The following is a 288358-nucleotide window of genomic DNA, read 5'->3' on the forward strand; positions in this document are numbered from 1 at the left end:
ACGGCGTGCATGACTCTGGACAAGTCCCATAGGGCTCCTGTGGAGATTAAACAAAACAATAAATGGAAACTGCCGGGTGTTCAGTAGGTTGTTAAATAATAGGAGCCTTCTATTTCTGTAGATTCTAGTCTACAAGGCACACTATGGGAGCTCTCACTTCCTGATGACTGGTTGTTTTGTTGCTGTTGTGGTTTGCTTACTAGAAATGGCCCACATTTACTCTCCTGGGCTGGATAGATGGTCATTTAGTCTGACACTGGCATTCAGGACACACCTAGTCTTCCATTTATGGCTTATCCTTTGAGGCAAGTGGTTATGAATTTAGTGACGCTTGCTGGACTGAGGTCATTGCCTGGTTTCCCCGTATTCCAGGAGCAGAGCTAATAATAGTAATTAATAATAATAATAATGATAATAATGTAAAGCACTATAGAATTTAAAGAGTCTTTCATTCAATTAAAAGAAGAGGAAGAAGAAACAATAAATAACATTACTGAGAGGCAATTATGGTGTTTAGAACTATTTAAAGTATCTTATTGGAGAAGGTGATGGCACCCCACTCCAGTACTCTTGCCTGGAAAATCCCATGGACGGAGGAGCCTGGTGGGCTGCAGTCCATGGGGTTGCTAAGAGTTGGACATGACTGAGTGACTTCACTTTCACTTTTCACTTTCATGCATTGGCGAAGGAAATGGCAACCCACTCCAGTGTTCTTGCCTGGAGAATCCCAGGGACAGAGGAGCCTGGTGGGCTGCTGTCTATGGGTTCGCACAGAGTTGGACATGACTGAAGTGACTTAGCATTTAGCATTAGCAATGTATCTATGTGTATTAATTTGCTTAATCCTCAGAACAACTTGGCAAGAAGGACTGGCTGTATGAACTGTGGGCTCAGGGCAAGTCCCTCATTTAAAAATTATTCAGAATTTCAAGACAGTGGGAGCCAAGTATTAACTTAAGCTCAGGTTCAAGCCCAGGTCCTCATGAGTAGGGCCCCGTGTGACTGCATGGGTTGTGTGCCTGCAAAGCCAGCCTAGCCTACATGAAAGTTATTGTTATTCTTACTTCTGGCAATTTATATCCTTTAGTCCAATTGACAAAGAGGACCGAAAGTTTCCTCAGTCTTCTGAGAGTCAGCCCACCCTGCCTGCCCTTTCTTCATTGTACCAGTTCCAGACATTTTCTCAAACATCCACCTACTGTAACTGCTAGACAGGAGTTCACATCCACAACCTTTGCCCTGTGGGAGCCTGTCTATTCATAAGTGTGTGCCAATTGAATGCACTTGGAGTTATTTACGCTTGATAGTTGCCTACTCCCACTAACAGTATAGATCTCACAGGCTTTGAAAACAAACTTACAGTTACCAAAGCGGAAAGATGGTGGGGGAGGATAAACTAGGAGTTTGGGATTAACGTATACACACCGCTGGGTTTCCCTGGTAGCTCAGCTGGTAAAGAATCCGCCTGCAATGCAGGAGACCTGGTTTGATTTCTAGAATGGGAAAATCCCCTGGAGGAGAACACGGCAACCCACTCCAGTATTCTTTCCTGGAGAATCCCCATGGACAGAGGAGCCTGGAAGGCTACAGCCCATGGGGTTGCAGAGTCAAACACGACTGAGTGACTAACCACAGCACAGCACATACTACTATATATAGACTGCTGCTGCTGCTGCTGCTGCTGCTAAGTCTTTTCAGTCGTGTCCGACTCTGTGCGACCCCATAGACAGCAGCCCACCAGGCTTCCCCGTCCCTGGAATCCTCCAGGCAAGAACACTGGAGTGGGTTGCCATTTCCTTCGCCAATGCATGAAAGTGAAAAGTGAAAGTGAAGTCGCTCAGTTGTGTCCGACTCCTAGCGACCCCATGGACTGCAGGCTACCAGGCTCCTCTGTCCATGGGATTTTCCAGGCAAGAGTACTGGAATGGGGTGCCATTGCCTTCTCCTATATATAGACTGCTGCTGCTGCTGCTAAATCACTTCAGTCGTGTCCGACTCTGTGCGACCCCACAGACGGCAGCCCACCAGGCTCCCCTGTCCCTGGGATTCTCCAGGCAAGAACACTGGAGTGGGTTGCCATTGCCTTCTCCAATGCATGAAAGTGAAAAGTGAAAGTGAAGTCACTCAGTCATGTCCGACTCTTAGCAACCCCATGGACTGCAGCCGACCAGGCTCCTCCGTCCATGGGATTTTCCAGGCAAGAGTGCTGGAGTGGGGTGCTAAATCAACAAGATAATCAACAAAGACCTACTGCATAGCACAGGGAACTCTACTTGATATTCTGTAATAATCTATATGGGAAAAGAATCTGAAAAAGAATGGTTATATGTATATGTATACAGCTTCCCTGGTGGCTCAGACAATAAAAAATCTGCCTGCAATGCAGGACACTTGGGTTCGTATAACTGAATCACTTTACTGTACATCTGAAACTAACACAACATTGTAAATCAAGTATACTCTGAGATAAAATAAAAATTAAAAAAATAATCTAATGCCTTTAACTATATAATTAGTGAACAAGCTCTCTCACAACCATCACCCAGGCACCTCCTCTCTCCATCTCTACACATAGGCTTAAAACTCAACATTAAAACACTAAGATCATGGCCTCCCATCCCATCACTTCATGGCAAATAGATGGGGAAAGAATGGCACTTAATTTTCTTGGACTCCAAAATCACTGCAGATGGTGACAGCAGGAATGAAATTAAAAGATGCTTGCTCCTTGGAAGAAAAGCTATGACCAACCTAGACAGCATATTACAAAGCAGAGATATTACTTTGCTGACAAAAGTCCGTCTAGTCAAGGCTATTGTTTTTCCAGTGGTCATGTATGGATATGACAATTGAACTATAAAGAAAGCTGAGTGACAAAGAATTGATGCTTTTGAACTGTGGTGTTGGAGAAGACTCTTGGGAGTCCCTTGGACTGCAAGGAGATCAAAATAGCCAATCCTGAAGCAGTGAGTGAAAGTCACTCAGTTGTGTTTGACACTTTGTGACCCCTTGGCCTATACAGTCCATGGAATTCTCCAGGCCAGAAAATTGAATTGGGTAGCCTTTCCCTTCTCCAAGGGATCTTCCCAACCCAGTGATCAAACCCAGTTATCCTGTGTTGCAGATGGATTCTTTACCAACTGAGCCACAAGGGAAGACCAATGGAAATTACTCCTGAGTATTCATTGGAAGGACGGATGCTGAAGCTGAAACTCCAATACTTTGGCCACCTGATGTGAAGAGCTGACTTATTAGAAAAGACCCTGATGCTGGGAAAGATTGAAGGCAGGAGGAGAAGGGGACAACAGAAGATGAGATGATCGGATGGTATCGCCGACTCGATGGACATCAGTTTGAGCAGGTTCCGGGAGTTGGTAATGGACAGTGAACCCTGCTGTGCTGCAGTCCATGGGGTCACAAAGAGCTGGACATGACTGAGAGACTGAACTGAACTGAACTGAATCCTCTCCATAATCACACCCCCTCACACACAAGCACATACTCTCCGGGCTGTAAGTTACATCTTTTTATTATTTCTTTCCTAATTCTTGTTTGCTCTTGGTTTTCATTCTAATCTGATACCACCCATGTAAGAACATCAAAGAAGCTACATAATACAGTTTTGGCCTGGATCCTGCCTGTAGGGCCAGACTTGCTTTTACTTTACGTGTAAGAAGGTAAACTCAGCTCTTCACATATATTCCTGTCCCTAACACTTACCTCCATGTCTCAGCTGCACTGATGTTCTCATTTTCAGAAGGCTAACAGTGGTTTTTAGGGTGAGTATAATGGAAGGTAAATGAGGGAGATGGGTGTGGGAATCAGTAATCCTCAGGTAGATGCCTAGGTGTACAAGCAAGAGACTCAGAAATGAATGAAAAGAGGCCTTGATTTGGGGCTGGAGGATCCAGGTTTTCAGATGTTGGTTGTGAAATGTATGCTACCAGGCAGTCATTTCACCTTTGGAGACTTGGTTTCTTCTTTGGGGAATGAACTAAGAATTTTTGTCTGCTTATCAGACTTTCAGTGTGGATTACATGAGATAATGCAAAGAAACAAGTTTAGAAAATACACAGAAACATTGGGTTATTCTATTTTTATTGAGATATAGTTAACATATAATATTAGTTTCAGATATATACCATAATGATATGATATTTGTACACATTGAGAAATGATAACCACAATAAATCTAGCTAACATCTATCACTTTACAGAGTTACAAAAAGATTTTTAACGTCTACTCTTTTAGGAACTATGATATATGTGATTATCATATTATTAATGTAGTATTATTGACTACAGTCATCATTCTGTACTTACTTTCCCATGACTTATTTAGTTTTAGCTGGGAGCTGGGAGTTTGTAACTTTTGACCACTTTTATCTACTTTGCCCTCTGTCACCCCTCGCCTCTGGCAACAATCAATCTGTTCTCTGTGTATGTGAAGTTTTTTCTTTTTTAAGATTTCACATGTAAGTGAGATCATATGATATTTGTCTTTCTCTGACTTTTTTCACGTAACATAGTGCCCTCAAGGTCCATTCATGTTATTGCAACTGGCAAGTTTCCATTCTTTTTAATGGCTGGATAATAGTGTATTATATGTATATTCCCACAGTTTCTTTATCCATTCATCCATTGGTGGACACTTAGATTGTTTTCATGTTTTGGCTATTGTAAATACTGCTGCAATAAGTATGGGGGTACATATATTTTTTATTCAAATATAATTGCTTTGTTGTATTAGTTTCTGCTATACAATTAAGTAAATCAGCTATATGTATACATATATCCCCTCTCTTTTGGACCTCCCTCCCACCCCACCCCACCCCTCTAGGTCATCACAGAGCACTAAGTTGAGCTTCCTGTGCTTTATAGCAGCTTCCACTATCTATCTATTTTACACATGGTAGTGTATTATACCGGCTTCCCTGGTGGCTCAGACGGTAAATTATCTGCCTGCAAAGCGGGAGACCTGGGTTCGATCCCTGGGTCAGGAAGATCCCCTGGAGAAGGAAGTGGCAACCCACTCCAGTACTCTTGCCTGAAAAATTCCATGGACTGAGGAGCCTGGTAGGCTACAGTCCACAGGATCGCAAAGAGTCGGACACGAATGAGCAAATTCACTTCACTTCAGTGTATTATATATACACACACACATATATATGTCAGTTAGTGTTTTCATTTTCTTTGATGTATATACAGAAGTGAAACTGCTGGATCATGCGGTAGTTCTGGTTTTGATTTTATGGGGTATCTCCATACTGTTTTCCATAATTGTCACCAAATTTACATTCCCACCAACAATGCACAGGTTTCCTTCTCTCCATATCCTCACCAGTGCTTGTGATTTCTTGTCTTTTGATAATAATCATCCTAACAGGTGTGAGGTGATATCTTGTGATTTTGATGAGCATTTCCCTGATGGTTAGTGGTGCTGAGTACCTTTTCGTATGTTTCTTGGCCATCTGTAAACACTGCCTCTCATACCCATTGGACACTTAGCAATTAACACTGTATTTTGTTATTTGACTTCTCACGTCATTCTATCAAGTGTTCATGTTCCTTAACTTTATGAGTCACATAACCACAAGGGAGCCTGGTGGGCTGCCGTCTATGGGGTCACACAGAGTCAGACACGACTGAAGCAACTTAGCAGCAGCAGCAGCAACCACAAGCAGAAGTGATTCTGAAAACCATGATAAAACAATAAGAACATGTCTTTAAATAGTCACTTTTAAAGGTTCTATACTTATTCCAAACAGGCTGTTATCTTTCAATGCTTTAAACACTTCTTTAAAACATGATCCAGCTTGAAGAATACAAGAAAATATTTTTCAAACATTACATTTCTAAGGTTTGATCAAATGTGAGATTATCCAATTGAATCACCCATACCATGCGATGGAGTTTGTTCCGAATGACTCTTCATTAAAATAAACCCTTGAAAGATGGTGACTTACCACCACTGAGAATACATAATAGCTTGTGTCACAGGCTCCAGAGGCAATTACAAAAGAGGGGTTCCTAATGTGTGATATCATAGCACTATAGACTTCTTCAGAGTGACCACTTGGAAAGCTCAGCTCAGTTTATGCTATGTAAGTCTTGCTATATTCATGCAAAAATTATTTTTAACATGTCAGTGTCAGACTTTGGCATATCTCCTCTTAGCATGTATAGCACAGAGCATATAGTAGACATTAACACTCGGTAATGTGCAATGGATTTGTAGCATGGTGCTAAGGTGGAGTTAAGATTTAATATGAGATAAGGAGGCAGCAAGAATGACTAAAAATATTACAAAGGAAATACATCTTTTTCACATAAAAGTAAACTTGGATTCTAACCATGGTAGTCTTCTAAGATGCATATTTCCTGGTTGTGATGCCTTTAAAAAGAGGCATTTCTAACTTTAGGAATTCGGATACTTGTTTGAGAACTAGAAAAGAAAGATACTGGCAAAGAGTGGGAAAATTTCATCCGGATCCTTGGCAACTGACCTATTAAGCAATGGAAGGGCCTAAGGGGTGACTATGAAGAGATAGTTTGAAAAGATTGAGGGAAACCTAAACAGGTTCCCTCATGTTAGAGTGGCAATATACCAAGGTTGTCTGCAAGAGATCTAGGATCTGAAAACATATGTTTAAATTCAGAGAAGTTATAAAACTGATGATTCATTTCTCCAATCATTGTTGAGTTATCCCCATATTCTAGGCATTGGAAAAAAACACCCACAGAGCCTCCTTATCATCATTACTGTAAGAGCTGCATAGGAAAATAGAATGTTCCATTAAAATGAGTAGTGGGGCTTTTTTTCTTAGGACTGACAGGAAATTTCCAAAACCATTTCTTTATCTGAAAAAAATTCTGCTAAAATGGTTACAAATGCAGATTCCTATCTATTATGTGATTCTTGTTGAACTAAAACACTGACAGTTTATCTGGGGCTAATCGAAAAAGGAAAAAAAAAAAAAAAACTACCAGTGATTGAAGATAAAGCAGTCCTTAATGATGAAATGTGGTAAATATGCTGGTGTCAAGATAATAAAGGATAATATTACAAAATGTAGATCAAATACAAGCCACCTGGTCATGAAGCCATCTTTATTATGATTTTAAAGTACCCATGCTACTTGTGGAACCAGTTGAAGCCGTTTATACAAAAGCTTACTGGAGAAAGGCCAAAGTATTAAGAGAGAAAGCAATTACCTTTGGATTGAAGAAAAGATCTAACTACTGCAATTCATTACTTAAGAAAATAAATTAGACCTGGGAGCTTATGTTTGTTAAAAGCGCAAAATAACCAATGCATAGTTTCAGAAAAGGTTATTTGTTTTATGGAAGCCTCTGCTTTTGAACTGTCTAGACACTGGAAGTGCCTAGTCAAATGTTAACTTCCTGTGGATGGGGTCTTTTGTCTATTTTATCTACTGCTCTTTCTGAAGAGCTTAATAGAGTGCCTGGCATTAGCAGGGCTCAATATTTTTTAATGAATGAATGAATCAATGAAAGAAAAGCGAAGTAACAAGTGGTGTCCATATTTAGGTAGGAAGGAAAGAAAATCATCAAAGTGTAAGTAACGTAACATTTAATATGGCAAAAACAGTTTGAAGGGATTGAGTAAATTAAGTAGAGTTTATGGAAAGAAGCTACAAAACTGATATTTTTATACTCAGAAAACAAGTATAAGAATTTAAAGGAACCATTCATCCAGTATACTATCCATGAAGTCAGCTAATCAAATTACAGGTTGCTTAAATGGATGTTGAATTGCATTATATGTCAGTTTGTAGTTGTAAAGGCCAAGTGAAAGATGACCAAACTCTTGTTTTGGGGTGGCTCCCATTAGACTTTGACAGATTGTTTAGCTTCCTATGTGACATTACAAAACTACAATTTGAAAGGTACAATAGTGTGGGTGTATCCACACCTGTATGAGTCTATACATAACCAATGTCCCTTTACTTGAAGATGATGCTATTAAGGCCGATTTTCATCTGTGTGTGTGTGTGTGTGTGTGTGTTTTTTTTTTTGATGTTGCTAAAGACTCATGCATCACTCATCTCCAGTAGTCATATTGCTCTTCCAATTTGCACGGCCAAGTGATGCTGTGGCGCTCTGTCTGCTGTTTTTGCTTAGAAAGAGCTACCTGATTGCTGATGACTCCTCCCTGGAGTCGATTTGCCAGCTTTATTGCTTTCAGCACTCCGTCATTGTGTTATTCCACTTCCAATTTTTCAGCCTACATTTAAGTACTTCCTCCTAAGACTTACTGTTAGCATACCTTGGTTTACTCATTCAAAAGATTGTTTTATTGAAATATCAGTGAGCAGCAACTCTTCTGTATGGATAAAAATGAATGATTACAGTAAACTCACAAAATACTAAAATTAGCAGCACTGCACTAAAATCGCAAAATGCTGAAATTAGCAGCACTGCACTAAGCAACTGCTCTACAGGAGACAGAACAGTCTCTTCGCTACACAATCAGTAACATTTATTTAGGAAGATATTTGTATACTGTGTGAATTCGGGTATTCCTAAAGTCCCTGGTTGTAAACTTGAACGATTCTGCTGTAACATCTTTTCAATTCCCATGTAATGCTTCTTATAAACTCAGAAGAATGTGGAAGTGCTAGAAAATTTACAACAGGAGACAATTCAGTAAAAGTCATTCAGGAAATTGAGTATCTACTAATTTCTAGACACTGCTGCTAAGCGTTGGGTGAAAAGTTAAATAGGACATTTTCCCCTCCTTGACTCAGCTCACAGTTGGGTGGGGGATCAGTCAGGTACACACAGCTCAAACGGACCAACAGTAGAAGACTGGGCAAGGTATAGACAGTGGGTCGACAGTCATGTCTGACTCTTTGCAACCCCATGGACTGTAGGCTGCCAGGCTCCTCTGTCCATGGAATTCTCCAGGCAAGAATGCTGGAGTGGGTTGCCATTCCCTTCTCCAGGGGATCTTCTTGACCTAGGGATCAAGCCCAAGTCTCCTGCATTGCAGGCAGATTCTTTACCATCTGAGCCACCAGGGAAGCCCGGAGATAGTGGGCCTGGGGGAGATTAATTAACTCTGTGGTATGGGGAGGTGTCAGGGAAGCCTTCCAAAAGATGGTTTTTAAAAATCAACTTGAATTCCATCAGGCAGAAAAGAGGGGAAGGGGAGAACATTCCAAAAAGCGAGAACAGATGACAAAGGTGCAGAGGAATAAAGCAATATGCCACATGTGGGGAATTCCAAACAGTGAAATATTGCTGAGCCTAGAGTCCTTGTGGGGAACGGAAGGAGAGTAAATGTCACCTTGACAGTAATTGTGTTTGCAACGTGCAGAGTGGCCAACCTAAATAACAAAGACAGTTTATGAGATAAAATATATCTTTTCTTTGAGACCCTTTTCCATTTCAGTGATTCACCATTTTGAGTCATGATTGTTGACATGCAATAAAAACTTACCTTGTTAACCATAGGAGAGCAATCAGGATCCAGTTTATTTTATGAAAGGAACTAACCATGTTTCTCTTTAGCTGGGATAACTCTTGGGTGTTTTACAAAACCTCCCATATTTTAGTTTCCTTGTTGTGGATTAAATGAGAGATTGGAGACAGCTTTGTAGCCTATTGAAACAAAGTATGCCCTCAACAAACAGTTATTGATTGACTGGTCAAGTCTATCAGACACTGGATACATTTAAAGCACATGATAAACAATGTACAGTTTCTGAATTTGTTATAAGTTCTGCTGAAATCTGTCACATTTGATAAATTGTTTATAAATGACTATAATCTGTGAACATTTGTATGAATTCACCATGTTTTTTATTTAGCTCTGTAAAAAGAATATTATAATGCTGCTACTACTGCTAAGTCACTTCAGTCGTGTCCGACTCTGTGCAACCCCAAAGACGGCAGCCCACGAGGCTCTCCCATCCCTGGGATTCTCCAGGCAAGAACACTGGAGTGGGTTGCCATTTCCTTCTCCAATGCATGAAAGTGAAAAGTGGAAATGAAGTCGCTCAGTCGTGTCCGATCCTCAGCGACCCCACGGACTGCAGCCTTCCAGGCTCCTCTGTCCATGGGATTTTCCAGGCAAGAGTACTGGAGTGGCGTGCCATTGCCTTCTCCGATTATAATGCTAACTACCAGTAACTATTAGTTGAAGAATACATCCTTTGAGCAGTTCAGTGCTTGGGATGCGGTAGAGTAGCACTTAATAAGTGTTTGTTGAGTCAAAGAACAAATTATTAACAGCTTCTAATCAAGGCCTTTGATTCTTCAGCAATTAAATCTCTTTATTCTCATTTTTTACTTTATGGAGAAATGCTGACCAATATGATTTAAGTCACATACATAATTTTATATTTTTCAGTATCCACACTTGAAAAAGTAAAAGGAAACAGCTGAAATTAATTTTAATAATGTAGTTTATTTAACCCATGCCAATATATTATGATTTTGATATATAATCAATATAAAATCTATTAAAGTGATACCTTACACTTTTTTCTCCTAAGTATTTAAAAATCAGCATGCATTTTGTATTCAGAGCACATCTCAATCCAGATGATAAATTTTCTAAATTTATTTAAATCTGTATTTAGATTTCAGAATATTTATAGTTGCAAAGATAGATTCATGTACCCAAGTTTTACCCAACATAATTAAAAATTTTCCAATAACTGAATCAAATATCAGTTTTCAAATTATTTGAAGTGATATCAAATGAAAGAGTCAGTTCCTCACTCACTGGGGCAACCAGTCAAGAGCTCAGTAGCTGCCTGTAGTTAGTACCTGCTGTATACAACAGTGTAGTTCTAGAGAATTCTGCTCCAAGCTGGAAGACAGTGCTCATTCAGCACATTTCAGTGTGGGTTTAGCACCTCATATATATTTTAAGTTTTTCTTCTGTTTTTGCATTGTTTCATTTTTTTTTTCTGAAAGCTGTATTACCCTAGCACCTTAGAGGTTAGAAATCTCTATATTAAGCATGCCCCATTTAGTTAATAATCCTAAGGAAAATTACTAAAAGCCTTGATATTCCTTTGCTCATTTCTTCATAGTCACTAGCACAAGAAGCTATATATAGTGACACACAAAAAATTTGCTTATGAGCAGTCTCACTATTAAGGACTATGGCTAAACAGTTTTCATTCAATCACAGTACTGCCTCATGCCATTTTAAGGGGGCAGGGGTGAGCTCACATTGCAGTACACACTCAATTTTGTAGTTGTTTTTCAGTCACTAAGTCATGTCCAACTCTTTGTGACCCCATGGACTGCAGCACATCAGCCTTCTCTGTCCAACACTATCGCTGGGAGTTTCCTCAAATTCATGTCCATTGAGTTGGTGATGCCATCCAACCATCTTATCCTCTGTCATCCCCTTCTCCTCCTGCCCTCAATCTTTCCCAGCATCAGGGTCTTTTCCAATGAGTCAGCTCTTTGCATCAGGTGGCCAAAATACTGGAGCTTCAGCGTCAGCATCAGTTCTTCCAATGAATATTCAGGACTGATTTCCTTTAGGATTGTCTGGTTTGATCTCCTTGCAGTCCAAGGGACTCTCAAGAATCTTATCCAACACCACAGTTCAAAAACATCAGTTCTATGGTGCTCAGCCTTCTTTATGGTCCAACTCTCACATCTGTACATGACTACTGGAAAAACCATAGCTTTGACTACACAGACTTTTGTCAGAAAAGTGATGTCTTTTAAAAGACACAATGACTTTTTTCTAACCCAAGTAAAGTGAGATTTATGTACCAAGCCTAAAATTGTGGGTATGAATAGGATTGTTTGAATGCCATTTTTGGATAGAGTTGTTTCTAGCCTATTTTGTTAACCATAACTATGGATTTGAGTTATCCATCTAGTAACAACTATCTTTGAATATAGTTCCATTGCTATAAAGACATCTTTATGGGCTGATTAAAAAAATAAGTATCCCTCATTATAGTATGTAATATTCAGTAAGTTTCAACATGTGAGCACAGTGTAGCAAATATAGCTAAGGGATTTACTGAAGACTTTTAAAACAGTTTTTTAATTAAAAATTTTTTTTATTGAAGTATAGTTGTTTACACTGTGGTGTTCATTTCTGCTGTACAATGAAGTGAATCAGCCATATGGATACATATATCCCTTTCCTCTTGAACCTCCCTCCCCTCTCCATCCCATCCACCTAGGTCATTACAGAGCACCAAGCTGAGTTCCCTGTACTATACAGCACGTCCCCACTAAGTAGCACAGATGTCCATCCCAATCTCCCAGTCCATCCCCCCACCCTTGCTCACACATCCATTCTCCACATCTGTATCTCCATTCCTGCACCTAGGTTCATCTGTACCGTTTCCCAAGATTCCACATGCATGCATTAATATACGCTATTTGTTTTTCTTTTTCTGACTTACTTCACTCTGTATGACAGACTCCAGGTCCATCCCTGTCTCTATGAATGACTCAATCTCATTCCTTTTTATGGCTGAGTAATAGTCCATTGGAAGGAAGATGTAGCATATACAATGGAATATTACCCAAGACTTTGAATGTGTACGTCAAAATTTTAGAAGCTATTAGGCCAGAATCCTGGGCGCTCCTTTGAGCTCTGTCTCTAATTAGCCATTGTATCTCAGAGGTATCATGACCTTACAGGGTCAAGGGAGGGCTGTTGATCTTTTGACCACTGCAAGACTGAACTGTACCATATTATCTTTTTTTCTGTACACCATTAACCTGGTGCATCCATGATTTTGAATAAGCCAGTTGAGTGGAATTTTGTAAAATGGGAAGAAATATGCCTGTCTGGGTCACCATATGGATAGACAACATGTGAGTGGACACTGCAAAAACAACATCCAAGCTACCAGTTCAAGGACTGATTCATAGTCCAATGGGGTTGAACACCCTTTCATAGATGCTTGTTTCCTCTCATGTTAACAGGGTACTATTGCCACATAAGGTACTCTTGAGTGGCTGCACCGTGGATTGTAGCAGTGACTGTAGTTGATCAGAAAAGCACAAGCTTCTATCTTGGCAACTTCAGTACATCTTGATGATTCAGGACCTCTGCAGAAGGCCTGAGAAAGCTTGGCATTCCTAATTGCACACCGATTTTTTAGTATGCAGCCTTGTAGTTCTGAAGCCTGAATTCTGTTTGAGGAATGGTAATGAACACTTAAGGGATCTTGTGACTTTTTTTTACTGGCTTTGTGAAATTGAGATGTGTCTACAAATAAAATGTTAAAGAAATAAATACATAGACAATGGTCTAGAAGCAAATTTATATGCTGGGTGAGATTTTTTTCCTCAGAGGACCCCCCGTGTCTGCTATTTTTAAGTCTTTTGTACCATGTTTTAAGGGTCAAGTGTTAGGTTTTCAGAAACAACCTTTAATGAGTCAGGGTAAAAGCCATCTGGTGCAAATGGATGAACTTCAGGAGAAAGGAGGAATTTCCCATCATCTTAAGATTCCCACTGGGTTTGAGAAAGTAGCTCATAAACTGGATTTATCCCCTTCTATCTCCTGCTCCTTTTATCTTCCAGTCTTGAAAGAATGTGAAAAAGACATACTGGAAAGACGAGGAATGGGGAAATGGTATGGTTTTTGTCCTAGAGGCTGAGTGTGCAAAATGTAAGCTTTCAAATTAGGTAGAAAGAAGTAACATTGCATTTTAGGGGGCTAATGGGCCGTGGGTAACGCGTTACAGAGGTGGGTCTGCAGGATGTAAGACGTGGCAGGTGGGTGGCAGGGTGATAAAACCACCTGGAGGAGGTAGGACAGGACAAATCAGAGGCAGCTCTCCGCCCTCCCTAAACAAGCTCGCCTAAGTGACACTTCCTTGCGTCCCAGGAAGTGACGATCAGCCAGAGTAGACGTCCTGACTCCCAGGTCTCAGCCACTCCGGGGTGCCGCGGTGGGCGCCTGGCGACCTCTTCCGCCGGCCGGGTTCCCTAGGAGGCCATCCTGTCCCGGCACACCGGCGAGCCGTCTGGCCGGAGCCCATCGCACAGCGTCCCAGAGCACCGCCTCCGAGGCTGCTGGCGCTTTTAGGGGGACTTTTATGCCCTCTTCCCAACTATTAGGGTGACCCTGAACCCAACGGCTCCCGGGAGAGGGGGACCGACAGGGCTCGGGGGAGGACAGAAACCGAGAAAGCTGGGGAACCGCGAAGGAGGAGATGAATTTAAGAACAGAAGTCCCGAGATAGCAGATAGGATCCAGCGTAGGATCGTACCCATTCTCCCCGCCCCCCTCCCCCCCCCCCCCCCCCATGAAACGGACAAAAAAGGACCACTCAATTGCATCAGCGCCCTCTCACCTCCCCACCCTCGCCGCCCCGGCAAAACCCAAACACTAATCAAAAATTAAATCCACCAGAAGCTCTGACAGACTACCGTACTCCGCGGGTGGGGCCGAGAAACAAAAATAAACACGGGGACAGACGGGCGATGGAGCGCGGAAGGAGGAGGAGGAGGCGGCCCCGCATCCCTAATGAGGGAATGAATGGAGAGGCCCCCCTCGGCTGGCGCCCGCCCACCCGGCGGCGGCCGCCAAGTGCCTCTGGGCGCAGCGTGCCGCGCCCGCCGCTCCTCGCGCAGCCGGCTCGGGCCGCTCCTCCCGGTTCAGGCGCGGCGGCGGCGGCGGCGGCGGCGGAGACCGCGCGGGACTCTGAGTCTCGGCTGGCGCGCCGAGGGCGCGGGGGCGCCGCCGCGCTGGGCCCCGGGCGCGTGGCTGCGGCTCGGCCGGGCGGCGCCGCTCACCTGAGGCGGGGCGTGGGGGCGCGGCGCGGGCGGCGCTGTCAGGGCCGCGGCTCCCGGCTCCCGGCCGCGCTCGGCGGGACGAGCCAGGCAGTGATTTGCGGCGCCGCTTCGCCTTCGGCCATGGCCCGGAGAGCCTAGCGGGGCCCGGACCCCGCCCCCCCTCGCCGCCCCTCTCCGGCTCCCGCCCCGCCTCCCAGCCTCGGCGTCGCGTCCCGCCGGCCTCGCCGCCCGGCCCGCGCCGGGCAACCGCCCTCGCCCGGAGCCCTCCCTCGCCCCGGCCCGCGTCCCCCCGGCGGCGCCGCCGCGGGAAGCGGCTCCCCCTCCTCTTCCTCCGCGTCCTCTGTGCCCCCCCCGTTCGCCCGCCGCGGCCGCTTGTTGCACCGCCCGCGGCCTGCGGGAGCCGCTCTCCCCGGCCCGGCCCCGGCTTCGCGCGAAGCGGCCGCAACCCCTGCCTCTCGCCCCCGGGGCCCGCAGCAAGCCCGGGCCCGGCCCGGCCCGCGAGACCCCGGCCCGACCCCGCCGCCCGCACAAAATGTCGGCCCGGACGCCATTGCCGACGGTGAACGAGCGGGACACGGAGAACGTGAGTAGCCGGAGCCTCCCCGGCAAGCGGTGGGGCCGGGCGCTGCCCCCCGACCGCCGCTTCACCTTCCGCGTGGGCCGCCCGGGGTCCTCAGGGCGGCCACCCGCCGCAGGGTCTCCACCCGGAGCCCGGCGTGACCCTCGCCCCCCGGCTCAGCCCCTGTCCTCCTTTCCAGCCCCATTTCGCTGCTTTCCTCTGAAGGGTGAGGGTTGGGGGGCGCCGTCGGTGGCGCCCTCCCCGCGGAGGTGGTCCTCCGGGAGAAGGATGGGGGAGATGGAGGGCAGAGAGGCACAAGGAGATGGCAGAGTGGGCATCCCGGAGGGCTTTATTTCCACTCAGCATTCCGTATTCCCCACCCGAATGTTTGCTTTATGATCACAGACGAGCCGGCCGACTGCCTCTTCTCCCCTTGCTTTTCTGGCTCTTTCGGTCCTTTGCACCCCACCCCCCTGCATTGCCCCATGACTTTGCTTTTTATCACATTAGGTCCACAGTTGGGTCTTGGGCACCAAAGGGGAACGGTCGGGGATGGAAGGGACGAGAAGGGGAGTAGAGACGTGTGTGTGTGTGTGTGTGTGTGTGTTGGGGTGTGAGTTTATACTGCTGTGTGATACTCTTCCATAGAAATGAGTGGAAGAATTTCACCACCCGCTTCTGTGGGCCCAGGGTGACGGCAAAATGTTTAAAAGCCCAGTGAAGCCAACGGCTTTTACTTCTCTTCCCCGAGTCAGTGGTGATAATTCAGGGCAGGTTTTACTTTAAATACCTCTTCTCCTCCTCCTCGGAGTGTCACAAGGTGCGTTTCTTTGAAGGAAGGATTTTCTGTGCCTTTGATCAAATTGCCCTCAGGAGTTTTCATCTCGCTGCCGTTGTTCCCCGGTGTTTAAACTTCTGAAACCCGAAAGAACCAAATCAGTTGTATTTCCATGTTCTGAAAAGTACAATTGTGTGTGAATGCATGAGTTCCTTTGTGGCAAAGGGTTTAAAAAAAGAAAATTTTTTTTTTTTAATTCCTCATGACCTGTAAAGAGGGCCTTGGCTGATTTTACTGACCGGGTTTTGAGTACCCCTTAGAGGGGTACTAAGTTTTGGTCTGCTGTCCAATCTCTGTCAAGTCAACTCCGTGACTCTCTAGCTCCTGGTTGGAGAGGCTTCATAGGGTTGGTAAAATAAAATAATGAAGGGCTTTGGCATTCTTAGACAAAAGATACAAGAGAGAAGACATACAAACTCACCGCCAGAGTGTTGGAGGGAGGTATATAAACAGTTTATTTAATCTTGGAGCACAGAGGAACGCAGAAACTTGATAGAAGGGAGACGAAATTCTGGTAAGAGGCTGTCGAAGATCCAAGAAATTTCAGAGATGCTTATGTGCTGTTTAGTGTCCTGCATTTCAAATGGTAAAGATACAGTGCAAGGCTGCTGACACCGTAAATTATAACTTAGTTTACAACATAACTGTTTTTTAAAAGCCTGTTTTTAAAAATATAATTGATACATCATTTTGGTTGAGAGATTGAAGAAGATGACAGGAAAAGACGCAAAACTGGGTTAAAGCTGATCTTAAAGCCAAGGTGGTACAGATTTTTCTAATAGAAAATCTTCAAAAAACGGTGTCATTCAGTATGAATGAAAAGTAGGCAAATGATGACCTTTGCTTTTATGAGCAAAACACTGTGTTTTTAACCGAATATAGGTGGAAAAATACATTGTTCTTATTTTCTTTTGGATTGTGACTAGTATAGCTTTTTCCAGAGTCTGATGTCTGCTTTATACAGACATGAGATAGCATTATACAAATATCTATCAGGGAATAGTACAAAATGCAGCATCGCGTGTAAACCAGAAAAAGGGGGGAGTTCAGTTAAGCAATAGCAGTGTACTACATTTTGCTTCTGAAAACGAATATGCTGTGTAAACTCATCTGCTCTGTTTCTGGACATCATTTTTCTAAGTTGCTTTTATGATCTTGTCCCTTGTTGTTGGTTCTGTTGTGCATAACTATACTCTCTTAGGCTGTCTTTACCCACATCCTGATTTTCTCCTGATTGCCATGGAAAGTATCTGTTGTACTATAGCTGTTAATTTATCAGCAAGTATGCGCTCAGTTTTGTTTTTGAGCTACAAGGGGTGAGGAGGTAGTATTAACATTTAAGACGAGGCCTTTCCCCTCCAGGAACTTAAGAAGGAAGGTAAATAGAGTCTCAAAGAAATAATGTACAGTAGAAAGCTGTGTGTAAATATGGCTGAATTGTTTTATAGGTGCTATAGGTTTTTAATCAGCGGGATCACCAGTGATGGCTATTGAATCACCATTTGTGTCTCTGTCTATTCTCTGGTTGGTAGTAAATGTCATTACTCATTCTTGCTTACTTGTCATCAGTGAGATAAAGCAACGAATCTACTTGTTAGCTAATATACAAAGACCAGTATAGTAATCAAAATGAACATTTGTTTGTAGCTGTTTTCAGTGAAATTGGCATTTAAAAAAATTGTGAAAAATTTACATTCGTATGACTATCAAATGCTGGTAAGCCTTTTGGAATATTAAGGACCTAACTAAACACCTTTTATGATTGCTAAAAATAGTTTAAACAAAATAATTGAAGAACCTTTGAATTTATTATTATTTGCACTTGTTATAAACATTTTAGTTATACATGAATGGATTTGGTATCTTTGGGAATATGTAATATCTACCCTTCACTAGTATATATTGAGGGTATATAAGTAAACAATATTATATATAAAACAATTCAGAAGACTGATGTTACAGCACTGTAACATTAGTAGTAAATATTCTCCTCTTTAGTACTAGTGTATAGTAGAATGAGAAAGAATTGCTTTTCTTTGAGAACATTCTGTGTGTTTTTTCAGGAGTATTTTCTTAGATGAAGGGTTTGTATGTGCATTGTTAATAGGCCTCAAATGGCTAAATACAATAGAACAACTGATGATTAACTTTAAAGGCAATGAGTACTTCCTAGTGAAGTAGAAAACATGTTGAATATCATGGAATTAATTTCTGCAAAATGTGTTTGATTTTAGGTTGTAAATAAGTCCAGAAAGAGAATGGGTATTTGAATGGATATTTCCTTATTTTACCTCTGTTAGATTATATTTGGATAATTGCAGCATGGATATAGAGAATTTATTGCCATTACTCTTTTGTGCTTTTAAATGAAACAATTTTTTTTCATGTTTTAGGAAATAATTTTTCTACACAAATTTTCTAAACAGTTTTCCTGAAATATGTTTTAGGAAACAATTTTTTTTTCATGTTTTAGGAAAACTAATTTTGCTGATTGTTATGGATCCAAAGTCTCCCAGCTAGCTTTCTATTGTGAAATTTTGATCAGTACGAAGGAAATTAACTTGATTCCTTCTTGGGATCTTGTAAAATGGACTTTGGATAAATTTATCTTGAAACTTTTAATAACAAAACTCTTGGTGATTCTTTTCAAAAATCCGAAATTCACTGTGGTGACCGTAATGGTACTACTAAGGTGGACACCGGTAGTTTGCCTAATGGGACTAATTGTTGATTATGTGAAAAGGCAGGAGAGAAGCATGCTTTTGCCACTACTGTTGGGTTTTATCAGTACCATGGGCGTACATCACGTGTCACTGGACCTATCAAATTGCCTTCTAGTTGTTAATTTACTTTGTCTCCTTTGTTGTGTATCTCCAGTGCCAGCACAATGACTGGCAGTAATATATAAGAGAGCAGTCCTATAATATTCCCCGTTTGACTTTTTCCCTTTGTCATCAAAATATGTTAGTGACAGTGGGAAGGGGACATACTACAAAGCCCTCAGAGAGGGAAGTGACCTGCCCAAGGTCATAACCCTTCTCTGATGTCTTCTGCCGTTGCGGCGCTCATGCTATTGCCTCTTCAGGTTTTTGTTTTGTTTCTGTCTCAGAGATTTTAAAAGAACATTCATGATGATATGAGATAATTAGAGGAAGAACAGGGTATGCCATGCTTATCTGATTCCTGAACCTTTGCTCAAAGAAGCCTTTGTTGTTTTCCCTTTGTCCCAAACTTTCTTTAAGAAGACTTTTGAAATGACTGTAGCCAACGTTGCTGTCCGCTGTAACTGAACATCTGTGTATGTATAGTCCATACCATTGGTTTCCAGAATGGGTATGCAGGACCATCCCTTGTGAGAAAAAAAATGTCTTTGCCTTCTGTCATCTTCCTCCTGACCTGAATGCTATTATTAACTCCCCGCCTTCTCTCCCTCCCCTCCTCCTCTAAATCTTAGGTTGTTTAGAATCAGCCACATATTTTAAAATGACTATTTCTTTGCCATTTCTTTACCATCTTGGGTTTTCCTTTGGAGGTCATTTTCCCTTTTGTTTATAGATATCTTTTGGTGATATTATCATAAACTTTTTTTAATATAAAAATATATTTTGCCTGTTTCTTGAAAGACAGCCTTGCTCAGTCTCCAATTCTGAGCTGCTTTTCCATTGTCTACTTATTACCATTGCTTCTGTTCAGAAGTCATCTGCCAGTATGTTGGTGTCTTTTCTCTCCCTCTTTTTTTAAGATTCTCTTTTTCTCAAGTGTCATACTTTCACTACAGTGTATTTAAGTATAGATTTCTTTTCTTCCTATTTGCATCTCCTGTCTTTGAATTCCTATTTTTTTTAAATTGAAAACTAGGATACTTATCAACTATTATATTTTTTTAAACATGGCCTTGCTTCTGATCTCTTTAGAATTTTATTTTGGTACTCTGATTAGACTATGTTGGACCTTAACTCTTCCATGTCTTAACTAGTTTTTATTTTTTCAATTGAAATACAGTCGATTTATAGTATTGTGTTAGCTTCAGGTGTATGCCAGAGTGATTCAGTCATGTATGTATGTACGTCTGTGACACGTACATATATGTTTTTTCCAGATTCTTTTACATGACAGATTATTGTTGCTTGTGCTATACAGTAAGTCCTTGTTGTTTAGCTGTTTTGTATATGTATCTGTTAGTCCCAGACTCCTAATTTACCTCTCCCTTCCCCGCTTTCTCCTTTGGTAACCATAAGTTTGTTTTCTGTGTCTGTGAATCTGTTTCTGTTTTGTAATAACTTTGCTTATATCATTTTTTTAGATTCCACATGTAAATGATACCGTATGACACTTGTCTTTCTCTCTCTGACTTCTTCACTTGGTGTGATAATCTCTAGGTTCATCCACGTTGCTGCTGCAGATGGCATTATTTTATTCTTCTTTTATGCCTGAGTAATATTCCATTGTGCATATATACTCCATCTTCTCTAGCCATTCATTTATTGATTGCTGTTTAGGTTTTCTTCCATGTCTTGGCTGTTGTGAAAATTGGGCTACATGTATCTTTTCAAATTAAAGTTTGCATCTCCTTTGGATATATACCTAAGAGTGGGATTGCTGGATCATGTGATAACTCTATTTTTAGTTTTTTTTTCTGTAGTTAATCTTTATTGAAGTATAGTTACTTCACAGTGTTATTAATAGTTTCTGCTATACAGCAAGGTACATCAGCTATACATATATATCCCCTCTTTTTTGAATTTCCTTCCCATTTAGGTCACCACAGAGCACTGAGTAGAGTTCCCTGGGCTGTATAGTAGATTCTCATTAATTATCAGTTTTATACATAGTGTGTATACACACACACACACACACACACACACACACACATATATACACATCAAACCCAACCTAGAAATTCATACCACTCCCCATCCCCACCTTGGTAGCCGTATGTTTGTTCTTTACATCAATATCTCTATTTCTGTTTTGCAAATAAGTCCCTCTGTGTCCTTTTTCTAGATTCCATATGTAAGTGATAGTATATGGTTTTGTCTTCATCTTTCTGACTCACTTCATTCTGTATGACAGTCTCTAGGTCCATCTGTGTCTCTGCAGATGGCACAGTTTCATTCCATTTTATGACTGAGTAGTATTCCACTGTGTATATGTACCACATCTTCCTTAGCCATTTCTGTATTGATGGGTGTTTAGGTTGCTTCCATATCCTAGCTATTGTAAATAGTGCTGCAGTGAAAAGTGAGGCGCATGTATCTTTTCAAATTATGGTTTTTTGTGGATGTATGCCCAGGAGTAGGATTGCTGTATCATCAGTCAGTCAGTTCAGTCGCCCAGTCATGTCCGACTCTTTGCGACCCCATGGACCGCAGCACGCCAGGCCTCCCTGTCCTTTACCAACTCCTGGAGTCCACCCAATCTCATGTCCATTGAGTTGGTGATGCCATCCAACCATCTCATCCTCCATTATCCCCTTCTGCCCTCAATCTTTCCCAGCATCTGGGTCTTTAAAAGTGAGTCAGCCCTTTGCATCAGGTGGCCAGAGTATTGGAGTTTCAGCTTCAACATCAGCCCTTCCAATGAACACTCAGGACTTATTTCCCTCTGAATGGACTGGTTGGACCTCCTTGCAGTCCAGGGGACTCTCAAGAGTCTTCTCCAACACCACAGTTCAAAGGCATCAATTCTTCGGCGCTCAGCTTTCTTTTAGTCCCACTCTCACATGCGTACACCACCACTGGAAAAACCACAGCCTTGACTAGATGGACTTTCGTTGACAAAGTAATGTCTCTGTTTTTTAATATGCTGTCTAGGTTGGTCATAACTTTCCCTCCAAGGAGTAAGTGTCTTTTAATTGCATGGCTGCAGTCACCATTTGCAGTGATTTGGAGCATATAATATTCTTTTTAGTTCTTTTTAAGAATCTTCATACTGTTCTCCATATTGGCTATACCCATTTATATTCCTTTTAAATCACAGTTTCAGTTTCATTACTTGAGATTGATTTGTTCGTGTTTCTGTGTCTTCCTGGTTCCATCTTGGAAAGCTGCACCTTCCTAGATATTTTCGTTTCCTCTAGGTCCTGCCTTTTGTTGGCGTGTAGTTGCCTTTAGTAGCCTCTCACGCTCCTTTGTATTTCTGTGGTGTCAGATGTAGTGTCTTCTTTTTCATTTCTAATTTGATGGCTTGTGTCCTCTTCCTTTTTTTCCTCCATGAGTCTAGCTGAAGGTTTATCAGCTTTATCTTCTCAAAGAGCCAGATTTTAGTTTCATGGATCTTTTCTGTTATTTTCTTTGTGTCTCATTTATTTCTACTCTTTTCTTTATCATTTCTTTCTTTCTACTGACTCTGGGCTTTGTTCTTTCTCTAGTTGCTTTGGGTGTAAGGTTTGTTATTTGAGGTTTTCATTGGTTTCTGAGATGCTTTACTTCCTTTTGATTTCCTCAGTGATCTGTTGATTGTTTAGTAGCATATTGTTAGCCTCCACATGTTTGTATTGCAGTTTTTTTCCCTCATAGTTGATTTCCGGTCTCATAATGTGGTCGGAAGAGATGCTTGATAGAATTTCAGTTTTCTTAAATTTACCGGGGCTTGTTTTGTAGCCTAACAGGTGATCTGCTTTAGGTCTGTTGGGTCATTTAAGGCCAGTGTTTCCTTATTGATTTTCTATCTAGATGATCCATTAATGTCAGTGGGGTTTTAAAGTCCCCTACTGTTACTGTGTTACAGTTGATTTCTCCCTTTGTGTCATTTAATATTTGCTCAAAGTATTTAGATTCTCCTACGTTGAGTGCATATATTTACAATGATTATATCTTCATGTTTGATTGACCCCTTGATCATTGTGTAGTGTCCTTATTTGTCTCTTATAATAGTCTCTATTTTAAAGTCTAGTTTGTCTGATGTAAGCATTGCTACCCTAGCTTTCATTAAATTTCCATTTGCATGGAATGCCTTTTTTATCCTTTCATTTTCATTCTGAGTGTCTTTATATCTGAAGTGAGTCTCTTGTAGACAGCATATAAACAGGTCTTGTTTTTGTTTCCATTTAGCTATTCTATTTCTTTTGATTGGAACATTTAGTCCATTTAAATTTAAGACAGTTATTGATGTGTATGTTCTTACTGCCATTTTGTCACTTGTTTTGGGTTGTTTTTATAGCTCTTTCCCCCACTTTCTTTTTTTTTTTGTGATTTGATGACACAAAATAGATATACACATTTTGTGTATATTAAATTTTTTCGGTTTGTGGTTACCATGAGGTTTTCATCTAGCTATACACACACACACACACACAATTGTTTTAATTTGCTGGTCTCTTAATTGTAAATGCAGTTTTAAAACTCTGCCTTTGTACTCCTTCCCTCAAAGTTACTTTTTTTGATATCATAATGTGTATGTGTATATATATAGTTATTTTCTAGATTAACTTCTTATTGTGAATATAGATGGTTTTACTGTTTTCATATTTTAAACTTCATACTAGTTTGTGTGTGGATGATTTCCAACCTTTATATTTGCCCTACTGATGAGCTTTTTCATTTTTGTGATTTTTATGTTCCTAGTTGTGGCCTTTTCTTTTCTTGCCTGGAGAAATTCCTTTAACATTTGTTGTAAAGGTGGTTTGGTCGTGCTAAACTCTGAGCTTTTGCTCATCTGTAAAGCGTTTAGTCTCTCCATCAAATCTGAACAAGAGCCTTGTTGGGTAGAGTAGTTTTGGTTGTGGCTTTCCCTTTTCACTGCTTTAGATATATTGTGTCGCTCACTCCTGGCTGCAGGGTTTCTGCTGAGAAGCCAGCTGATAGCTTTATGGGGGTTCCCTTGTATATTGTTTGTTGCTTTTCCCTTGTTGCTTTTAGTACTCTTTTTCTTTAATTTTTGTCATTTTAACTACTATGTGTCTTTGTGTGTTCCTCTTTGGGTTAATCCCCTATGAAACTCTGTGCCTTGTGGACTTGGGTATATGTTTCTTTTCCAAGGCTAGCAAAGTTTTCAGCTATGCTGTTTTTGGATAAATTCTCTGCCCCTTTTTCTCTTCTCTTCTGGGACCCCTATAATGTGAATATTGGTGTGCTTGATGTTGTCCCGGAAGTCCCTTGAACTATCCTCATTTCTTTTCATTCTTTCTACTTTTTTTCTCTTCAGCATCAGTGACTTCCCCTCCTCTGTCTTATAGCTCGCTAATCTGCTCCTCTGTATCATTCAGTTTACTGTTGATTCTCTTTACTGTATTTTTCATTTCTGTTACCGTGTTTCCCATTGCTGTTCGGTGGTTCTTTATGTTTTATAACTCTGTTAAAAACGTCTGCCTTCGCTCTGTGCATCCATTCTTTCACGGGTTCTCTGATCATTTTTATGATCGCTATCCTGAACACCTTCTTGGGTAGATTGCTTACCTCTAATTCACGTAGTAGTTCTTCTGGTTTTATCTTGTTCCTTTGTCAAGAGTTTTATCTCGTTCCTCTGTCACCACATTTTGCCTAAGTTATATTTTATTTGTTTTTTTTTGTATCTCGTAGGTTGGCTACATTTTTCAGTCTTGGAGAAGTGGCCTTTTGTTGAAGCCTTCCTGTGCGTCCCAGGAATGAAGTCCTCATCACCTAAGCTGTGTGCTCTAGGAGTTCCTCCTATGAGGGCTGCATGGATCCTTCTGTTGTTGTGGGCTGTATGGGCAGTCTGATAGTGTTGGTTGGTTCCCAGTCCAGTAGTTTGCTAGGCCCTGCCTCGTGGAAAGGCTGCTGGCTGCAGGTTAGTGGCACTGTCGTGAAGTGGCTGTTTGTGGAATCCCTAGGTTCCCCAGAGCTTATACTGGCTCATTGCTGAACAGAGTTGTAATCCAGAAGATTCTGGGGCAGTTGCTTGCCCACTGGTGGGTGAAGCCAGGTCCTGGGGTTGATGCTGGACTGCTGGCAGACAGCATTGGCCCCTGGAGTCTGGTTGCAGGGCCTAGGGATCCCAGAGGTGGTGTCCAGTCACCCGTTGAAGGTCTGGTTCCTGACTGAGTTGGATATAAGGTCAGGGTGTCCTGAACTTGGCCTGCTAATGGGCAGGGCAGTGGTCCAACTGGTCTCCGGTCAGGGTCTGGACTGCTGTGGGCAGGCTGGACCTATAGGCTGTTGGATTATAGTTTTCTTAAATCTAGTGTCTGTCCCCGGGTTGGTGAGGCTGCTCCAGAGGCTAAAGCAGGCTTCCTGGAGTTAGGATGTGAGATTTGGGAGCTGGTGGGTGGATCTGGTCCTCGGTCCTCTGGTGGACAGGGCCATGTCTTGAGCTGTGCTTATAGCTGTTGTGGGCTCAGGAGGTCCTTTTAGTAGTCTGTCTGCTGTTGGGTGGGGCTGTGTTCCTTGCCAGTTAGTTGCTTAGAGGCCTTCCAGCACTGATGCCTACAGGCTGTTGGGAGTGGGGGCAAGCCTTGGTACTAATGAGTTAGAGGGAGGATCTTATAATCACCTGCCAGCACAAACATTCATGAGGTAAAAGCCATCCCTAGTGTGTGCTGCAGCTACCCTCTGCCTCCCTGGGAGACTCTCCAAGGTCAGCAAGTAGGTCTAGTTCAGGCTTCTATCAAGTAACTGCTTTTGTCCTGGGTCCTGAAGTGTGTGAAATTTTGTCTGTGCCCTTTAATGGTGAATTCTCTACTTCCCCCAGTCCTGTGGGGCTCCTAAAATTATGCCCTGCTGGCCTTCAAAGCTGAATTCTCTGGGGGCTTGTCTTCTTGGTATGAGACCTGGGGCTGGGGAGCATGATATGTGACGCAGACCTCTAACTCCTGTGGGAGACTTCTGCAGTGATTCTTGTTTGTGGGTCACCCATCTGGGAGTATGGGACTTAGCTAGGTTTCGAGTCCATAGACCCTACCTGTCGTGTTGCGTTTCCTTCTTTATGCCTTTAATTGTAGATTTTCTGGTGGGTTTCTGATCTTTTTCACTGGTGGTGGTTGTGCAGATCATTGTGATCTTGGTGTGTTCTGAAGGCGAGTAGAGCTTAGGGTCCTTCTGCTCTGCCATCTTGGCCCAGCTGAACGCATGCAGTATTATTCTGTGACTGATTTAGACCAGTGTCCTCTAAGTGCACCCATGTGGTGGCATAGAACAGAATTCCCTTCCATTTTATGGTTGAAAATACTCCATTGAGTGTGTATTGCATGTTTTCTTTATACACTTAGATACTGATGGATGTTTGGGTTGTTTTCATATCTTGGCTGTTGTGAGTAATGCTGCAAATATCTCTTTGAGATACTAATTCCAATTCTTTTGAATAAATATCTAGAAGTAAGACTGCTGGGTCATGTGATAGTTCTATTTTTAACTTTTTGAGGCATGTCTACACTGTTTTCTGCACCATTTTACAGTCGCTCTAACAGGGCACAAGGGTTCCAGTTTCTTCACATCCTTGTCATTACTTGTTATTTTCTTTTTTTTAAGAATAAAGTTTAAAACATTGTTTATTTCTTATTTATTGTTTTGCTGCTCTGAGTCTTTGTTGCTGTGTGCCACTTTCTGTAGCTGTGGTAAGTGGGGGCTTCTCATTGTGGTGGCTTCTCTTGCTGTAGAATGTGGGCTCTAGAGCATGGGAGCTTCAGGAGTTATGGCACATGGGCTTACCTGACCTATGGCAGGTGGAATCTTCCCAGACCAAGGACAGAGCTTGTGTTCCCTGCATGGCAGACAGTGGCATTCCCATTGGACCACCAGGGAAGTCCTAGTATTGGTTTTTGATAAACACATTCTAACACATGAAGTTATTCCTCATTGTGCTTTTGACATGCATTTTCCTGATGGCATTTTCCTAATCCTAATGATTAGTGATGTCAAGCATCTTTTCATATACCCATTGGCTATTTATACATCTTTGGAGAAATATCTACTCAAAAAAAAAAAATCACTTTTTTTTTTGGCTGTGGTAGCAGTTTCTGAAATATTTTGGCTGTTAACCCCTTTTCACGTATGTGGTTTGCAGATCTTTCCTTTCATTCCATAGGCTGCCTTTTCACTCAGTTGATTGTTTCCTTTGCTGTACAGAAGCTTTTTAATTGGATGTAGTCCCATTTACTTATCTTTTATTTAGCAGTCCCACTTACTTATCTGTATTTATTTTTCTTGCCTAATTGCTTTGGCCAGGACTTTCAGTACAGTAGCCCTCTATAGCTGCAGGCCCTGCACCTACAGGTTTAATCAGTTGTAGAGTAAGAATATTTTAAAAATAAAATTACAGATTTTCATCAAGCAAAAGTTGATTTGCTGTGCATTGAGCTATTTATGTAGTTTTTGTATACATTGTGCTATTACGGTACTTAATAATAATCTAGAGATGATAAAAGTATATGGAAGAATGTGTGTAGGTTCTATACAGATGCTCTGCCTTTCATGTAAGGGACTTTAGCATCTGGATTTTGGTAGCCTTGGAGGGAGGGGTCCTGGAAGCTATTTCCCAAGCATACTGAGAGACAAGTGTATGGTGCTGAATATTAGAGGCAAGAGTGGGTATCATGCCTTATTCCTAATTTTAGAGGACTTTCACTGAGTGTAATGTTAACTGTGGACTTTTCGTATGTGGCTTTTATTTGTTGTTGTTTAGTCGCTCAGTCATGTCTTGACTCTTACGACTCTGTGAATGGTAGTCCTCCAGGCTGCTTTGTCCATGGGATTTTCTGGGCAAGATTACTGGGATGGGTTGCCATTTCCTCCTCCATGGGATCTTCTCAACCCAGGGATTGACCCCACATCCCCTGCTTCACAAGTGCATTCTTTACCCCTGAGCCACCAGGTAATGTTGAGGTGATTTTCCTGTTCCTAGAGAGTTTTTATCATGAAAGGAGTTTGAGTTTTGTCAAATGCCTTTTCTGCATCAGTAGAGATGATCATGTGTTTTTATCCTTTGTCCTGTGTGGTGTATTACACTGATTATCATATGTTGATTCATCTTTGTATCTTGGGGATAAATCCAACTTAGTCATAGTGTATGATCTTTTAATAGGCTTTTAAATTTGATTTGCTAATATGTTGCTTAGGATTTTTGCATTTATATTCATCAGGGTTCTTGGCCTTTAACTTCCCTTTATTGTAGTGTCTTTTTCTGGCTTTGGTGTTGGTGTTGTGCTGGTCTCACATAATGAGTTAGGAGGCATTTCCCTCTCTTCAGTTTTTGGATGAGTTTGAGAAGGAGGGTATAAGTTGTTTATGTGTTTTATGGAATTCACCAGAAAAGCCATCTGTTACCAGGCTTTTCTTTGTTGGCAGATTTTTGGTTACTGATTCACTCTCCTTTGTAGTTACCTATGTCCCTAGACTTTGTTTCATTATGATTCAGTCTTGGTAGATTGTGTTTGTAGGGATTTCTTCATTTCCTCTAGGTTATTGTTGGTGTGTAATTGTTCATAACAGTCTTTTATGTTCCTTTATATTTCTGTGGTATCAGTTGAATGGTCTTCTTTTTCATTTCTAATTTTATTTGCGTCTTCTCTCTTTTTTAGTTAGCCAAGGTTAAAAAAAAAGTCATTGGTTGATCTTTGCAAAAAGTCGTTTGTTGACTTCTCTATTTTTTTTTTATTCTCTATTTCATTTATTTCTACTATTCTTTTAGTTTTAATTTCTTTCTGCTAGCTTTGGGCTTAGGTTTCTTTCTTTTAGTTCTTTGAAATATAGTTAGATGATTGTATACATATATGTTTAAATCCAGGGGTTTATTGCTATAAATGCCCCTCTTAGTACCGTTATTTCTGTGTCCCATACATTTTTATATGTTTTCTTTGCCTCAAGATATATTTCTAATTTCCTCTTTGATTTCCTTCTTGATCTATTAGTTGTTCAAGACTGTGTTAATTTCCACATACATGTGAGTGTTCCATTTTTTTCTTCCTGCTATTAATTTATAATTTTATACCATCAATTTGGATAAGATATTTGGTAGGATTTTAATATTCTTCTATTTGTTAAGACTCATTTTGTCACCTGGAGACATACATGTGCTTTTGAGAAGAATGTGTATTCTGCTGCTGAGTAAAATGTTCTGTCTATTTCCCTTGGCTTCCTCTAGTGTATAGTGTTGTCCTCTTTTGCTTCTTTCTTGATCTTCTGTTGGGGTTGCATCCATTATTGAAAGAGAGGTGGTAAAATCTGTTGTTACTGTGTTGCTGTGTATTTCTCCCCTCATTTCTGTCAGTGTTTGCTTTGTATTTAAGTGCTCTGAAGTTGAGTCTATAAATAATTGTTACATCTTCCTGGTGAATTGACCTTTTCATCATTATATAATGTCCTTCTGTGTCTCTTGCGACAGTTTTTGACTTAAGGTTATTTTGTCTGATATGAGTATGGCCACCCCTGCTGGTTACCGTTTGCGTGGATATCTTCTGTCATGCTTTTACTTTAAGCATATGTATGTCCTAAAGTCTAAGTTGAGGCTCCTTTAGACAGCATCTAGTTGGGAATTTGTTGTTGTTGTTTTTTTAATCCTTTCAGCCACTCTGACTTGATCAGGGAGTTTAATCTATTTATCTCTAAAGTAGTCATTGATAGGGAAGACTTTGCTGTTGCTATTCTGTTGTGTTTTGTCTTATTTTTCTTTTTTTGGTCCCAACATCTCTTGCTGTCTCTATATGTATTTTGTTTTATTTTTTGTAGTGACATGCTTTATTCCTTTCTATTTTTCTGTGTGTGTTTATCTTTTGTGTTTTCTTTGTGGTTACCATGGGACTTCCCTAAAATACTTCATAGTTGTAGCAGTCTGTTTTAAATTGATAACTTCAATTTCATACAAAAATTGTGCACTTTTATTTCTCCCACCTCAATACTTTATACTATTGATTGTGCAGATTGGGTCATTTTATATTGTGTGTCCAGTAACATACATTTATAGTTAGTTTTTTAACATACTTCTTTTTTAATGTATCAGAATTAAAGTGTGTTATGCACCATCATTACAGTATTACAGAAGTTTGTATTTATCTATGTATTTCCCTTTACTGACAGACTATATTTTTATATGCTTTCCTGTTACTATTTATTTCAGTTGGTGGAAAATAGCAATACAGTGTGTTGGTTTCTGCTATACAGTAACATGAATCTGTCTTATTATATATACATATCCCCTCCTTCTTGAGCCTGCCTTCGTGCCCCTTGTCCCACTCCTCTGGGTCATCACAAAACACCGGGCTAGACTCCCTGCGTTATTTAGTAACTTTCCACTATCTGTCTGTTTTATACATGGTATTGTATATTTGTCAGTGATACTTTCTCAGTTCATCCCACCCTCTCCTTTCCCCACTGTCCCCTTTCCACAAGTCCATTCTCTGCCGGGTTCGTCAGTACCATTGTTCTAGATTCCATGTATGTGCATTTATGTATGATACTTCTCCTGTTCCTATTTAGTGTCTTTTTAATTTGAATGATTTACCTTAACATTTATTGTAAGAGAGGTCTATAACAGCAAATGAAACAACTGACAAACAACTAATCTCAAAAATATACAAGCAACTCATGCAGCTCAATTCCAGAAAAATAAACGACCCTATCAGAAAATGGGCCAAAGAGCTAAATAGACATTTCTCCAAAGAAGACATACAGATGGCTAACAAACACATGAAAAGATGCTCAACATCACTCATTATCAGAGAAATGCAAATCAAGACCACAATGAGGTACCATTTCACACCAGTCAGAATGGCTGTGATCCAAAAGTCTACAAGCAATAAATGCTGGAGAGGATGTGGAGAAAAGGGAACCCTCTTACACTGTTGGTGGGAATGCAAACTAGTACAGCCACTTTGGAGAACAGTGTGGAGATTCCTTAAAAAACTGGAAATAGAACTGCCTTATGACCCAGAAATCCCACCGCTGGGCATACACATGGAGGAAACCAGAATTGAAAGAGACACATGTACCCCAATGTCCATTGCAGCACTGTTTATAATAGCCAGGACATGGAAGCAACCTAGATGTCCATCAGCAGATGAATGGATCAGAAAGCTGTGGTACATATACACAATGGAGTATTACTCAGCCATTAAAAAGAATACATTTGAATCAGTCCTAATGAGGTGGATGAAACTGGAGCCGATTATACAGAGTGAAGTAAGCCAGAAAGAAAAACACCAATACAGTATACTGACACATATATATGGAATTTGGAAAGATGGTAACGATAACCCTGTATGTGAGACAGCAAAAGAGACACAGATGTATAGAACAGTCTTTTGGACTCTGTGGGAGAGGGAGAGGGAGGGATGATTTGGGAGAATGGCATTGAAACATGTATAATATCATGTAAGAAATGAATTGCTTGTCCAGGTTTGATGCATGATGCAGGATGCTTGGGGCTGGTGCACTGGGATGACCCGGAGAGATGGTATGGGGAGGGAGGTGGGAGAGGGGTTCAGGATTGGGAACTCATGTACACCCGTGGCAGATTCATGTTGATGTATGGCAAAACCAATACAGTATTGTAAAGTAAAATAAAGTAAAATAAAAAATAAAGAGAGGTCTAGTGGTGATAAACTCTCTTAGCTTTTATATTTGAAAATTTGTCTTTCCTTCATTTTGAAGGACAGTTCTAGATACAGCATTCTTAGTTGGCCGGTGGTGGTTCTTTTTCCCCTTTCACCTGTTTGAATGTGTGACTGCTTTTTCCCCCCTCGTCTGCCAGTTTCCTACTGGGAGATCTACTGCTAGGTTTTGGGAGGTTCATTTGTGTGTGGCAAGTCCCTTTTTTCATACTGCTTTAAAACTTCTGTCTGTGACTTTTGAGAATTTGATTATAATGTGTCTTGGTGTGGACATCTTTGGGTTTACCATATTTGGGGTCCATGCTGTTTAAATTCTCTTGGGTTTCTTGAATCTGGATATCTGTTTCCTTCTCCATATTTAGGGATTTTTCTTCCTTTAAATTACACTTTGTTCGTTCTCATCTTCTGGGACTCCCATAGTGTAGATGTGTGTGTATTCTCAGTTCCTCAGTCGTGTCTGGCTCTTTCTGACCCATGGAGCCCACCAGGCTCCTCTGGCCATGGGATTTTTCAGGCAAGAATACTGGAGTGGGTTGCCATTTCCTCCTCTGCTGGATACTCCCAACTCAGGGGTCAAACCTGTGTGTCTTGCATCTCCTGCATTGCTGGGTGGAATTTTTACCACTGAGCCGCATAATCTAGATATTGGTCCTTATAAATACCATAGGCATCCCATTTTTACTTTAGACTTTCTTCACTCTGTTTTATTTGTTGTTGTTGTTGTTGTTATTTTGTTTTGTTGTTTAGTCGCTAAGTCATGTCCAAATCTTTTTCGAGTCTGTGGACTGCAGTCCTCCAGGCTCCTTTGTCCATGCTATTTCCCAGGCAAGAATGGTGGAGTAGGTTGCCACTTCCTTCTCCAGGGAATCTTCCTGACCCAGGGATCAAACCCATGTCTCCTGCATTGCAGGCGGATTCTTTCCCACTGAGCTACCAGGGAACTTATTTTGACCAGATAATTGCAAGCAACCTGTCTTCAAGTTTGCTTATTCTTTATTCTGCTTGATCAAGGATGGGTGAACCTCTTTAATGAGGTTTTCAGTTTAGTTATTGCATTCTTCAGCTGCAGAACTTCTGTCTGATTCTATATCTTTGTTGGAATTCTTATTTTCTTTGTGCACCATTTTCATAAGCTCATTGAGCATCTTTATGCCAGTTATTTTGAACCCTTTGTCAGGTAGTACATTAACTGTTTCTTTAGGCTTGATTTCTAGAGAATTACTTTCTTTCCTTGATTGGATCTTGGTGTTTTTTGTTTGTTTTCTTAATTTTCTTTTCATGTTCCTTGTAGTTTTGTGTTATTCACACAATTTAAAAATGGCTACCTCTCCTAATCGTTCCATACTGCCTTGATACAAGGAAGGAGTTTCGCTGTTCACCTCAGCTGGAGGTTCTCAGAGCTCTCAAATCTTTTCTGTAGTTGTCGTTTTCACTTGTCTGGGTAGACTCCTGATTAGAGAAATTTTAGGATTTTTATTTTTTTTTAGGGTGGCAGCTTGCAATCTTTTGCTCCCTCTGGTGTCTGTTTGCTGTACCGTGGTTTCTCTGAAGCAGCACAACACACCGAGCAAGTCTTTTTGTTCTCAGCGGCCACTTGGCATCTAGCATATGCCAACTCCCACCAGCACCTGAGTAGAGCTGGATGGAAACCAGTCCCTTGGGCGATTCTCTGAAAAGCCAGAGTGTTGGATGCATGCTCCACTCTTCTCTTTCCCCGTCTGTTGAATTTTTAGTTTTGTTAATTCATCTTTTCTTCTCTACCAGTTCTGAGGTTTTCTCTTAGGTCAGTCTGGCTTTTTAAATATTCTTTTCATCTTTGCTTACTTTTGTGATTTAATCTACATTTTCTTAAACATCTGATACATAGTTCCTTACATTCTGTATCTGGATATTCCATTGTCTCAAGTCCCTGGGGATTTAGTGCTCTTGTTTGTATCTACTTATTGTGACTTTTTTCTTCTGTATTTGCTGATCTTTGCTGATGATCTTGTATTTGCCTCATTTTTGTCTGTGTGAAAGTTGGGGGACTAAATTGAGGATGATTTCCTCTGCAGAGGGTTTGTGTTTGTGATTGCCCCTCATGGGAGCCCCTACTGACCTGGTACACTTCAGTCTCTTAATAGGGATCCTGGCTCAATGAGGGTGTTTCAGGTTCAGCTCTCTCTCCTGGTAGGGGGTCCAAGCCTGAGTATTTGACCCTGCTGCTGCTGCTGCGTCGCTTCAGTCCTGTCCGACTCTGTGCGACCCCATAGACGGCAGCCCACCAAGCTCTCCTGTCCCTGGGACTCTCCAGGCAAGAACGCTGGAGCGGGTTGCCATTTAGGGCAGTGGCAGTGCTGGCTTTTGTGGTAGCTTTTAGCTGAAGTTTGTTTTTTATATATTTGTTTGTTTTGCTCTTTTCTTAGATGTTTCTCTTACTCCATTCAAGCTCAACAGTGCGTTTTAAAAAGTGTGCTTTATCTTGGAGGACCCACTATAGTATCTTGCCTATTATACTGCAGAAAGGCTGGAATAAGTTTTTTGAAAATGGGAGTTCAGAAATTTTTATACTCCTATAATTTATTACCCTAAACTGTATGTATCTGAAATACTCATATCTGTATACTTTAAAATGTGGACAGTTTTCCAAGCTGTTTATAAGTAGATTTAAAAAATAATCTTAGTAGACTGTGGAAGCCATTTGTTACAATTATTAAAATAGTTACTTTTCAAGAGCAGCTGATTGCCATCAGGTAGGTGTCTCCTAAATTACTTTTATAAAATTTTTTCACGTAATTGGTGGATGAATAGAAATGTGGACTTTATAAATAACTAAATGTAACCAGAAATGAGCTGCTTTTATTTGTATGGGGTACTTTTTTTAAAATCTATGATAGCCATTGAAATTAAATATTGACATAAGCTTAACTTATAATCAGTCCTTCAATCTCTGTATCACCAATTGTTAAACCAAAATTTTAAAAATCAGGAAACATGTTTATACAGTATAATATTAGTAATAGTTTATTAATTACTATAAAGTTTGCTCTACACTAAAGTTTTAGTGTATTTCCAAGAACCTTTCACCTGTTTTATGTTATGTTTTTTATGTACAAGCTCTGTTAGTAAAGTAATACGTATATAATTTGTGTTGGTATTCTTAAAGTGGTCTGTGCCTAAAGATTTTATAGATTGGGCACTTGATCTAAATTTTGAAGGCCATTCTGCGTCATAAATGTTAAGATTGTTCTACAGTTCCTCTGTGTATAAATTTTACCTTCCTACTCAACTGAAAGTTTTCTGAGGTTAGTGATTACTTCCAAATTACTTGCGTATGTTGTATGTTACCTACCATAGTATTTGGCACATTTTTGGTCCTCAGCATTTTGATAAATCAGGGTTATTTTTTCTCAAATATAGTGAGTTTACAGACCAGCCGGGGCGACCATTTCAAATTCTCGTTCCCTAACCCCTGCTCTCTCCCAGTCATTATTCTTAACTCAGTTTCTCTAGGGTAGAGCCCAAGTAATTCTGATACTGATATCTACCACCTAGACTGTGCAAAACACTGAGTTACCATGATGAGGATGTTGATGGCTACTGTGTAATAAGTCCCATCTTTTGACTAAAGTGGAAGGAAAATTACCTTTGGTTACTAAAGCAAGTGGGATAAGAGACATGATGAGTCAGCCCTTTTGGTAGGTGATGACAGCAGTAGAAAATACTGGAATCATCTTGCTTGAAAATAATAAGGTACAAGTGTGGCGTTTGTAGGTGGAAGGTGGAAGGAGGGGACAATGAGGAATTTGTGTGCCTCCTGTCTCCTAGCTTTATGTGGTTAACTGTTTGGGAGGGAAGGTGCCAACATCCAGGAGTCACCTGCACAGCGCCTTTGATTGTGGGCTGCCTCTTTCTTCTGAGGAAGTACTAGTTAATATTGTTTTGGATTCTGTGAGTTTAGTTCAGGCCGTAAACAAGTTAAAAGCTGAGAAATGGACCAAAATCTTAATGAGCTACCTGTAAGGTAAATAGTGTCAGGTTTATTTTGAAACTTTAGAGCATGGCTACCTTTCCTTTGGGCTTCCCAGGTAGCGTGATGGTAAAGAATCTGCCTTGCCAGTGCAGGAGATGCAGGAGACACAGGTTTGATCCCTGGGTCGGGACAGTCACCCAGAGTAGGAAATGGCAACCCACTCCAGTATTCTTGCCTGGAAATTCCGTGGACAGATGTGCCTGGTGGGCTACCGTCCATAGGGTCGCAAAGAGCTGGATGTGACTGAGTGACTGAGCACGCGGTATCAAGCACCTTTCCTTTGGGGGCCAACAGTGCTGCTTCGACAGTTCCAAAAGAAGGTTTTCTTTATTTCCTTTACTGTTTATTTCAGCTCAACAGTAGACAAGCGAGATACAAAGGCAAATGAAACCTGCTCCCTGCTCTGGAGGGACTCAGAGCCTGGAGAGAGAGTCATAGAGACAGACAAGTACAGTAGGAAGTTCCAGCTCCTGTCATCTGAGTGGTCAGAACACAGACTGAAGGAGGGTGGGGGAAGGCAGGAGGCAGCGCTTAGGAAAAGTTAGTAGCCTTTGAACTAAGGCTCGAAGGTAAGTCGTCCTTTGCTAACAGCTGGCTCTGTGGAAAATTGAGTTGGTGGGAGGAAGGTGGGAGGAAGAGAATATTGGGCTGAAGGAGCATTATGCTTGTGGAGTCAGAGGAGGCAAGCAGTAGCCCGGGAATGGCCGCATTTAGTGAGGGCCCTGCAGCCTGCGTCAGCAGGAAGTGGTCCTGGGGACACTGGTGGCCCTTGGGTGAGGCATGTAAAGGGTCAACATGGTTCGATTTGTATTCTGGGTATGCTGGCATGTTTTAGAAACATTCCAGTTTCTAAATTGTGTGCCCTGCTTTCTCATGGCTCATGAAAGAGCTTTTAATAGGGGAGTTACAAAAATTTTATAATAGGAGACTTAATTTGGCCTATTGGGAGAAGAGTTTGGTAAAGGAGAAATGCCAGTCCATCTTGGTCCTTGATCAAACTTCAGTTAGGCTCCTCTGAGCCTTCTTTTCAACTTGGCCTCCCTGTCTGTCCTGTCCTTGCAGAGCCTGCACAGTCCAGTCTCAGCAGAGTTCAGCGACGTCAGTTAGGTGAGAGAATCCCCAACTCTTGCTATCTGACCACCCTGGATATCTAATCAAGTTTCTCATCCCCTATCTTTGATGTCCAAGTTCTTGATGTGTAAGAATCCTGTTAGGCTATTTTGGCAAGAATCCCCCTACCCTTGATGTTTCCTTGTAGTAATTTTCTTTTGCCACTGACACCCTCCCTGGGCCCCTTGGCTGTAAATCCCCAGGTGTCTTTGCTGCATTCAGAGGAGATCTCCCTCCCCTGTTGTAATATCCCTGTGCAGTCATCTTCAGTAAACTCTTCCTGCTGTTATAACAAGTATCAAGATAGTTATTTCTTTGACGCTGGTTAAGAAAAGACTCACATTTTATAGTGAAATCCCATACACATTTCACTATGGTAGTAGGTATTGAGAATAAGGTTAAAGAAGCCCAGAGTTGCCTTAAAGAAATGAGTAGGTCAGAAAGCAGAGCCTCTCTAGACTTAGGGCAGAAGAATGGCTTAGGATAAGGATTTAGCAAATGCTTGAGGTAAGTAACTCATTATCTGTTCCTGACACCCTGTCTTTGTGATTTTTATTAGTAGTGAATAGAGTTGACCTAAAGGGGAACATTATTTAGCTTCTAATGAGTCACTAGCTAGTTATCTTGGGTAAGTAATTTACCCCTTCTGTTGGCACTCATTGGTATACCAGGAAGATCCCCTGGAGGAGGGCATGGCAACCCATTCCAGTATTCTTGCCTGGGAAATCCCATGGGCAGAGGAGCCTGGTGAGGTTTCCAAGAGCCGGACATGACTTAGCGACTGAGCACGCACATGAATTTTGGTAGTTCCTTTTTCTACAGAAATTATTTGTTGACTGAATAGCACTACTAAGTCGTGCCATTGGTTCTTCTGGCCACTCTAGATTCTCTCTGTTTACTGCTTAAATACCAAAGCTAGAGGGAAATAAGTTCTGTGACAGTGGCCCCGTGTTTAAACATGGGGATTGATTTTTCAGTAAGTTCTTAAAGACCAGTGGCCAAAAAACATGCGAAGGAGGAAAGCCTTGCAAAGGCTGCTGCCACCTTGGTTGAATAGTTCCACCTTTTTCTTCTACCTTCCCTTCCTCTCCAGGAGGGGTAGAACCAAGGAGGGACGAGTGTGTCAGGCAGGAGACTGTGCCGCCTCCTCTGGTGGAGCTGAGTATCACCCTGTGGACTCTCCCTTGTGCGCCCTTAAAGGACAGCCCTGTCACACTGTGCTGAGATTTCGTCAGGTCTGTTCTGTGTGCAGTGCTGCAAACTCCCGGAGGCTGAGATCCCCGCTCCTGACTGCCGTATCAGTCAGGCAGTGGTGCTGTTATCGTTGGCTTTCAGAACCTTTCGGAATTGTTGCTGTGTCATATTAAATAGCAAGAATATGTCAGTAAAATACACCCTCTCCAGAAGTCCTTTGGCACACAGTCCTGTACACCTAGTAGCTACTTGATGGCACTCTGGAAGATGTTGAAGTACTTTAAGAATCTGAGGCGATGCTATGTAGATAAGGTATTTGCCTTTTAAATTCTGGTCATTTTTAAAAGGAACTTCTGAGGTGTTTTGAAGATTATTTCCCCCTACCCCTCATGTTCATGTTCATAAGTCATCAGTTAAAATTTTGCTATAATTTAAAAGATTTATTCAGAAAGTATATTGACATTTAAGTTGATATGATTATTAGCTGATTATATTCAGGAAAATTATGGAATTTTGTTAGCTTAGTAAATATATCTAAACTGAAAGTCTTAGACTAAAGCATTGACTACTGGAGTATTTTAATGTTTTAAAGAACAAACATCCATTGTTATTTCTGACATGAGTTTGCCATATGATTTTTGTACTTGGGGGACTTGAAAGAACTAGAAAGTTTCTAAAACAGTATACCATATTTTTAGATATAATTTAGGCCCATGTTTTCTTGTATCCCCTGGTGACTCAGTTGGGTCAGCTTGTAAAGTCTTCTGGCAAGTTATAGTGAAAGCCCTCCCAGGGGAGTGTCCTGAGGTTTTAGGGAGTGTCTCAGGGAGGAGTGTCTCTAGAAATAAGACACAGGCCAACCACCCCCTGTCCACCTCCTGAAGAGGGGGAATCACCCTCTGTGTACCCCAGCTCAGATACAAAAGCAGTGTCACTCCAGAGTTTAGGGCATGTTCAAATCCAAGCTTTGCCATTTACTAGCTCCGTGACCTTGGGAAGACACTGCATTTCTTTATGTTTCAGGTTCCTCATCTGTAAAACAGAATGACAGTGGTGACCATCTTCCCAGGCTGTTGTGAGGGTTGAATGATTGGGTGTATATCGTGCCCTTAGAAGAGTGCCGAGCGTCTAGTAGCAGCTGTGTAATGTGGCTGCCACCACTGCCACCACCACTGTTGCATTTGGATAAAGGAAGTGAGCACGCCAACGTTTTAAGTGCTCACCTTAGAACTGCTGGATCATACGTGATTTCAACTAGAATTTCTGTATTTTAGGTCGTGGATTTATTCCTTTTTATACCAAAAAAGTAATAATTGTGGTACATTTAATACATTAAATTTACAGTGTGAAGGATAATGTTCTGGCTCATTGAAATGCTTCTACTAAGTATAAGAAAGCCAGATGGAAGTCTGAATTGTGTGCAGGTGGCTGGTAAACAAGGAATTGGAGCAGGGCACAGAGGAGGATAGGCGTGTGCTGACATCAGTGTTCTCAGTGGCAGTGGATGTACCTGTGATACTTGTAATGCTTAAGAGCATACATTTTGTAGACAAGACATCCTTGGGGTGGCTTATCCCCAGCTTAGTCATTTATAAGGTGTTGCATGGCATCACCAACTCAGTGGACTTGAGTTTGAGCGATATCTGGAGATGGTGATGGACAGGGAAGCCAGGCGTGCTGCAGTCCATGGAGTTGCAGAGTTGGACATGACTTAGCAACTGAACAACAAAGGTGTATAATATTAGGCATATTTCCTTATCTGTAAAATGAATAAAATGCTTACCTGTTGGTTAGATTGTCATGTTTAAGTTATTAGATACACATTACATACTTGGCAATAGTTAGGTGTTCAGTAATGGTACCAAAGAAACAAAACCAAGGTGACAAGAAGATGCACAGTTGCTCATCGAGATGTATTCTTTCTTCTACCCCACAGTGTTGAAGATACACAATTAAACTTAATGGTGTTTGGGCTTCCCTTTTCCCCATGCTTACCATTTTCTTCATGTCAATCCACTCATTCTGCAGACTGAGTGCAAATATACTCACATTGATTATTGCTTTAAACATGCTAATGGAATCTCTCTCTTGAGACCGTATTGATTTTACTGAACCCAAATTTAAAGGCAGGTTTTAAGTCAGGCATTTACAAGTTGAAGATAATTTTGATAGTTTGACATCATGTATGCTGGAATATAATGTTCTTCCATTGTCTTTTTTGACTTGTGATACTTATATTTTGCCCCTTAGAAATGATGGGTAATGGCTTGATGAGCAAGATTTTGGTGAAGTTCTGAGAAGTTCTTCTCATTCTGTGTTGTCTTCCTTCTCTTTTAAGGAAATAATATTTATCTTTCTAAAAATAATGCTTGATAGCTATTTTTCTCTTCAAAGGAATTAATTTCACCTTTGTGAAGTTTACATAATAGTGACTTAAATTAGGAATATATTCCCATGTTTGACTGCCTTTCACAAGTAAGACCATGCCAATCTTACCTATATTAAGTATATTTAGTTCATCTGAATTCAATCTGGGAAGCAGGATCCTACGATGATACAAATTAAGGCTTTTGCTGCTGCTGCTGCTAAGTCATTTCAGTCGTGTCTGACTCTGTGTGACCCCATAGACGGCAGCCCACCAGGCTGCCCCCGTCCCTGGGATTCTCCAGGCAAAAACCTGGAGTGGGTTGCCATTTCCTTCTCCAACGCAGGAAAGTGGAAAGTGAGAGTGAAGTCGTTCAGTTGTGTCCGACTCTTAGCGACCCCATGGACTGCAGCCCACCAGGGCTCCTCTGTCTGTGGGATTTTCCAGGCAAGAGTACTGGAGTGGGGTGCCATTGCCTTCTCCAAGGCTTTTGTTATGGCATTAAAATTACGGAGTTGTGAGAACTGGCTAAGTGTTTTATATATGGTTGCTGCTTTGGAGTCTGGTATTAAGAGGCTGAAATTACAAGGCTTTCCAGTCAGGAAGGAAAGACGAATGTGAAAGTAGGGGAGAACAAGACATACTGGTGTCTCCGAGGACAGACTGGAGCTTGTGTCTGTCCTTCCAGCCTCTAAGGAGGGTGGCCTGCAGGGAGCTGACGCCCTTCGTGTAGAGCTGCACAGCCACCTGGCTCAGTACTCAGAGCAGCTGAAGCACGTGGCCCTGGGGGGCTGAAGGAGCTGCGAAAGCCTGGCTGCTGCTGCTGCATGCCTGCAGGCAGGCCAGCAGATTCTCTCGCAGCTGTGTCTGGCCCTGCAGGGACCTTCAGAGCAAATAAATGTGCCAGTATTAACCCGGATCATGGCTCAGTGAGTAAAGAATCCGCCTGCAATGCAGGACATACAGGAGACGTGAGTTTGATCCCTAGGTTGGGAAGATCCCCTGGAGAAGGAAATGGCAACCCACTCCAGTATTCTTGCCTGGGAAATCCCATGGATAGAGGAGCCAGGTGGGCTACAGTGTAAACGGTTATAGTCAGACATGACTTAGCAGCTAAACACTAGGAACACTAACCCAGGACCATAGAGGGAAGGGAATTCTGGGAAATATAATGAGCCTAGCTAAGTTCACATACCAGAAGCCACCACAGCCTGTCCCATGTCACCTTGGACTTGCCTTTTAAGTATGGGGTGTGGTCACACCAATCTTACCATACTTAACTTCCGAATAAAGATAATAGCAAATTATGCTTTTGCCTAATATGACACAGCTCTCATAGGTAGACCAAAAACATATTAACTCTCTCCTTAAAAGAAGATAGACATGAAGTACCTTTATCCCTCTTTGGGTAATATTCACTTCTCTTCTGAGTCACATTCTCCTTTTATACCTTGTAGCTTCAATATTCATATAAAAAGCTAGGGGAATGGAGAAGGGGAATAAAAAGGAAGAAATAATTGGTTGATATATAGGCAGATATATTTATAGTAAAATAAGGAAGAAATATTCATAAGTATTACAGTCCTTATTTTATAGCTAGTCACATGGAGATAGGTGGTGTTTATAATTACTTTCTTCTACTACTAATTCCATATTCCCTTTGCCCTCAGTAAACACTTCAGTTGATTACAATTTCTTGCCTGATGAGGTAACCCAGGACTTCATTTCTGAAGAGTCTGGGCCATCAGAAGCCTTACTTGTATTGGGTTATTGTAATTTTCCATTGACTTAATCTCAGGACATGAGAGTGATAAGAGGTGCCCCAGAGGAGCTTCTGCATTTGGATATACTCCTCTTTAAAGCCTTTGCATAATAGCAACCCAGTTTCCCCTTGGTAGTCAGGATCAGTCGCCCTAGCTAGTATAATAACCTCCTTCTTTGCCTACTGATTCACTGCCATGAAGCAGTCTCAACTTGCAGTTTAATGGATCATTACTACGACATCTGGTGGAAGCATTCCTCCCTTAGGTGCTAAGACTTCTCTGGTAGCAGAACCCAAAGTTGTAGAGACGAGAAAGAAAAAATTCACAGGTGGATCACTAAGGGTAATCAAAAGAGAGCTCCTCCCATTTCTGTCTCTTGATTCCTGGACCTGTGAATTCTGACTATGGAGTAAATAGCACCATATAGTAGTCACTGATTCAGAGTACATATTGCATCCTGGAAGATGTTACCCTAGCTCTACAAAGTGTCACCCATCTGGCATCATAACAGAATCTTTAAAAAAGGCCATTCCCCTGGTTTATCAAGCCAGCTGCTTCAGGATATTGGGAACATAGTAAGACCAGTGAATTCTTCAAACTTGAGCTCATTGTCTTGCTTCATTTGCTATAAAACAGGTTCTTTGCTTAGAAGCAGTGCTGTGTGGAATACCATGATGGCAAAAAATAGATTCTGTAAACCTCCTCATGGAGGTTTTGGCATAAGCATTGTGGACAAGGAAGGCAAATTTGTATTTACAACAAATACTTATTCTAATGAGAGCAAAGCACTGCTCCCTTCTATGATATAAGTATAATCGTATAGTATATGATAATCAACCATATAATGAACCTGCTACCAGGCTACCCTTACTTGCTCCTTCTGGGAATTGTGGTGTCATTTGAGGACCTCAGTGTTATTCTTTGCACTTGGCGGATTAGCCTTGGTGAATGTTAGTCTATGTTGCCAGGAAGATGGGTGACTAGAGAAAGAGGCTGACTGATACCAATGACATGAGTGATCCTTGGTGAGCTTTCACATGGTACAACTCTCCACATGCTGTGCTCATTTAGGGGGATCTATTAGCATACTTCTTCCTTGTCATTAATTTTCAAATCATGTTCCTTCCAGGTCCTTGATCATTCAGCCAAATAACGAGCACCAATGTGCGAATCTCTGTAGAATCTACACACTCTCTTTCTAGGCGGAGGAAGCAGCCAGGTTCCCTGCTTAAAGTTCCACCCATGGGGGATTTTCTTTTTGCTACTCTTCCTTCAGTGCCATCACAAAGTGGGGCTGTAGTGCTACAGCTGCGCACTTTTGGGTGGCGGCAGAATATTGTGCAGGAATGAGTGTGAACTAGATGCGGATTTATTTTTCTTCCTCTATCAGGTGGCCATAGGAAGTGTCCCATGAGACCATAGGTGTGGGTTTATGATAAATGTAGAGAATAAGCAGGGAATCTGGAGTATGGGCCAGGGACACTTCAGCCATGTGGATGCGGCTTGTGTATTCAGTATCCACTCAACCCTTATCTATATACACCACTTGGATCTGATAGTGGAATGTTGCTGTACATGCCCAAATTTTCGGCTTGATGGGTTGGACAATACCCAAGTCATAATGGAAAACTCATGTTGAATGATCAACTATTCAGTCTCTCCTGGGGCTCGGTATCAAGTCAGAAGCAGTTTTCCCAAAAGAGAATCGTTATTTGCCAAGGGTGGCATAATTTTGCTTCAAAGCCTTGAAAGTCTGCACTGTGATCCACATGTAGGGGCCTGCCAAACGCCCAGTACTTGACCTCTCTTGGCCACAGATGCTTCTTGCACCAGTGAGTCTTCTGAGTTCCAGTGGCAGGGCAGCTTGACGAGAGCCTTGTATCTCCTATGAAGTCCTGCTTTTCTGGCCCCAGTACACAACTGGCAAGCTTTTGGATTGCCTGTAATGAAAATGAAGTATATGTGTTGCCTTCATTCTATGTCCATGGCTTCCCTTTCTTAAAATTTGGGGAGGCCAGGTGCAGCAATTTGTTCTTTACCCTGAAGAAGATATCTTGACACATCCCAGATGATTAAACTGTTGGAAGTTTCACTGAGGAGACAGGCCCTTGGATTTTTGTGGAATTTATTTTCCCTGGCATACACATACCTTAATCAAAGTATCAGAGTAGTTAATTCCTGCTTACCAGATCCAGTCAGCATGACATCATCGATGTAACAGACCAGTGAGATATCCTTTGGAAAGAAAGATAAGGTCCTTGTGGACTAGATCAGTGGTTCTCAATTGTGGACAGTTGGCAAAGGACATTTGGCCATGCCTGCAGACATTTTTGGTTGTCGCAAGTGTGTGTGTGTGTGTGTGTGTGTTTGTGTGTGTGGCGGGGGGAGCTGCTAGTCATTTAGTGAGCAGGTGATGCACAGGACAGTCCCCTACAGCAAAAAATGACCTGGCCCCAAATGTCTATAGTGCCAAGGCTGAGAAAGTGTGGACTAGATTACAAGATAAGGCTGGAGGTTTGAAATATCTCCAAAGTAGCATAGTGAGTGGAGTAACAAACTGCTTCAGATATTCTAACATGTATAGAGAAAAAAGCATTCATCAGCTCAGTAGCTGCACACTCAGTACCAGAGGGTATGTTGATTTGATTCAGCAGGGAAATCACTTCTAGAATAGCAATTGGAATTGGAATTACCAACTAATTAAGTTTTGATAACTTAGTCATTTTTCAGAATGTACCTGTGTTTTGCTGAGACCAAATAACTGAGCTGAATGAAGATGGGGTGGGAACGGATGTGTTGGGGGATTACTATCCCTGCATCTCTGTGCTGTCACTGATCTCTGCAGTCCCTCCAGGAGCCAGGATTGCTTTGGTTTACTGTTTTGGTAAGATTGCATAATTCTAATAATTTCCACCTGCCCTTCCTCTGTCTAATAGCCTTCATATTAATTCACAGGCCTGGGAGCCAGTGTTTAGGTTCTGGCAGGTGCTGAGTTTGTGTATTCCAACTGTGTATCCCGGAACTGGGGAAATAACCACAGGACCCATCTGGGGACCCAGTGGTTCCACTGTGAAGTGAGCCCAGTTCTAAAGGTCATTGATCATCTGATTTCCTTAAGCCCCAGCTCTGACTGGGAGAACACGGTGGAGTTTTAGGTTTTGAGGAGTTACTGTTAATTTGGAGACAGTTTGTTTTTTTTTTTCACTCCACATCACCAGTGCATAGTCATACTAGTAAACTGACAGCTCCATTTGGGGGGAAGCTAGGAGGAGGATTTACAGTATGCATTTGGGGATAAGTAATATTTTCTTTCTTCCAGACCTATCTTTCCCTTGGATCGAGGGGCTTTATGTCTTGAAAGTACTCAAGTCTGGGAATTGTTTGAAAGCTGTAACTATGTTAATTCAAGTCACAATGTGAGCTACAAAAGCACCTGACTTAGAACCAGAATGTAACACTTCTGCTTTACAAATCTTGTACAAGTTTCTCATGGCCAATAATAACTCAGAAACATAGAGCGAAGGAAATTTGTGGGAAACATCACAGCTTAGTTAAAATGATGGCACAAAACCACCACAAGTTGAATACAGAAAAGCTGTTATTACTGATGTTGACCTTGAGCTAACATATGTTGCTTATATATAGTGATATCTATTGCTGCCTCAGTTTATTTGCCTATTTGGAATAGCTGACATCAGGGCTATTGAGGGTGGCTGTGTATAAGTCCAGAGGTACCATTGACATGGACTGGAATGTGAAAGTTTTGCCCTGACTTTGTGCAGTGCAGCACCCTGGCCAGAGTTAGTGTATGGCTTTGTGTGTGACTGACAAAGCTACTGATGGTTTGAACTTTTTTTGATCAGAATGTTGATTGGTGATAGCTTTTGATAGATTGTGGCTTTTGATGACTATACTTGCAAGGAAGTGAGAGTATACAGTTTATTTAGAAAACACATAAGAGATGTTTTACTCTATAAATTTTGGACAGTATTCAGAATGGTAGTTTTGGCAAGTGAGATGCTTCTGAAAAAGTTTTCCCCCTTCTAAAACATGGCTGAAAATTTAAATATTTTAGTATATGTTTACTTAGAACAATTTGGTATGTATATTCAATATTCAACTTCATGGTGTGTTTTAGCTCTCATTAGTGAATAAGCATCTAATGATCAAGTGAAAACCAGGCATTTAAGTTATAGTTAAGTAAAAGGATGATGGGTAGTTGTTTAAGTTAATATTTGCAAACACAAATACACAGATTTTGGGGGGTACAGTTTAGTGAATTTTGATAAAAGTATAAACCAGCTCAATCAAGATAAAGAACATTTCCATTATTCCAGAAATTTCACTTCAGCCTTTTTCTAATCAGCACACTCCCCTCTTTATTACTATAGATTTGGTTTACTTGTTCCAGAACTTAAGTGAATCAAACAGCGATTCTTTTTTTGTTTCCCAGGTTTCCTTATTTCATTCATTTGTCTGTGAGATCTATCCATGTTGTGTGTATATCAGCCAGCAATTAATTTTCATTGCAAAATAGTATTCTTTTGTATGAAACTACCACTATGTGTTCATCCATTCCACTATTGACAAACATTTGGATTGTTTCCACTTGGGGTTATTAAAAACAAAGCTGTTATGAACATTTTTGTACACATCTTTTTTTAACTTTTATTTCTTCTGGGGAAAAACATAGGATTGGAATTGTTGAATTGTAGCAAAGGTATATTTTTAACTTTTTAAGAAATTGACAAGATATTTTCCAAAGTGATTGTACCATTTTACACTCTTACCAGCAAAGTGTGAGTTCTGATGGTTTTTCACCAACATTTGATGTTGTCAGTTGTTTTTATTTTAGGCATTCTGGTGGATGTTTAGTGGAATTTCCTTATGATTTTCAGTTTACAATTCATGACTAATGATGATGTATACTTTTTTAGTGTTCTTACTGTCCACTTGTATATATTCTTTTATGATGTGTATGTACAAGTCTTTTGATTATTTAAAAAATTGGGTCAATTGTGTTTTTGTTCTTGATTTATAGGAGTTTTTCAAAAATAATGTATTTGTTATGCTCCGAGCCCGTATCTCCGAACTGACCGAGAGAGAGAGCAAGTCCACCACAGTAAAGCAAGGGCAAGAAGGGAGTTTATCTCTAGCGCGCTAGGGCCCAAGTCTCATCCCACACAAGGGAATCTGACAAGAGCCCCGAACAAAGGAGTATGGCGGCTTATATACAGGCAGTTCTTTGTCTCAGTTACAGGAGTAGCTGGCGTTACATGATTGGCCAGGCAGGATGAGCGCATATCCTGTCTCTTTTTGGTAAACATGACTCAGGTCTTAGAGCCCGTCGTTTGGTCCCTAACAGTATTCTGTAGAAGTTCTTTGTCAGAAAATATGTCTAAAATTCAAAGGGGGACTGTTGGAGATAAAAATTTGGGAGTCATGTGGTATAGCTAATATTGAAAGTCACATGACAGTAAATTCACCTAGGGAAAATGTGTAGAAAATGAAGAAAGAAAGTGTTAGTCTCTCAGTCGTGTCTGACTCTTTGTGACCCCATGGACTGTAGCCGACCAGGCTCCTCTGTCCATGGAATTCTCCAGGCAAGTATTCTGGGGTAGGTTGTCATTTCTTCTTCCAGGGGATTTTCTAGAAGCCAGGTCTCCTTCATTGCAAGCATATTCTTTACCATCTGAGCTACCAAGGAAGCCCATAAAAGTGAATACGGGGAGTACCAATTCTCTGGTAGAAGGAATTGACATGGTTCCTTCCTTCTTGCTACAAAAACATGAATTGGCTTAAATATAACTTTTTAAGTGTGTTTACTACACACTTAAAGTGTGAGTAGTAAAGTGAGCTTTAAAGGAGGAAGGAATGAAAATAAAAGCCAAAAGGAAAGCACAAATTGACAGCATGGCAGCCCTTAAAGTGTACACATTGTGAAATGTGATTCCAGCACTGTTATATGGATAGGAGATAGAACACAAACAAAGAAAGTCACTAAACCACAAGGGAAGAAACAAAATAGTTTTTGTTTAGTAAACGAACTAATATATATTTGAATAGTAAATGAACAGATAAAATCTACAAGAACAATTGGAAAACAAGTAAAAAGATGGCACATATTTGTTACTAATTACTTTAAATGTTACTGGATTAAGTGCTCCAGACAAAAGACATAGTGTGACTGATTGGATGAAAAAACAATAAACTTCAATATGCTTCCTGCAAGTGATCTACTTTAGGCCAAATACATATACAGGCTGAAAATGATGGGATGGAAAATGTGACTTCATGCAAACAGAAGTGACAAGAAAGCAGGGATAGCAATGCTCATATCAGACAAAATAGACTTTAAAACAAAGGCTAAAACAAAAGACAAAGAAGGACTTTATATAATGATAAAAGAGTCAATGCAAGAGGATATTACACTTACATATATGCACCCAGTACATAGCACCTAAATATATAAAGCAAATACTAACAGACATAAAAGGAAAAGCTGACAGTAATACAAAATAGTGAGATTTTGACATCCCATTTACACCAAGGGAGAGATCATCCAGGCAGAAAACTGGTAGGAAATGGTGATCTTAAATGATGCAATGGACCAGTTGGACTTGATAGATATCTATAGGATATAATATCCCAAATCAGCAGAATATAAATTCTTTTCAAGTGCACATGGATGAGTTTTCTAGGGTAGATCACATGCTAGGCCACAAAGCAAATCTCAACAAATTTAAGAGGATAGAAATTAGATGAAGCATTTTTTCCAACCACAGCAGGATGAAACCACAAATCGATTACAGTTAAAGGAAAATGAGAGAAGCACAAACACATGGAGACTGAACAGCATGTTACTAAAAAAGTAAAGAAATCAAGAAGGAAGTCAGAAATATCTCAAGATAAATGACTTGACTTGAAGACACAGCACTCCAAATCTATGGGATACAGCAAAAACAGTTGTAAGAGGGAAATTTATAGTGATATCGGTCTTCCTAAAAAACAAGAAAAAAATCCCAAACGATCTAAGCTACTACCTAAAGGAATTAGAAGAATTAAAACCCAAAGTCAGCAGAAGGGAGGCAATAATAAATCAAAGAGGAAAAAAAATTAGGTAGAGACTAAAAAAAGAAAAAAAAACAGGAAACATCAGTGAAACCAAGAGTTGATTTTTTGAAAAGATAAACAAAATTAATAAACCTTTAGCCAGGCTAATCAAGAATGAAAGATAGGGGACCCAAGTAAACATAATAAGAAATAAGAGAGGAAAGCTAACAACTGATACCACAGAGAAACAAAATATCATAAGAGAATACTATGAACAGTTATATGCCAATAAGCTGGACAACCTAGAAGAAATGGACACATTTCTAGAAACATACAGCTTGCCAAGACTGAATCAAGAAGAAACAGACAATTTGAAGAGAATGATCACTACTAGCAAAATAGAATTTGTAATTAAAAAAAAAAACAAAACTACCAGCTAACTAAGGTCCATGACTGGATGGTTCACTGGAAAATTCTCCCAAATGTATAAAGAAGAGTTAATACCAAACCTTCTCAAAATATTCCAAAATCTCTGAAGAGGAGGAAATATTCCCAAATTGATTTTATGAGACCACCATTACTTGATACCAAAACCAGACAAAAACACTACAAAGAAAGAAAATTATAGGCCATTGATACAAAAAATACATAATATTAGTTCACCAATGTACAAAAAAGTATCATATGCCATGATCTAGGTGGCTTTACTCCAGAGATGCAAGGATAGTTCAGTATTTGCAAGTCATAAGTGTGATGCACCATTAACAAAAGGAATGGTAAAAAGCCACATGATCCTCTCTCAATAGATGCAGAAAAACCATTTGACAAAATTCAACATCCATTTATGATTAAAAAAAAAAAACTTGCATCAAAGTGAGTATAGAGGGAACATATTTCAACATAATAAAGGCCACAGCCAACGTCATACTCAACAGTAAAAAGCTGAAAGCTTTTCCTGTAAATTCAGGAGCAAGATGGGGATTCTCACTCTTGCCAGTTCTATTTAAATGGTTTTGGAAGTACTCGCTACAGCAGTCACACAAGGGGAGAAAAAAAAGGGAAGAAGTAAAATTCACTATTTGCAATGACATGATAATTATATACAGAAAACTCTAAAAGTCTCTATCCCAAAACTGTTAGAACTAATAAGTGAATTCAGGAAAGTTGGAGGATACAATATTGATATACAGAAATATGCTGCTTTTCTATACACTAATAGCAAGCTATCAAAAAGAGAAAGTAGAGAACAATCCTGTTTAAAAATCACATCAAAAAGAATAAAATACCTAGGAATAAGCTTAACCAAGGAGATGAAAGACTTATCTTCTGGGAAGTATGAAACATTCATAAAGGTAATTGAAGATGATACAAAGAAGTGGAAAGATATCCCATGCTTTTGAATTATAAGAATTAATATTGTTAAAATGACCACACTACTCAAAGCAATTTGCAGATTTAATGCAGTCTCTGTAAAAGTACCCATGACATTTTTCACAGAACTAAACAGATAATCTTAGAATTCATATGGAACCACAAAGAACATGAATTGCTAAAGCAGTCTTGAGAAAAAAGAGCAAAGTTGGAGGTACCACCCTCTCGGATTTCAAGCTATACTATAAAGCTACAGTAATCAAAACAGCTTGGTACTGGCACAAAACCAGACTTAGAGATCAATGGAACTAAACCCATATGCATATGTTAATCTATGACAAAGGAGACAAGAGTATACAATGGCAAATATGGAATTTCTTCAATAAGTGTTGGTGGGAATACAGGACAGCTACATGTGAAAGATCAGAACATCACCTCCCACTCTATAAAAGTAAACTCAAAATGGATTAAAGACCTAACTGTGCAACCTGAAACTATAAAGCTCCTGGAAGAAAAGATAGTAACAGCATTCTGTGACATAAATTATAGCAATTTTATTTGGATATGGCTCCCAAAGGAAAAGAACAAAGTAAACAAATGAGGCCTAATTAAACTTAAGAACTTTTGCATAGCGAAGGAAACCACCAATAAAAAGGACAATCTGTCAGATGGGAAAAAATATTTGTTCTTGATATGGCTGATAGGTCAAAATATATAAATAGCTGATACAACTCAATATCTCAAAAGCAAACTAATTATAAAATGGGCAAAAGACCTGAGTAGACATTTTTCCAAAGAAGAATACACATGGCTAACAGGCACATGAAAAGATGTTTAACATTGCTAATTGTTAGAGTAATGCAGATCAAAACAATGAATTATCACCTCACCTCACACCTGTCAGAGTGATTTTTATCAAAAAGCCAGCAAATAATAAATGTTGGAGAGGATGTAGAGAAAAGAAAACCCTTGTACACTGAATGGTGGGAATGTAAATTGGTGTAGCCACTTTGGAACAGTATGGAGATTAGTCAAAAAAACTAAAAATAGAGCTACAGTATGACCCAGTATTTCCATTCCTGTATGTATATCCAGAAAAAAAGAAAACACTAATTCAAAAAGAGACATATACACCAGTGTTCATAGCAGCACTATTTACAATAGCCAAGATATAGAAGCAACCTTAGTGTCTATCAAGAGATGACTGAATAAAGAAAATGTGGCATATATGTATGCGATGTTACTCAGCCTTAGAAAAGAAGGAAATTCTCTTTGCCACAGCATGGTTAGACCTTGAGAATATTACAGTTAGTGAAATAAGTCAAACAGACAAAGACAAGTACTATGTGATGTCACTTACATATGAAATCTAAAATATGATACAAACACATGTATTTAGGGAAACAGAAATAGACTCCCAGAAAATGAGCTAGCGGTTACTGGAGGGAAGAGGAAAGGGGGAGGGGCAAATTAGGAATGGGGGTTATAAGATACAAGTACTACATATAAAATAGATAAGCAACAAGGATGTATTGTATAGTGCAGGGATTTATAGCTATTATGTTATAATAACTTTTAATGGAGTGTAATGTGTAAAAATACTGAATCACTTTGCTGTACACCCGAAACTATATAATATTGTAAATCAGCTACACTTCAGTTTAAATAAGCAGCAAAATATACCTAATTGAAAATAGCCTTGAAGACTCAAATATACATCTGAGGAGATGATTTAGAGTGGAACGTGAAGAAATGGACATTGAGAGTACTGAAGAGTGATTAACAAATATGGAGCATAGAATGAAAAAGTACACGGTACCTTTAGTAGACATTTGAGAAGGAGATAAAGAAATCCTTGAGAAGCTGTTTTTGAAAAGATGATGGTTGAGAGTGATCCACAGTTGAGGACATAACGTGTCTTCAGATTGGTACACACTGAATACCTAGCAGAAAAGAGAAATCCATACCCAGTGGAATTGTTAACTCAAAATAGAAAATCTGAATAGCAGTCAAGAGGAAACATGATTTCTGAAGTTGTGACTTAGATGAACAGTAAGTTTTTCGTTAGCAGTAGTAAATATATAAAATTGATATAATCTCTTTAATATGACAGAATAACTACAAACCACAAATTATCTTCTTAGACGGTCCTTTAAGAGCAAGGACAAAATAAAGGTTCTTTCAGACAAATAAAGACAGATTTTTCTACCCATATATTTTGACTGGCACAAAACCTGATATAGAGATAAATGGAACAGACTAGAGCCCCCAGAAATAAAAACATGCTTGTATGTTAATCTGTGACAGTTAATCTGTGACAAAGGAGACAAGAATATACAATGGCGAAAATGGAATCTCTTCAATAAGTGGTGCTGGGAATACTGGACAGCTACATGAGAAAGATCAGAACATCACCTCCTAATCTATATGAAAATAAACTAAAAATGGGGTAAAGACCTAACTATGACCTGAAATTATAAAACTCCTAGAAAAGAACATAGGCACAGCACTCAATACAAGAAGAGGATATTACACTTGCTAACATATATGCACCTGAATATATAAAGCAAATACCTACAGACATAAAGGGGGAAACTGACAATACTACAATAATAGTGAGACTTTAACATCACAGATACATCAAGGGGGAGAGATCATCCAGGCAGAAAACTTGTAGGAAAACAGTGATCTTAAATGATGCAATGGACCAGTTGGGCTTGATAGATATCTGTAGGATATAACATCCCAGATCAGCAGAATACAAATTCTTTTCAAGTGCACATGGATGAGTTCTCTAGGGTAGATCACACACTAGTCCACAAAGCATATCTCAACAGATTTAAGAGAAGTATGTTGTCTTTCTCAACAAATGTAAGAAATTACAATAAGCAAAGAATTTCAGGTTGATCAATATAAACATGGACTATAACACTAACAAAGGGTAATTGTTTATTTTAGGATGCTGGGGAAAAATGAACAAAAATGCTAGATAAGAATAACAGGGGAATCATTGGAGTGAAAACTTCTGAGACCTTGGTTTACTGGGGAGGAGGATGTAAAATGGATTGTTTAAAAATTTAAGGCATATTATGCATTTTAACTTTTAAATGAAATGGAATGTATACTAACTTGTAGTGGGAAGGAAAATTAAACTAAATCCAGTAGAAGGAAGAAAAAGAAAAAAATTGATAGAATGATCATAGGATAGATATAAGGGGATTAAGCTCCCCATTTAAAAAAATATATATATATATTTCTCTTCTTGTATAAAAAGTAATAAAACCTAACTCCAGCCATTAAAAAGGAAAAAAATTTAAAGTTTAATGTGAATAAAATGTTGAAAAAGGTAATTAAACTGGCAAGTTAAGATTAATATCAGATGAACCTCATGGCTCAAATGGTAAATAATCCATCTACAATGCAGGAGACCCGGCTTTGATCCCTGGGTCAGGAAAATCCCCTGGAGAAGGGAATGGCTACCCAGTCCAGTATTCTTGCCTGGAGAATTCCATGTACGGAGAAGCCTGACAGGATACAGCTCATGGGGTCTCAAGAGTCCAGCATGATGGTGACTGAGCATGCCCACATGAACATAGGCTGCTCTCAGCTGGAAGCGATGTTGGCTTCTCTGTTAAGAATAATAAGAAAATAATAAAATAAGTAAAATTAAAAAATAAAGATAAGGAATATTGGAACAAGTAAAGTAAGTTTTATTCATGGACATATACAGAATGTATACTCAAAACAGAATATGCTGTTTTTGAACATATGTAGAGTAGTTCAGCTAAAGTACAGTTAAGATGTAAATTTACTGCTCTGAATACACATAATAGAAAACAAGGGACTAAGAATTAATTAGAAAAAAAAAACCCTGATGTAAGTTGAATTTTACAACTTAAATTTAACAGGTAAACATAAGGAACGTAGAAGGAAGAAAATAATGAAAATTAGAACAGGTGATAAGGAAATGGAAAAATAAAAACAGGAAACGTCGGTGACACCAAAAGCTGGTTCTTTGAAAAGAAGAATAGAATATGTTTAGGATGGGGCCGTGGTACATGAGAAGAGGAACAGAGGGCACTGAAGTAACTGTTAGTAGGTTAGGCAGAAAATTTGGAGCTGTGTTGCAGAAGCCAAGAGAAGAAAGAGCAGGCAGCTGTGTCAAACGCAACTGTTGGGTGTTTCGACACAGAAGTGCCTGGTACCCTTGACAAAACTAGTCCCAGTGAAATGGTGGAGACAATTCTGCTTGGAGTGAGTTGAAGCAAAGATTGGGAAGTGACAACAGTAATTTACCAGCAGTCACAAAAGCTTCTTTTGATAACTATTTTTTTGTGTAGAGAGGGCTTCCCTGGTGGCTTAGATAGTAAAGAGCCTGCCTGTAATGCAGGAGATCTGGGTTTGATCCCTGGGTCACGAAGATCCCTGGGAGAAGGGAATGACTACCCATTCTAGTATTTTTGATGGAGAAGTCCATGGACAGAGGAGCCTGATGGCTACAATCCATGGGATTGCAAAGAATCAGACACAACTGAATGACTTTAACATTTTTATGTATAGGAAGTAGAGTTAGAAGGGGCATATAGTTACAGGACAATTCCCTCTTTTAAAATGAGATACAGGAGTATGTTTATGTGATATTAGACAGTCTGTTTGAAAACTGATGACTCAGGTGAACAAGAGTAAGTTTAGGAACAAAACCCCTGAAAAGGTAACATTAAATGGAAGGTGAGTTGGTTTTCTGGTAACAGCAAGGACATTTCACAGAAGTTGTGGATAGGTCGTAATTTTGATGTGGGTAAAACACTGAGTAGCTCTCTAATTGTTTCTGTATTATTAATGAACTATAAAACAAAACATCCTTTGGCAAGTGAGGGTGTAAGAGGAGGGAGGAGAAAGTGTGAAATGAGGGTTTTAAAGGGTAAAATTAGTGTTCTCAAAGTATAAAGGATTGTCAGATGATGTTGAGTCCTCATTTGGGATTTGTGGCCAAAAATGTAAGTGAATCGGGTACCCCACTTGTAAATGTGTCTCTTAACGATGTTGAGCGGGTATTGAGTTGGAGCATGATTGAGTTTCACAGCAATGAGGGTTTGCCGTGCAAATGTGAAAGAGGTACTGAAAAGCAGAGGAGTCAAGGAATTTTGTAAAGGAGCAGTTACGGTAGAGAGTCATAGCGTATTGCCTGGGCGAGGAAATACATGAAGACATGGCTGGGATGTATGGTGGTGAATGAGAAAGGGTCAGTGGACTAGAAGTTTTGAGGTTGAAGAAAACTGAATATTCCAGTGCAAGACTATTTGAATATTCTGGGGACAAGAGCTAATTATTTCAAATCGATGATCTAAATGCTCTCAACACATCTATTACAAGACTTACTTAGGATACATGAAAAATTAAAATGTCACAAAATTCAAGAATATAGTTTGATTATAGTGTTTATATCAGTGCATCATAAGATTTAAGAATTTTCTGGGAAGGTCCATGCCATTCTAAGACACATAAATGATGAGGAAAATTGTGTTTATATTGTTTATAAATTGTCTATAAGTTGTGTATAAATTGAGTTATAATTTAGATCTGCTCAAATAGTATAGACAGTGGTGTTGTTCATTTGCTAAATTGTGTCCAGCTTTTTGCAACCCAATGAATTGCAGCATGCCAGGTTTCCTTGTCCTTCACTATTGCCCAGAGTCTACTGAAACTCATGTCCATTGAGTTGGTGATGTTTTCTAACCATCTCATCCTCTGCCACCCTCTTTTCTTTTTGGCTTCAATCTTTCCCAGCATCAGAGTCTTTTCCAGTGAGTCTGCACTTCATATCAAGTGGCCAAAGTATTGGAGCTTCAACTTTAGCATCAGTCCTTCCAATGAATAGTCAGGTTTGATTTCCTTTAGGATTGACTGGTTTGATCTCCTTGCAGTTCAAGGGACTCTAAAAAGAGTCTTCTCCAGCACCCCAGTTCGAAAGCATCAATTCTCTGGCACTCAACCTTCTTTGTAGTTCAACTCTCACATCCATACATGACTACTGGAAAAACCATAGCTTTAACTGTATAGACCTTTGTCTGCAAAGTGATGTCTTCGCTTTTTAATCCACTGTCTAGGTTTATCATAGCTTTCCTTTCAAGGAGCAAGTATCTTTCAATTTCATGGCTGCAGTCACCATCTGCAGTGATTTTCCATTTTTTCCCCCTCTATTTGCCCTGAAAATATAGAAGGTATGTGCTGTGTGTGCCAAGTTGCTTCATTTGTGTCCAACTCTTTGTGACCCTATGGACTGTAGCCCACAAGGCTCCTCTATCCATGGGATTCCCCAGGCAAGAATACTATAGTGGGTTGCCATTCCCTTTTCCATGGGATCATCCTGACCCAGGGATGGAACCTGTGTCTCTTACGTCTCTTGCATTGGCAGTGGATTGGTTCTTTACCATTAGTGTCACCTGGAAAGTCCCTAGACAGACTATAGGCAATGGTTATAGACAAATGGTTAAAGAAAATTGGGCTTGGATGAGTGAAGAGCCAATGTGTTAACAAATAAAAGATCCAGTATTCTGCATTTGGAGTTTGGCCAGGCAGCTGTTAACTGTGTCTGTTTACTTCTAAATGTTCTAGATTTCAGAATTTCACTGATAATTTTTTTTAAATAAGCAAAAATAAGAACTTTTTTGTTTGTCAAGTAAGTGGTAAAAAACTCACCATGAATTACCAACATAATTACTTAAAAGAAGGGACAGCTAACTATAAGTAAAAGGCAGAGCTTCAAAATAGAGAATAGTCCTTTTAAGAGAGAGCATTTGGCAGTCTTACACCAACAATGTATGTTCATTCACATACATACACAAATGTGCAGTCCTTAGTTTGCTGAGGACCTATGTAAACTTCCATCTGCTGGGGAGTATTTCAGAAACACTTGCCTTGCTCATTTGAGGATCTCGGCAGTAACCTAGTTTGTCTCTTGGTGATACTGTTATCAACAAAAAACGGTAGTTAAGGGAGAAGTTTAGCATAATGAATTAAGGAATTTGAAGTTCCACATTCGAATCATCTGATGATTTCCATTAAACGGTTGGGACCTTTACAGACTCCCACTTTGCCCAATCCAATTACTTTCTGCACAAATCCCTACCTCCTCCTCATACTGCATTTAAGCAGGCCAGAGATAGGCGCAAAACTAAGATATACATTTCTTGACTGGGTAGGACTGTCTTTCATTGCTGTATCTATGGAATGCAGGTCATAGCATATTGCTCAATAAATGAGGTGAATTTCAGTGAAATAATCTACTCCAAGGGCAACACCTAATAGTGGAAGGAAAAAGTCCTTTCAAGCTATAAATTAGTATAATTGTTGGTTTTGGTGAATAGTAAATAAGATCTGCAAAGACTGTGAGGATAATTATTTCAAGATACAACACCGAAGCCTGAATTATTTACTTGAATTCATTACCTAGATATGCTTACAACGTACATCTCCCATTGTTGTGTGTTATTCATCCATTGACTCAACAGATATTTATCAAGTTTCTACTTGTGTGTATTGTGCACTGCTTCTAGGCACCAGGGCTGTGGAAGTAAGACAGACGAGATTTTTTTTTTTATACTTTTAATGGGGAGGTCATATGAAAACAAGTAGCTTTTAAAATAATTTTAGACAGTAGTAAGTGATATGAAGGTAATAATGGAGAGTTAAAGAATGGGGAGAAACTGGTGGGAGAATCTCAGACATGGTGGTTGGAGAAGGCCCTCAGTGCTGGTGCGAGATGGTTGAACATAGTGCTTTGAAACAGGTGCTGGTATCACCCTGCTTCCCAGGGCAAGTCGCTTGCCCAAGGTTGCACAGCTGTTAAGTCCCAGGGCCAGGATTCAAGCCAGGCAGCCCCACTCCAGACCCATTTCCCTTAATCACTATGCTGGAGTTTGTGGACCTGAATTATCAATCATGTTTTCCGTGGAAATATTTTGTTTGAACTCAGCCATTTTTTTGCTTTAAAAACTGATAACCCACTTTCTCCAGACTTACTGCTCTCCTCCTTCACGTACCGTCTTCCTTTGGGCCATTTCATTGTAAATCAGCACTTCTGTTTGAGGACAGCAGTAGAAAAGAGAAGGGCTGCCAAATGAAAGTGGATTACATGCTTATTCATTAAAAACATTAGTTTGCTGAGGGACAGAGTAGAAACTATTGCATTAAATGGCTTTTAAGTGGCCTATGGATTTAATTTCTCTCTGTTCTCTGTAATTTTAATTTAATACAAGTGCTTTAGAGTCTTTTGGTTTATGATTCTTTGGCCTGTAACTTCTTTTTGTGGAGTAGAGTTTGAAACTCTGTTTAACTGAAGGCTGTGTGTAATCTAACGAGGATCAGAGACTGCATGGAGGAAGCCCCGTCTCAGGTCTTACATTTTTGGATGTTTACTTGTTCATTTCACACATGAAAGTAGGCCAGGTATCTTGTACAAGATATTTTGCTGGATGAGAGAGAAGCCTATCAGCATCTCCTTGGAGATGTACAATTAATTATTTAATTATAGTGATAATTGCTAGAAAAGTGAAAGACCAGATGTATATGCAAATTATTTCCTATATATATTTTCTGAATAGGTCTCATGTGGTACAAGAGGGATGAAAGAAGATTTACTGAATTATAGCTCAGGTGGCCCGAGAGAAACTGTCTGATGCTGGGAACAGCTCTAGTGGGTAGAAAAATGGTACCCTGTGTATACCTGTTACTAATTAATTGCTGTCTCATATCAAAACTGTTTGTATTAGTTTTTCCCACTAACTTCTTATATTTAGAGTCATTTCTTATAATCATGGGGGCTTCCCAGGTGGCTCAGTGGTAAAGAATCTGCCTGCCAAGCAGGAGACCTGGGTTCGATCCCTGCACTGGGAAGATCCCCTGGAGAAGGGACTGGCAACCCATTCCATTATTCTAGCCTGAAGGATTCCATGGACTGTATGGGTTCACAAAGAGTTGGATATGACTTAGCGACTTTCACTTCACTTCACTTATAGTCATGTTCCTTCAGCAATTGTAGGTTCTCAATTAATGAAGAAAAGTTATGACCAACCTAGATAGCATATACAAAAGCAGAGACATTACTTTGCTGACTAAGGTCCGGCTAGTCAAGGCTATGGTTTTTCCTGTGGTCATGTATGGATGTGAGAGTTGGACTGTGAAGAAGGCTGAGTGCCAAAGAATTGATGCTTTTGAACTGTGGTGTTGGAGAAGACTCTTGAGAGTCCCTTGGACTGCAAGGAGATCCAACCAGTCCATTCTGAAGGAGATCAGCCCTGGGATTTCTTTGGAAGGAATGATGCTAAAGCTGAAACTCCAGTACTTTGGCCACCTCAAGTGAAGAGTTGACTCATTGGAAAAGACTCTGATGCTGGGAGGGATTGGGGGCAGGAGGAGAAGGGGATGACAGAGGATGAGATGGCTGGATGGCATCACTGACTTGATGGACGTGAGTCTGAGTGAACTCCGGGAGTTGGTGATGGACAGGGAGGCCTGGCGTGCAGTGATTCATGGGGTCGCAAAGAGTCGGACACGACTGAGCGACTGAACTGAAACTAAACAATGTAATGTTGTGGTTTACAGATTTCGTCCTGTCATACTGTTTTTTCATCTAGAAGTCATACTATTTTTTTTCATTTTTAAGAAAGTTTATTCAAATTCTAAAGGGGGAATCCTCCAAAATAATTTCTTCTTTATTTTCTTTATTCTCATTCTCTTCTTTACAAGATTACCTATCTTTTTTTCTCTTTCTGTGTGTTTTGAGGGAGGAACATTCCTTATTATAATTCAGGCCGGTACAAAGATAACCTATTTTATGTAAAAGGATATAAAATTCCAAGTGTGTACCATTCTACTTTTATATCTCAGTAAGACATTGTTTACAGCAGTTCTTGAATAGAATAGTAGATGTGAAAAATGACTGGAATTTAAGGGAGAAATTAAATTACTACATTTTAATCACATCTGTCAGATATTTTCCCATTCCTCTCTAACTGAACATTTAAACTGTAAAATAGATGATCAGTTTTCTTAGCTGTGACCATCACTTGGAGCCTGTGAATATCTTTGATTAGCTAATGACTGATTTCCAGTGGTGCCACAATAGAGAAGTTATTTTGGGAGCCTCAAAAATTCTGATGATGAAGTTGAGAGTGCTACTTTGATACCCCCTTTGGTAAACTGGTCCATGATCTCAGTTTGTTGATGTTTTCCTCAGGGTTTTGTAGGTATAGAAAGAAATGCTGGAAGATGAAAGTATGCTCTTACTTGCATTATTCTGTGAGGGCTGGGTGCATGGGGAGACCTTGGTCTTGTGTCTACTGCAGAGAGGGGTGTTTGGAGCAATAGATTATACTGGGAGTGGGTGGAGGGAAGGCCTCCCCAGCCCAGAAGCTCCGGTCAAGGAAACTGCCCAGGTCTTGGTGGCCAGTGAGCAGTACAAATGGGATTTCTCCTTGTCCACACCCTTAAGAATTCTCATTCTTTGCTCTCTTCCTCTCTCTGTCTTGTTTTTAACTATTGGCAAGACTGGACAATCATAGGCATCTGGCAGAGCCTGCCCTGCAGATGAGTGAGAGCTGATAAGGAGGTGTGTTCTCTCTAAGTGCTCACCTCTGAAAGGGTTCAGAAGGACTGCTTTTGCTATTTTCAGATACAATTAATGTTGGGATAGGAGGAACATTTAGGGAGGTAACGTAGCCTTCTAGTGAAGAGCATAGGCGTTAGTGTAAACTGGACCTGGCCTTGAATCCTACAGCTGCCATTTGCTAGGTGTGTGGGCCACTGGCAGTTTGTTTTGCTTGCTAAGTTTCTAGTTTCTTATTTATAAAGTGGGTAATGTAATCCACTTCTCAAGTTTACCCTAAGGATTAAATAAAATCATGTCTAATTAAGCACTCATCACAGAGGACATGGTCAATATTGAATAAATGATGGCTACTGTTTCTATTATTGAACTGGTATTGGGCTTCCCTGGTGGTTCAGACGGTAAAGCGTCTGTCTACAATGCGGGAGACCTGGGTTTGATCCCTGGGTCAGGAAGATCCCCTGGAGAAGGAAATGGCAGTCCCCTCCAGTACTATTGCCTGGAAAATCCCATGGACAGAGGAGCTTGGTAGGCTATAGTCCATGGGGTCGCAAAGAGTCGGACGCAACTGAGCAACTTCACTAGTGATGTTATTCCTATTTTCAGGGATTATGAGTAGATGCCAATGTATTCTGGTCATAGTAGAGTTAGGACAAAAAGAGCGAGGAGCAGCCAGAGGAGAGAACCACCATTGAAAACATAAATATAAGCTGTTTATTCTTCATTGGTCTGTTAATGGGTAATCTTGAGCACACCATTTCACAATAGCTCTAACCACTAGCATCTTCTAGTCTGGATCTTCATCTGTACACCAAACTAGTTGTGCTTAAAACTGTTACTCCTTGTGAACATTACTCCTTGTGAACCATTGCTAGGGATTTATTTTATTTCATTTTGAAAGAGGAAGTGATACAAGTATTATATTGATAAATACACTGTGCTTGCCATGCTCAGTAAATATGGTTTTTAGTTTGATGTAGTCCAGTTTGTTTCTTTTTGCTTTGTTGCCTTTGCTTTTGATATCAGATCCTAAAATTGAAGGTAAAAACATCAACATGTAGGAGGTATTCAGTTAATTTTTAGTGAATATTCAGGCAGAATTTACCTTGCTTGTCACTAATAGAAACTAACTTACTCAATAGTCTTTTTACTTAAATATTTTTTATGACAGGTGATGCATTCAAATGGGTGAAAATTTTTTAAAGTTCAAAAAAGTATGCCTTTTGCTAGTCTAGTCCCTCGTCATCATAAGTTTTTTCTGGGGATATTTTATTAATACGAGCAAATACACATCTCCTCCCACCAGACTTTACACATGGGGCAGCCCTTGATTTGTTTTAAGACTATATCCTGGAGGTTATCCCATATCACTACATGAAGGTCTGCTTTAAAAAATTGCTTCATACTCTACCAAATGGATATGTTTAACCATGTTTCCTACTGATGGCTATTTAAGTTGTTTCTGGCTTTCTGTTATTATAAATGTTATGTTGTAGTGAATAAGTCTGTCTTATAAATGTCACTTCACGTTTTTCACATTTGGGAGTTTATTTGTATGCTAAGTTTTTTTGAGTAGTATACGATTGTTACCTCATAGAGAAAGTTTATAAGCAGCCTCTTAACAGGGCCTAATAAATATTTGTGCTTTACCTGAGAGGAAAGGAAGGATAGTTAGGGTTGCTGCTGCTGCTGCTAAGTCGCTTCAGTCGTGTCCAACTCTGTGCGACCCCATAGACGGCAGCCCACCAGGCTGCGCCGTCCCTAGGATTCTCCAGGCAAGAACACTGGAGTGGGTTGCCATTTCCTTCTCCAGTGCATGAAAGTGAAAAGTGAAAGTGAAGTCGGTCGGTTAGGGTAGGCTCTTGTAAAGTAAGCCTTTTAATACTGAATGCTTCTTTAGGCCTCTTCAGAAACCTGAATAGCTGCCGAAAAGCTAGAATTGTTGCTCTGGTGTTTCCTCCTATTTTAAAACAGCTCTTACAAAGACTGTATTTTTTAATATCAGAAACACTGAAAGATATTTTTTCCATTTTAGTATATGACAAGGTCATTACAGCATGTTCCAGTGTTGATTATATGCCAGACAACATGTTAAATGCTTTGTTTCATGTAATTCTCATTAAAAACCCTTTGAGGTATAGGTAATGCTGCCATTTTATAGATGACTCAGCTGAGGCTTAGTGAAGTGACTTCCCAAAGGTCACAGAGCTGCTAAGTGGTGTAACGGCACTTAGATCCTAGGTCTGTCTAGTTTTGAAGCTTATTTTCTTAATGCCCACATGACTCTTACTTTCTCTCAATTTGTATTTACCTGGTGTTTTGGTACATTCTGTTACTTTTAACTTTTTTTACTCCATTTGTGTTAAAAGTGTCTCTTACAGGCAGCATAGAGGTGAATTTAGGCGTACCCGTGGAGAATCCCATGGACAAAGGAGTCTGGTAGGCTACAGTCCATGGATTCACAGAGTTGGACACGATTGAGTGACCAACACTCCCCCAGTGTAAAAGTCTTTCTTTTGAATAATTTTAAATAACCCACTTAATGCTCCGATGATAGGATAGATTTAGCTTTGTTAAATTATTTTATTTGAACCTTTTTAGTGCTGCTTGATGTTGTACATTGTCAGGCACTTTAGATACAATAGTGAATAAACTAGACAAATACCTCTCTTCTTACAGTGGGTGGAGGCAGGTGGAGGGAAAGCTGATACATTAATAAGTAAGTACAGCAGGGGAAATGTAGTATCAGATAGATCTGAATGAGCCTCACTGAGAGGGTGAGATTTGGGGAAAGATTGCTAAAGAAGTTGACCAAACAGGTATCTGAGAGAAGAATGTTCCAGGCAAAGGGAATAGGTAGACCAAAGGTCATCCTATACAGGTGTGCCCCCATGCTTGAGGAGCAGCTGTGAGCCCACATTGGCTGAGCAAGGGGAGTGGAAAAGGCGGGATGTTAGCAAGTGAATTCAGAGAGATAATAGGGGCCAGAAATTTGTGGGGCTGTTATAAGGACTTGGAGTTTTACTCTTGAGTAGAATGGGGTACATTTAGAAACAGTGACCTGTTAGGAAGCTAATGCAGTAATCTAGGTAGCTTCAGACTTGAGTGGTTGCAGTAGGGATGGTGGGAGTAGCTGGATTCTGGATATATTTTAAGGTAGAACCAATAGGATTTCCTGACAGAGTGAATGTAGGATGAGAGAGTTGGAGAGGGTTGGAAGGGTCCAAGCTAAGATGACCCTAGAATTTTGGGTCTGAGCGCCAGAAAGGGTGGATTTGTCTTCACTGAAATGAAGAAGGCTGTGTTGGGGCAGGTTTTGTATGGGGGATGGAGATCAATTTGGGACAAGCTGAGGCTGGGGTACCAGTAAACATCTATATGGATATGTTGAGGTGGCAGTCTAGTTGGGAGAGATAAAGGAAGATAGAAATTTAGGAGCTGTCTGCATATACAAGTTATTTCAAGCTATGAGGCTGAATAGGATCACCAAGGGAGTTAGTATAGTATGGACAGAGAAGACAGGAATACTAAGATCTGAACTCCTGGAGCTTTCAGTATTAGGAAGTGGAGAAGAAGGGAAGCAAACAGCAAACTCTGAAAAGGTGCAGTCAGGCAGGAGGAATCCGTGAAAGCCAAGTAGAGAAGGAACTTAAGGGAAGGAAGGAGGGATCAACTCATTCAAGAGGTGTGTGAGTCAAGATCTTTTCTCTCTGTTCAAGTCTCTGGTTTTCATCTCATTCCCCTTCCCCTCTTCATTGGATTTTTCTTGTGTGAGAGGTGGTCTAGAATAGTGGTTAAGAATGTGACTCCTGGAGGTACACTCCCTGGGTTTCACTCTCAGCTCTGCTTTGTCATAGACAGCTGAGCAGCACTGGGAGCCTGATCAGACTGGCTCCTGTGTCCTTTTGACACAACTTCATTTTAATAATTGCCAGCTTTTTTGCTTCTGGCACAAGATGTCTGGGGTTTATCTTGTAAATCTCCTGCCCGCCCCACCCAGACCTGGAATCAGCCAATTTTTTTTAATGAGAGTGCCATTGTAACTCAGTTATCTGTGTTATCAGGAAGTAGGCATTTTGCTAAAGTAAAAAAGCATGAGTTCATACTGATATTAGCACTGCAAATTTAATGTTACATGATTTTACATTGATTTTATGATGACATTTTAAAATAACATGAATACATAATTACTTACATGCTTTATATATGCATATGTTCATATATAAAATATAGTCTCCAAAAAATATCACTATTAATCAGACTACTAAATGGTATTTAACTGTTCTTTGCCTAAAAATGTTATTCCACTAAGAACATAGTAAAAATAGAGTTCTAAAGTCCTTAAATTAATGTTTTTCATTTTGTTTGCTTTACCAGTTTGATATATCGTTAAGTTCATTTGTTTTGTTTTAAATATTTCAAGATTACTTTTTACTTTTAGTTTTGATTTTGTTTGTTCAGTGTTTAAAATATTCACGTGGTTTCTAAATTGAAGCTGTGTAACAAGGTATATTCAGCACCGTCTTACTTCCTCTCTTTCTTGTTCCCTCCCTCCCCTATAGGTAACCATTTTCATTAATTTTCAGTTTATCTTAGTGTTCTTTTGCAAATATAAGCAAATGTGTATATATGTTATAGAGAAGGATTAATTAAAGTGTTCGGTGTTTTCTTGTTTCCCCCTTCCTGTGTCTTAGAGTAATTCTTCATGATTTCTTCACAGTTCCCCCCCAACCTCCCCAGCCCACCTTCCTCCAGTGTCTAAGCACAGGGACAGTGCAGGAATCTTTTACTTAATAGTTCATCCTCCAAATGGGGAATTTTATCTAGACTTGCTGTTTGCCCAAGAATGATGTATGTGGATTCTCCTTGACTTATTTCCCCTTTAGTACAAGTAGGACTTGGGCTGACAGCTGAGTTTAAGTATACATGGGTTCGTATTCTCTTTTCAGCTCTTAGTAGCTTGAGAGAAGTGATGAGTGGTGAGGGGATTAAGATTGTGGTGCAGGTTGGGGCAAGCGGTGTCAGGTAACCTCAGTTAAGGTGTATTTTTTTAAGGACAGTTTTACTGAATTTTAAGGGTTTTAGAGTCACATCTAACCTGTAAGGAATACTCCTTCGATATTGGTCATTGTCCTGAATGAGCAGATTTAAGACTCTTTTTGCTAGTGAGGAAGCTGAGTTGGAGAAAGTTAAAATGATCTTACCACATGGTTCTTTTCAGTATCAACTACTACACCTGCCATTTCTTCTGAGGTCTGCCTATGCCTCTGATCATCAGCCCTCCTAGTTAGAGATTATTAATAAGGCCCTTCTGAAACTATTCACTTAGCGTTTTTTAATCTAAAGTTTGAGGAATGGGGTTGTGGTTACATTAGTATACTCTAACTTGGGTCTTTCATATTTTCTACCAAAGGGTTATACTGAAGAAGTTATACAAAGTACTGTCACTTACCATTTGCCCCCAAAAGCTTTACTTCAAATTATAATTTTAAAAAATGTCTCTAACTACATTTATAGTTTATTGCACCTGAGTTTTAAATCCCAATAATGGAATTTGTTATTGGATTGAATTGAGGTAAGTTATTCAACCAGTTAACTGGATGGCATCACTGACTTGATGGATGTGAGTTTGAGTGAACTCCGGGAGTTGGTGATGGACAGGAAGGCCTGGCGTGCTGCAATTCATGGGGTCGACTGAGCGACTGAACTGAACTGAACTGAACTGAACGTATGGTACCTAGTGGACATTCAGTAAATGCTGGTTCCCCCATCCCTGGCGCATTCTCTTAGATAAAGTGGTCCCTCTATTTTTTTCCTGATACCCTAGTTCCTACCTGAAGTAAGAACTACTTACATTTAGGTCACGTGTGTAATCTCCTAGAGATCTTCTTTTCTTATCAAAGCTTGGGGATGGTTGTACATGGGTACACACACATACAAAAACAGACCTACCGTACGTACATGCATAACCAGTTCCCTATTGATGAACATTGATGCTTGTTTTAGCTTTTACTGTTACAGAAAGTGCTGCAATACATTACTTTGTATGCTCTCTTCTTTCTGACTCATTAGTGATCATGTGTATAGAATAAATTATTAGAAGATTTCTAGTCTAATTGTAAGAATTTCTTTGCTAGGTGTGACCAAGTTCCTTTTATATAGAGTCTGTATTAGTTTTCATTCATCTGTGCTATATGAGTGTGCCTATTTCTACTATAGCTTTAGCAGCTAATGCTGTCAAAGTCTAATCTGAGAAATGAGGAATAGTGTTTCATTGTAGCTTAACAAATTTGTATTTGACTTGTTATGATTGCTATATGAAAAATATCAATACATTAAAAAATGATGTATTTGTCCTTTCCATGAACTGTTTGTACCTATCCTTTGTTTATTTTTATTTTCTCTTTGAATTTTTTTTTTAATGATTTGCCAGAGGTTTTAGTATTTAAAAAATGAACCATTTGCCTGCCACATGTTACAAGTATCTTCTTGGTTTATTATTTCTCTTTTTACTCAGGTTTGAGGAGAGGGTTTTTTTTTAAATTTTAGATTAATTTTTTATTGAGGTAATTTTGGTTTATAACATGTAAGTTTCATGTGTACAGTGTTATATTTCACTTCTGTATAGCATACATGTGCTCACCACTAAAAGTTTAGTTTCTGTCTGTCACCATACAGTTGCTCCCCTTTACCCACTTTCCCCTCTCCTTCCCATCCTACCCCTCTGGTAACAGCTACTCTGTTCTCTGTATATTTGTTTTTGTTTGGTTCTGTTTGTTCATTTGTTTTATTTTTTATATTTCACATTTAAGTGAAAATCACAGTGTATTTATCTTTCAATTTCACAATACTCTCAAGATCTATCCATGTTGCCACAAATGGCAAGATTTCAGTCTTTTCTATGACTGAACACTTATCCCACTGCATATACGTACACCGCAGTTTCTTTATCCATTCGTCTGCTGATGGACTCTTAGAGTGTTTCCATGTCGTGGCTCTTATAAATAATCCTGTTACAAACATGGGAGTGCCCATATCTTTTTGAATTAGTGTTTTTGTTTCTTTGGATATATTCCCAGGAGTGGGATTGCTGGATCATGTAATACCGTTTTTAATTTTTTTTAAGCCATCTCCATGTTTTCCACAGTACCTGCACCAGTTTACATCCCCACCAATAGGGTTCAAAGGTTCCCTTTTCTCCACATCCCTATCAATGCTTGCTATTTCTTGCCTTTTTGGTAATAGCCATCTTGGCAGACATGAGGTGCTAGTTCATTGTGTTGATTTGCATTTTCCTAATAATTAGTGACTTTGACCATCTTTCCAAGTGCCTGTTGACAATCTATATTTCTTCTTTGGAAAACTGTTCAACTCCTCTGCCCATTTTTTAATGGGGTTGTTTTTGTGTGTATGGTTTCTTTGTGTATTTTGGATATAACCCATTATTGAATATATTGTTTGCAGATATTTTCTCCCATTCACTAGGTTGTCTTTTGTTTTGTGGGTGGTTTCCTTTGCTGTTCAGAAGGTTTTAGTTTGATGTAATCCTCACTTGTTTGTTTTTGCTTTCATTTTCCTTGCCTGAGGAGGTATATCTAGAAACGTATTGCTAAGACCAGGGTCAAAGAACATACTGCCTATATTTTCTTTAGAAGTACTATGGTTTCAGGTCTTAAATTCAAGTCTTTAATCCATTTTGAGTTGATTTTTGTGTATGGTGTACAATAATGGGCTAGTTTCATTTTCTTTGCATGTGGCTCTCCGATTATCCCAGCTCCGCTTATTGCAGAGACTGTCCTTTCTCTATGTTCTTTGCTTCTTTGTCATAAATTAATTGTCCATATATGTGTGGGTTTATTTCTGGTTTCTGTTCTGTTACTTTGATCTGCGTATTTCTTTTTCTGCCAACACCAACTGTTTTGATTACTATGACTTTGTAATATAGTGTGAGATCAGGCAGTGCAGTAGCTCCAACTTTGTTCTTTTTCTTAGGTTTGCTTTGGCTATCTGGGGTCTTTTGAGGTTCCATATAGATTTTAGAACATTTTGTACTAGTTATGTGAAAAATATTCTTGGAATTTTGATAGGAATTTCACTGAATCTGTAGATTGCTTTCAGTAGCATAGGCATTTTAACAGTGTTAATTTGTCCAATCTGCAAATGCAGAATATCTTTTTTTTTAGTAGTAGCTTTATTTATTTTTCTTAATATATATATTTTATTGAAGTATAGTTGACTTACAGTGTTTCAGGTGCACAGCATGGTAAGTCAGTTATACACATACATGTATATTAGTTTTGAAATGATTTTCCATCATAGATTATCACAAGATATTGACTATAGTTCCCTGTGCTATACAGTAAACCTTTGTTGCTTGAGGCATATGTATTTTTTAATTAGGAATGTAGCATTCTATTCATACTAAGTCAAACAAGTGAAATCAAAATGTCATAAATTTTTTAGTTAGGCAAAAATTCATGTTTTCTAAAATATATACATTATATGTATCATTCATGTATATATGGGAAATACCCTGGTGGCTCAGATGGTAAAGTGTCTGCCTGCAATGTAGGAGACCTGGGTTTGATCCCTGGGTTGGGAAGATCCTCTGGAGAAGGAAATGGCAACCCACTCCAGTACTCTTGCCTGGAAAACTGCATGGACAGAGGAGCCTGGTAGGCTACAGTCCATGGGATCACAAAGAGTCGGACACGACTCAGCAAATTCACTGTGTATATGTATACAAAAGCATTTCTACTATACTTGATAAGAGCTTGAGAAAACATAAAAAAAAAGAGATGGAGAAATTGGAAAACATAAACTAAATGAAATGGGAGCACTGAATATGAAATGGAAAAAGTGAAACAAACTAGACAGAAGTAAAAGATCGTCATATAGTCCAGTTTTTAAATATGAATGTTCTTTAGACACATAGTGTGAAGCTCCAGACGAGAAAAGCATTACCTAAGCATTTGTATTTTTCAAAAAATTTCAAGATAATTCTGTTACACGCATCTGGATTTTAAAATGTGATTACAAGTTTTTCTATTAAATTGTAGCTTTGGTGATACAGAGTTCTATTATTTTTCTGCTGACCAGTCATGGTACAATGGCATTAAGTGAGTAATACTTGCATAATCACGATAGTAATAGATGTTTATCAGTTTTCACAATCAATAACCAGGCAAAAAGTAAAAGATAATTATAATTGCAAGCTATAATGTGAACATGATTAACCTAACAATATAAAATAATTATATACTGTTCTGTGGAGTGGTCAAGCAGAGTGATGTGGTAAGTGGAAGTGCATGCACGCACATGTTTTCATTTGCCCAGCTAGTCTGTGTCTTTTGGTTGGTGATAATCTGTTTCCATTTAAGGTAATTATTGATATATATGATCCTATTACCATTTTCTTACTTGTTTGGGGTTTATTTTCTGTAGGTCTTTTCCTTTTCATGTGTTTCCTGCCTAGAGAAGTTCCTTTAGTATTTGTCGTAAAGCTGGTTTGATGGTGCTGAATTTTCTTAACTTTCACCTGTCTGGAAAGCTTTTGATTTCTCCATCTGAATGAGACTATTATTCCTGGATAGAGTATTCTTGGTTGAAGGTTCTTTCCTTTCATCACTTAAAATGTATCATGCCGTTCCCTTCTGGCTTGTAGAGTTTCTGTTGAGAAATCAGCTGATTGCCTGATGGGAGTTCCCTTGTATGTTATTTGTCATTTTTCCCTTGTTGCTTTCAGTATTTTATCTTTTTGTCTTTAATTTTGGTCAGTTTGATGACTGTGTCTTGGTGTGTTCCTCCTTGGGTTTATCCTACTTGGGACTCTCTACTTCCTGGACTTGGTTGACTATTTCCTTTCCCATGTTCAGGAAAATTTCAGCTATTACCTCTTCAAACATTTTTTCCAGTCCTTCCTCTCTCTCTTCTCCTTCTGGGACCCTTATAATGAGAATGTGTTTAATGTTGTCCCAGAGGTCTCTTAGACTGTCTTCATTTCTTTTCATTCTTTTTTAATATTCTGTTCTGTGGCAGTGATTTCCACTATTCTGCCCTCCAGGTCATTTATCTGTTCTTCTGCCTCAGTTATTCTGCTGTTGATTCCTTCTACAGCATTATTCATCTCTGTTTGTTTGTTCTTTAGTTCTTGTAGGTCATTGGTAAACATTTGTTACATCTTTTCCATTTTTTTCCTGAGATCCTGGATCATCTTCACGATCATTGTTGTAAATTCTTTTTCTGGAAGGTGGCCTATCTCCACTTCATTTCGTTGTTTTTCTGTGGTTTTATCTTGTCCCTTCACTTAGGACATAGCTTTCTGCTTTTTCATCCTGATTAACTTTCTATAATGTGATTTTTGTTTTAACCTATGGGAATGTGCTTCTTTTTGCTTCTTCTGTTTGCCTCCTGATAAATGAGGCTAAGAGGCTTGTGTAAGCTAACTTATGGAAGGGACTGGTGGTGGGAAAACTGGGTCTTGCTCTGGTGAGCAGGGCCTTGCTTAGTGAAACTTTAATCCAATTATCTGCTGATGGGTGGGGTTGTACTCCCTCCCTGGGAGTTGTTTGGCCTGAGGTGACCCAGCCCTGGGCTCTATAGTCTCTATGGCAGGATTCATGGTGAGCTCCAAGAGCCAGGGGGGACCTTCCTCACCTGCTGCTGCCAGCATCCCAGTCTCTGTGGTGAGACCCTGCCGGCCCATGCCTCCACAGCAGGCTCCCCAGCTCTAGCAGGTAGTTTTAATTCAGTCTTTGTGGGGTCACTGCTTCTATCCTCTGTGTCTTGGTGAGTGCAAGATTTTGTTTGTGCCTTCCAAGACCACTTGGCTTCCCTGGTGGCTCAGACAGTAAAGAATCTGCCTATAATGCAGGAGAATCAGGTTTAATCCCTGGGTCAGGAAGATCTCCTGGAGAAGGAAATGGCAACCCACTCCAGTATTCTTACCTGGAGAATTCCATGGACAGACAAGGCTACATAGTCCATGGGGTCACAAAGAGTTGGACATGACTGAGCAACAAACACACACAAAAAAACCAGAGTTTTTCCAAGAGAATGCGCTGGTCATAGCAAATATCCTCTTCCAACAACACAAGAAACAGCTCTACATGAGAACGTCACCAGATGGTCAATACCAAAATCAGATTGATTATATTTGCAGCTGAAGGTGGAGATGCTCTATAGAGTAGCAAAAACAAGACCAGGAGCTCACTGTGGCTCAGATCATGAACTCCTTATCGCAAAATTCAGAATTAAATTGAAGAAAGTAGGGAAAACCACTGGCCCATTCTGGTATAACCTAAATCAGATCCTTTATGATTGATTACACAGTAGAAGTGACAAATAGATTCAAGGGATTAGATCTGATAGAGTGCCTGAAGAACTAGGGACAGAGGTTCATAACATGGTATAGGAGGTAGTAATCAAAACCATCCCTAAGAAAAAAAGAAATGCAAAAAGGCAAAATGGTTGTCTGAGGAGGCCTTACAAATAGCTGAGAAAAGAAGAGAAGCAGAAGGCAAAGGAAAAAAGGAAAGATATACCCATCTAAATGCAGAATTCTAAGAATAGCAAGGAGAGATAAGAAAGCCTTCCTTAGTGAACAGTACAAATAAATAAAGGAAAACAATAGAATGGGAAAGACTAGAGATCTCTTCAAGAAAATTAGAGATACCAAGAGAACTTTTCATGCAAAGATGGGTACAGTAAAGGACAGAAACCTTATGGACCTAAGAGAAGCAGAAGATAGTAAGAAGAGGTGACAAGAAAACATAGAAGAACCATAGAAAAAAAATCTTAATGACCCAGATAACCACAATGGTGTGATCACTCCCCTAGAGCCAGACATCCTGGAGTATGAAGTCAGATGGGCTTTAGGAAGTATCATTAATTACAAACAAAGCTAGTAGAGATGATGGAATTCCAGTTGAGCCATTTCAAATCCTAAAAGACGATGCTGTGAAAGTGCTGCACCTAGAATATCAGCAAATCTGGAAAACTCAGCAGTGGCCCCAGGACTGGAACAGTTCAGCTTTCATTCCAATCCCAAAGAAGGGCAATGCCAAAGAATATTCAAACTACCACACAATTGCAGTCATTTCACATGCTAGCTTCAACAGTACATGAAGTGAGAAATTCCAGATGTACAAGCTGGATTTAGAAAAGGCAGAGGAACCAGAGATGGGGGGTGGGGGGGAAGCAAAGGGATTCCAGAAAAACATCTTTTTCATCCACTGTGCTAAAGCCTTTCACTGTGTGGATCACAACAAGCTGTTGAGGACTCTTAAAGAGCTGGGAATACCAGAACATCCTATTCCCTCCTGAGAAATGTGTATGCAGGTCAAGAAGCAACAGTTAGAACCACACATGGAACAACACACTGGTTCCAAATTGGGTAAGGTGTAGGTCAAGGCTGTACATTGTCACCTTGCTTATTTAACTTATATGCAGAATACGTCATGTGAAATGCTGGACTGGATGAAGCACAAGCTGGAATCAAGATTGCTGGGAGAATTATCAAACCTCAGACATGCAGATGATACCACCCATATGGCAGAAAACAAAGAGGAACTATAGAGCCTCTTGATGAAAGTGAAAGAGGAGAGTGAAAAAGCTGGCTTAAAACTCAACATTCAGAAAACAAAGATCATGGCATCTGGTCCCATCACTTCATGGCAAATAGATGGGGAAAGAGTGGAAACAGTGACAGACTTTATTTTCTTGGACTCTAAAATCACTGCAGATGGTGACAGCAGCCATAAAATTAAAAATTGCTTGCTCCTTAGAAGAAAAGCTATGATAAAACTAGACAGCATATTAAAAAGCAGAGGCATGACTTTGCTGACAAAGATCTATCTAATCAAAGCTATGGTTTTTCTAGTAGTCGTGTATGGATGTGAGAGTTGGACCATAAAGAAAGCTGAGCACCGAAGAATTGATACTTTTGAACTGTGGTGTTGGAGAAGACTCTTGAGAGTCCCTTGGACTGCAAGGAGATCCAACCAGTTCATCCTAAAGGAAATCAGTTCTGAATATTCATTGGAAGGACTGATGCTGAAGCTGAAGCTCCAATACTTTGGCCACCTGATGTGAAGAACTGACTCATTTGAAAAGACTCTGATGCTGGGAAAGATTGAAGACAGGAAGAGAAAGGAATGTCAGAGGATGAAATGGTTGAAAAACATCACTGACTCAATGGACATGAATTTGAGTAAGCTCCAGGAGTTGGTGACGGACAGGGAAGCCTGGCGTGCTGTAGTCCATGGGTTCGCAAAGAGTCGGACACGACTGAGTGACTGAACTGAACTGAACATTGATGTTGGCATCTCATAACTTCTTTGGATTTTAATCTGTTCCTTTGATAAAATTCTATAAACACTTTGTCACTTTTATTTTGTCATTCATGGGTCACCATTTAATTGTAATGATTTTCTGGTTGTTAGTAAGTCATGATTCTATAAAATAAAACCTTCTGGAACAATCCAGAAATAAGTGGGAAAATGTTTCTTTGTATCTTCTGTATCCAAGTGAGTTATGATTTATAGAAATCAAAGAAAAATTAGCCATAATAATTTAGGAAGTGTATCACCTACACAGCTATCTGAAAAAAAATTCACCAACTAGAAAAAGTGAACCAAAGAAAGGGAATTGTAGGATGTAAGCAACTACCATGAATAATGTAACCAGTAGTGATTATAGGTAATAATTTAAAATAATTTCTAATAATGAAGCTATTATGTTTAATGCAGTTCTCTAAAACATTTTTTAAAATGGAATAGGCACATGTTAGAAAAAGAATAAAAAACATGCAAAATAGTTCTCGGTTATGCCTTCTTTTACAAGGCATTCTATACTTACAGCATCTGGTTACTGTCCTTCCAGTTGCCGCTGCTAAGTCGCTTCAGTCATGTCTGACTCTGTGCGACCCCATAGATGGCCCCCAGCCCGTCCCTGGGATTCTCCAGGCAAAGACACTGGAGTGGGTTGCCCTTGCCTTCTCCGGTCCTTCAGTTATCACCAGCCTAATCACCTGGGTTTCTGGCAAGTACTTGGCCATCTAGTGGTTTTCTTAGCTAGTCTCGGTGCCTTTCTCTCATCTCGCTGGGCCCTCTGCTGAGTTGGCTACTACTCCCTATCCAGCAGTGTTTGTTTGTTTTTGTCTTCTGTTTCTTCTTTATCCAGCTTAGATTTTTGACCCATCATCTCAGCAACCTGTCTTGTCTTGCCACTTTCTCTTTGGTGGTACTTGTTTGAAAAACTCCAGGCCAGAGTTAACTCATTTATCTGCTTCCTCAGTAATCTGTCTGTGGGCTGTTGAATATTGCTGGAAAAAAAAAGACGACAAAACTGGACAGATTAGAGCCGTGATACATTCATGATCATCGACATCAAGGAATCTGTCAGTATTGCTCAGCAGCCCTACCAGGTTGCTTTGGTTAACTCATTTTTCATTTTTCTAAACGGAGTATTTCCAATCTTTTTTTACTCTCTGCAAACCTCTCTTCACTCTTAGAAGGTGACCTTATCTCCAACCACCCAGAGAAAGGAAGAGCTATCAGATTTGAACTCCCTCAGCTTTGTACCATCAAATGTATGCACCTTGCTACATCTAGATCTAACTTCTCTTCCTTTCTACTTTTTACAGAAGAAGTGATGTCTTTCTTCCTGCATTAAGGGCAATATCTCCATCTGTGCCCTGAATCTTCTCACTGTCCATCTCCCTGGGAACTTTCCTTATCTTTTCCGTCTCTTGTCTCATCAGTGCCTCCCTCTCCACTGGATCCTTCCTTTGGGATTTAAACATGCTCAGGTCTCCTCCATCATAGAACAAGCAAATGAACAATAACGTCCTTTATTTCCACACCTTTTTTTCTGCTCCAGTTGTCATTCTCCTGCCTCTGATTCATAGACAGACTTAGCGTCATTAACTCCCCTAGCAGCCTCCATTCCTCACTTTCCACCTTCTGCCAGCTCACTGCACTTTGACTTTTACCCATAAATTTTAAAAAAGTAAAACAAACAAAAACCTCTGTATGATATCATCAATTTATCTAGCATTCTAGAAAAGTTAAGAGTATAGTATTAGAAAGCAGATCAGTGAGAGGAGGGCGTTGACAGCACAGGGGCACAGGGACCTTTTTATTTTGATGAGATGGTTTACATATTTGTTATTGTGTTTCATGACTTTCCATGTTTGTCACAACTCGTATGCTTAAATTTGGTGAATTTCATTGTGTGTTACTTATTCCACAATGAAGCTGACAGAAAGAACTTTTGGTAGAAACATCATAGTATACTACTTGGTTTCTAATGATGAACTTCTTGAATTAGCAATGAAAGCATTTTATTTAGAAACATTTAAGCCAATTTTAGAAGAAAAAGCAAAAAGAGAAGGTTCTGAGGAGCAGGCTTGACATCTTAAAGGGTGGTACAGGGGACTGATATGTTTTGTTCATAGCCTGTTAGAGTTAGTTGACATTTTTGACCATATGCATGTATCATGTTGCTTGCATGCTCACTTGCGCCCGACCCTGCAACTCATGGACTGTAGCCCTCCAGGCTTCTCTGTCTGTGAAATTTTCTAGGCAAGAATACTGGACCAGGTTGCCATTTCCTTCTCCAGGGAAATCTTCCCGACCCATATATTGAACCCATATCTCTTACATCTCCTGCATTGGCAGTTGGATTCTTTACCAGCTGAGCTACTGGTGAAGCATCATGTATCATTTTAGTGAAAATTGACTTTTAAAATTTAGGGCAATGCATTGCTAGAAATAACTGTAGAAAGACCAAAAATGGGCAAGGAACTCAGCTAAGTAGAGGGGTTTGGAATGGAAGCTCTGATATGGTGTATGGCTTTTCCTGGGAGGAAATGCATAAACTGAATATGAAAGGATGAGTTCAGAGTTCACCAAATGACTCAGAATCTAATTGATTGTTAAGGATGCTTTCTCTCTTGTAACTTTATTGAACTCAGGTAGTACTTCCAGAAGATATTTTATTATTTACTTGAATTTTCTAGGTTTGTATTCAGGTCAACAGTGGAGAAATGATACAAGTAAATCTTTCCGCTTTGTTTTTCTTCTTCAAAAGCATTACTGGTCTATCTAGCACTACTATAATGTTGAGTTTTTCATGAGATCTTGTCTTGTTTGTGTTTTTATGGATTATCACTCAGAGCTACTCTGTTTTTCAAATTGAAGTGGTAAGTTGTAATGTTTTTCTTATATAGAATTAAGTTTGCCTTTTTAGGTCATATACTTAAATGACTGTAATGATAGTTCTTTAATATGTTGTTGAATAGTAGTGAAGATTTTCTTTAGGTTTCTTGGACCTCTATGTAGTATAGGCAGACCTCAGAGATATTGAAGGTTTGGTTCCAGGCTACTGCAGTAAAGCAAGCATGTGAATATTTTGGTTTCCCAGTGCATATAAAGTTATGCTTATATTACACTGTAGTCTTTTAAGTGTGTAATGGCGTTATGTACATACCTTATTTAAAAAATATTTCATTACTAAGATATACTACCCCTCATCTGAGCCTTCAGTGAGTTTGTAATTTTCTTGTGGTAATAACATCAAAGATCACTGTCACAGATCAGTACAGTCAATATAATAATAATGATGAAGTTTGACATATTGCTAGAATTACCAAAGTGTGACACAGAGACACAATATGAGCAAGTACTGTGAGGAAAAAAATGGTGTCAGTAGACTTAATGCAAAGTTACCACAAAGCTTCAATTAAAAAACAACACCACAGTATCCATGAAGCACAGTAAAGCAGAGCACAGTGAAACAAGGCATGCCTGTAAACTGTATTGGCCACATTTCTTCATTAGCATCATACATTTGAGGTGTTTAAAAATCAAACCCACTTCTGGTTCCTAAAAAAAAGATCAGATCAGAGATCTCTTATAGTAAGAAAGTTTGTAAAATTACACAGTTACTTGTTTCAGACAGGCAGGGTCACTATGCTGTGCCACTTTTTCCCCCTGGGTTCATGCAGTGCATAGCTTGGTAGCTGTTGGAAAGTTTTGGTGATACTTTGTTTTAATAACTATTTTGTCATCTTTGTTGGACTTCATTTTTGTGGTTTATCTTTCTAAAAATTGATACATGACTGTCTTGTCAGATCTGTTGTCATCTCATTGCAATAATGAGATGTATAAAAGAGATGTACATCTTTAATGTATAAGATAAAATTGAGTTTTTAAATTTATATTTTAGGTGAGATATTTAAACTGTAACATATTTAGTGGGTCTATTCATGCAACACTCACTATTTGAATGATAAAGAAATGTAAAAGAAACCATGCTTGGTGACTTTGAAGCTCACAGTTTAAAAGGAGATAGTTTCCAAAGAAAAGGCAATTGTATCCTAAAGTAGTAATTGTTGTATAGAAGAATGTACAGGCATATCTCTCTCATTGTACTTTGCTTTATTTTGCTTCACAGATAATGTGTTTTTTTTTTTTTTTTTACAAATAGAAGGTTTGTGGCAACTCTTGAATCAAACAAAACCGATGGCATCATTTTTCCAGTAGCATTTGCTTACGTCCTTTCTCTCTTTCACATTTTGTTAATTTTTGAACTCTTTCAAACCCTTTACCAGCAAAAAGATTGAGACTTGCTAAAAGTTCGGAGGATGCTGGCTTGCTTCATTGCAGTACTTTATTGTACTTGGCTGGAACCGAACCCATAGCGTCTCTGAGGTATGTCTAGAGCACAGCCCTTCCATTTTTAGTAAGTATTCTTTTTCTACTGTGGAAGTTTTTTGACACTTTAAAACTACTGCTTTCACTGAAGCAACTCACCATTGTGCTATTTAAAAAGAAATTTCATTTTGAAACACTGAAATTGTGGAATGAGGGAGGCGTCATTATATGATAATACAATAAAGGAAGCATACCATTTGAGAGGATTTTTCTGACAATTAAATTCATTTATTGCCTGATCCTTGTGAAATAGGCGTCGTCATTATTAATGATATTTTCAGTCATGCTTTTGTACAACATGTAGCTGTTCTTTAAGTCATTCTTTGATAAGCGACAGTTGTTAATATCTATATGCAGTTTTCTAGGAAGGTAATTTGATACCTAAAGCTTAAAAAATCTGGAGTAGGATTCTTGCCTTGGAGACTGTGATTCATGTGCTCTAAGAAATCTGTAATCTACCTCAAATTAATAGTGTGTTCAGACCTTCCTTACTCATTCTGGGTTTTGAGTGAAGTTCTTTAAACTGTTGAGAGAGTGTTGTTAAAATCTCCAGTCATAGTTGTGGATTTGTGAATATACAGATAGGCTGAAAGTAAAACTATGAGAAAAGAAATACTAATGCAAACAGTAAAAGCAAAAGAGAGCTTTTTTTTTCCCTTTGCTATTAGTTTCTGTTCACTGAAACTCAGTTATCAGGCACATACATATTTAGGATACTTAAGTCTTCCTCAGAGTTGATCCTTCTATCATTATCAACTGTGTGTCTTTATTTTGTTAGTACTGCTTGTTTTGAAGTCTTACTTTGCCTGACATTATTATAGCTTCTTTAGCTCTCTTTTGCTTTTACTGTTTGCATTAGTATTTCTTTTCTCATAGTTTTACTTTCAGCCTATCTGTATATTCATAATTAAAGTACGTCTTTTAATTTGAAAGCTCATTTAATCCTGTCTTTGAATTGAAATTCTTGTTTATGTTAAATATAATTATTAATGTTTGATAAGGCTTTTTTTTTCTTTTGTTTTTCTTTTAGTTTAATTTTGTTGTTATCTTTGGTGGTGTTCCTCTCTTCTTTTGTTCTTCTCAACTTTTGAATCCATCAGTTAATTTTTAGTATTCCGTTTAAAAAATAATTTTATTTATTTATTTTATTGCAGAGCAGGCTTCTCTGTAGTTGCGGTGAGTAGGGACTCCCCTTCTTGCAGTGCGTGGGCTTCTCGTTGCAGTGGCTGCTCTTGTTGCCAAGCATAGGCTCTAGAGCTCGTGGGCTTCAGTGGTCGTAATCCCCTGACTCTGGAGCACAGGATCAACAGTCGTGATGTGTGGGCTTCGTGGCATGTGGGATCTTTGTGGACCAGGGATTGAACCTCTGTCTTCTGTATTGGCAGGTGGATTCTTTACCACTGAGCCACCAGGGAACCCCTAGTATTTCATTCTAATTCCTCTGTTGACTTACCTATGCTTCTGTATCTTTTCCAGTGCCTTTTCTCCCCATTGGTTGTTTTAGAGATTACAGAACGCACCCATATATTACTTCAGTCTACATAGGGTGATATTGCAACAGTTCAGATAAAATTAAGACTCTTAAAAGAACCTTTTAATTCCCCTGATCTTTGTGCTTTTTTTTTTCACATACATTACTTCTTATAAACTCCACAATATGGTGTTACCTTTTTTGCTTTATATAGTCATATTTCTTTTAAAGAAAGATGAAAAAATATGTATTATTTATATTTCTCATTTATTTATCATTTCCAGAGCTCTTTTTTCCTTTCTGTGGATTTAGATTACTATCTATGGTCACTTTATTCTAGCTGGAAAAATTATCCTTAGCTTTTCATATAACATATATCTTCTGACAGCAAATTCTTTCAGTTCTTGTTCATCTAAAAATATCTTTATTTTGTCTTCATCTTTTATTACAATTTTTATTCAAGTATTATTGATTTATAATAATTGTCTTTTTTTAAAGAATATTTTCACTGGGTAAGGTATTTGGTGTTGCATTTATTTTTTTTCTGCAGTACATCAAAAATCTTTCGTTGTCACCCAATGGCCATTGTTTCTGATAAGAAGTGAGCTACCATTTGTATTGTCACTCCTTTGTATGTATTGTGTTGTTTTCCCCTAACTTCTCTTAAGGTTCCCCACCCCACTTCACCCACCTGTACATAATTTTTTAGTACTTAGACTTCGTGATGTAGCTCCTTTTGTTTTTCTTCAAACTTATCTGGCTTGGTGTTCATAGTTTGGGGGAGTTATATGACCATATTGCTTCTAGTAATTTTTCTCTCTTCTTTCCTTCTTATTCCTTCTCTAGTACCCCATTTACACATGTGTTAGTGTGTGTTATTGACACACAGATCATGGGGCTGTCTGCATTTTTGTTTAATCTTCCTAGTTCTTTAGATAGACTAATTGATACTCAGTTCTTGCAGATTGGCTAATTTTTATTCATCTGTCTACAAGTTTGTTGACCCTTTCTCTTTTGCAGTCTGCTATACACCTGCCCAGTGAATTGAGTTTTTTAAACAGTATTATACTACTCAGTTCTAGAATTTCCATTTACTTCTTTCTAATTATAGTTTCAGTTTCTGTGCTGATATTTCCCATGTTTGTTCCTTCTAATCATATTATCCTTTACTTCTAGAAACAGTTATCATAACTGCTTTAAAGTTCTTGCCTTTTGAGTCCAACTTCTAGAACATCTTGGTGTCTATTTCTATTGACTGCTGTTTCTCTTGACAGTCTCATTTTTCTGTTCCATCATGTATTTAGTATATTTTGATTGTATATAGGACATTGTTGATAGTATTAAACAGAGTCTCTGGATTTATTTATCTTCCTCTGAAAAGTGTTGATTTGACAGGAAGTTAATTTGGCTTAACTCAGACTTCAAATTCAGCCTTTCCAGTAGCATGCAATAGGCAAATCTATAGTTTCCCTAACCTTGTATCTGTCTCCTTCTGACATGTTCTTTGGAGTTTCTCTTGCTGACATTTGGTTTAGGGCTCAGCAAGGGACCTGTAGTTTGTGTGCGAACTTTAGAGTTTTATTCTCCGTAACGTTATTTTCATCAGAGTTTCCTTTTTCACTCTTAGATCAATTCTTTTTTTTAGCTATCAGCTCCATCCTCTACTCCTTAAGTCAGTAAGACTGTTGCTCTGCTTGAATTTCAGTCACTGGGAGCTTGGTGAATCAGAGTTTGCCCCAGGTGGAAACTAAAACTTTCACCCTATGTGGTTCCCTTTTTACAAAGATCAGTCTCCTTCCAGTTTTTGGCTTCTTTCTGTGGCTCTTCAGGGTCACCAAACAATTGTTTTCAATATTTTGTCTGGAGATTGTATTCTTATTTACTGGTAGATTAGTCAGATACAACTATTTATCCATTATTAGAACCATAACTTCCCTACTTTTTTCTTTTAATGACTTTGAGAAATAGAAATTTGGTTATTGTTTCTAAATTGTTGTGTCCTGTATTGGTGCTAACTGACTGATGAGTAGTTATGGTGTGCAAAGTGGCATGTTCTAGAGTCCTGGGAAGTGAGCTGTGACATCCCCAGTTTCAGGTCTAATATATGATATATAACTTCTCAGGAATATTCTTTCTTTATCATGTATTTGTCATTTGATTGATTCATATATTCATTTATTCATTCATTACCTAATAGGTTAGCCAAGCTACACCATCTTTTGCCTTCTAAATCTGACTTTGTATGGTCCAGTGTGCAGGGGCTCTATATCCATAACTTTAACAGTTTGAATTCCAGTAGTATTCAGTTGGACAACTGAATTTTCAACATGTAGGCCTTTGCAAAAGATCCTCCATTTAATATACCATTTTCCTAGGTACCTTTCTTCTTTGACTTTCCAAAGTATGCTCTCACCTTGGGGGTTTTTCTTTTTATTCGTTTCACTGCCTCAAATGCTCTTCTCCTGTTTATCTAGCTCATTGCCATCTGTTGGGTTCAGCTCAAACATCATTTATTACATCTAGTCCATTAGTAGCATTCACCCCAACTCCCTCCCTAGACATTTTTGTCACATCTCCTCATTTTATTTCCGTTTTACTCCATATTACCAAGTATAGTTATTTTATTTTGGCTATTTGCATAGTCTTGTCTTCTTTCACTCGAATACAAATTTATCCTTCAGAATTTTTTTTCAGGCTACCAATAGACTTTTAAAAAAATTCCGTTCTTTTTTTTTTTTTTTAAACTTAGCCTAAGTTGGTTTCTGTTGCTTAGAGACAAGAAACCTGACTGTACAGAAACTAGTACAGTTTCTACACAGGCAGGTTACAGGCAACCTGACTGCCTGCAACCAGAAGTCATTGCAGGCAACAAACACTCAGGGAAATGGCAGAAATTTGGGATTGGTTTTCTGGCCTAGGAGATGGGTCTTTTTTTTTGTTTGTTTGTTTCTTTGGTTATGACCAACCTAGACAGCATATTAAAAAGCAGAGACATTACTTTGCCAACAAAGGTCTGTCTAGTCAAGGCTGTGGTTTTTCCAGTGGTCATGTATGGATGTGAGAATTGGACTATATTGAAAGCTGAGCGCTGAAGACTTGATGCTTTTGAACTGTGGTGTTGGAGAAGACTCTTGAGAGTCCCTTAGACTGCAAGGAAATCCAACCAGTCCATCCTAAAGGAGATCAGTCCTGGCTGTTCATTGGAAGGACTGATGTTGAAGCTGAAACTTCAATACTTCGGCCACCTGATGCGAAGAGCTGACTTCGTTGGAAAGGACCCTAATGCTGGGAAAGACTGAGGGCAGGAGGAGAAGGGGATGACAGAGGATGAGATGGTTGGATGGCATCATCGACTCGATGGACATGGGTTTGGGTGGACTCTGGGAGTTGGTGATAGAAAGGGAGGCCTGGCGTGCTGTGGGTTCATAGGGTTGCAAAGGGTCGGACACGACTGAGTGACTGAACTGAACTGAATCAATAAGCACTTGTATGGTTCTTCAGTTCAGTTCAGTTCAGTCGCTCAGTCATGTCCGACTCTTTGCGACCCCATGAATCGCAGCACACCAGGCCTCCCTGTCCATCACCAACTGCGGAGTTCACTCAGACTCACGTCCATCGAGTCAGTGATTCCATCCAGCCATCTCATCCTCTGTCATCCCCTTCTCCTCCTGCCGCCAATCCATCCCAGCATCAGAGTCTTTTCCAATGAGTCAACTCTTCGCATGAGGTGGCCAAAGTACTGGAGTTTCAGCTTTAGCATCATTCCTTCCAAAGAAATCCCAGGGCTGATCTCCTTCAGAATGGACTGGTTGGATCTGCTTGCAGTCCAAGGGACTCTCAAGAATCTTCTCCAACACCACAGTTCAAAAGCATCAATTCTTCGGCGCTCAGCCTTCTTCACAGTCCAACTCTCACATCCATACATGACCACAGGAAAAACCATAGCCTTGACTAGACGGACCTTAGTCAGCAAAGTAATGTCTCTGCTTTTGAATATGCTATCTAGGTTGGTCATAACTTTTCTTCCAAGGAGTAAGTATGGTTCTTACTATGTGCTATTCTGAGCATCTTTACAGAAATAATTTTATGTAATCCTCAGAATAGCTATGAGATAGGAAAATCCCATGGATGGAGGAGCCTGGTAGGTTGCAGTCCATGGGGTCGCTGGGAGTCAGACGCAACTGAGTGACTTCACTTTCACTTTTCACTTCCGTGCATTGGAGAAGGAAATGACAACCCACTCCAGTGTTCTTGCCTGGAGAATTCCAGGGACGGGGGAGCCTGGTGGGCTGCCATCTATGGGGTTGCACAGAGTCGGACACGACTGAAGCGACTTAGCAGCAGCAACAGCAGCAGGCTTTATTATTAGTTCCTTTAATAGACGAGGAAACATGCACATAAAGATTAAACAACTTGCCCAAGGATGCATAGCTAGTGAGTAGAAAAATTTCATTTCATTTGGTATTGAAAGCAGGGAAAATTCTATTATTATTCAGGAATTCTAAGTCTGATAATCCATGGGATTAGTTCCTTGAAGAGCTAATGAAATTGCTACCTGTAATTACTTTTAATACACTACATCTCAAGCCCAGATTTAGGTTCATGTTGCCACTGCTGCAGAAAAATGAAGGAATTCAGTGTCTACTGGATTGAGTGGACAACTTGAAGAAAGAAAATAAAATCTGAATTTGTATTTTCAGCTAAAGATGAGGGACTAGAATTTATAGCCATTATATTATTGAGCTTGCATAATATCTTGTACCTATCAGCCTTATGGTTGAGACAGTTCTTAATTAAACTTAACTGTGACTTCAGCCCGACGAGGGCATGGCAACCCAGTCCAGTATTCTTGCCTGAAGAATCCCGATGGACAGAAGAGCCTGCCAGGCTGCAGTCCGTGGGATCAGAGAGTTGGACACGACTGAGTGACTAAGCACAGCACAGCACGACTTCAGCCCATGCTGGATAAACATTTTTTTCTAGGCTTCTTGTTTGAGAGTTAATATATTGATCAGCGTGGAGTGAGATCAGTTATCTCAAATTACTCTTCAGAAAGTTCCTTTAGGGAACGATTCTGCTGCTGAGTGGTGCTATGGCAGTCCTGAGGAAAAATGGGGGTTTGAGGGGAGGGATATTTGTTTGGGTGGGTGTTTTATAATTAGAATCATAATATAAAAAATGTGCTTTATATTCCATTATGATTTCTAATTTGAGACTCCTCTAAATGCATTCTGAGAAAGTTGGATGGCTCTTAAGAAGGGTCATGCTTAATGTTGAAAGTTAGGAGATCTCATTTTTAAATAGGATTTTGGAGAATATATTACCTTTTCCAATTCTAGGAGTGGGATAAGAAAGAATAGTATTTTTGTAAGAGCCTTCTGTCCCCTCCTCTCCTAAGTACAGACACTGCCATACCTATATTTTCCTAGAATCTCCTTTTCTGTTGGTAGGATTCACCAGAAGCAATTAAGTTCTGCCTTTCATACCATGACGTTTTACAGTAGGGGTTGGCTAGCTGCATCCTATAGGCCAAATACAGCCTTTGGGTGTGTTTTTATATGGTCCTGAGCTAAGAAAGTTTCTTTAAAAATGAGTACCCAACAGGGACAGTGGAGTCTGCAAAACGTGAAATATTTATTGTCTAGCTTTTTATAAAAAAACTTTGCTGACCTCTGTGTCTCACCATACTTGTAGAGGATATACAGAACAGTCAAGAATGCTGCCCTTAAATATTGATAGGTTACCTGATCGGGAGTTTCTCCTTAAGTTCAGTTCAGTTCAGTCGCTCAGTCGTGTCCGACTCTTTGCGACCCCATGAATCACAGCACGCCAGGCCTCCCTGTCCATCACCAGCTCCTGGAGTTCACTCAGACTCATGTCCATCGAGTCATTGATGCCACCCAGCCATCTCATCCTCGGTCGTCCCCTTCTCCTCCTGCCGCCAATCCCTCCCAGCATCAGAGTCTTTTCCAATGAATCAACTCTTCGCATGAGGTGGCCAAAGTACTGGAGTTTCAGCTTTAGCATCACTCCTTCCAAAGAACACCCAGGGCTGATCTCCTTTAGAATGGACTGGTTGGATCTCCTTGCAGTCCAAGGGATTCTCAAGACTCTTCTCCAACACCACAGTTGAAAAGTATCAATTCTTCGGCGCTCAGCTCTCTTCACAGTCTAACTCTCACATCCATACATGACTACTGGAAAAACCATAGCCTTGACTAGACGGACCATTGTTGGCAAAGTAATGTCTCTGCTTTTCAATATGCTGTCTAGCTCGGTCATAACGTTTCTTCCAAGGAGTAAGCATCTTTGAATTTCATGGCTGCAGTCACCATCTGCATTGAGTTTCTCCTTAGGGAACTGATTATATTGCCCTCTCTTTGGTTGTTTGTAGCTTAGCTAAAAGTTGAACATGTCTGATAAGAATCTCCTAATTATTCATTTTTCCTTTATGACCTCTTAATTAGAAAGTAGTGATAGCTCTTGTGTATCAGCTATTGTATTGCTCTGTAACAAGTCATCCCAACACCCAGTGGTTCAAACTCACAAGCATATGTTGTTTCTTAATGAGTCACCGGGTTATCTGGGGATCAGTTGAGTTAATCTGACCTCAGCTGGGAGTGGCTCTGCCCAGTGTGTTTCTCATCTTCCTTCTGCTTTCAGCCTGGACACGCCCTTCTCATGGGGATGGCAGAAATGTGAGAGAGTAAGTTAAAACACAACAGGGCCTCTTGATGACTAGTATGGGACTGGCTTATACCACCATTTTGAACTCATTCTATTGGCCAAAGCAAATCATATGACTGGATGCCCAAAGAGTGTAAAACTATATTCTGCCCTCAGTAGGAGGACATTGGAAAGTTACATGGCAAAGGATGTGAAAATTTGGAGCTAATAATTCAGTCTATCAGTTTGATTTGTAGTCAGAATATGCTCTGCAACCAGCATTGAGATATAACTCAAATATCTTAACTCATTCTGCTGTTAAGAGATCTGGGCAGCAAGACAGCATTCCTCATAAGTCATCCTGAGTATAGGTGTCAGGAGCACAGGGACCATAAGTTTCTTTACTTGGCTGCTTTGTATTTGTATTGTCTTTGTTTGTGCCTAACACCATATTCGGTATTGACCATTTCGTGATGTCCATGTGTAGAGTTTTCTTTTGTGTTGTTGGAAGAGAGTGTTTGCTATGACCAGTGTGTTCTCTTGGCAAAACTATATTAGCCTTTGCCCTGTTTCATTCTGTATTCCAAGGCCAAATTTGCCTGTTACTCCAGGTGTTTCTTGTCTTCTTACTTTTGCATTCCAGTCCCCTATAATAATGAAAAGGACTTTATTTTGGATGTTAGTTCTAGAAGATCTTGTAGGTCTTCATAGAACCATTCAACTTCAGCTTCTTCAGCATTACAAGTCAGGGCATAGACTTGGATTACTGGATTTTGAATAGTTTGCCTTGGAAATGAACAGAGATGTCATTTTTGAGATTGCATTGCCAAATTCAGACTTAAATTGAAGAAAGTAGGGAAAACCACTAGACCATTCAGGTATGACCTAAATCTAACCCCTTATGATTATACAATGGAAGTGACAAATAGATTCAAGGGACTAGATCTGATAGAATGCCTGAAGAATTATGGACAGAGGTTCATGACATTGTAGAGGAGGCAGTGGTCAAGACCATCCCCAAGAAAAAGAAAAGCAAAAAGGCAAGATGGTTGTCTGAGGAGGCCTTACAAATTAGCTGTGAATAGAAGAGAAGCAAAAGGCAAAGGAGAAAAGGAAGGATTTACCCATTTGAATGCAGAGTTCCAAAGAATAGCAAGGAGAGATAAGAAAGCCTTCCTCAGTGATCAATGCAAAGAAATAGAGGAAAACAATAGAATGGGAAGGACTAGAGATCTCTTCAAGAAAATGAGAGATACCAAGGGAACATTTCATGTAAAGATGGGCACAATAAAGGACAGAAATGGTATGGACCTAACAGAAGCAGAATATACTGAGAAGAGGTGACAAAAATACACAGAAGAACTGTACAAAAAGATCTTCATGACACAGATAACCATGATGATGTGATCACTCACCTAGAAGCCAGACATCCTGGAATGAGAAGTCAAGTGGGCCGTAGGAAGCAAAACTACAAACAAAACTACTGGCGGTGATAGAATTCCAGTTGAGATGTTTCAAATCCTCAAAGATGATGCTGTGAAAGTGCTGCCCTCATTATGTCAGCAAATTTGGAAAACTCAGCAGTGGCCACAAGACTGGAAAATAATCAGTTTTCATTCCAATCCCAAAGAAAGGCACTGCCAAAGAATGCTCAAACTGCCGCACAATTGCACTCATCTCACATGCCAGCAAAGTGATACCCCAAATTCTCCAAGCCAGGCTTCAATAGTATGTGAACCATGAACCTCCAGACGTTCAAGCTGGTTTTAGAAAAAGCAAAGGAACCAGAGATCAAATTGCCAATATCCGATGGATCATCAGAAAAGCAAGAGAGTTCCAGAAAAACATCTATTTCTGCTTTATTGACTATCCCAAAGCCTTTGACTGCTTGGATCACAACAAACTGTGGAGAATTCTGAAAGAGATGGGCATACCAGACCACCTGACCTGCCTAGTGAGAAATCTGTATGCAGGTCAAAAGCAGCAGTTAGAATTGGACATGGAACAACAGATTGGTTTCAAATAGGAAAAGGAGTACATCAAGGCTGTATATTGTCACCCTGCTTGTTTAACTTATATGCATAGTACATCATAAGAAATGCTGGACTGGATGAAGCACAAGCTGGAATCAAGATTCCTGGGAGAAATATCAGTAACCTCAGATATGCTGATGACACCACACTTATGGCAGAAAGCGAAGAAGAACTAAAGAGTCTCTTGATGAAATTGAAAGAGGAGAATGAAAAAGTTGGCTTAAAACTCAACATTCAGAAAACTAAGATCATGGCATCTGGTTCCATCACTTCATGGCAAATAGATTGGGAAACAGTAGAAACAGTGAGAGACTTTATGTTTTGGGGCTCCAAAATCACTGCAGGTGGTGACTGCAGCCATGAAATTCAGACACTTGCTCCTGGGAAGAAAAGTTATGACCAACCTAGATAGCATATTGAAAAGCAGAGACATTAACTTTGCCAATCAAGGGTCATCTAGTCAAAGCTTTGGTTTTTCCAGTAGTTATGTATGGATGTGAGAGTTGGATTGTGAAGAAAGCTGAGTGCCGAAGAACTGATGCTTTTGCACTGTGGTGTTGGAGAAGACTCTTGAGAGTCCCTTGGACTGCAAGGAGATCCAACCAGTCCATTCTGAAGGAAATCAGTCCTGAGTATTCATTCAAAGGACTGATGCTACAGCTGAAACTCTAATCCTGTGGCCAGCTGATATGAAGAACTGATTTGATTTGGAAAGACCCTGATGCTGGAAAAGATTGAAGGTGATAGGAGGAGGGGATGACAGAGGATAAGACGGTTGGATGGCATCACCAACTCGATGGACATGAGTTTGACAGGCGTTGGTGATGGACACAGAAGCCTGGCATGGTGCGGTCCATGGGGTCGCAAAGAGCTGGACACGACTGAGCACACACTAACTAACTATCCATATTAATTTCTGAAGTTTAGGGAGATTTAAGTCTAACAATGAAAATTAACCATAGACCAATACTTAAGAAGATGGTGTGATAGTCCAATAGTAGAAGTTTTTCCTGGATATAAAAATAGCAACAGAAAAGAGGGGTAATCAGTTCTGCTTTGTGAAAGACATAGAACACTTTGTTGACGAGGAGATAAAACTGAATTTTGAATGATAGAGAAGTGCATAGTCCCATTGGACAAGTTCAGGTAGAGAAGTACTATTTGTAGTAATTATTATAATGATCTATTGACTCTGAGAAAATGATTGTAATTAAAATCTCTTGTTTATGCTCAGATAATAGAAAGGTCGCTAAGAACCGTGAGTAACTTTGTGATTACTGCCTAATTATATTATTTATTGCAGTAGTTTTCAAATTTGCCTGCATCAGAATCACCTGGAGGACTGGCTTACTGGGTTCCTCCCCCAGAGTTTTCTGTTCGGTAGTTCTGGAACAGGGTCAGAGAATTTGCGTTTCTAGCATGTTCCCAGATGATGCTGATGCTGGTCCAAGGACAGCCCTTTGAGAACTATTGGTTTATTGAACTTTTCCTATATATCTGGCACTCTGCAGTGTGGTAAGTGTATAAAAGTGGAAAGAAAACATGTCTCCTCAAGTTGCTCATGGTAAGGTGTCAGACACAAAGAAGTGAGTGTATGGCCATGCAGCAGATCAAATCACATGGAAGTACAGTTTGCTGTGAAAATACCCCAGTGTGAGTCTTAACTCAGAATGGCTGCAAATGTGTGTACAACACAGAAAATCCTTTAATCCTGAGCCAAGTTTTTTAAAAATATCAAAAGTAAAAACAAATAGAAAAATGATCTTGAGTCCTGCTTTGCATGAAATTAGTAAGTGGTGTCATCTTCAAAGTTGCCTTTAAGAAATTTCTGATCAAAATTTTTTAGACATGCTTTTGGTGGTATAGGTTGGACAACATATGTCTGAATTACTTTGCAGATAAAAGCTGCCCCTTCCTTTCTTTTGTTAATTTGTTGTACTCATCTTCAGCTATTTTTAAGATGTCAGATAATGATGTTATGTTTGTCATGCATAATTCTACATTTTTACAGAAAATGCTACAAATTTTATTTACTTCAGAAAGCAGACAAAACTAGCCAAGAGCAGGGACACTCAGAGCTGGGCAAACAGGGTTCCTTAGGCAGCCTTACCTGGGACTTGAGGTGCTGAGCCCCAGGGTAACACAGTCGGTTACTGTGATTGTGAGACGCTGAGACAAAGTGACGTCTCTGCCTTGAAAAGGGCACAGTTTTAATGTGAGGAAGAAGGCAGTGGGTATAAGGTCATGCATCCAGCAGGGCTATCGATGGCTCCTCCTTGGGCATGGGAAACTGGGTGAGGGGCTGAGGAGTTGATTGAAGGTACCTGTCGTGGGAAACGGCTGGTTAGTTGGCCAAAGTTAGGTGCCCAGCAAATGAAAGAGTGACCAGGACAAGTAGCTGGACTGGTTTAGAGAAACAGAGCTGTACTCGTGAAGTTGTCTTGGTGCTGAAGACATTCTGCCATCGTAATGAAGCAATCTGGATCTGGATTGTCACTGCAGCCTACAGGGGTAACACCCTTAGGAGAGTAATGATCTGTGGGGCTCCTGGCTATCTAACCATTTATGTCTTTTTAAAAGCAAAAGCATATATCTAAAGCTATGCAGAACATTTCATTTTAAATGATTATATTCCCCCTGGCAAAGGGAACTAAAGTCAAGTAGAAATTGCAAACAGAATGCCCAGAAATGGTGTAGTGCAATCTGTTTTCATTAGAGATGCATTTTTTTGCCCTCTTTATCTTTAATTGAAGAATAATTACAATACTGTGCTGGTTTCTGCCATACATCAACATGTATCAGCCATAGGTTTACATATGTTCCCTTTGTTTGGAACCTCCCTCCCACCTCCTAACCCATCCTACCCCTCTAGGTTAGAGATAAATTATCAATGGAAATTGTTTGTAGTGTTATTTGAACTGTCCTTTAATTATATAGTTTAATTAATGATGAAATTTTCTAACCTTTTTCTTAGCATACATCTGTGGATGGATATACTGAACCCCATATCCAGCCAACCAAATCAAGTAGCAGACAGAACATCCCTCGGTGTAGAAACTCCATTACGTCAGCAACAGACGAACAGCCTCACATTGGAAATTACCGTTTACAAAAGACAATAGGGAAGGGAAATTTTGCCAAAGTGAAATTGGCAAGGCATGTTCTAACCGGCAGAGAGGTAAGTTTTCACGATGCCTTTTAATACTTACTTGGACCTCTCCAGAGTCTTACTAAAAAAGCTTTCCTATAGCTGATTCTGGAAATAAATTAACAGTTGTAATATAGTAAACACTGGGGTATGTGTGAATGAAATGTACATAGGTAGCACAGAAAAACTGTCCTTACGTATTAGCATCTCTTATAAATCAGATGTGCTGCACATGAGGATTTCTTAGCCTTCTGTCTTTTTATTATATGGTTTCCATAAACATTTCAGATTACCCTTGCTACCCAACCCCAGGAACAGGGCTAGGATAACTTCTTATTAATTACTGCTTAAGCTGTACTGTATATAGGAATAGAAATCTGAGGTTGTACACGTGAAACTTACATAGTGTTAAAAGCCACTGTTACCTGAATAAAAAATAAATTTAAAAAACCACTCCTTGAAGTAAATTAGGTATAAATGTATAGGAAATTAGCCACTAATTTTTCATCTATTTAGAGATTACATTGAGCAAGTGTTACAGATGTTTTTCTCAGATAATAAGAGAATCAGTTTTCTAAAATCCTGTGTGTTTCAAAGTAGGTATATTTATATAGTAAAATATATGTTTTAATAATAATATATTTAATAATTTATATATTAAAGACTCAAAATAGTTAAACATCTAACACTCTACATTAAATGATTGGATCCAATTAGGACATCATGAAAAATCTGTCATAAAACATTTTTGCTAAGTTTCCATTTTGTTTTATACATAATATTACTGTCACTTATGGTTAAATTTAGTCTTCTCTGTCTGTTTTGACAGGAGCTATTAGGACACAGGCTATATTAGACAAAGACTTAGAGGACATTTAAACCTGTTTTGTTAGTTTGCTGTAAGTTTGGGTGTCCAGTCTCTCTCCCCACATATTACTTAACTTACTAAAAGTTTGTAAGCCTCTCCTGATAATTATGACTTATCAAGATCATGAGTCAAATATTAAGGTACAAATGATTTTTACTTTAAAAGGGGAACCTTGGAAGAACTTTAACAAAGGTGTAATTTCACTGACTCAGAATGAAATAGGTTGCAGACTTGGGTCAATAGAATATATTCTAAGGCTGTCTAGTTATCAAAACTTTACCATCCAATTATGTTAACCCCCAGTATAGCTATATCTAGTTAGGATGAAACAAAAGATGTTTTCTTTATAAATTTTATTCTTTAAGATATGTATTCGCAAATTAAAATTTAATGATTCTCTTTTTCAGGTTGCTGTGAAAATAATAGACAAAACTCAGCTAAATCCTACTAGTCTACAAAAGGTATTTAATTATTTTCATAGTAAGTAATTATAATGTGAGTTTATAATGAATATATGATACTCTGTAGAATCAGTTATTCTAAATTTCCCACTAGGTACAATTCTACATTTCATCAGTGTATGAAGAAAAGACTTGATATCAACATAATATTTACATTTGTTAATATTTAAGTATTAATCAAATGTTTGAAAAATATCTACTCCTCAAATGCATTTACTGTGTCAAAGGAGCTTACATCTTTTAATACAGTAGGATAAAACTTTTTGTATCAGATATTTTGAAGTACTTAGGATTCTGCTTCAGTCTAATCAACTTATGAGATACTGTTGTCAGTAGGTGGCTTTCCTATTGCTTCAGTTGCTTCTCTTCCTTCCTCCACAAAAACTGCAGTAGAAGATTACTGTAGAAGTTACTGTAAGCTAACTTAGAGTAGAAGATACGAACATTTCTTCAAAGGGTGAACATAAAACGGCATAGGGACCAAAAAAAAGCAAGTAGGATGGGAATTGACCTGGTAAATTTAGTAGAGCTGGTTTGTGTTGCTTCATTAATCATTTATTTGGGAAAACTTTCTCAGATACACATTTTAGTACTTTAAAAATGAAGCAAATATTTTAGCATTTGTGCCATATATGTTGTTTATATATAGCTCACTGTGTAATATATAAGATATATATATGATTATGTATAAAGTACATTATTATTTTTATGAGAATATAATGGGATCATGGTCACATATGTAAGTGTGGTGTAAATAACTGGATTTCTAAAACAGAATTCTATAAAAAAGTTTTAGTGTGGTATGTATAACTATACCTGCCGTGATTCTAACATTAAATGAAAAATTTGGGTCAGTGGTAATCAAGACTTCCCACTTGTTTCAGTACCAAATAACTCAGTTTATTTTATATATTTCTACTTAAGAGATTTAAATCTGTCTTTTTGCTTACTGAGAATCCTTTTAAATTTGCCAACCAGTATAGCTTTTCATAGTATTGGTATTTCTCATCTGTGTGAACATGATAGGTTTGCTAGATTTTTTTTTTTTTTTTCCTCTGTGACTGTGAGATGATATATACCTTGCTGGATATTTTTTGGGAGAAACTTCCAGTACCTGTCTCTCAGCTAATCATGACTTAGTGGTATGAGTTATAAAAAGGCATCTTCCTTGGGCAGACAAATTATCCAAAGATGCTGTTTCTTCCTGTATTAGAGCCACAGTGGGGCAAATTTTTGCCCACCCTTCTCCTGGGAGTCCCTTTAAAACACAGAGAGTGCATAACAGCCCAGAGGCCCTGTTCATGGCCCAGCTAGCCTTTTCTCTTTTCCAAGGTTAATCTGTGTGATCCTCTGGTAAATTAAGGGATTTTGAGTGACATGTAGAACTAGTCCAGGCCTGTTGTGCTTGTTGGATGCAGGGCAGTGTGACCCCCACTCTGTCTTTCCCAGAGGGGCCCAGAGAAAGTTGTGGAACGAAAGTCACGCTTGTTGAAACATGCAGACATGCAGATGTGAAGCTGGAATGTTATTCAGATAAAAAATATACTTGGTGTTGTAATTTCTGTTCTAGATTCTGCTACATTCGGCTAATCTTGCTGATAAAAGGTTGCTTTTCCAAACAGGCATATATAAAATGATGGCAATTTTGTTTTCTTAAATCTATGAAAATAAAAGCAAAGATTGAAATTTACTAAATGTAGCCAGTACACCATGTGTATTTTGTTGTTTTCAGAATAATTTTTATTTATGTTCATAGCTTTGCTTTTTGTTAAAAGATTTAGAAAAGAACAGATCAAGGCTTGCATAGTTTTCATGCATTGTAGAATATTCAACATTTGGCCTTACTCATTGAATGCTAGGAGCATCTCATATGCCAGCCAGTCATATCTAAGAAATAAATATATAAAACATGAAATTAAAAGTAATCATTTTTTCCCCTTAGCACTGACAGTCAAGTAATAGTAAAAAACAGCAAAATGACTTTCCATGCCTTAGGTGTCCTTCTTAAAAGGCAGATTATGACAGCACATATTTGCAGTAAGGATTCATTTTAATCTCGTCTCAACCCAAAAGTATTTGGTTAAGTCTTGTTCTGAACTTGATCTGAATTTAAGCTGGTCCTTCTTGTTTATTCTTTTTTGTATAGCATATTAAAAGGGAATATTACTTTCCCTTGCCAACATTAGTGATAGATGAAAGTAATCTAAATTTGATATCCCAGTTCTTCCAAACTTCTGAAATATAGACTTCTTAAAAACAGTTTGGTCTTTGGAATTGTTAGCATCTTTAGTTTCAACATTGCTCACATAATATGCTTGTATTATTTGTATTCAGTTCAGTTCAGTCACTCAGTCGTGTCCGACTCTTTGCGACCCCATAAATCACAGCACACCAGGCCTCCTGTCCATCACCAACTCCTGGAGTTCACTCAAACTCATGTCCATCGAGTTGGTGATGCCATCCAGCCATCTCATCCTCTGTCTTCCCCTTTTCCTTCTGCCCCCAATCCCTCCCAGCATCAGAGTCTTTTCAAATGAGTCAGCACTTCGCATCAGGTGGCCAAAGTATTGGAATTTCAGCTTTAGCATCAGTCCTTCCAATGAACACCCAGGGCAAATCTCCTTCAGAATGGACTGGTTGGATCTCCTTGCAGTCCAAGGGACTCTCTTCTCCAACACCATAGTTGAAAGGCATCAATTCTTTGGTGCTCAGCTTTCTTCAGAGTCCAACTCTCACATCCATACATGACCACTGGAAAAATCAAAGCCTTGACTAAACAGACCTTTGTTGGCAAAGTAATGTCTCTGCTTTTGAATATGCTATCTAGGATGGTCATAACTTTCCTTCCAAGGAGTAAGCGTCTTTTAATTTCATGGCTGCAGTCACCATCTGCAGTGATTTTACATATTTTAAATTAATGGAATCCAGTTTAATACATTTTCATAGTTTAAGACTGTTTAGCATAGATGTTATATTTACTTTTTCCTCTTTGTAGCATGACTTCCACCTCACATATTAGCGGTATTTTAGAGTAGGGTCTATGAGCTATACTAGTGATTCCCTAGGGATCTTTTAAGCAGCCTATTACTGATGGAGAAAAAGCAGAATGATGAAGCAGTTTTATTCGTAGTTCACTTACTTAAAATGTAAGATTAGTTGTTGTTTTCTCTGAAATTCCACCAAGTTTGAAACTTGGACATACTAATTTATACACAGATTGACAAAGTTTGTGTTAGTTTGTCTCAGCTCACAATCATCAGGGTGCAGTTTATCTTTTGTATATTACTTATTAATTTGTATCTTTTATTATTTTACTGTGTTGCATTGTATTTCAAAATCACAAAAATAGCACAGTGGTTCAGAAGTCATCTGCTGAGTAGTAAAACCTGCAATGAAAACAGAAATAAGACTACTGAAGCTCATTAATAATAAGTGCTGCATCCCAGTTACATAGAATAGGAATCCTTATGACAGTGATTTTGCACAAGCAGGGCAAGTATAAAAAGTTTCGATAATTGACATCTAGTAGTTAGACTTATTGAATGAATAATTCATTTACTGCTAGTGTGTTATCTGTTGTGTAAAAACATTGTCAAATGGTAACAATCCTGAAAGATGATGCTCTGAAAATGCTGCACTCAATATGCCAGCAAATTTGGAAAACTCAGCAGTGCCCACGGGACTGGAAAAGGTCAGTCTTCATTCCAATCCCAAAGAAAGGCAATGCCAGAGAATGCTCAAACTACCGCACAATTGCACTCATCTCACACGCTAGTAAAGTAATGCCCAAAAACTCCAAGCCAGGCTTCAGCAATACATGAACTGTGAACTTCCAGATGTTCAAGCTGGTTTTAGAAAAGGCAGAGGAACCAGAGATCAAATTTCCAACATCTGCTGAATCATGGAAAAAGCAAGAGAGTTCCAGAAAAACACCTATTTCTGCTTTATTGACTATGCCAAAGCCTTTGACTGTGTGGATCACAATAAACTGGAAAATTCTGAAAGAGATGGGAATACCAGACCACCTGACCTGCCTCTTGAGAAACCTGTATGCAGGTCAGGAAGCAACAGTTAGAACTGGACGTGGAACAACAGACTGGTTCCAAACAGGAAAAGGAGTAAGTCAAGGCTGTATACTGTCACCCTGCTTATTTAACTTATATGCAGAGTACATCATGAGAAATGCTGGACTGGAAGAAGCAGAAGCTGGAATCAGGATTGCCGGAAGAAATATCAATAACCTCAGATATGCAGATGACATCACCCTTATGGCAGAAAGTGAAGAACTAAAAAGCCTCTTGATGAAAGTGAAAGAGGAGAGTGAAAAAGTTGGCTTAAAGCTCAACATTCAGAAAACGAAGATCATGGCATCTGGTCCCATCACTTCATGGGAAGTAGATGGGGAAACAGTGGAAACAGTATCAGACTTTATTTTGGGGGGCTCCAAAATCACTGCAAATAGTGACTGCAGCCATGAAATTAAAAGACGCTTACTCCTTGGAAGAAAAGTTATGACCAACCTAGATAGCATATTCAAAAGCAGAGACATTACTTTGCCAGCGAAGGTCCGTCTAAGTCAAGGCTTTGGTTTTTCCTGTGGTCATGTATGGATGTGAGAGTTGGACTGTGAAGAGAGCTGAGCGCTGAAGAATTGATGCTTTTAAAGTGTGGTGGTGAAGACTCCTGAGAGTCCCTTGGACTACAAGGAGATCCAACCAGTTCATTCTAAAGGAGATCAGCCCTGGGTGTTCTTTGGAAGGAATGATGCTAAAGCTGAAACTCCAATACTTTGGCCACCTCATGCAAAGAGTTGACTCATTGGAAAAGACTCTGATGCTGGGAGGGATTGGGGGCAGGAGGAAAAGGGGACAACAGAGGGTGAGATGGCTGAATGGCATCACCAACTCGATGCACGTGAGTTTGAGTGAACTCCGGGAGTTGGTGATGGACAGCGAGGCCTGGCGTGCTGTGATTTGTGGGGTCACAAAGAGTCGGACATGACTGAGCGACTAAACTGAACTGAACTGAACTGAAGCCATTTATACTTCAGTGAGTTTTCAGATGAAGCCCAGAGACCTCTCTGGTAAGGTAATTATGTTTTCCAGAACATCTTCACAATCATCTGTATCATGTTGAGGAATTTGGTCAGTAAAAGTAGAGAGGAAGACAGAATCATGGAAGCAATTCAGAATTACATTTCTTTTAACAAATCAAAAGACCGAACTTGTAAAGGCAGTCCTATAATTATTGACAAATATTTTGGATCAAGAAGGAAGCAGAAGTTCCTTGGCAATATTCCTTAACAAATCTCCCTGTTGAACATAGGTTGAAAACCAGTTACTCTCACATATGCTTGCTGTCTCACATATTTCACTTTGTAGCTGCAAAAACCACTTACGCGCTGAGTACTTCTTGTGTACAATTCTTTTCATGTGTGTAGATGATTTGAAGGAAGAGTCTTGACCAGTTCTTTCGTGGATAAATGAAAACCTAAGTCATAAGAGAAGAATTAGCACTTAGTAAGCTGGCACCCCACTCCAGTACTCTTGCCTGGAGAATCGCATGGATGGAGGAGCCTGGTAGGCTGCAGTCCATGGGGTCGCGAAGAGTTGAACACGACTGAGTGACTTCACTTTCACTTTTCACTTTCACCCATTGGAGAAGGAAATGGCAACCCACTCCAGCGTTCTTGCCTGGAGAGTCCCAGGGACGGGGGAGCCTGGCGGGCTGCCGTCTATGGGGTCGCACAGAGTTCGACACGACTGAAGCGACTTAGCAGCAGCAGCAGGAGCAAGCTGGTTGTAGACTGCAAAAGTTGTCTTTGAATCATTACTGAATTTATATATATAAGTTCACACACCTACAAGGAGTGATACTGCTGTGTGAATACATAGGATACACACAAGTCACTCACTGCTTCATTCTCCATGAAATTTTTGGTTGGTAGCATATCTCTGACCTTGATTTGATATTAAAGGAATGCTGGAAACAGGGACTCTCATAAAATCTCGGCTATTGGGAGATGTCTGTGTAGCACACAGTGTGGAGAATTGAGAATTGTATCTTTCACACGGAAATATGTTGAATTTGAGGGAGCAGGTGTTCAAAGAAGTTTCTTTTTAAATTTATTTTTAATTGAAGGATAATTACTTTACAATATTATGTTAGTTTCTAAACAAGTTTTTTTTTAAAGGTGATACCAATAATGTTAATGTCTAACTAAAATATCAACAGTTTAAATGTTGAAGATAACCAGATTTTCTGGAGAATTGCTCTTGTTTAATTGCTTGCTAGGTTGTATCTAACTCTTTTGCAACCCCATGGATGGCTTCTCTGTCCGTGGAATTTCCTACCAAGAATACTGGAGTGGGTTGCCATTTCCTTCTCCGGGGGATCTTCCCGATCCAGGGATCAGATCCACGTCTCCTGCCTTGCAGGCAGATTCTTAACTGCTGAACCACTGGGGCAGCTCCTTTTTGGAAAGACCAAACTGTATTTCAGGCAGTTCACTGACCAAAACTCTGACTTTTCTAAACCCTGTTTTAGCCCTCAGTTATTGGACGAAGAGTTTAATAACATATTATACGGAGGTTTAACATACAAATGTTACATCCAAATATGAAGACTACTTTCCAGAGTAAGCACATCCAAAGAGTATATTAAGAACCACTTGCTATTATCCTTCAGATTGAAATTTCTAGTCTTTTGACTTTTTAGTGTGATTATATCAATAGCCTAGAATCTGTCTGAGAGTTGTGCATAATCTTCTTAAAGAACTGCTTTTATAAGGTTGGATGCACTAATTAATCTGAATGTCTTTGACATACCTCCCAGTATTTCCTTCATTCCTTTCACTGGTCAATCTGTGATTATAATTTAGGATTTTTTAAATTTAGTAGAAATGAGGGGAAAAAAAAAGTAAAGCTAGAAATGGAAACTGCCTTATGATTAAAGCTGCTTGACAATGTATTGAGTCCAATACATGTGTTAATTAATTAATTCTTAATATAGCAAATATGTATTGAGTGAAGATTATATTTCCCCTTATGTTTTCTTCTGTGTTTTTGGCTCCCCCTTTTCTCTTTCCTTTAAAAGGAGTCATATTCCTTTTTGTTGGCCGCTCAGTGTTGGAGTTTCACAAGGCATGGCCCTAGAACTCTCAATGTTCTCTTCCAAGGCTGTGTCAAGGGTTACTCTGGTTTAAATGATCACCTATAAGCAAACACAGATTTATTTCTTCAACTCAGAACCCCTCCTACGTGTGCTTGCAATCCTTCAAAGATAACCCAAACTTATATCCAAAGCTGAACTCATGACCTCCCCCCACCTGCTCAGTATGTTGCCCGCCTGTTGCTCTTCCAGTGTCCTGTCCCAGTGAGTGACACTGTGCCCAAGTTGTGCAGGCCAGAAGCCTCAGAACTATCCTTGGCTCCTCCCTCTCCCTTCCTCACCATCTCAGTCCTTGAATTGTTCTGATTTTATTTCTTACATCCCTTTCTCGTCCCGATCTTCTGGACACCACTGCTCTTATCTCTTCCTTGGACTACACCAGTAGCTTTCCAACCAGTTTTTCTGCACTTTGCATCCCCCACCCAACACTCCCTGCCCCCAACACACACACACTCACTCACTCACTCACTCACTCACTCACTCACACACGTATGTATCCTTTAAAAAGTCATCAAGGATGCAGAACCTGTCTGATTATATTGTCTGTCTATTCAAACTTTCAAACGGCATTCCATTTTTTTGTAGTCTGGAAATCAACTTCATTAGCATGGTGTTCATATCCTTCCTTCTTTTTTCAACTCATGGTCCCCCAACTCTCCCCAGCTTCTCCCCACTCTCCTCATCCCCTCCTCCTCCAATTCCACTGCCTTTCTTTCATCTGGTCCTATTCATGCTGTTTCAGCCATCAGGCCTTTGCAGCTTTTCACCCCACCCTGTTCTTAAGCTTTTACCATTCCCTCTGAGCTTCCCTGATAGCTCAGTTGGTAAAGAATCTGCCTGCAATGCAGGATACCCTAGTTTGATTTCTGGGTCAGGAAGATCCTCTGGAGAAAGGATAGGCTACCCACTTCAGTATTCTTGGGCTTCCCTTGTGACTCAGCCGGTAAGGAATCTGCCTGCAGTGTTGGAGACCTGGGTTTGATCCCTCGGTTGGGAAGATCCCCTGGAGAAGGGAAAGGCTACCCACTCCAATATTCTGTTCTGGAGAATTCCGTGGACTACAGTCCATGGGATTGCAAACAGTTGGATACAACTGAGCGATTATCACTTCACTTCATTTAATTCTTACTCACTTCTCACATTTCAGCCTTAAGAGTAATTTCTTCAGGGAAACCTTTCCTATCTCCACAACAGGTGTTAAATCCCCCTGCCCTTCTTAAAGTTAAGCACCCAGAACCAAGAGTTATTCATAAACCATCTCTTTAGTTTTGCTTGAATAGTACTATTTGGATTTTGCTTTTGATGCTTGTATTTCTGCTTCTGATTCTGAAGACCTCTGTTCTAATTTCTCAGTCTTTTTTGGCTGAAAAGTGTACATCTATTTCTGTATTCTCAAGAACTATGTAATATTTTCATAGTTACTTTAAGAGTCATACTCCTGGCTTTTCTAAGTTGGGAAGTTTGTTGATATAGTACACTAGTCTATTTTTAATTTTTGGATGGAGACTTCAAAACATCTTTCCCATTTTAAAAAAGTTGCTTTCTCATAATATTTATTTATTGGACTGAAATGTTTCATTTCTGATCTTTTTTTATAAGATAAAACTAGAGATACAGTTGAAGCCCTGTGTGTCATTTCTTGGTTCTGTTCCTGTCTTTCTACCTAGAAATAACTTCTATTCTGAATTTGGTCTTTCTTATTCCCATTCATTTGTTTAAAAATTTTCACATGTGTATCTTTACGTAAAATACTATATATTATTTATTTTTAAGCTTTTTATTCTTCTGCAACTTACTTTTTTCCATTTAGCATTGTCTTACAGTTTTATTCATGGTAGTATGTATAGTCTAGTTCATTTATTTTCACTATTATTATATGCCATTTTACAAATAAGCCAGTTTACCCATTCTCTCAGTAGATATCTACTAGTTAGTCCATCTTTCTGTTTATATTTAGATTGTTCTGTTGTTTTAGTGTTTCTTTTTTTTCTAGTTAGCTTTTTGTTTTTGCTATTACAGACAATGCAGCAATGTTTATTGTTGTGTACATCTTTTTCTAAAGAAGTATAGAAGGGTATATATCTCTCCAAGTAGAATTGCAAGGTTGAAGGGCATGCATATCCTCAAATTTATTAAATAATGTCAAATTGCTCTTAAGTGGCTACACCAATATCTACTTCTGCTAACTTTGTATGAGATTTACTTTTGCTCCACATTGTTGTCAGCACTTTATATTATCCAATTTCTTAATTTTTGCCAATCTTGTAAAAGGGATTTTGTTTTGATTTTCATGATTTCTGCCTAGTGAGATTGGACACTTTTTCAAATTTAGTCTATTTAATGTTTAGTATCTTCTCTCTGAAATTATTTGATATCTCAAACAATTGTATTTACTTAACAGCAACTTGAGCCCACAGTTGTATCTATACAAACCCTTGGGAAAGACTGTAGCACTATATAATTAGTACCAGTTCATTAAAAAAAAAAATTATCATTCATATATGAAGGTAAAATTTAGGCAGAGTGCCAGAGCCTGTTATTTTGCATTTAATAATTGATGACAAGTTGTCAAGTTTAGAAGTAATACTAAGCATTTTGTGTGTTTTTTGTTATAAATCATCTATATATACTAATTTAAGTATATTCAGATTTCTTTTTCTGAACTGTTTCATGGAGAGAACTTAAGTTAGGCTGAGTTTTAGTACCGGTACTAGCAATTACTTCATAAAATATTTGATGTCCTAATAATAATGTCTGAAGTAAAAGAGGAATAAAATGGTAATGCTAGAAATTAAAAAGCTGAGAGTTTAATCTGTAGGGTTCTCTTAATATAGGCAAATTGTATATAAAATCCCTCAATGACTGGTGTGTCTGAGAACGTGTATACAAAGCCCTTTCTGTTAGAACAGAACACCACCTACAGGGTACAGCAGCACCCACCCTTCACATTACTAGGCCAGTAAACTGTTGGAAAGATACAGTTGAATTTTTACAAGGTTTGAGGTGAAGGCAAAGAAGGGCTTCTGCCCCTCCTCAAACCCAAATCAGAGCAAAATACTTGAAAGGCCAAGAAAGCTGTGTTAAAAGGCACAAGAAGATATGAATGTCAGCCTCCTCTTATGAGCCCAGCATACTGTGGCTCTGATGACAGCCTGGAAGAGCTCTCCTTGGGGGGAACACGGTTGACCACTGCCTTTGTCAATTTCTCCATAGCCAGAGGACTTCTCTGTCTGCCCAAGAACACGGAGATGATGAAGAAGTCCTTAACATTGACAGGTCCCGGGATAGCACAGTGAGCAGGTCTGGTAGAGATGATGATGGGAGTTTGACTGGTCCCTGACTACCATGCTTTGAGAATAAATAGGATGAGCATTGTCTTAGCCATGTCTACTTGACTACTAATAAATAGAATAGACTTTTCCACCATCAAAAAGTAATAAGCAGAAGGAATGGAAGAGGTCGGAAGGAACAGAGTAGTTGAGAGAAGAAATAAATAAGGCAAATATGTATTGATTTACCCTAATGGAGTTTTGCCTAATCCTGATCCTTACCTCTAACCAGGAAGGACTGAACTGAAAAGTGAATACCTCTCCACAGAACTGAGGCTTGTTCACTAACTTCAGTTATCTAAAACAGTCAAGAATCAAGGAGGAAACCACAAAAGCCTCTGAACAACTAGAACAACTGTCACAAAGTCCAGACAGTGAAGTCCCTGCCCTTCAGTCATAGAAGACCCATCCATCTCAAGCCTTTGCTCAGCACTTACTTCTGTAATTCAACACAGTCTTAAAACCCTGGACTTAATTCCCAGCCAACAGAAAAGTTGAAGCAATAGTTTGAAAGGTATTAGTGAATCCAGAGCTCTCCTGCTAAATTTGTATATGTTAGGAACATCATGATGTCACAGTTTCAAGAGGAAAAATAGGACTAGAAATTAGAATCAGAAACTCAAATTGTAATGTGGGACTATTTAATATGTTCACGAACTTTTTCCTGGTTAATTCTCATGTGCGTTTTAATCACACTGAAATTTTTAAAGGTGGGGAAGCTCATATAAATGCTGATCTAAAACAATGGCAAACTTTTGTTGTCCTTACTTGGCCTGCATATACGATGCTTAGTTCGCTCAGTCGTGTCTGACTCTTGGCAACTTCATGGACTGTATAGCCCACCAGAGTCCTCTGTTCATGGCGTTTTGCAGGCAAGAGTACTGGTTGTTGTTGTTCAGTCACTCTGTCATGTCTGACTCTTTGAGACCCCGTGTAGTGCAGCATGCTAGGGCTTCCCATCCTTCACTGTCTCCTGGAGTTTGTTCAAACTCATGTCCATTGAGTCAGCGATGCCATCCAACCATCTCATCCTCTGTCGCTCCCTTCTCCTCCCACTTTCAATCTTGCCCAGCATCAGGGTCTCTTCCAGTGAGTTAGTTCTTCATGCCAGGTGGCCAAAGTATTGGTGCTTCTGCTTCAGCATCAGTCCTTTCAATGAACACCCAGGACTGATCTCCTTTAGGATGGACTGTTTGGATCTCCTTGCAGTCCAAGGGACTCTCAAGAGTCTTCTTCAGTACCACCATTCAAAAGCATCAATTTTTCAGTGCTCAGCCTTCATTGTGGTCCAACTCTCACATCTGTACATGACTACTGGAAAAACCATAGTTTTGACTAGTGGGTTGCCATTTCCTTCTCCAGGGGGTCTTCCCAACCCAGGGATTGAACCCATATCTCCTGTGTCTCTTGTTGTACATGGGCGTGCAGTGATTTTTACATTTCTCCATCTCCTTCTTAACTTGGTCTAAATGTTCAGCTCTCCTTTCTGCCTCACCTCTCTCTCTCCCCCTTTACTAAGGAAGAACAAGCATGGATAAGATTAGTATCTTTGCTAATAAGGATGTGTTCTGGGTGAGAAAATCACATATGTGTAAGGAACTCACTGTCTCTCCCTTTTCTGCTCCCTTTGACTCAAGTGACTGGTGCAGTTGTCCAGTCTCTCTTCTGTGCAGCCAACTGGAATATTAGACTTTAAGAAGGGATTATGGCGAGTCATGAAGAAGAGATATCATAAACCTTTACTGAATCCATGTGCTACTCCTGTTCAGTTGACCCAAATTCTCTAGGTTTGGAAGGTTAATGACAAATCTAGCTGACATTTAAGTGTTTCTTTAAGAATAAGGTGATTGGCAGGGCATGATTCTGGCACTTCATTGTTCCAAGTCAGTTAACCACTTAAAACCCCCATCATCACTTCTTCCAGCAGCGGCTGCTCTTCTGTCCATAGCTGCCTGTCACTTTAAGCCAGCACATACCCAGCTTATACACACATTTATGCTGTTGCTTGTTTTTGTTTTTTTCCTCACTCCTTGTCAAAAACTATTAAAGAATAAAATAGATAACCAACAAGGACCGACTGTATAGCACAGGGAACTGTGCTCAATATCTTGTAATAACCTATAATGGAAAAGAGTCTAAAAATGAAGATATATGGAGATATATATATATATATATATATATATATATAACTGAATCACTTTGCTGTATACCTGAAACTAAATTAACCATATTTGTAAATTAACCATATTTCAATAAATTTAAAAAGAAATCCACCTGAAGAAGAGGAAACTGTGCATAGAACAATATATTCTAGACATCTTTGAGATGTAGGAACCCGATGGCTGTAGATTATTGCTTTAACTAGAGTAAATTAAAACAACAGATACCACTTCACACCCATTGCATTGCATGTGTGTGCTCAGGCATGTCCACCTCTGCGACCCTATGAGCTATAACCTGGCAGGCTCCTCTGTCCATGGGATTTCCCAGGCAAGAATACTGGAGTGAGTTGCTGTTTCCTTCTCCAGGGGATCTTCCTGACCCAGAGATCAAACCCAAGTCTCCTGCATCTCCTGCATTGCAGGTGGATTCTTGACCTTTTGAGCCATTGGGCCTTCCTGCACACCTATAAAATGGTGAAAATCCAGAACAGTGACAACACTGAATGGTGGCCAGGATGTGAAACAACAGGGACTCTCAACTGCTGATGGGAATGCAAAATGGTGCAGCCACTTTGGAGGCTAAACCTACTCCACTATACCATTTAGCAGTCGTCCTCTTTGATATTTACCCAAGTGATTTGAAAATTTATGTCCACACAAAAGCTTAATGGTTTATATACCTTTATTCTTAATTGCTTATAGTGTGATCAACCAGTAGAGATAACTAAAGAATCAGGCCCTCCACCTCCTAAGAACGTTGTTTTTGGATAAAAGTCATAAGAATGTACGTTTAGTTTCATTTCCGTAGTATTTTTCTTTTATTCCTAGTAATGAGTGTTTGAATGTTTTTTTATTGTATATGGTATATTCACACACACACACAGAACCATTTGAGTTCAATTAATTAACATTGTCCTGGAAACCAAGTCTTAGTAGAATTGGAATTGTGAAGTAAATCTCTTATTTAACCACTATTAAATCCTATAGTGTCTTACAAGAAGATAAATTTCTTCAAATAGATGTTTTGATTGGTTCTCTGTTGAGTGTTCTTTTTTAGCAGAAATGTTTCCCATTTCCTTTCACAGTTGTTTCGAGAAGTACGAATAATGAAGATATTGAATCACCCTAACATAGGTATGAAATTTATATTTCACAATTAATGATGAAATATTTTCCTTAAATACTGTTGAGGCTATTTGAAATGATACAGTTTTAAGGATGTTCTGTATAAAAAGAAGAAAAGTGATAACCTAAGTGATAATCTCAGAAAGTGTTACTTTGGGTATAAATATTATAAAGAAGTTGACTGAAGGCTACAAATTATATTTTTCTACTACCTTGCTCTCTTCTACTCTTCACTAAAATAATACATATGACTTAGAGTTGCTGTATACAGGTGTTTCTTGTATCTCCTTACTAAATCTCTCTAAAGGTTGCATGCCATTTAGATATGGATAAGAAATAATTCCAGATATTTTGGCAATGTGGACTTGGGTTTGTTCATAGTCCATAGGCAAAATAACTAGTTTGAATTTTAAAGAAAATAAAGATTTTATTTCAATTTTAGTGAACTTATTTCCATAAGTTCTATTTCCCCCCCATATTTACAGATAAATTTATTTGTAAATTAATTTACACATATTACTCAAAGTCATTGGATTTTAAGAAGTAAAAAGCAATTCTTCTTTTAATCTGTTTATTCTTGAAGTGTGTTTCTTGCACACTAAAAAAACCTTATGTTTATTAGAGATACAAATGCAATTCCCTATGGTATATAATTTCAACTACATAAGTCTGATAATTTAGTAGATTTTAATCAGAAACTTAAAATATCACATATTTATAAAATTTTTATTTCTGCACCAAAGATTATTTAACATTCTCGATTGAATCATTATGATAATAGTTATCTTTTTAAGCGTTCACTAAATTTTATTATTCTAATAAATTTTTTTTATTTTAAGATTTTCCTTTTTATTACCTTATTCTAATTTGAAAGGGGATAAGGTTTTTAATCCTAGAAACTTAAATCTCTTTTGACCCAGCAGTTGGTTCCAAATCATTTTGTGATAGATCTACCATGGTAGTAATAATCCTTGGGAAAAGTTAAAAACTTTAAATTGTAAGTAGTAATTTTTAGTAAATGCTCAACTCTTCCTTTGGTTTAGTGTTACCTTAAATTTTCTTAAAGCATATCTAGTATGCTCACAATTACAGAGTTATATCTCAATTTCTTTTTCAGTAAAATTGTTTGAAGTTATTGAAACAGAGAAGACTCTCTATTTAGTCATGGAATACGCAAGTGGGGGTAAGGATGAGAGGAATGAAAAGTTACCTTTGATGAGACATGTAGAATTATTAATACCTGAAAGCTCATTATAATATATATGTCTTTATTGTTGTTAATGAATCTGTAGTTTTATTAAAATGCCTTTCAATGGTGTCTTTATAAAAATTCATTGTTTGATTTCAAGACCTATTGATCCTACATTTAAAAATTGAACTTTGGCTTATTTAAAAATTACTTAGAGGTATTTTTCAAAATTAAATTTGCATTGTTATCTATGAATGTAATCTATGAAACATTCATCTTAATATTATATTATTATTATTATTTTCTAATACTATTTTCTCTTGGCTATAAATAGGAAATCTCAAACCCAGAATGTTTTTAGTAATGTTTATAGTAAAAACCTATTCTAGGTCACATTTTTGTTTCACTGATCACATATCACAGATTCTCAATATACATACATCTTCAAGATAATCTATAAAATGTTTCATTTTAAACAAGTATTGATCTATATATTTTATAAATTAGAATACTGAGTTGACAGGGGAATGGTAAGATATACTTCTAGTAGAATACAATGTTTATTTTGACTGTCTAGCATCAAAATAAACACTGATTATTAGAAAGTCATTTTCATTTCCTACACTTGCCTCAAATGAGAAATACATTGCTGTAGAATCACTATTCTATTGGGCATAAGCCCTAACTTTCTCAGACACAGGTTTAAAATTTATGGAGTTAAATAATTTAATAAGTAAAAAGAGGATCTTGAAGGTTTAAAGGACTCCTAGAATTTAAGCAGTTAAAGAAGGAGGGCATTGGAAATGATTTAAACCAACTTGTCTAATTAACCTTTTTTTGCTAATCAGTAGGAAAACTTAGTGGTGAGTCTAGTTTTGAGTCCTTTTAGCTAAAAAAGGGTGTAGATTTTTATGATGTTCTGATTTTCTGTAACTTGAATAAAGACAATTTATTTTAATCTACAACATTTAGACTGTATTTTTATACTTCTTAGATTTTTTAAAAATTTACTACAAATACTAAATATTTTAATTACTTTTTTAGTTTTTTAATAGATTTGGGTTTTTGCATCACTTTTTAAAAACCCTAAAAGTACTTCATGTAAGTTTTTTACATAAACCAAAAACCTAGATCATTAATGTTTTTTATTATCATAGGATTTTAAAAAATATTAACCATCATGCAAACTTGCATCAAATGTTAGTCTGTAATAAAATTAATGAACCTTCAAATACCACATAATGAATTCTTTGTTCACTTAACACTTCTTTAGTTAGATGTAAATTAACAGTTCATCAGTATGGGAACCCTGTGTGTTTATAGTTCAGTTAAACTTTTTTTAGTGATCTAGTCTCAAGAAAAAGGCTAGACATTAGACATGGCTTTGATATGAGAACTTGTAGACAGCTGAGGATCGATGGGCATTGTTCGATTTTTATGAAGGTCCACCACAAGGCTGGGTTAATACGAATGTGCGTACTGCTTTAACAATTAATGGTAAGTAGAGTCAACTCTCTGTTGGTGCTAATGAAGGGGAGCAATGGCTGGAGTAATAGACAGCACCTGGGGTCCTCACTGCTCTCCTTCAGTAGCATTGGGGGACAGTGGGGTGTAGTGTAGGGTAGAGGGGTGTGTACTTCAGCTCATCCCAAACCAGGTGGTCTGTTACTTAATTCTAATTCCTGGTGATGGGTTTCCTTTGAGTCTTGCCAGTCAGTGGTCCTGTAACAAAACCATCACAGTTCTGTAGCAGTAAGTCTAGAATCGACCTGTGGCCTTTTAAACCTATGAATGACAAGATGACTCTGGAAAATAAAACAATGTGTTTCCTCTAAAATTTATAGATATTTTAGGATTGAATCTGACATGCACACTAGAAACTTAGCATGAAAAATGGCCTCTTTGAGGAGTACATCTCTTGACTCTGGTTCATTCATAGGGCAAAAGATCTTCAGTGATTAGAAGGGCAGGGAACTCCTATATGAACCATGTTTTGTTCAAAGGAACCTATTAAAAGTAGGCATCAGGGCTAATCCACAATGGTGTGTATATTTCTTCTATTGTTCATGCAGACATTATTTATTAAATGTTTGCTATGTACTAGGTGATATTCAAGGTGCAAGCAACACGTGGATGAACAGATACAATGTCATTGCCATCAAAAAGATGACATTCTAGTTGGGGAAGCGTATCATAAACAAGTAATATATAATCAGTAAAAGACTGGGTCATGTAAACATCTGGGGTATGAACATTCCACACAGAACTTGAGGGCAGTCCAGATTTTTGAACCCCTGCCGTATATATCTTTCCCAGCCTAAATTCATATATCTAGAGTTAACTGCTATGATGGGTCAACTAGAGCATCTATTCATTTCTCTGTTTTTATCATCCCATTTAATCATTTAAGTATGCTTTTATATAATCTGCTAACATTGTAGATGTATTAGTTTCATCTGACATACATACATCATTGCATTTTAATTTTTAACATTTTACTTATGTCCTAGGATTGATATTGCATATATGTATATGTAATATATCTGTATACCTAGATACAAATATATAATTTATTGAGTGCTTACTATATGCCAGTCACTGTGCTAAGCACGTGCATTATTTCATTAATCCTCACAACGGCCATGTGAGATAGGCAATAGGGAGAAAAGGAGTCTTAACATAGTTAAGAAATCTTCCTAATATCTCCCCATAGCAACTTAGGGCTAAATCAGGATTCATACCAAAATTAGTCTGATTCTAAAACCTGAGTTTTTAACCACTTTGCTTTACTTTATAAGAACTCTTTAAGCCACTTGGTGAATTTTTAATATACATGTATGTCTATATGGTACAAATTATAAGGATATAAAATTTTTATCCCTTACACTGAGGTATTTTATCTTTCATAATGTAACTGAACATTAGGTTTATTATTAATTAGACAAAAATGAAAAACTTACATGTAAAGGATCTATTAGAAAATTTTTACAGTTTCTAATATCTTTAAATTATTTCAACAAATTTGTATTGTCTCTCCACTTTGTGTCCTATCATGGGATGGGCATGCAGGTAAAGTATGGGTGTGATGACAGCATTCAAGAAGGTTGCAGCTCCTCTAGGGTAATAGGAGATGCGCACAAGGATGGTTTCATTCTGTATAGTAAGGAGTTAAGTACCAGTGCAGGTGAAATGAGTATCATGAGAAGGAACATGATCAAAATACGAAGGATAAGAATGAAATCAGTGTGGATGGAGATAGAGAGATGGAATTTGACCAAGATTAAACGATCAGTAGACTTTAAGAGAGTGAGCCAACCTAATATGGCTTTTGGTGTTTTATTTGAAACGTAAGCCCCAAATACAGAACCAAATGTAATTTTTGGTTGCCTGTGCTGTGGCTTCCCTTTATCTGAATGGATAATAAAGAGTTGACTGTATTTTCACATAGTACTGGAAAGAAGAAAGTTTTCTTAATGTTTTCATGATTTTTTTTATTAAAGGAGTTTTGCTGATTCATAAGCTGCTACCAATATTTGGTTTTATATGTCTTTTTCCCTTTTTTTCTATCATGTAATAGTTTTATGTAGAACTATCTGAAAAGTGTGGGCCAAAAGCTTCTTTAAAAACAAGGCAAAAACTTGACATTGCATATATTGTTAACTGAAAATCTGTGTATATTTTACTGCCTGCTTTACCTTTCTGATTCAGGTGAAGTATTTGATTACTTAGTTGCCCATGGAAGAATGAAAGAAAAAGAGGCCCGTGCAAAATTTAGGCAGGTATGGAAAGTAGTTTTCAACTTTGTTTTGCTGATATTTTTAGTGATGTACAATGGACAGTATCACAAACCAGAATTCAGAGTACATGGTACTTTAAAAAGAAAAATTGATACTTTCTTTTTAAAGATGGAAACCTGAAAAAGAAATTTGTAAAATAGTTATATTTGGTTATTTTTAGATCACCATAAATAGTAAAATGTTTACAGTTGAGACTCTTATTAATAACTCTTTGATAGTCTTGGAAGTAGTGACCTAGAGTGAGATAGAAAATAAATACTTAAACATTTATCCAGGAATTATTATTAAGTATTATTACCTTTATATGTACAACATAACTGTGTACTGTTTAAAAAGGTTTTTGTATTTTTTTAAGTAATTAAAGATATCTTGCTTTTGGAACTCCTATTTTTGTAGGTTTAAAGACTATGATCAATTTTATTTAGTCGAGTAGGGAAGGAACCTTGCCAGTATGAAGAATATGGTAAGATATTGGTATTTCCAGGTCGACTTGATTATGATTTGTTACCTAAATGATAAAATAAGAAAAAGCAATTTAAGTTCATGTAAGCTTTTGTTTCTAATTTTTAGGAATGAAGTAATTAAAATTAGCATACTTTAAAAATTCCTGTAGCAATGCCAGATTAATAAATTGTAAATTGTTCATAAAATTTACTGAAGTTTCAACAGATAACTTACTATATGGCAAACTTTGCCTTAGTGAATTTAAAATACTCACTTAAAAATAGTTTAGTATCTCTTCTCTAAGCATGATTCTGCAATTAAAGTGATCCTGTAATCAGTGAGATTGGGTCATACTAATATGAAATGTCCTACTGTGAGATTTCTACATATATGTTAACATATAAACAATTACAGAAGTCCTAAAGAAGATGGGAGGAAAATACCTTTTTGACTATTTTATTGACATAGCACTCTCCGAATTAATCATGGAGTGAGTTTATTTTGGGAAACATCTATTTATTAATATCTCACAGAGTCATTATTTTTTGGAACACAGTATATAAAATGCTTTAGACCAAAGATATATACAGCCATTCATTATATTTGAAATGGATCTTAGAAGCATTTGACTTAAAATAGCTGGATCTAAAGACAACTGGTAATGAGGAAGCAACATTGAGAAGCTGGACAGCGATCAGCCACATACTGTTAAGTTCTTTTCTGTGCTGGGTTTCAAGTCCAAGTTTACTCAAGTAAAGAACTACAATCATCACTTCAAGTGTTGTCGTTCTCTCCATCTCAGTCACTCTAGCTTTAGTAGCCAACTAGGAAGAAAATTCCAATTGACATTGGATATTTCCATTGAAATCTAAATTGGTATTTGAAGGACTGTCACTGCTCACTCTTCTTTTTAGTTGGTTGCTTTTATTTATTATTTAAAACATACTGTGGTCAAAAATTGTACTGGGTACTATATGGAATTAGAGAAGGTGAAAATGCCTGCTGTTTCAAAGAGCTTACTCATCTTTACTGACAGGTGTGAGCAGGATAGGAGGCTAGGACATAGATATTTTGATAAAGATCCAAGTAATTATTAAGTGGCTCTTTTTTTTTTTTTAATGAAATCTGGATTACTTTGAAATGAGATCAGAGGTTGAATATGAAATGAATTCTATTTAAAATGTAAAACAATGGGAGTTTAAAAAATAATTCTCTATTATAAATAGTAAATGTATTTTACTATCTATATGTGTTCCCCCCAAATTAAATAGGTAACCAACTCACATTTTAAAAAACAATGAAAACACATATACCATTTTGTAGTTATTTGTCAAAAACTTGTTTTTGTTTTTATATTTATTTTTGCTGTTTATTTTTCTTTATAGGTTTAATTAAAACTCTAGTTAATGTATATTTATTTTATTTTTATTTGCTCTATATTTCATGCAATTACTTTCAAGAGTTTAACAGTGAAGGGGAATATACTGTATTAGTAAGGATATATACACACCTATACATGTATGTCCTTGACTCTACCATGAATTATAGCAAAGACACTACGACAGTTTAGGACCAGTTGAGCAGCTATTGCTCCTCTGCATTCCCTTAAGATTTGAAGGCCTACAAGAAAATCATAATGTTGATTCAGCCCTCCCAATATCAAGGCTACGACTTGAAGCTTGGGAATTCCTGACCCACTTATAAATAATTGCAAAGCAAACCCCACAATTGCACCTCATGGCAAAACATTGACATATCTTGTCTTAGGGTCAGTGCAGGACTTATTGTCAATTATGTTTTTGAGATCCGTAACAAAAGGATCATAAAGAAGTTCATAGATTACATTTGTGGAGGTACAGAAGGTTTGAGATGGGAGGGTCTGGCCATAGATTAATGCAGTAAAATTTGGATTTGTGGATGCGGATTCTTACAATGAGTGAGTCAGAAGCCAGAGCAGCTTTCATTGTAGAAATTGTATCCTACTAGATCAGTGTGGTGGTATTATAAATTGTCTTTCCCTTCTTAAGTCTTAAAGACGCAGCAGATTTTTATTCCAGAAGTGCCTATAGAACTGCTTTCGTAGAAACTATCCTGTCTAAGGTGAAGTTCATGTTTGGTAACCAAATCATCTGTAGCATGCCTTCTTTATTGTATCAAGAGAAGGTGACTTGAAAAACATAATGTTATCAGCAAAGTTCTGTCATCTGTGATACAAAAACAGCCTTACAGTATGAACATCCTATGGCCTATATAATATATTCAGTAAGTTGAATTAATATTTACATATAAATGTATATCTCTTAACTAATGAACATATTTTGGTGAAAATTAGATATTACAATTTGAAGCATATTGCTTAAGAAAATGAATGCTACATATTACTTGTAGGGTTCTGCTATATTTGGGGGACTCACACTTAAAATTGATTATAATCATTCACAGTTGTTCTGCTCAAAAACATTTCATGGTTCCGTAGCACCTGCTTAGTTTGGAATTCAGAGACTTTTACCAACTTGTCTGTCCAGGTTTAACTCCCAGTAGTACCATTTTCCAACCTTACTTTTCAGATACATTGTGTTGCCTCCACAGTAGGCATTTCACCCCCTTACCCTCTACATCCCCATCCCCAAGCCTCCACATTTTAAAATATTTCTGTCCTTCATGTTGGCTTAGGTCAAATGTTAATATCACCTACCAACTGGAAATTATTCTTTATTTTTATGATTCCTTTGCTTCTTTGTACATCTGCTTCTATGATTCTGCCTTGTTATATATATAGTTACTTATATACATATTTTTTCCTCCTAATCAGACTGTAAACTCCTTAAGGACAGGGTGCACATTTATTGTTCATTTCTGTGTTCCCCTTGCAGCTAGCACATTTTCTTGCACATAGCAGGTACTCAATAAACTGTTGGATCAAACTGACTTTAGTAGAATTACATCTTACTCATTGTATGTTGATTTTGTTTCGAATTCATGTCTTCTCTGTCTTTGAACCATTTTAATATACATTAGAATAATTTTATAATACTGAAATAGCAGCTTCACTTGTACTACTTCAAAGTTTTTTTTTTTCCCCCTAACCAATATCCTATTAGCGTGGTCATACTTCACATCACCTTTAGACTTTTAAAAATCTTATTTCTGTCCCCACTTGTAAGTGCCTAACCAATACTCAACATTCGGACTGTGTTTACATTTAACTGACTCCGCAGACCTGAATGTTCTGCTGTGCTAAAATGGCCATACATGTATGTACAAAGTAGCTCTTACCTGATTGCTATCAGATAGTTTCCATTTCTGTATTTTATGTAATAAAAGTATATAACTATCATAGAATTGCTTATAACCTATTTCTCACTTGTATCTTTGGCCCATAAGCCATCCCCAAAGAGCCCTAGGTAATAGAAATTAAGACTGCATACAGAATCTAGTTACAAGGGTAGAATACTTTGCCCAGCTGAATTAGTGACAGGTTTAAAATTATATTTCATTTTTATCCTTTTTCTTTTGAAAATTAGGTTTCCTTTTAAGGCTCAAAAATTTTCCCTTTGCTTTGTAATATATGAACAGACAAAAATACAGTATTGCTAAATGCCCTGTTGATAAATTCTTAAGTCAGTTGACCTCCCTGAGAAACATGCCTTGAGCACATTTAATGTAATTCCTAAAATAGAGTTTTGCATTTTGAACTTGAGAGAATTATCTTGAAATGCTGATTCATGTGTGCCAAAATTCTTATTCCAACAGTGGAGTAAACCATTTGACCCAAAACTATGAAGTATACATTTGATTGTGTAAACAGAGAAATATAGCAACCTATACGAAAAATCTTCATGCACTCTGATAAATATTTAGTATATTTAAGCAAGAGAACACTACTTTTCCACATTGTCCGAATTTAAAAGTGAAAATTTCATCACTTTAGCACGTATGGTTTTCTGAACTAAAGGAGCAGTGAAATTACTAAATGTAACTTTGAAATCCAAGCTAGTAACTTCTCTAACTGGAATAATAATTTGGAAAAATGTGTGCTTTTACTATAATAATTTTGAATCTTTTGTCCAAATATTTATTTCAGATTGTATCTGCTGTACAGTATTGTCATCAAAAGTGCATTGTTCACCGTGATCTTAAGGTAAGCAACTGGTTTTATAACAAAAATTTCTTATTATTAACAGATATTTGATACTGTTAGAGCTATTTTTTTGATTGCATGATTGTGCCAGACATTATAGAAGAAAATTCACTTTAATTTTTACAGCAGCTTTTAATAAAAGACAGTATTTTCTTTTTTTTAAATTGAAGTATAGTTGGTTTACAGTATTATGTTAGTTTCAAGTATACAGTCATTCAATTATATATTATACATATTTTTTTTCAGGTTCTTTTCCATTATAGATTATTACAAGATATTGAATGTAGTTCCCTGTGCTATACGGGGGTCTATTTTATGTATGGTATTTTGTATCTGATAATCCCATAGTCCTAATTTATCCCTCCCCTCTTCCTTTTCCCTATGGTAATCATAAGTTTGTTTTCTGTGTCAATGAGTCTGTTTCTATTTTGTATATAGATTCATTTGTAGTATTTTTAGATTCCACATATAAATAATATTATATAATATTTGTGTTTCTTTGTTTGACTTACTTCACTTAGTATGATATTCTCTAGTCCATCCATATTGCTGCAAATGGCATTATTTCGATCCTTTTTATGGTAAAGTAATATTCCATTGTGCATGTACACACACACACACACACACACACTCACTCTCTCTCTCTCTCTCTCTCTCTACCCTGCATCTTCTTAAGCCAGTTATCTGTTGATGGACACATGGGTTGTTTCTGTATCTTGGTGTGTGTGTATCTTTTCAAATTGAGTTTTTGTGTTTTCTGAATATATGCCCAAGAGGGGGATTGCTGAGTAATGTGGTAGCTCTATTTTTTAGTTTTGTAAGGAACCTCCTTACTCTTCTCCATAGCCGATGCACCAGTTTACATTCCCACCAACTGTGTAGGCAGGTTCTCTTTTATTCACACCCTTTTAAGCATTTATTAATTGTAGTCTTTTTGATGATAGCCATTCTGCCCATGGTGAAGTGATAACCTCATTGTGCTTTTGATATACATTTATATACATTTTTCTAATAATTAGCAGTGTTGAGCATCTTTTCATGTGCCTGTTGGCCATCATGTATGTCTTCTTTGACGAAGTGACTGTTTAGGTTGTCAGCCCATTTTTTGATTGGCCTGTTGGTTTTTTGTATTATTGAGTTGTATGAGCTGTTGATATATTTTGAATATTAACCCCTTGTTAATAAAAAATTTAAAAATTTGCAAATAGTTTATCCCATTCCTTGATTCTTTTTTTGTTTTGTTCATGGTTTCCTTTGCTGTGCAAAAGCTTTGAAGTTTGATTAGGTCCCCTTTATTTTATTTATTTTTGCTTTTATATCTTTTGTCTGGGGGAATAAACTTAACTAAGGAGGTAAAAGATTTATATGCACCTATAACACTGAAAACTGTAAAATATTGATAAAAGAAATTGAAGATGATTGAAAGAAATGGAAAGATACCCCATACTCTTGGATTGGAAGAATTAATATTGGTAAAATGCCACACTCCTCAAAGCAGTCCACAAATGTAATGTAATTCCTATGAAAACTTCCATGACAGTTTTCACAGAACTGGAACAAATAATCCTCAAATTTATATGGTACCACAGAAGACCTAGAATTGCCAAAGCAATCTTGAGAATAAAAAACAAATCTGGAGGCACAGCCCTCCTAGACTTCAGATGATACCACAAAGTTACAGTAATCCAAACAGCTTAGTATTGGCATAAAAGCAGACATATAGATCAGTGGAACAGAATCAAGAGCCCAGAAATAAACCCGCACACCTACAATCAATTAATCTATGGCAAAGACAAAGGAGGCAAGAGTATACAGTAGAAAAAAGACAGTCTCTTCATCAAGTGGTGTTGGGAAAGCTTGACAGCTACCTTTAAGTCAGTGAAATTAGACCACTCTCTCACACCATATGCAAAAACAAACTCCAAATGATTTAAAGATCTAAATACAAGGCATGACACCATAAAATTCCTAGAAGAGAACCGAGGCAAAACACTCTGACATAAATCATAGGAATATTTTCTTAAAGGGCAGTATTTTCACTGAGCAAGTGAAGAAAATGTGGATGAGAGGTTATCTAGCATTAAAGGTTAAGAGGATTTGATTCTGTTAATTAGCTTCTCTTAATGCATAAATGTGTAACTTTGTCCCTAATTAAAAATGCTGGAGGCCCCATTCCATCAGAAGCAAGGTCAGGGTACAAATCCAGGTTTGTCTGATGTAAGAGCCAGTGCTCATCCTTACATTGAAATTCAGAGAAATAGTAGGAAAATTTTAAATGTTTCTATGAATCCCTGGTGGCTCAGTTGGTAAAGAATATGCCTGCAATGCAGGAGGGCCCGTGTTTGATCCCTGATTTGGGAAGATCTCCTGGAGAAGGCAGTGGCTACCTGTTCCAGTATTCTTGTCCAGAATCCCATGGGCAGAGGACCTTGGCAGACTACAGTGCATGCGGTCTCAAAAGAGTCAGACACGACTGAGCGAATAACACTACTACTATGATGAATATCAAATGCATATGATTAGTATAAACTAGCATACTTTTGGAGAAGGCAATGGCACCCCATTGGGGTCGCACAGAGTCGGACACGACTGAAGCGACTTAGCAGCAGCAGCAGCAGCAGCATACTTTAGACTAAGTTATGTGTGATAGTCAAGAAATGATGGTGGCAATGAACATGGGAGGGCAGATACCTCTTGGAGGAACTGATTTCATTTTCTTTAGGTAGACTGAGAAGGCAGATGGCTGGATCACGTGGTAGTTCTAGTTTCAGCTTTTGAAGAACCTCTGTACTGTTTTGTAGAATGACTATACCGATTTACAGCCCTCCCAACAGAACACAGTGTTCTAGTTCCTCACACTATTGATGACACTTATCCTTTATTTTTTTCATATAGCTGTCAAGTTGTGAGATAATACCTCATTGTGGTTTTGATTTGCATTTCTCTGATGAGTAGTGATGTTGAGCAACTTTTCATATACCTGTTGACTGCATGTCTTCTTTGGTAAAATGTCTATGTAGATGTTTTGCCAATTTTTTAATCTGGTTGTTTGGTTTTTTGGTTATTGAGTCACGTGAGTTTCTTACATATTTTAAATATTAACCCCTTTCAGATGTGTGGTTTGCAAATATTTTCTCCCATTCTGTATGTTTTCTTTTCATTTTGTTGACGGTTTCCTTTGCTGTGCAGAAGCTTTTTAGTTTGATATAGTCTCACTTGTTTATGTTTGCTGTGGTTGCCTGAGCTTTTGATATATAACCCGAAAAGTTGATTATTGGTAACTTCCCTGGTGGTCCAGTGGTTAAAACTGCAAGGTTCCAATGCAAGGGGCACAGGTTGGATCCCTAGTCAGGGAACTAAGATCTCACATGCCATGCAGTATGGCCCCCAAAAGTTAATAATACTGTATTAAGTACTGGAGGTTTGCTTAGAGAGTAGATTTCAGGTGTTCCCATCATTAATACCAAAAAAAAAGGTAACTGTGAGGAAATATGTTAATTAACTTTAGTAGTAATCATTTCACTACGTGTATGTATATCAAATCATCATGTTCAGTTCAGTTTAGTTGCTCAGTCGTCTCCGACTCTTTGCGACCCCACGAACTGTAGCACGTCAGGCTTCCCTGTCCATCACCAACTCTTGGAGTTCACCCAAACCCATGTCCTTTGAATCGGTGATGCCATCCAACCATCTCATCCTTTGTTGTCCCCTTCTCCTCCTGCCCTCAATCTTTCCCAGCATTAGGGTCTTTTCCAGTGAGTCAGCTCTTCACATCAGGTGGCAAAGTATTGGAGTTTCAGCTTCAGCATCAGTCCTTCCAAAGAACACCCAGGGCTGATCTCCTTTAGGATGGACTGGTTGGATCTCCTTGCAGTCCAAGGGACTCTCAAGAGTCTTCTCCAACACCACAGTTCAAAAGCATCAATTCTTCGGTACTCAGCTTTCTTTATAGTCCAACTCTCACATCCGTACATGACCACTGGAAAAACCATAGCCTTGACTAGACGGACCTTTCTTGGCAAAGTAATATCTCTGCTTTTGAATATGCTATCTAGGTTGGTCATATCTTTCCTTCCAAGGAGTAAGCGTCTTTTAATTTCATGGCTGCAATCACCATCTGCGGTGATTTTGGAGCCCAGAAAAATAAAGTCAGCCACTGTTTCCACTGTTTCCCCATCTATTTCCCATGAAGTGATGGGACCAAATGCTATGATCTTAGTTTTCTGAATGTTGAGCTTTAAGCCAACTTTTTCACTCTCCTCTTTTACTTTCCTCAAGGGGCTCTTTAGTTCTTCTTCACTTTCTGCCATAAGGGTGATGTCATCTGCATATCTGAGGTTATTGATATTTCTCTTTAATTATGTTTTTTTTATTAAAAATAATTTTTAAAAAAGAAATGGTTGAGGCCAAATTGATTTTTTTTTAATAAAAGTAAAAAAGTTCTTTGTCTAAAAAAGTTTTTTTTTCCCCTTTTTCTCTATTTTTCCAAGTTTGATTTACATGTTCCTTATCTAGGAGTCTTTTTTTTTTTAAACTTCTTTTCTCATTGCCTATGTCAGTTACTAGCAGTAATTTGTGTTATATTTGAATATACTGTCCTAAATAGTTGTTTAAAGTCTAACACTGTATTTTGCTCCATTTTTCTGAGGTTTTAGAGTTTCTACTGCTTCAAATATTTCTATTTCTCAGTTTCCTCTCTCAGCTATTTTAAGGGAAATCACTGCTGCAAAGAAAGAGAAAGAAGAGAGCTATTTATTTCCCTGCCTGTGTGTTTGACTCCTAGTTTGTTGTCTCATTTCTTAAATGGAATATATCTGCAAAAAAAAAAAAAAACTTTCATCACCTTGTGTTTCTCCTCTAGTCCTGTGGAGGGAGTTTCCTGTATGCACTTGGGAGGAAACCTCAAAACTCTCCAGCTCTCCCCTTCTTGGGCAGCCTTGGATACTTTGCTATCTATCCAGACATCTTTAGAGAGACTGAGCTAAGTCTAGCTTGCTCCCAGAATGCCACAGAAATTTACAATTACCAGACCCTTAAATCAGAACATCAGAGTAACCTGGTTTTGTCACACAGTCCATAATGTGATGAACTAATATAAATCTTCCAAATCTGTGTGCTGTTAAAATATACCACATTTTTTGCATATTTTGGGTATTATCTGTATCTTTATTTCCTAAAACAGGATGAAAACAAATATCCCAAACTAGTATTTCTTAAGAAAAGAAGGAGGTAAGGGAAGGAAGAAAAATATGATGGGCTGAGTGCTGAGGTCTGCTGACTGTTGGACCCTTAAGTGGTGTAGAGAACTCTGGATTTATTTTAGTAAAATTTTACTCCTTTTTGTAACCTGATAAAACACATCTACAAACTAAGTGATAACTTTGTTAGTCTGTCAGTTTAGCACAGAATGAAACAAAACATGTACAAAACCAAATCCTTTATTGAATTACTTGCATGTATAAAAGGTACCTTTAAATGTTTTTTGTTAGATGTTTCTGATTCAGGAATATTTTAGAAAACCCATTTTTTCAAAACATAGGGAGAAATCTCTTCTTTCTACCATAATAAACCTCCAGTAAAACAATGTAGTTTTGGAAAATTAAAGAGGCTTAAAACAGATAAAACCTAACGGAGGCTAATGTTGTATTGTTTTCTTTTACTGGAAGAATAGAACTTTGTTGAGGATGCATTTTGCAAGAGAGGACAAGGAATGAATTCATTAGTCATGGAACCCCTGACTTGCTTTAACTAGTGATACTCTATTAAAACAGAGCATATTTGGGTAAATTGGTTGGTTTAACCCCATAGTGTATTAGTGTTGTTGACTTATGTTCTTTAGAATAGGTCATATTAAGGTACAATTCCAGGATGTTTCTTACCGTAAGGAAGAAAATTAGGCTTAAAATGACCTCTGGGAGGAAATAGTTTTTAAATGAACTTTCTTAAACAGTTACGCACATGTGTGCATACTGAGTTGCTTCAGGCATGTCCGACTCTTTGCATCCCTATGGACTGTGGCCTGCCAGGCTTCTCTATGCATGGGATTCTCCAGGCACGGATACTGGAGTGGGTTACCACGCCCTTCTCCAGGGGATTTTCCCGACCCAGGGATTGAGCCTGCGTCTCTTACATCTCCTGCATTGGCAAGTGGGTTCTTTACAACTAGCACCACCTGGGCAGCCTAGTTACATACATGCATATAAACGAAACCTTCCTATATAGTGCTAAAATTCAGTCTTTGTCGTTGTTGCTCAGTCGTTCAGTCGTGTCTGACTCTCTGCGACCCCATGGACTGCAGCACACCAGTCTTCCTGTCCATCACCAACTCCTGGAGCTTACTCAAACTCATGACCATTGAGTCAGAGGTGCTATTCAACCATCTCATCCTCTGTCGTCCCTGTCTCCTCCTGTCTTCAATCTTTCCCAGCATCAGGGTCTTTTTCAATGAGTCAATTCTTTGCGTCAGGTGGCCAAAGTATTGGAATTTCAGCTTTGGCGTCAGTCCTTCCAGTGAATATTCAGGGTTGATTTCCTTTAGGATTGACTGGTTGGATCTCCTTACAGTCCAAGGGACTGTCAAGAGTCTTCTCCAGCACCACAGTTTGAAAGCATCAGTTGTTCAGCACTCAGCCTTCTCTGTGGTCCAACTCTCACATCTGTCCATGATTACTGTAAAAACCGTAACTTTGATTATATGGACCTTTGTTGGCAAAGTGATGTCTCTGCTTTTTAATACGCTCTCTAGGTTTGTCATAGCTTTTCTTCAAGTCGTCTTTTACTTTCACGGCTGCAGTCACCGTCTGCAGTCTGTCACTGTTCCATTTTTATACACTATCTATTTGCCATGAAGCGATAGTGTTAAAATTCAGTCCTATAGAGATGTAATTCTGAACAACTAGATGTTGAAGTAGTCTACTGGGCTTCTCAGTTTGATGTTATATTTTAAAATGAAAGACAAGAAATTAGGAGATTGAGACCGACATATATATACTATTATGTGTAAAATAGATAACTAAAGAGAACCTACTATATAGCACAGAGAACCCTACTCAGTGCACTGTGGTGACTTAAATGGGACGGAAATCCAGAAAAGAGCAGATGTATGTATGTGTATAAATGATTCACTTTGCAGTACAGCAGAAGCTAACACAGAACTGTAAAGCAACTAAACTCCAATAAGAATTAATAACAAATTTGAAAAAGTAACTGTGAGGTAATAGATGTGTTAATTAACTAGATTATGGTAATCATTTCACAATCTACAGGTTTATTAAATTATTGCTTTGTATACCCTTTTAAAAAGTAATGCTGTAAAGCCTAAATATATTCAATTTTTATTTGTCAGTCACACCTCAGTGAAGCTTGGAAAAAGTTTTTAAATAATAAAAAATTCACATAATCTTAAAAAGAGAGACAACAATACATGTTTAAGATCTGAATAATTATAATGAACATTTTATTTTACGTAGGCTCTTTACATTGTCCTTTTTATTATTTTCTTCTTAGGCTGAGAACCTTCTCCTTGATGCTGATATGAATATTAAAATTGCTGACTTTGGTTTTAGTAATGAATTTACAGTCGGGAACAAGTTGGACACATTTTGTGGCAGCCCACCTTACGCCGCTCCTGAGCTTTTCCAAGGGAAGAAGTATGACGGGCCTGAAGTGGACGTGTGGAGCCTCGGCGTCATTCTCTACACGTTGGTCAGTGGCTCCTTGCCTTTTGACGGCCAGAATTTAAAGGTATTGGCTAAATTCGATATTAATGTTCTATCCCCAATCACCATGATCTCATCAGCCAGCAATAAATGCTTTCTTTTGCTTTCTAAGGAACTGCGGGAGCGGGTCTTACGAGGGAAGTACCGTATTCCCTTCTATATGTCCACAGACTGTGAAAACCTTTTGAAGAAATTATTAGTGCTGAATCCAATTAAGAGAGGCAGCTTAGAAGTAAGTAATTTTTTCCACCCTATATTTAAAGTTTGACAATTAAAATATTCGAGGAACTGGCCCCTGTTCTTTTAGGAAAATTGCCAGATGATCTCATTTGTCTTCTGTTCAAGCTAGAGAAAGTAACATGATGCTTTCACTGCCCAAAAGTTGTGCAGTGGGTTTCTCTAGAGACTCTTACTTCTTCATCCTGCAACGAAGTATTCAAACAACATCACAATAGGGATAGGATTGATTTAGTTGAAGAAAAAGGAAAACCTAACCTTGTATTTAGGAAGTACAGATATTTCAAGGATGAAAGAAGATAGTGAAATTTGAATCCAGTGAATACTCCATGACTGTATGTGATAGTAAAAAATTCAGTAGAACCCTGTCAACATCAGTACAAAAAATTTGATATATTTAATAACTAGAGCATGTTGGAAACAGGTATTTCATTTCTTACCACACTGTTTTGTTGCCTATATATGTTCCATATATGTGAGATATTTATAATAATAGGTGCTATTATAAAAGTATTAAGTATATTGCACCCACTGATGTCAGAGGCTCATGTAACCAAAAAGGTCTAACATTTTTTCCTTCTGGTGCTGTAATCTGAACAACTTATTAAGTATTTTGCCCATCTGTTTTTAAGAATATTTTCACCTGTTCTAAAGTAATTTCAGAGTTCAGCATGTATTATTCTTTAGTACTTTTTTGTCTTCATTTATTTGCCTTAATAGATAGGGTAGAAAATTCAGAGAATTAACCTCATTTAAACTGTACTTTTTTAGTGTAGCAATGGGGCTTTCTGACACGGACTCCATGCTGGTTAGGAGGCAGCCTTATAGTGAGCCATCCCTGTGTACAGAGCTCTCAGGTTAGTTTGGGCTTTGTAACTTTATTACCACAATACTTTTCACTGAAAGATACAATATGTTTGGATGGAAGTTAAGGGATGGTGACTTCCACAGGGAAGTTAAATGCTTTATATCAGTGAATCAATCATCAGATGTTTTTTACTGAATTATTTGTTTAAATGTAATTAGTTCCTTCCTATAATTTTTTTCTGTTTTTTTTTTCCTTTGGGGGTCAAGCGACATGTTAATAATGTTTTAATAGATAAATCTATGCAGTAAAAAAGCCCACTTTCATATTACTGCTCTTCTAAACTTACTTTCAACTATTATAATAGAAAATTAAGTGAAATAGTTACAATTGTGGACACTTATCAGTTCTAAAATTTTATAGGGACAAAAAACTTCTCTTAACCCTGCTTTGTGACCCATTTTTATCACTGGAGTCAAATTTATATGCATGTCACTTAATAAAAAAATCTCCAGAATTGAGGCATCAGCTCAGCTAATCAGCAGAGCAAAAAGACCAACAAAAATTATTTAAGGGGAATAGATGTTAAAATCTCTTGTGTACAGTTGATAAGATGTACTTGATGTCTTAATGATGATTCATTTACAATAGTAGCCAAATATTTAACTCTTTTATCCTTAACATTAAAATGTGAAGGATTACAGTATTAGAATTCTCTGAGTAGAATTAAAAATCCAAATTATTATTATGAAAACATTTGCTCATCAGAAGTTCAACTTGATGTATTTGAGTACAGTCTGGAACCTCCTGTTTCAGCTTATCAAAACTGTGTTTTCCAGCTATGGAACCATGAGTCTACATTGGAAATGCTACCATAATATTGCAGATATCACTATACAAAGGCTGTTCTGCTTCACAATTCCCAGAACTGACTTTCCAGAGAAACCTGATACCAGTTTAAATAAAAGATTTCTTTTATCAAATCTTAAGAAACTCCCTTAGAAATAACAATGTTAAAAATTGTATTAGTCTTCACTTTTATTTTCATATGAACTTTATTGTCAACTTTGCAATTAAAATAAATCTATGAACTTTTAAAAACAGCCATTTTCAAAACACCAGTCTGCAATATGTAAACAAATTTTTATACAGTAATGTTTTCATGTCATATTGCATTTTTTTTTAACTTAAACATTTATAGTTTGTACTCTTTGCTTTATCATAAGAATGACCTCCTTCCCTTTATGTATCAAAGTTTAACTGTTTTCTTGCTTGTTGCATATTTGAAATGTTTTCATTATTTTTGCTAAAATTAATGTGATAAGCTTTTTTCCTTTGGGATATATGCTTAGATAAATACTCCAAGCCCATAGTTTCTGAGTCAGAAGATATAAGCAGTCTGCTAGGTCCTGTGTAGCATTGCCAAAAAAAGATTGTATGTGACCTAAAGCACTTGAGGGTTTCTTCTCCACAGCTTGTTTCTATATTGGATAGAATAATTTCTAGTAATTGGTGTCTTTATTGTAGTAATACAGTCATAATCGCCTTAATTTGTGTTTCTTTCATTAGAGATAATGCTCAGTGTTTTTAATGAATAGGTTAAGGGTGCTGCTTCATGTCTAAGCTCTCTGTGTCCCTTTAACTGCTTGACTGAAGGAGTCTGGTTAATCAGCTTTACAGACTTATATCAACTTTGTACATTTTGATATTAAATATTTCCCAATTCCCATTTTTTATAAATGAAATTTGATGGGGTTTTTTTTCAGTGTTATTTGAGTGTCATGAATCACTGAGTAAGCTTTAGTCTTTCCTGACTATATAATTTGCTAATATTAAAATTTGATTTAAAGAATCTTGATTCAAATAATCTGCTTATTGTCTTATTAACTTCTTATTTAACTTACATACCTTCCTGTTGCTTCTTAGATATGACTGTGTATTTTTTAGGGCCTTATAAGTTACGTGCCTTAATCCTCCATGAGAACAAAATTAGTGAAATTGATTTTATATTATCCTTGCTTGACCTTTGGTTGTTTCTAGATCTAAATAGTTATATAGCTTTCTTAGGCTGTGTATATGAATGCTTTCAGCTCTTCCTAACTGGGATCATAATGGGAGAGACAGGATCACACATGATTTTAAAAGGATTTGTGTTTCATGCTCTGCACTGGTTTTTTTTTTTCCCTATTTATTAGAATATGTATGTCTGAATTTTTTTTTTAGAAAGAAGCCGAAAAACTCTTCTGCTGTCTCATCTTTGTATATTTTCTTTAATTTTTCCAGTCCTTAACCAAAATGTTTAAAATAATAACAGTTTGAGCCTAAAGCAAAGCCCTTCCTTACTGCTTTTTGTCATTTTTAGTCCTCAAGAAGTATTTTTCTACTTTTAACATTTTTTTCAGCTAAGATAATTTTAAAAATCTTGCTTTTGTCTGCCTAGTACAAGTGGTAGTAAAGCAAAAAACAATAATAATAACCATTTTTGAAATGAAAATTTCTGAGTACAAATTCAGATGTATATGGGGTATACTTTACAAAGGCTAAAACGATTTAAGAAAAATTATTTTCATGTGGCCAATCTAAAGTCCATAGTCTTTTAATGTGTGGACCTATGTGTAGGGTTTTTTTTCCTACTGTTAATTTGTTTAATTCTTCACAATTCATCTGTGTCCATTATTTTGCTAGAGTTTCTCAGCAAGTAGTCATCTCCATTCACTGGCAGTGATGGCTAAAGTAAACTTTCTTCAGTTTTGGAGTCTTGCTTGTCCTCTTGTTTCTTGTGTTGAGGTATCTCAAATGAAATCTGAAATGGATTAGTTTGTTCACCTGGTCTAGTGCAGCGTATTGGCCATTGAACAGTAGCTTCCGATTGCTCCTTCCTCCTAACGCAGGCAAACAACGTTCTACTTCCTGTTTCTATGAGTTTTATTTAAAACCATCCTTTATATAAGTAGATCCGTTATTTAAAGGATGTTATAAGTAGATCCTTTATATGAGTAGAATCATGCAGTGTTTGTTTTCCTGTGATTGGCTAATTTTTCTTAACAGTGTCCTGAGAGTTCATCCACATTATAGCATATGGCAGAATTCCCTTCTTTTCTAAGGCTAACACTTCACTGTATGTGCATATTGCATTTTCTTTATCCATCCATCAGACATTTAGATTCTTTCTACATCTTGGCTATTGTGAATAATGTTGCAGTGAACATGGGTATGAAATAGCTCTTCAAGATCCTGTTTTCAGTTACTTTGGATATATACCTAGAAGTGGGATTGCTGGATAGGATAGTTGTTCCGTTTTTAGTATATTAAGGAGCCTCCATACTGTTTACCATAGTAACAATACCATTTTACAGTCACACCAACAGTGCACAAGGGTTTCAGTTTCTTCATATTCTCACCAACACTTGTTATTTTCTTTTTTTTTTTGACAGTTGTCATCCTAACATATATGAGGTGATATCTCACTGCGATTTTGATTTCCCTGATGATCAGTAATGTTGAGCCTCTTATCATATGCTTATTGGCTACTTGTATATATTCTTTGGAGATATACCTATACAGGTCCTTTACCCACTTTTTATTTTGCACAATTTTTTGTTGTTATTGAGTTGTAGAAGTTGTTTATATATTCTGAATATTAACCCCTTATGTGATATATGGTTTGCCAATAGTTTCCTCGTTCCATAGACTGCATCTCCCAGGTTGCCTTTTAACAGCCCAGGGTTGACTGTTGCTTGAGTGTCGGCTTAAATTTGACTCTGGTAATGCACACCAGTGCCTGTTTTCACACTGATTCTTAATAATTCCTAGTTCTAGACTTAAATCTTAACTGTCCTCTCTTCCCGTATTCTCTAAGCTATCATCATTGACTAACCCTGATTTCCATCTCCAATGATCTCTTCTTTCCTAATGTTTTAGTGAGGATTTTAAAATATAGCAGATGATTTTAAAATCAGCACAGTAGATATTTGGTAGAGGACCAGGAGAAAAATCTCATTATTCTTAACTATAAAAATACGAAGCAGAAGTTAAAATCAGTAGGTTTTTATGTTAAAATTTTTAAATGTGAAAATACTCCTTTTAGAGGAACATAGGCAGCAGGCAGTGTATTTTGAGTCAGTTCATTTGGTGAGTGTGCAGGATGATGGGTATAGTTGTCATAAGATATATTAATACAAGTATGTCTCAGGCCTATACCTTCTGTTGGCCTGCTAATTAAACTAGAAACAGTAACTTCAGTTTGAAAATGTCACATAATTCTTGTTGATTAGCAGATTTCACATTTACTTAAAAAAGAGCTAATATAAGTGGTTGACTGTCCTGATTGACCAAACATAATGTAGAGTTTATTTCCTAGCAAATAATGAAAGATCGGTGGATGAATGTTGGTCATGAAGAAGAAGAACTAAAGCCATATGCTGAGCCTGAACCAGATTTCAATGACACAAAAAGAATAGGTAAGCATTTAAGTATTGTGAGAGGTGCTCTCCTCCCTAGGCTAAAAGTCAGGAGTCCTTTAGTCTACCAAAATTGTGTTTAAAATGTAAATGGGAAGGAGTTTTTATTTGAAAAATGCTGCATTATCATCTTTTCTTTCTGCAGATATACACTAAACATTGCAAAATTCAAGTTCCTTATTTTGTTCTCATATATTATAATCTAAAACATTTGTTGGCAACATGGAAACAATGTAAATAAGCCTCATTCTTTTCTTTCAACAGTTCCTAACAAGAGGAATGACTGATTTAAGAATCAGCACTGTTCAGACTGATAAATATCAGCAAAATATAGCACATATTTTAACCAAAAATACAGAGGCACTGAGTTAGCAGGAGGAGCCCTTTGGTCCCCTCTTGGTTTCCCACTAACTCGGCAGGGTCCATCCTCCACACCCGGTCAGTGTCCGCTTCGAACCTCCTCCCTCTTCCTTCTCAAAGCCATCAGCAACTCATAACTGAGTCACCTCAGCTATGCTCCTGTCTTGCTTGAGGGCAGAACGGCAAAGGAGGAGCATTTGAGGGAGTTAGAAATCTGATCAGAACTGTGGAATTCAAGCCTTCCAAAGAATCAACCTGCCTGCAGTTCAGAAACCAAATTTGTCAAGTGATGAGAGAAACTGCTCCATGAGTGGCTGAGTATGTGTTGCAAGAGAGAGAAGGTATTCTGTGTATGTCACAGACAAATACTGTGTCTATTTGGACAAAGGAACTCAGCTCAATAATATGCTAGGCAGAGAGAAATGGAGTAGGCTCGGGAGTATGTTGACTCATGAGAGTGTTTCTGCCTGAAAAATTGAGGGTGTACAGTATCTAACTACACAGAATCTGTACATTAGTAGTCCAGAAGTTTTTATATTAAAGTTACACTTTAAAATGTTAGAACTTAGTTTTCATATCTAATGTGGACAGACTTGCCCATTTTTGTTGGTTTGTTTACTAAAATAAACTTGTTTTTAGAAATTTCACATTTTGTTTTTTTATTTCTAGATATCATGATCACCATGGGTTTTGTACGAGATGAGATAAATGATGCCTTAATAAATCAGAAATATGATGAAGTCATGGCTACTTATATTCTTCTAGGTAGAAAAGCACCTGAAGTAAGTTTTTCACCTTTTCACATTAATGTGAATTATTTTTTAAGCTAGGTTACAGCTTCAGTATAGATATAATATTAGCAAAAATATTCTAGGTGGTATAAAAAAATATAAAAACACTAACAATCTTATTTATTAGAATTCAAAATTCACAATGCTAAGTTATAAACTAATCTTATTTCTAAACACAAAGAGATTGTTTTGAAGGAGTAGGTGTAGTATCTTGCTTAGCTCTGAGAGGCCCCATTTTAGTCAGGTCCTTGAGAACAGCATCCCCCAAATGCAAGAGCCCTTCCAAAGGCAACATAGTTATTTCAGGTGCACAGAATACACAGTAACTGAAACAAAGGGACATAACACCATTTAAAACAAAATATAGGTGGGAACCCAGGAAAAGGTCATCTTGTGATATGTTTTGCCTTGTAGAGGGTCAAGTGTTTTTATACATCAATCAGGAATTCTCAAGTCCAGTCGAGATCTATCGTAGGGAGAGAGAGAGTAAAGAAGTCACTATGCCAGTGGTTATTGAACCATAAAAGCAAATGATCCTTTGGGCCAGCAAATACAAAGGTATAAATTGAGAGTCAGGAATAGCCCAGAGCTTTGACAGTTGGTGGGAGGCATTTTGTAGAATAGGATTAAATTATTTATAAGTAGATAGTAACTATTAGTGCTCTCAGGGTGGAGGGGAGGGAATCAGTCCGTAGTGTGGTACGGTGTGGGATACGCTCTGAGGAGAAGGTGCACAGGAAACTCTGGGATGTAAGAGGACAGACACCCACAACAAGCCAAGGCATGTAAGAGGTAGAATTAACAGTGTTTGATAACCTGTTGGAAATGAGTGAGAAGGTACCCTCAGACTTGTAGCGTAGGTGACTGGTTTTGTAAGATGTATTTGTCAAGATAAGAAAAGAGTGAATCTCAGGGGGAAGATGGGAGGCTTGTTCAGTTCGGGGTGGTTGAATTTGAACTTCCTGTTGGTTGGAGCTGTTCAGTAGTCATTTGGATATAAAGATCTGGATCTGAAGGGAATGAGTTGAATAGCATTAATAGATTTGTGAGTTGTCATCAGAGGAACACCCAGTAATGTGCCAGGAGCTGTTTTAAGGACTTTACTTTTTAAATTCATCTAATCCTCTCAGGTAGGTACTGTTACAGCAGAGGAAAGGGACCTTAGTAGAAATGCTAAGAGCTGGGGCAGTGGTGTCAGAGAAGCCAAGCCAAGAGAATTTTAAGAAGTGGGAAATAGTATAAATGATTATTTCTAAAGACTTCGACCTGTTTTTACTTGGATTTTAGATTTTACTCCTGAGATCTTTAATTTTCCTATTAATTTAAGTTTTATAAGCATACAGCCTAGCCCATGTGTGAATTAAAATGACGTTTGAATTGCATTGATATAAATTAGTAAAACTGCTATAAGTAGTAAGAGCCTGAGCTTTGGAGCCAGGGTCATTGGGTTTGAACTCCCACCCATCCCCTACCCTAGCATAGCCACTATCAAGCTGTGTGACTTAGGCAATTTACTTAATTTCTCTGTGCTTCAGTTTCCTGGTCTATAAAATGAGGATGTAATGGCATCCTAAAGATCAGTCCTGGGTGTTCATTGGTAGGACTGATGCTGAAGCTGAAACTCCAATACTTTGGCCACCTGATGTGAAGAGCTGACTCATTTGAAAAGACCCTGATGCTGGGAAAGATTGAAGGCAGGAGGAGGAGGGGACGACAGAGGATCAGATGGTTGGATGGCATCACCGTTTCAAAGGACATGGGTTTGGGTGGACTCCAGGAGTTAGTGATGGACAGGGAGGCCTGGCGTGCTGCAGTTCATGGGGTTGCAAAGAGTCAGACACGACTGAGCGACTGAACTGAATGGTACCTACTTCTTAGCATGACTGAGAGAGTTTAAATGAATTAATACTTCTCAAGTCCTCAGAACACTTTCTGGCACATTACTATGTCCTTTGTGTTAGCTGTTGTTTTTTAAAATTTTCATTATCAGTATTACTCTGCTCTTTATCATTAGCAGCTTTGCATATTAGATTTCCCATTGGAAAGTCAGTGATTCAGTCAGAAGTTACTGGCAACAAAATACTTTTGTGTTCTAGTGAGAAGGATAGTGTATCAATCCCCAGTTTACCATGCTTAGTTCTAAGAAATTTCTGAGTCACAGCCAATAAACCACATTTTTTGTTCTGTGAATGTGGTGCAGAAAGCCAACAAAACAAAAAATGTGTGTGTGTGAAGTAAAAATTTTAGGTTTCATCCTAAGTTTGAATCCCAACTACATCTGAGTTTGAATCCCAAAGGATTCAAACTTGAATCTCTTAACATCAATTTTTACATCTAAAAAGTGCAGGTTAATAGATCATAGGTTTGCAGTAATGATTAAAGCAAGTAACACATATAGCAACTTTAGCATGGCAGTCACTCAGTCGTGTCCGACTCCTTGTGACCACATGGACTGTAGCCTACCAGGCTCCTCAGTCCATGGGATTTTTCCAGGCAAGAGTACTGGAGTGGGTTGCCATTTCCTTCTCCAGGGGATCTTCCCGATCCAGGGATCAAGCCCAGTCTCCCGTATTGTAGGTAGACCCTTTGCCATCTGAGCTACCAGGGAAGTCCTCCAGCATGGCAGCTAGTATATAATAACCATTCAAGAATTGGTAGCTGTTATTTGGACCCAGAAGGACCCAAAGCCATTTGATCAAGATAACAGAAGATGACATGTTCTTATGGAAAGATGTTCTAGCTGGTCCTCTCCCTTCTTGTTTGCCAGGTTTCAGTTCTGTATCCAGACATTATTTTCTTATTTCTGATTGCTCCTTGTATGACTTGGAATAAATTGAAAAATCAAGAGTGTATGTTTCTATGAACTTGTTTTGTTTTAAAATGCTGGCCGTCTTTCTTCTTCTTATAGTTTGAAGGGGGTGAATCATTATCCAGTGGAAACTTGTGTCAGAGGTCTCGGCCCAGCAGTGACTTAAACAACAGCACCCTGCAGTCCCCTGCTCACCTGAAGGTCCAGCGGAGCATCTCAGCAAACCAGAAGCAACGACGCTTTAGTGATCATGGTGGGGGAGAGTCAAATAAGTGCAAAGACAAACCAAGTCTGCCCAAACTTGCATTTTTTGTTAAGCATTATACAGTTCACATGTTTATGTCTTTGTGTCATCCCTAGTTACCACAGATTTATATTACTGAATGATTAATATAATCCTGTTTTCAGGGGCTGACCTAATTTTTGTAATCAAACAGTTTAATTTTAGCTCAAAGTGTAAAGTATGCAAACAAAGATTATTTTTAATACAAAAGTTTCTGTTTGTGAGAAGAAAATATGTCAGTTGCTTTTCAGTTGATTATGCTTTTTTAAAAATTACAGCTGGTCCATCCATTCCTCCTGCTGTATCATACACCAAAAGGCCTCAGGCTAACAGCGTGGAAAGCGAACAGAAAGAGGAGTGGGACAAAGATGTGGCTCGTAAACTTGGCAGCACAACAGTTGGATCAAAAAGTGAAATGACTGCAAGTCCTCTTGTAGGGCCAGAAAGAAAAAAGTCTTCAACTATTCCAAGTGTGAGTAATTATTCTGACATGTTGCAATATGCTGTAGTTATTTGTTGTTGAAATTTTTTAATTTAAAGGTTAAAAATTTTTTTTTCAAGTTTCAAAATTTAAAGTGAATCATACATGTAAAGAATATGCAAAGGGGGCCAAGCTTCTAATAAATGTAATTTAAGAACAAAAAAATGTGAATTCTGTAAATAACATTTACCTTATCACAAGGAAAATACATTAAACTTTCCTGCCTCAGTTTTCCTGTTTGTAATATTTACTTAATAGTCTATTTCATTGGCGCATTTAATTTTAAGTTTACAAATAAGCTGTTCAGTGCAGGCAGACTACAGCAATAGTTAATTTACAGAGTTAACTCACATTATCTACTTAAAACAGAAAACTATAGAAATTAGATAATGAGAGCTGGAAGATAGATTGAGACATCTACCTTAAGGCAGCAGCAAAGAATGAAGAGAAAATATAAAGGAAAGCCAAGATGTACAGAGGATAGAAGTAGAATTAGTATCATTTAGGAAGTGTGAGTTTAGAAAGGAAAAGGGGCAAAATGAAGGGGAAGAAATACTTGAAGGAATAATAACAAAAAAAATGATGGAAAACTTAATATTAAAAGGACTCAAAAGGCATACAGAAGACAGAAGGAGAACTTGTTCCTGGGCTCATTAAAGTGGGATATGTAGATACCGAAAACAAAGAGGAAAAACTTTACAGGTTTCAGAATGAGACAGGAAGTGACCTAGAAAGGAACAAGACGCACACTGACGTCAGATTTCTCAACATGGGTGCAGAAGATAAGTGGATGAAAAATGTTTTTTTAAAGTATCAAAAGCACATTGAACCCAGAATTTTATACCCAACGAAACTGTCATATAAACGTCAGTCATTTCAGTTCAGTTGCTCAGTCATGTCTGACTCTTTGCAACCCCATATGTAAAGTCTAAAGTATATCAACTCTTGTGAAACAATGACCTACTTGAAAACACTGCTGTCTGAGGAAATATTCTTATAGGAAGAGAAAGGTATCTACAATACTCTGTAAAATATATGGAAGTTGAAAGCAATCAGCTAACTTATTACAGTATGTATGGTGATAACATACACAAAAAAGAAAAAAACAATAATGAAAATTCAGAACCAAAATTTTGGACGATATCCAGGAAGCGAAGATAGGGATAGAAATTAAAGGAAAAAGCATATGCCTTAGACGGGAAGATGAGAGGGAGATTTACGAAATCAGTACAGTCAGCCCTTGATTTCCATCTGTGACTGGTTGAATCTGTGGACAGGGAACCTGTGGATGCACGGAGGGCTGACTGTACTCAGTCGTTTCATATGAAAGACTTGAGCCTGCACAGATCATGGAATCTGCAAGGGTCCTGGAGCTAATCCCCATTGAATAACAAGGGACACCTGTAGCAGTAAGCAAAAATGAGTTCAGAAACTTAAGGACAAAAAATATAAGAACAAAAATAAAGTGTATAACTTTTAAGCCAATAGAAGAAAAAAAAAAGTGATTTAGCTTATGGAAAGTAGGGAAGGAGAGAAAAAAGAAAAAAGCAGTTTAAATAGAAGCATGAAATAAGGTACCAGAAAGCCTAACATAATTGTAAATGGGTTAAACTCCTCAGTACCTATTGTTTTATACACGTAATGGAAACCATATGTTTTAAAAATATGTGATGTGATCGTTACCTTTGGTCTATGAAATAGCTGTATATAACCACTTTAAGAATTAATGGATATAGCCACTTACATTCCAGCTGATCTATTTGGAAATGATGTAACTACAATAGGGTTTAATATATTTTTATAAGCAGTTTTTTAGACAAATCACTTCCTCTTACTTACATATCAACTAGAGGACGGTTGCCAGAGTGTCATCACCTCATATAACAGAAATAATTTCACCTTTTATTGCATGGCATTCTGCTGTGTACCTGTCATTTCAACTCAGCTTGGTCTTATTTTCCCATAAACATACTCAGCGGTTTCCACCCGTGTCTGTGTGGTGCTCTTGCTTAAGGTTCCCCCTCACATTATGAAAATCCCTTTTCTGTAGATCATTTCAAGTCCTGCCTTCTGCCTGGAGCCTCCTGTAACTGAATACTCTAAAATTACCTTATCAGCCTTTCTGATCACCGGACCACATTATGTAGCTCTTAGTTATATGCTGCCTTGCATATAACTATCTCCCACCTCTCTCTCTATGTGCTGGTATATAGCAGCACACTTGCTTCCTTAGAATCACTAGTAGTCACCTGCGTTGTGGGTGTCCAAAGCACATTTTTTTTTTTTTTCATTTAAAGAAGGCATTGCCTTAAATTCAGATTTACTATGCCACACTTATTTTTTTTAACATAAGCCAAAAGATTCTGGTTGTGAAATTTTTCTCTTGGCCACTTAGTATTAGCATCAATGGCATGAAAGGGACAAGGCCAGGGAGGCAGCCTGTGGCAGCACAGATTCAGAAGGCCGAGTTTTGAAGAAGCGCTTCACCCGTCACGCTTTGAGAAGGAAAGTGGTGTTAACTGAAAACAGCCAGAAACGTTTAAGAGGTCTCTAAAGGGGAGGTATGATAGCATGTCCGACAATGAGTTTATTCAAAATAAGATCTTTGTTTAAAATTAGGTTACTCATGTGACAATTCAGCCAAGACAGTGAAATGATCAAAGATGGATTCTTAAGTTGCTACATTTGGTTCCCATGGGATAATTTTACAGGCTTGTAGTAATCTCTTTGTAGTTTTATAGTTTTCCAGGATTTTTTCCCTCCTTTCTATTATTTATTTCCAGGGTTTTTCTTCTAAATTTTTAATTTCCTCTTAAATTTTAATCTTCAGTTAAACCTCCTGAGTAGTCTCTAAAAGCAAAGTAAGGAATAATTACATGTTCAAAAATTAGAGATTTATTAATTAAAAGAAAACACTGTATCTATGTAGTTGGAAAAAGGAAATATTCCCCTGGGTGGCACAGCACACGTTTTGGTCTCTTCACGTGGCCGGTGGCTGTGAGGGTTCCCCAAGCAGGTGCGGAATGGACACCCACAGGCTTCCGAGCGGCCTTCCACTGTCAGGGCCCAGGGCTCCTGTTCGCAATGATGACTTAGTGTGGAGCTAAGTGATACTCAGTGTGGGGCTGCCTCTGGTGCATGGTCCCCTCAAGCTACCTGTGCACCGCTCCCAGAGGCATGAATAAAGCCCAGCTCTTTTGTTGCTTCCAAACAACTGCTGCTGCAGGACAGCAGTCAGCTAAAAAATGGTGAGGCACTTGCTATGCTCTGCCTTTTACTCCTTCAAGAGAGAGGTGGGAGATAGAGCTTATTAATATAAGATTCTGATAAGTTAAAATTCCGCCATGGATTTCTCCAGAGTTACTTGCCATTTGAATTCATTTCTTTGACTTTGCACAACTACAGCTAGAATTTTTTAATGTGTGTCATTTTTTTTCCCCTCCTTAAAGAACAATGTGTATCCTGGAGGTAGCATGGCAAGAAGGAATACGTATGTCTGCGAAAGAACCACAGATCGATACACAGCATTGCAGAACGGAAAAGACAGCAGGTAACTGTCGCCATGCAGGTAGGACTGCCGTTGTCATTGCTCTGCGTTAGTAGTGCTCTTGGTACAACTCCTTTAGCTGAACAGGTGAAGAGGAGAGGAAACAGAATCACTAGTTAGATGGCAACCAGCCGTGCTTCCTAAGGCACCTCCTCATGTGTAGCAGAATGGAGCAGTGGAAGAATATTTAGGGAAAATAAGAGGTAAATCTCTTAATCTACGATTTTCTAAATCAAATCTGATAGTAAATAATTCCCTATAGCAAAACCTATCGCAGTGTCCTAATCTTATCTTCATAATTTGAATCTTGTTCTTTTTTTTTTAAAGTATTTATTTTTATTTAAGTATTTGACTATACCGGGTCCTAGTTGTGGCATACGGGATCTTAGTTCCCTGACCAAGGATCGAACCTGAGATCCCAGCATTGGGAGCTTGGAATCTTAGCCACTGGATCACCAGGGAAGTCCTGAATCTTATTCTGTTATACCTCTGCTGCTTCCTCCTCACCTCCTCCCTTCCCACCCACCCTGTCTAATCACCATTATATACAAATACAGAAGACTGTGTTTTCCTTCCGCTAAAGAAATGTGGCCATCTCAACTGATCATTGAGACCACACTGTTCTCAGAGTGTTTTATTTCAAATAATGATAAATCATGTTTTATTATTTAAAAAATTTGACTTCTTTTCATCGTGAGTTGTAAGGACTACTCATCAGTAGATCACAAAATGATGGAGTTTATTGTAATAAATTCTGTTTAGTTCCATCCTTAGTCATTTTAGTAGACTTGACAGACCATTCTTAAACTTGTTTCCTCTCAGTTAATAGGCACTTAAAGTAAATGTTACTATGAGGCATACAAAGGTAAAGGAGTCTTCCTCAGACGTGAGAGCCTTTAGGCTAGAGAGGTTGTCGGGAATTGACTACTGTTTTACTCTTTTCCCTTTACTAAATCTTAATCTGCAGCTTTAATCCTTTAATCTGTAGCAGTTTAACCTAAAACTGCACTAAAAGCATTTTGATGATGTTTCAAGAGAGAGGATTTTTGCTATAGTTATGAATTCTTATTGAATAGTGGGCAGTGAGCCACATCAACACATCACACCAAACTGTGATTGATTTTTTTTTTTGGAAAGTGTAAAGTGTCTCTGGTCAATCATTTTACCCATAAAAATAATGTTATAGATTTCAGATTCACATATATAGGACAAGAGTGTATGAAATACTTTCCATGGAAGGTGGTGATAAATTCACCCTGTACACTTTTAAAAATATTGTTGTTAGTAATAATACCATTGTTGTTGATTTCAAGTGTTTGTCATGAAAGATATTAGACTTTTAAAAATCTAATTCTTAAATTTTAGTAAACTACAGCTTTTCTTTTTATATCTCCATGGTCTTCTCAACCGGCTTATGTTGAAAGCCTTACAGAGATGTCCGCAAGCAGCATGTCCGCTGCAGGCTCCGCTGTGGCCTCCGCTGTGCCCTCGGCACGACCCCGCCACCAGAAGTCCATGTCCGCTTCCGGCCATCCTATTAAAGTCACACTGCCAACCATTAAAGACAGCTCTGAAGCTTACAGGCCCGGGTAACATGGGGTTACATTTCGTTTGTCATCAGGAGTTTTAAAAAAATATAGCACCATATAAAAATACCTGATAGCTATCACATTTTAAGAGCTTTTTTGAGAAGACTCAGTGTTTATGGCAGAGGTAAAAAATTATAACATAAACTTACTACATCCTCCAGCTGTTATCAGAAGTGTTGCTTATAATTTAAGTCATTTTCTAGAGGAATTTTCTTCAAGGATTTTGTTTTAAACCCATCCATGAAATAAAGGGTTGTTCCTAATTTATCATTTAAATAAATTGAATTTTTATGGTTTAAAAACAAACAGAAACATTCCAACCCACAAGACTAGGGGTTGAGACCTAATTAATATTCTTGGCTCCAGCCAGTCACTGGTACTTAAGAAGAACTTTAAATTTTCCTATTAGTGAAACAAATAATCTCAAAGATCCCTTTCAGTTATAAAATTAAATTATTTTCTGGTATTTCTGCATGTTAAGAATTGTCAAATTCAGAAACATGTTTGATAGGTTTGTTAATCATATTGTTGGTATGTGGTAGCATTTACTGTCACTCAGGAGTGAATTGTAAATAGGAAATAAGCCTTCAATTCACAGCCTTTTGATAAACAATAGAATTTGTGTTCCACATTGCTGACTGGTTTAAGAGAACAGTGGAGGGACAAAAAATTGCATGCAGTGCCCTTTGTTTGGCATTCCTGATACTGAATTCCAGTATCAGGAATATATATATATATATATATATATATATATATATATATATATATATATATATAAGATATATATCTTTATATCCCTGTTTCAGTAATTTCTTTTTTTTTCTTAATACATATATTTTATTGAAGTATAGTTGACTTAAAATGTTTCAGATGCACAGCAAGGTGATACAGTTATACATCAGTTCAGTTCAGTCGCTCAGTCATGTCTGACTCTTTGCAACCCCATGAATCACAGCACGCCAGGCCTCCCTGTCCATCACCAACTCCCGGAGTTCACTCAAACTCACGTCCATCAAGTCGGTGATGCCATCCAGCCATCTCATCCTCGGTCGTCCCCTTTTCCTCCTGCCCCCAATCTCTCCCAGCATCAGAGTCTTTTCCAATGAGTCAGCTCTTTGCATGAGGTGGCCACAGTACTGGAATTTCATCCTTAGCATCATTCCTTCCAAAGAACACCCAGGACTGATCTCCTTGCAGTCCAAGGGACTCTCAAGAGTCTTCTCCAACACCACAGTTCAAAAGTATCAATTCTTTGGTGCTCAGCTTTCTTCAGAGTCCAATTCTCACATCCATACATGACCACTGGAAAAACCATAGCCTTGACTAAACGGACCTTTGTTGGCAAAGTAATGTCTCTGCTTTTCAATATGCTATCTAGGATGGTCATAACTTTCCTTCCTAGGAGTAAGCTTCTTTTAATTTCATGGCTGCAGTCACCATCTGCTGTGATTTTGGAGCCCAAAAAAGTAGTCTGACACTGTTTCCCCATCTATTTGCCATGAAGGGATGGGACCAGATGCTATGATCTTAGTTTTCTGAATGTTGAGCTTTAAGCCAACTTTTTCACTCTCCTCTTTCACTTTCATCAAGAGGCTTTTTAGTTCCTCTTCACTTTCTGCCATAAGGGTGGTGTCATCTGCATATCTGAGGTTATTGATATTTTTCCCGGCAGTCTTGATTCCAGCTTGTGATTCTTCCAGCCCAGCGTTTCTCATGATGTACTCTGCATAGAAGTTAAATAAGCAGGGTGACAATATGCAGCCTTGACGTACTCCTTTTCCTATTTGGAACCAGTCTGTTGTTCCGTGTCCAATTCTAACTGTTGCTTCCTGACCTGCATACAGATTTCTCAAGAGGCAGGTCAGGTGGTCTGGTACTCCCATCTCTCTCAGAATTTTCCACAGTTTATTGTGATCCATATACACATTAATTTTGAAATTATTTTCCATTATAGGTTATTACAAGATACTGACTATAGTTTCTTCTGCTATTCAATAAATCGTTGTTGCTTGTTGTGTATCTGTTTTTTAAATTAGAAATCTAGCATTCTATTCATACTAAGTCAAACAAATTGAATCAAAATATCATAAATTTTTCAGTTAGGCCAAAATTCAATAGGTTTTTTAAAATATATGTATTGTACATATTATTTTTATATAAGTACGCAAAAGCTTTTCTACTATGCTTGATGAAGGCTTGAGAAAGAACATCAAAAAAAAGATGGAGAAATCTCTCCATCTTTAGTAACTAAATTTTTATAAAAGGCATTTAGTCTGAAATGATAGTGTCTTGGTAATTACTGTGAACACATGCATCACATCTGTCACTAGAACGAATAGAACAGGGCCGATTAAAAGTAGCCATGGCAACTTTCTAACAGTTTTTAGCATGAGCAAAACTGTTCTCCGTGGTTACCCTGTGTAACGCATCTTCCTGTGTCTCAGCAGCACAACTCAGCGCGTGCCTGCTGCGTCACCATCTGCTCACAGTATTAGCGCCTCGACCCCCGACCGCACCCGCTTCCCCCGAGGCAGCTCCAGCCGCAGCACCTTCCACGGGGAGCAGCTGCGCGAGCGCCGCAGCGCCGCCTACAACGGGCCGCCCGCCTCCCCCTCCCACGAGCCGGGGGCCTTCGCGCACGCCAGGAGGGGCACGTCCACTGGTATAATAAGCAAAATAACATCCAAATTTGTCCGCAGGTCAGTACCAACGCACTATTTTGTTTCCTCTAGGGGGTAACGGATTTGTTTTTGTTTTTTTTTTTCTTTCATCTCTACACTGATTTTTTTCCAAAATGGGTTTATGACATTTCATTAAGACATGCTCTTTTTACAGAAGCTTGAAGAAAAAAGATCAAGGAGGACATAGTCTTTTTCCTTAAAAAAAAAAAAAGAACAAAATGAGAATTTTAAAATTCTGTAAAATAGAGCAGGAGGAACATAACTTGGCATAAAACAATGTGTGTTCTAACAAAAAATGTTCCCTACTTAAAAGCCTCTGTTTAGAAAATGGAATTAAATGTGACTACATTTGTCCTTCAAATGGTACTTAAGAATACTTTTAAATCGCTCACTAATGACACACATACACACATGTAGTCCACCTTTTATTCTGACTTATAGAAAGCCTATTATGTTCTAGAGTCACAGATATTACGTATGTAATTTAACATCATAAAATCTTAACATCAAAACACAGTAAACACAAAAGGAATACAAGTGTAGTAATCTAATTCAGTAATACTGTGAAATTGTACTCCTTTCTAAAAAGTAACATAAGTATATAACACCCATTGATTATACGAGTGCTGAACATAGTACAGGTTGATGTAAGTTTGGTCCACTATCAGGTCCTGCTAAAGCCCCACAAAAGTTCCCTAGGCACAAAGCTTTGTGCTCAGTGCTGAGCAAGTTTCAAAGATGAAGAGACAGCGTCTGTGCCCTCAAGATTCAGCCCCAAAAGGAGCAGACTGTTTGCCACCGGCCACAGTACAGAATGAACCATGAATGGAGAGAGACATGTGGGCAAGGCCCTGAGGGCTCCCACTAGGGAAGAAGTTACGTCTCCATACTGGGTAGTTATTTGAGCAAATCAGTTATGGGTAAGAAAGTATTATACTTATTCTAAAAAATATTGCTTAAATACTTAATTTTCTATGTTTTTAGTGTTCCTAGGGTTTCAGAGAGTGGGTGTAGAAAAGAGAAGCAGTGTCTATAGTCTCTTCCCTTTTTGAGGAACTGTATGTAGACTCTATTCATGGATTGGTTTGCCCAAGATCATGCAGCTGCATTTGTATCTTTAAATACCCTCATGCAAAGTCAGTTTCTAACCATATCAGACAGTGATTTTGTACCATTTGGGCGGTTACCACGCCACAGTGATAAAGACCTGAAAGCTCCCCCACAGTCACCATGACCGTGGAAAGTGCTGAATGACCCTCTGTGGGGCACCAGTTAGATTATCAGTAGTTGGCATTTGACTGGCAATTTAAATCCATTTTTAAAAGCCAGTACTTTCTTATGGTTAAGCCAGAATTGATTTTAAGGTGAAGGAAAATAGATTTTTAGTTTAATGCTTGATTACTAATTGTACATTAAGCATCGTGGAAAATATTTCTGTTTGCAATGAAATTTAGATCATAGAGAGAAACATACTAAGGAGCACCGGACAAGAAGTCAGGACCAGCTGTCAGAGGCGGAACATGCCTTAGAGATCATCATTGTGAGGTTAGGATGGAAGATTGCTGTGTAGGCATTCAGCAAAGGTGGATGCCTCCCGTGGGCCAGGCTCTCTGCCAGGCGCTCTTGACACAGCCCCTCCCTTCCTGCCAGTTCCTGATGGTCTTGTGACCCCCCCAGACTGCTGAAACCTTTTCCTCACTTGGCCTTCTGCCCTCCTGGGCTCCCTGTCCCTTCTGAGGCTCCTTTGCTGGTTCTGTTAGGTCCCCCTCACCCTTCGCTGACCTGCCTGCCTCAGGGCATGATTTTTGGACACATTGTCTTATCTGGTTCTCCTTACTCTTGGTGATCTCATTCAGGCCCATGCCATTAAATTCCATCATATGTTAACAGTCTCAGTTTATATATTTAAGCCAGACCGCTCTTCTGAAGGACAGACTTGTATCCAATTGTCTACTTGGCCTCTCCACCTGGTTGTGAAATAGACTCTCCAACAGAACCTGTCCAGGATTCAGCCCTTGTTTCTCTTCCCCAAACCTGTCGCTCCCTCAGCCTGTGCCATTTTAGGTCACGGTGACACCGTCCTTCCGGTTGCTGCGGACCCTGAGCCTGGATTATCCTTGCCTCCTCCTCCTTTCTTCACACCACACGTCATTCCGTGAGCAGTTGTTTTGGTGCTGCCTTCACAGCATTTCCAGGACTTAGCGGCATCCAGCCCTCCTACCACTGCCCTCACGGTCTCAATCACTGTATGTCTTCCAGCTCCTCACAGGTGCCCTAGCTTCTGCCCTTGTCCTGTCGTGTCCCCAGCAATGTAAGTCCTTGATTTAAAATCCTCAGCTTGCTTTTTGTCTCATTCAGAATACAATTCACAGCCCTCCCAGTGGCCTCCATAGTCTGGCCACCCATTCCTGCTCTGACTCTCATCTTCTCCACTCCGCCCCTTTCCCTGCCAGCCTTTCGGGCACCTGACTGTCCTTGAGCACACCAGGCATACGCATTCAGGATTTTGTACGCCCCTGACACCTGCATGGCTGGCTTCTGTACCTCATTCAGGTCTTTACTGGACTGTCACTTCCTCAGGGAGGTCTTCCTCAACCCCCTGTTGGACATCACCACCTCTTCCTCCCAATACTCCCTCTTCGTGCTTTATTTTTCTCCACAGCACTTGATTCTACCTGAAATAGTGGATTTCCTTGGCTGACTTGTTCGTCATGTGTCTCTCCCAAGGAGAAAACACTCTCTGTGAGAACAGGAGCTTGTGGTTGGTCTGCTCTGTTCTGTGCTGAATCAATCTCCTGCCAAAGAGTGAATGCTTCCTCTGACATGTGGTGTGGCATTCAGTAGATGTCTATCCCATGAGTAGATGAATAATGTGGAAGACAGTTTAAAAAGTGAAGAACGTTATTAGACATTCTGATAAGTGCTCTGAAGGAAGCAGGTCCTGAAAGAGAGGACGAGGTCGAGGGAATGAAAGTGTTCAGAGCCAGCCTGTGGGGGGTGCTAGTGTGAAAGGGTCTCAGGCTCCACCGTGCCCTGATTCCCCTTTGAACAGTGTCATCGAGTAGAGGGTTTGAGGGGGCAGAGAGAAAGAAGCGAGGGAGGAGGTTGTTTGCTGCTGTTTGTCAGAAATTAGAGGGTTTTTTGTTTGGTTTTTTTTTGCTATGCTGGGTCCTCTGCAGGCTTTCTCTGGCTGGGGCGAGCAGGGCCGGCTCTTCTTTGCGGTGTGTGGGCTTCTCACTGCCGTGGCTTCTGTTGTTGCAGAGCACAGGCTTTAGGGCACCCGGGCTTCCGTAGTTGCAGCAAGTGGGCTCAATAGCTGCAGCTCGTGGGCTGTAGAGTTGGGGCTTGTTAGTTGTGGTACAACAGCTTAGTTGCTCCAAGGCATGTGAAATTTTCCCAGGCCGGGGACTGAGCCCATGTCCCTTGCACTGGCAAGTGGATCCTTACCCACTTACCACCAGGGAAGTCCAATAGGGTTTTTTAATGTCTTGACTTTTAACATATTTTAATTAATTCTGGATGTGGTTAGAGAAGAGAAAAAATGCTCAGTTCTGCTCTGAGGTCACTTGTCACCCTATGAGCAGCTTTGGCTTTACAAATATATTTGTGTTCACAACAGTGCCATAAGGGTAGCATCTTGTGGCTCGAGGTGGGGCCATCTAATTCTGCTTCAGATGACTTAATGCAGGAAGACAGGCAAGCAGGAATTTCCATCCCAGTGATGGAGCCACTGAGCTCTTTAGCAACAGACAGACTGGACATGCAGCTGATCTTTATGCATTTGCAGCCTGTTGAGCTTTTGGGTGTTGGAGGCTTGGCAGTGAACTAGAGAACTTTTTCAGTGCCTTGTTTAATATCCTCAACTCAACTGTCAAGTTATCATCCTTCCCACTTGTCTTCTTAAACTTGTCCTGGGCTCAAGCCCGGCCTTTCTCTGTATTCCCTTTGGCTTCCTTACCTCACTCTACCTAAAGCTAGAAGAAATGGAGTGACACGCTGACACCTCCATGGGATCCACACCATACCCCATGTGCTGGGGGCAGGGCTGGCTCACGCCCAACTTGCAAGCCAAGACACCTCGCAGGTTCAGGAACCAACTCAGTCGATGTGCTACTGAAGGCTTTAAAAGATGGGGGAAAATGTAGGATTTTATAGGGGAAAAGTAAAGGAATTTGGATTATTAAGCTTTAAGAAAAGAAGGATACAAAATAGTTCAGAATTAATCATTCATGTATTTGAAAACCATTATCACAAAGAAGCCAGCTAGTAGTTCTCCTTGGCCAATAAGAAGCTGAATGCCAGAATGACCACATGAAAAAGTTGTTTTCTGGGCTTAAGAAAGAACTTTCTAAGTAAAGTGATTTACACTAGAATAATCCATCAGGGGAGGATATAGATTTTCTGTTTCCAAGTGTTTAGAATGATTTGTTTTGGAGGAGTTCTGTGTACCTACTGTATAGATTAGAGATTATATCAAACCTCCTAGCTCTTATATAGGGAATAACCGGATTAGTTCAGCTGATTATATATAAGGTATGTGGCTTTTTTAAACTTTTAAATATTGGAGAGCCGTGCTGCACGCACTGCATGTGCTGTTATAGCCAGCTCCACTTCTCTAACCCCAGTGCCTTCCTCTGTGGCTGCTTGGAGCTGACTTGCGCACTATTTGAAACCATTGCCAAATAGCAGAAATTCTTCCAGTCAGTCTCTTTGTGGCATCCAGGCAGGCACAAACAGGATATGGGAAATGATGTGACGAGTCAGTTGCAAATAGTTACTGCAAGGGAAGTAGGGCCTAAGGTGTTTCATTCCTAATGCTTCCAGTTGGGCATCAGTCTGCCAGCTGTAGAAAAGTCCAGTGCAACGTAGGTCCCTTCCTGTGAAAGGAAATTTATCTTAGCAGCGGGGATCAGCAGCATTATTATCTTTCGTGCCCAATCGAAAGACTGCCCCTCAATATCTATCAGAATATCTACATGTAACTCAAAATGCACACTTCGTTTGAGCCTCCTCAAAAATGTGTTGTATTTCAGTGTGCTGTAGTAAGATAGGTTTGTGTAAATGGCTTTGAACTTTTATTATACTTCCCAAGGAAGATGCCAGTTATTAAAAATAGAAATTTAAGAAAACCTATTTGAATGTGAAAGTACATCTTACTATCCTTTTTAATTCAGATAGGAAAATGGTTTTTACTGAATATGTCTGTCACGAAGTTCCTATAGTTAAAGACCCTGAGAAGTATATAAGGCATTCATATTTTAACCAGTTGAAGTTTTAGAGCTTGTTGTACTGATATACAACATTGTTATTAATTTGAGGGATGAGGAAAGTGGTACTTATTTTATTCCTGTTGCATTCATTTTACATAAATAATGTTTCTGGAAAGGTTAAAACATTAAGAAAATGTTAGCTTAAGGGTTCAAGTTGTTGATTTTTCCCAGCTATTTAGTACTGTTTTGCTATCACAAGTCATCTCAGTCTATTTCAGCTGGTTTATAACTTGATACTCCTATGTAGATACTTAATTACCTTTGAATATGGCAAATTACATTCAACAAAAGAACAGTTAGTAGTTTTCCTGGTTTTATTTCACAGGTGGATATACAGGTAAGATCAGTGTTTCTTTTAAGATTGAATTCATGTTTTTAGACTCATCTGCTTGGATAGGCTGTTTGGTGTGCTGTAATATTTTATCATGTGCATGAATCATTAGCATAACTTCTGAAATAAGTTACTTGCATATTTAAAAACTATATTTATTTTCAGAAATACTTATATGTTAAGCTTTATTTCTCACTGCAAGGTTCATGTATATTTTTCTGAATTGAGCGACTACTCCAATTATGGTTAATAACCATTATGAAGTTAAATCTTGCTGCTGATAATTATTAAGTAGTTTTAACTTTAGATTGAACTAAAAGTGAAAAGATAAATTATGACTTTAAAGTCATGGCTGGAAATTGGAAGATCACGTAAAAATCCTAAACCATCACTTAGCATGTCCTCTCTGAAAATACCCAGTAGACGCTCAATAAATGTTAGTCAAGTGTGGTTATGATGAAAAACATAAATGATATTAGACTGACTAGTAATAGAGATCTGTCATGCTAGAAATTTGCTCAACAAGTTAATTTTAAAATCATTTTAGATACAGGTTTTCTTGGTAATTTTTTTTTCACTTTTATCATTAAATCTCAACCTTCACTTTGTTTTGAGGGATCCAAGTGAAGGCGAAGCCAGTGGCAGAGCCGACACCTCAAGGTGAGGAGCCACTATTAATACTTCGCTGCTAGGTCCCTGTGTGTGAAGACGTTCTTTTGAAATACTTAACAGCACTTAATAAACATGGAGAGAACTAATAACTAGATAGACTGTGCATTTATAGTTTTTATATTGGTATGGGCTTTCCTAATGTTGCCTAGTATTTATTATTAACTTTGTTTGTGTTTCCTAAACATTATTTTGAATTGTATGCCTTATAGCCTTTCTGTCCTATTAAAAAATGTCTTAAACATGCAGAAGAATTAATAGATTAAAATGTACTGATCCTTTTCTTACAAAAATGATATAAATAAAATTAGTCAAATAACCCAGAACATTGAGGTAACCAAATACATAGGAAGCTGTGATATTAGAAATATATTTTAAGGGACTATTCATTGGTGGACCACATTTCAAAACTCTTACCCTGCCATATTTTATGGATTTTTTGACACTTAACACTACTTGTTTATTCATTTTGGTGATGGATCGCAAACTTGAGCACAGTCAGAATAGGGTGGAGAGCTGGATGAAACAGGTGGCTGGGCCCTACCCCCAGGGTTTGTGATTGGCAGGGAGGGGCATTGACGCCACTGGTGTGGACCACATTAGTGACATGTTAGTGCTTGTGTTGTATTTATAAATGGGAAGTTTAAGAACGGAGACGTTTGATTATTTTGAATGTACACCAGCATTAAGGGGTAACGCATAAACCTTAGAACCTTGACAAGCAGTTCCTCAGTAGGACAGAGGCCTGGCTTCATTCAGGGAGTATATTTGACCAGCTAAGCACAGGTCTCAATTTAATTTCTTCTTTTAAAATTACTTGAAAAATAAGGCACCATGAGCTTTGGAAACCCTGGTGGTTCAGTAGTTAAGACTGCACTTCCAGTGCACATGTCTCAGGTTCAATCCCTGGCTGGGGAACTAAGATCCCACGTGCCATGCAGCCAAAATAAAAAACCACCGTCGGCTTTGGAAAAGCTGTACTGAGCATCCCTATGTAGTCTTTTCTACAAACTGTGCTGTGTGTGTGTTTAGTCATAATTGAAATGTTTCTCTTTTGGGATTAGGTACCCAAGTCTCCTTAATAGGGAGCCAGAGGGAGGCAGAACAATTTTCAGCCTCCTTTTGCCTGTTAGACATGCAGGACTCTTGCGGTTAGCCCCTCCCTCGCTGAGTCTCTTAGTCTTGAGCCCCCTTCTTGCAACTCATCCTATCTTTCTCCTCGATTTTCCCCCTGAGATATTTAATAACATGTAAGGTCACAAGTGGCTGCTGATGTTGCAGTTAATCTGCATGCATTTATCTTTTTAATGTGACTATATGTCTATCTCTCTTTTTTTTTTTTTTTTTTGCTTTTGAACAAACTTATCAGATACCTACTATCTGTAAGGTACCAGCTGTTCATTTAATCCTCATGACAACCAAGTGAAAGGTAGACATTTTACAGATGAAGAAGCAGTAAGGAGCCTCGGTGGGACCCAACCTGTTACAGTGAGGTTCTGTCCTATTCATGGTGTTGAATAGCGCTGGCTTCGAGCCAGACCTCATGGGTGTGAGCTATGCTGTGCCATTTACCTCTCTGTATACCTTTAAGAAAGTTACTTTAACTCTTCACGCCCATGCTTCCTCACTCTGACTGCTTCCTAGGGTTGTTGTAGGGGGTAAAGGAGTAATTAATACATGTTAGGCACCTAGAAGGCAATGGCACCCCACTCCAGCACTCTTGCCTGGAAAATCCCATAGACGCAGGAGCCTGGTGGGCCGCAGTCCATGGGGTCACTAAGAGTCGGACACAACTGAGTGACTTCACTTTCACTTTTCACTTTCATGCATTGGAGAAGGAAATGGCAGCCCACTCCAGTGTTCTTGCCTGGAGAATCCCAGGGACGGGGGAGCCTTACGCACTGCCATCTATGGGGTCGCACAGAGTCGGACACGACTGAAGCGACTTAGCAGCAACAGCAGCAGGCTTCCCTTGTGGCTCAGCTGTTAAAGAATCCACCTGCTATCCAGAAGACTTTGATTCAATCCCTGGGTTGGGAAGATCCTCTGGAGAAGGGAAAGCTACCCACTCCAGTATTCTGGACTGGAAAATTCCATGGACTGTATAGTCCATTGGGTTGCAAAGAGTCGGACATGACTGAGCGACTTTCACTTCACTTCACAGTATGTACTCCTCCTAAGTCAGTGTTAGCTGTTACTATTGATGTCAGTATGTCCAGGCACTTTGCAGAGTTAACGTTACAACAGTGGTGATGCCTTTGAGATAACAGGTAGAAAAATACCTTGTATGTGCCTATTGTCTTAAGGTCACCAGGTTTCCTTGATGGAATGGAAAGAAAACTAGACTTGGAGTAAAACATCTGATTTCTAATCTTTGCTTTTCACCGCGGAAAAGTGATTTAAGTTTCCCAGTTGTCAGTTCTGTTTTTAAAATGAGTGTTCAGTCACATGATCTCCTGGGTACCTCCCCGCCCTAGCACACTGATCCCATGGCCCATGTTGTGTGTATAGTCCTGGTGAATGATTCTGGTTGGATCTGCACACACACCGAGAGACCTGTGATGTCATAGCTTAGATTTAGTGAACGAATAAAAGAGATTAATAGAGAAGACACTGAGATAAGTACTCTCCATAGTTGCTTGAGAGTCTTTGGAAATTTATTTTCTACACTTACTCTTTTCCCAATTTTCTCAAGTTGGCATAGTTGGCAGAGGTTTGTCTGTTGAAATATCTAAGAATGAGGAGGAAAACATGTAAATGAATACATAAAAATGTATAAATATAAATGTATACATGAATATACATTATATGATAATATTGATGTAAAATGTGTATACAGACATAAAATATTTATATAGTAGAATATAAATTCCTTTCAAATTGTATCCTTTTATTTTTTCTTTAAATCACACACAAGTTAGATTAGCAAGTTAAAATTGTAACATCTATGTTTGGATAACTGCTCAACAAATTTAATTATAGCATCTTCTGAGTCATAAATAATTATTAATTTTACCTGTCTTTGCTTATTTGAAGTAGGTTTTATGATATTATATTATTTATGGGGAGACCTCCAATAAGGAAAATCCAGTAAGGTTGACTCATTTAAGTCAATCTCTTGCTATTTGCTTAGCACAGTTCTAGATGTATGAGATACATCAGTGAACAAAACCAACAAAACTTGCCCTATTGGAATTTACAATCTAGTGATGAAGACAGATGATAAATATAATAAGTGAGCTAAATAGTATATAAGAATGTGATAAGTACTAAGAGGAAAAATAGAGCAAGGTAAGGAATTGGCCATGCCAGAGTAGGCATAGTTATTATAGACCACAAGGAGAAAGTGAGCAGCCATCTGAGGGAAAAGCATTTATGGCAGAGGGAACTGCCTGTGCAAAAGCCTTAAGGCAGAAACATACCCCGTATGTTCAGAGAACAGTATGGAAGCCAGTGTCTTGATGGGTATGAGCAAGGAGGAAAATAATAGATGGAGGGTTAGGGGTGGGAGTTGGAGTGTAATAGGTCACCTGGAGCCCTGTAGACTATTTTAAGGATATGTTTAGCAGAACATTTGAAGTCTGATGTCTGCACTCCTGCATGTTACCCCACTGCAGAACCACATTCTTTCTGCACATCATCAGGTGCAAATAATCCCACAGTAGCCATTACTACTCTTCTGGTTCCCAGACTTCCTATGCAAAAAAAAAAAGTAGAAAAAAAGGAAAATTTTTCTTTATATTTCAAAAATGTGTGTTTATAAGCAACTTGCTTTTGGTCTCCATTCTGTATAAATGTATAGAAAATGGAGAATCTGCATTTTCAAACAAATACGGAGGAAAAATATCAAGTTGTTTGCTTTCGGATGCAAACATTTCCCACAAACAAATATATTTAAGAAAATAAGCTGTTTTAATTGGAAGATATTAATAAGAATCAAAACAGATGGCAACCTGGAATCTGATTTTTGTAACAGCAAGATGATGCAAATCTTTGTATCTACTTGAAGGTAGTCTACAAACTGGGTCATTTTATTAGTCACTGAGTTGTGACTGCTTATATTTTGTGTGTGTTTTGACGTCTTTGCTGACAGGAATTTTTGTCTTCATTTTCCCCCCTTCCCACTCTGTCCCCTAATTCCAGAAGTACAACAGGGGAACCAAAAGAAAGAGAAAAGGAGGAGGGTAAAGATTCCAAGCCACGTTCTCTGCGGTTCACGTGGAGCATGAAGACCACTAGTTCAATGGACCCCAATGACATGATGAGAGAAATCCGCAAAGTGTTAGATGCAAATAACTGTGATTATGAACAGAAAGAGAGGTTTTTGCTTTTCTGCGTCCATGGAGATGCCAGGCAGGATAGCCTCGTGCAGTGGGAGATGGAAGTCTGCAAGTTGCCACGACTGTCCCTCAACGGAGTCCGCTTCAAGCGAATATCCGGGACATCTATTGCCTTTAAAAACATTGCATCTAAAATAGCAAATGAGCTTAAGCTGTAAAGACACTTGAATTTACAGGATCAGGGAAGATACACCCATATATGAGGTACAGTTTTTGAATGTACTGGTGATGCCTAATGTGATTGGCCTGTGAATCTCCCCATGTAGAATTTGCCCTTATTGCAATAAGGTTATACATAGTTACGAACTATAAAATTAAAGTCAGTATGAACTATAATAAATATCTGTAGCTAAAAAAGTAGGTTCACATGTACAGGTAAGTATATTGTGTATTTCTGTTCATCTTCTGTTTATAGAGTTGTATAATAAAACAGATGATTGCTTAAAAACTTGTATAGTTGTCTAGATTTCTGCACGTAAATGTACGTTTGATGCTTTGAGTTGAAAATGTTCTTTCTGTTATTTACATTCTGGTGGGTTTTTAAAATTCTTATCTCCATCATGCATTTTTGAAAATTGTGTCCAGAGTTTAAAAAGTGCACAGAAAACTAGTCTTTACAATTGTAGCATGGACTTTTAAAAGTTATTTTTAAACCATATTTAAATTTGAACCAGAAGCTGATAAATAGATCAGCTTTGTTATACACAGAATTACTTCTGCTTATCTTTGCTCTTATCCTTGTTATCAGACAAGGTTTAGTTAAGATACAAAATGTTTACAGTGTTGGCACTTAGAGGTTTTAAAATAAAGTACATGAAAATAATAATAGCTTTGCCTTGAGCTAACTAAGAAGTCCTGGGGAAGAAGTTAAAGCTACATAAAATTTCTTTTGAACTTGAAAGTGTTTCCTGGCCCACTACTAATCGGAGCGGCAAAATTAAAGAGAGTCAATATTTTACCTGGCTACTATAATGTAAAGTGTCACTTAGGTTTGCTGCCTTCCAAATCCCATGACATTAATTGTGAAAGTATAATATAATATTGGGACCATTTCATAGCACAAACTCATCTTTACAGTGTTGAACAATGCATCAGTTAAGAAATAATGCCACCTCAGGAATTAATGGGCATTGGGAATGTTTGTCTCATGCTCCCTCCAAGCCTCTCCATCCACCCCTGACATAGTACTATCTGTCATTACATAAGAGACTTTGGAGCAAAACATGCTATTTATAATAGTATATTATTGATTTACGCTTATGTGGTTGTTCAGTTGGTTCCCATGTGACCTGTTTGTTTTTAGTATTTTGCCAGATTTCTTGTATTTATTCCACATCATTATGCCTATAATGTGCAGCTTTGTAATTGGGCATTTGCCTACTTTTCTTTCGTAATTAGTGATATATGCGATGTAAAACCACTAGTAAAGGTACATTTTAATACTTGCTGTTTTCTACTGAATTAGCCTTGGAGGTTGACTGTGCAATGTTATTTAATGTTGTAATTACTGTAATCAGCATATGGGCCCCATCTGCACACTCCTGAGAAATAGAAAGTGTATTCCAATTTCATCAGTTTAAAGAGAAATAAAGCTGTGACAAAATACTGTAATTCTAGCCTGCATCAGAAAGCTCTAAGCGCAGGTGATGTGCCATTCCATGATGGCTTCCAGACTAGGGTGATCTGTACTGTACTGTGATGTAGCTTTCTTCTGTAACAGCTGTGTTCTAAAATGAAGTGTATTTTTGCCTTAGCAGAGGATGGTGTTTGGAAACAAAAACAAAAAACAACTATGTAGCCCCCTTTTAACCTAGTGTTCATTCAAAAAAAAAAAAAAAAGATGCAAATCTTTATTCACTTTCACTGGTGCACACTGAAATTTTACTTGAACAGTTCTCATAATAAAGCACTTGTCTTTTGCTCTTTATCAGAATGTGAATTACCTGTTTTCTAGTGCAAAAGTCTTCTGTATGGGGAGTTTCTTTTGTGTGTGCTAAATTTAATTAACAGGGTAAAATCTATATAGATTTTTGAGATGTCATTATGACGTGACAAGAAAAAAATTAATCTTTTTATTGGAATTCCTATCAATTAAAACATTTTTTGAAAAATAGACATGCTTTTTCCAAAGTAGAAACTGATTGATTTTTTTTTTTTTTTTTTACATTTTCTCACTCTGGTTATCTCTTCTATGTTTGTAGAAAGGAATTTTACTTCAGTACTTTTTAATGAGCTAAAAATGAAATCTTAATATTCACTTTAGGTTTTTCCATTTTATATGGCAACATAACATTTTTTGAAGATTTAGAGGAGTTTTATGGTATGTTTGCATAAATAAATACCACATCATGTTCACTGGCTATGTGATATCAGGATTTCCTTCATTTCTGCTTAAATATTATTTGATATACCATCACTAATATTAAATTATTTTGTATTAATTTGATAAATAATAAGGTGAAATATGCTCCAGAATCCTGACTCGATAATATAATCTAAGAAAGGACTTGATTTAAAACCCAAAATACTTTATTGTGAAGTGATTTTCACCAACAGTACCATTTCACAGTGTGGGTAACAAAAAGGACGTGTGATGGAGTGAAATACCAATTTACTGTAAATAAGTGATTTAATGCATGTGTCTGTCCATCAAGATCTCTGCTTTCACTTTAAAAATATCTACTGAGGGATCTCCTGTGTCTTAAAATATATAAAGGAATTGTAAAAGAGGGTTTCCTACTTCTGCAAGATTTTGGTCCATTTGGGAAGACAAAATATAAACACACCCAAACCAAAAATACACACCCAGGTAGAAAACAGTGAAAGTGCTCAAATAAGCACAAGGAATAGATGCTGTAAGAATTCAGAGAAGGGTGGGTTCTGTATCAGTATGAGAAAAGAAGGGCATTTGAGGGATTTGAGGATGGATAAAATTCAAGAAGATGAAGGAACATGTGAGAAAAGGCTGGGAGTTAGTAAGGCTGTAAGACACATTTTAGAAATGAACCACTTATTCTGTGGTGTGACAGGGTTTACCTAGGTTGATGGATAGAAGATATGTAAAGCATTGATTGCAGCCTCAGCTTGAACTTGACCCATAATTAGAGGGAAGTAATTTGGGCTTATGAAGCCCAGGAAATACCTAATAAATTGATTGAGCAAGTCATTAATTTGGCGATTTTTTCAAGTACCAATATACATCAGATTCTAGGTTCTGGGGAAATAGCAGTAAAAAAAAAAAATCTGTAGCTAATAGAAATCTGTGGGATGATTGAAGGCTAGATAGAGCCAGGAAGATCTTTTCAGAGGCTATTAGCTGTAAAGTGTGGATGAAATAGTCTAGATAGAGATGGTTGACATAGTATCGAAAGGAGGGTATATTTGAGAGACATTTCTAAAGGTGTATCAACAGGATAGCATAAGTAGAATGTGGCCCATATTCTACTGAGTAGAATGCAGAGAGAGCTTCCGGGCATAATGATTCAAGTTGTCAGCTTGCACGTGAAGACTTCTGCTTTAATCCAGCATGAAGAAGTACTAGAGTTATCCTTCCACCTAAAACAAGAAAACAAGCAAAGGCAAAACATGAAACAGCGGATTCGGATGGAGTTTTCATTTTGATGGGGTGTTTTCAAGACATTCTATATCAGCCAATGAAGGACAGTGATCCTTAAGAGGAAACAAGTGAAATGAACGTTGTGACTGACCCAGCTGTCTGCCTGGAGAGAGTTTCTAGGCTGTGATACATGGAGGGGAAGCCACATGGAACCTGGTGTACACCCTCATTAAGGAGTCAGAGCTGGGAGACCAGGGAGACTGAGGCAGCTAAAGTCTGGAGGGAGACAGCTATACCAAAACTCCAGAGATGCGCAGAGATCAGCACACGCATGGAGAAAACTACATGAAACCAATGAAGGGACCACCTGAAATACTGGAAGGATCCTCAAGTCTCATACAGAAGTAGTGCCTGCTCCAACCAGCCGTAGTGAAAAACCTCATAATTCATGGGTCGTGGGGAGAATACTCAGAAGTTTTGCCTCAGTAGTGGAAACCAGTTAACCCTAGATTAAACACTGTGTTGTTCCTGCTTAACAAAGTTTAGCAAGCAGTATCCAGAAGAACTATTTCTAAGTAACTATGTTCCAGAACAGAGCTCAAGAATCACCTGACATGGTAATAGTCATAATATCTAGCCTCCATTCAAAAGTTTTCCTGCATGCAAATATTAATGTTCTAACTGAACTATTTTAAAAAATTAGATCACACATTTATGTAGAAACTTGTCTACATTGCATTTTTATTTTTTTAAAGCCAGCATGGTTAAAAATTAAATTTTTTTCATTCATCTTATTGGTCTGTAACATCATTGCATTTTCTGTACATGTTCATGAATATAAAGCAAGAGATGTGTAAAAGAAAAGGGTATATGATGAGGAATTATCTGAAAAAAAATTTATAGTACAGCCAGTGCATATTTCAGTTTTTTTCAATGCTCTTGGCACATACTGTATGTTTTGAAAATATATCCCCCAAAACTATTTGTAGATATGGAATATCATATGTAAGAGACATCATCTTTAAGAAAAAGAAACTTAGATGACTACTGCTGTACTGTATTATCATTGCAAATAGACATGTTCTGTAAAATTTCCTAAATAATTGCTGCTTGCTTAGCTTACCCTTAGTGGTTTGATGGTACTACATTTGATAATATAGACCAAATGTATGGAAATGATATTTCAATCTTGATCTTAATTTTCTAAGGAAGAAAAATGTTCAATTTTAGTGATATTCACTTTGAAATATGAAATTGAAAAAATCTGAGGAAGACTAATCTCAGATCATCTCTAGGTAAGTCATGTTTTAACTTAGATGATGTCACAGAAATAGTAAAGCAAGTGAAACAATAGAAAACCATCAATTAACACCTGTTTATTGTGAGAAATCAAAAATTTTAAAACATAAAATGTCCAGCTCATGTCTTCAGTTCAGTCGCTCAGTCGTGTCCGACTGTGACCCCATGAATCGCAGCACGCCAGGCCTCCCTGTCCATCACCAACTCCCGGAGTTCACTCAGACTCACGTCCATCGAGTCAGTGATGCCATCCAGCCATCTCATCCTCTGTCGTCCCCTTCTCCTCCTGCCCCCAGTCCCTCCCAGCGTCAGAGTCTTTTCCAATGAGTCAACTCTTCGCATGAGGTGGCCAAAGTACTGGAGTTTCATCCTTAGCCTCTTTCCTTCCAAAGAAATCCCCGGGTTGATCTCCTGCAGAATGGACTGGTTGGATCACCTTGCAGTCCAAGGGACTCTCAAGAGTCTTCTCCAACACCACAGTTCAAAAGCATCAATTCTTCAGTGCTCAGCTTTCTTCAGAGTCCAACTTTCACATCCATACATGACCACAGGAAAAACCATAACCTTGACTAGACGGACCAGTGTTGGCAAAGTAATGTCTCTGCTTTTGAATATGCTATCTAGGTTAGTCATAACTTTTCTTCCAAGGAGTAAGCATCTTTTCATTTCATGGCTACAATCACCATCTACAGTGATTTTGGAGCCCCCCAAAATAGGTCATGTCTACTTACATATAAACAAAACCAACTGAAGTTAACTGTGGATTCTCAAAATGTTAATTTTATTAAGGTGGAACCTGATTCATGGGGTCACAGAGTCAGACACGACTGAGTGACTAAACTGAACTGAGATATATTGGGTTTATTGTTTTCTCTTTATGCCATCAGTAGCTAATTTGTTCTGTGTGAGATATTTTAAAATTTGATATCACTATACATACTTGATATAAAATTTTCAACTCTAATGAAAATTTGTATAGGAAATTGTTACCATGTCTAGATTAACTGATAACAAACTTGGTCAAAGAATCAAAATATCATGGATTGAAAGGCTCTCACAGTGCTGAATCTACTCTAAGCTATCCCCCCAAAACTGGTCATGCTACTGCTGCTACTCCAAAGACAAGGCTAGCCTGCTCTAGATATTTGCAGGGCCAGATGCAAAGCACAAAAAAGACCATGTCCCAAAGCACACCCTTCTTTCCCATTCTCATCTCTCCCAGGTGCATCCTTCACTGGGAAGGGCTTGAAGCACATGGAGAAATGAAGATTGCATATATTTCATTTAACCAATTATGAGTAATTATTATTCAGCTTATGTTTTGATTTTCCAAAACGTTTAGCTTAAATTTAGACATACTTCCGATGACACGCATTAATAATAACAGCAAAAAAACAACAAAAGGAAAAAGAGAAAGGTTATCTGGTACAAGGTTTTCTTAGTAAACCCATGCTAATTGCTAATAATTATCTTTCATTTTCCTTCTTAAAGTAATTACTTCCTATATTACTCAAAAGATTTTTATAGAGACCAATATTTACCTGCTTTGGTAGTATCTTGGTTGGAGAAGGAAATGGCAACCCATTCCAGAATTCTTGCCTGGAGAATCCCAGGGATGGATGGAGGAGCCCGGTGGGCTGCCGCTGTCTATGGGGTCGCACAGAGTCGGACACGACTGAAGCGACTTAGCAGCAGCAGCAGCAGTGTCTTGGTGCTGCTGTTATTTCTTGGCTCAGTTTTGCAAAGGACATTTATAGCAATTTGGAAATCTCACCTGTTGAACTGTTTCTGTTCCCTTGAATGTTATTTCTCCATCCAGGAGTTATAAAATAATTTTTAATAGCAATAAAAATAATCATATACACTATCCTGTTAGTAAAGCCCTTTATTCTTACAAAAGCAGCATGTGTTCACAATTTTAGAAAGTATAGATAAGCTGGTTCTTGTTCAAGATGTTGATGTGGGAGGATCCTGAACCTGGCTACTTCCATGGATACACTATCTACAACTAAATATGTAACCGACCCCCTATATGTCCCACTCCATGGCTCTGTGAATCACAGCCAAGCGTTAACTGAACTAGCTACTCCTGAGGAGCAAAGAGATTGAACCTCAGGCCCGAAATGATAAAAACTTCTAGAAGAAAACATAGGTGGTCTTTTTGAACCTCAACACTGTCAAACTGGAAATCAGCTACAAAAACTGTAAAAATGGAGGCTAAAAAAATGCTACGAAGTAATCAATGGCTCACTGAAGAAATGAAAAAGGAAATTTAAAAATAACTGGAGACAAAAGTGGAAACATAACAATCCAAAATCTATGGAGCACAGCAAAAACAGTTGTAAGAGGGAGGTTAATGGCCTGCCTCAGGGAATAAGGAAAATTTCAACCAACATTGGAAGGACTGATGCTGAAGCTAAACTCCAGTACTTTGGCCACCTGATGCAAAGAACTCTCACTGGAAAAGACCCTGATGCTGGGAAAGATTGAGGGCAGGAGGAGAAGGGGATGACAGAGGATGAGATGGTTGGATGGCATCACCCACTCAATGGACAGGAGTTTAAGTAAACTCTGGGAATTGATGATGGACAGGGAGGCCTGGTATGCTGCAATTCATGGGGTCTCAAAGAGTCGGACACGACTGAGCAACTGAACTGAACTGAACCTTACACCTAAAAGAACTAAAAACATTGAGCAACAACAATCCCAAAGACAGTAGAAGGAAAAAATCATAAGAACAAAAAATAAAACAGAGGCCAAAAAAAAAAAAATGAAAAATGAAACTAAGAGCTGGTTCTTTGAAAAGACAAAATTGATAAGCCTTTCACCAGACTCATCAAGAAAATTAAGGCCTGAATAAAATCAGAAATGAAAAAGAAGTTATAACCAACACTACAGAAACACAAAATATCCTAAAATTACTACAAATATATGCCAGTAAAAATGTACAACTTAGAATAAAAAAGGGATAAATTTTTAGAAACACCATCTCCCAAGACTGAATCAGGAAGAAATAGAAATATGAACAGATCAATTACCAGTGTTGAATCATTTTTAAAAATACCTCCCAATAAACAAAGGTCCAGGACAAGAGGGCTTCACAGGTGAATTCTAGCAAATATTTCAAGAATAGTTAACACCTATTCTTCTCAAACCATTCCAGTGTACCAAAGAGGAAGGAACATTTTCAGAACTCGTTCTATAAAGCCAGCATCACCCTGACACCAAGCCCAGACAAAACACCAAAGAAAAAGAAAAGTACAGGCATGAATCAATGATTAACATAGATGCAAAAATCCTCAATAAAATATTAGCAAAATGAGTTCAACAATACATTAAAGGGCTCATACACCATGATGAAGTGAGTTTTGTCCCAAGGATGTAAGAATGGTTTGATATCCATAAATCAATTAATGTGACATACCATATTAACAAACTGAAGAACCAAATTCATGTGCTCAATATATGAAGAAAATGCTTTTGACAAAATTCAACCTCCATTCATGATAAAAATTCTGAAAGTGCGCAGAGGGAAACACCTCAACACGATAAAGGTGGTATATGACAAGCCCACAGTTAACACCATACTTTACAGTGAAAACCTGACTTTTTTTCTCTAAGACAGGAATGAGAAAGGAAGCCCCCTCTCATTGTTTGCAAATGGCATTATACTATACGTATAAAATCCTAAAAATGCCACCAAAAAAGATTTTAACTAATAATTCAGTAAAGTTGCAGGGTACAAAATTAACATACATAATTTTTTTTGCATTTCTATACACTAACAGCAAACTATCAGAGAAATTAGGAAAACTATCCCATTCACAATTACATCAGAAAGAATAAAACAGGAATAAATTAAGCAAGAAGGTAAAGACCTACACATCAAGGACTATAAGACCTTGCAGAAAGAAACAGATGACTCAAACAAATGGAAAAATGTACTGTGCTCATGAATTGGCAGAATTAATGTTGCTAAAATGACCATACTATCCAAGGCAATCTACAGATTCAAATGCAATACCTATCAAAATACCAATGGCATTTTTCACATAACTAAGACAAATAATTCCAAAATCTGTATGGGGACACAAAATACCCCAAATAGACAAAACAATCTTGAGAAAGAACTAGAGGTATCATGCGCCCTGATTTCAAACTATATTATAGATCTACAGTAATCAAAACAGTATGATATTGCCACAAGAACAAACACTCGGCTCAATGGAACAGAATAGAAAGCCCAGAAAGAAAGCCACATATTTGTGGTCAGTTTATGACTAAGGAGGCATACCAATGGGTAAAAAACAGCCTCGTCCATAAATGATGTTGGGAAAATTGTACAGCTACATGCAAAAGAATCAAACTGGACTACTTTTCTTAATACTATATAGAAAAATAAATTCAAAATTGATTAAAGATTTAAATGTTAGGACCTGAAACCATAAAACTCCCAGAAGAAAACACAGGCAGTATGCTCTAAAGTGAAATAAGCCAGTCACAAAAAGAGAAATACTGCTTGAATCCACTTATGTGATGTATCTCACTGTCAATTTCATAGGGACAGAAAATGAAATTATGATTGCCAGGGGCTGGGGGAAGGGGAAGCGGAGAGTTGCTTAATGGGTATAAAGTTTCACTTCTGTAAGATGAAAGTAATTCTGAACAACAACATGAATATACTCAACAACATTGAACTCAATACTTATAAATGATTGAGATGGTCAGTTGTATATGCACACTGCTGCTGCTGCTAAGTCACGTCAGTCGTGTCCGACTCTGTGTGACTCCATAGATGGCAGCCCATCAGGCTCCCATCCCTGGGATTCTCCAGGCAAGAATACTGGAATGGGTTGCCACTTCCTCCTCCAGTGCATGAAAGTGAAAAGTGAAAGTGAAGTCGCTCAGTCATGTCTGACTCTTCCCGACCCCATGGACTGCAGCCTACCAAGCTCCTCCATCCATGGGATTTCCCAGGCAAGAGTACTGGAGTGGGGTGCCATTGCCTTCTCTGTGTATATGCATATCTTACCACAATTAAGCAAAAAGAAGAGCAGCAACAACGAAAAGGGCAGAAATAAACCTAGCTCATAGGAGTCATGTCTTCACTGTAGGCTTACATGTTCTTAATCACTATTGTTTTCTAAAGTCGGCATATATAGTTTAATGGCATTGGCTTAATTTAGCAGGCATCTTCCAGTGTTTCAAGACAGGTAATTCCAATTTTGTATACTTTCAGGTAACTTTGTATCTTAAAATCACCTTTTCTCCCCTCTTTAAGTGTACTGATTTGTGGCAAGAATACCTGCCAAGTACTAGAAAACAAGATGCTGGAGATTCTTCCCTAATGGCATTTCAAATTTACTAGCATCTGAATGGTTTCTGTTCTTTGTTTAAAAAGACAGCACCAATTCTTGTTGATGTATGACAGAAAACCACAAAATTCTGTAAAGCAGTTATCCTTCAATTAAAATTTTATTTTAAAAAGGCATTCCCCCAGTACTTCCCTGATGATCCAGTGACTGAAAATTCGCCTTCCATGTAGAGGTCTTAGAATATGCCTGGCTCTTTGTAAAACCCTAATAAATGTTAGACACCACAATGAAAGTTTGCTCTCATTATTTTTCTTATTTGTTGCCAGTATTTCTCAGCTTGCTGTTTCCCTTTTACTTTCCTTCTGCTCTCTTCTGAATTACTAGCTTATCAATTACGATTTCTTTCATCACTCAACCATAAAAAAATCTCCAATCCAGAGATTTAATAAACATTTATTTTCTTGCAATTATTAAAAAAGAAATCCAGACTGAGAAATTGGTTCAGATTTTAAAACTCTTGTAAACATTGTATTCACAGAATATCATGGACAGATGTGGCCTGAGAAATCATTTCATTCACACCCTCATTGATGAGGAAACAGAGATCAAAGATGTTGTTGTAAGTGGTTTCGTCCAACCTGGTCCAGGAAGGTTTAGCACGCTGGGCTCTGGAGTCCCAGCTTGCTGTTTTGCCAGTGCTTTCTAAATTCTTCACCAACAAAGTTGAAAAATGTGAAAGTGTTAGTCGCTTCAGTTGTGTCCTACTGTTTTGGACTGTAGCCTACCAGGCTCCCCCGTCCATGGAATTCTCCAGGCAAGAACACTGGAGTGGGTAGCCATTCTCTTCTCCAGGGGATATTCTCCACCCAGGGATCAAACCCAGGTCTCCTGCTTTGCAGACGGTTTCTTTACCATCTGAGCTTACAAGGAAACCCAAATAAAGTTAGTCACTCCGTCGTGTCCAATTCTTTGCGACCCCATGGACTAGAGTCCCCCTTTATATTCCTGTTTGTGGAACCAACTTTAGAAGTTTGTTCTATTGAGCTGCATTGGAGTGATAATGCATTTGTCAAAGAGTCAAGTCAGGGTGATATAACCCCTGCCCCCATATTGAATGGATATTCCCAGCCCAATGCACAGAAATGCCAGACCATTTCTTTAAAAATGTTGACATATTGAAATTGTTGTTAGTTCCAGTTATGTGGGCTTCTCTCACAGCTCAGCTGGTAAGAATCCACCTACAATGCAGGAGACCCTGGTTCGATTCCTGGGTTGGGAAGATCCACTGGAGAAGGGATAAGCTACCCACTCCAGTATTCTTGGGTTTCCCTTGGGGCTCAGCTGGTAAAAAGAATCCACCTGCAATGCAGGAGACTTGGGTTCTATTCTTGGGTTGGGAATCCCCTGGAGAAGGGAAAGACTACCCATTCCAGTATTCTGGCCTGGAAAATTCCATGGACTAGACTGAGCGACTGAACTGAACTGAACTGATATAGTCCATGGGGTCGCAGAGTTGGACAAGACTTTCATCTTCACTTTCCAGTTATTACCAGAGAGAACCACTAGAGGGCAGAGAAACCCCCTGTCTGGGATGCAGGGCTTGTGCCCTACAGCCCACAGTGGTTGGAATCCTAGGGACCTGCCTGCACAACAGATACCCCATTGCCCCTGAAAAGTGCTTGTTCTTGTGGCCCACATTGTCTAGATTTAACGAAGAGCATATTTATTTCTTCTGCCTTCTCCTGGATTTGAGGTTAAAGTCCTTTGCTGCTTCAGTTGAATTTTGCCCTTTGATTCACTCAGGTTGTTTAATCTGGCTACAAAGACACCTCAGTTTCATTCCATTGGATCTCTCATATCAAACTGTAATGCTTTCATAAATTTTCTGGAACTTGATAGAATTCTGCATTCTTTTCACATTTTGTAAGTCTAACAGGGTCAAATCCCTAGGAATATTAAAATAACATTTTTTAAAAACCCATGTCTTTTATAACTACATTCTTTTATACTGCACATATTTTTCCTCTTAGACTACTGTGATGAGCCAATGGTTTTTCATTGACTCAATTGGTTTCAATTATTTGTGGTCATTAGTTTTGTGTGTGTGTGTGCATGTTGAGATTAAAAAGCAGTCTGGCTTTGTAGCCTCCTAGCCCATGTAACCTAAAATGTACAATTTAAAAAATACTATTTATTTAATATTGGCTGTACTGGGTCTTTGTTGTTTCACGGTCTCTACTTGCAGCAAGTGGGGCCTACTCTAGTTGCGCTGTACAGGCCTCTCATTGCTATGGAGCACAGGCCTGTGGCATATGGGATCTTCCTGGATCAGGGAATGAACCAGTGTCTCCTGCTCTAGCAGGCAGATTCTTATCCACAGAGCCACCAGCCAAAATGCACAATTTTTAAATGTGTCTTTGCTTTCTAGTAACCAGATATCGCAAGGCCGTCTTACACCTTCCTCATCCCAAGCATGCAATCAACCAGTTTTTCCTAAACCCCATTACCTTTCCATGGAAATTGATATGAGACCAAACTATTAGCACGAGAGGTGCTTATCTGATTTTATGCAACTAGGATGATACGACCTATAGGCCATTTCAGTAGACAGAGATGGAAAAAAATGTCCACCTCCCAATCTATCTCTCTATACACACACGTGTGTGATACATTCATAGGCATTTTTAATTTAGTCCTTATATTACTTCACAACCATAGTATTTAAATTATTAATTCTATATTTAAACTATAATTATGCCTTCTTTTCTTTTATCATAAATGACACATATAATTGTCACTGTGACGCTCTTGATTTATAACGAAGCTAACAGAATTACTAATTTATTTTACTTGCCAATAAAAGGAAAAAGATCCCAAATAGTGATACAGTATGAATAGTAACTATTAAACTGCTAAATGAAAGTAAAATTTGTATTTGTACTTGCTTTTGTACTTAGAGTGCACCAGAGGTTATAGAGTAAAATTGCTTTGGTTTAGAGAACTCTGAAATAATTCCTCATTCTGTGGCTCAGTGAAGTTCTGTCCAAATGTTTCCATTTATTTTTGGTTTGAAAGGGTCAGCGTTTGACATTTCTGAGTTCTTAATATTTTAGTTCTTGCTTTTTACTTTGGGCTATATTCAGCCACAGGCAAAGAGTAAGTCAGTTTTATAACTTCATATCATTAAAATAAATAGAAATAACCGTTATATTTCAGTCTTCTAAGTATTGACCAAGAATTTCATTTAGTTGTTTTATGGCTCACCTACAATGACTCTAGGCATAGCTATAGGTGTAAAATTTATATATGTGCATTCTGGACAAACCCGGACAAGCCCATGATGACAAATTCATCCTATTCAATTTCTCTTAATATGTTTAGAATCTTCATGTCTCTAATTAAATTTTCATTGTACTAAGTTCTATCCTAATATGAGAGTTTTTTAATAATCTTCTCTGTTCCCTACCCCTACCAAATTCACATTTCTTCCCTCTTCCTCCTTTCTAATTAATACATCATTCGTGCTAAGTATTATTACATCAAATTAAATAATTACTTGGTTTTACTATATACAAGCCAAAACAGTTTTCTGTGTTGTCATTTTCTAAATATAGTACCAGTTATTAAGATATTTTAACACACATCCAGGAAAAATGGTGTTATTTATTATATTAGAATGTATATATATATATTTACTATGCATATTATATTTATATATATAAATATTTGAATGATGCACTGTTGGCAAAGGAGAATGCATATCAGTGCAGATTTTTCAGGTTTAGTCAGAAATATTCTTTTAACTCATAAGGTCATAATTTCTCTACACATACATTTTTCTGTTATCAATATTCAGTGCAAATAGCTTGGGAGTTTTCCAAGTCATCGGTGGCTTTTGAATAAATCCAACCAAATAAGATACAATTTTATTATAGTGTTGAAGGATGATTTTGACTATTACATGTTCTACTTTAAGGCTTTATCCACAGGTGAATTCTGATGTAGAATGATGCACTGGTGGTGGATACAGGGGAGTCTTGGTGAATGGAATTCCAGACAGTGACAAGCTCTCACGGACGGGCAGGCAGGCGTGCAGCCTGCATTTTCTGGGCAAGTTGCTGAGCTGTGCCTGGGGACCAGAGAAGGGGGCCTGCTTGGCACTGAGAGGCGATGCATGCGGGTGAGGAGGAAAGAGCCAAGCTTTTAGTTACGTGGGGCTGGCAAGCTAGACTGGAATCTGGAAATGCCCCAAATAGAAAATAAATCACTTAGCCCTACGATGGTTCCCTTATCCCCAGAACTGTGCTGAGAAAGCGGCAAAGGGGCTGCGCTGGGAAGCACGTGGGCTTTCTCGAACTTTCCAACCGCGGTGGATGCCAGAGCCTTGCTGGAGTTGAAGCCAGGGGTGAACAAATGCTGACGCTGTGCGCCAGTTCCCTTCCAGCCCCAGTGCCTTTAAGATCAAACACCTTGGCCTCTTGACACTGGTGACCCAGAAGTTTGAGGTTTGGGCTAATCAGAAGTGTTATTGTTGCTGGTCAGTCGCTCAGCCGTGTCTGACTCTTTGCGACCCCATGAACTGCAGCCCACCAGGCTCCTCTGTCTGTGGGATTTCCCAGGTAAGAATACTGGCGTGGGTAGCCATTTCCTCCTCCAGGGGATCTTCCCCACCCAGGGATCAAACCCAGGTCTCCTTTGTTGCAGGTAGATTCTCTACTGTCTGAGCCACCAGGGGAGCCCCTCTTTCTTTCCAAATTCATATATTTTTTGCAAAACAAAAGATATAAAACCTTTATAGGTCTACATATGGAAACTTTATTTTCAATTAAATATCTGTAACTATCTTAGGCAAGTTAATTCAAATAAACAATTGTTTTTAAGACTCTGAGATAGCTTAAGCATTTTTTATTTTAACTCAATAACCGATGATACATTTTCACGAATCTGTCTGCGATTTAGGAGACCCAGGTTCAATCCCTGGGTCGGGAAGGTCCCCTGGAGAAGGGAATGGCTACCCACATCAGTATTCTTGCCTGGGAACATGCTATCCCTTGGGCTAATTATTAGCAGGTTCTGAATTATTACCAGGAAGGAAAGATTCCTAAGGATGGGCTTTCAGTCCTTTCCACTCCTTTTCCTGGGAGCAGAGGCTGGGAGATGAGCATCCCCCAGAGTCCTTTGAGTACTGGAGGGAATTTAACAAGTTAACTTATAATCAGGGGCACTCTTGAGAGTTTTGAAAGACAGATTAGAGTGAAAGCCCTGTTTCTGCTGTTTTTGCTGCTTCTGCTAGTAAGCACAGCCCTGCAGGTATTGAATTTCTCTGAGGGAGGAGAGAGGATTAATTTTAAATCAAGTTCAAGTCTCTGGGTATTACATGGAATTGGATATTGTAAGATTTAAAATTATATAAATTGAGAACATATTTGCAACTTTGGGCTTTGATTATGAGATCAGAAAAAAAAAGTATATATATATATATATATATAGTACTGCCATGTAGAAACAAGGGAACCACACCCCACTATGAATAACTTCTAAAGAGATGATAGTGAGCAACATAACATGGGTTCTGATTACATGTCTTTGAGTCCTGTTTGCTCAGTGATTATAGAGACTTAATTTGGGGATCAATTTTCAATTGCTCTAGTGTTTTACTTTTAACAGGCAAGCTAAATGTTGTTGTGATATTCAAAAATTATTTTGTTTGGACAAAAACACACCATATAGGGACTTTCCTGGTGGTCCAGTAGCTAAGAATCCACTTTCCAATGCAGGGGTTGTGGGTTTGATCCCTGGTCTGGGAATGAAGATCCCACATACTGTGAGGCAACAAGAGAAGCTCATGTACTGTAGCAGAGACCCAGTACAGCAAAAAAAAAAAAAAAACAACAACCCACAGGAAACAAACAAAACACATTTCACAGACATTTCACCTATATCTCCATTTGTTATGTAGTTGGGAGTGGAAGGGTCTCTGAAGTCCATTTTTCACATAGAAGAGGGACAGTTAGAGTCTGTTTTTGTTTATAAGTTGATAGTTTAGTTACAACTCCATAGATCAAGCTTCCCATAATCTTTTAACCTTCAGTACTGTTTTATTTCATTTACAAACTTAATAAAATTTAACAGTCACTGTAGTGGGTTTTTATCATTCGCTTCATTTAATTACCTTAAACATTTTAAGTGACTTTTATAAACAATATAAGTGATTTTCTTTTCAAGTCCTTCAACTTTGTACAGGACTATGTAACTCATAAATGTAGTAAATTAACTTATTTTTATACTCCTTTCAAGTTAAACTTATCAGTCTAAATAAATTATTTGATTTTAGAATTTAAATTGAAATAAAAAACTAATTTTTGATATTCTACTATGTTAAATTATGACTATTGTATATACTTCTAGTAGTATATTCCAAACAGTTCTTAAACATATCATACATTTTGATAGTATTAAAATATTAATGAAATAATAATACATTGTTTTTATACTTAATGCTAAATTTCCAAGAATTAACAGGTATTCACCTACATAAGAAAGTAAGATATCCCAAACAGATTGAGATCCACAGTAATCTGAGAATGCATGTCTACCAGAGTGATATTCTTGAAAATTGTGATTTTAAAGATTACTTCATATGATGTCATATGCTCGCGCCAGAATTAACTTTTCCAGCCCTGTTGGTTTGCCTCCCTTTTTCACTGGAGTCAGACTGTGATGAACACCATCCATTCACTGGTTTGTGTTTCTGAATGTTTCCTTAGCATAGGCACCTGGAAAGTTACAACTGTTTTTCAGAACTCAATAAATATTTTCTGATTGCCTTTCCAATAGCCCATCTCTAGTTTGCATTCCATTGAATACTGTATTATAGCCATCATTTCACCATATCCTCACCAGCACTGAATATTGCTCAGCCGTGTGGGACGCTTTGCAACCCCATGGACTGTAGCCTGCTAGGCTCCTCTGTCCATGGGATTTCCCAGGCAGGAATACTGGAGTGGGTTGCCATTTCCTTCTCCAGGGGATCTTCCCGACCCAGGGATCGAACCCAGGCGGGTTCCATCCTGCATTGCAGGTGGACTCTACCGTCTGAGCCACCGGGGAAGCCCACGATCTTTATTACTATCATCTTTTCCATCACCATCATCACCGCCATCATCATCTCTGCCAGTCTGCACGTGGGCAAAGGAAGTCTCACTAGTTGGGGTTCACTTCTTTCGTTGTAAGTGCGGTTGAACGTGCTTTGCATGTTAATTGTCCATTGACCTTTCGAGCTATCCCTCACCCAGTGGCTGGGATCCTGGCCGCTGTGGCCAACCAGCCGAAGGCCAGGCCCGGTGGAGCCACCGCCATCCCAGGCCCCACGGCCAGGGGGCGCTGCGACGCCAAGTCCTCCCGCCCCGTCCGGGTTGGCCTGGGCTGGGCTGGGCCGGGTCGCGTTGGGCAGCGGTGGGCGGCGCGGCTAGAGGTGCGGGCTGGGAGCAAAGGTTGGTGTCTTTACGCCCCGACCTCAGCCGAAGGGCCCGCAGCATCATGACGGTGGGAGCCAGGCTCCGAAGCAAGGCGGCGAGCAGCCTCCCGCGCTGCGGGCCCCTGGCCCGGGGGCGAGGGCGGACGGAGGGGGACGAGGAGGCAGCCGCTATCCTGGAGCATCTGGAGAGCGGGGCGGAGGCGGCGGAGAGCGAGGGGAGCGCCCGGCGCCCGGAGTCCCGGGGCGCGCGGAGGGTGCACCTCGCCGTCCTCCCAGAGCGCTACGAGCCGCTGGAGGAGCAGGTGCCAAGCGAAAAGCCCAAGAAGAGGTACCGGAAGAAGCTGAAGAAGTACGGCAAGGTAGGCATTCAACCGCCACCAGTGCCCTGGGTGGGGCATCCGACGTCTGCCAGAGAGCTGAAGTCCGATCCCTACAGCCTGACGCTCTCAGCCTCGCTGCCCTGCCCTGCTCCCGCGCCCGCCACTGCCCTCCCGCCCCCCGCCATTCTCTCCTGGAGCCCCGGAACGGCTCCTTGAACTGGGCGGTGGGGTGAAAGTGACTGCGGAGAGGGATCGTAACTAAACGAGAGGTTTCCCTGCTCACAGCTCCCCGGCTTCCCCCATGCTGGCGGGTGAATAACATTACCAAGGGTCGATTACCAGGTGGTTCTGGCCCTAGGGGTGTCTTCCCACTCTCCTGTGTAGTCGGGAGGACAGGAATCAGTGTCTCTATTTTACAGATGGGAACACAGGGATTAGCGTGTTTCGGTGACTTGTAGAAGATGGCCCAGTTGGAAAGCAGGGAGTTACAACCCAGTTTATCCTCTCAAGGACATCCCACTAGCTGAGAATTGTTGGCGTTATTCCCCTAAATATTCTCAAGGTGATTTCCAGGGCCTGGGAGCGCAACAGTCCCTAAGTATTCACTCACTGAATCTACTTTTCTCCCAGTGTGTTTCTCTGCAAACATACTGTCACTTGCCTGGGGGTGGGGATGGGGAGGGGGAAAGACAGAGAGAGAATAAGAATATAGGATACAACGGGAGTTTCTTTCTCAGAGATCAAAGCCCCAAAGCAGTTCCCAAGTTCTTCTGCCTGCAAACCCTTAAAGCTCCTGCTGCCTCAGGCCCCTGGAGCTGGACAAGGCAACAGAAGCTCACTCTGTCTCGGCCAAAGGGCAGGAGCTCCACCTCATTTTTGTCCCTCCAGTTATCTGTGTCTTCCAGCAATCTCTTATCCTACCTGAAATTGACCAGTCTCCACACCTAGCAACTGAGCTTTGTCATCTTCTTTAAAGGTGCGTCAGCAGCTCTGGGACCAGTAAACAAGTAGGCAGTGGTAAAGTATATTAATAAATGTATATTAGCAAAAAGTATAAAATTGGGACTTTCAGGCTTAGAGTCATGCAAGGATGAATCATCCTTTTTCCTTTTTTACCCAGTTGAGCACCAAAAAAGTCATTGTTTGCCTCAGTTGGTGAACTGATAAATGTGTGAATCCCAGCTCAGAGGCTGGCTGAGCTGAAGATGCTTTGGGAGTTCTAACAATGTGCCAGACGTTGCGCTGAGCGCTAGAGATCTAAAATGGGTATGATGTAGTCGTGCCCTAGTGGAGTCTTCCTGGGGAGACGCTGGCATATGGGTCACTGCCCTGGAGCTACATGGAAAGAGCCTGGGCATTTTATCTTCAGGAACGAGGTTGTAAAGTCAAGTTTTTCAGATCAGTGGTGACATGGAAACTGGGCACAGAAGGATGAGTCAGGGTTTCACAGGTTAATGATGAGGTACTGGTTCACATTCGCTAGCATGATTATTATTAGGGGAAAAAAAAAACAGAAAATAGCAAGTGTTGGCGAGGATGTGGAAAGTTAGAATTCTTGTGAGTTGCTGGTGGAAATATAAAATGGGGCAGCTGCTGTAAGAAACAATTTAGCATTTCCTCAAAATATTAAACACAGAACTAACATATGGCCAGTGTATAAATACACAATAAGGCCCTACTGTAAATAGCACAGGGAACTATAGTCAATATCTTGTAATGACCTATAATGAAAAACAATCCAAAAGGAATATATATATTGGTGGCACAGTGCTCAAGAATCCGCCTGCCAACGCAAGAGATGAAGGAGACTTGGGTTCGATCCTTGGGTTGGGAAGATCCCTTGGAGGAGGAAATGGCAACCTGCTCCACTATTCTTGCCTGGAAAATTCTATGGACAGAGGAGGCTGGCGGGCTACAAGCCTGTGGAGTTACAAAGAGTTGAACACAACTGAGCACGTATGCTCTCATGCTCACACACATGCACCATATGTAATAGTAGTTCCAGTAATTCCACTCCTAGGTGTATACCCAAAAAAGAACTGAAAATAGGTACTCAAACAGATATATATGTATACATGTTCACTGCAGCATCACAATAGCCAAAGAATGGCAACAACTCAAATGTCCATCAATTGATAAGCGTGTAAACAACATGTAGTACAAACGCGGTGGAATATTATTCAGCCATGAAAAGGAATCAAGTGCATGCTACAACATGGATGAAACACGGTGCTAGTTGAAAGCAGCCAGACTCACAGGGTCACATATCATGCGTATGATTCCATTCATATAAAATATCCAGAATAGGTAGATCAAGAGAGACAGGAGGTGGATGGTTGCTTGCCAGGGACTGGAGGGAAGAAGAAATGCAGAGCAGCTGCTTGCTGAATGTGTGTGGGTTTGCCTTTGGGGTTGATGGAAATATTTAGAAGTAGATAGAAGCTGGTTGCATACGGTTGTGAATGTGCTCAATGTTACTGAGTTGTTCACTTGACAATGGTTAATTTTTACATTATGTGAATTTCACCTCACCTAAAAGAAACAAACAAGAAAGACTTCTACCAGATAGAAAAAGGATGAGGTACAGGGCAGAGTGCCAGCAGAATCGAGGCAGTGACAGCTTTGCAGTGTCACACGCTGCTTCAGGAGACCAGGAAGCCAGGTGAGGACGCTGTCATGTTAGAGGTGGATATGCCCTTTCTGCCCTTCAACTCCCAGGGTGCAAATGAGCCACCCCTCTCTGCTGAAAATCTATGACATTAGCCAAGGCTCAGCTAGAAATGTAGGGAGGTGACATTCCCAGCTTTCGTCACCAGGCAAAATTTTATCTCACTTGGGTCAGGGGAGTAAGAAGATAACTTGACCTGCAGATAACTCCATGGAGGGGCAAAGAAAGTTCCTTTCTATCTCTTGCCACTCAGATCCTTCATGCAGGTGCTTTCCTGCTTCTCTTTTTTGGAAAAAGAAAAATCTTTATTTTTGGCTATGTTGGGTCTTTGTTGCTGTGCTCGAGCTTCTCTCTAGATTTGGCGAGAAGGAGCTGCTCTCTAGTCATGATCTGAGGCCTCCTCACTGAGGTGACTTCTCTTGTTGCAGAGCATGGGCTCTAAGGCAGTTGGGCTTCAGTAGTTGTGGTGTACTCCACAGCATGTGTTATGTTCCTAGACCAGGGATCGAATCAGTTTCCCCTGCATTGCAAGGCAGATTCTTAAGCACTGGACCACCAAGGAAGCCCCCCTGCTTCTATGTACAGAAAGGTGTTTGGCTTTTGTGAACTGTCCTAGGATAGGCCCCCTACCCTCTGCTAACCCATGTCCCCAAGTAGGGTCACCCCAGGGCTGTTTTGGGTCCAGCGTCTGGCAGGAATCTCTGGGCTCCGAAGGCTGGGTGCCCGGGACTCTTGGTGGTCAGGGGCTCCAGTTGATTTTGAAGTAACAGAATATTCAGATGGAGCCTGGGTTGCTGGGAAAGTCCCTGTGTTTTGAATGAAGGAGGCAGAAGTACTTTGCTCTTACAGTCTGCTGGGTGCTCCGTTGCACAAACAATGTGCCAAAGCTCTGACTCTTCTTAACGACCTTGGAAAGCCCACAGACTCCCATTATGCAGTGAAGGAAACTGGAGTTTCAGGAAGTCAAGCTCTTTGTTCAAGGCTGCACAGCTTGAGAGAAGCCGAGCTGGGCGTCAGGACCCTCTCCTGGCCTCTGCCTGTGCGGAAGCAGTTAGGATGGAGGCAGGAGGGGGTTAAGGGCACCAAACCCCAAACTTACATTCATATAGGAGGTCATCTTTCCCAGGCACCTCTGGGAGCCACAGGGAGAGGTGTAGGTTAAAAAAGTTACTAAATTTTGTTAATCGGGCTGCTTGAAGGGAGTTAGGAGAGGGGAAACACAGGGTGTGGAATGACCTTGAGCTCAAGAAGGCATTGGCCGCACATCTAAGTAGAGGGTTAGGACATGGGCCCTGGAGCCAGACTGCCACGTATAAGCTGTGCTCAGCCTCCTACTGGTTGTGTGACCTTGGGCTCTGCTCTCCTTTCTGACTTGGTTTCCTCTCTGTCACATGGACTGTGGTAAGGAGTGAATGAGTTCATCCACGCAGAGGTCTTGGAATGTACCTGGAATGTGATGATGGTCCTATGACTGTTGTTGGCTGTTTTCTAAGAGATGGACGAGAGGCCCCATATGACTGGTTCTTTTCTGATTTCGTTTAATGAGCTGTATCTCAGGGGGAAAAAATCAGCTCCCTGGAGACGGAAATGACAACCCACGCCAGTATTCTTGCCTGGAGAATCCCGTGGACAGTGGAGCCTGATGGGCTACATACAGTCAGTCCATGGGATTGCAAAGAGTTGGATATGACTGAATGACTAACACTTAGCTGACCAGCCACCTCAGCTTTGTGCCAGGGATATGAAGACTGGATTTTATATTCCAGGGAAAAGGGCCTTTGTTGAGAACTGGTTTCCTTTTGGAAACTGGATAGGGCAGGAAATCCCTGACATCCTTGGGGATTAGTTGAATGCCCGGGAACCCCTAGAAAAGCCACATTCCCTGTACTAGATTCCCTGTAACAGATTACCACAAATACAGTGATTTAAGATGACACAAACTTGCTTTCCTACAGTTCTGGAGACCGGAAGTCCAAAACCGGCCTTTCTGAGCTTCAGTCGGCAGGCTGATTCCTTCAGGAGGCTCCAAGGGAAACCGTTTCTTTGTTCTTTTCAGGTTCTAGAGGTGCCCCCCTCCCCGCCACCCCACTCCACATCCAAGGCCACTGGCGTAACATCTGCAGGTCTCTTTCTCTCTGTCCTTCTGCTTCCGTCACTGCAGTGCCTTCTCTCTGAGTCCTCCAGAATCACTTTTATAAGACTGGCTCTTCTTATTTGCATCCTTATATTAATAAAGATATAGGAATCCTGATAATGATCAGGCTCCCCTAGATAATCCATAATCCATGGTAGTCCCTCCAATTTAAGATCCTTCATTAACTGATGTCTGCAAAGTCCCTTTTGCCAAATGAGGTGGCCTATACACAGATTCTGGGGATTAGGGCTCTTGGAAGAAGGTATTATCCAACCCTCCACAATGTCCTATGATCCCCCAGGCCCCTCTGCCCTTCTGAGAGATCATTTGGTTTGAAAAAGCTCTACTCAGATCAAAGATTGCAAAATCTGCTCCTTCCAGTGACACTGAATTGGTCGATGGTAATATTTCGCATTTCTTTGCATCACATTTCTCAAGTTCTGTGTTTTGGTTATGTTCTAGCTAATGAGCTATTTTAGTAACATCTTTTTCTCACTGGCAAAGATGAAGTGACATGCAGTTTTTTAAAAATAGCAGGCAGAAGGAAGTGAATGTACAAATACCCATAATGTCAAGTTTAATGAAGGCCATCCATGATTCTAGGGGCTTTGCTTATAAAGGGTGCTCTGGACTGTTAGAGGACAATTTTTGTGGTTATTTCAAACAGGTAAGTAAAATTCTCCCACTGAATCTTATCACACATTTATAGAGATGTATCTTTTAGTAGCATCACCTCCCTACCCTGGACATACACCCTAATGTCCCATTGAGAAGTTGATGACACAGTGTCCCAGGAATCAGTGTCTAAAAAAGCCATCAGAATTACCTTCATCTCCCAGAACTCCTCCTTTGGCCTGAGAGCAACCAAAGGAAACACCCAGGCCCTTTCTGGGTGCTGGGCATACAGTATTGAGCAGGACCTCATTCTGTTATCCCGAGGCCGATGAAAGCCAAGATAAGCCAGAAATCATAGGAAAGTACAGTCTTAAGAAACTTCCCTGAACAGACAACAAAATATCTTAGATTTTAAAATTACTACCACAAACCTAAACTACTATAAAGTAACAAGCAGCAGAGGTTATTTTCCAATAAAGCTAACTGATCTTTGGGGGCATTTGTACTGCTGGATTTGGTGCCAGGCACTGTTCTAGTGGGCTTTGCTCGTAAAGAACCCGCCTGCCAATGCAAGAGACAAGGGTTCAGTCCCTCCTGGAGAAGGAAATGGCTACCCACTCCAGTATTCTTGTCTGGGAAATTGCAGGAACAGAGAAGCCTGGCGGGCTGCAGTCCATGGGGGTCTCAAAAGAGTCAGACACAACTTAACAACTAAACAACTGTTCTAAGTACTTTCCTTGCACAAACCCATTTAATCCTCTTTGCCCAGTGAGGTGGTTACCAAATATTCTCATTATATAGGTGAAGACACTGAGGCCAAGGAAAGTTAAGTAAGTGACGGGGGTGGACTTTATGCCCAGGCTGCAAGCAACTGCAAGGTTACATCTGCCTTCATGAAAGAAGGGAAGTATATGTGGGGGTGAAGGACACAGACCCTGAGATGAGATATCTTTGGGATTGAAGTTCAGCTGTGCCTCTTACCAGCTGTATAATCACAAGTAGACTTAACTCCTTGGTGCTTCCTTCTTGTTGAAGCCTAATAACCAAAGGCCTCTAGGAACATACGAGTAGCCAATCGAAGTTAGATTTGTCTATTTGTTGCAGCAAGGAAGAGTGTTTGCTAGAGGAATCATGAGTTCTCAAAAAGGAGAGACCTCAAATAGAGAGGTAAATATTTGAAAGATATAAATTTGGAATTTATCAGCATACAGGAAATACTCAAAGTCACTGGAGATGGGTGACATCACCTGTGGAGAAATTCTAGGCCAAAACATGTTTTAAAATAAAAAATAAGGAACAGTACTAAAGAATAACATTTTTAAGTTTGATTGAAGGAATAATCCAGTGAAGAAACCTGAGGAGGGCCATTAAAAAATAGAACAAAATAATGCCATTTGCAGCAACATGTGTGGGCCTAGAGATCACCATACTGAGTGGAGTAAGTCAGAGTCGAGTATCACATGATGCCACTTACATGTGGGGCTTCCCTCGTGGCTCTGCTGATAAAGAACCCGCCTGCAATGCGGGAGACCTGGGTTCGATCCCTGGGTTGGGAAGATCCCCTGGAGAAGGGAAAGGCTACCAACTTCAGTATTCTGGCCTGGGGAATTCCATGGACTGTGTAGTCCATGAGGTCACAAAGAGTCGGACACGACTGAGCGACTTTCACTTTCATATGTGGAAACAAAAAAAAAGAGAGAGAGAGAGATAACAAATGCACTTGTTTACAAAACAGAAATAAACTCACAGGCATAGAAAACAAGCTTATGGTTACCAGAGAGGGAGGAGGGATAAGTTAGAAATTTTGAATTAGCATATACACTACTGTGCATACACTAGATAAACAACAAGAACCTACCCTATAACACAGAGAACCATATTCAATATCTTATAATGGCCTATAATGGAAAAAAATCTGAAAAAGTCTATATCTATCTATATAGATGGATATATAATATATCCTTTTTACAATGTTTCAGACATACAGCAAATGATCCTGTCATATATATATAAATTTCCTGGAGAATCCCCATGGACAGAGGAGCCTGGCAGGCTGCAGTCCATGGGGTCGCCAAGAGTTGGACACAACTGAGTGACTAAGGACAGCACAGCACATACATATATAGATATAGAGAGAACTGAACCAGTTTGCTGTATATCTGAAACACTGTAAATCAACTATACTTCAATTTTTAAAATGTTGAAAAAAAAATAGAAAAGAAAGCTGAAGAAGGGCTTCGTGTGAGGTAAGGGAGAAGTCAAATAACTGTTTGATGAAGTATCCAAAGCGGCCGAGAGTCAGGGGGAAGACAGAAAAGTGCTCATTGGCTCAGGCAACATGGCGGTGGCGGATGGCCACGGCCAACCCGTCCTGGATGGGTCAGAGTAGAGGACGAAGGAGTAAGGAGGGGGAAGTAGAGGCAGTGTGCGTAGATGACTCTTTCCATTGGCTTGGCGTGACGCGGGCAGGGCCTAGAGAAGGCTGCAGAGTCAAGGGGACAGCTGAGCATATGTGTAAGCTAAGGGGGGTGACCCAATGGGGAGGAAGAGGGTGATGATGTGGGAGAAGGGAAAGCTGAGGGCAAGGGGAAGAGGGTAACAGCAGCAAGTGTCCAGGGAATGGCCGTAGGGGTACCTTTTCCCACTGGGACATGGCTAGGTGGGAGGAGAAGTCAGGGCAGGTGTAGACAGTGGCAGAGCATGACTGGGTTCCCCAATGACTTCTGACCTCATCTAATGAGGATATGGACAGTGTGTGTTCGTGTGCGCTGGGGGCTTGTGGAGAAGGGAAGAGGTAAGAAATCCTATCTGGGAGAAAAGGACAGTCGGCCTCCTGGACCAACGGACCAGGCTGGTCAGGCAGTGTTCGTGTCAGAGTGAGGCTTGCAATTGTGATCAGGGATTTTGAGTGGTCATTGGAGCTGGAAGCATTGAGGATGGACAGACAAGATGTATGATGACGTCCAGGTCACCTCCACGAGTGCCGTTGTCATGGAGACAGAAGTTGGGGCTGGGGAGAGAAAGGGGAGGGGCAACAGCACGGCCAGTATTAGCTGGTGGTGGTGGCCTTCATTCCTCTGCTGCGACTGCACTTGAACCCCTTGGATACCCTCTGACTGGCACCAAGCCTTGAAGACAAGGAGGAGGGAGAATGGATACCAAGAAAGTAAGGCCCAGCCCTTGCCATTAAGGAGTGTAGAATTGTATCGGGAACCCCAAACCATGGGCGCAACAATGACAGAGCTGCGGGAGACTTTAGAGACACAAAATGTGGGTCAGAGGGGGCATGTCCTGGGCTTAGAGGGAGGACGGGGTGGGCTTTCAGCTCAGGTGAGTGAAGGAAAACTTGACCCAGCCCTCCTCCGATCCAGTAACTTCGCTTGAACAGAGGAGAGTGGGCTTTGTTTCAAATAATACAACACTGTTGGTTTGGTTTAAATTGTTAAAAATATGTATTTGGCTGTGCCAGGTCTTAGTCGTGACATGTGAGATCTAGTTCCCTGACCAGGGATTGAACCCAGGCCTCCAGCATTGGGAGCATGGAGTCTCTGCCACTGGACCACTAGGGAAGTCCCCTGGTTTGGTTTTAGAACTAGCAGCTTCACGGTTGTCTCCAAGAAGATCTTTGAATTACCTGGAAACTTGTGGGGCTGGAAAGCCCTTGTCAAGGTGCTGAGGTCTGTTCTGGTCCCCCACGTGTTCTTCTGATGGGGTTCCATGTGGGGTGCCAGAGAGGTGGGAAATTGCTGACTTGCTTGTTTGCCCTGGGAAAGTGAGGCGAAATGACTCTCTATGTATGGCACAATTGTGCACGAAAGATCACAAAGTTGCCGCATCTAACCCTTTGCTTTTCTCCTCTGTTCCTAAAAACTAGAATGTTGGAAAGGTTATCACCAAAGGATGCCGCTACATCGTGGTCGGCCTGCAGGGATTCGCCGCCGCCTACTCCGCCCCATTCGGCGTGGCCACCAGCGTGGTGTCGTTCGTCCGCTAGTGGGAGCTGCCTGGGCGGACCCCACAAAAATAATCGGAAGCCTCTGTTCTGGGAACAGTGTGAACCCAGGAGCATTTCAGACTTGAACCCACAAAATACTCGGAAGAGAAAAAACTGTCTTGGTTGAATTGGGCGAATGTCATGGATGAGTCATCCCCATCCATCTGCTGAGCTTCCACACCTCTCGGACACAGGGGGCCCTGGTGGATAGTCCTGCAGAGAATTAGGCTGAGGTCAGGTTTGGGATTAGCAAGAGTTTGCTAAGACCAGAGCTCCCCGTGAAAGATGGCAGGGGGTGGCTGAGAGGCAAACACTTGGCAGGAGCCAGTACTCTGGGGGGGCGGCGGACTGGTGATTAGGGATAGGGTGGGAGGTGGGGGATTTTGATTTGGAGTGAGCCAGTTTGCTCGATTCTGGAAAGTTCTCGGGCTGACAGAGCTCCCAGCCCGTGACTGCCTCAGTTCTGAGGGCACCCAAGGAACTGTTTGTTCCTAAAGTCATCCCCTCATCTCCTTTCTGCACTCCTTTGCCACTAGAAGTTTAATTACAGGCTTGAGAAGAAGGAGGAAAGAAAAATCTCTTTGAAGGCGCCGGTGCTTTGAAAACCATGTTGACACTGTGTCACGACTGTTTCAAGTAGATGAAGGCTTGTCACTTTCACTCTCTCTGACATGAATGTGCAGGTGGTGATGGGGGAAGGAGGATCAGCAAGTTCAAGTGCAGGTTGTTTGAGGGAGGGAGGGCTCCTAAGCGCTGCTGGGCTCGGTCCAGCCCATTCCAGCTTGGCCACATGTGGGGCTGGCCAGACCCCACCTGCAGGCAGATAGCCAGCTGAGGTCATGGGCTTCCTGACCCAGCTATCAGGTACCATCAGCCCCGTCATCCTTGGCGTCAAACCGACAGCGGGTGCTCTGTCTTGAGAGAGAAACACCTAGAAAGGAAAGTGTATGATTTAGAAAAGGAACCGGAAAGTAGGAGAAGGTATGAAGGAAGCAGGAGAAGGATGCTGGATGAGAGAAGTGGAAGCACGGGGACCAGCTCTGGGTTATCAGTGTTGGAAAGTCTTAGGCTCTGGATGTGGGCGAGGGGAGGCTAGGTGGTCAGCGGTGCCATGCTGATGCTTCCAGACCCTTTGAGGCCCGTGAGCTCACATTGGCTGCCCTTGGAGTAGCCTTTCCTCTCCTGTGCTGCCCAATTTGACATCATCTCAGCTGGGTTCAAAAAGTTGGGGTGGGTGAGAGTCCTCGGCCTGGAGGATGATCTGTGGACTGCCACTGAGTCATAGGATAGGGAGGTGCCCACTATCAACCCCCACAACACGCCCCTGTTCTGACCTGGTTTCCAGAATAATACTTCCCAGTTCGAAATAGTTATTATGAACCAGTCTGCAGGCTCGGTGACAACACCTACTTGTTTCCCCGTGAAGTTTAACTGGGGAATGAAGGCTCAGTTGCTCACGCTTCACCCATCAAACCTAGCTAGGAAGTGGAGAAGGTTGGAAGACAGACAGACAGATGGACAGAAAGAGGAATGAGTGGAAGGGAGAGTGTTGTAGCTGTAAAGCTAGGTTCTGCTTCATATCCTGGAGGCTCATCACTGAAGGTGAGCTGGGACCTAATTCCTGCATCATTCTTATTTGTGAGGAAAAGAGAGTAGAAATGGCCCTGTGTTAGCGCCAATTGGCACATTTTCACACATGTAAGATAATTATAGCATGCCCGGCCACACTGGGAGTTGGGGAAAAGGAGACATCAGTGAAAAGAAAAGCAGAGCTTCGTTTAGTGGAAAAGAGAGTCACAGGAAAGGCAGATGCGGGAAGGAGCCTGCGTGGGTTGGGAGCACGCCTTCCTGTTGGCCCAGCGCTGCTGACTTGACCCAGAGAACCCTGTTGAGTTTCTCGGATGTGACCTGGGAGGGACAAGGCCCATCCAAGGGCGAGCCTCCCACCCCAGCCCCAAGTTAGAGACACTGCAAGGGCAAACACATTTGGCCCCGACGTTTTGGAATTCTGGTTAAGAATTAACCCAGAAATTTCAAAAGTCAAAACTTCCCAGAACCATCCCTGTGAAGGTCTGTGCACAGAAGATGAACCATTCTAAACAGTCACTCAGCTGAGTTGTCATTTCCTCCTAGACAGGGTACCCACGCTGCAGCTTACCTTTCTGCCTTTTCTTTCTCTTCAATTTTGTTTGTTTGTTTAATATCAGCATCCACACTCTACTAAAAATTGAATTTTAGAGCTTTCCCTTTACATGATTGACCAAGAGGCTTCTTTTGTATGCTTTTCTCATCATAGTCTGTAAATAAAAGACCTGATTTGTCTAATGTTTCTGTGTGTGAAGTTTTACTCCTCCACCCCAGAGAGTGAGGGACACCTCCCTGGGGCCCCCAGCAGGAGCCCAAGGCTTCTCCCCAAGACCAAGGGAAGGGGTAGGGACTCTGACTCCCTGGACAGAAGGTGGGAGTGGTGAGTTCTCCAGAAGCTCAGTAGAAGAGGTGTCTATGTAGGAGCCTCAGCTCACGCGTTGGGTAAAAATGAATATTTCCAAAACCTCCAATTTGGATTTAGAGAGTCTAGAGTGGGGCCAGGAATCTGCATTTTCTACCACAGTCTAGAAGATTTTGAAGTAGTCATTGATCTGCCTGAACTGGGAGATGCTGGTGCCAGGGACAGCTGCAGGTTGCATGGGCCAGTGTACTCCAAGATGGGACCTGGGGTCACCCAGGTGTCAGTGCTTGACGAGCCCATGAAGCATGCACTCACTCAGCCCTGCTGGAGCATCCGGACGAGCTGACGGACCATCCAGGCAGGGTAGGGGCCACGCATGTCAACCCACCCTGAGGCTCATTACAAAGCAGAAGCCAGATCCCTGAGGTCCTCCGTTGCCTTGGAATCACCCATACGGGCCCCCTGCCCAGCACCTGTGCTTTGTCGGAGAAGCTCCAACTGGTGTCCGACCAAGAAGCACCCTGAAGCAGGACTTGAACTCACACCTCCCTGTGCATTCACCAGTATTCCTCCTGGGCATGCAGTGCCCTCAGCAGAAAGTGGTTGTGGGGCTGGGAAGCCATCAATGCAATTTTAGATTCAGGCAGCTGCTGTGACAGGTTTTGCACCTGTCATGCCTCCCCCATCCTTCTGCAAGAGCAGAGATGAACTGAATTTAACTTTGTGATGCCATCATCCCCCAAAATGTTGTGAAATGGTTATAGGCGTTCCTGTAAGTTTATTTTATAATGCCATGCCCTCCTCCAGGGGATCTTCCCGACCCAGGGATTCAAACCAGTGTCTCCTGCAGCTCCCGCATTGCAGGTGGATTCTTTATAGCTGAGACACCGGGGAAGCCCAATACAAATTATACACAGAGTTAAAACAAATGCCCTCAGCATCCTTGTATAGGCTGCATCTGAGAGGCTTTGTGATTTTTCCAAAAGCCTAGATGGTTCCTGAGTAAGAAAAGCTCAAACTCCCTGACCACTCAGAGTGGAAACGGGGAAAAATTAATAATGCATGGCCCAACAATCCCACTACTGGGCATATAGCCTGAGAAAATCATAATTGGAAAAGATGTGTGTACCCTAATGTTTGTACTAGTCCTATTTACAATAGCTAGGACATGAAAGCAACCTAGATGTCCATCAACAGATGAACAGATAAAGTTGTGGTACATATATACAATGGAATATTATTTGGACATAAAAAGGAACACATTTGAGTTAGTTCTAATGAGTTGGATGAACCTAGAGCCTGTTATACAGAGTAAAGTAAGTCAGAAAGAGAAAAACAAATTTTGTATATTAACGCTTATATATGGAATCTGGAAAAATGGTGCTGATGAGCCTATTTACTGGGCAGGAATAGAGACTTAGACATAGAGAACGGACTTTGGACACAGCAGGGGAAGGAAAGGGTGGATCGAATTGAGAGCATAGCATTGAAACATATACATTATCACAAGTAAAATAGATAGCTAATGGGAGGTTGCTGTATAACATAGGGAGCTCAGTCCAGTGTTCTGTGACAACCTAGAGGGGTGGGATGGGGTGGAAGGTGGTGGGGGGGAGGTTCAAGAGGTAAGGGACATGTGTATATTATGGCTAATTCACACTGCGGTAAGCAAGACAATATTGTACATCAATTATCCTCTAATTAAAATAAATTAAAAAATAAAAACAAACTACAAAAAAATAATACATGGGATATTGTTTTTAAGAGGCAAAGTTGTTTCAAGCCAAGCCACTCCATCATAGCCAAAGAGAAAGAAAGTCTCTTCAGATTTTCTAATGTGGGCACTGCTGGAACCCAGTGGGTGCACAAGCCACATAGGAGTGGAGGCAGAGGGAAGAAGAATGGAGGCAAAGGCATAGGCTTGCCTGCCCAACTCCCCAGGGGTGCCTGGTGCCCTGCACCCTGCAGTTCCATCTAGAGACAGACTTTTGGACCAGAACCCACCACCTTCAAGCACTGGCTTTGCTTTTTTAAAAGGTGTTTCTCAGGTGATTCCTCTTGCAGCATCTGTTGACAAGGCTCTAAATAAATGTATCTGGCTCAAAGCAGACAGAAGAATCAGGGCAAATGTGCTAACAGACAAAGAGCTGAGAGGGCATGCTTTCTTCCCTTGCTTGCCCTGTAATTCCAGACTGAATCACTTCCATGCAGACTAGCTTTCCTCATTGAGAGTGAAGGGAGATGACTTGTATTGTTTTTGTTTGGGTTCGTATGGAAGATATTTAGAATTGCTGCAGAAGCAGAAAGTGCTGATATAACCTTTCTTTTCCTTCCCTCCTTTCCCCAGGGAGACCTATCCATCAGAAAAACCCTTTACTTGTTCAACTTCATTAATCATTTGAAGAGTCTTGAGTTAGGTATTTGGCTTCCCATGTGGCTCAGTGGTAAAGAATTTGCCTGTCAATGCAGGAGACACAGGAGATGTGGGTTTGATCCCCAGTTGAGAAGATCCCCTGGAGTAGGAAATGGCAACCTGCTGCAGTATTCTTGCCTCAAAAATTCCATAAACAGAGGAACCAGGCGGGCTACAGTCCATGGAGTCACAAAAGAGTCAGGCATGACCTAGCGACTGAACAAGCACGCACAAGTTAGGGATTATCACGCCCACAGGAAAGGAGCTAGGAAGCAAAGACATTTTATATTGTGGGCGATGGTTTGTGTATTTTGAGGTCTTTGGAGTTGAAAAGGGCATAGATGATTTATGCATTTTTTGTCATCACCATCGTTTTTCCAAACAAAATCAGACTTGAATTTCTCTTTCATTTTCATTTCAGTGAATCAATGAGCTGCTCCTGTGGTTGGACTCCATGCTACCTGCTCCCCCGGTCATGGCTTTGTTGTCAGCAGGATCAGAGAGGGGAACCAAGATGCAGCAAAAACATCTACTAGATACTAGGCTGTAAAGAAAAAAATGTCACCTGTCATTCAAGTTCTGCAAGGGTCAAGCCATCGACCACTGCAGATGCCCAACTATGGTGCACTGCCCCGAGGGGAGTTCAGGATGGAGAAAAGCAGGAAGCAACCTGTGCTTTAGATATACTGGCTCAACGGTTAACATGAATATCTAAGGAAAAATTTCAGTGACCTAAGATTCTCCCATCTTCTCATGCATCAGTTCAGTTCAGTCGCTCAGTCGTGTCCGACTCCTTGCGATCCCATGAATCGCAGCATGCCAGGCCTCCCTGTCCATCACCAACCTCCAGAGTTCACTCAGACTCACGTCCATCGAGTCAGTGATGCCATCCAGCCATCTCACCCTCTGTCGTCCCCTTCTCCTCCTGCCCCCAATCCCTTCCAGCATCAGAGTCTTTTCCAATGAGTCAACTCTTCACATGAGGTGGCCAAAGTACTGGAGTTTCAGCTTTAGCATCATTCCTTCCAATAAACACCCAGGACTTATCTCCTTTAGGATGGACTGGTTGGATCTCTTGCAGTCCAAGGGACGCTCAAGAGTCTTCTCCAACACCACAGTTCAAAAGCATCAATTCTTCGGTGCTCAGCTTTCTTCAGAGTCCAACTCTCACATCCATACATGACCACTGGAAAAACCATAGCCTTGACTAGACGGACCTTCTCATGCATAGAAAAGCACTAAAATCATTAACTTGAAACGTCTGATCTTTGTGATTATCAATCATATTTTTATGCTTGATTGCATGTTTTCCCCAGCAAAAAGAAAAGAGCATACATTTTCATCTTTTAACTTGGAATTTTAATTGTGTGCATAAATAGCAACAGGGGAATGAGGAGTTCTAAGGTTTATACTTTATCTTCAGATGGTTAGCTCACTTATGGTATGGGGTCACTCCAGATAGCAAAGAGACCCAGTATAATTCTCCTGCCTCTTCCCTTACCTCTTGGTGGGCTGTCCTGAGATCAAAGACTGAGCCTGGAGTCAGTGACAGAGATATCAATGGTTTGAAGGCTGGGGGAATGTCTGAAGCAAGGTCCTGCTTGACACGCTTTGGTGACACGCTTTGCTCCCATGGGCAGAAGGAGGTTAGCAGTTATAGGGGGAGTTAGGTCAGGTTGGCACAACGGTTACCAGGGAAATCTGCAAGGGGGTATGCCCTTCACTGCCCCTTTCATAAGCTGTTGGGAACAATCATTAGCTGAGGCCTGAGACAAGTATGTAGGAAGCTCAGTCACATGAGTAGGCTGTAGGTGAAGCAGGCACTGGTCCAGCAGAAGGTGGGGGTGGGTGGGGATGTACAGGGAGCAAGAGAACAGCCTTCTTGAGTGGCCTGACCATACACCTCTTCAGAGCAGTTCCTCAGAGCTTGCTGAGAAGCTGTCTCCTGGGCTATAGTCCTCAGTAAGATTCATGAATAAAACTTAACTCACAGCTTCTGCTTTTTGCATTTTTCTTTCAGTCAATAAGGCATTGTGCTGGGTGGCTTCATGTTATTGTTGTTTAGCCACCAAGTCATGTCCAACTCTGTGACTCCAAGGACTGTAGCCCGCCAGGCTCCTCTGTCCATGGGGATTCTCCAGGCAAGAATACTGAAGTGGGCTGCCATTTCCTCCTCCAGGGGACCTTTCCAACCCAGGGATTGAAAATGCGCCTCCTGCATTGGCAGGTGGATTCTTTACCACTGAGTCACCCGGGAAGCCCAGGGTTTCATGACATCCATTTAATTACCCATTTTATCTCCTTCTCATTAACAAAATCAACATGATAGCTATTATTATTATCTGAGTTTTATGGATAATGAAACTGAAGCTCAGAGAAGGTAAGGAATTCTGCTCTGATGCTGTGGCCAGGAAGCCTGAAACCAGGACCCGCAGCTTCCCTTTTTGGCCAGTTTCAGTGGCTTCTCGTTTCCTTTCCTCTCAGGCTCCTGTTACCACCAGCAACCATGAGGAAGAGCGATGCTTTAAATGGAATTACATCCAACGTGCGCTCCTGCTTCTGACATTATGGATCCAGGTAGTTAAAAAACCCTCCAAAAAAAAAATTATGAGGGAGACTTTCCCTGGTGGTCCAGTGGCTAAGACTCTGAGCTTCCAATGCAGGAGGCTCAGGTTCGATTTCTGGTCAGGGAACTATATCCCACATGGTGTAACGAAGAGTTCCCATGCTGCAGCTAAAGATCCTGCATGCCACGACTAAGACCCAGCACAGCCAAATTAATAAACAAATATTTTTTAAATATATTTAAAAATTATATTAAATTTAATAAAATTTAATTTAATTAATAAAATTAATACAACTTAATTTAATTAATAAAATTTAATTTAATTAATAAAATTAATCTTATTAAAAATTTAAAATATTGAAATTAAAAATATTTTAAAATATATTTAAAAACACATTAAGGTGCTTACCCTCCCATCATACTCTGGATTCTTGAGATGCTGTGCTTGCTGAGTGGCCACTTTGCCGTGGTCAAGGCACAGAGTGGGGACAAGGGGCTGGACAGCAGAAGGGATCTGTGACCCCGAATCAGTGTGGTTGAATTTATTTTGCCGTACTCAAATCATGCTTGGCATGGTTTCTGCAGCCACAGCTACTATTCTCATTGACTGGTAACTGTGCTTCCATGGAGCAGTCCTCCCTTGTTTGTCCCTGGGTCCCTGGGCCACATGCCAAAGCCCCAAGGGTAGCAGGAAGCTACCCTGTAGGACAGGAATAGTGCTGGCATCCTCCAGCCCTGTGACCCTGGGCAAGCTCCTCTCCATGTGTCCTGACCTGTGGGAGGGGAGGAAAAGAAGGCCTGAGAGATGGAGGAGGTGTAGGGGAAAACTGCAATGGAGGAATCCGGCAGCCTGGAGGGGTGGGGAAGGGGAGACAGCCTGCCACCCCATTCGCCCTTAGTGTTTTTCTCTATTACCCCGAAACACATCCTTTTTTGCTCTGAGTGGCTTCCAGGGTCCTCCAGATTACATGAGAGCCCCAACTAACCCTTTGCTGGAAAACAAACCCAGGCTGCAGGAGAGCTGGGCTGGGCTGGGGGTGTGAGTGCAAGAGTGGTAGGAGGGACAGGATCATCGGCAGCAGAGAACGGAAAGGACAGGAAAGGTCTGTTTACAGCTTCTAGTCTCTTCTAGCCACGAGGAAGGACTCTGAACTTTCACCCTGAATGTTTTTTTTTTTTTCAGTTTGATTTGCCAATGGCCTTGTTTCCAAACACCTAGACTGGCCTCATCTGTAACGTGGGGATCCAGAAGTCCTGACAATCCTCTGGGGCACAGAGTGTTCAGAAGACAAACAGGCAGCCTGAACACCAGTAGGAAAACTCAGGGGATGTGGGAGGGTTGGAGACTCTTCCCTCCCACCATATAGCTGCAGGGGAACTACTAGCTAGGTATTATAAACTGTGAGGATCAGGGAGGCAAATACACACTTTCGTTAAATCACCCAAGGAGTCTCTTTGCTTATGTTCATTCATTTGTTCAAAACATATTTTTGATTGAAATATACCTGATATATTGTGTAAATTTATGGTATACACTATGTTGGTGTGATACATTTATATACTGGACTATGATTGCCATTGTAGCCGTAGTTAGCATCTCTGTCACCTGTCACATAATTATCTGTGTGTGTGTGTGTGTGTGTGTGTGTGCGCGCGTGCGCGCATGTGGTGGGAGCAATTAAGACCTAGTCTCTAAGTTGGATCATTACAGTACAATATATATATTTTTTTTAACAGCACAATGATGTTGTCTATATTCACTAGACTGTGCATTAGGTCTCCAGGACTTAGATATCTACTAGTGGCAAGTCTGTGCCTCTAAACAGGTGGTGCTAGTGGTAAAGAATCCTCCTGCCAATGCAGGAGGCACAGGAGATGCAGGTCCAGTCCCTGGGTCAGGAAGATCCCCTGCAGAAGGAAATGGCAACCCACTCCAGTATTCTTGCCTGGAAAAATCTCATGGGTTTTTTTCTTTCCCTCCCACAGGGCTACAGTCCATGTGGTCACAAAGAGCTGGACATGACTGTGCCACTAAGCACATATGCCCTTAAACAACATCGCTCCCATTCCTTTGCCCCCAGGCCCTGGAAATCACCATTTTGCTTTCTGTTTTCACAAGGTCAGCTTTTTTTTTTCAGATTCCACATATAAGTGAGATCACACAGTATCTGTTTTCCTCTGTCTGACTTAGTTCACTCAGCATGAGATTCTCAAGGTCCGTCGTGTCGTCACAAATACCAGGATTTCCTTCTTTCTCGTGGCTGAATGAATAGTCCATTGTATGTGGATATCACGTCTTTACTACAAATACATTTCGAGTGCGTGCTGTGTTCTGTGTTGACTGAAAAAAGTAAATACATGAGACCTGTGAGTTAAGATTTATTGGGGGCAGAATGAGGACTCTAACCCAGAAGATGGCCTTTCAGATGGCTCTGGGAACTGCTCCAAAGAGATGGGGGAGGTCAGTATATATGTGATTTTGATGAAGGAAGATGCAGGCAAGCTCACATTTTGGCAGGTTGCTGCTAGTCACCTGGAGCAGGTGTCTTTTGTGCTTTTCTAAATGGGACAAGATGCAAGAATTTGGGTTCATAAAATCTTCTCCTGAGTATATCTAATTATCTGAGAGTCTGTTCTGCCCATTTTTCCAAGAGCACATCTTGCTTCATTCCTGATCTCTGCCCTGAACTCCTTTCAGGGGGAGTGTTGAAGGTCAGCGACTACAGGGGTTGTTGACTTCATCCTTGCAGAAGCAGATGGCGAGTGCCAGTTTCTAGTCAGCAGCCGGCACCATGCTAGGTGCTGGGACTGCTCCACTGGAGGCATCGGGACAAGGGGTTCTGCTCTGTACCCCAGTGGCAGACAGGCCGTGGCAAATTCATGGGCAGGGTGGTTATTGGGGCCACCTTGGGATCAATCCCCAAGGAGAAGGGGGCATGCACCTTTAGTTGAAGCTGCTCTCAGGGGCTGAGGCAATCCTGAAAGGGCCCTTCACTGCAAAGCTGTCTGCACGCAGCGCTCCCTGCAGACACATGTGGGTGGTACCTAGCTGTGTCTATACCCTCTAACACCACCCCACTACTCACGTTGTATAGTTATTAGAAGGAGTTGTCCTTGCTGTTGTTCAGGCACTCTTTGCAGCCCACCAGGCTCCTCTGTCCATGGGATTCTCCGGGGGAGAATCCTGGAGTGGGTTGCCACTTCCTTCTCCAGGGGGTCTTCCCTACCCAAGGACCGAACGTGCATCTCCTGCTTGGCAGGCAGATTCATTTTTTTTTAATAATTAATTTTAATTGGAGGATAATTACAATATTGTGATGATTTTTGCCATACATCAACATGAATCAGCCATGGTTACACATGTGTCCCCCCCAATCTTCAACCCCCCCACCTCCCTCCCACCTCCCATCCCACCCTATCTCTCTGGGTTGTCCCAGAGCAGTGGCTTTGGGTGCCCTGTTTCATGCATTGGACTCACACTGGTCATCTATTTTACATATGGCAATATACCTGTTTCAGTGCTATTCTCTGAAATCATCCCACCCTCGCCTTGGCAGGCAGATTCTTTACCACTGAGCCAGCAGAGAAGCCCATCAGGAGGAGAGAGTGAGTTAATTCTCACCACAGTGAAATGCATAGAAAGAGCTCAATACCATGTCATTGTGGTGTCCCTATTTCTAGAATAAACAAAGCAAAGTTTGGCCCTGAGGGAACTTGCAGTCGATCGAGGGGTTTCAGACAATCCCATGTGATAAGCATGTGTATGTGGGGGCCCAGGGACTCAAAAGGAGGGCCCCTCCACCCTTCTTGAGAAGGCTTTCCAAAAGGCAGGGGTGAGAGAGTTGGGGCCTGCAGGTTGAGCAGAGCTGCCCAGGCAGAGGAGGAAGGAGGGGCTTCAGGAGATGGGAGGCCCTGTGCAAAGGCCCAGAGGTGAGTGCCCTGGGGTGGCTGGAGAGGGGCCACTGGCAGGGCATGGGGAGTGGGTAAAGGCCCCCATCTGAGTCATTGACTCTGGCAATTGAAGGCCTTTGCCAAGGATGTGCCTTCTGCTATGAGTGCAACAATTGCCCTTCACTCTCTTGATTGGTGGGGCTGGAACCTGGTCTCGCAGACACCCTAGGCTTTAGAGCAGGGGAGGCCAGTGGGCAGGAACGGGGTGAGGGAGCCGCCCCCACCTGAGAGCTGTGCTGAGCCGCTTCCTGTGACCCGAGTCTTCATGGGCACCTGGGAGGGGTTGTCCTGTTGGCTGGCAATTGTCCATCCTCTGCTAACACAGGAGGGAGGGAGAAGGGGCCTGGGTTTTCCCTTTTGCCTGCTCTCAACCTCAGGAAGCAATCTGAGCACACCACAGGGAGTCAGGAAAGCAATCGCCTGCGTGGCCTTGAACCAATCACGTCAATTTCTGGAAACTGGGCATCCTTTTCTGTAAAATTATAAGTTTGAAATGAATGGTCCCTCTTTGCACTGGTATCTGAGTCAGAGGAATTTTCTCAGAGCCTGTTTCTTACAAAACCACGGGCACTGTCGTTTGATCCTTGTTTAGCTTTTATTTCTTCAAGGGGGTCGTTTCCTATTCTGCCTTCCCCTTGAGCTCTTAAGAAGCTCTCAAGGCCACTGACAATCAGAGGCCTGCCGCCTGCTCTCAAACTGCCCCCCACGGAGGAAACAGAAACAATGGGAATTGCTTCTCCAGCAGCCCGGGTCCCTGGCCAACGAGAGGTGTCCAAGTTGTTTATCTGGAACTATGGCTGTTCTCCCCAACACCCCCACACCCTCTGCCCCCTCTCCCTCTAGGCTGAGGTTCCCCATGGCCAGGACTGCCAGGATTGGTCAGGACTGGCCAGGAGAGGCCAGCTTCTGGTCTTCGCCCCTTTCCATCAGCCACTTCCCAGCCCTGCACCAGGAGTTATCTTATCTTTCCTAAGGCTCAGCTCAAGGCCTCCTCCTCCATGCAGCCTTCCCTGAGCTCTGCTGAATGAATTGGTTCTTCCGGACACAGCAGCAAGTCTTCACCCTGTTTTTTCTGCCCTCTGTTAGAGTTAGCTCTTAACACAGGTGATCCCACAGCCTTATGCTTGCATACAAATAGCAGCCCACTCCGGTAGTTTTGCCTGGAGAATCCCATGGACAGAGGAGCTAGGTGGGCTACAATCCATGGGGTTGCAAGAGTTGGACATGACTTAGCAACTTAAGAGATAGAGAGAGAGGGGCTCCCAAGTGGAGCCTGCTAACGCAGGAGACATAAAAGACGCAGGAGACATAAAAGATGCAGGTTCGATCCCTGGGTCAGGAAGATCCCCTGGAGAAGGGAATGGCAACCCACTCCAGTATTCTTGCCTAGAGAATCCCACGGACAGAGGAGCTTGGCGAGCTACAGTCCCCGGAGTAGCACAGAGTTGGACACGGCTGAAGCGACTTAGTACACACATACAAACGTGCTGGATGAATGTTACTGGTGAGAAAGGCAGGGACAGAAACAGCACAAAGCTCTGTAGGAAGGCTGGTGGTGCATCTGGGACAAAACTGGTCCCTCTTTACTGTTTTCTGGCCAATATAGAACAGAAATCTGTGCCGAGTGCACAGTCTCCAGACACCTCCATGGGATAGCCCTGCTCAGGAACAAGGAGGTAGGCGATCATGAAGTTCTCCTTGTGTGACTCCTGATAGCTCTAGAGACGAACCTGCTGCTGCCCTCAGCTGCCCGTCACCCTGAGCGTGTGGACTGTGTGTGTGAGTCACAGGGAGGGTGGGACCCTGAGTTTCACTTCAGGGCTCTGGTCACAGGCCTGCCCTAGCTATGACCTGGGAGGGAGTGGAGTTTGTTCCACGCACTGCCCAGCCTGCCTGACCAGCAGCAGGATGCCCAGAGGGAGTTGGGAGTGCAATAGGAGCCAATGAGTTCAGGGAGGTGAGGGCTGGGGGCTGTGGAGCTGGCGATGGGGATATCCTGCAGGGTTCTTAGTGACAGAAGGCACGGCTGCTGGCTTTGAATAGGTGAGGGTGGGACCTGACTTCTGTGATAAAGTCCCTATGAGGAGGGACTGTCATCAGCCCATTTCACAGATGAAAATACCAAAGCAGAGATGGTGAGAGACTTGCCTGACCCCTCTCCCTCCCCCACCACCATCAGAGGGTGTCACCTCCATCCCAGAGCCCTGTTCCAGGCCATCCCAAAAGGCATTTGCTTCACTCTCAGCTGCTCCCTCTTTAGGGGGTCTCCCTTGCCGCACTCGAGTCAAGCTCCATGAGAGCTGGGGCTGCTTGCTTCCCGGCTGCATCCTCAGTGCCTTCAAGATGCCTGGTGCACAGGATGAGTTCAATGAGGCTTTGCTGATGATGGGATAAGGAGAGAGGGAGTGCAGACAGCCTGGAGAGGGGCTGCTGGAGCACCTGATCCTGAGTTCTCGCCAAGGCTTGGTGGTCAAGGTTCCCATGGGAATTCCTGGGGGGTCTAAGCCAGCCTGCGGTCAGGTGTGTGGGTGTCTGCCTGGGACTTCTCCCCACCCCGCCAAGGCATTGCCCCTCAGAGAGTCAGAGAAGGGCGCTTGGCTGCCTGCTGTCATTCATTGATCAGTTTCTTCCGTCTTTCACGTATTCAGTCATTCAGCTGTCCACTAAGCATTACCTTCACACCTATTCTGGGTCGGACACTGCAATAGGAGAGCCTGCAAGTAACCAAGTTCGAGTGTCTGCCCCTTGCATCCTTGGGGGGAGAGACCAAAGGGAAAAGCAAATGAGTGTACAACTGCTACGGGAGAAGGAAGTGAGGGACCTTGAGAGGGTGGGCAGCCAGGCCTGTAGGAGGGCAGGGCGGCCTTGGGGCAGGGGTTCCCACCAGGGAGAAAGCTTTGCAAAGCTGTCAGAAGCAGGGCAGCCTGCAGGAGGTAGGGGGCTCAGAGAAAGGGGAGCCAGCGTGGCTGGAGCACCCAGAAAGGGAGAGGGTGGGAGGGGAGTTCTGGGGAGAGGTGAGAGGCAGGCAGCCAAGGGCCCCCTGGGCCTCAGCAGAGAGGGTGAATGGAGGGGCTGGTCCTCAGAAGGGATGGGGGGTGGTGGCGGTGGGATCCATGGTTTGGAAAGACTGTCCCCCCACCCTTAGCTGCCATGGGGACTGACTGGGCCTGGGTGGACCCTGCCCTGAGGGGCCTTCTGGGTCATTCTGCAGGCCGAGCCTGTGATCAGGGTCCCAGAAGGACAGCGCTCACCGGAGTCTCATTTTTTTTTTTTAATTTTTTTCTTTTGTGTGTATGTGTTTAATTGTTTGACAATGTTGTGTTAGTTTCTGCTGTACAGCAAAGTGTCCATGCATCCTCTCTCTCGGTCTTCCCCTGTCCCCATCCCCTCAGGTCATCACAGAGCACCGAGCTGAGCTCTCTGTGCTGTGCAGCAGCTTCCCACGAGCTATCTATTATTTTTTTAATGAACTGTTTCGGGTATTCTCTTATTTATTTTATTGGTAATTGGAGGATAATTGCTCTATAATATTGTGTTAGTTCCTACCACACCTCAGCCTGAGTCAGCCATAGGTAGACCCCTGTCCTCTCCCTCTTGAACCTCCCTCCCACCTCCCACCCCATCCCACCCCTCTAGGTTGTCCCAGAGCACCAGGTTTGAGCTCCCGAACTCACACTGCAAATTCCCACTGGGGATGTATATGTTTCACTGTTGCTCTTTCAACCCATTCATCCCTCCCTCTCCTTTCCCCATTGTATCCACAAGTCTCTACCAGCTTCATCTCTATTGCTGCACAAGGCAGTGTCTATACGTCAATGCCACTCTCCCAATTCATCCCATGCTCCCCTTCCGGCTCTGTGTTACACGTCCATTCTCTGCCTCTTCGTCTTTATTCCTGCCCTGCAAATAGGTTCATCAGTACCCTTTTGCTAGATTTGATATGTGTGCATTTTTAGAAGACAGAAGTGGTGGGACTTGCCAGGATGGATGGAGAGGAGAGGAACTGAAAAATTCTCTGGCTTCTGGCCCCAACAACAGGGGAAGTACCATCTGGGGAGGAGGGTAGAAACAGAAAAATGCCAAAAGTCTTTTGAGCTCAAGGCCAAAAGGGCCGTTTGTTTGTTTAATTTGTACAATGCCTATGTGCTGGGCCAGAAATACAATATACACAAAGCAGCCCTAGGTTTTTCTGCCTCAGCCACAGTATTTCCTGCACGGTTGTTGTCTTTTTTTACCTTGGAGCCTGGGCAGTCACATGACTGCCCCCGTCCCTGCCCTTGGCCTCCCAAAGGGAGACAGGGACTCAGTGTACACTCTTCCTGCTGGTCTCTGCTGGCACCGAGCTTGCTTAAAGACACATTCCAGGCCTGGGGGTGGGAGGGAGGGCAGGGAGGGTTGTTTGTGTGCATGCACCTGAGGAGGGCCGTGTGGAGGGAAGGAACATATGTAACTCAGTAAAGTCCAGGCCCTGCTGGGTGCTTAATATCACTGTGTTACTTAATGATCTTATAACTGAGCATGACCCTATGGGGCCTCCCCAGGACACGTCTTCCCCCTTATCCTCTGCTTTAGCTCCTCTCTGAGGAGAACAGTATCTGATGCACATTTCCTGAGTTGTTTTTCAGATGTGAAAACCCCCACCAAATGGAAGATGCTGACTACATGATGACCGTGAGTACACAGCCCCAGGACTGATAATGTTAACTCCTGTGACTCCACTCTGTTCCCTCATCATCAGCCAATTGTGCAGGATCTAATCACATATCCTGTGACCCCTGCCCTCACCTGGGTTTTTTAAAAATGCTTCGCAGAAACCCTTTGAGAAGCTTGGAGCTTTTTGGAGCATGAGCTACCCTTCTCCTTGCATGGCCCCACAATAAACCTTTCTCTGCTCCAAACTTGGACGTTTTGGTGTGTTTGACCTCACTGTACATCAGGGACATCAACTTGTGCTAATGATATAGATATTGTTGTCTCCATTATTTAAATAAGGAAACGGAGGTGGAGAGGCCTCACGAGTGTGCAAAGTCCTACATGGGACTGCTTAATTCCCATAAATCCAAACCCCACCTTCTTGGTCACGTTTTCCTTCCAGGTGGAGACTGACACTCTTTCTGCCCTGTATCCTTTCTTCCCCATCCTCCCACATACCTTATGCTGGATATCCAAGTGATCTTTACAGTCTACACCCCCCTCCCCCCAGCACCTTCTCATTGGAGGGTATCTGGGTCACCATGTTGGTTCTCCCCAAGCTCAGGTAGAAGCTCCTTTGTGCGGCTTCCAAAACAATTGGCCCTCACCAAGAGGAGAATGTGTGGACTCCCTGCTCCCTGGAGAAAGGTGTGTCCTGCTTTCTTCCCACCCCATTGCCTGTGTTATGCAATTAAGGGATGCTTCCCCTGGTGTTGTCTCAAGAGGAGGAGGAAGGGGAGAGCCAGCTGTGGGAAGTAGGGTTTGATGGGTCAGGATGAGAGGGCCTCAGGGGTCTAAGAGAGGATGTCCCTTGGGGAGCCTGCCATGTGGACTTTGGCACCAACAGCTTCAGCAGCTGCTGAACCCAGCATAACTCTGTGTGCTGGACCCAGATGTACCATGCATGGATTCTTTTAAACAGCCAAGGATTTAGATTCTTGAAAGGGCTTTTGTTTTCTTAGCATTTATTGTTTGTCTTCGGAATATTTTAGTCACTGAAGATTTGAATGGAAGAAAAGAGGAAAATGAAAAACATTGGTAATTCCACGAGCCAAAAAAACTACAGTGGGCTTTTGCCCGATCACTCTAGGTCAAGTCTTCAGCAGCATTGTGTGAAGTGATTGTGTGGCCTGCACCATAATCTATTATTATCACTTATTTAGGAAGTTTCCAACTATCTCTTTGAGAAAAATCTTTGCAAAGTGTTTTCCAAATGGTGTGACACTGTGGTGTGCCACGAAGCATGAAAAACCGAAGACTAAGGGGATACATAACCCACTCCAGTGTTCTCGCCTGGAGAATCCCAGGGACGGGGGAGCCTGGTGGGCTGCCATCTATGGGGTCTCACAGAGTCAGCCACGACTGAAGCGACTTAGCAGCTGGAGGCATTTTTCAACCACTGTAGAAGGGATGCATTGCTTGATAAATGACGCTGGGACAATTTGCTATTTATATATGTGTGCTCAGGCGTGTCCTACTCTTTGTGACCCCTTGGACTGTAGCTCACTAGGCTTTGTCCATGGAATTCTCCAGGCAGGAATATTGGAGTGGGTTGCCATTTCCTTCTCCAGGGGATCTTCCTGACCCAGGGATTGAAACCGAGTCTCCTGCATTATAGGGAGATTCTTTACCGCCTGAGCCACTCCACTTTTAGATTCTTTTCCAATGTAAATCATTACAGAACATTGAATAGAGTCCCCACAATGAGAGAGCATGTCAGGCCCACCAGTGGCTATAACCAAAAAGGTAGATAATAACAAAATTGTTGAAAATGTGGAGAAACAGAAACCCTCATACATTTTTGGTGGGAATGCAAAATGGTACAGACACTATACAAAACAGTTTGGTGACTCCTTGGAATGTTATACATGGAGTTGCCACATGACCCAGCAATTTCACTCACAAGTATATACCCTAAAAAATGTGAAAACGTATGTCCACACAAAACATGTGGACTTCAGCATCACAGTTATCCAAAATGTAAATAAAACCCAAGTGAAGATTAGAGCAAAGAAAGATAATGTAGCAGGGTGTTCTTTTGCCAGTATTGGAACATCACCCTGAAAGAACTGACAGTTATGAACTGACTGGTTTAGCCAGACGTGGGGAACAGTAGGCTAAACTGAAGAGGAATTATGCCAAAGAACTACTGCTGGAACTGGCTTCACTGCAGACTTCCTTTGTTCCTTTGGATGAAGCTATTAAGATAATCAATAGGTGTGTAAATGCCATTGAACATGTCATCATCCCCCAGACTGAATGTAGCATTGCTTATATCATCACAGAATTAGATGAGAGAGGAGTTCTGCAGGTTAAAGAAAGTGTGCACACGTGTTAAGTCACGTCAGTCGTGTCCAACTCTGTGCAACCCTATGGACTATAGCCTGCCAGGCTCCTCTGTCCATGGAGATTCTCCAGGCAAGAATACTGGAGTGGATTGGCATGCCCTCCTCCAGGGGATCTTCCCAACCCAAGGATTGAACCAGTGTCTCTTATGTTTCCTGCATTGGCAGGTGGGTTATTTACCACTAGTGCAAAAATACAGAAGAAGAAAAATATTCTTAAGGAAAAATCTGAGAAGGACTTGGAGCATCGAAGTGCAGCTGAGAGGTGATGGAGCCTGCTAAACTCTTGGCTGAAAGAAAAAGATAAGGACCTTCTGTTTGAATAAGCTTTCCTGCTCTGACTCTTTCAGAAGGCCTAACATGACATGGAACAACAGACTGGTTCCAAATAGGAATAGGAGTATGTCAAGGCTGTGTATTGTCACCCTGCTTATTTAACTTATATGCAGAGTACATCATGAGAAACGCTGGGCTGGAAGAAGCACAAGGTGGAATCAAGATTGCCGGGAGAAATATCAATAACCTCAGATATGCAGATGACACCACCCTTATGCAGAAAGTGAAGAGGAACTAAAAAGCCTCTTGATGAGAGTGAAAGAGGAGAGTGAAAAAGTTGGCTTAAAGCTCAACATTCAGAAAACGAAGGTCATGGCATCTGGTCCCATCACTTCATGGGAAATAGATGGGGAAACAGTGTCAGACTTTATTTTGGGGGGCTCCAAAATCACTGCAGATGGTAACTGCAGCCATGAAATTAAAAGATGCTTACTCCTTGGAAGAAAAGTTATGACCAACTTAGATAGCATATTGAAAAGCAGAGACATTACTTTGCCAACAAAGGTCCGTTTAGTCAAGGCTACGGTTTTTCCAGTGGTCATATATGGATGTGAGAGCTGGACTGTGAAGAAAGCTGAGCGCTGAAGAATTGATACTTTTGAACTGTGGTGTTGGAGAAGACTCTTGAGAGTCCCTTGGACTGCAAGGAGATCCAACCAGTCCACTCTGAAGGCGATCAGCCCTGGGATTTCTTTGGAAGGAATGATGCTAAAGCTGAAACTCCAGTACTTTGGCACATCATGCGAAGAGTTGACTCATTGGGAAAGACTCTGATGCTGGGAGGGATTGGGGGCAGGAGGAGAAGGGGACGACAGAGGATGAGATGGCTGGATGGTATCACTGACTCGATGGACGTGAGTCTGAGTGAACTCCGGGAGTTGGTGATGGACAGGGAGGCCTGGCGTGCTGCGACTCACGGGGTCGCAAGGAGTCCGACACGACTGAGCGACTGAACTGAACTGAACTGAACATGACACCATCTTAATCATGGTGTGTAGGTTAGGTGTGCGTGGCTATTTATTTTTGGCCTAAGGCTTTACAATTTCCCTAGATGTCCATTTATGGAATTACCTTTGCAGGATCATATTCAACAACCATTTATCATCAGTGAGAACTTGCCCAGAAACTTGCAGATTTTGTTCTGCAGAAGTGTCACCCTACTTCACTTACCAATCTGTTGGAACTGATTTGCTTACCAAACATGTTAAGAAATTCCCCTTAGGAAACAGCAGTGGTCTCAGGCCAACACACACAGGCCAGCAACTGCTGGAGACTCTTTGTTCCTATGTACTCACACACTTTGGCACCACACCCTGAGATTGCTACAGCCACTCTTGTGTTTGTTACTGTGGGACTTGTCTCCTCAAGCTTCATGAAAACCTTTACTTGTTTTTCCTTGATTAACAGGCCTCTGTCTTGTCTGTCATGGGAACAGTTCTGTGAATTCACATGTGACTATGGTGTAAACAATAAAATGAATTAAAATGAAAAAAAATTGTAGCAGCTCTGGATACTGACACACATTCACACAATTTATGTATCTGTTTCACCACTGATGGACATTTGGTGGGTTGTTTTAAGCTATTACCAATAATGTTTGCAAAAATATTCTTGTACGCATCTGAGTTTTCTAGTCCACTATTACTATAGTAGACTACTAGTCTACTATAAACCAAACTGCTGTTTTTATAATGACTGATGCTATGACTGTCAGAGACTCTACTTTGAGTCACTGCTTTCTCAGATCTTCAAGATACTGAAAAAAAAGGGAGTGGTCAGTTTGGTCTACAGGAACTTGAGAAATGTTATTGATCTCATCACGGTCACCTTGAAGGCAGGATTGTTTCTGTTTATCATTAGCATCTACCAGATATAATTGGTATGGAAGTGGGTTCCATACCATGTCAAGTCAAGATAAAGTAATGAACCTTTCCTGAAGGTTTTAAAGATGAAGCTTATGTTTCCTTATTGTAATATCTTCTGCTAATTAACCCACTCTGTGGTATGACCCCACAAACCGTCCAATGAGTCTTAACAAAAACAGCCAGTGTGGGGAGATTTTGATACTTATATTTTGAGTCCTTTGAGTCCTGAAATCTTAAAAAATAATATCTTAATAACTAGCTAGAAAAGTTCTAGACTCTAGCCTTGTGGGTTCCCTCTGTAACACTTGAAATCCATAAGACCTTCCCCACAGAATATAAACATCCAAAAGCACACACATTCCTGTACATATAATTGGGGAAAGCTGGTCCTTTCTTCATTGTTCTTCAATATTAAAACAAGCTGTAAAGGTGGGAAGGAGGTTCACAAGGGAGGGAACACATGAATAGTTATGGCTGATTCACATCGTTGTATGACAGAAACCAATGCAAAATTGTAAAGCTATTATCCTACAATTAAACTTTTTTAAAAAAGCAAAAAAACCAAGTCATAAATACTTTGAACTGGAAGAAGTTATTTAGAAGCAGTGTAAATAAATTAGGAAAAATGTAGAATATGAGAGCAAGCGTTTGTCATTATGAAACTTTTAACTAGGGGAACAATTGGACAAAAAGTAGGTTTTAGGCCTTAAAAAAGCATTATTCAAGCCACAAAAGAGGGAAACACCCTTAGGTGTGACATGTGTAAAAATCCTCTCTTCCTCTAGCAGCAGTCACCCAAAATTTGATTATGGGGTTGTGCATTTCCTTTTTAAACTTCTTTAAATAACTGTATTATGGTGCTATGGTGAGTTCCCCCATTCAAAAGGATGCTTTGGAGGGGAATTCCCTGGTGGCCCAGATGGTAAAGAATCTGCCTGCAATGCAGGAGACCTGGGCTTGATCCCTGGGTTGGGAAGATCCCCTGGAGAAGGGAATGGCTACCCGCTCCAGTATTCTTGCCTGGAGAATTCCATGAACAGAGGAGCCCAGTGGGCTACAGTTCATGGGTTCGCAAAGAGTTGGACATGTCTTAGCAACTAACACTTGAATCACTAGATTCCAAACTCCCACAAAACTTTACTGATTTTCACCTTGTATTTTATTTATTACTTTATTCATGCATTTACTTTACACACTTGATTGTAAGTTTATAGGGAGAAGAATGCCTCCAAATTCATTTTGTAACCCTACTGAATCCTGCATATAATAAACATGTGCGTGCATGCTCAGTAGCTTCAGTTGCGTCTGAATCTTTGCAACCCCATGGACTGTAGCCTGCCAGGCCTCCTCTGGCCATGGGATTCTCCAGGCAAGAATACTAGAGTGGGTTGCCATGCCCTCCACCAGGGGATCTTCCCAACCTGGGAATCGAACCCGTGTCTCCTTCGTCTCCTGCATTGCAGGCAGATTACCCACTGAGCCACCTGGGAAGCCCAATATAATAAATGTTCAACCATAATTCATGCATATCAATATTAAAGATTGTGATGGACAGACGTGAAAAGAGATTCACGCAGGGAAGACAGATGGTTTGGGGTGGAGGGGACACTTTACTAAACCTACTGGTTCTCTCTTCTCATTCTGAGACAGAGAGTGAGATACACATTTTCAAGCTATCAGACGCTGTTGTCCAAAGTGAGAGTTTGTCTTCCTGCTTGTCACAAAAGATTCTTTCAAAGGTAGCAATTGTGGAGTTAGTTTTAAAGTAGCATTCTCTGCCCAAGAACATTCATTCTCCAAAGCTCCTTTGTGAGAAGTTTTAACCTAAAATCAGCAAGGACTCCTTCTGTCAACGTTTCGGCACGTCGTTCAGGCAAATGTACTTCCTGTTGTGTTTCACACATCCGGGATGATCTCAGATGGACACCTTACCCACAGTATCACCATTTCAGTTCTGTCCTCTCATTCCACATCCATGAAAACACACAACTCTGGCTACTTCTCAGTGGATGAGCTGTGCTGTAGATGAGCTGTCTATTAAGTTGATGGAATTTCTATAGCAGGATGGATGCACTGAGCCGATTTTAACAAAAATTAGCAGTGATATCGGCTTCCCTTGCAGCTCAGATGGTAAAGCGTCTGCCTGCAATGCTGGAGACTTGGGTTCGGTCCCTGGGTGGGGAAGATCCCCTGGAGAAGGAAATGGCACTCCACTGCAGTACTCTTGCCTGGAAAATCCCATGGACAGAGGAGCCTGGTAGGCTATGGTCCATGGGGTAACAAAGAGTCGGACACAACTGAGCGACTTCACTTTCAGTGATGGTATCAGTGTTAAGTTTCATTGCACACTTTAAGGGGAACATGAATAGAGAAAGATCCTCTCTCATTTCTTCATTCTCTTTTTGATCACACTCTAGCCAGGCTCCTCTGACTTGACGAGACCTTAACCTTGGCCTGTAAAGACTGAAGCAAACACTAAAACATAGTTTCTAACAGCTCAAGGCTAAAAAGCAAGCGTGAGCCTAGCTCCCCATTCACGTGCCTGCCTGAGAAACTCAAGGCTACTGAAAGAATTCACTGTTTGTTCCAGCGAACATCTAAAGATACAACCTCTGTGTCCCAGTCTCTGTGGGAGGGAGACAGCGGGCAACCCAAATGACTGTCACATTTGGGTTTTGTAGTTTTTCACTTTTTGTGGTTTTTCACTCCTATGATTCTTCCAAGACCAAGCTCTCTCCCTTCCCTCCTTTCTCAGTCTCCTCTTACAATTCCCAGTCATCTCTGGACAGACCAAAGCTGGATTCAGTTCAGGTTGGACTCTGCCTTATTACAACATCTATTATGGATTAAAATCGGTCCTTACCATTTTAACTGGTGTCTGGCTTTGTTTAATCTCTTTGACAACAAAAGTTTACCTAAGATTGTCTAGACCGTCCCTTAATGGTTTTGTTTAAGAATGAAAGGGGTATTGGACAATAAGAGGTAAGAATGAAAACAGTTAAAAAGTACAAACTTCTGGGACCTCCCTAGTGGTCCAATGGATAAGACTCTGAGTTCCCAATGAAAGGGGCCCAGGTTCGATCCCTGAACAGAGAACTAGATCCCGTGAGCTGCAACTAAGGCTCAGCACAACCAAATAAATAAACGAAAATAAATGTTAAAAAAATACAAACTTCCAGTTATAAGATAAATAAGTCCGGGGATATAATGTACTGGATGGTGACTATAGTTAACAATACTGTATGTCAGAAAAAGAAAAATATTGTACCTTAACGCATATGTATGGAATCTGGAAAAATAATACTGATGAACCTCTTAACAAAGAAGAAATGGAGATGCAGACGTAGAGGATGGTCTGGTAGACACAGCAGGGGAGGGAGAAGGCAGGACAAGTTGAGGAAGTAGCATTGACATGCATAGGCTACCATGTGTAAAATAGATGGCTGGCAGGAAGCTGCTGTATGGCACAGGGAGCCCAGCCTGGCATTCTGCGATGATCCAGAGGGCTGAAATAGTAGGGAGAGGGAGGCTCCAGAGGGAAGGGAGATATATATGTAATTATGACTATTCGAGTTGATGTATGGCAGAGACCACCACAACATTGTAAAGCAATTATCCTCCAATTAAAAAAAAGGTTAAAAAACCAATACTGCATTGTATTTTGGAAGTTGCTAAGAAAGTGGATCTTAAAGGTTCTCACCACAAGAAAGAAAAAAAAAGTAACTATATGAGGTGATGGATGGTAACTAAATGTATTTAACAATATACACATATCAAATCATTATGTTGTACACTTTAATAAAATGTCATAGTCAGTTATACCTCAAGAAAACTGGGGAAAAGTGGAAGGGAAATTTATATATCACTGGTGGGAAATGTAAAATGATACAGCCACTGTGGAAGATGGTTTAGCAGTCCTTCAAAAAGTCAAACTATAATTACCATATGACTCTCCCAATTCCATCTCAATATATCCACGAGTTAATTGAAAACTGTCTCACAAAATTTTTGCGGGAATATTCAAAGAAAATGATTAATAACAGCCCAAAGAGAAAAGTTACACATAGATAAACAAAACGTAGTACATACATTTACACAAGAAGGAACAGAGAATTCCTGGTGATCCAGTGGTTAAGGTTCCTCACTTCCAATCCAGGGGGCATGGGTCTGATTGCAGGTCAGGGAACTAAGATCCCACTTGTTGAGTGGCATGGCCAAAAAAAAAGGAAAAGGGGGGCTTCCCTGGTTGTTCAGCGGTAAAAGAAATCTCCCTTCCAATGCAGGAGACACGAGTTCAATCCCTGATCTGGGAAGATCCCATGTGCCATATGCCGTGGAGCAACTGAGTCCACGTGCCACAACTGTTCAGCCTGTGCTCTAGAGCCCAGAAACCGCAACTGCTGAAATCCACATGCCCTCGCGCCTGCGCTCCACGAGAGAAGCCACCGTAGTGAGAAGTCTGCACACTGCAACTTGTGAACAACCTCTGCTCACCACAACTAGAGAAGAGCCTGAGCATCACTGAAGACCTGGCACAGCCAAAAAGAAATAAATAAAATTATTTTTTTAAGAAGAGAAAAAGGAATGAAGGGCTGACAGAGGCTGCAATATGGATGAACCATGAGAACATCACACTAAGTGAAAGACAGCAAACCCAAAAAGTCACATGCTATATGATTTCATTTACATGAAATATGCAGAATAAGCAAAGCCATGTAGACAGCAGATTAGTGGTGGTCAAGGGAGAGGGAGCAGGGGGAGGAAGTTGGAACTGACTCCTGACAGGTATCGGGTTTCTTGCTGTGGTGATGGAAATGTTCTCGAATGAGTTAGAGGTGATGATTGCATTACTAAAGCCTACTGAATTGTACACTTTAACAAGGTGAACTTCATGGTATGAGAGTTGAACCTCAGTTTCGAAAGAGAAACTGGCAATGCTTGCAGCTCAAGTGTTGTGGAGTAGATCATACCTATGTCATTATTTTCTGGTCATACTCAGTAAAGGTGTTTGGGCTTCTCCTGTGGGTCAGCGGTAAAGAATCCGCCTGCAGTGCAGGAGACACAGGAGACTCGGGTTCGATCTCTGGTTCAGAGATTCCCATTTCTCTGGAAGAGGAAATGGCAACTCCACTCCAGTATTCTTGACTGGAGAATCCCACGGACAAAGAAGCCTGGCGAAGTTGCAGGGAGTCCATGGGGCTGCAAAGAGTCGGACATGACTGAACCTATGACTCACACTAAAGTGTTCAAGACTTTGGCAGGTTAAATTAAAAAAGAAAAAAGTAGAATGAAAGGGAGTCTGGCAAATAGGTTATTGTGTGACCAGTTGTGAGTGAGGAGACATCTTGCGTATTTATTTTCTTGGGGGATTAATGGGAGAAAGGAACTTTGGAGAGACACGGTGACAAGCACTTACTGTACAGCAGAGCAGCTGTGTTTGGGTAAGGACAACCCCGAACAAGGAGATTCTCTTCCCTTCCCAGACAACCAAATCCTGCTATAGCTTCATCCTTCACTCCAAGCAGAGCACATGCTGCTCCAATGAGAAGCAAATCTCCCTGTAGCAGCCAAAGAAAACAAACACAGAAAAAGCAATTGAAAACAGAAAGGAAGCAGGATTCTGCAGCCTGGCTGATAACATCCTTAGAATCAAACCCTCCAAGACGCATGATCATGGCCATTGCAGGAGACCGGGGGACACCCAGGACCAGGCTGTCCAGAGGAGATGGACGGATGGTCCCTGGCCCTCAGGGTCGTTGGCTCAACCCCCTCCAGCTTTGCCTTCGACATCAAAGGGATATCAGTGCCCTTCCGGTATAGGAAGAGGCCAGTGAGTTCCTTTGATCATCTACTTATTCACCAAATATAAACTGAGATTCTACTGCGCCCAAGATACACAGGTGGGCACCCAAGCCCAGCGATGGAAGGCAATCTCACAGTGAGGAAGTCGGCCATGACAGACACATCTCAGCTTCTTTCTCAGGTCTGCCCAGTCTTTACTTCCTTCCTTCAGCCACATATTCTTGGTATCCTGGCTTCCTCCAGGGTCTTTGTCTCTCCATCAAAGGGAAAGTGTGAGGAAGCAGCTATGGTGGGGCACCTGCCTCTTTCTTGCTGGCTAGGTGCTCTTAGGCAAGACACGGGATCCTGTGTCACTGGTACAGGGAAAGTGGACAACGTGCCCTATTTCTAACAGAGGACTGCTCAGAGGACGGAGTAACAAGGTGTCTCTAACAGGGTTGTATTGACTACAAAGCACTATTCAAGTGTCAGGGGTAATAGAAAGTGTGCTTTGTTTCTCCACCTTTTATTTCAAAACACGTGGTTTGCAAGTAGCTCTTGGTCCTGACTTTTGACTGAGCTAGGTCAAAGGAAGTTGTGCCTTAGGACTTCTCTCCAGGAAGGAAAGGAGGGCTTCCTTTCCCGCCTGTGGAACCAGCTCCCAGCACTTCCTCCCCGCCCTCCTCGCCCAAACGCTGATCACAGCGCCCTCTGGTGTAAATTTAGAGCAATTGCCCTATAGACCCCGGGCAAGCCCAAAGGCTCATAGGAGTACGGTGGAACTCAGGGCAGGCTGGAACTGGGGTGCTACATGGTGCCGCGCGGGGCGGGGTGGGGAGCGATGCCTACAAAGAACAGGCTCCAGTCAGGTCCTGCTGATTATTGTCATGCAGAATATAGACCACACATTACCAGTTATTTTGGATTTCCAAGACAAGCCAGAAACTTCTTATTGAAAAAAAACAAAACCAGAACTAATTGTAGGAGCCAAAGAAATCAAGCGGTGGGCAAGAGTTTGGGCCTGCAAACCGTCAGGAAGCTTTGATTTCCGTGGAAAAGATGAAAAGCATTGATATTAGTTAATCCTGACATATAAACAAGGAACAGTCTTGGTAACAGAAAATCTTATATAAAATGTAAAAATCACAACTATGAAAATATTTGACAAGGAAGAAAAAGAATAAGTTTATTCACTTGCTTCTGAGGTTTCCCATCATATTTACTTGTTACACTGATTTTTAAAATTTTTTACATTAACCACGGGAAACTAGGAGATTCATTAAAAAATGAGAGGAAAACACAAAGTAGAAAAAATTATTTTCATTTTTTTTGTTGTTATTTGGAAAAAAAAATATCTTAAAGGTACCTATTCACCAGCTTCCAGAGTACCAATGTCCATGAGGGTGTATTTGAATATTTTAGGAAAGAAATCCATACTCCCCAGTACAACATACAAAGCCTGGACAATTTAGCCTCATCCAGCCTACTGGCCTTACCTCCTACTATTTCCCACAGTGTCCTGATCATCATACCAAACTATCTTCCTCCAAGAGCATTTCGGGCCTTTTCAGAAAAGCATATTTCTTACTTCTCTGGTGGTACAGTGGATAGGAATCCGCACCTGCCAAATGCACAGACATGGGTTCAATCCCTGGTCAGGGAACTAGTTCTCACATTCCACAACTAAAGATCTCCAATGCTACAACAAAGACCTGACACAGCCAAATAAGTAAATAAGTAATAATAATAATCCTAAAACAAACAAACAAACAAACAAACACCTCCAGTTTCCATGCTATCTCCTACCAAAACCCCATTTACAGGATATGTCTTGAAGCCTACAGGCACAGTGAACTGCCCACTCCCAATCTCTGCTTTCAAAGTTCTAAGCCCATATCTCTAAGATAATCATTTTGCTTATATTATAATTATTTATCTATACATCTTGGGCATTGGAATCTACCCACAGGTGGGCGGTGTCTCTGACGGAATATAAAATGTTGGAAACACCTCATAGATTAGAAGCTGATAGGGTAGGTTTTGCTCACCCAAGGCCTGGACAAAACTAGGTTTGTTGTAAGTAGGATAATTTAAAATACATTTAAAACTGGCTTTATCTTTTAATTTTTAAAAGAAATCATCATTTTCACTGTTCAAAATGCAAAGGGTATAAATGCTGTACAAGTTGAAAACTTTTCCTCTCTCCCATGTATCCAGCCACCTAGTATCTCTTTGAGTAAATGATGTTACTCATTGTTTATATCTTCTGGATAAAGTCCACATTCCTTTACACACAGTGTAAATTGTTTTCTACTTGGGCTGGTCTGTCTTCCCAGTCCTCTCTTTACCTCCAGCCTTGGCCCTCTACTTTCCAGGCTATGCTGAATTTAGCTCCTTAAAATGCCCTGCTCTCTGTCACCTTCTTCCCTCAACCCTTCTTCCCTCATTTAGCAAAATGTTCTGTCAGGCTGGCTTCAGCAGGTCTGTGCTGGTGTCCAGCGAGTTCCAAGACTCCCCTCCCCTCATTTAATTCTTCTCCCCTTGAACCTAATTCCCTGTTTACCGATGTTTATCCTTTGAAGGCTCTGGACCCCTTGAGATCTGAGACTCTACTCATTACTAAAGCCTAGCAACCAGCGTCTAGCCCACAGCAGGGTGGGAATGAAAGCTGCTCTCCTCTCACTGGACTCGTTCTCGGGGATTTCTGAGCTCTCAGCCTCTGGAAGTTCTGGGATTCACGTTTTCCAACCGAGGCATAACTTCCAAGGGTGTCTCTACCACAACACCCCACCTTACCTTGCCCCTAAGTCGAAGGCAATCTGGATGTGTTTCCTTCGCGCAGCCTGAAGGAGGCGCCGGACTGACACACAAGTAACCCTGTGAGGGCTGTTCTCCCAGTTCAGTCCCCATCAGGAGGACGAGGAGTGTTAGTCGCGCAGAGGCACAAGCTTGTGGGCCTGCAGAACTATTTATTTTCTTCGGGAGAAGATAAAATAGCAGAGTGCTTTCATCATCAGCCTCTTCCCTGAGTCCAGTCAGCTCTTGGACACTGAAAAGTCAGAGGTTCTGCTTTTAAAGGGCTAAAAGGAAGATTCTGGGCCATGGTGATCCTTGCTCCCTCTTCTCTGTCAGGACTTTATAGATGGACACTCAGCTGTCTCCCGGTCATCCACCCCTTCCTCCTGCCTCCACAGGGCAACTTAAGCGCCTTCTGTCAAACTTCAGCCCCCACCTCACTGAATGTCAACTTACTCCATAAATTGTAAAGTACTGTAAAATGCAAGGTGATTGTTACCATTACTATTATCGATATTTTAACTCAGATTCTTAATGGCACCAAAATTTACATATAAGATAGTGACTCTGGGAGTGTCACAAACACCTACCATTCGTATATATATTTTGTACAAGGAACCAGGGGCCCTAAAGAGGCTATCTTACGTATTTAATTAGCATTTTATTTGCTCAATTTTCAAAATAAAATCTCCCTACAGTTTTAAGCTCACTTTACATAGCTGCTTTTTCTTCTTTCTTTCTTTTTTGTTACAATCACTTTTTTAAGGAGATCTTTGATTAATGTTTAGCCTTACAGACTTCTGAATTGCATTCTTCAACTTACTATTTTTCTGTTTAAGTACTTCAGTTGTTTGACTAACAAGCAGGCATTCCAATGCATTTCAATAGCTCTTGTAATGTAATAAATTCAGAAATTATATTTCTTATAAATAAGAAAATACTTAGGTTCCCTTAAATTTCCCAACATTGTTTACAAGCCTAGAATTTTTTTAGTTATGACACTTGTCGTTAAAAAATCTGAATCAATTACATAATTTAATTTAAATTGGACTCTTCAAAATTCCCAACTACTCTCTAATATATTAATCTCTCTTAAGTGCTACAAATTCTTATGATATCAAATATACAAAGATCATTCCTATTTTAACATTCATATAGTAATGAATGTAATGAATGTTTACTTCTATATTATCTCTGTAATTAATTCTAAATCTTCCAGTTATTCCACTGAATAATTTAAAATATCTATTCATTTATTTTATTTATTTGGTTGCAGCATGTGGAATCTAGTTTCCTGACCAGGCACTGAACCTGAGCCCCCTGCAATGGGAGCTTGGAGTCTTAGCCACTGGATCACCAGGGAGGTCCCAATATTTGTACATTATCAGATGGCTTCCCTGGTGACTCAGTGGTAAGGAAACCACCTGCCAGTGCAGGAGATGTAAGAGATATGGGTTCGATCCCTGGGTCAGAAAGATCCTCTGGAAGAGGGCATGGCAACCCACTCCAGTATTCTTGCCTGGAGACTCCCATGGACAGAGGAGCCTGGTGGCTACAGTCCATGGGGTCACAAAGAATCGGACATGACTGAAATTACTTAGCATGCATGCACATTAGTTGGGATAACAAAGGACAAGTGATCATCAGGCTTAAGTTCAACTAAGGGGAAAAACAGGAATGTTCTTGGGGTGCACAAGTTCTTGGTGAGCAGAAATCCAGGACATGAGGATGGAAACCATATTGTGCTGGTGGGGGGTGGTAATAAGTGAGGGATGAGAAAGTGTTTATAGATGGTGACTACAGATAGCTCATTTAAAGGTGTGATTGATTGTAAAGACAAGGAGAAAAGGTAGATCAGGAAAGGTCTTTAAAAGATGAAAAATACTTCAGTACTTTAAGTGTGTTTAAATGCTGGAAGGAGCTAAGTCAGTGAGAAGAGGCTGAAAGTTCCATAGAGAAAGATGACAATGTGCTGGTTGGAGAGTCCATAATTTCAGGGTAGAAACAGGATCTCAAGCACAGAGGCTGAATGAGCCTCCGGCAGCAGGAAGGAAGAAAGGGAAAGTCACTCAGTCGTGTATGACTCTTTAGTCCATGGAATTCTCCAGGCCAGGATGCCTTTCCCTTCTCCGGGGAATCTTCCCAACCCAGAGGTCGAACCCAGGTCTCCCGCATTGCAGGAAGATTCTTTACCAGCTGAGCCATAAGGGAAGCCCTCCAGAAGCAGGGGAGACCTGCAACCCACAGAACAGGAGGAGACGGAGAAGGTGGACAAGTGGGTGGTGTGAGAGTGTGTACACTTAGGGGCTGGATTGAGGGAGCCGTGTCTGATGCCTTCTACTGCTGTGAATTCAGAGGCCAGGCCATCTACTCAGAGCAAGACAGGCAGGCAGAGGGAGGAGGACGTGAGCAAAGTCATGAGCCAGAGAAATCACCAGGGAGAAAACATGGCTTCGCTGGCAACCGTTCAGTGAGCCTCCTTTGCTGTGTGCGTCTCCCAATTCCAACTTCTCAGATCTCGTTGGGTCGCTTTGTTGCTATACAATATGGATTTTTCTTATTAAATAAGGTTTTGGGTCAAGTCATTTAATGGATGGTTGATTCCCTTATTGTTACTTCTGGTTTCGTGATCAGGGTGGTAAAGGTGATTCCTTCGACCCACGGGACACACTTGTATGGAAATCACCCCAAGGGGGCTTTTCTCAGAAAGGGACTGTGGAGGTGGCACCAGCAGTGGTAGAGCTCACTCGCATCTTCAATTCCAAAGTCGCTCTGTTTGCTGGGAATAGAAAGACTACATTTCCTCCTGTCTCCAACAGCCTGCACACTCTCTAGGCTCTCTACCTCTCTACCCATGTGGCTGTGGGACTGGGTTCTGGCTTTTGGATGTGAGTAGAAGTGAGGTATAGATGGGCCTCTGGATTGGACAGCTGGTATTTGTCAAGTGGAGTAAAACTGAAGCTTTGTTCTCATCCAGACACCCCAAGGTCAAAGCTAGTGGTAGAACCTGAGCTCTGCTGAAGAGTAAAATGAAGATGACTACTCCTGAGGTCAAGGAAAACTTTCCTTTTTGCCCTTGCACAGGAAGGCTCCTTGGGGAGTCAAAAAAGAGGGGTACCACCCCATAATAAGTTTGGACATGTATCCATAGACCTCTGAAGTGGGATTCATCTTAGGAAAAAAAAAAAGTTGCCTACGCATATTGGGAAGGGTCCTAGGACCAGGCAGGTGTGAAAAAAGGAACAAGATAATTGTCCAAAGGTAAGCCCAGAAGGACTGTCCTATGTAAGTGATTTAAATCACCTCTAAACTGTGTTCCTCGTTCAGGACGCTCTCACTCCTTTCTGAGTGTGTATTTCTGTCTAGTTTCTGGCTCACTGTGCTCCTCTTCCTTAGAGAGGATGCCCATACCCTTTCTCTCTGGGGTTGTATTTCTGTCTTGCTTCTGTCTTAAATAAACAAACTTCTCTGTGTGCTCTCCCACAAGTTATGTTGTGTCTCTAATAATAAACTTTGTACCTGTTTTTTAGAGTTTTTGCCTCTTTGAAACATTCTTGATCTCAAATGGAGGAAAGAGCCAGGGCCTCTTTGCTTCTGACCTCTATCCCCTGGTGGTCTGGTGGCTAGGATTCCTGGTTTTGATCCATCGGGTTCAATTCCTGGGCAGGGAACTACAATCTCTCTTCAGGACTGCTCACTGCTATCTCTCTGAGATTAGAAGCATTTGCACTACTTCCTAGATCAACTCACTATAAAACCTCCCACACAAGAGCATTGCTTGCTTTCTCCTCTCATTAACTGAATAGACGGGAGAGCAACCACCTAGAAGAAGCCCAGGTCAGTGAATTACTGGTTCCATTGTCCATTTGCCTTGAATTGGGATATGAGTGAAAAATAAACTTTTACTTTGTCAGACTGTTGAGATTTTGAGATGGTTAAAATATTTTAGCCTATATGACTCATAAGACTTCTTATGTGAGTCGAAGGCTGATTATCATCGCATTCTGATAATCTAATTTGTACATCTGCTTAAGAGATACAATGCTGAGTGGCCCTAATTAATAATTCTGCTGGCTGGTGGGGACCCACACTCCTAATAAAAGCCTGGCTAAGCAAGAGCAAATTTGGAAAACTCAGCAGTGGCCACAAGACTGGAAAAGATCAGTTTTCATTCCAATTCCAAAGAAAGGCAATGCCAAAGAATACTCAAACTACCGCACAACTGCACTCATCTCACACGCTAGTAAAGTAATGCTCAAAATTCCCCAAGCCAGGCTTCAGCAATACGTGAACCGTGAACTCCCTGATGTTCAAGCTGGTTTTAGAAAAGGCAGAGGAACCAGAGATCAAATTGCCAACATCCGCTGGATCATGGAAAAAGCAAGAGAGTTCCAGAAAAAACATCTATTTCTGCTTTATTGACTATACCAAAGCCTTTGACTGTGTGGATCACAATAAACTGTGGAAAATTCTGAGAGAGATGTGAATACCAGACCACCTGACCTGCCTCTTGAGAAATCTGTATGCAGGTCAGGAAGCAACAGTTAGAACTGGACATGGACCAACAGACTGGTTCCAAATAGGAAAAGGAGTGTGTCAAGGCTGTATATTGTCACCCTGCTTATTTAACTTATATGCAGAGTACATCATGAGAAACGCTGGACTGGAAGAAGCACAAGCTGGAATCAAGACTGCAGGGAGAAATATCAACAACCTCAGATATGCAGATGACACCACCCTTATGGCAGAAAGTGAAGAGAAACTAAAAAGCCTCTTGATGAAAGTGAAAGAGGAGAGCGAAAAAGTTGGCTTAAAGCTCAACATTCAGACAACTAAGATCATGGCATCTGGTCCCATCACTTCATGGCAAATAGATGGGGAAACAGTGGAAACAGTGTCAAACAGTGTCAGACTTTATTTTGGGGGGCTCCAGAATCACCTCAGATGGTGATTGCAGCCATGATATAAAAGATGCTTACTCCTTGGAAGGAAAGTTATGACCAACCTAGACAGCACATTAAAAAGCAGAGATATTACTTTGCCAACACAGGTCCATCTAGTCAAGGCTATGGTTTTTCCAGTGGCAATGTATGGATGTGAGAGTTGGACTGTGAAGAAAGCTGAGTGCCGAAGAATTGATGCTTTTGAACTGTGGTGCTGGAGAAGACTCTCATGAGGCCCTTAGACTGCAAGGAGATCCAACCAGTCCATCCTAAAGGAGACCAGTCCTGGGTGTTCATTGGAAGGACTGATACTGAGGCTAAAACTCCAATACTTTGGCCACCTCATGCAAAGAGTTGACTCATTGGAAAAGACTCTGATGGTGGGAGGGATTAGGGGCAGGAGGAGAAGGGGATCAGATGGCTGGATGGCATCACCGACTCGATGCACATGAGTTTGGGTGAACTCCGCAAGTTGGTGGTGGACAGGGAGGCCTGGCGTGCCGCGATTCATGGGGTCGCAAAGAGTCGGACACGACTGAGTGACTAAACTGAACTGAACGGAAACAAGAGCAATATTTGTCTTTTAGACTTTTTCTCTGTTTCCTGGCTTGGTACTCTAATCAACTGAGTTTTATTTAGCTGTGTCAACGCCTTGAGGCAGACAGTGATGTCTCAGTAAGCAGAAGTTGCCCCCAAACTAACAAATTAGGGGGAAAGTCAACAACTGAGTAAAAGGGTATTTTTCTAAATTTGAAAAAGTCTCTTATAAATCAACAAGAAAAAGATAGACAAGGCAATCTTCCAAATCAAAAGGGAAAAGAAAAGCAAATAACCAATAAGATGAATAGATGCTCAGCCTCCCATTGCTTCTCATAAATTATAGCAATGAAGATACTAGGGCTGCTAGTGTACACATTCAGTTCAGTTCAGTTCAGTCACTCAGTCGTGTCCGACTCTTTGCGACCCCATGAATCGCAGCACACCAGGCCTCCCTGTTCATCACCATCTCCTGGAGTTCACTCAGACACACGTCCATCGAGTCAGTGATGCCATCCAGCCATCTCATCCTCTGTCGTCCCCTTCTCCTCCTGACCCCAATCCCTCCACCATCAGAGTCTTTTCCAATGAGTCAACTCTTCGCATGATGTGGCCAAAGTACTGGAGTTTCAGCTTTAGCATCATTCCTTCCAAAGAAATCCCAGGGTTGATCTCCTTCAGAATGGACTGGTTGGATCTCCTTGCAGTCCAAGGGACTCTCAAGAGTCTTCTCCAGCACCACAGTTCAAAAGCATCGATTCTTCGGCGCTCAGCCTTCTTCACAGTCCAACTCTCACATCCATATATGACCACAGGAAAAACCATAGCCTTGACTAAATGGACCTTAGTCGTCAAAGTAATGTCTCTGCTTTTGAATATGCTATCTAGGTTTGTCATAAATTTTCTTCCAAGGAGTAAGCGTCTTTTACTTTCATGGCTGCAGTCACCATCTGAGGTGATTCTGGAGCCCCCAAAAATAAAGTCTGACACTGTTTCCACTGTTTCCCCATCTATTTCCCATGAAGTGATGGGACCGGCTGCCATGATATTCATTTTCTGAATGTTGAGCTTTAAGCCACCTTTTTCGCTCTCCTCTTTCACTTTCATCAAGAGGCTTTTTAGTTCCTCTTCACTTTCTGCCATAAGGGTGGTGTCATCTGCATATCTGAGGTTGTTGATATTTCTTCCTGCAGTCTTGATTCCAGCTTGTGCTTCTTCCAGCCCAGCGTTTCTCATGATGTACTCTGCATATAAGTTAAATAAGCAGGGTGACAATATACAGCCTTGACACACTCCTTTTCCTATTTGGAACCAGTCTGTTGGTCCATGTCCAGTTCTAACTGTTGCTTCCTGACCTGCATACAGATTTCTCAAGAGGCAGGTCAGGTGGTCTGGTATTCACATCTCTCTCAGAATTTTCCACAGTTTATTGTGATCCACACAGTCAAAGGCTTTGGCATAGTCAATAAAGCAGAAATAGATGTTTTTCTGGAACTCTCTTGCTTTTTCCATGATTCAGCGGATGTTGGCAATTTAATCTCTGGTTCCTCTGCCTTTTCTAAAACCAGCTTGAACATCAGGGAGTTCACGGTTCACGTATTGCTGAAGCCTGGCTTGGGGAATTTTGAGCATTACTTTACTAGCGTGTGAGATGAGTGCAATTGTGCGGTAGTTTGAGTATTCTTTGGCATTGCCTTTCTTTGGAATTGGAATGAAAACTGATCTTTTCCAGTCTTGTGGCCACTGCTGAGTTTTCCAAATTTGCAGGCATATTGAGTGCAGCACTTTCACAGCATCATCTTTCAGGATTTGAAACGGCTCAATTGGAATTCCATCACCTCCACTAGCTTTGTTCGTAGTGTTGCTTTCTAAGGCCCACTTGACTTCACATTCCAAGATGTCTGGTTCTAGATTAGTGATCACATTATCATGACTATCTGGGTCGTGAAGATCTTTTTTGTACAGTTCTTACATGTATTCTTGCCACCTCTTCTTAATATCTTCTGCTTCTGTTAGGTCCAGACCATTTCTGTCCTTTATCGAGCCCATCTTTGCATGAAATGTTCCCTTGGTATCTCTAATTTTCTTGAAGAGATCTCTAATCTTTCCCAATCTGTTGTTTTCCTCTATTTCTTTGCATTGATCACTGAAGAAGGCTTTCTTATCTCTTCTTGCTGTTCTTTGAAACTCTGCATTTAGATGCGTATATCTTTCCTTTTCTCCTTTGCTTTTCACCTCTCTTCTCTTCACAGCTATTTGTACGGCCTCCCCAGACGTTGCATTTCTTTTCCATGGGGATGGTCTTGATCCCTGTCTCCTGCACAATGTCACGAACTTCATTCCATAGTTCATCAGGCACTCTATCTATCAGATCTAGGCCCTTAAATCTATTTCTCACTTCCACTGTATAATCATAAGGGATTTGATTTAGGTCATACCTGAATGGTCTAGTGTTTTCCATACTTTCTTCAATTTAAGTCTGAATTTGGTAATAAGGAGTTCATGATCTGAGCCACAGTCGGCTCCTGGTCTTGTTTTTGTTGACTGTATAGAGCTTCTCCATCTTTGGCTGCAGAGAATATAATCAATCGGATTTCAGTGTTGACCATCTGGTGATGTCCATTTGTAGAGTCTTCTCTTGTGTTGTTGGAAGAGGGTGTTTGCTATGACCAGTGCATTTTCTTGGCAAAACTCTATTAGTCTTTGCCCTGCTTCATTCCGCATTCCAAGGCCAAATTTGCCTGTTACTCCAGGTGTTTCTTGACTTCCTACTTTTGCATTCCAGTCCCCTATAATGTAATGTGTAAAAGAGTGTACACATTACTACCAGGAATATCCTTGTCCCATGAAATCACCCCAACCCTGAGTTCTGGTGAAATGGTAGTTGGGGCAGCCTAGGTGCCAGGTGATGGTGGGTGAGGGTAGCAGAGACTTGCTCATCATGGCAAAGTTCCTCACTTATTTGGCTGTTGGAACTGATGCCAGCCAATATGGATCTAGTAAATACAGAATTTCGAGCTGATATCTCAGAGATCTAGAGCCATCATTTTACAGATGAGGAGATGGAAGCACAGAAAGGTCAAGTTACCTGTTCAGGGAACTATTTCTCCTTTGATGTTCCACATGTAACTCACACTCACTGTTCCCAACAGAGCTCATCATCTTTCTCCCCGTACGAGCTTTTCTGGAATTCTTTATCTTGAAGAATGTCATCTCCCACCCACACCCAGACAGCTATGCCAGAGAGCTGGGAGTCACCATGGGCCCCTCTCCCTCAATCTCAAGTGATCCATCTGTTTCCACCTCTTGCTAATTGCCGCCTGTCTATCTCTCCTATCCCCAGCTCCATTGCAAACTTTTTTTTTGTTTTTGCCACACAGCATGGCTTGTGGGATCTTAGTTCCCTGAGGAGGGGGTGGAATCCAGGCTCCTGTCAGTAGAAGCACAGAACCCTAAGCCACAGGACTGCCAAGGAGCTCCCCCACCTCCCATCTTCATCTCCATTATTGTTTTTCCCTGATTTGGGATTATTTCAGCCTGAACTAGGGCGCCTCTCATTTAACCACCTTTGGCACTTTTCCTTGCAAGAGAAGCCAGAGTGACTTTCAAACACTGGAGCCTGATCGTGCCTCACTGCTGTTCTGAGTCCTGAGGCGTCTCCACGTTAAGATGAGACTGGTGCATTGTGGTCTAGCCCCGCCCACCTGTCCTACCTCAGCTCCCTGGCTGCAGACACAGGTAGGATTTCTAGTGGCTGTTCAAACATGCCATATGCTCTTGTTCCTTCAGTTTCTCCACGTTGCAGGGGCTGATCCTTTGGCCCACAATTCCCTCTCGGGTCACTCTCCAAAGCCCTCCTTTTTGTCCAAGTCTCAGCTGAAAAGCGCCTTCCTCTGAAGACATGACTTGCCCTGAGATTTCCTTGCTTCTGCTCACTTGCATTGCACCCTGACCTTGCCTGCCCTCTGACAATATCCTCCCAGTCTGTCTTCCAGGGGCTCTGTAAGCTCCTGGACAGTGGGGCAGCTTCTTTTAAACATTAAATTCCCAGGGCCAATCTAGGGGGAATGAGCAATAACTGTGTGTGGAAAGGAACAGATGCTCAACAAGACAGTTTCTCATGTCCTGGAGCTCAAGGGCAGTGTGGGGGATAGGTTCATAAGGACCTCGTGCTGATGGTAAACTCGTGGGGTCTGGTATCTGGAGAAGTGAAGGGGACCAGGTGCAAGTTTAAACACACACCTCATTCACAACACCACACTAGAAAAAGAAATCTAAGTCCTGGTTTCTGAGCATGATGAGAATATGTGCTGTTTGAAGAGACAGAGTGCACTGGCCTGGAGTTTCCAACAGGGTCTGTTTACAGGGAGATTTTGCAGGAGGAACCCTGGAAGCGAGCTTGGCTCCTCTGCACCCTGCCCTCCTCTGATCTCCTCCCAGCCTGGAGGGCAGCCCTTTTCTCCTGTGAATGACCAATCCTGATGGTGGGAGGTGGCCTGCTGGTAACTCTTCAGAACCTGGCAGCAGGTTAAAGGACAATCTTTGAAAAATAAACAAATGACCTCAAACCTTAACTTCTCTAAGAAAATCCACTGTTTACCCAAGAGCTTGTGTGAATAGAGCGGGTAAGGAGTAACAAACCTGGACTTCAGTTAAAGCAGTAAAAAGGAATTTTATGGAACTAGTAGGGAAACATCTACTTCTGCTTTACTGACTATGCCAAAGCCTTTGACTGTATGGATCACAACAAACTGGAAAATTCTGAAAGAGATGGGAATACCATACCACTTGACCTGCCTCTTGAGAAATCTGTATGCAGGTCAGGAAGCAACAGTTAGAACTGGACATGGAACAACAGACTGGTTCTAAATCGGGAAAGGAGTATGTCAAGGCTGTATATTGTTACCCTGTTTATTTAAATTATATGCAGAGTACATCATGAGAAACACTGGGCTGGATGAAGCACAAGCTGGAATGAAGAACCTCAGATATTCAGATGATACCACCCTTATGGCAGAAAGTAAAGAACTAGAGCCTCTTGATGAAAGTGAAAGAGGAGAGTGAAAAAGCTGGCTTAAAGCTCAACATTCAGAAAACTAAGATCATGGCATCTGGTCCCATCACTTCATGGCAAATAGATGGGGAAACAGTGGAAACAGTGACAGATTTTTTGGGCTCCAAAATCACTGCAGATAGTGATTGCAGCCATGAAATTAAAAGACATTTGCTCTTTGGAAGAAAAGTTATGACCAACCTAGATAGCATATTAAAAAGCAGAGACATTACTTTGCCAACAAAGGTCCATCTAGTCAAAGCTATGATTTTTCCAGTAGTCATGTATGCATGTGAGAGTTGGACTATAAAGAAAGCTGAGCACCGAAGAATTGATCCTTTTGAACTGTGGTGCTGGAGAAGACTCTTGAGAATCCCTTGGACAGCAAGGAGATCCAACCAGTTCATCCTAAAGATCAGTCCTGAATATTCATTGGAAGGACTGATGCTGAAGCTGAAACTCCAGTGCTTTGGCCACCTCATGCGAAGAACTGCCTGATTTAAAAAGACCCTGATGCTGGGAAAGATTGAAGATGGGAGGAGAAGGGGAACAGAGAATGAGATGGTTGGATGGCATCACCGACTCAATGGACATGAGTTTGAGTAAACTCCAAGAGTTGGTGATGGACAGGGAGGCCTGGGGTGCTGCAGTCTATGGGGTTGCAAAAAGTCGGACGCAATTGAGTGACTGAACTGAACTTAACTGAGGGGGAAAGAACGGAACTCCATTCCCATGAATGCAGAGTTGATTGGGTTTTAAAGGGTGAATGAGAGCAAAGGGGGGTGGCGGGTCTCAAGTGAAACTGACAAGGATGGGGGCAATGAGATGGAGTTGAGCCAGAGGTACTGATTACAGTTCAAAGGAATGGTTCTCAGGCCCTTGAGAAAGACACTTCTGAGTTGTAGGAGATTCATACACATCTGGAAGGGACAGAGGGAGGATTCGCAATGGTGAAGCCTTTTGAGTAAGGGCTCTAAAAGTGAGACAGGTTGGGACCTGGGACCGTTTGCTGCAATGCTTGCACCTGGACAAAAGTCTCCTGCAGCAACAAAATACAAAAAAACTACAAGGGACTAAAAATAGCTGTGTGCATGTGCAGTGGGGGAAAATTATGAACAAGAAGATACAAAAGACCCCAAACCCAGCAAAAGAAGGGGTCTGCTTTTGCACCCTGCTTTATGGACCCTGCACCTAGGACCACCAAGGGGTGGGCAACCCACTTAAGCTACCCCTCCAGCCCTACCCCTGGATCCACCCCTGCCCTCACCCCACATAGGAATCAGCAGCCCCCACCCCCCACCCTCACCCTCTCAGGGAGCAAGGGAGGAAATCTGTTACTTGTTTTTGCTTCCTGGTGCTGCAGCTCAAGTTCCAACATAGCCTTGCCTAAATTTCTTGCCTCCCCTCTGCTTCTTACTGGTTTCTATTGATTAAGGAGGCCAAGAGCAAAGGTCAGTAACAAAGAAGGGAGGTGAGGATCGAGGGGCCAGTCCTCAGATGTTGGCAGGAACAAAACACTGAAACCTCCTGGCAACAGTGAGTTTTCTCAGGTAGGCATTCGAAGGAGAGGCTGGGGTCATCCTCGGGGCTTAGCCTTATGCAGCAAGAAGCCATGGTCGAGTTTATCCACAGCATAGACGTTTCCAGGGAGCGGGTTACCGGCCCAAAGTTCTGCAGTTCTCAGAGCCATTTGCCAGTAGGAGCTGCTAAACGTTTAAAGTGGTCCCTTCGACGTCCGCTTTCCCTGTTCGCTGGGCTCCAGTCACGCAGTTAAGTGGGCCGTGCAGGAAGCCAAGAGGCAGTGGAGAGCGGGTGGAGTGTGGGCGGGTGAGGGGTTGCGTCGCAGGCCACCAGGAAGAGGGAGCAATAAAGCGAAAGTGACCGCTCAGAGAGAGGACGGCCAGCCAGGCCTGCGGCTTCGGTTTCCCGATCCGTGCCTCCCCCGTCTGAACATCCCGGCCCGCTCTCTGTCTCATGCCCCTCGGTTACCGCCGGATCCTCGGCGCCTGTTAGGCGTCCCCTGCTTGCGCACAGCCAGTCCCGCCGCCTCGGCGCGCGGAAAGGGTGCCAGGGCGCGTCACCGGACCGACCCTGGCTCCGCCCTCTCGCCCGGAGCCGTGAGCGCCAGGCGCCCTCCTCAATCCAGACGCTGCCCCGTGTGCGCTCAGGCCCCCGCCCGCGATCGCTGGGTCATGGGCGCCGCCGGCTCCTCGGCTCTGGCCCGCCTGGGCCTCCCCGCGCCGCCCGGGCCCCGCTGGCTCGGGGTGGCCGCCCTGGGACTGGCCGCGGTGGCTCTGGGGGCCGTCGCCTGGCGCCGCGCGCGGCCCGGTCGGCGCCGGCGGCTGCAGCAGGTGGGCACGGTGAGCGAGCTGTGGATCTACCCGGTCAAGTCCTGCAAGGGGGTGTCGGTGGACGCGGCCGAGTGCACGGCCCTGGGGCTGCGCAGCGGCCACCTGCGGGACAGGTAGCGCCTGGCGCGGGGACAGCGTGGGACCTGCTGGGGAGGGTGTGGGTGGGGGGAGCTGGGGCTTTGTCCCAGGAAAGGAGAGTAGAGGTTTGCCGCTTGAGTTTCCTGGGCTGTCTCTGATCTTGTAGATAGAAGGGTCAAGTTGGTGTCTGGTTCAGATTTGGAAAGGTAGTGGAGGCAAGCTGTTAGCTGCAAGTTTTTGTGCCTGGAGGGCTCAATGAAGCCAAACAACTCACAAGGCTGGAGTTTGGAGTGGAGAAATCTTTATTGCAGGGCCATGCAAGGAGACTGGTGTCGCATGCCTCCCCCAGACCTCTCCTGGAAAGGTTTTGACAAACTTTTTTTTAATCTTTATTCATTTGTTGGTCTGCAGTGGGATCTCTGGTTGTGACCTGTGAACTACTAGTTGCAGCACATGGGATCCAGCTCCCTGACCAGAGATCAAACCCCGGCCCTGCACTGGGATCGTAGAATCCCACCCACTGAACCACCAGGGAAGTCCCTTGACAAAGCATTTTTAAAGCCAAGTGAGGGGGTATTGCAGGGTCAGAAATAAGATCCTGCACAATTTTCTTGACTGGCTTACTGTGAAGTAACATGGGGGTGTCACAGGAGTTAATGTTATTATTCCTTAGGCTCCAGGAGGCTTGGAGCTGTGTACTCATGGTCATCTAGTAGTTAACATCTTCCATTTGGTGAGGGTTTTCATATCTATAAACCAGCCTGGGAAATATGTATCAAATACTGTTATTTAGGTGTGCTGTAGTCCGTGGGTTTGCAAAGAGTCTGGACTTAGCCACTGAACAACAAGAAGGTACTTCAGAGAGAACCTAAAGCAGAGATAGGGGAGGGACTGTCCTGGGAAAGCCCCACAGGGTCCTGCTTGCTTGCAAAATCTCTGTCCCTCCCTGGAGGAGAGGCTGTATAAAAACATGGGGTCTGATTGCTTATCTCCAAGGCTGCTGTTCTAAATTTTCTGATTCTTCGTATGAACGCAATAGTAGAAAAGTAAAATGTTCTTGGCACTAGTGGGTAGATGGGAGCAATGCTGAAACCAAGTCTTGTTCAAGCACACTGGCTTTGGCCTTGCTGGGGCTGGGCCCTCACCATTTCTAATACCCGGGGAAGGTTCCTGAGACATGCTGGAGGTTGGGGCCCTGACCCGCTGTAATACGTAATGAGCAAAGGGCAGTCTTCTGTTGGGGAGGGGATATGGCAGGGAGACCATGCGTGTAATACCTGCCACTAAAGGAATGGTGTGTCCCCTCCCCCAGAGGCAAAGTGATCCTCAGTGAAGAACTTTAGGTAAAGTCTTTACCTACATAGGACCTGACACATCAGAATTTCATCCTCCTCCCTCAGAAGAGGTGCCCTGTTGTTTTTCTCCCGCCAGAAGTGAGCCCACAGACATATTCGTGGACACAGAATGGCGCAGCTGCATAAGGGGAAGGCCATCTTGGCAGGTGTCAACTTAAAAAAAAATGCACAACGTGAATGTTAAGTTTTACTTGGGGCAAAATGAGGACTGCCGCCCAGGAGCCAGAACCTCAGATAGCTCTGAGAAACTGTTCCAAAGAGGCAGGGGGGAAAGGTCAGTATGCATGTGATTTGGGGAAGGGGGAATACATGCAATCAAGCACATATTTTTCCAGAAGATTTCTACCAGTCTCGTGAGGCTTTGCTAGTCATGAGGAACAGTCATCACCTTCAAGGATTTTAGTGCTTTTCCAAATATGAGGAGATACAAAAATTGGGCTCACAAAATTGGCTCCTGAAAACGTCTAACCATCTGAGGACCTGTCTTCTCAGTTTTTCCCAGAGCACAGAGTGCTTCATTTTCTCTCTCCACCCTGAACTCCTTTCAGGAGGTGTTGAAAGTCAGCAGCTGCAGCAACACATGGTTTAATCCTTGTAGAGGTAGATGGCCAGATGCCTGGCATGTGCCAATTGGTAGTTGAGACAGGGAACGATTCCAGACCCTATAAAGAGTCATCAAGGAAGAATGGAACCTCCTTTTTTGCTTCCTTAGGATGAAGATGCTTTGCTGTCTGGCTGGGATAGATTAGCTGTGGTCCTATGTCTAGAGGAGGGAGGTTTGCAGATTGGTTGTTGCGGGAGCCTTCTAGCGGAGGGTGTCTGCTGTCCTGAGTTCATTCCCGGGACACGTGTATTCTATTCGCTGAAAATTGCTCTCCCCTTAAAGAAATATGGGCTCCCACGGCATGGAAAAACTTCAGGTTGTTTTAGAAAAGTGTTGTGTGAAGCTCACAGGGAATTTTCCATCCCTTTCACCACAGATTTCTAATCCCGGAGAGTTACTTATTTTTGGTTGTGCTGGGTCTTCATTCCTGCACGCGCTTTCTCTAGTGATGGTGAGCGGGGCTGCTCTTCCTTGCTGTAGGTAGGGTTCTCCTTGCAGTGTCTTCTCTTGAGGAGTACAGGCTCTGGGTGTGCAGGCTCAGCAGTTGTAGCACATGGACTTAAGTGGCTCTGAACCCTGTGGAATCTTCCTGGACGAAGATGGAATGAACACTTGGCCCCTGCATTGGCAGGTGGATTCCTATCCACTGTACCACCAGGGAAGTCCCTGGAAAGTTTTTAAGACTGTAATATCCTGAGTTTTCCATCCCAGGCCTATGGAATAGGAGTGAAACAAGCTTGTGTGGGTTGTGTCGACTTAAAAAATAGTCACAACCTACAAGTTGAGAACTGTGTTGAGTTCTAAGTTGAGTTCTGTTTGGCGGGAATTTTTAGGACTTCAAACCCGGGAGATAACATCTCAAGTGACCTTGAGAGAACTGGTCTGAAGAGGCAGAAGAGAGGAGCCAGGTTATAGAGGAGTTTTGCAACAAAGGGCAGGTAATCAGTCTGATTGTCAAAAGTTTTTTGTAACTTAAAAAAAAACCTAGATATCCCAAGTTAAGGAATTTAGCGCTTTTCTATTATGGGAAGATGCAAGAGTCTGAGCTCACTGAAATCATTCCTCTGATATGCACCACACCTATCTGGAGCCAGCATCCTATTTTCACACCCTGAGTTCCTCAGGGCTCACAAAGGGAGTAGCTGCATGGCAGGTATTCTTCCTAAGTTCCCTCAGGGCTCACCAGCTCACAATGGAGGGCTGAAATTGCTGCTGACTGATAAAGAACCCGCCTGCCAATACAGGGGATGTAAGAAATATGGGTTCCATTCCTGGGTTGGGAAGATCCTCTAGGAAAGGGCAGACAACCCACTCTAATATTCTTGGCTGGAGAATCCCATGGACAGAGGAGCTTGGTGCGCTACAGTCCATAGGGTCACAAAGAGTTGGACACGACTGAAGTGACTAAGCACGCCCGTTGACATCCTTATTTGCTGATATGGCAGGAAATACTCCATTTCTCAGGTGTTAAAGTCTCCCTAGGTGATTCTGATGCTATGATTAGAGGGTTTCTCTGGGACCATTAAGAAGAATCTGAGCTGATTCAAGTGTGAAGGATTAGAAAAGCCACCTGATTGCTGGGAAGACTTGAGCCAGAGTGAAGACATGCATTCTCATGCTGCACATCCAGAGAAAAGGCAGCTGTGCTCCCTTCTTCACGTGAAGCACTGATGCTGTTTCACAGAGAGTCAGTGCTTGCCTGTGTGTCCGCTTTTCATCAGGAAGAACTATTGTTTCCCACTGCATGTTGCCACTACTTTGCTGTGACTCTGGCTTCCATGGAAAGAGAATATTTTTCCTTTGCTTTGCTGCCTCTGTGGACATCCGAAAATAGATGGAACTGTATGAGCGTTCCCTTGTTTTGAACAATATATGCTTGAGATGGGATAGTGTGGTGTGGAGACTGGGGTGAGGCAGGGAAAAGCGATGGAATACTTTTATTTGATGGTTCATACTCAGCAGACACTGAACAAAGGCCTTTCAACAGATAATATAATTTAAGCCTCATAGCAATCTTGTGGGCTAGATATTGTGTCCACTTTGCAAATAAGGAAATGGTATCAGAAAGGATGAGTATCTGACCCGAGATCACAGTGATCTCGGTGAGGCGGCAGTGAAGTGAGATCTTAATTCCCTGCCGAGGAATTGAACCTGGGTAGCCTGGATGAGAATCAGGAATCTTAGGCACCAGGCCAGCAAGGGCTAGAGGCTAGAAGCTATTTTTCCCCTGGATCTTTGACCCCAGTGAAAAACGCATTTATCACAGAGGCAGAAATTGTAAATGCCGATACAAAGTTTATTATTAGCAATGTGGAGAGAAAGGGTGTAGGCAGCCCTCTTAGTGAGAAGGAGCCCACCTATCTCTTGTCTCAGAAAATGCTAACAGTTCTAAGTATCCAGCCTGAAGCCCACTTCTTTGGGCCCCTGTGAAACGTAAACAGGAGGCCAGTTGTAACTATCTAACCTGGAGCCCATCTGTCTCCTACAGCAACAAGACCACTATATGCTGAAGGGATTTGAACTGATATCTCTGAGGGCAACACTCATGCCCTTGCTGTGAAGCCAGTATGTAATTTACAAGGGCAGGGATCGCAGCAAGTCTCAGGAGACCTCCAGAGAAGTCACTTAACCTCTTCCGAGCCTGTTTTTCATTGGCTAAAGAGGTTGAATTTGATGATCTCCAAGTCCCTGTCTAATCTATATTTTATTTACTAAGCAATAACTGAAACTGGAAAACAAACTGGAACGAACTCTGCTACAACGCTGTTATTCTCCCAACTTGAGATTTCCATCGTGAAACTCCACAGAGTCTAAAAGGCAGGAATAGGCCGCTTTGATTAACTTCCATTTCGAACCCGTGTCTTTGGAACTGTTCTCTGATGCTGAGCGCTTCCTCTCTAATTGCTCTTGTTATGCCCAGAGTCCGAGTCCCCAAAACTGAGAGAATAAGACGTCCACAGCAATGCAAAAGCATAAAGGGGTTTATTGCTAGCTCGAGTTAGGGCCCAGGTCTTATCCAGCACAGTGGAATCCGACAAAAGCCCCGAGCTCTGAATCACATATACTTTTATACAGACGGTTCTTTGTTTTTGTAACAGCATAGCTGATTGGTTAAACTGTACGCGCGCGAGGGACTTTTAAACCTCCATCCCTATCTGGATTGGCTCGGGTCTGGCGCGGGCGGGGTCTACGGGGATTTTTCTGATTTTTCCTCCCTTTGCTGGCTCAGTCCTTCCCACTTTCGAGGCCAGTCTGTCCATTTAGAAATGACACTTTCCATCTGTCTTGCGCTCTTCTCCCTGAACACTGCTGTGGGTCGTTCAGGGCATCGCTGTTCCTTTGGAGACTTAGTTCTGGGCTCTGCAATGCTCTTCATGCCACACACTAGTGTTTTCTGTGTAAAACGGAGGTGCTGGCTTTCAGGGTTGCAGGTGAGGAGAAGTAGGTCATGATCAAATCCACACTGCAGACAGATCCTTTCTTTCTCATCTGGCAGAGCAGAGGTCATTATTCACTCCTGGGCATTATTTGTGTGCAGGAGGTGAAAAATAACATCATTCCGGTTACAGGGTAACGGGGGTGGCTGGTGTGTGTTGCCGATGGCTCTTTGCATCCTCCGTTGTGATCGTCCCGCCCCAAGGTCAGGCTGCTTGCAAGCTGCCTCTTGCCCTCGCCATTGCAGGTTAGCACAGAACTTCCAGCCACCACTTCTGCCTCCTCCCAGGGATTAACACCCAGCTCATTATACAATAAGCTGGGGGCGAGGCTTGAGAACCAGAGTGCAGGGTTTCAAGTGGGGAGAAAGATGGGAGGTGAAAAGACTTGGCCCAGGGCTGACTTTTAGAAATAACGATCCGTAGGGGTGTGTGACTCCTGTCTGGATAAGCCTGGTCTTGTGGGGCTCTCAGAGGGAGGCTCGTTTCAGAGCAGGACGGGCCATGTTGGAAGTTCAGGTGCAGGCTTTGGTGGGGTTCATTAGAGCAGGGCCACCCAGGACTCTGTGCCCAAGGATGAAGCTGGAAATAAGGAACAGGGCCCAGCCCTGAGGGAATTGTTGTTGTTCAGCTGCTAAATGGTCCCCGACTCTTTGCAACCCCATGGACTGTAGCACGCCAGGCTTCCCTGTCTTTCACCATCCCCTGGAGTTAGCTCAAACTCATGTCCATCGAGTCAGTGATGCCATCCAATCATTACAGCCTCTGTCGCCCCCTTCTCCTCCTGCCCTCAATCTTTCCCAGCATCACAGGCCTATGACAAGGTAGGCAGGAAAGTGCTGGGTCGCAGAACCCACTCTTACCCCACAGGTGAAGGGCTAGGGAACTCTGAAAGCCAAAGATGCCTGGGAAAAAAAAAAGGAGGCCCCCTCAGAGGGTCGGGGACCTAGTACTGCCCAGCATCCTCAGCTCCCAGGAGAGTAGCCACAGCAGTTCCCAAAATGCCTTTGCTCTATCACCACTGCCACGGCCACCATGGTACCCGTGCACCAGCATGCATGCCAGGGAGCTGGGCTCAGGACCCAGCCCGTGTCTGCTGGCTTGGAGGCAAGTTATCCAGCACTTGGACAGGAGTGGGCTGTCTGAAGGGGAGGTTCCAGAGAGGAGACTCCCTGCCAGAGACCTGGCTTATCAGGTTATCTCACCATTCCATCTGGCTCCAGGCATATTTTGAAATGTCTCCCTCATTCCAGCCGGGGCTGTCTTTCTTTCCTGCTCACGTGTGGGAGGCTTCAGCTTTCAGTGGTGGGCAACCACCAGTCTGCTCTCTGTTACTTTCTTTGTAAAATGTTTACTTATTTGGCTGCACCAGGTCTTAGTTGCGGCATGTGGGATCTGGTTCCCCCACCAGTGAGCAAACCTGGGTCCGAGTCTGCAGAGTTCCTCACCCACTGCTCTTGTTCTGTCTAAAACAGTGACGCTGAAACTCATTTTCCCTAGGGGCGGCACACTTAGGAATCAAATCATATGTGTGGTATAACCCAAAATGTCAGTATATGCATTACTATAGATAAGAGCATAACCAGCCTAACATTCCATTCTTCAGCTCACTCTGCACCCCACTCTCTCCCTGGATGTGATACACAGAGTGTGAAAGCTGAGCCCAGAACGGGGGGTGGGGTGGGGGGTGGGGACTGTCTAGAAGATGAGTTCTTATCTAACAGGGGTGGGGTGGGGGGTGGGGACTGTCTAGAAGATGAGTTCTTATCTAACACGTGAATTGCGTAAGTCATTTTTTTTTCTCCAGCTTTACTGAGATAACTGAAATATAACATTGAGTAAGTTTCAGGTGTACAACGTGATCATTAGATACACACATATATTGTGAAATGATTCCCATAATAAGGCTAATGAACACATCCCTTCACTGCATGTAATTTCCATTTTGTCACTGTCGTTATCGTGAGAGCATTTGAGATTTTCTCTCTTAACAATTTTCAAGTGTAAATACAGTATTATTAACTAGAGATGTCATAATGTACATTACAGACATTTTTTTCCCCTTAGAGCTCAAAGTTTGTACACTTTGACCGCCTGAAGGCAGTCACATATTTCCCCCACCCTCACCCCAGGGCAACCACCAGTCTGCTCTCTGTTACTTTCTTTGTAAAATGTTTACTTATTTGGCTGCACCAGGTCTTAGTTGCGGCATGTGGGATCTGGTTCCCCCACCAGTGAGCAAACCTGGGCCCCTCACCTGGGGAACGTGGAGTCTTAGCCACTGGACCACCAGGGAAGTGCCCTACTTTCTGTTTCCAGCAATTTCCAGCTTATTAGATTTTACTTACAAGTGAGATTATACAGTATTTATCTTTCTCTGTCTGACTTACTTCACTTACTGTTAATACCCTCAAGTTTCACCCATGTTGTCTAAAAATTGCAGAATTTCCTTCTTTTTATGGCTAAATAATATTCTGCCATATAGATATACCACATTTTCTTTCTTTTTAAAAATGGTGCATGGGGGTCTCAAAGAATTGGACACAACTGAGTGATTGAGTACACACATACAGACGCGGCATTGGTTTATAACGTTGTGTAAGTTTTCACGTGTGCATGAAGAAGAAAGGCTATTTACGGGTTTCCTGATCAAGGTCCACATGTCCCAGCAAGTTAAGCCCAGCAGAGGCTGGTTTGCATCCACTGGAATCACACACATTCAAGACCTTTGTCTAGAGTTTCAGTCCACCTGCACCAGTAACCATTTAGTCAGTCCTCTCTTGTTCCACAGCAGAAAGACCTGGAAGACCTTTTGCTTTAACCAGCGAAATCTCTGACCAAAACAAAGTCCCAAAGTGAGCAATGTATGAGCTCTAGCAGTAGAGGAGATCCCTATGCCAGCCTCACCAGGATTTGAGGGACTGGGGATTTTCATACATTGGCCAGATGCTCTTTCCCAGGGTTCTTTGTACCAAACAAACCCTTTTGGGGTGTGGGGTAGCACCATCTCTTGGAACAAAAGAATTTGGCTAGACTTGGATATTGTCTAGAAATTGCTGGGTCCTGAGTCAGGGCAGAGGGAGTTTTTTTTTCTTTTTTTTAAATGTTCGTCTGGTTGCTCTGAGTCTTAGTTGCGGCACTGGGATCTTTAGTTACTGCATGCAAACTCTTAGTTGCAGCATGTGGGATCTAGTTCCCTGACTAGGGATCGAACCCAGGTGTTTTGCATTAGGAGCTTGAAGTCTCAGCCTCTGGACCACCAGGGAAGTCCCAGAGAGGGAGGGTTTTGATCAAATAGAAAGCTAGAGGGGAGCTTTGGAGTGGGTGGCAAAGGCTTTTCTGAGTGTGCCCTTGTTTGTTTCTTGGCAGGTTTTGGCTGGTGATAAAGGAAGATGGACACATGGTGACTGGCCGGCAGGAACCTCGCCTTGTTCTGGTCTCCATCACCTATGAGGACGATTGCCTGATCCTCAGGGCTCCAGGCATGGACCAGCTGGTTTTGCCGACCAAACTGCATTCTTCAAACAAGCTCCATGACTGCAGGTGCTCTGCTCTGGGGCTCCGGGGACCTGTGCCAAGACTCATTTCCATTTAGGCTCTCCCCTGTGCTCCACCTTGCTACACTTTGTACAGTAGATGATGAGACTGGTAAAGGAAATATTTAAGAGAAGTCTAGTCTACTTTGGGATCAAGCCAGTGGTCAAGTGTGAGTGGGTGAAACAGAATACTGCATTAAGGATATTTAGATTTGCTTTCATCAGATATGGCAAGACATGCAGACACAGAAAAAACTGTCATGAAGAAAGAAGTTTTTTTTTTCACACATATATTCACACATGCCTAGAAACCAGAGGCTCATGCCATGCAGGACCACATGGGGAAATACCGGGGTCTGCCAGGAGGCAGAGAGGTCAGAGGAAACTGCAAGACTCTTTATTTTGGTTTCTGCAGGCTCTGGGAAAATTGGCCCTGGGGCACAGGGGTTGTCCTTGGTTGTCTGGTATCTGACCCTGGTGATTAGAGCCGGAGAAGGTGGCCAGAGTGTGAAACGCAATGGGGGAGGTGGTTGGATGAGGACTTTGGATTGGCTGGTTTGCATATGAAAGCCCAGTGTTTCACTATCTCTCTCAGTTGGTTAGCCCTGGAAGGGGGAGTTCCTTCAGCGTCACCAAGTCCCAAGATATCAAAGCATCAAAACCAGAATAAGTAATAAAAATATAGAGAGGATACAGAGGGCCAGTCTTTAAGGTTTGTCTCCTTTTGTTCAAGTAGGATGGACTTCTGTTCAGAATTGCCAGGCAGACAAGGGTGTTCATTAGTGGAAACGTTCCTGCCTGTATCTCTGGGTTGAATGATACAGATGCTGAGGCTTTTCCTGCTGACTCTGTGGCCCCTGAGGTCTGAGATTGAGACTGCATCAGGAGGTATGAGATCTGACCTCTGGCCAGACATGCGTCTCAAGCCTGGGCTTCCTTTCAGCCTGTGGGACCCTTGCAGGGCCGTCCAGTTGCATGGCTTTTCAAGGTCTTGTCCTGTGCTAGTCGGGCGTCCTAGAGGCTTAGACACTTGCCATGGGTGCTCCCTTTGTAATGACCCGAGAATTCTCAGCATGTGGAAATTGGAGAGTCTCGGAATGCTCCCTGTACCCTCATGGTGTGCTTTTATTAGCAAAGTGTCTGAACTGAAACCCATCACTCCAGGTTCTACAGTTTTGAAAGCCTGAAGCAATCATTCATTGACTACAGTATTTCAGTTAATTATCTCAGTAAGTTTACGAGGCAGATATCAGTACACTTTACAAATGAGGAGACCAAGCTCAGAAAAAGTAAAGGAGATTCCTTAACAGAGCCGTAGGGACGGGGATGCAGTGTCATGAATTTGATTGACTTTCATTGTTAGTTTCTTTAACCAGCTTTCCCTATTCACCCTATGTGGTGTCATTTTATTTTTTGAGAGCGACTGTAGAGCAGTAGGGCTTCTTAATTATAAGGATTTATGAACGATTGATGTCTAAAAAGTCCAAACGTATTTTCAGGTGTGAGAAGGAAATGACTTAAAACCTGGACAGTCCAACAGAAGTTTTTTTTTTTTTTTCTTTATAACTGAAGTAATAGTTTCCTTTGAAGAAGAAATTTCTCCAGCTGGGTTTCATTCCATTATGAGATATAGTGACTACTGACAATATCATATAATTAAATATTTGATATGTGAGGAATCTACATAAAGTATGGAAATGAAAGTCGCTCAGTCATGTCTGACTCTTTGGGACCCCATGGACTACACAGTGCATGGAATTCTCCAGGCCTGAATATTGGAGTGGGTAGCCTTTCCCTTCTCCAGGGGATCTTCCCAACCCAGGGATTGAACTCAGGTCTCCAGCATTGCAGGCTGATTCTTTACCAGCTGAGCCACAAGGGAAGCCCAAGAATACTGGAATGGGTAGCCTATCCCTTCCCCAGTGGATCTTCCCAACCCAGAAATGGAACCAGGGTCTCCTTCCGGCATTGCAGGCGGATTCTTTACCAACTGAGCTATCAGGGAAGCCCCACATTAAGTATTTATAAGTTGTAAAACACAATACTGAAACAAACACCTGTAGTGCCATACCCAACTTAGGAAATATAACATGAATGGATTTATTTCAAGTACCTTCATGATGTCCTGCCCCTCAGAGAAACCAGGGTCCTGAATTTCTTTTTCTCCTGGTTCCTGCTACTCTCCTTTTTATGTATGGATGCGCTCCTAGATAATATATGGTTAAGTTTTGCTTCAAGTTTATGAAATGTCATTACGCAGTATTCTTCTGTAGCTGCTTGTTCTTTTCAACGCTGTAAGATTCATCTGTGGCTTGTGGCTGGAAGCTGTAGTTGAGTTTTTTCACTGTGGGGTAGTTTCCACTGTATGACTTTGCTACAGCGCTCTTTATGCTCTTCTCCATTAACTCATGTCATTTTGCAGGTTTTTTTCTAATAGGAAAAATGTCCCAAGAACATTTTTCTACATATCTTTAATTCTTTAGAGCATGAGCTTAGGAGTAGAATTACTGAGTCATTGGGTATCTGCATGTTAATTTTGATAAGGAAATGGCTAATCGGTTCCCAAAATTGTACCAATTTATACCTCACCAGAGTAAGGGTTCATTGCCTCGTGTCCTCATCAATTAGGTTTGTTACCAGTCCTCCTCATTTCAATTCTGCAAGTATCTTTAAAATGAATTAGGTGGTATCTCTTTGCAGTTTGCATTTCTAGGCATTCCATTGAAATCTGGAAGCTAAATATTTTTTCTTTATAGTTATTGGTTCCTTGTGTTCTTTTTGTCTATGAAATTATTTTTTATGTTTCATGCCCAAGTTTTCCCTATTGATGGGGAGTTCTTTAGGTTGGATCTATTTGGTCAATTATAAGAGATGCAAAATCCTGCTTTGTGATTTATTTTTAAAATCTTTTTTATGGTATCTTCTGAAAAATAGACATTTTAAATTTTATGATATTCAAAGTAATTAATCTTTTGGGGGGGGAATTTGCCCTTTTTGTGTCTTAAGAAATATACTCTATTCCAAAGTTATAAAAAATTCTCCTACTATTCTTTTTCTAAAACTATTGAAGTTTTGCCTTTTTCACTTATGTTTCTGCATCTAAAGTTTATTTATTTAGTTTTTTAAAGTTGATTTTTGATGGTGATTTGAGGTAGAAATTCAATTTGATTTTCTTATACAGTTATCAAGTGTTCCAGTATTTTATTGAACAATCCATTTGTTTCCCAGTGATCTATAGTGCCACCTGCATTGTGGCATCTGAAGATCTTTGTTGTCGTTGTCTGGTCGTAAAGTAATGTCCAGCTCTTGCAACCCCATGGACTACAGCCTGCCAGGCTCCTTTGTCCATGGGATTTCCCAGGCAAGAATACTGGAGTGGGTTGCCATTTCCATGTCCAGGGGATCTTCCTGAGCCAGGGATTGAACCTGCATCTACTGCTTCTTTATCACTGAACCAGTTGCTTCTTTAGAAAGTGTCAGTTATTTTCTGAGCTCTCTCTCCTTTGCACTGGATTCTGTATCCATTCCTGATCCTATCCATCACTGTCTTAATTTCTTTAACTTTATATCTTGATATCGAGTAAGGTGAATCTCCTCATTATTTTATCTTCCAAGTGTCTTGACTATCCTTGGACTTCACACTTTTATTTTTTAATCAATGGGACATTGTTATTGTTTTTATTTTTTTGGTCTCACTGTGTGGAAGGCAGGATCTTGGTTCTGCAACCAGGGATCGAACCCATTCACACTGTAGTGGAAGTGCAGAGTCCCAACCTCTGGACTGCCAGGGACTTTCTTCCTGCAGATTTTAGAATCAGCTTGTCAAATTCCGTGTAAAATCCTTTTGGAATTTTTATTGGAATTGCATTGAATTTGAGGATCCATTTAGGGAAAATTGAAATGAATTTATTTATCTATTTCAAGAGTGCCTGATTCATAAAAGGCCCTTAAATAAATGGTAGGTCTCACATCTTTAGTGTCAGTGGCCTCCCTATCCATGAATGTGTTATCTTTTCTCCCTTATTTGTGTCTTATTTTATTTCTTTAACAAAATTTCATAATTTTCTCTATAATAGAACTGTACATCTCTTGTTAGATTGAGTCCTAGACATCTTATCTCTTTGTCCTATTTTAAGTGAGAATTAAATTTCTTTTTCTATTTACATTTGATAGTTTTTATTCTTCGATCATTGGTGAAACTTTCCAGTAAAACTGCCTAGATTTTCTTTGTAAAAGTCCATTCAAGCTTTTATGTCTTCTCAAGTATTTTTAGTGAGTTATTTCGCTTTATAAATTAGTAGATCACTAACTTTGTTGTTCAGTTGCTCAGTCATGTCCGATTCTTTGTGACCCCATGGACTGCAGCATGCCAGGCTTTCCTGTCTTTCACTACCTCCCAGAGCTTGCTCAAGCTCATGTCCATTGAGTCGAGGATGCCATCCAACCATCTCACCCTCTGTTGTCCCCTTTTCCTCCTGCCTTCCATCTTTCCCAGCATCAGGGTCTTTTCTAATGAGTTGGCTCTTTGCATCAAGTGACCGAAGTATTGGGGGTTCAGCTTCAGCACCAGTCCTTGCGATGAATATTCAGAGTTGATTTCCTTCAATCCTGAACTAAATTAGATTACTAACTAATGTAGTTCTGTTATGCTCACTCAGGGAGATGCAGTTCTTTTCTGTGAGGTGGTGATTATAGAACATCTCATTTGGACACATGAAGAAAGTGAACTTTTCATAAAATTCGGAGAGAATTGCAGGAGGTGGAATGACAGAAGGGTAGAGTCTTTAGCAGGGAGGGGAGGGAGGGAGGATTAGTGGGGGGGGTAACTTTCAGGGGCACTGGATAATTAGTCTTCCCCTGCCCCGTTGGGTCCTCTCTGCTTCTCAGAGAGCCCACACTAGGCTCACCTGAGTGGGTGGGAGTGTGTGCGCTTACCCAGGAGGGCTGTCCTGAAGGGGTTGAAGGAAGCGTTCAGCCCGGGGAGCATCTGTATGGATTAGTAGACTGGTGGAGGAGAGTTTTAGGGGAGAGGCTGAAGGCAGTGAGAGAGAGGACCATGAGAGGACCATGGGGTTGGAGCCAGGGGTTAGTCAGAGGCTGAACAGTGGCTCCAAGAAGAGGGTTTAGAGAGAAGGCAAAGGTCCAAGAAACTTCAGAACTGCATGGAGATTTGACAGTAGGTGGGGTGAGTCTAGCCATCAGACAAGGTCTGTGGGCCTCAGGGAGCATCTTATGGTCCACCTCGGATTCCCTCACATCCATTACCCCAGGGGCCTTCAGACTGGAGGAGGCACTCACAGGGAAGTGCAAACACCTCCCGTGATACCTGAGGGCTAGGATCCCTTTAAGGGAGTCAGTTTCCAAATCCTTGAATATTATAGGTTCTCCCTCCAGCTGTAATATTACCTGCAGGGGGCAAATTCTCTTCTCCACCTCTCCTTGGTACGGATGAAAGGCTTGCCCATCCCTTGTCTTAGTAGAGAGCACTGCCCTGGGAGGGAAAAACCTGTAGGGGGCCCAGACAATAAAAGAATACTGGTATTGCTAAAGGAGAATGTTTCTAATAACGGGAGTAAAGTCATTCCACAAGATGGTGATTCAGTCTTTGTCTTACACTAAAATGAAGGCACGTCTAGTCAAATTGTTGCTGATAAATTATTAAAAACACTTTTAATGAATGATTACTAAATGCCAAAGATCACAGAAGGATTCAAAGGATGAGTGGAATTATTATAAATCAACTTCTTTCATTCCATCTGTGAAGACAGTAAATCCTAAGAGTTCTCATCATAAGAAAAAGGAACTTAAAAAAACATGAGATGAGGACTGCTAACTAAACTTGTGATCATTTCACAGTGCATGTAAGTCAAGTCGTTATGCTTCATACCCTGAACGTATGCAGTGCTGTATGTCAATTATGTTTCAATAAAACTAGGAAAACATTTTTGTTTCCCTTTGGCTGCCCCAGGTGGCATGTGAAACTTCTTCAACCGCAGCTGGAACCCATGCCTCTTACAGCAGAAGCATGGCATCTTAACCACTGGACCACTGAGGGAGTCCTAGACTGAGAAAAAAATTGAAAATAATTTTTAAAACGTGGGCCAGAAAAGAAGTCCTTCAGTTCAGTTCAGTTCAGTTGCTCAGTCGTGTCCGACTCTGCGACCCCATGAACTGCAGCATGCCAGGCTTCCCTGTCCATCACCAACTCCCTGAGTCCACCCAAACTCATGTCCATTGAGTCCACCCAAACTCATGTCCATTGAGTCAGTGATGCCATCCAACCTCATCCTCTGTCGTCCCCTTCTCCTCCTGTCCTCAATCTTTCCCAGCATCAGGGTCTTTTCAAATGAGTCAGCTCTTTGCATCAGGTGGCCAAAGTATTGGAGTTTCAGCTTCAACATCAGTCCTTCCAATGAACACCCAGGACTTACTCAAGTATTATTAAAAATAGTTTTTAAAAATAGCTGTCAAACTACCCTGGCATTTGAATTCCATTGCATGCTTTTAAAAGCATAATTTTATTTTATTTTAATATAATTTATATGTACTTATAATATTAAGGTATAACATATAAATTATGATATAATTTTACTTTAAATGTTAATATTTACAATTCAATGGAAATTTAATCTTTCATAACAAATTAAACTTATAAAAAATACAGATGGACCTAGAGAAAATCATACTAAGTATGTCAGACAGTCCAGTTCAGTCGCTCAGTCGTGTCCGACTCTTTGTGACCCCGTGAACTGCAGACAGAGGAAGACAAATACTATATGCTATCACAAATATATGAAATATAAAAAAAATACAAATGAATCTATATACAAAACAGAAACAGAATCACAGAAATAGAAAACAAACTTATTGTTTCCCAAGGGGAAAGTGAGGGAGAGAGGGAAAAATTAAGAGCATGAGATGAACAGATATGAGCAATGCATAAAATAGATAAGCAACAAGGATTTGCTACATAAAACAGGGACACACGCAGTGCATGCCTGCTCAGTCATGTCTGACTCTGTGACCCCCTGGACTGTAGCCTGTCAGGCTTCTCTGTCTATGGGCTTATCCAGATGACAATACTGAATTGCGTTGCCATTTCCTCCTCTAGGGGATCTTCCTTACCCAGGGATTGACAGGTGGACTCTTTATGGCTACTTGGGAAGCCCATAAAACAGGGAACTATATTCAATATCTTATATAAGTTGTAGTGGAAAATAACCTGAAAAAGTATATACATAACTCAATCATTTATATCTGAAATGAACACAATATTGTCAATCAACTATATTTCAGTTAAAAAAAAAGAAGAAAAGTTTACATATCAACTTGCAATTCTGTGAGGGGTACATAGCTTTTTTGGGGGAAGAGAGTATATAGCTTTTATCTTTTGAGGCCGCTCAAGCAAAAAAATCCTTGAAGACCACTTCATTATCAGGTGGAACCTGTGTCCACCTTGTGAAGCAGGTAATATATTATTATTTCCAATTTGTAACTGAGACAGAAGGTCAGAGGAGTTTAATGATTTGCTAAAAGTCATAAGATTAGAGAGGGCAGAGTTCCAGTTTGAACCAGGTTTACCAGACTCCAAGTTCAGGGCACCTCTACCACACCATGGTCCCTCTCCCTTTCTGAAGCAGCCTAAATCCTTGCGACTCAAAGTGTGGTCTGTGGACCAGCAGCCTAGGCATCCCGAAGCCTGTTAGGAATGCAGAGCATCAGGCTCCAGCCCCGCCTCTTGAAACAAAATCGGTATTTCAGCTTGTAACTGCATGATTTATGAGCACCTGATGGGTTCTTCCCTGCTCCCTCCCGCTCTGCTTCTGCCCAGGTTTGGCCCACTGACCACTCACTGGTCTCCCAGGATAGTCAGATCCCAGCAGCCCAGCTCTTCCACCTTGACCCCACCACTCAGTGTGTTGAGGTGGGAACGTAACCCCCCTGCTCTCTGTGACCGTTCCAGGGTGTTTGGTCTTGACATCCAGGGCAGGGACTGCGGCGACGAGGCTGCTCAGTGGTTCACCAGCTTCTTGAAAACGGATGCTTTCAGGCTGGTTCAGTTTGAAAAGAGCATGAAGGCAAGAACATCACATGAAATTTTCCCTTCTTTGGACAAGAAGTACCAGGTGAGCTTGCAGGGAGCTGCCCTTCCCTTCTGGCTTCCTTCTGGGCCCACAGAGAGCCTCCCTTGGGGCCCCAGTTAGGAAGAACTGATGCTGAAGTTGAAGCTCCAATCCTTTGGCCATCTGATTAGAAGAACTGACTCATTGGAAAAGACGCTGATGCTGGGAAAGGTTGAAGGCAGGAGGAGAAGGGGATGACAGAGGATGAGATGGTGGGATGGCATCACCAACTCTCTGGACATGAGTTTGAGCAAGCTCCAGGAGTTGGTGATGGGACAGGGAAGCCTGGCGTGCTGCAGTCCCTGAGGTTGCAAGGAGTAGGACACGACTGAGCTACTGAACTGAACTGAATTAAGGGATGACCCGGGGGGGTACTGAGGGTGCTACCTGGACAGGTGAGGACAGAGAAGATGAGCTGGCAGGCCAAAGTGAAGTTTATGTGCTTGTGTGCTCAGTCATTCAGTCGTGCCCGACTCTCTGTGACCCCATGGACTATATATAGCCCATCAGGCTCCTCTGTCCATGAGGTTTTCTAAATCCAGGTCTTCTAAAATCACAGAAGCAGAGTTTATCCAAGTCCACCCTTCACAGCCAGTGGTGTGTGATCATTCCTGGTGTTTAAAAGGCACCTCACCTCCACTGAGTCAGCTGCAGCCCCCAAACCAAAGGCTTTGTGCAGTGAGATGAGGCTCAAAATCCATCTCCGGGTGTCTCTCCCCACGATCCCTGAACTACAAGTTCCTTGAATGCAGGGGGTTTTATCTGCTGTATTCACGCTATTTCCCCTCCTAGAACAGTGTCTGATGCATGCTGCTGCTGCTAAGTCACTTCAGTTGTGTCTGACTCTGTGCAACCCTATAGACGGTAGCCCACCAGGCTCCCCCGTTCCTCGGTTTCTCAAGGCAAGAACACTGGAGTGGGTTGCCATTTCCTTCTCCAATAGGTGGTGCTTAATAAATGCACGGGAGTGAATGGTGCAACTAAAGGAAACCAGGGCTAGAGCAGAGGCGATTGGCAGCAAATCCTTCCCCTGTCTGGTGATGGTGGTGGTGATGTGGCAGGGGACTCACTGCTGGGCGGGAGTGAGGAACAAGAGATGAGGCTGCAGGGTAGCCTTGGCCCTGCTGCTTTCTGTGTGTGGACAGGGAGCCCTATCTGCGGCCCTGGGGTGGGGGTGGGGGCTGGGGTCAGGAACCCTGCTCCAGTGCTGATCTGGCCGTTTCCAAGCCCACAGAGTCACCTCTCCCTCCTGAACGCAGCTCTCCCCTTCTGCATTCTTGTGGGTTGGCTTCTGGGCTTCACCCAGCTTGGCAGCTGGGCTGAGCCTGTTCCATGGGCAGCGAGGGCTGACGGTGCTGTGTCCTTGGTGCAGGTGGCCTACCCGGACTGCAGCCCCGTCATGATCCTGTCGGAAGCCTCCCTGGCTGATTTGAATACCAGGATGGAGAAGAAAGTGAAAATAGACAATTTCAGGCCAAATATCGTGGTGACAGGCTGCAGTGCTTTTGAGGAGGTAAGCGGCTCTCTGCTTTTATGCACAACGTTTAGAGGTGCTCCCGAGTCAGTGCCAAGTCGGACTCTCTGAGGATGGCTAGGTTGGTGATTTGAGAGACTTGCCTGCATCTTGCATGGAGTGGTTCACTTATTGCTGCCGCTATCTCCTTGCTGGCCTCAGGGGGGGCGCTGCTCACCCTTTACTGCTCAGGCCCGAAAGCCAGCAATTGGAACTCCCAAATTGTAGCACGTCTAGGTCTAGACTGGGACTTTCCTTGTGGGTCAGTGATAAAGAGTTCGCCTGCAACGCAGGAGAGGCAGGTTTCATCTCTGGGTGGGGAAGATCCCCTGGAGAAAAAAGTTGCAACTCTCTCTAGTATTCTTGCCTGGGAAATTACTTGGACAGCAAAGCCTGGTAGGCTACAGTCCATGGGGTTGCAAAGAGTCAGATTGAGCAACTAAATAACAATGGAACTAGGCTAGAGTGTATTGATAGTTATAGCTCAAAGATAGGTACAGGGAAAAAAAGATGAAGAGAACAGCCCATTTTTGTACCTGTACCATCCAGGAGCACTGAAAGGTTTGAGACTTCTGAAAGCTCCAGACCCCAAAGTGGAGGCCAGGAGGATACAGGAGATTACTTGTAAACCTGGACCTGGAGACGTGTCACTCTGTGGCCTGAATTATCTCCCAGAGGACTCATATGCTCTGCTATGTGGTTGAAACTAGAGATTTTCACCCTCCAAAGACTCAGCCCCTTTTAGCCCTAAAAGGACAACCACATCAGCACCTTGTAGCTGCGACCTGTATGTGAAATATATATAGTTGTATGTTGCTCTGTAATAACAAGTACTAGAAATCCTATTAAACGTCGGGATTATATTATAGAGCTTAACTTTATAAGCACTGGAAATTACAGCAACCATTGTTCATTGTTTACTGGGTGCCACACACAGAATCAGTGGATGGCTTCATGCAAATTTCTCTATTTGTTCCTTAGGACAGTGCTGTGAGGTCTGTACTATTTTCTCCTTTTTATGAAGTTTGCAGGTGTTACGCAACTTGTTAGGCATGGAAATAGTGGCTTTGGATTAGAACCCAGGACTGAGGAGTGGAGATCTTGATTCCAATCGAGAGATCCCAAGAAGCTAATTTTTAGAGGATCTTAAATACCTTCTCAATTCTTTCCTCCTTTGGTTGACCCCTGCATCTTTTTGTGTGAGTAAAATGTGCCCCATTTGCTGGTAAATATTATTCTTTAGGATAAACCTTTGCATGGAGGCTAGTATAAATCCTCATATAGTCTTCATTTTATTTGATAATGAAAGCAATAACTAGGGTATACAGAAGTTGTCTACTTGGTGATATTATCCTGTTGTTTGTTATCTAATATCTTGAATCCCTCTCTACATTTGTTAAAATTTTTTAAAATTGATTTTAATTAAATTTTTTAATTAAAAATGATTTTTTTCAATTGACTGGCACTGTGGTCCATAATAAGAATCCTGGATACAGAGATGAAAAGATACAGATGCTGCCCTTCAGAATTTCCTGATAGGAGAGGAATGGCTGGGAGGCAATAGCAGGAATGAGGAAAGCTTTAATGCACGTACTTATCAGGGGCCAAGGTTGCTTAGAAGTGCCTTCACCTGCCTGGAGAAGAGAGGCATGGGTGCGGAGAGGGGTCAGGTCAAGCTACCCAGGAGCTGTGCTGTGAAGTGTGATGTTGTGTGTGCTGGCGAGGGGGAGTGAGGGTCACGGTGGGTAAAGGAGGCCACCAGTTAGAAGGCCTAAAAGCAGCACAGGCTGTTACATTAAGGGTGCCTGGGATCATTTCAGAATCACAGGGACGCTGCAGGTAGAGGAGAAGTGGCATGAGGTGGCTGGACCTGGAGCTTGCTAGAGGCCACCATGCCGAGGAGGTTGGATTTTATTTTTTACAAATTAAAAAATCTTTTTTTTTGGCGGCACTAGATCTTCACTGTGGCAAAGGGCTTTCTCTAGTTGTAGCACACAGGCTTAGTTGCCCCATAGCATGTGGATCTTAGTTCCCAGAACCAGAGATTGAGCCTGTGTCCTCTGCATCACAATGTGGACGCTTAACCACTAGACTACCAGGGAAGTGCCAGGAGTTTAGATTTTATATTGTGGACAAGGAAGGGTTGGTAATGATTTTGAATGAGGAAGTAATTATTATTTTCATGTACCCAACAAATATGGCCAAACTTCATGATATTGCGAGCTGCATTTTACCCTGGCAGCTCTCTAGAAAGTGCTTGGAAAGTTAGGGAAACTGAGGCAGAAACATCCGTGCCATGCTTCGTCCCCAGAGGGAGATCAGCCCACCTTACCTGAAACCTGCGTCAGAATTACGATCAGGCTTGTGACTGTGTTGGCAGCACCATCCTAGGCGACTCTTGTGCAAACAGTGCCCAGGAAGGTGCTGACTTAGGAGGGGTGAGGGGCAAGGGTGTCACAGGGGGTGGGAGAAACAGGAGTGCTGACATTCTCTGGGTATTAGCTGCCTGATGGAAGAGACTTGTTTTTCTCCCCAGGAATAACCCAGATTTGGTGTGTCCTGAAGTGGATACAATTTGAGGGGGCTCTTTAAGAGGAGAAAATAATGAAACTAAGATTAAGTGCAGGGTCTCAAAAGGGTCCAGAGCTTGAGGCTCAAGCTTCTTCAGAGACATTCCCAGTAAACCTGCCTATTTCTCCCCTGTTCTGTTTTCCTGTGCTGATGAATAGAGGGTGCAGAAGTTGAGTCATTAGATACTTGTTAAACACAGAATGAAATGAGACTCAGTATTAATAATGCTGAAGACTGATCAGAGATTAGTCCATGAAGCAAAAATTCTTGCACAGGACTCCTGTAAAACTGGCCCATTCTTTGCTGAGACACTTTCTTATAGGGAATACATTTTTTCTTGATTTGTCTCCACTAAAGATATTAATTTTAGTATAAGACCTTGAACCAGAGGAAGAAGAAGAAAAGATACTCCCATTCCTGGCTAAAGAATTTGTGCTTGCCTGTAACTTGCCAACTAAGACTTTTTGGGTCACCTCTAACTTGTCAAACTGAACCGACAGCTGATGTAAGCCTAATTATATTTGCTTAGGCAATTTGAGTGGGTGGAGCCTGGTTTTTCAGTTTAAAAAATGTTAAGTGACCTTGTACTCCCAAGTCCATTTGTTGTTTTTTTTCCTGCCTTGTGATAGGCTTACAGAAATAGTACATAAGGAAGAGGATTCTTATTTGAATAGAAGAGTCCTTTGGAAATGCATATTAAAAAATCTTTACTATAAAATGATGCTAATGGGGTTGATTTCTTTTCCTTTAAATTAGGAAGCCCAAGAGTTAAGGGCCTGATGCAGTAACCTGTCTACCTGGCACCATCTATAACCCTTTTTTAGCAGGACTTTGTTAAATATTAATGTAAAATTATAATGCACCTAAATATTTCATAGACCAACTAATAATAAACAGACAGCAAACCTAAGCATAGTGCAAAAATTCCGGCCATTATTTATTACAAAATCATAGAGCAGTAGGAGGATGCATTATGCAATATTTACTCTTTGGAACCCAAAGCACTTTGTACTTTTTCCATGTGATTCAGAATATTAAGCAGTTATTTTTAAAGCAGTTTCCTTTGGGCTGGTGTGGTATGCTTGAATTCTGGAAATGTGGAGCCATGAAGTTTAAAAAATAATAGAGTTGGGACTTCCCTAGTGGTCCAGTGGTTAGGAATCCGCCTTGCAATGCAGGGAACATGGGTTGGATCCCTGGTTGGGGAACTAAGATCCTTACATGCCCTGGAACAACTGAGCCCATGCCACGACTAGAGCGTCTGTGAGCCGCAACGAAAGATCTCCCATGATACAGAGAAGATCTTGATGCTGCAGCTGGGACCCTGCACAGCCAAATAAGTGAACATACAAATAAATATTTAAACAAAGTGATAAAATTGACCAGTGCTTCTTATCTCAGTGACCATTTCCCATCTATTCCTAGCCCCCCATATGTAGCCTCCCCTGGTATCAGCATCACTCACTTGGCATTTTTTAACCAAGCATGAATCTATACTGATATCATAATCACCCAAAGTCCATAGGTGGCCTTAGGGTTCACTCTCGGCGTTGTATGCATGTGGTCGACTATAGAGGCTCCCCTCATCACTTTATGGCATGCCTTGCAAATAGGGGTCTCTGTTCTCCTCCAGGGAGCTTTTATGACACCCCCACTTTGCGAGGGGACCTCGAAGGGCCTCAGGGAAATTAGTCTTGATTTAGAAAAGCCAACATGATGAGCACGAGGGAGACCCAAGTTATGGGTAGAGGAGCAGCCAGACATTCACGGTCCTTAAGAAGCTGTTGATGGGGCTACTGCCTTTACTTAAGGAGAGCTCCTATACCTTTGTTTTTTGATTGCATCTCAGTAACTTGAACTACTTGCCACAGAGACTTTCAGGGGCTGAGAAAGAGGGGGGGAAGTATGTGAGCTATAGCCTAGAGAGCTTCAGCTCCCCTTTTGCTGCTGTGTAGCCACTCTGCTGCTGCTGCTGCTGCTGCCAAGTCGCTTCAGTCGTGTCCAACTCTGTGCGACCCCAGAGACGGCAGCCCACCAGACTCCCCTGTCCCTGGGATTCTCCAGGCAAGAACACTGGAGTGGGTTGCCATTTCCTTCTCCAATGCATGAAAGTGAAAAGTGAGAGTGAAGTCGCTCAGGCGTGTCCGACTTCGAGACCCCATGGACTGCAGCCTACCAGGCTCCTCCATCCATGGGATTTTCCAGGCAAGAGTACTGGAGTGGGGTGCCATTTCTTTCTCCAGGGGATCTTCCGCATCCAGGGACTGAACCTGTGTCTCTTTACCACTGAGTCACCTGGGAAGCGCGTTAAGAGCAGATTAAATGTCTTGTAAACTAGGAAATCTAACTGAACTTTTCAGGCTTCTCGCTTTATATGATAATCACGAGGTCGGCTTTACACAGCTATGTGGCTTTGATATATGAAATTCATCAGCACTTGTAAAAAGAAACGGAACGGAGACGTTCTGGGGAAGCTGGCAGGGTTCTGCACTGGCTGCCCCATGGGCTTGCATGCCTGTGCCCGCAGCGCCCTCGTGTGGCGAAGTGCGTCTAGTCTTGTTAGCTCCTTCCAGGCCCGGGCGCCAGAGACCCGTCACTTCCAGATACAGGAGCTGTATAATTGGTCATACCCGCTGGGGGGTCACGGTTCTTCAGGAGGCGAGCCAGGCGCTATGACCGTCTTGCAGTGTTGCATTTGAACATTGCTCATCAAAAGTCGCGGCTAGACTCTAGAGATTCCATTTTACATGACTTGACTTAGCGACTGAACAGGAACAAAGGATTTTATATGATGTGGCCTTGCCTTTTACAAGAGTTATTACATAGTTCACTCCTCAATGAGTTGTTTGAAACTCAGAGTTTATTTCCACTGTTGCCTTAAAAAATAGTCACAACCTAGAAGCAGAGAATTATGCTTTATTCGGTGGGAATTTTTAGGACTTCAGATCCCAGAGACAGCATCTCAAGTGACCCTGAGGGAACTGCTCCTAGGAGACAGGGGTGGAGGTGGGGGTGGGGGGAGGTGTGTGTTCAGGTTGTATAGAAGTTTTCGATAAATGTCAGGTGGTCTGAACATTGAAAAATTATTGTTAATTAAGGGAGACCAGGTATCTCAGGTGGCCCTAGCAGTAAAGAACCCACCTGCCAGTGCAGGGGACATAAGTGACGTGGGTTCGATCCGTGGGTTGGGAAGATCCCCTGCAGGAGGAAATGGCAACCCACTCCAGTATTCTTGCCTGGAGAATCCCATGGACAGAGAAGCTTGGTGGGCTACAGTCCATGGGGTTGCAAAGAGTCGGACATGACTGAGCGACTAACACATACACGTGCGCACACACACACACACATATCTCAAGTTAAGGAATTTAGCCCTTTTTCTGCATATGGGAAATTACAAGATTCTGGGCTCACTGACATCATTCCTTTCAAATGCATCTCAGCTCTCCGGGGCCAGTATCCTGCGTTTCTCTCCTCCCAGTCTCCCATCCTAACCCCCTCCGCCTTTCCACACCCCCCTACTCTTCCCAGCTCCTTAATGCTGACCATGGGGAGTGGCTGATGGCTGCCTGATAGCAGGTATTGTTTCTCCTGGGCGCCCTCTGGGCTCAGGAATTCACATTTGGAGGGCTGATGGCTATGACATCCTTGTTCTTTGATATGGCAGGAAACACTTCATTTCTTACATCATAGAGTTTCATAAATGGCAGTTGGGAACCCAAGGCATCCACAGAAACCCCCTTAGTCAGTCATATCCCGCAGAGATTTCCCAGTTGGGAAGACCCAGTAGGCACTGGACTTCCTTTTGTGCATTTGCTGCTGCTGCTGCTGCTAAGTCGCTTCAGTCGTGTCTGACTCTGTGTGACCCCATAGACGGCAGCCCACCAGGCTCCCCCGTCCCTGGGATTCTCCAGGCAAGAACGCTGGAGTGGGTTGCCGGCGCATTTGCTAAGTCTCCCCAATAGGCCTGGGGTGGGGAAGGGGTGGTCTAGTGTTCCCTGAAAGAGGTCCCTAGCATGATCACAGCCTGGTCATCAGCAGGGAAGGGGGGACATTACCTGCGAGGCCCCATTCCCCTCTCTGCCCTGCCTCCTGCAGGGAAGGACTAGTCTCCTCTCCTGTCTCCGGGGCAGTTTTATGGTGATGGATTAGTTTCCGGGTTGTCTTTAGCCAATCATTCTGACTCAGAGTCCTTCCTGGTGGTGCACGCCTTGTTCAGCCAAGATGGATGCAGAGAGAAGGATTCTGGGAGGTGGTTGGACATGCGGTGTCTCCTTTTGACCTTTCCTGAACTCTTCCTGTTGGTGGTGGCTTATTAGTTTCGTGATCCTTACCAGGACCTCCTGTCGTAAAACAACTCATGCAAATGGTTACTGTGGTGCCTGGCCAGGGTGGGCGATTTCAGCCAGAGTGCTACCCCTAACACATCTAGTTATAGACACTATTGGTGTATGGAGCCTAGAGTGAGGCCCTATCCCCTGATGCCTCCCTTGCCTCCCTTGGGGCCTGGACAAAGGGTTGGCTTGTGAAATTCAGGCTTTACAGATGGCTTTCAGGCCTGTAACATATCCTCCTCATATGTGTGTGTGTGTGTGTGTGTGTGTGTGTATGTGAATGCGTGTATGTATGTGTGTATATATATTTGTTTATGGGCTTACCTTGTGGCTCAGCTGGTAAAGAATCCGCCTGCAATTTGGGAAACCTGGGTTCGATCTCTGGGTTGGGAAGATCCCCTGGAGAAAGGAAAGGCTACCCACTCCAGTATTCTGGCCTGGAGAATTCCAAGGACTGTGTATAGTCCATGGGCTTGCAAAGAGTCAGACACGACTGAGCGACTTTCACTTTCATGTATGTATATATACTGTAATTAATACAACCTCCATATTTATGTGTTTATATGTATGTATGTATACTTGTGTACATGTGTACAGATAGATAGGTATATAGATGTATGTGCGTGCCCAGTCGTGTCTGATTCTGCAGTCCTGTGATCTGTAGTCCGCCAGGCTCCTCTGTCCATGGAAAATTCTCCATGCAGGAATGCTGGAGTGGCTAACCATTTTCTACTCCAGGTGGTATCAGTTCAGTTCAGTTCAGTCGGTCAGTTGTGTCCAACTCTTTGAGACCCCACGGACTGCAGCATGTCAGGCCTCCCTGTCCATCACCAACTCCCAAATATGAATGGCCAAAAAAATGATACATGCAAAAGAAAAAAGAAACACAAGCTGACTCCTGTCATAATCATTCCACTCAGTTTGACTCTTCAGTTCAGTTCAGTCGCTCAGTTGTGTTAAACTTGGCGACCCCATGGACTGTAACACCCCAGGCTTCCCTGTCCATCACCAACTCCCAGAGTTTACTCAGACTCATGTCCGTTGAGTCAGTGATGCCATCCAACCATCTCATCTTCTGTCGTCCCCTTCTCCTCTGGCCTTCAATCTTTGCCAGCATCAGGGTCTTTTCCAGTGAGTCTGTTCTTTGCATTGGGTGACCAAAGTATTCGAGTTTCAGCTTCAGCATCAGTCCTTCCAATGAATATTCAGGACTGATCTCCTTTAGGATGGACTGGTTGGATCTCCTTGCTGTCCGAGGGACTCTCAAGACTCTTCTCCAACACCACAGTTCAAAAGCATCGATTCTTCGGCGCTCATCTTTCTTTATAGTCCAACTCTCACATCCATACACGACTACTAGAAAAACCATAGCTTTGACTAGACAGACCTATACCAAGTGGTATAGACATGGGGTTAGTTAAAAGCTGGGTGGTTAAAAGCCCTGCTTCAGAATAAGAAAAGTTTTCAAACCTAGCCACTGTGACCCTGAAAATATTTTGTAAACTTTCTCTGCCTCTGTAGCTTTGTGTAAAAATGGGACCATATTAATTCCTCCCCCAGTCATGAGGTTTGAAGGAAATCCCAAGGCAGACATTGGCTAGACCTACCACGATTTAAGATCGGTAAAACAGGCAGGGCAATTGGCTGAGGCTGGTCAGGACCAGCGGTGGTGCTGAATGGGTGCATCTTAGAACCGACTTCTCTTGGGCCATGTTCCACTCATCAAAGAACCCTCAGATTGTAACTTGGCTTCCATTGCAGCTTAACAACAGGAAAGAGTGGGCAGTCATGCAGGCTTTCCACTTCTCATTATACATCATTAACTGGACCTGGAGTTGCTTGATGGTTCTCATGGCAACCTGGCCCCTGGAGAAGATGCATTTTGTTGTGCTGACAGAGGCAGGCTTCTGAGGCCCAGTCAAGAACTGTGTCCTGGAACTTCCTTGTCCGTCCAGTGGTTAACACCCCATGCTTCCAGTGCAGGGGGTGAGGGCTTGATCCCTGGTTGGGGAACTAAGATTTTATGTGCTGTGTGATGCAGCCAAAAAAAAAAAAACAAAACTCTGCATCCCACACCCTCCTTCCTTTGAGTCCTTTCTGGGGTACTTTGTAGCATCCTCTTGTACTCTGTTCTTCTGCTAGCTTCATAGGACCAGCCGAATAAGGCTGGAATAAGGCTGGATGGAGCCTTAATTTAAAAGACACTGTCTCCTTTTCTCCTAGGACACTTGGGATGAACTTCTCATTGGCAATGTAGAAATGAAAAAGATTTTGGCTTGCCCCAGGTAAGGAGTCTTGTGAGACTGGACCTCTGGGGTGTGGCAGGGTCACCAGTTCTTAACTGTCCTCTGACCCTTCGTTATTGTGTTACAGGTGCATTATGACCACAGTGGACCCAGATACTGGAGTGATTGACAGGAAGGAGCCACTCGAAACCCTGAAGAGGTAGAACGTCAATGTGTCTGGTGTATTTTATATTATCCCCAGCCTCGAACCACTTGTGGCTACAGGTGCCCTGTCTGGGCACCTTCGTGCCTTCTGGTTCTTTGTGTCTGTTATTAATGTCAGTGAGTATTTGTTGCCTCCTTTTTTTTTTCCTGGATGACTCTTGTAGAGTTTTGGATAAATGTTCAATTGTATGATTCCACACTTTGAAATTTTCATCTCTCTGACTTCAGTTTTTAATAAGCTTTACACATCTATTTCCAAATTAAGACCTTGTTTGCAACTCTCATTTATTAGAATCAGTAGCAGGAGGATGAGAATAATTGAGTTGTATAATGAAATAGTTGAAAAGGGGAATGAAATGAGTTGTCTGAGTTTGTTTATTCAAGAGCTTCTTTTGAGTTAGGGTGTTTTGTTACTTATAGAATTTTGGCCGACTTTTGTTCTCAATATAGCATGTGTTTTTAAACTTAAATTAACTTTTTCTGGAAGTTGTATCTGTTCTGTTTCCCTTTCCTCTGGTTTTGTGTGTGTGTGTGTGTGTGTGTGTGTGTGTGTTTCTAATGGATTTAAGTTCCAGAGGAGATTACTTCTTAAAGCCTTCAGATTGGCAATTCTATTTTGTTTTTTATTTTTTAAGACCCAGTGAAATGATTATTTTCTCTTTAGACAAGCCTTAAAAAAAATTAAGCTCAGTAACAGCCCAGCCCACCTGCCAACAGCACCTCTGCTTCAGTTTTATCAAAGACCCCAGGTCTGGACTTATAACCGTGGAGGGGCAGAAAGCCTGGAGTTCGGGGCGGGTCCACTGTGAGACTGCATGAGCACTGATTTCCCATGTTTGTGCACATGCAAACACAGTATTTTAAGTGACACGTACAAGTTTTTCATTGGGACTTCAAACCAAAGCCATAGAAAAATTGTTTAGACTCTCAGGATATTCTAGAAAAACCAGGTTTATTTGAAGTTTGACTTACCCAGACTTCTCTGTCCACATTTCAGAAAAGGTTTGCTAGTTATTTATAGAGAAGCTGAGCATGAAAGCTGAATTCCATTGAGAGCACCTAGATTATTCCCTTCTTGTGCCTGAGGGTGAATTTTTGCTTCTTTCAGTTACCGCCTGTGTGATCCTTCTGAGAAGTCAATTTACAAGTCGTCCCCACTGTTTGGAATCTATTATTCGGTGGAAAAAATTGGAAGCCTGAAAGTTGGTGACCCCGTGTACCAGATGGTGCTGTGACAGAACCACCAGGTAAAGGGCAGTCTTTGCTTCTGGAGTGCAGTGCCTTCGAGCCAGGGCCACATTTTCTTGTATGGAGATGTTTTTCTGTTCTGCTGCTATAACTCCTGGGAGAACGAGCAGTTTCTGTTCTTATCTGTGGAGCTGGAAAATGCCCTTTATTTATTTGTTTTGAACAAATGTTCTTTTTAAAAATATTTATTTATTTGGCTGTACCAGATCTTAGTTGCAGCCTGCAGGATCTTTAGTTGTGGCATGTGGGAATTAGTTCCCTGACCAGGGATTGATGTATCTTGGATTTGATCAAGTATAGTAAATACTACAGAAAAGCTTGTGAAATTCCCAAGTTCTTACCATTTCTAAAAGCATCTGGGGAAAGTGGGCTCAAGCCTGAGTTATCTAACTTGACCTGATTCTGTGTCCCTGCTGGTCAGGCCACCATTGACTGGACCCGGATTGATGTCTGAGCCAACATCTTTCACATGTTGTCTGCATTTGATGAAACCAATGGTTTCAGAGGTACCTTAGCAAACAGGGGTCCACTGTATTCAGTTCAGTTCAGTCACTCAGTCGTGTCCAACTCTTTGCAACCCCATGGACTGCAGCACGCCAGGCTTTCCTGTCCATCACAAACACCTGGACTTGGCTCAAACTCATGTCCATTGAGTCAGTGATGCCATCCAACCATCTCATCCTCTGTTGTCCCCTTCTCCCTCCTGCCTTCAGTCTTTCCCAGCATCAGGGTCTTTTCAAATGAGTCAGTTCTTTGCATCAGGTGGCCAAAGTATTGGAGTTTCAGCTTCAGCATCAGTCTTTCCAATGAATATTCAGGACTAATTTCCTTTAAGATGGACTGGTTGGATCTCCTTGCAGTCCAAGGGACTCTCAAAAGCCTTCTCCAGCAAAAGAACCAAATCTTCGGCACTCAGCTTTCTTTATGGTCCAACTTTCACATCCATACATGACTACTGGAAAAACCATAGCTTTGACTAGACGGACCTTGTTGGCAAAGGAGTATCTCTGCTTTCTAATATGCTGTCTAGGTTTGTCATAGCTTTTCTTCCAAGGATCAAGCGTCATTTAATTTCATGGCTGCAGTCACCGTCTGCAGTGATTTTGGAGCCCAAAAAAATAAAGTCTGTCACTGTTTTCGTTGTTTACCTATTTGCCATGAAGTGATGGGACCAGATGCCATGATCTTAGTTTTTTGAATGTTGAGTTTTAAGCCAGCTTTTTTTACTCTCCTCTTTCACTTTCATCAAGAGGACCTTTAGTTCCTGTTCGCTTTCTGCCCTAAGGGTGGTGTCATGTGCATATCTGAGGTTAGTAATATTTCTCCTGGCCATCTTGATTCCAGCTTGGGCTTCATCCAGTCTAACATTTTGCATGATGTACTCTGCATATAAGTTAAATAAGCAAGGTGAAAATACACAGCCTGATGTACTTCTTTCCCAATTTGAAACCAGTCCACTGTTCCATGTCAGGTTCTAACTGTTGCTTCTTGACCTGCATACAGATTTCTCAGGAGGCAAATAAGGTGGCCTGGTATTCCCATCTCTTGAAGAACTTTCCGCAGTTTGTTGTGATCCACACAGTCAAAGGCTTTGGCATAGTCGATAAAGCAGAAGTAGATGTATTTCTGTAATTCTCTTGCTTGTTCTATGATCCAGTGGATGTTAGCAATTTGATCTCTGGTTCCTCTACCTTTTCTAAATCCAGCTTGAACATGTGGAAGTTCACGGTTCATGTACTGTTGAAGCCTGGCTCAGAGAATTTTGAGCATTACTTTGCTGGCATGTGAGATGAGTGCAACTGAGCGGCAGTTTGAGCATTCTTTGGCATTGCCTTTCTTTGGGATTGAAATGAAAACTGACCTTTTCTAGTCCTGTGGCCACTGCTGAGTTTTCCAAATTTGCTGGCATATTGAGTGCAGCACTTTCGCAGTATCATCTTTTAGGATTTGTAATAGCTCAGCTAGAATTCCATCACCTCCACTAGCTTTGTTTTTAGTGATGGTAAGGCCCAGTTGACTTCACACTGCAGGATGTCTGGCTCTAGGTGAGTGATCACACCATCGTGATTATCTGGGTCATGAAGATCTTTTTTGTGTAGTTCTTCTCTGTATTCTTGCCACCTCTTTTTAATATTTGACTTCCCTAGTGGCTCAGACGGTAAAGAGGCCACCTGCAATGTGGAAGACCTGGGTTTGATCCCTGGGTTGGGAAGATCCCCTGGAGGAGGAAATGGCAACCTATTCCAGTATTCTTGCCTGGAGAATCCCACGGATAGAGGAACCTGTGGGCTGCAGTGCATGGGGTCACAAAGAGTTTTGGACATGACTGAGCGACTAAGTACAGCACACTTCTTAGTATCTTCTGCTTCTGTTAGGCCCATACTGTTTCTCTCCTTTATTGTGCCCACCTTTGCATGAAATGTTCCCTTGGTGTCTCTAATTTTCTTGAAGAGATCTCGAGTCTTTCCAATTCTGTTGTTTTCCTCTATTTCTTTGCATTGGTCACTGAGGAAGGCGTTCTTATATCTCCTTGCTATTCTTTGGAACTCTGCATTCAGATGGTATATCTTTCCTTTTCTCCTTTGCGCTTCGCTTCTCTTCTTTTCTCAGCTATTGGTAAGGCCTCCTCAGACAACCATTTTGCCTTTTTGCATTTCTTCTTGGGGATGGTTTTGATCACAGCTTCCTATACAATGTTAAAACCTCTGTCCATAGTTCTTCAGACATTCTATCTATCAGATCTAATCCCTTGAACCTATTTTTCATTGCCACTGTATAATCATAAAAGATTTGATTTAGGTCATACCTGAATGGTCTAGTGGTTTTCTCTACTTTCTTCAATTCAAGTCTGAGTTTTGCAATAAGGAGTTCATGATATGAGCCACAGTCAGCTCCCAGTCTTGTTTTTGCTGACTGTATAGAGTGTCTCTTTGTATCTTTGGCTGCAAAGAATATAATCAATCTGATTTCGGTGTTGACCATCTGGTGATGTCCATGTGTAGAGTCTTCTCTTGTGTTGTTGGAAGAGGGTGTTTGCTATGACCAGTGCATTCTCTTGGCAGAACTCTATTAGCCTTGGCCCTGCTTCATTCTGTATTCCAAGGCCAAATTTGCCTGCTACTCCAGGTATCTCTTGACTTTCTACTTTTCCTTTCCAGTCCCCTGTGATGAAAAGGTCATCTTTTTTTGGTGTTAGTTCTAGAAGGTCTTGAAGGTCTTCAATGAACCGTCAACTTCAGTTTCTTCAGCATTAGTGGGTGGGGTATAGACTTGGATTGCTATGATATTGAATGGTTTGCTTGGAAACGAACAGAGATCATTCTTTAGTTTTTGAGATTGCACCCAAGTACTGAATTTCAGACTCTTGTTGACTATGAGGGCTACTCCATTTCTTCTTGCCCACAGTAGTAGATATAATGGTCATCTGAATTAAATTCACCCATTCCGGTCCATTTTAGGTCACTGATTCCTAAAATGTCAACGTTCACTCTTGTCATTTCCTGTTTGACCACTTCCAGTTTACCTTGATTCATGGACCTAACAATCCAGGTTCCTATGCAATACTGTTCTTTATAGCATCAGGCTTTACTTCCATCACCAGTCACATCCACAGCTGGGTGTTGTTTTTGCTTTGGCTCCATCTCTTCATTCTTTCTGAAGTTATTTCTCCACTGATCTTCAGTAGCATAGCAGGTACCTACTGACCCAGCCAGCTCATCTTTTGTGTCATATCTTTTTGCCTTTTCATACTGTTCATGGGGCAAGAATACTAAAGTGGTTTGCCATTCCTTTCTCCAGTGGACCATGTTTTGTCAGAACTCTCCACCATGACCTGTCCAGCTTGGGTGGCCCTACATGGCATGGCTCATTGTTTCATTGAGTTAGACAAGCCTGTGATCCAAGTGGTCCGTTTGGTTAGTTTTCTCTAATTTTGGTTTCCATTTTATCTGCCCTCTGGTGGATACTCCACTGTATTGCTCAGTCTCAAATCCCCTCAAAATCAGATCCTTTTGTGTTGCAGTGGTTGGAAGCAAGGAACACCCATGTTTTGCTCACACCCAGCTGTTTCCAGTTGTCTTCACTCCCAGGAGACCTTGTGTTAGTGAGCCTAAGATAACATGTTACCTTTTCCAGTCCTTGTAGGGTCTCCATAAGGTAGATGTGATAATCAGCATTTCAAAGGGCAATAAACAAAGACTCAGGTCAACTAAGAGGACACGTGAAGGCTGTTAAAGGTTTTTAAGGGAATTCCCTGATGGTCCAGTGGTTAAACATCTGCTGTGCAATGTAGGGGACTCGAGTTCTATCCCTGGTCAGGGAACTAAGATCCCACAAGCTGCAGAGCTGAACTGAGCCCACGTGCCATAACTACAGAATCCGTGAGCTACACGGATGAAATATCCTGCCTGCCGCAACTAAAGCCTGACAGCCAAATAAATATGTTAACAAACGGTGCTTTTGGAAGGTCTTTCTGAGAACTGTGTGTGGGACGGACTGGAAGCGGGAAAGAGAGGAAAGGTCAGGCAGGTGTGACAGAATGTGGCTTAAGTGGGGTGGAGGCCACAGGCACAGAAGGCAGTGTGGAGAGCCCAGGTTGTCAGCATGCCACAGGTGCTGTTTGACCTTTGGTCCTAAGTTCCCTTTTAGCTTTTTCATCACCGCTCCCCTGCACAAACCCCGAGTGCTTCCTGATGGCTGTCTCCTGCTTCTTTGCTCTGAACATGCTTTCACTTCAAGAGGGTTAAGTGTCAGCCCCTCAGAGTCCCACCTGGGGAACATGGTATCTAGTCATCCCTACTGCCTACCCCTCAGTGGCACCAAGGGCTTCCTGTCTGGTGGGCATTTCTGTTGGGCTTTAAAAACAATAACCTTGCCCCTTTACTTTGATGGTGAGCCTACTATGGTTTCTGATTCTGGAGGGTCTTCTTTTTCCAACAGGTTGATTAAAGCCGTTAAAAAAATAGCTGTTACTACTTGCACAAGGGTTACTTGAGTTGGTTTTTTTGGTCCTTTTAAAATGCAATTATACAGAAGTTTATCTGTTCCATTATAAATGCAATTCATGATCATCACAGCAAATGTTGAAGACATCAGAAATGTAGAAGAAAGAATCGCCCAGTGTTACTGTTTGTAAATTTTATTTTATTTTATTTTATTTTTGTCGTTTGTTTAAGGTAGCCATGATCTATATGATATATCATGATCTGTATGATAGAATCATATATATCATATATAATGCAAGTATTTATTGTATATAATTTATATATACAAATGTGTATCTGTTGACTAAAGAAAAATGCACAGCCTAAAATTTGTGAGTGAAAACTTATTGGAGGATCTTACTGAGGGCTATAACCTGGGAGACAGCCTCTCAGATAGCTCTGAGGAACTGCTCCAAAGAGGTAAGGGAGGAGTCGGACACGTGGAGGAGTCAGTAATCCAAGGATTACTGCTAATCACAAAGAATAGAAACCTCAAGTTAATGATTTTAGTACTTTTCTATGTTTGAGAAGATTCAGGAATCTGAGTTCATTGAAATGATTCCTTAGATATGCATCGTAACTATCTAGGGCCAGTGTCTAAAGCACAGAATGCTCTTTTTCTCCATCCTGAATTGCCCTCAGGGCACACCTTCCTTGGGCAGCTGCAAGGACTGATGGCTTGATTCTTGTAAAACTGGGTTGGTGGGCAACATTTTTTGTTTACTGAAAGGGCAGGCAGCATTTCCTGTCCACATACCGCATGTCACACATATACATGTATATCTATGAACTATGAGCTTATAAGGAGAAGGCAATGGCACCCCACTCCAGTACTCTTGCCTGGAAAATCCCATGGACGGAGGAGCCTGGTGGGCTGCAGTCCATGGGGTTGCTAAGAGTCGGACACGACTGAGCTACTTCACTTTCACTTTTCACTTTCATGCATTGGAGAAGGAAATGGCAACCCACTCCAGTGTTCTTGCCTGGAGAATCCCAGGGACAGGGGAGCCTGGTGGGCTGCCGTCTGTGGGGTCGCATAGAGTCAGCAGCATGAGCTTGTAAACATGTATCTAGGAATTATAAACCATGTATCATAAGTACTTGCATAGTCCTCCAGCCTGTTCAAAGGTCATTTTTGATGGCTTCCAAATGTTACATGACACTTTGTAAAGACCGCTTTATGCTATTTGACACTCAGGCTATAATCCAATTTTGTTACCAGTAAAAGTCTAGTAGACACAGTTGTGGCTTCCCAGGTGGTAAAGAATCCGCCTGCCAATGCAGGAGACACGAAGATGCGGGTTCAGTCCCTGGGTTGGGAAGATCCCCTGGAGAAGCGAATGGCAGCCCACTCCAGTATTCTTGTCTGGAGAATCCCATGGACTGAGGAGCCTGGTGGGCTACAGTCCCTAGGGTAGCAAAGACTCGGATAGGACTGAGTGACTGCGTACATACACACTGTTGTATGCAGAGCATTGTAAGATTATGTTTCTATAAGTCAGATTTCTAAAGCAGAATTATTGACTTGTGGAGTATAGGCATTTTTTTCAGCATTTTGACCAATTGCTTTTAAAACGATTCTTCCCACCCGCCCCCAACTTGCTATGTGAGAAAGATCCTTGGCCCTGGCCTTTGCCAGGGTCATTTGGTGCAGGACACACTTTATATTTCCTGCATTTTAACCTTAATAAGTGACTGGTTTGTGCATGTTTGAATTATTTATGACTGGTAAGAGAAAAAAAAATAATCAGAGATTCTTACAATTTATTCAGATTTCAGCAGCTGAGAGGCATTGATCAGCACTTTTATGGCCGCAGCAGCACCACTCTCTGGGCAAATCCTTATTACCCAGCCGGTAATTTCATCCTGGAAATGAACCTCTTTTTGGAGTTACGAACGTTCTGAGTTAATACAAGGAAAGTATTAAAGGTGATTTGGGAATAAGAACGCATACAGATTTTAGATAATGAAGACTTTTAAAATAAATACAATTATCCATAAAATTATTTGGAATGTGATGGTAGCTATTACACTTCTTCAGTCTCTGACATTAATACTGATGAGTAAAGAAAGTTGAAAGAATCAACTGAAAAGCTACAATTTTCTTCTGAATGTTTATATTTTATTGTGTATTGTTGTGTATTTTAGGAAAAATGGGAAACAAAAGGTTGCCAGTGTGCCTTAACACGTTAACACACAAATCCATCTTATTGGGTTTTACATTGCCATTGAATCTTGTTGAGTTTTGCTCATGTGGTTTTGTCCCCACCATTATGGAATTGTGTTGTATTTGAAATGGAAATTATTCTGCAGACTTTGTTTCTTTATTTGATTATGCCTCTGTTAAGCCATGTAAAAGTAATTGTAACTGACAGGAACAGGCAGTACAAATTCCAAGTATGATAAAGAAGAGAAGGGGATTTGAAAGCAAAAGGAATTTTGAGAATAACAACAGGAGGAAGGAATCATGAATCTGTTTTTTTTTTTTTTTAGATGCAAGTAATTTTTGAACTATTCTGGTATAACTAAACAAGAGTTCTCACTGATGTAACATGTGAATGAATGAACTCACCTATGACTGAACTGAACCGAACTGAACTGAATATCGTTGAATATATTGAATAAATGTGATTCTCAATTGTACTTTTTCTTTGGTATTTCTTTTTAAAAATACTTATCTATTTATTTATTTTTGGCTGTGTTGGGTCTTAGTTTTAGCATCCAGCATGTGGACTTTTCTGTACCTGCAGCACCCCGGCTTAGTTGCCCCTGCTACATGTGGGATCTTAGTTCCCCTACCAGGGATCAAACCCATATCCCCTGCACTAGCAGGTGGATTCTCAACCACTGAGCCACCAGGAAAGTCTCAAACATGGCCTGATTTGTGGCAAGAGCCTGACGTCAGTGCCTTACAAGGATTTGTTGTTATTGTTCAGTTGCTAAGTCATGTCCCACTCTTTGTGACCCCATGGACTGCAGCACCCCAGGCTTCCCCATCCTTTACCATCTCCCTGAGTTTGCTCAAACTCATGTCCACTGAGTGAGTGATGCCATCCAACCATCTCATCCGCTGCTGCCCCTTCTCCTGCCTTAAATCTTTCCCAGCATTAGAGTCTCTTCCAGTGAGTCAGGTCTTCTGTAAAAGGTCGCCAAAGTATTGGAGCTTCAGCTTCAGCATCAGTCTTTCCAATGAATATTCAGGGTTGATTTTCTTTGGGAATGACTGGTTTGTTCTTGCTGTCCAAGGGACTCTCAAGAGTCTTCTGCACCACAATTCGAAAGGATTATCGAGGACATCCCCTGCTGCCTTGAAGAAGCCTCGGGACGTTGTGCCGGTATCCTCTGTCCTAGCCGGGGTTCCTGGCAAGTGCAGCTGCATCTCTGAGGCTTTGTGCCTGGAGGAGCCAACCAAGTGTGCAGTCCTATAGAGGGCAGTCTCTGCTCGGCTTTGCTGTTCGGAGCTGCCGGCTGCGGCCCTGAATACCTGGGCTTGCAGGTCCTGAGACCCTGGTAGCCTGTCTCGCCCTCAGATTCCCACCCGCCCAAAGCTCCCCGGCCCCAGAGCCCGCAGATGAGGAGAGTGGCTGAAGGCAGCCGGGCACCCTGCGAAGGCCACCGGGTGCCCGTTGCTCCCTATTCCCAAGAGAGGTATCTGCCGGCTGCCTGATGCGTCCTGCGAACTTTAAAAAAAATTTAGGTTAAATAAACAACCCACAAATACGTAAATAAAATGGTCACTTGTAGCGATCACGGGGGAGGGTACCTCGCTTTGCAGCCTTAGGCGGCGGAAGTGGAGGAAGCGGTGCCTCCCACCCGCAGCTCCCCCGGGCCACCCCTCGGCAGAAGGACGCTACGTTCCGATCGGCCTGAAAGGGGTGCAGAAGTCGCCCTTCCTTTGGACTCCCGGCCAAGGGCCGCACCTCCCCCAGTAGCCCCGGGCGGCGGGCGCGCTCCTGCCGGGCTCAGGTTGGCACGTTCCTGGTGGGCCCCGCCGCGCCCGCGATCGCTGGGTCATGGGCGCCGCCGGCTCCTCGGCTCTGGCCCGCCTGGGCCTCCCCGCGCCGCCCGGGCCCCGCTGGCTCGGGGTGGCCGCCCTGGGACTGGCCGCGGTGGCTCTGGGGGCCGTCGCCTGGCGCCGCGCGCCGTCCCGGCAGCGCCGGCGGCTGCAGCAGGTGGGCACGGTGAGCGAGCTGTGGGTCTACCCGGTCAAGTCCTGCAAGGGGGTGTCGGTGGACGCGGCCGAGTGCACGGCTCTGGGGCTGCGCAGCGGCCACCTGCGGGACAGGTAGGGCTCGGCGCGGGAACAGCGCGGGATGGGCTTGGAACGCCAGCGGGAGCGGGGGAGGCCTGCAGGATCCTTCCCTTACAAAATGGGACCTGGCGAGGAGGGTGACGGGGGCGGGCAAGGAAACAGAGAGAAGGGGGCCATCACCTCCCAACGGCAGACCCAAGGTCCGTATTTCCACCTCCCACCGGCTCTCTCACGGCTTGCGCTCCAGAGTAAGAGCGGCATCTTCTCATCTGTTCCCAGGTGTCTGCCGCTGCGCGAGCAAACTTCAACTTAGTCTAGCGGGAAACGCGAGCTTCACAGGCTTAGTCCTGGCCACTCTATTTTTAGCAATTATCTCTTGAGAGCTTGGGGACACAAGGTGCCATGGAGCCCAGCCTTCAAGGAGCACACCAAGGTGGAGCACATAATCGTAATAACAGCAGTTAAAGCTTGAGCTTCTTGCAGCTTAAAAAGTGCTATTGCTTATTTTCTCTAATTCTCTCATGCACTCCTTTATGAGTTAAAAAAAAAAACTGAGATTCAGAGCCACACCACCATGAGTGGAATCATGGTTCTTGTTTCCTTTAGCATGCTGATGCTTTGTAAACAGTGGTTTAATTCTACCTGGGTGGTCATGACCTGTGTGAATTCCTGGGGTTCAGCAAAGATGGCCAGGGCCCAGAGCAAGCAGCTTTGTCCTCTTCTGGGTCTGGCTTCAGCCTCATTGTAAGGCTGCACTTCAGACTCCCTCCCAGACTAGCCCTCAGTTTTTGCAGGGAACAGGCAGGACAGATGCAGGCTGTAAATTTTCCTCTTTTGGCTGCCCAGAGGGTAATTCATGAGGTAGTGGAAAGGTGAGCTGTCTTTGTTATCATCGCATCAGAAAATGTGATAAAGAGAAGCAAACACAGACTTGCAGTCCTAGATGATAACCGAACCGACTCAATGTGACAAGTGCCAGGCAAGCCAGAGGAAAGAACAGGTGGAAGGACTTCCCAGCTGGGACTGAAAATGTGGTCTGTTCACACTCTTTTACCCAGGAATGAAGCTCTGATCCATGCTACAGCACAGATCTTGAAAACACCATGTTAACTGAAATAAGCCAGATACAAAAAGATAAACACTATATCTATATCGTTCCAGTTATATGAAATAACTAGATTAGGCAAATTCACAGAGAGGGAAAGTGAATTAGAGATAGCCAGGGGCAGGGGCCAGATGGGAATGAAATAGGTAATTATTGCTTCATGGATACAGAGTGTCTGTTTGGGATGATGAGAAGGTTCTGGAAATAGATAGTGGTGATGGTTGCACATTATGAAATTATTTAATGCCACTGAATTGTGTGATTAAATATGGTTGCTGCTGCTGCTGCTAAGTCGCTTCAGTCGTGTCCGATTCTGTGCAACCCCATAGACGGCAGCCCACCAGGCTCCCCTGTCCCTGTGATTCTCCAGGCGAGAACACTGGAGTGGGTTGCCATTTCCTTCTCCAATGTATGAAAGTGAAAAGTGAAAGTGGAGTCACTCAGTCGTGTCTAAGATCCTATTTTTTTTCATGTCCATTGAGGTTGGAGATTTACATTGTGTTTACTTTTGGCATCATGAATAAAGCTGCAGTGAATATTGCAAGTTCAACGCGCAAGTACCTATTGGAGTCCCTGCTTTTAGTTCTTCTGGGTATATGCCTAAGAATATGCTGGATATTTTATGCTGTGTGTATTTTACCACAGTGAAAAAATTGAAAAGAAAGGCTGGCATATGTGAGATCACAGATGGTGAGAATGACTGGGAGGGCAGCTGGATTGTAAAAAGGTCTTGCAGAAGACTTAGGGTTTTATTCTAAAAACTGGAACTATGGGGAACTTTGTATGACGGTGACATGATTAGATTTGTATTTTAGAAATACAAAACTACCACTGTTACAAGGAAGGATTAGCAGAAAGAATATTCAAATGCTGGTACCAGGGATCTGGGACAGGATAGAACTATCTGTGTCCAGGATGAAGAATCACTAAGAGGAAGTTCCTTTAGGACAGGACTAAGTTTATTTTTTAGCAGGGCTGAGCAACTCAGCCACCTGCTGGAAGTGGTGATCTTGAGTATCTGCCATATTTTTTACTTATGTCTGTGAATCTCAGAGGAGGGAGAGAGTGGAACAAATGGAGAAAGTAGCATCAATGTATATACACTATCAGGTGTAAGATGGATAGCTGGTGAGAAGTCGCTGTGTGACATGGGGAACCCAGTCTGGCACTCTGTGATGAACTGGAGCAATGGGATGGCAGGAGGGTAGGGAGGCTCTGGAGGGACGGGATGTGTGTATAATTACAGCTGATTTGCATTGTTGTATGGTAGAAACCCCTGGTGGCTCAGAGGTTAAAGCGTCTGCCTGCAATGCGGGAGACCTGGGTTCGATCCTTGGGTCAGGAAGATCCCCTAGAGAAGGAAATGGCAACCCACTCCAGTATTCCTGCCTGGAGAATCCCATGGACGGAGGAGACTGGTGGGCTACAGTCCATGGGGTCGCAAAGAGTTGGATACAACTGAGTGACTTCACTCACTCACTCACTCACTCACATGGCAGAAACCAGCACAACATTATAAAAATTAAGAAAATGAAAAATAAAAAAACATGAATGGCCAAAAAAAGGATACATGCAAAAGAAAAAAGAAACACAAAGTGACTCCTGTTATAATCATTCCACTCAGTGTGAATCTTCAGTTCAGTTCAGTCACTCAGTCGTGTCTGACTCTTTGTGACCCCATGGACTGTAGCACACCAGGCCTCACTGGCTATCGCCAACTCCTGGAGTTTACTCAAACTCATGTCCATTGAGTCGGTGATGCCATCCAACCATCTCATCCTCTGTTGTCCTCTTTTCCTCCTGCCTTCAATCTTTCCCAGCATCAGGGTCTTTCCATTCAGTATGAATGGAAATGACCAAAATGTTAGTGTGTCTAGCTTCCTGGGTAGCTGAACGGCTCTCTATGCAAATACATCATTTTTTTTTTCCTGGAAACAGTTCGTTCTATTGCTCTTCTTTCTCTATTTCTCTCTGTTCTGGGAAGTACCTCTAGACCCTGAGTACTGAGCCAGAAAAGAATATTGTCCCCATTAACAATAGCCCTTTTGATAATTTGCAGAAGTCACAGCTAACTTTTTTGAAAGGTGGGAGTGGATTTGGCAAAGTATAAGTGGCATTGATTGCTGTTCAGCTCGACTCCACAGTCTGTGGACAATACAGCAGTGTCTTGTTTCCATCAGCAGGAATGCCTCCTGATGCTAGGCACCATGCTTCCTCATCTTTCTCTGAGATATCATCTACTTAGGGCAATTGAGATGAAGATATAACTTCTTTGATTTTTGTGCCATCAAGGAGCTCAGAATGTTCTGCAGATATTTTGTTCGATGCATGAGTGATTATTAAACACTGTGAAATGAACTGACAGATTCGGTCTTGCTGGACTGATGAACTGATGTTTAGGACAGACAGACAGATGCACAGACACACGAAGCTTACAGTGAGGAAATCGAAATGACAGTGTACCCCTGAAGCTCCCCCAGAGACGGGCTGTCTGTCATGGTGGTTCATGAATATCTTGTGTTTCGAAAACGGCAGGTTTTGGCTTGTGATCAACAAGGAGGGGAATATGGTTACAGCTCGACAGGAGCCCCGCCTGGTCCTGATTTCCCTGACCTGTGAGGGTGACATGCTGACCCTCAGTGCAGCCTACACCAAAGACCTGCAGCTGCCCGTCAAGACACCCACCACAAATGTGGTGCACAAGTGCAGGTAAGAAAAGGATAGACCTTAATCTTGACGTGAATATTTCTTCCTACAGTTTTGGCAAATTGTGGGCTGTGGAGGGAATTCAGAGAAATGTTATCAATAATTGACCATTGATTGCAAATGTACCATATGTAGGGTCAAGTTCTCAACATGGTGGTGATCTAAAAGAAGGTGGGAAAGGGGGCAACTTCAGAAAAATATGCGTCTATGTGGGGCAGAGAAAGAAAAGTCTTTTGCAGTAAACTATGGGAACAAAGGCATATTGACATAACATCAGCAGAGGATAAAGGAGGCAAATTGGGGCAGGAGTGGAGAGAGGATCCTAGAAGAGGTGAGGTTAGATCCATGTGTTGCTTGGAAAGACTGGGACCTTTCCAAATCTGAGTTATGGAAGGAGTCACAAATGGCTATATGACCCATGATATTTAGTCCTAATGAAAGGAACTTCCAAAATAGAAAAGAATGTTGGCAATCAGAAGAGTGATCTGACCTGCAGATGTGCAGGGGTCCCTATAATTCAGCCAGGAGGCTGCTCTGTACAGAGGCTCTATCCTTAACATCGGAAGGACAAGGGGACAATTATTCCAGGAAAAGTGGCTCTGTCTTAAGAAATCATGTCTAGAGTTGGGTTTTTTAAAGTCTTTTTATGAGAAAGCCAAAATGTGATCTAATTATACTGTTGTAATGGCAACCCACTCCAGTATTCTTGCCTTGAGAATCCCAGGGACGAGAGAGCAGGGTGGGCTGCCGTCTATGGGGCTGCACAGAGTCGGACATGACTGAAGCGACTTAGCAGCAGCAGCAATACGCATTTTGAACTAAAATGCAACTGAATGCTAAATTAGTCCATAGCCTATTATAGAGAATAATATCACATCAAATAATGTAGTTACTTGACTGGAAAAAAAATGAAGTTACCTAAAAAATTCTAAAGACCCCCCAAAACTCATAAAATGCAAAATTAGTATAATTTCCATAATAGAATTGTAAATATAATGTTTAATTTTAATTTGGGGCTTCCCTTGTGACTCAGCAGTGAAGAATCTGCCTGCTAATACAGGAGACTTGAGTTCAATCCCTGGGTCAGGAAGATCCCCTGGAGTAGAAAATGCAACCCACTCCCATATTCTCGCCTGAAAAATCCCATGGATAGAATGAGGCTGGTGGCTACAATCCATGGGTTTGCAAACAGTCAGACATAACTTAGTGACTCAACAACATTTTGGTGGTTTTTCTGATTATAAAAGTTATACATATTCATTGTTTAAAATTGGAAAATACCAAAAAAAACCCCTTCTGAGACAATTATAATTTATATTTTGACATATCTTCTTTCTGTCTCTAATCGCTAATACTTTAAAAACCATTGAAATAGTACAGAAGACTGTCTTGAATATGATTCACATACTTAAGTGGACATGTTGAGTATTTTTCAGATTGTTAAAAAAGTCTTCAAATATACCATTTTCATGTTGGTGTGATATTTCATCCCATGAATGTCTTGAATGCCTTTTGACATGTCCCCAAGATTAAACATTTGGATTGTTTTCAGCTTTTTCCTAGGTATAAAGAAGAATGTGATGAATACTTGGCATAAATCTCTGTTCATAACTTTTATTATTTCCTTAGGGGAAAAATTTTAGCAGTGGTTTCACCAACAACAAGAGTATGACTCTTGTAGACTTATATTTATTTATTTGGTGGTGCTAGGTCTTCGTTGCTTGGACTTCCTCTAGTTGCGGTGAGCAGGGACTACTCTAGTTGTGGTATGCGGGCTTTTCATTGCGGTGGCTTCTGTTGTTGCAGAGCGTGGGCTCAAGGGCGTGCGGGCTTCGTAGCTGCAGCTCCCAAGCTCTAGAGGGCTGGCTCAGTAGTTGTTGTGCATGGACTTAGTTGCTCTGCAGCATATCAGATCTTCCCAGATCTGTGTCTTCTGCATTGTCAGCTGGATTCTTTACCGTTGGGTCACCAGGGAAGCCCTCCTGTAGACACTTGATAGATATATCTATATATTATATATATATATATATATGTATATATATACACACATACATATAATGTATATACTGCTAAATCATTTTGCAGAGTGGTTATACCAGGTATATATTTACCAGCAGTTTATATGTGTCTCATTTCTTTTTGACCATTATGTTAAAAAATCTTTTGCCATTTTTGTGAGAAAAAAATGGTAATTTCTTACTGATTTAATTTGTATTTTTGATTGTCTGAGGCAGATTTTTTAATATGCCTATTGCACTGGGTATTTCCTGTTTCTGCATATTCTGGTTCCTGCTTGCCTGCTAGGGTGAGATATTTACCCATAATTTCTTGTGGTTAACAATTTTTTCATGTAACTATTGGTTCACTTGGAATCATGTGGAAGCTTTTCCTGGTCCCATACAGGCTTTTGGTCCATTCCCCCAAAGACTAGACAAGGGCATGTTGGGAAACTGCAAAATAAGGAGTTTAGACATGTTATAGATGAAAGATGCCAAAAATTCTTTGAACTTAGATTTCCTTTAGCAAAACCCAGGCTATTCTCCTGTGAAAGAGCTGTAACTTCAGCTCACTTTCCTAAAGGTTTCTGATGTGTTTGGAAGGCCAGAACTTTAAAAAGTGCATGATCATAGTCACTACACTTGTTTTCACAGCTTTCAGATAGATGTTTTCAGAAGATTTTATGAGCCCAAATTCTTGTATCTTCTCATACCTAAAAAAGCAATAAAATCTGCCCCTTGTGACTTGCTGCAACCTCCTACTAAGATGTGTGCTTGATTGCGCAAATGCTCCATCACCAAAATCACAAAGGAACAGACCTCCTCCCACCTCTATGGAACATTTCCTCAGAGTTATCTGAGAGGCTGTCTCCTGGGCCATAGTCCTCAGTGAGTCCCCAAATTAAACTGAACTCGCAGCTCTCATGTTGTGCATTTTTTCAGTTGACACCCCCAATTGGCCCCCTAGGTACCCCCAGCTCTTAGCATACCTCACCCACATCACCCTCAACTCTGGCTGGCTCCCAGTATGCACTTCCAACAAACTTTGGCAGACAGCACATACAGTGAGCACGTGCAGCGAGGTAGCTAAGTCTGCAGGCCCAGCAAAGACCACAGACTTAAGCTTTAGTGCCGCTTTTGAAGGGAGAAAGGGAATCGGACAGCATTTGGTCTGATGGGTTTCAGGACTGTGAGAGAAAGCCTACAAGCTTAAGAATTCTGCCATATAAGAGAGCAAGAAGCATGGAGTAGGTGTATCTGGAGAAGACCTGAGAAACCCTCGGAATCCCTACCAGGACTGATGCAAGGTGTTTCTCTCTGGAAAACAGTTGGTAAAGACTGAAGAAGGTGACTGCTACTTCAGATGCAAAGCCAGCAACACAAAACTCTAAGGAATGCAAAAAAATCATTAAAACATTATATCACCAAAGAATCGTAATTTTTCACTAATCTATTTCAGTTCAGTTGAGTTCAGTTCAGTCGCTCAGTCGTGTCCAACTCTTTGCAATCCCATGAATTGCAGCACGCCAGGCCTCCCTGTCCATCACCAACTCCCAGAGTTCACTCAGACTCACGTCCATCGAGTCCGTGATGCCATCCAGCCATCTCATCCTCTGTCGTCCCCTTCTCCTCCTAACCCCAGTCCCTCCCAGCATCAGAGTCTTTTCCAATGAGTCAACTCTTCTCATGAGGTGGCCAAAGTACTGGAGTTTCAGCTTTAGCATCATTCCTTCCAAAGAAATCCCAGGTCTGATCTCCTTCAGAATGGACTGGTTGGATCTCCTTGCAGTCAAGGGACTCTCAAGAGTCTTTTCCAACACCACAGTTCAAAAGCATCAATTCTTCGGCGCTCAGCCTTCTTCACAGTCCAACTCTCACATCCATACATGACCACAGGAAAAACCATAGCCTTGACTAAATGAACCTTAGTCGGCAAAGTAATGTCTCTGCTTTTGAATATACTGTCTAGGTTGGTCATAACTTTTCTTCCAAGGAGTAAGCATCTTTTAATTTCATGGCTGCAGTCACCATCTGCAGTGATTTTGGAGCCCCCCAAAATAAAGTCTGACACTGTTTCCACTGTTTCCCCATCTATTTCCCATGAAGTGATGGGATTGGATGCCATGATCTTTGTTTTTTGAATGTTGAGCTTTAAGCCACCTTTTTCACTCTCCTCTTTCACTTTCATCAAGAGGCTTTTTAGTTCCTCCTCACTTTCTGCCATAAGGGTGGTATCATCTGCATATCTGAGGTGATTGACATTTCTCCTGGCAATCTTGATTCCAGCTTGTGTTTCTTCCAGCCCAGCATTTCTCATGATGTACTCTGCATATGTTAAATAAGCAGGGTGACAATATACAGCCTTGACGTACTCCTTTTCCTATTTGGAACCAGTCTGTTGTTCCATGTCCAGTTCTAACTGTTGCTTCCTGACCTGTAATCTGTGATGTGCCCAATTAACTGAAAATAAGTGTTTTAAAGACACTCAGTGATATATAAGAAAACACAGAAAGACAATTTGATTAAATAACAGAAACAACAAGTGGACAAAATGAAAAGTTAAAGAGGTAGAAATCATAAAAAAAAAAAAAAAAGAACCAAGCAGAAATTCTGGAGGGGAAGAATAAAATGAATGAAATTAAAAATGCAGTGGAGTGCATCAAAAGCTGAATGGATCAAGCAAAGGAAAGAATCTGTGAGAATAAACACAGGATCTTTGCAATTATCTAGTCAGAAGAGAATAACAAAAAAGAGTGAATAAAACCTATGCGGTCTATGGGGATATCATTAAAAGAAACAATTTGCGAATTATTGGAGTACCCGTAGGGGAAGAGAAATAGAAGGCGGCAGAAAGATTATTTAAAGCTAAGAAATTCCCAAATCTGGGAGAGATTTTCTATCAATCAATGGGATGAAAGGGCTTCCCTGGTTGGCAGAGATTTTTTTAGATATGATATGAGAAGCACAAACAAGAAAAGCAAAAATAAATAAATGGGACTCCATCAAACTAAAAAACTTCTGCACAACAAAAGAGAACTATCAGCAAAATGAGAAGAAATATTTGTAAAACATGTATCTGGTAACGGGTTAATAACTCAACAGGATAAAAACTCAAACAGTCCAATTAAAAAATGGGCAGCGGAACTAAGTAGACATTTCATATAGAAGACACAGGTCCCTTGACTCTGTCCTCTTTCCCAAACTTCAGCATTTTCAAAACATGATCATGATTTATGTTGAATTATAAACCACTTACTTACTTACTTGATGTTTTTCTTTAAATTGATTCAACTTTTTCAAAACGTGAAATATGGAAGGAAGGAAGGAAGTGTTAGTTGCTCAGTTGTGTCTGACTCTGCGATCCCATGGTCTGTACCCCACCAGGCTCCTCTGTCCATGGGATTCTCCAGGCAAGAATACTGGAGTAGGTTGTCATTCTTTTCTCCAGGGGATCTTCCCGACTCAGGGATCCAACCCAGGTCTTCTCCATCTCCTGCACTGGCAGGTGGATTCTTTACCCCTGAGCCACGTAGGAAGCCCCTATTATCACTATACCAGCCTTTTAATAAAGATTTCTGTCCAACTGGGTGAACCATATTTTTGCAGCAATTTTATTTTATACTAATTCATTAGGTTTCTTCTGAAAAACTCCTTCTCTTTTCAAACACATGATCTCTTTTTATTCTGCCTGCATTCCTTCCAGGCAAGGAATCACAAGGCTGCATCTGCATCTCTGGTTTATAAAAATAGATAAGCAATGAGGATTTACTCTATAGCACAGAGGATTACATCCAACATCTTACAAAAACCTATAATGGAGTATAACCTGCAGAAAAAGCTGAGTCACTATATTGTGCACCTGAAATTAACCCAATATTGTAAGTCAACTATAAAAAAAATGGAGAAAAGAGGGATTGAACTTCTGTTTTTGTTTGGGTTTCCACGTGGTTCAGAGTAAGGGCCAGACTAAAATGACGTCTTCTGGTAGTGAAGGAATTACAGCGTTGTCACAGCGAGGCACAGCCTTTTGGATCTGTGCAGGATGTGGCAGGGTGTCCAGGTTGTCAAAGTCATGCCTGTCCTTTGTCCCCATCCCTCGCAGAGTGCACGGCTTGGAGATCGAGGGCAGAGACTGTGGTGAGGCTGCGGCTCAGTGGATAACAAACTTCCTGAAGACACAGCCCTACCGGCTGGTGCACTTTGAACCCCACATGCAACCGAGAAATTCTCACCAAGTAGAAGATGCATTCTCACCCACGGACCAGGTCAGGAAGGCAGGCTTCCTTGGAAGCGGAGGGCATGGCACATATCTGCTGAGCTCAGCTCTCATCTTTTATCTTTTGTGATCTCTCATGACAAAAGCTGTTACTTTTGCCATAAGCTATTGGTAAAAAAATAAAGCCCTTCCCTTGGGAGCGTCATCTGTGTTTCTTGATTTGGAGGACTCTTGCATTTTTGCCCGAGAGCAAGAATTCCTATTTGTAGAAGCTTCTGGTGCCAACATGGCTTCAAAACTCTTCTAGGTCAGCGTCTTTCCCAGTCCCTCTAATTTCATGAAGAGTCCAGCCTTTTTGCACTGGGATTGCCATGTTGTGTCAGATGTCAGTTGGGCGAATGAGTGTGGGTATGGAGATCCACAGATTTTAAATGACCAGACTGGCCCTTAAAGGAATAAGGCTTTAAGAATTCATCCTAAGAGTGAAACATACAATGCTTTGTGGCACCATTGCCACAGCCATGCTAAATGTTGATTTGCAGGTTGCATGAAAAATACATATCCATGGAATCAGTGAATATTTTTTATCATACCTAATGAGGTCATCAAACCCAACCACCTTATTAAAATCAACGTGTGAGAATTCGGAGGATGAGAAAGGGGGCAGCTCTAAGATTCTGAGACCCCGTTTTCTTCACTCCATCACGCAGTTCCTGTTATCTGCAAGGCTATTTAAAGCTTCTGAATCGCTGTGACTTTGCTATAAAAAGAAATAGAGAAATACTTAGAAAGATTGTGTGGGGAGGTAGGGTGAGGGAGGGGTGGAAGGTTCCAGGAACCAGACCCATGTGACCTCTGAGAAATGCTTTTGTGTGTGTCATGCTCTAACAATTCTTCTTTCCTCATCAGATCCCCTACTCAGATGCCAGCCCTTTCTTGATCCTTTCTGAGGCATCGTTGGCAGATCTCAACTCCAGGCTACAGAAGAAAGTTAAAACAGCCAACTTCAGGCCCAATATTGTAATTTCAGGCTGTAGTGTCTATGCAGAGGTAACACTATGCCTTCCTTGCTCCTTTCCTTGGGCTTAACTTTTTTTTTTAAGGTGTGAGTCTTTGATGCTTGATTAGGTTATTCTGAAGGATGCATATTTTTTGGGAAGACTACAGTGCCTCCTGGTGGAGAAATGTACACAGAACAGGCTGGGGTACTCTATCCTGAGGTGCCCAGCATTTTGGACTGTTGTGAAACATACAAGCGATTTAGTTGCTAAGTCGTGCCAGACTCTTGCAACCCCATGGACTGTAGCCTGCAGGCTCCTCTGCCCATGGGATTCTCCAGGCAAGACTATTGGAATGGGTATACAAGAGACTCATTTTATGATTAAAAAGCAAAAACGAAACTCCACAGTATACATACGAAGAATAATACACACTATCAGAGTTAAAATTCTGGGTCTGGAAATTTCTCTCTGGCTTATGATCAACAAAGGACTGGGCAGGTTTAACGCTGGATTTTTGTCTTCAGCCCCTTCCCTGTGAGGGTAAGATGGTCAGGACCACAATCAGATGTCCTTATTATTGCCTTGAGTCTCTCACCCTTTTTTTTTTTTTTTTGTATCTCTCAAAGTTTCCACCCTGGAAGACTCAATTCATATCCCACATTTTCCTTAAAACCTCCCCTGACCAGAGTAGGACAGCCTGAAAATCTTTTCTCTAAACCACCAGCCCCAGGCTTGCTTGCACAGATCAGCCAGCGCAAGGGTGCTGGCTTGTAATGCTTCCTCTCTGGTTTTCTGGACCTTTTAAAAGGAATACTGACCATTCACTTTTCTTATGTGTGTGTGCTCTCTCCCTTGCTGGATTTGAGAGGCACAGTCCATTGATTTGATTTGTCCATAAAGTAGGCACCAGTGACCCAGGCCGTAGACAAATGCCTGAGGAACTTTCTGGGCCGGAGAGCTTTGTATTAATAAATGCTCCTCTGGAGATGCAAAGGGAAGTAAGGTTACTGGCCTCCTCTAGATTTGTTCCTGTCCAGCCAGGGGAGATGTCTTAATCCATTTTAGGCGAGCAGGAAAAGCTCGCCTACAATCTAGAATAATCCCCCCTCTCCATAATCCCTCCTCTATTTCACGTGGTCCCTGCCTCAGCCCCCACCCTTGCCTTCCCCACCGCCTCCAATCAGGCAGGGAGGCTTCCTGAAGGAGATGAATTTCGTTTTTATTTTTAAATTTTTATTGGAGTATAGTTGCTTTACAATGTTGTGTAAATTTCTTCTGTATACCAAATTGAATCAGCTATCTGTTTAGTTCAGTTGCTCAGTCGTGTCCGACTCTGCGATCCCATGGACTGCAGCACGCCAGGCCTCCCTGTCCATCACCAACTCCCGGAGTTTACTCAAACTCATGTTCATTGAGTTGGTGATGCCATCCAGCCATCTCATCCTCTGTCATCCCCTTCTCCTCTCGCCTTCAATCTTTTCCAGCATCAGAGTCTTTTCAAATGAGTCAGCTCTTCGCATCAGGTGGCCAAAGTATTGGAGTTTCAGCTTCAACATCAGTCCTTCCAGTGAACGAACACGCAGGACTGATCTCCTTTCGGATGGACTGGTTGGATCTCCTTGCAGTCCAAGGGACTCTCAAGAGTCTTCTCCAACACCATAGTTCAAAAGCATCAGTTCTTCGGCGCTCAACTTTCTTTATAGTCCAACTCTCACATCCATACATGACCACTGGAAAAACCATAGCCTTGACTAGATAGACCTTTGTCGCAAAGTAATATTTGTACCTATATCCCCTCTGTTTTTTGGATTTCCTTCCAATTTAGGAGCATTGAGTAGAGTTCCCTGTGTAGGTTCTCATTAGCTATCTATCTTATATGTAGTATCAATAGTGTATATGTGTCCATCTCCATCTCCCAATTCCTTTCATCCTCTCGTCCCCCTTGGTATCCATGTGTGTTCTCTAAATCAGCATCTCTCTGCTTTGCAAATAAGTTTGTCTGTACCATTTTTCTAGATTCCACATATGAGTGATACCATACAGTATTTATTCTTTAGAGATGAGTTTCAATTCCGGTTTTACAAGTGAGAGGAAGGGGAGCGTTTCATTTCAGGAAAGAATTGACAGATCAAACGCAGAGGGCGGGAAACAGGAAGGCATGATGTAAAGCCAGCCGTCCCTGATGGAAATGGCTGCTTAGCTGTCGAATCCCGTGACGTCCCCCGCTACAGGGGTGAGTCGGGGCTGGGGCTCCGAAGTGCTCACCTGATTTATGTGCTTTGGCCCCAGGACTCATGGAATAAGCTTCTTATTGGTGACGTGGAACTGAAAAGGGTGATGGCTTGCTCTAGGTGAGACACAAGCGCTGCTGCTCGAGAAGGGGAGGAGAAGGGGAGGGCTGTCTGCTTGTCGGGTGTATGATACCCTGTGTGTGTGTCCAGGTGCATTTTAACCACAGTGGACCCAGACACCGGCGTCATGAGCAGGAAGGAGCCACTGGAGACGCTGAAGAGGTAAGACTAAGCAATTTAATATCTCTTCAGAGAAGCAGGGAGAACACCACACGGGAGTATTCTTGAAGCAGAAGGGGGTACTAGTGACGGGGTCATTTAGGAAATATTCCTGGGTGCTTTGGTCTCCGAATGCCTACTTGCACAACTAATTTTACTTTTCATTTAGAATTCGGGATCCAAGCACACCAGTTAAAAAGCAAACAATACATGGTTTAGATATTTTGACCAACTTTATGACGGACTTCCCCTTAGGTGACCTCACAAATTCATTAGGTGTAATAAGGACTTTCTGGTGCTTTAAGAAAGGCCCGACTGTTTTGGAGGAGCATGTTGAAGTATGCAGGAGTGAAGTGAAGTGATACCTGGGGAGTGGTGTTATTTTAGCAAAAGCCCACATGGAAAAATATGTCAAATCTTGATAAATAGAATCTGGGTGATAATTAGGTGGGGATTCATTGCATTATTTTTTTTCTACTTTTTTCTTTATGTTAAAAGTTTCACAGTAAAATTCTTTTAATGAAAGACAGTGACAGATAAGTTTAAATTGCATAGACCAATATTTACAATAATATTCATTTTAAAAAGCTGATTACAAAACTGCATATATAGCATTGACTTTTTCACTTGATTTTCCTTTTTAAAATATATAAATGCATCTGAGTAGCTAAAAGGTTGGAAGTCTGTAAAATGAAACATTAATGGAGGTGCTCTTTTGGTAATGGAATTATGGGGACATATATATTCTTATATGTATCCTCTAAACTTTCTATAAGCAAGCTGCGGTACTTTTGCTAAAACAGCAATTCATGATCCATGCCCTTCTGTGCTGTTTTCTGCTAAATCTGGAGCCAGGACATGGTGGAAACTCTCAAAGTGATGCTCATCTTCCCTGGTCTTCCATTTTGAATGAAGGATCACAGGTTGGGTGTCAGGTCTCATTTCTTCAGCCCCTGAGGCCCTCAGCTTGGACCCTGACATGCAATCTCGGGTATTACTTGCAGAGTAGGAGAGGGAAGAAGGCGGGGGTGTGGTGGTGGTGGTGGTGGTGGTGGTAACTTCTGCTTTAGTCAAAGTCCCAGAAGACCTGAGGAAGGAATGAAGTCAAATTTTTGCCATCTGACATAAAAGGCATCATGAAGAGCACGTTAAGAGGAGGTTATGCTGGGACTTGTGTGACCAAATTTGTTTCCCTGGAATGGGTGTCTGTTTCGTTCCATCTTTCACCGAGCTCATTGGTCTAAGCTCTCTGGACCACCAGTCTCCTTTAATCAGCACCTATCCCTCTCTTGGGTTTCCAAAAGAATCCGCCTGCAATGCAAGAGACTTGGGTTCAACCCCTGAGTCAGGAAGATCGCCTGGAGAAGGGAATGGCTACCCTCTCCAGTATTCTTGCCTGGAGAATAACAATCGATTATTACACACAGTCGATTAACAATGTTGTGATAGTTTCAGGTGTACAGCAGAGTGTCTCAGCCATACATATACATGTATGATTTCTCCCCCAAACTCCCCTCCCATCCAGGTGTAGCCTCCTCTTTGAATGTTTCTGCAAATTTGCACTCAATGGTGGGGATCCAGAGAAAAAGCAGCCATTTGCCCTTCACCTCAGTAATTTTGAATCTCCCCTCCCAACCTCCCTCCAACCCACCTTGTTTGACTCTGCTCCTGACCTCCCTCTCTGCCATGTGGCCTGACTCCGGAATGACTGTCCACCTCGCTGTAGCCTGGTCTTGATGCAGAACACTGGTCTCCATGGACCACAGGTATTGGCTTCATGCCTGGGGGCAACGTGCTGTCTGGGACAGAGTCCCCACCCCCAGGCTTAGCCTGCCAAGGAGGGGCCCGATAGTAGTTTCTGGGTCAGCAGGATCAGCAGAGAGGGATGTATGTGTACATGCTCAGCTGTGTCTGACTCTTTGCAACCCCATGGACTGAAGCCAACCAGGCTCCTCTGTCCATGCGGCCCTTCAGTCAAGAATACTGGAGTGTATTGCCTTCCCTTCTCCAGGGGATCTTCCCAACCCAGGGATCGAACCTGAATCTCCCATGTTTCCTGCTTTGCAGATAGATTCTTTACCATCTGAGCCACCAGAGAAGTCCCATTAATTGGCTATATTTCAATACAAAATAAAAAGTTAAAAAAATAAGCTACAAGGATATATTGTACAACACAGGGAGCATAGCCAATATTTTATAATAACTATAAATGGAGTATTATCTTTAAAAATCATGAATCACTACACCTGTAACATAAATATTGTACATCAACTATGCTTCAATTTAAAAAAAAGAAAAAAGGAAAAATAAGAGTTGGACACGACTTAGCAACTGAACAACAACAAAATGTTAATAGATAGACCACTTAAGATTTATACATTTCTGTAAAGTAATTAGCCTCCAATTAAAATAAATAAATTTAAATTAAAAAAAGATTTATACATTTCACTCTGTGTAAATTTTATCACTCCTCAATAATAGTTAAGAAATTTTAACCCTAGGAAATCATATTCCAGTTGAACTGTTTCAAGGTAAAAATTTGCTGACATCTGTGACTTACTTGGAAAAAAAATGACGATGGATTGATGGATGGATAAATACATATGATAAAGGAAATACAATACAATGTTATGTGTCAGGTCAAATGACTGACAATTGGATGTTCTCTGTAAAGTTCTTTGAACTCATCTGCCTGTTTGATGATGAAAGTGTTAGTCGCTTGGTTGTGTCTGACTCTTTGTGTCCCCATGGACTGTAGCTCATCAGGCTTCTCTGTCTATGGAGTTCTCCAGGCAAGAATAGTGGAGTGGGTGGCCATTCCCTCCTCCAGGGGAGCTTCCTTACTCAGGAGTCGAGCCTGGGTCCCTTGCATTGCAGGCTGATTCTTTACCATCTGAGCTACCAGGGAAGCCCAAGAGAGGGATGGATGCTAATCAAAGGAGACTGGTGGTCCAAAGAGCTTGGACTAACAAGCTTGGTGAAAGATGGAATGAAACAGACTCCCTTTCCTGCATTGCAGACAGCTTCTTTACGGTCCAAGCCACCAGCGAAGCCCACTTGTTTGAGGATGGTCGTAATGACATGTTGGAGGAGACTTTATTAGACATGACCGGACACTCCGGAGGGGAGCGAGTCTGAGAAGCTGCAGCAAAGGACTAGTGATTCCTCCAAATGTGCTGGTTCACTCACTATGAGCACAAACTGGCAATTCCTCCATCTTCCCACTTTGCTGTGATCACTGAGGAGCTCTGTGGAGGGGGAGGGCAGGGCAGGTGGGGAAAGCGCCCCACCATGGTGTTAGCAGTCCTGGTTCTGCCAGCTGATCAGCAGGCTCCTCTCTAGCTCAGGCCCTGCTATTCCTCCCTATGAAGTCAGTGGAGCTGGACAGACCTCCATGGGTTCTGTGTACAAGCCAGACAAATGATTTGGAGAATTGGCTCTTATCTATTTGCATATATCATCTTGTTCTCTCCTCCCAACAGTGCTTGGTGCCTGGTACCTTTCCTTCTGGATTCAGAAAGTGTCTTTGGGGCCAGTCCTCTGAATCTTTGGTGCCTCTCCTTCCATTGGGATCTTGTGTTTATAAAAGGAGGAAAATTGACCCCTGGGAGCAGCCCAGCCTTCTGGATCTCCTGCAGCCTCTCAGCAGCCCAACCAGTCCACCCTAATTGCTCTTAATACCCCAGGAGATGGGACAGCCAGCCTAGGTGTCTTCTCCTGTATCTTACTGAGATTTAAATTGCCATAGATGCCGTAATTTATGTCCTTCCCAGGACAGACGGCCATAAATCGGGAAGAGAAAGGCCTGGGCCGCCTGACATAAATCACAGAAGCCAAGCAAAGTGGTTTCGGGGGCCTCCTCTCTGCTCCCTGGCTTTCCTCCTGGACAGGATACCTGGGAGCTCTGCCTTCCCTCCTCCCGGGTCCCCTGTGCCCCAGGGCTGTGCTGCTCCAGAAAGGCAGGTTCTCAGCTGAGAGACCAGTGCTGAATGGCTGCTGATCGCAGGCCCAGAGGAATCTTTGTCTGTGAAATACTCACAGTGGAGGCCGGTCTGCTGGCAGGAAAATATGAAGAAGGAATTATTTTTTTCTTGCTGGAGGGAGAGTGACTCCCATGCTGATCCCACAGGAGCGGTATGGGTGTGTCATTGTTCCTTTCAATAGGAAGAATCACCTCGTTTGTTCTGTCGAAACATATGTTTTGTTAGATGCAGGGGGACTTGGACAGTGACGTTTGCTGCTCTCTGCCTGTGTCAGGCTGTGCTGTGCTGAAGTAGAGACAGAAGGATTTGGTGCGAGTGATACTATGGAAGGAGACAGCCCCCCCACCCACCAGGCTCTTCCTCCCCGGCCCCCGTAATTGTGTGACTTTGGCAAGTCAGTTACGTGCTTGATGTTTCCGTTTATTTGTAAAAACAGACCTAATAAGAGTAAGTGGCTTAGTGGTAAAGAATCCACCTGCCAGTGCAGGACACACAGGAGACCAGGGTTCAATCCCTGGGTCAGGAAGATCCCCTGGAGAAGGGAATAGCTACCGACTCCAGTATTCTTGCCTGCAGAATCCCATGGACAGAGGAGCCTGGAGGGCTACAGTCCACGGGGTGGCAAAGAGTTGGACACGACTGAGAGTGAGCACACACGCATGGACTAATAATACCTCTCCTGGTTTACACTCCCCCTTGGTTAGAATAAAGCAATAAACACTACTTTTAAAACTAGATGACAAAATACATAATGACCATCTAGACTGTGGTTATTGATAGTCTCTGCTTATAAGCTTGGCACATTCTGAGAGAAGGAAAATCCTGAAGACACTTTCCATTTTCTGAGTCTGCATTAAATGCAAGGCAGCCCAACCTGCTTGGCCTTCAGTCCCTTCTGTCTGTGGTGTCTTCACAGTGCTGTTTTATTCCTGACCTGATCATACACAAAGCAAGTTGGGAGTTCCCAGAAGTGTCCTGTGCCCTCGGTGGGGACCCAGTGGTGATCAGAGACCCTGCTTGCAAACCATGGTCAAGGCATTGACCAGGAAGTGAGTAAAGCAAGCAGCTCTCACCAGTCCACAGCACTTTGTAGGTAACAGTCTCCACTCACACCACACCCTTAAGGATGGAACCTCTGTTTAAGTGAAACAAAAAGTGTGTCTCCCGTTAGTGTGGTAGTGTGTTTCATATTCACTGGAAGAGAAACTTCACTAAGGCGATTCTATGTATTTTTTGGCTGTGCTGGGTCTTCATCGCTATGAGGGCGTTTCTCTGGTTATGGTGAGTGGGGCTGCTCTTTAGCTGCCCTGCTCGGGCTTGTCACTGAGGGGGCTCCTCTTGTTGCAGACCACAGGCTCCGGGGCATCGGGCTCCAGTAGCTGCAGCTCCTGGGTTCTTGAGCACAGGCTCAGTAGTTGTGGCTCATGGGCTTAATTGCCGTGTGGCATGTGGGAACGTCACAGACCAGGGATCAAACCCGTGTTTCCTGCATTGGCAGGTGGATTCTTTACCACTGAGCCACCAGGGAAGCCCAAGAAAGGTGATTTTACATGGATTTGCAATTTATTAACCCCATCATCAAGGCTTCCTTGGTGGCTCAGATGGTAAAGAATCTGCCTGCAAAATAGGAGACCTGGGTTCCATCCCTGGGTCAGGAAGATCCTCTGGAGAAGGGAATGGCTACCCACTTTAGTATTCTTGCCTGTAGAATCCCATGGACAGAGGAGCTTGGTGGGCTACAGTCCATGGGGTCACCAGCACCACAATCCTATCATCAGCTGCAAAAGCAAAATTTGTATATTTGGAAGAAAAAAATCAAAGAAGATCCATGTATGAGATCGTGCCTTGTTTTCAGTCTCTTGAACAAAAAGCTTGGTGTGGATGTGAATTCACAGACAGTGGACAATATCGCCTCAGTCCCACAAGGGGTCGCTGTTGATCTCGTTTGTCGAGTCTCCCCATAGCCCAGTGGCGACAACGTCAGCAGGAGCATAAGTGGAACAGAGCTGGGGGCTTTTGGCAGTGCCGCACCTACAAACCAACTCCTTGGCCCAACCCTGAGCAGGTTAAGGGGCTGGGCTGGGAGGGGTGGCCGCCCCTGTGGGTCCTCCCTTCCTAAGTTACCTGGAGGGGGAGTACCTGTGTGTGTGGGTGGTGATGTCAAGGGGCAAGGAAACCCCTGCATAGCTGAATGTTTGTGCAGAATAAATATTAACCCCCCTCACCTCTTCTCACGTATGTGTGTGTAGTACCCAGGAGGTACAAAGATGACCAGAGGTCACATCCCTGGTGGGAAAAGTCCTGACTCTGAAGTGAGCCAGACCTCAGTTCTGGCCCAAGCCTGACCACTTAGATCCTGGGCAAGTCTGTTACTCCTCTGAGACCTCCCTGTGAAGGGAGGGCGATACATATTCCCACATAGGCACATTGTAGGGATTAACAGATAATCTGTGTGATGTTCTTTGTAAACTGTCAGTGTTTGCACAGAACTGACTCTCAATCCCCTTACGGAGATAATCAGAGCCTCAGGCTACCCAGCTTGCAAGAAACAGAAATCCCGAGTCATAAAGTGCCCGATCTGCCTCCGTCCTGAAGAAGCCACCCTCCAACAGACACATCTCCAAATGTCCCTGGTATTGCAGGCTGAGAAAGGAGAGGCAGGCTAGGAGACATGCCTGGTTCCCAGGGTCCAGCATCGTTGCAGACCTGACTGCAGAGCAGGGGAATGTTGTTGGCCAGGCAGGACCGGCTGGATCAGTGGCTCATGGTTCCCATCCACTTGTTGATTTATTCGTTGGCTCAACCAACCTCATTTCGAGTGGCTTCAATGTACCAAGTGCCATACCAGGCTGCTGGCATACAACAATGACCAGAACAGACACAGTGCCTGCAGCTGGGGGCAGAGGCTAGAGGTTTCACCCTCCCCATTTTCTCATTAGCCACCTCTGATATGCAGAACAAAATTAGGCCTGAGTTGTTGCAATAGTTTTTTTTTTTCTCAGAACACAGTAGAATGAAAAAGTGCTTTCTATCAGAATGATATAAAAATGATTAAAGTTGGAGTTAGAGTAAATGAGAGACAGAAGGAAAACTTTCTCCTGGTGGAGGTGGGGGAGGGGAAAATCTTGCCATGTTATTCATGCACATCCCTCGTACACTTTTTCTGGTGATTCTTGCATTTTTTGCCTGAAAAAGATGTGAATTTGTTGTCGCTGTTTAGTTGTTTATTTGTGTCCGACTCTTTTGTGATCCCATGGGCTGTAGCCTGCCAGGCTCCTCTGGCCATGGGATTTCCCAGGCAAGAATACTGGAGTGGGTTGCCATTTCCTCCTCCAGGGGATCTTTCCAACCCAGGGATCCAACCTGTCTCCTGCCTTGCAGGCAGATTCTGTGCTGTTGAGCCCCTGGGGAAGCTCCAAAGATAGGAATATTGCCCCTAACAGAGGGTTTTACACCAACGCGTTCAATTTGTTCAACAAACGATTGTGGGTCACCGGTGACATACAGGGCCCAGCCTCGGATGTGAGTGATACAATGGAGTTAGTCACGTTTCCTGCTGTCCACAGACTCTCTGTCTTGTAGAACAGACAGATGTGCTCTAACAGCGCAGCACACAGCACATCCGTGTTCAAGGGGCAGCAGAGAAAATCCAGGATGGGGAGACCGCTCCTAGCCGGGGGATCCTGAGTTTCTTTCCTAGGACATGTGGCTTTGGAGTTGGGCCTTGAAGAAAAGGTAGAATTCTAGTACTTGGGGAACTGGGGGAGGGGGGCCCACAGAGGCACCACCAAGCCGGGAGGGTAGAAAAGAGTTATTAGAGTTGTCTGAGGATGCACGAAGTGAGATTGTTGACAGTGGAAGAAAAAGTGAGAAAATTCAAAAGACGTGGTACAGGAAAAACCTTAGGTAGGACCTGGCAGCTATGAACACACTGGAAAGTGAGGGGATGGTGTAAAGAATGACTCCAGGCCTCTCAGCTTGACGGACTGCTCAGGCTGTGGTTCTGAGCACGATGTGGGGTCAGGAGGAGAGAGGCCGAGGGAAGTGATAAAGTAATGTCTACACATATTGAGTCCCTACTTCCTTAATGCCGAAAAAGGGAACATTGCAAAGAGAAAAGAGGTGGGAGCGTGGCCGTTGGTAACACTTTGGTAGTTTGTGCACTGGGCGCAACCCCAGGAGGCGCGGTTTTGAACTCTTGAAGGGAACGGGGCTCGCTGGAGCGGGGCAGCATGTCGGCCCTGTGTGGGGTGGATCCGTCTGCTGAGAAGAAATCACATACGGTTTGAGCTCTTCCTTCTGATTGGCTGTGACTCATTATGGTCTTTTTCCTGTTCCAGTTATCGCCTGTGTGACCCTTCTGAACGAAAGTTATATGGAAAATCACCCCTCTTTGGACAATATTTTGTTCTGGAAAACTCAGGGACCATCCACGTGGGAGACCCTGTGTACCTGCTCCGCCAGGAATAGGAATCATATGTCCTGGAATAGCAGATGCCTTTAAAAAAATGTCTTCAAAACTGACAACGTTTGAAACACAGTATTTTGGAATGGGGCATTTGACTCCTCGGCATTTTCTTTAGAACTGTGATCTCCAAGTTTTTCATCTTTCTCTGGACTTCTTCCTCGTGTCCCAGTGCTTCCAGCATCCCAGCCTACAAAGCAAAGAAAGGTTTGATAACTTAATAGGACTTAAGTAAGTCACCTAAATGATAAGGCAGGATTCTAAAAATCGCTTGTTTAATTGTGATTGTGGAATAATGTTTTCTCCTTCTTCTCCATTCACCTACTCATAACCTCCATCATCTCACTGCTATGCCTTAGGGAAAAGGAGAGAAGAGAAAGGGTGGGGGATCGAGAGGAATGTTCTAGAATGTTTTCTTACCCTGCTCCTCAGCATGCAATGGAAATTAAATAGCACTCCAAATAAGGGGGGACTGTCACTTCACTTTTCCCCCTCAAGTCCTAGATAGGCTTTTAAAAGGGTATAAAGAGTCTGGCCTTCAGTAAACACTTAGACGTTGGTTTCCCCTAGATCATTTTGGATCTGGCCCTATTATCTCTTAGTGTCCATAGGCATTTGATGGATCCTTCACGGCACACTGTGCCTCTGGGCGGCAGGACAGCAGAGATGTCAGGGAAGAAAATCCACTCACAAGAGCAGCATTGCTGTCAGGCTCTGATACGGAACAGAAGACAAAATCTTCCTTGCCATGAAACAGAATATCAACTATATCCCATTGGTGAGACCAAACTTTTCCCAGTATACAAGAGAGAACACTCACACTGAGTAGGCGAGGCACCCTTGTCTCCTGTTGTCTGAGATGCTGTTGCTGTTGCCCTGGGAAACGATGCCCAAAGAAATGGTCCGGAGAGGACATGATGCCACCTAGTGGCATTGTCAAAGCTCAGCCATGCTGTTGAAAAGAGGGAAACGGATGGGTTTTAGTTTTCTATCATAGAAAAAATTTTTGAAAGAAACTGAGGTAACCTCTAGGTATTCTCTGCTTCTCTGCTGTGGGAGCTGCTGTCACTTACTCTGTGCAACCCCACAGACGGCAGCCCACCAGGCTCCGTTGTCCCTGGGATTCTCCAGGCAGGAACGCTGGAGTGGGTTGCCATTTCCTTCTCCAAGGCATAAAAGTGAAAAGTGAAAGGGAAGTCGCTCAGTTGTATCCGACTCTTAGCAACCCCATGGACTGCAGCCTACCAGGCTCCTCCGCCCATGGGATTTTCCAGGCAAGAGTACTGGAGTGGGCCTTCTCCATCTGCTGTGGGAATTTGGCCCTAAAAGCGTGGCTGTGCTATCACGGGGTCCTTCTGGATCTTGCTGGTCCCATCAACTCAAGACTGGTTGCTCCTCCTCAAAACCAGGATATAAAAGTTCTGAGACCCATGGGTGAGAAGAAATGTGATTGTATGATTTGCCATAAACCACTTTATTTCAGGTTTTGAATGAAATCTTTCAAAGAAGAAAAGGAAAACATAGGTCAATTCACTTAACAACCAGTATGTAATTTTTCTCCTCATCAAATCATATAACTCTAGTATCTGATGATGTTTATCTTTCATTGCCATTTTGCTCTTTGTATTAGGAAGCTAAGTCATGAAAAATGTGTTTCAAAACTGTAAATAAATGGAAGCTGCTTTGACTAGTTTCAGGTTGTACTCACTTCTTGGCAAGAAGTCAGACTTTGAAGCTGACAGATGTGAATGGGCAAAACCAATCATTCTGTCACCTCACACACACACACACCCTCAGGCATACTCTCGTCTTTGAAGCGCTGTCATGTAAACATACTTTTTAACCTAAAGCTGTGTATGTTTCACTTTGGTTTTATAAAAGTGGTTAGTAATGGTTGGAACCTAGCCTAGCTCTGAGGTTAAGTTATAAGGTAACAGGTGCACGTATATATGTTTTCTGGTTGGTGAATTATTGAAATTTGTTTTCCCCACGCTCAAAGTGAAGTGGAATTAGAATAATAAATCAGTCATCCTTGGCCCATCACCTTCCCAAATAAATTCATTTTATGCTGAAACTACAGATAAAGTAAAAATATTGGGTTGGCCAATATAGTGGAAAAACCCAAACAAACTTTCTGGCCAACCCAGTAAGAATTCAGCAAGTAGTATTACTAATTGGACCTTGGAAATCCATGGCAGAATGCACACAGGATTTAGGAAACCATGTGATTATCAGTTCTGTTGAGAGCAGCCAGTACTTAGACAGTGATGAGAAACTCAAGGTTGGTTTGGTGGCTGGCCCTAGATAGTATTCAGGGCAAGGTGAATGCCTTAGATGGGAACTTCCAACCCCTTTTCGATAGTAACAGCTGCTTCCCGAGGGACACAGTCTGTGCCAGAGGCCACACGCATGCAGACCCTGTCCTGTGCATTGCAGGGCAGCCTTCCAATCGAAGGGGTACCCGAACCCCCTCCTCACTTGCGCAGAGTCTCCTTCTGCTCCTCAGAGTGTGAGGAAGATTCCAGTTTTAAGACAGAGGTTCCAGTGACCTCTAGAATCTCAGAGTCGTTGCCAAGCTTTCTGTCAGTGAGATTTAAAAACCATTTACTTGTGTTTATTTTATATTTAATGAGTTGGTTAATGCCAAAGGCAGGACTGAAGTCTGGTTTATTTTGGAGACTGAACCTTTGCACACGATCCCACTTGAAGTAGAGGGTCAGGAACAGAGACCACCGTGGACCCTCAGAGAGGTCTCCTTAAAGCTGTGGCCAATGGGCCTCCATGGTCAGGCAAAAGCAGCCACTGTCAGTGTGTGTTTCGTTCTGGGTGGCAGTGTCTTCTGCAGCCACACTGTCTTGTGCAGGCTGAGAATTACGGAACAGCCGGAGACCCTGCAAAGGACCGTTTGGGGAAAAGCCTAGGCAGGCTGCTTAAAGGGCCACATTGCCAGCTATTCCCCAGAAAAGGTCAGGTCATCACAGATAGGAGCGAGAGACAGCAACTTACACACAAGGGCAGAAAGAAATCAGGGTGGGCCTGATGGAAATTAGGCCGGACAATGGGAAAAACTCATCTCCTTCTGCCTGTAGTGGTACGGGATGAGGAGATGCCCTTGGGGGAGGGCTGCCAGTTTGCTAGAACTGTGTGAAAAGGTCAGGCGAGCTTGACTTAGCCAAGTGTGACTTTGGAAAACTATCTGTGAGGCTGTCATCAGCAGTGACAGTAGGCAGGTACCCCCAGAACTCAGTGACAAATCAAAGCAATCCATGGTGGCCAAGAACAGATATTGTGGAGCCACTCAAAGATGCCAGAGTGACTCTCAGACCTGTTGATACCTTAACACCACACATCACTAAGTTTGACTGGGTCTGGGATGTTCTGAAAGTTTGCTTGCAGTGTTAGACACTCAGTTGTGTCCCGACTCTGCGACCCCATGGACTGCAGCCCTCGAGGCTCCTCTGTCCATGGAATTCTCCAGGCAAGAATACTGGAGTTGGTAGCCATTCCCTTCTCCAGGGGATCTTCCTGACTCAGAGATCGAACCCAGGCCTCTTGCATTGCAAGCGGATTCTTTACTGTCCGAGCTTGCAGGGAAGCTACTAAAAAATGAATTCCCTGGACTAATAACTTTGGGAAGTCTGGCATGCCTCACTCCTCTTCCAAAGGTCCAGCAGCCGTACAGGGCGCCAGAGAGAACCGTAGTGAAGAATTCTGTTTGGGTTTAACACTGCCCTCCCCAGAGGTCTATTTCTGGTCACCTTTTGGGAAGCTTTGCACTGATTTCTAGAGGGAGGACCAGCCAGAAATGAGCTCCGTGCTGAGCCAGAGAGGTTGCTCATGAGAAGAGGGAAGACGATAAAGGGCCCCTGCCACGTGGAAGAGGCCTCTCTCACTGGACCAGAAGGATGGGACTGGACTGAAAGGTTAAAGGGAGGAGTGGACAGGGTGTCTTAGACCAGCTCTCCTGCCAAAGACCTTAGGAAGAAGCAGTTTCTTTCTTTGGACTCATTTTCCAGACCTGTTTTGTGGTTAGATGGAGTGGATCAGAGTGAGAGGCGGAAACCCAGGCTCTCCAGTCCTGGTCTTACAGTAGTATGTAACACAAAGGCTCCAGCATGCTCCACGGGCCAGGGAGGCCCCATCCCTTGTCGGCCAGCTCCAACTTTCTATGGCAACTATGCTCAACCAAAGTTGAGCCTCCCACCACATTAAGCAGAATTACCCCAGGGGTGCTAGTGCCACCGACTTTACATACACATTCACTTCATACTGTGATCTCATACCAGCAAGAACAGACATTATTTGCTTTTACCGCTTTCTTAGAAATGGACGAGTGAGTTAGGATAGCGTCTCAAGTCAGTTTCAAGAAAGGGGAAGGATCTGGCTCAGTCCCATGATGTTCTTAGAATTGGGATAATAAAAATGTACCTGAGGCCTTCCTTTGTCGGCACGGACTGCATTGTCTTCAGAGCAGAAGGCTCAGGCCACAGCCTTGACTCTGATCCTGCTCTCCCTCAAAACACAGCTGACAGGGGACCGAGGGGGCCACCTGGTTCCACGCTCCGTGGTCTAGCTCAGAAGGAGGAGTTGCCTTAATCACATTATTAGTCTTCCTGGACAGACAGTCGGCTGTATTGAGGAAGAAAGGGACCTGAGAAGTGACTTCCCATTTGACTTCTTCCAAGGCTAGTTTTATTAGAGGAGTCAAGTTCATCCATATTTGATTATTGATAAATCTCATCTCTTTACCCTTGGTGGTCCTCTGTCATGTTCCTTTACCTTTAGAGAGCATTTTATTTTATTGTATTTACTTTTAATACTATACTAGCTTTGAAAAATTTTTGTGTTTAATTTTTAAAAATTATTTATTTGGCCATCCTTTGCAACACGTGGGATCTTAGTTCCCTGACTAAGGCTCGAACCCACGCTCCCTGCAGTGGAAGTGTGGAGTCTTAACCAGTGGGTCACCGGGGAAGCCCCCTCCTAGAGCATTCTAAATGGTGCTTCCCTCTGCCTCCCTCATGAGGCTCACAGCCCCTGATTCTTCTCCATCCTTGGAAGCCCCTCTTCTCCCTGCCTGTGTCTTCAACGGTCAAGGTTCTAGTCCATATGTAGCCTGGTGGGATCTAAGTCAAGTTCAAACCCCTATGGGCTTTGCTGGGAGTATTGTAAATAAGGTATTGGTGTCATAATTATTTCTGATTAATATTTTTA

The 288358-nt window shown here is 41.6% G+C and overlaps 4 protein-coding genes across 12 annotated transcripts; all 4 read left to right on the forward strand.

Moving 5' to 3' along the window:
* The first annotated feature begins 14479 nt into the window (after window positions 1-14479).
* On the forward strand, window positions 14480-155155 carry MARK1 (microtubule affinity regulating kinase 1). 6 transcript variants are annotated; one of them, XR_011247645.1, is made up of 19 exons: window positions 14640-15349; window positions 91998-92201; window positions 93447-93500; window positions 107247-107295; window positions 108404-108469; window positions 112184-112254; window positions 116801-116857; window positions 124364-124600; window positions 124688-124807; window positions 125584-125669; window positions 129978-130077; window positions 131107-131219; window positions 134137-134290; window positions 134599-134792; window positions 138251-138351; window positions 139773-139937; window positions 142385-142636; window positions 148835-148879; window positions 153032-153676. XR_011247645.1 is itself a non-coding variant. In XM_069545378.1 (18 exons), exons 1-18 carry the CDS (start codon window positions 15299-15301, stop codon window positions 153384-153386), a joined length of 2388 nt encoding a protein of 795 aa, XP_069401479.1. In that variant the 5' UTR covers window positions 14480-15298; the 3' UTR covers window positions 153387-155155. The 6 variants fall into 6 exon arrangements, 4 of the variants coding, with proteins under 4 accessions (XP_069401479.1, XP_069401478.1, XP_069401480.1 ...); XM_069545378.1 differs by lacking the exon at window positions 125584-125669 and having other exon boundaries at window positions 14480-15349; window positions 153032-155155; XM_069545377.1 differs by lacking the exon at window positions 125584-125669 and having other exon boundaries at window positions 14552-15349; window positions 142382-142636; window positions 153032-155155.
* Window positions 155156-170719: 15564 nt separating this feature from the next.
* Window positions 170720-200853, forward strand: C12H1orf115 (chromosome 12 C1orf115 homolog). 3 transcript variants are annotated; one of them, XM_069544629.1, is made up of 3 exons: window positions 170808-171234; window positions 187953-188045; window positions 189218-189556. In XM_069544629.1, exons 1-3 carry the CDS (start codon window positions 170938-170940, stop codon window positions 189251-189253), a joined length of 426 nt encoding a protein of 141 aa, XP_069400730.1. In that variant the 5' UTR covers window positions 170808-170937; the 3' UTR covers window positions 189254-189556. The 3 variants fall into 3 exon arrangements, with proteins under 3 accessions (XP_069400731.1, XP_069400730.1, XP_069400732.1); XM_069544631.1 differs by lacking the exon at window positions 189218-189556 and adding an exon at window positions 196611-200853 and having other exon boundaries at window positions 170813-171234; XM_069544630.1 differs by lacking the exons at window positions 187953-188045; window positions 189218-189556 and adding an exon at window positions 180487-182931 and having other exon boundaries at window positions 170720-171234.
* Window positions 200854-219896: 19043 nt separating this feature from the next.
* On the forward strand, window positions 219897-259552 carry LOC138416368 (mitochondrial amidoxime reducing component 2). The gene is made up of 8 exons (XM_069545386.1): window positions 219897-222797; window positions 231525-231698; window positions 239655-239817; window positions 241187-241327; window positions 250453-250514; window positions 250603-250674; window positions 251788-251926; window positions 258682-259552. Exons 1-7 carry the CDS (start codon window positions 222526-222528, stop codon window positions 251912-251914), a joined length of 1011 nt encoding a protein of 336 aa, XP_069401487.1. The 5' UTR covers window positions 219897-222525; the 3' UTR covers window positions 251915-251926; window positions 258682-259552.
* Window positions 259553-260482: 930 nt separating this feature from the next.
* On the forward strand, window positions 260483-284837 carry LOC138416367 (mitochondrial amidoxime-reducing component 1-like). Of its 2 annotated transcripts, XM_069545384.1 has the most exons (7): window positions 260483-261194; window positions 264802-264975; window positions 271072-271234; window positions 272095-272235; window positions 274476-274537; window positions 274628-274699; window positions 283020-284837. In XM_069545384.1, exons 1-7 carry the CDS (start codon window positions 260923-260925, stop codon window positions 283147-283149), a joined length of 1014 nt encoding a protein of 337 aa, XP_069401485.1. In that variant the 5' UTR covers window positions 260483-260922; the 3' UTR covers window positions 283150-284837. The 2 variants fall into 2 exon arrangements, with proteins under 2 accessions (XP_069401485.1, XP_069401486.1); XM_069545385.1 differs by lacking the exon at window positions 274476-274537.
* The last annotated feature ends 3521 nt before the right edge of the window (window positions 284838-288358 follow it).

This window comes from Ovis canadensis, chromosome 12, assembly GCF_042477335.2.
Source record: "Ovis canadensis isolate MfBH-ARS-UI-01 breed Bighorn chromosome 12, ARS-UI_OviCan_v2, whole genome shotgun sequence".
Taxonomy (NCBI): domain Eukaryota; kingdom Metazoa; phylum Chordata; class Mammalia; order Artiodactyla; family Bovidae; genus Ovis; species Ovis canadensis.

Coding starts and splice junctions, on each gene's coding strand:
- MARK1 (XM_069545377.1), top strand. CDS start 15,299: ATGTCGGCCCGGACGCCATTGCCGACGGTGAACGAGCGGGACACGGAG. Junction 107,296..108,403: donor ATTGAATCACCCTAACATAG/GTATGAAATTTA, acceptor TTTCTTTTTCAG/TAAAATTGTTTGAAGTTATT. Junction 108,470..112,183: donor CATGGAATACGCAAGTGGGG/GTAAGGATGAGA, acceptor TTTCTGATTCAG/GTGAAGTATTTGATTACTTA.
- C12H1orf115 (XM_069544629.1), top strand. CDS start 170,938: ATGACGGTGGGAGCCAGGCTCCGAAGCAAGGCGGCGAGCAGCCTCCCG. Junction 171,235..187,952: donor AGCTGAAGAAGTACGGCAAG/GTAGGCATTCAA, acceptor CTTTCCTCTCAG/GCTCCTGTTACCACCAGCAA. Junction 188,046..189,217: donor TTCTGACATTATGGATCCAG/GTAGTTAAAAAA, acceptor TTTTTTTTTCAG/TTTGATTTGCCAATGGCCTT.
- LOC138416368 (XM_069545386.1), top strand. CDS start 222,526: ATGGGCGCCGCCGGCTCCTCGGCTCTGGCCCGCCTGGGCCTCCCCGCG. Junction 239,818..241,186: donor CTTTGGACAAGAAGTACCAG/GTGAGCTTGCAG, acceptor TCCTTGGTGCAG/GTGGCCTACCCGGACTGCAG. Junction 250,675..251,787: donor CCACTCGAAACCCTGAAGAG/GTAGAACGTCAA, acceptor TGCTTCTTTCAG/TTACCGCCTGTGTGATCCTT.
- LOC138416367 (XM_069545384.1), top strand. CDS start 260,923: ATGGGCGCCGCCGGCTCCTCGGCTCTGGCCCGCCTGGGCCTCCCCGCG. Junction 271,235..272,094: donor CATTCTCACCCACGGACCAG/GTCAGGAAGGCA, acceptor TTTCCTCATCAG/ATCCCCTACTCAGATGCCAG. Junction 274,538..274,627: donor AGGGTGATGGCTTGCTCTAG/GTGAGACACAAG, acceptor GTGTGTGTCCAG/GTGCATTTTAACCACAGTGG.